Source organism: Marmota flaviventris, chromosome 6 (genome assembly GCF_047511675.1).
Source record: "Marmota flaviventris isolate mMarFla1 chromosome 6, mMarFla1.hap1, whole genome shotgun sequence".
Taxonomy (NCBI): Eukaryota; Metazoa; Chordata; class Mammalia; order Rodentia; family Sciuridae; genus Marmota; species Marmota flaviventris.
Window position 1 is genome coordinate 51,770,033 of NC_092503.1, and position 243,793 is coordinate 52,013,825.

At 41.2% G+C, this 243,793-nt stretch overlaps 1 protein-coding gene across 3 annotated transcripts; it reads left to right on the forward strand.

The window, feature by feature from the left end:
• Positions 1-36,258: 36,258 nt before the first annotated feature.
• Fyn (FYN proto-oncogene, Src family tyrosine kinase) lies at positions 36,259-243,534 on the forward strand. 3 transcript variants are annotated; one of them, XM_027928301.2, is made up of 13 exons: positions 36,259-36,338; positions 121,309-121,378; positions 188,161-188,418; positions 192,560-192,656; positions 199,459-199,557; positions 202,279-202,382; positions 203,351-203,500; positions 206,004-206,168; positions 209,241-209,420; positions 211,057-211,133; positions 211,230-211,383; positions 231,773-231,904; positions 242,871-243,534. In XM_027928301.2, the coding sequence occupies exons 3-13, from the start codon at positions 188,172-188,174 to the stop codon at positions 243,077-243,079; spliced, it is 1,614 nt and encodes a 537-aa protein (XP_027784102.1). In that variant the 5' UTR covers positions 36,259-36,338; positions 121,309-121,378; positions 188,161-188,171; the 3' UTR covers positions 243,080-243,534. The 3 variants fall into 3 exon arrangements, with proteins under 3 accessions (XP_027784102.1, XP_071469217.1, XP_027784103.1); XM_071613116.1 differs by lacking the exon at positions 206,004-206,168 and adding an exon at positions 206,580-206,735 and having other exon boundaries at positions 36,263-36,338; XM_027928302.3 differs by lacking the exons at positions 36,259-36,338; positions 121,309-121,378 and adding an exon at positions 170,367-170,438.
• Positions 243,535-243,793: the final 259 nt, after the last annotated feature.

The window sequence follows — 243,793 nt, forward strand, 5'->3', positions numbered from 1 at the left end:
GGAATACTACTAAATGCCTCACAAGGCCCTCGAAAGGATTAAGTATGCATTAAGGCTCTCAGATTTGCATCTGGCATGTGGTAAGACCTCTATACATGTTGTCTTTTAAGTAACTTTTAAAAGTATTTTCACTAATGTAGAAACTTATCTTCATCTTAAATTTAGCAACAAGTTTCCAGTTCATTGTAAATGCCTTCATTGCTTTCACTAAGGAAGCTGTTCAGCATATTTCTACAAATAGATTCATTGTCACTTGTAATTCATTGCTAATTTTTATTCTCAGCATCTTTTGTTTTCATCAACTTATGTTACAGTTATGCTCTATTTGTGGCCAGTAATATAGGTTTTCATTGTGGAAGTGATATAAACTTTCATTGAAGTAATTTTTTTTAAAGTGAGTTCATATAAAGAAAACTATTGAGCAAATAATTGTACAAGGGATACCCCACTATATCCAAAATCAGGAGGTTGCAACAATGATTGAATGTTGGATATTCTGAACTAATTACTTCCTAAATTTGGTTCTCCTTCTAGAATCTTATGATTTCACAGTCTACTAACTACTATTTTTGAAAGTTCCTTTGTTCCTTCATATTATCTAATTACTCGTGTCTGGGAAGTGGACGAAAATCTTAAAGTGAAAGGAAGAAACTAATTCATTAACTTCTAAAGCAGTACCACTCAAACTTTAGCCGGCATACAAACTACCTAGTGATCTTAAAATGAATATTCTGATTCAGTAGGTGTGGAATAGGGCCCAAACATTTGCAATTCTGACAAACTCCCAGGTGATACTGATGCTGCTAGTTCTGGGACCACACTTTGCTTAGGCAGGTGCTAGAAGCAGATTGAGAGAAAGAGAGGAACTCTGAGATGGGCCAGAGTTAACTTTTGTACAATCAAAACACACATGTTCTTAGCTTCAAGATTAATCACATTCCCATTTTATTGAAAGTAGTAAACTCTATTTTCTTAGTAAGATAAGGGGGAAAAAAAGTTTCCCAAATCCATGAGGTATTTGCAGATAATATTTCTATCTACCTGGAAATTCTAGGACATTCAAGTGAAAAATTCAGAAATAATAACAGACTCAGTTATACAGCTATTAGTAGAAAACAATGCACTTCCTATAAGTCTGTAAGAAGCAGTTAGAAAATGTACTATATGTGTTATTATAGGGGGAGGAAGAAGGGAACTATTCATTCACAGTAGAAAATAAAAAATACCAAGTACCTAAGGCTTTGCTTTGACAAAAAATATGCAGAAACTAGAGAGAGCCTACAGAATGGGAACACATTTTAACCACATACACATCAGATAGAGCACTAATCTCCAGGATATATAAAGAACTCAAAAAACTTAACACCAAAAAAACCCCCAAATAACCCAATCAATAAATGGGCCACAGAAATGAACAGATACTTCTCAGAAGATGATGTACAATCAATCAACAAATATATGAAAAAATGTTCAACATCTCTAGCAATTAGAGAAATGCAAATCAAAACTACTCTAAGATTTCATCTTACTCCAGTCAGAATGGCAGTTATTAAGAATACAAACAACAATAAGTGTTGGTGAGGATGTGGGGGAAAGGCACACTCATACATTGCTGGTGGGACTGCAAATTGGTACAACCTATCTGGAAAGCAGTGTGGAGATACCTTGGAAAACTTGGAATGGAACCACAATTTGACCCAGCTATCCCACTCCTTGGTTTATATTCAAAGGACTTAAGAAAGCATACAACAGTGATGCAGACACATCAATGTTTATAGCAGCACAATTCACAATAGCTAAATTGTGGAACCAACCTAGATGCCCTTTAATAGATGAATGGATAAAGAAACTGTATTATATACACCATGAAATATTACTCAGCATTAAAAGAGAATAAAATCATGGCATTTGCAGGTAAATGAATGGAGTTGTAGAATATCATGCTTAGTAAGCCAATCCCAAAAAACCAAAGGCCAAATGTTTTCTCTGATATGTGGATGCTGATCTATAATGGAAGTGAAAGGTGGGCATGGGAGGAAATTTAGACAGGGCAAAGGGGAGGGAGGGGAAGGGAGGGGGCATGGGGGTAGGAAAGATGGTCGAATGAGATGGACATCATTACCATAAGTACATGTGTGGGACAAATGGTGTGACTCTGTGTATAACCAGAGATATGAAAATTTGTACTCTATATGTGTACTATGAATTGAAATGCATTCTTCTTTCATGTATAACAAATTAGAATAAAAAATAATTTTTTAAAGAATGCAGAAATTATATGAATAAAATAGCCAAATTAGAATTTAACTAAGATATATTTACATGCAAAAGAATGAAGCTGGATCTTTACCTTACACTATAAATAAAAAACTTAAAATTCAAAATAGATCAAAGACCTAAACATAAGAGCTAAAACTAAAACTTCTAGAAGAGTGCATGTAGAAAATCTTTATGATATTGGATTTGCAATGATTTCTTGCATATAATATCAAAAGCACAAGTAATGAAGAAAAAATAAATAGCACTTGATCAAAATTCAGAACTTTTATGCATCAAAGGACTTACCAAAAGTAAAAAGCCAACTATGAAATAATAAGAGTTACAAATAATGTACCTGATGAGGGGCTAACATCCAGAATATACAAATATCTACTCTAATTCAACAATAAAACCCAAATAAAAATAGGCAAAGTATGTGGATAGACATTTTTCCAAAGAAGATACACAGATGGCCAATAGGCACATAAAAACTTTCCCAAATAATTAAACATTAGGGAAATGTAAATTAAAACCGTGATGAAATAGCATCTTACCCCATACCTGTTAGGATAGTTACTATATTTTTAAAAATGGAAAATAAGTGTTGGCCAGGATGTAGAGATATTGGAACTCTTATGTGCTAGTGATGGAAATGTAAAGTGGTGCAAATAAGGAAAACAGTATGGAATCTCCTTAACAATTTAAACATAGACTTACAATATAATGAAGCAAAAGAATTACCATACACCCAAAAGAACTTAAAAGCAATGACTCAAACAGATATTTTTATACATTCATATTCATAGCAAAAAGCCAAAATATGGATGCAATCCAAGTGGTCACTGATGGATCAATGAATAAAAATGTGATATATACATACAATGTATGTATTCAAAATTAAAAAGGAAAAAAAAATTTGACACATGCAGAAAGCTTTACACTAAGTGAAGTCAGTCACAACACAATGAACAAACAGTTTTGAGTTCACTCATATGAGATACTTAGAATAGTCAAATTCATAGAAACAGAAAATATGACAGTGTCGCCACAAGTTGTTGGAGTGAAAAAAGAAGAGTTATTTGTTTAATGGGTGTAGAATTTCTTTCTTTCTTTCTTTTTTTTTTTTTTTTTTTTTTTGATGGTGAAACATTTTGGAGATAAATAATAAGTTGTTGAATCCCAACATTGTGATGGTTCCTAATGCCAATGAATTGTGCACTTAAAAATAGTTAAAGGTACAAATTTTGTTATGTATATCTTGACACAGTTTTAAAAATTTAAGGAACACAAACAAAACTTTGAATAAATGGACAGAGTTTATGTTAGAAAAGGTACAGGGACTGTAGCACTCTTATACATTGGTGAGGAAGGATGGAAGGGAGAAATTGGCACAGAGTTCTGATGACATGCACTCTGACCACCTTTGAACCTAGAAAGTTTATCATTAAGTAAATATAATATGCAAAGATAAGGCTAAAAATGGATACATAACAGTAGTATTTACAATAACAGAAAATATGAGAACTTCTTAAATGACAACAACTATGGGATTGGTTAAATATGACACATCACTCCTGATGTGGAATAAAGTGAATTCTTTAAAAATGATCTCTGGAGAACTGAAGATCATAATGTTAAACAAAATATGCCAGAATCTAGGAAAGAATGAAAAGAGCCATGAAAGTAGCAAGGAGACTATTAGAGAAGAAAGGGCTGGGGCAGGGTGAGCGAAGGTACAGGGGAGTGGATATAGGGTCAGAGTGTTACAATATAATTCATTATTCTGTATGATTAAAATGCACAAGTAAAAAGGGGGAAAAGATCTTTAGAAAAAATGAATAGAAAATGTGTACACAGTGTAGTGAACGGGAAAGAGAGTTACAAAAAGTAGGTGTGACATGTACACATAGAACAATGACTACAATACATGTAAAATATTAACAACGTGCATGTAGGGAGATGAATTATAAATTATTTTAGCCCCTTTGCCTAGTTATATATTCTTTTGAAAGTTTTAGTTAAATCTTGAGGAAAATATTTTAATCATTTATTGGCACATAAAAAATATCCACTTTAGATTTTAAGAAATGTTGAAGTAGTGAGAAAGCTAGGAGATGATTTAGTCTAACCCACTCTTTTTTTTTTTTTCAATTAAGAAACAAGTTTACAGATTTTTAAGTGAACTGAAAGCTACTATTACTTGAGTTACAATTTTTCTGGGAGTAAAATAATCCAAATGAACTGCAGTTTGGCCATACAAGATTTTATTCACTTAAGTAAAATTTCTGGAGTTGTGCAGTTAGAGTTCAAGTGGCATTCCAGGGTATCTCAAGGAGTAGGTTTCTATCTTGTTACTCTGCTCTCCTTAGCATTTAGCATCCATCTCTTGATCCAAGAGAACTCTTGAAGCTCCAGCCACCCTGTCTAGTTTCCAGACAGCTGGAAGTAGAAAGAGAGAAAAAAATAAAATAAAAATAAATAAAAATAAAAAACCCCTGTCCTTACAACACTTCTCGGAAGTTACTCAAAATACATCTGTTCATATCATTAACCAGAACTCTATCATCTAATTGCATGTACATGCAGAGGAAGGGAGAAAATGCTGTCTTTACTCCATGTGACTCTGTGTTCTGCTAAAAATTAGGAGCTAGTTATTAAGACAGGAGAAGAAATACGAGCGGACAGTTTTCTGTCTCCGCTGGTTCCTCAATGCCTATGGGATTGGCTGTGCATGGAGCAGTGTGTTCTCCCTCCAGCACCACACATGCCCCACAGAGGGGCACATGAAAACTTAATCATTCCGACCATGCAGAGGGGGCAAATCAACACACCCCTGGATAGGGAGTTTATTTTAAAATTCTATTTGATAGAGTATCAATTCGAATATATTTAGCTAACATTACAGTAAAAGATCAGCAAAAATCAAGACAATTACATTTTTAAAACTAAGTTACCCCATTTCCATAAATATCCAGTACAAACTTTTATGACCACTTTTTTTTCCTAAAGTAATGGAAAGTCATTTTAATTTGATAAAAAAAGTACAAGATACACCATAGACATTACAGTGAGGAATATTCATGCAATGAATAACTTTGTTGATGTCCTCTTCTCTAGTTCCTTCTTTCCCCCAACCCCAACCAGACCCTGGACTCTCTTCCCTTCCCTAATAGTTCCCCTTCTACTTTCGTGAATAACCATTGCTGATACCCAGTTTATGTGATTATGTTCTTTAAGATCTATGGACAGAACTATAATCACTATATAATACCATGCTTTATTTATTTATTTATTGGTACTGGGGATTGAACCCAGGGGCACTTTGCCACAAAGCTACATCCCTAACCCTTTATAATTTAATTTTGGGTTGTTTTGTTGTTGTTATTGCTGTTTTGTTTTGAGATGGGGTCTCACTAAATTGCTTAGGGCTTCACTAAGTTGCTCAGGCATGCACCCACTATATTTTAATGCTTTTTAAAAAACACCTTCTCATATGTCTACACAGTCCCTATAGCTATCATGATGTCAAGATATTAAATATACCAAATTCTACCTGTTACCTAATATAAGATATTTCCATTTTTGTCCAGACAGTTTTGTTAGTTTTCAACTATAAACAGAATAGCTATAAACATCTTAGTACAAAGAAGCACTTCTTTCTTCCAAATATTTTTTTAGAATATCTTTTCAAACATGGAATTATCAGGGCAAGCACTGAAGCCAATTTGATGGTTCCCATGTGAACTATTCTCTCCAGAAGTTTCTCTAATGTTCAACAATCTATATCATTCAGGGAAACTATTTTGTCCTCAGCCCTGCCAAATCTAAATTTCTACCACATTTAATAGTTTCTAATTTACTGGGTATATAGCCATATTACTAAATCACTTGAATCTGAATTTCTTTAAATGGTTTTGAAGCTGAACATCATTCATGTTTATTTGCTATTTGTTTTTAATCCTTCAAGTCCTGTGTCCATTCATACTGCTACAATCTGACTGCAACTAGACACTGCTGTAAGTTTGCATCACCTTCTGAATCACCTTCTGAATCCCCAAATTTGTATCTTATTAATTTTATTATGAACCATTTCCCTTTCTGTTGCTTTCCTTCTTTTCTTTTTCTTAAGGCAACACAAATGAGAGTGAGAGGGTTAAAGAGCAATAATTGTTAGAAGGCATAATGATGCACATGTTTCCGCTCAACTGGGAACACATGGTCTCTGGGGCCCAAGTCTGGAAGGTGTTTCCTGCTAGAAGAAGCAGGCTCAGAAGTTGTCCCTGCTGCTCACAGAAATGACAGGCCTTGGAATCCCAGGGCAGCAAAAAGAAAGCAAGAAACAATTTTCAGGCCATGTTAAGTGCCTACTAGCAGACATTTTGAAGACCAGAAGGTAGTCTAGTTCTGCACACAATACATTCCTGAAAAGCCCTTGAAATTTCAGGACGTGTCAATCACACATTAGGTCACATGTTATGGATTGGGTGAAGGCTGGGTCATACCCAAAGAGAAGAAAATAGTGAATCTTAATTATTGGTTCTTTAGACATTGCCTGCCTCAGGCCAACTACTCAGGAAACCTAAGAGAGAATATTGAGCTAAGTAGCTCCCCCTCTCCCCACTTCTGCCCTTTCCCTGATCCATTTATAAAGGCCCAGCAGAGGGTGAGGAAGCTCTCAAGTCTTTATACTTGAACTCTGGAGCACACTAGTTATCTGGGGCAGAGGTGATGCTTATTTTCTAACAGAGAGATAGACAAAACACAAACACACACTTAGAAGCTGAGATCTGACAAACAAATAAATAAGCATGATAATTACCGATGGTGATACATGCAATAAAGAACCCAGGGTGATGTAAGAAAGAGTAAGCTGGAGGTGCTGCTATTTCAGAGGAGATGGTCAGGGAAGATCTGTCTGCAGGAGGCGGGGATTTGAGCTGAGACACACAAAGGGCAGACACACAAAGAGCAGAGAAGAGCAGGCCAGGAATAGGGAATGAGCCCAGGGCTCCTGAGACAGGAAAGAACTGGGTGGGCCTTCTGGGAGCCCAAAGGCAGGAAGGGAAGGTGAGCTCAGAGGCAGGCACATCTTGGGTGATTTTATATGAATATAACTCTATAAGAACCAGGAGTAGCTGGGCACAGTGGCACATGCCTATAATCCCAGCAGTTCAGGAAGCTGAGTCAGAAGGGCCATGAGTTCAAAGGCAGCCTCAGCAACTTAGTGAGGCCCTGTCTCTAAATAAAATATTTAAAAGGGTTGGGGATGTGTCTCAGTGGTGAGTGGCCCTGGGTTCAATCCCCTGGTATCAAAAAAAGAAAAAAGGGGGGTGTGTTAAAATGTTACAGAAATATTATTGAACAAGGCAGGGTTTTAAAACACTGTGTAAACAGGGCTGTTCCCTGTTTGAATCTTCTATACTTGTATAGATGTTTTCAATATATATTTTATATCATTAAGTCTACATATAACTCATCCTATCATATTATTATTAGACAAAATGGTATATTTATTTTCTTCCCAGTTGTAGTGAACACATTAACTTGTTTTCTTTCTTTCTTTCTTTCTTTCTTTCTTTCTTTCTTTCTTTCTTTCTTTCTTTCTTTCTTTCTTTCTTTCTTTCTTTCTTTCTTTCTTTTCTTTCTTTCTGATGCTGAAAATCAAACCCAGGGTTTATATGTACTCTACAACTAAGCTACACCCCCAGCACTACCTTGTTGTCTTGTAGGTACTTTATGATTATCTTATATTTAGTTAATATACAACTCAGACATGCTTTTCTTTTGAAGATAAACCCAATATTTAGGTACCAGCTTATCTTCCCTCTGTATGTTTCAAGACAGTAATTTTTTTGATCTGATCTCTATTTAGACAAGATAACTAGGAATATTAAGTGCAATTTTTTAGACCTAAAGAATGCCGAATAAACCAGTGGTTTTCCAGTGCATTGTCCCTCCCATTAATTTATTCACTTGTTGATTCATTGATTCATTTTTCATGGTTATTAACTCCATATATATTTTCCTCTTTTTTTTAGTTTTATTGATTTTATTTATTTTTTAAATACACAACAGAGGAATGCATTACAGTTCTTATTACACATATAGAGTACAATTTTTCATGTCTTTGTATATAGAGTATGTTCCCGCCATTCATGCATTTATACATGTACTTTGGGTTTTTGTTTTTTTTTTTTGCATTACAATTCTTATTACACATATGTACTACAATTTTTCATATCTGTTTATGTATAAAGTATTATGAGCCAGGCACTTTATTATCCTTGGGGACCTAAAGATGAATAAGACAGTCTCTGCCCCCTAGGTGCTCACACCCTAGTAGGAGAGACAGACACTGAACAATTAATAATGATGCAGTGTGATATGTTTATGATTATAATAGCAGCTGATGCAAATACACAGGTAACCCAAAGTGGGGGGCTGGTAACTTTGCTTGGAGGAGCTGGTACAGACTTCCCAGATTCTTAGGCCTTTGACCTGGGTCTTAAAGTTTTGAGAAAGATTTACTGGACAAAGATGAGGAGAAGGTATCCCAGGTGGAAGACACAGAACAAAGAGGAGAAACTATATATAAATACATTTTTTAATATTTTAATTTTGTCAGAATAATATATGTACATGTTTTTAAAATGTAATTTAGAGATTATAATTAAGAAGCCTCTCCTCCATATCTTCACTCTTGCCCCACCCTGAAACCAACCTCATTTTCCTTTTTAAAAATATTCCTTTTTATTTTAGAATAATTTTAGATTTCCAGAAAATGTAAAAAGATTTTACACATATACCACACCATTTCCCCTATTAATTATTAATAAATAATTTAATAATATTAAAAATCTTAATATATGGTTCATTTGTCATAATTAATGAACTTGCATTGATGTACCATTAATATGAACCCATACTTTACCCAGATTTTCTAAATTTTTACCTAATGTTCTGTTCCAGGATTCCATCTAGGGTCCCACAATACATTTAGTTATTCTTAGATGCCTATTGGCTATGGCAAGGTCTCGGATTTCCTTTGTTTTTGTTCCTTCTCTTTTAACGTTGGGGAGTGTGGAAGGCAGAATAATGGCTTCTGGAGATTCCATGCTCCTATCCCAGAATCTACGAGTGTGTTATGTGCTATAGCCAAGGGGAACTAGATAGCAGAAGGAGTTCCTGTTGATATCCAGCTGACTTTCAGGTGAGAGTAGCCCGGGTGGCCCCAGATGGCTTGATGTAATTGCCCAGGCCTTCAGAGGGGGTAGGAAGGCAGAAGGGGTGGGGGAGGCAGTATGAGCAGGACTCCGTCAACATTGTTGGTTTTGACCATGGAAAAAGGAGACCTTGGTCTGAGAAGCTGGAAAAGGGAAGGAAATGACTTTCCCCTCCAGTCTCCAGAAAAGGTCACAGCCCTGTTAAGTCCTGGATGTTAGCCCAGGAGATATGTTCAACTTCTGATCTACAGAGCTGAAAGAGCCTACATTTATGTGGTTTTAAGCCTCTTGGTTTATTGTGATTTGTTATAGCAGCAATAAGAAACTAATTCAGTGCTTCCCTCCTTTAGCCATTCCATGCTAATATACTTTGGGGTGACTGGTTAAGAAGCAGTCCTCTTGGAGAACTCCAAAATGCTAGTATGCAATCATCTTTCCACAGGAACTGCTCCATTTCTCCATGGGCTCCTCCAATGTACTGTCTGAATGGTGCCTACATTGGAGGAGAACAGGAAGGAGAGGGATGGAGTCTCCCCATTCCATGGGCAAATTTGCAATGAGTCCCCTCACAGTCCTAAGCCTGACTGATGACAGCTGTGCATATCATCCCAAATCCTGAGCCTCTTATCTCTTATTTCCCCAAATAATAGATCTGCCTCCTGCCTGGGGGTGATTATACCTATACAGCTGCTGGGGTTCCATGCCTGGGCTATAAGCAAGGTGGGCAGACTATTCCTCATATACTCAACTTCCCTCACTCACTGCTGTACTCAATCATAATTCCTGAGCTTCTGGAATTCTATAGGACTTGTGGTACCCCTCCCTAGCTTGTCCTCTAAGATATGGTATCCTTGATCTACTTATGTAAGACATCTCTCATCCATCTCTTTTCTGTCTTTTGAAATATGATTGAAGTATTTTGATTAGTGTCCTCTCTCCTACTTCCTTTGTACTTGCAAGTTTAAACCTCTTTTATCCTTTCAAATATTTTAGTAGGATCTCTGAAAGGAGAGGCTATAAACCCGAGTTCATTCTTCTGTCTTTAACTTAGACAAGTGGTAAAACACTGTAATGGTTAAGAGCACAGGTAGATCTGCATTTAAATTCTGCCTCCATCACCTGCCATCTCTGAGCAATTTACTTCACCTCTGGGAATCTCAATCTCCTCTCTGAAACACAGGGATAACACTACTACCTACTTCTTGGGTTGCTGTGAGGATCAAATGAAATACTGGGCTTGACATGCAGTGACTCCTTAATAAATGTTGGTGATTGCTATTTGGCAGGTGAGAGGATCTGCATATGATGGGAAGGGATGCTTTGGGACATGAGGACATGAGGCTAAAATTTTTGAAAATGAAACGTGTTATAAAGAGACAGTGACAGAGAACTCAGAGAGGACAGAAGGCAGGTAAATCAGCTCTGAGGCTATTTCACTAGTCCGAGACAGGCATGATGAAGCCATGCACCCACAAAATGATAGCCTTTGTAGCAAAGGTAAGATTGATTTAAATCTAGGCTTAGACAAATGGTTCTCAACCTGGCTGCACATTATAATGCCCTTGGGAGTTAAAACAAAAACAAACAACCCTGACGCCCAGGTCTTACATCCAGGCTACTGAATCAGAATATCTGGAGGCAAGTCCCAGGCATCACCTTTAAAAAGCCTCTCAGGTGATTCTAATATGGTTCTAGGCTTGAAAACACTGGCATTAAGGGTAGAAGTCAACAGTTTGAGTGGTTGTCTGATTGCATAACAGAAAAGAAAAAGTTTGCAATAACAAAGTTTTGGGTTTGAGTACTTTGGTGAGGGGAGATTTATAGTCTTGGGGGATAATTATCATGGGGGATAATTCATATAACTTCAAGCAACATTTCATCCTCGTTCCTGAAAGAAGACAGAAGGTCAGTTGTCTATCAAATTGAATATAAAATACATTTCCAATTATCACACTGCTTGTCCCCACCTGTTCCATCTTTAGGGGAAGTGAAAGCTGGAATACTGTCTCTCCCTAGTGCATTTGTAGCTGTCTAGAGGATGCAGCCAGAGCTTATAGGAGCCTCAAGGAGGTAGTCACTGCAAACCACATCAGGAAGTGTGGGAGAGTGGTTACAGATCATTGTCCATGATAGGAACCCAAAGCCAAGCTTATAGTGGCTGCAGTAATTGTATTTATTTAAGATATACAACCTGCTCACTTTCAAAAGGATTTGAGGTAGTTTATCAGATTAAACTGAAGCACATGATTGGGAAATCAAAACAGAGATGACTGAAGGCACCTGAAAGAAAGAGACACTTCTAGTCATTTGAGAAGAGCTGTTGTTCTCTAATATGGGGGTCCTGAGGTAGACTCTGAGTTCTCCAGACAATGTTGTGGGGTATTTTGTTTTTAAGTTTTACTCTAAGGAAATAGCACACCCTTTTCTGTGAAAAAAAATCCAGGTTTTTTTCAGGAAACAACACTTGATGAGGTTTTTTACTGTGTGTATCTATCCTTCTTTGTATAACAAGTTTCTGGAGCGGGCAAGGAAGGGGGAGCTGGGGAAATGGCCCAGCTACTTAGAGTCTCAGCGTGATTAAAACTCACAATGCTAGTTGGCAATCAGTGGCCAGCAAGTCACTTTAGGCATCGTCATCCATAAAATGACAAAGCTGAACAAGTACATCTTCATCCCTGATGCTTGGATCTATCATTTCTGACTAAATTAGAAAGGAAGAATGGAACCCTACATTCTCTAGAATGTAGAGGGAAGCCAAGTCCAAGTATTCTCTTTCAGATATTAACTTAATCTGATTGAGCCTTTTATATGTGTTGGAAGAGTTTATTCATCATTGAACCTCCAAAAAGAATCTGCACTACAAAATGTATCTTGCTGGTAAAGTGAAAATCACACAGTTTACTATGTCAGGTATGGAAGGGATGCACTGCAGCTTAGTCTCAGTGAGATCCAAGACCAACCCTCTTCAATCTGATAGCAGGCAATAAGGGTTCTGCAAGCAGAGCCAGCATCTTCTTTAAAAGAAGTGTTGACTCATCATAAGAATTTGTGCAGAATAGGTCTATTCTGAAAGATGACATGTACGTACTTCCCCCAAGTTCAAGGGCACTGAGTAACTGCAGTCAACTCCATTGGTGTTTTCTATTCCTTATTCTCTTTCATCCCCATGAGAGTGATATAAAGAAATCAATGCTAAATCATCTGCCCCAGGTTGCCCAGATGGGACTCAAACTCATATTTCTGTTTTTCCAAAGTATAGCCTTTTAAAATGTCAATGTGCTTGTTATCGGAAGCTATGTTTCATTCAGCAGGAAACTATTATATTCAGTAGATCTTTTTGTTAAAACTATGAAGAGTACGGTCAGTCAACATCTATGTGGTAAAATCGATCATTTTGTATAATTCTTTTCAATATTCTAAACATCATTCAAATCTGTTAGTCTTTATTGTCATTCTCCTGAAAATTCTATGAGTTGGTTTGGAGCTGGTGGAGTTAATCGTGCCTGAACTCACTAAAGTACGGAGGCGTCCCAAAGTCAAGCGACTTGCACAAGGTAGGTAATAAATAAACAGGCCCAAGGCAAATCTGCCCCCCCCCAAACCCAGCAGCCCTCTACCTTCACGTACTTCCTCAGGCCTTGTTTCAGCAGGAAAGATACCATCTCTAAAAAGGGGCTATTGCATGTGTCAGTTTCACTTAAATCTATATCATCAGGTAAGGGAATAATGAAAAGGGTTATCTAGCAAGGAGAAACCAAAAAGGACAGGAGTTAACCTCAAACTGTTGAGAAAATGTGCAGAAAAAGCAGCATGGGAGAGAGACTAGATGCAGAATTTAAGTGGCCCAGTTTCCATAGCCAAGTCCTGCTAATTCCAATGGTGAGGACCAAATGCCTTTTCCCGACTGGCAGGTGGACCAGTGTCAAGGATCAGGGATAAGAACTAGGAAAAATAATAGTCCTCTATACCAGGAAAAGTGTTGACCTCTGATTGATAATCTACAGAGTCTTCTTGATGGCAGATTTCTGCAAACAAATGGTAGGAAGATCTCTTTGCACATTTGATTCCCATTCCTAGAAAAGAAACTTCTATTTTAGGTATCCAGTGCTTTTCAACAAGTATTTATATTGACCAGTGACGTCAGCACAGTGCTAGTGTTAGGAAGAATTGCTATTATTATTATCCAAATTAAATATTATGAAAGTGCAGTGTGCTACTCTCAAATTGAATATTAGAGAAAATATATGGGCTGGCATGACAGAGAAGAAAAAAAACAAATGAGAGGTTCACATTGTCATTCATGAGAATAGGTCGAGAGGGCAAACTGGGGGTCCAGGAAAGGACCTGATGATCCATCCAGTATCTTCATAACTTCAAATGAAAATGGACAGGGGCTAGGGCTGGGGCTCAGTGGTAGAGTGCCTGCCTGGCATGTGTGAGGCACTGGGTTCCATCCTCAGCACCACATAAGCATAAATAAATAAATAAAGGTCTGTTGACGACTAAAAAAAAAAAAAATTTAAATGTAAATGCGGGAGCTGGGGCTATAGCTCAGTTGGTAGAGTGCCTGCCTTGCATGCACAAGGCCCTGGGTTCAATTCCCATCACTCTCACCAAAAAAAAAAAAAAAAAAAAAAAGTATAATAAAAAATGTAAATGGACCAAAGGATTTAGAATACTTTACAAAATCTTCTGACATGAAATTCTCCTCTAAAAATATTACTGTACCTAAAATGGTAAAGGGTGGCCCCTGGGATGTGGCTCAGTGGTAGAACACATGCCTAGCATCCTTGAGGCCCTGGATTCTATCCCCAGCACCCCCTCAAAAAGAAAAAAAGTAATAAAAATAAAATGACAAAGGAGTTGAAGAGACTGCATTTCTAATTTGACAGCAGCATCTTCCTATATAAGGTTGAAAATAAATCATTTTTTTAGAATGTTAATAAATAATTTAAGCAAGCATTTACCCTTGGAGTATCTGATTTATTTTGAATGTAGGTTCCCATTATGCACAAATGATATTTTTCTCCATTCCTGTACCCTGGAATTGTGTATAATAATGAAGGCTGAGCAGCTCGGTCAAATCATAAAGGAAAAGCAAGTGGCTCATCTTTTCAAGCCTTCGTAGCTTGAGCTGTATTTAGATCTACTTTTTTATGATAGTGCTGCTGCTCCAAAATCTGGGTGTGTAAATAAGTAGAGCTGAAGATGAGGCGCATGGCGGCACGGCACCGCTCCACGCCATGTTTGCATTTCAGCTTTCATCGCTCTTTCATTGCCTGGGCCCCAGTAGCTTCACATTCCAACTGGGACCACTGCTTACTTTCTTGCCCAGATTCCACCATTCCAGGGAAGAAAACCCCAGACCTTGATTTCTTGGCACAATTCCCTTTAGCACAGCTCAAGCCCAGTTCTCAGAAAATAAAAAGAAAAAAAAATCAACTTTCATTTGAATTTTAGATTTTAAAAAAATAAGTTTCCAGACACAAGTTATTCATGTTAGAAAAAAATGCAATATTATAAGTCAGAGGAGCTGATTCTGGTCAAGGTGCTTCATCCAGTAGCTAGGTAACCATTAGCCAAGTCACTTAGTCCTTCCAGGGCTGCTGGTTTGCTGGTTTGTTTATTTGTTTGTTTTCCCCTATAAAATTCTATAATTTTTTTTCTAAGGTATTCTGGGTCCCCATTTTGAAACTGTAGTACACAAATCTATAATGCACGCCCACTTCTTCATTGACGGTTTGGGTGTCTACTGTGTGTCAACCCCCCTGTTAGGGAAATCACAGAGATGACGAAGACAGCTACATCCAGAGGAAAACACTCGTGGCATTGCCGGTAACTGATTGACATTGAGCTCTGTTGAGACAGGTGGCAATGCTGCCAGGGAGACCTAGTGGTTATTTTTACCAAAAAATAAAGCCATGTTTTAAAGAGAAAATTTTAACCTATTTTCCTCAACTCAAAATAGAAATGGGGCCATAATGTTAGATCTATTATTATAATGTGCATTTCACATGCAAAGATGCTGGATTGGATTAAGGAAAGGGAGCAACTTGGAATGAATTCCAAGCATTCTGCCTCACTCTCTGAAAGACTTTCTTTGCTCAATATTTGGGGCAGCATTTCCCAAAATTGTTTCATAGCACTAGTTCCGCAGAATGTTAATAGAGTTCTGTGAAAGAAGGTTCCGGAATTATAGAAGTTGGAGGAATACTGGGCAAGAAAGTTAAACAGATTCGCTTAGAGCAAGTTTTCTGGGTGCCACCATTCTAACAGAACAGAGAAGCATATTTTGAAATACTAACTAAACTTATGGGAACGAAGAACTTATCATCTATTTGTTTGGCAGAGCATTTTATGAGACCTAATGGAACTGGCCATTAGGACACTTCTGAAAATGATGTTAGAAAAAAATATAAAATTATAAGTCAGAGGAGCTGAGTTTTTTTTAGATTTAAAATAATGCATGTCTTTCCCACAAGATCCTATATGTTGGTCTTATTTCACCCTTCATCTGTCTTAATCACTTTGACCGTATCCAATATAATTTTTCCTTGTCTTTTTAGTAGCTCTTAGTTATTTATGAATCACCATATCCTTGTTTTTCTGCCATTCTTCTAGGCTATGCATGCCAAATTATTTGTGTTGCTTCTTAAATATATGCTGTCTAATCCATATTGTCATTTTTTTGGAGGGTCTCCAGTGTGTCAATAACCTCTTTGCTAATTGGTTCTCTTCTGTAGGTGATAACAACAATGATTAGAAGGAAAACAGTACAAAAAAAAAAAAAAGAGGAACCAATTTCTTACCTGAGAAAAGCTTATTACCTGCTCCTTTTGAAGGAGGCTTAGTTTTAAAATAGCTATCTCACCAAAGAAAGGCAGCTTGCTAAACAGCATCCCTTGCTGCTGTGCATTCCTAGGTAAGCCTTAATGAGCTGAACCCAGAAGAGTCCTGGGAGTGTTGGGATCTCCTGCCACAGTCACTGTGCTAATGCCCTCAAATAACTTTGGTCACTCTCTAGGTAAAACTTCATAACGAAGATATTGCATCTTAAGCAGCTATGAAATATAGAAATAGATTTCAGAAAGCATGAAAAGGAGAAAAAAAAATAGGAGCCACAAGATCTACTTACTAGCTTTGGTTTCTTCCCCTATAGGCTGGGAACTCATTAAGATCCCTCTTAGTATTACCAGCCTATGATTTTAAAATAAATTAGGAGGTCATAGTCAGCTTTCACTAGTTAATTCATTCAATAAACACTTACAGAGTATCTAGAGTACACAAGATCTTAACATATGCGGTAACGGGATACCTCACAGGGGAACTCCCACCTGCACTGGTAGTTTATTGAAAGCTTCCTGGTCAACAAAACATTAAGCTCTGTCTTAGGGAAAAGAGTGGAAATTTGACTGTTATGCAAAGGAAAAGCATTCCCAGAAAAAGGGAAGAGCTCATGAAAAGACCCAAAGGCCTGAGAACAGCCTTCATGTCCAGGTAACTTGCTAGTACTTATTTATAAATGCACAGTACAAATCACATGGCTGGTATGGAAGTTTGTGAGAAGGGCAGAGTAAAATGTTATGTGAGCCTAGTATTTTGCTTACTGTGTATCGCTAATAAGGACTTTGGATATTGTCCAGCAAGCAATAGGAAACAAAGGTTTTTAAATGAACAAGTGACATGTTCATACTTTCATGTCACAAGCATTTGGGAATATGGAAAAGAAATAAGAGAGTAGATGTAGAAGCAGGAAGACCATTTATGCAAGAAATAATTAAGGTCTGAATTAAGGTGGGCATGTTGGGGATGGGGAGCACAGAGGGCAGATTCATGTTCAAAAAGAACAACTGACCTGGGTGACAAATTGGATGCACAAAGGAGAAAAAATAGCCACAAAATTCTCCCACGTTGCTGACTTTGGATGACTGAGTAAAAGAAGTCACCAACTTTCAAAGAAGTCATTAGCATGTGTGTCTCCTTCAAGAAGGAGAGTGTTTGGGGTAGGGATGAAGAAAGGAACAATTGTGGTTTTTATTGTTGTTGTTGTTGTTGCAATAATGGGGATTAAACCCAGAGCCATTCTACCACTGAGCCACATCCCCACTCTTTATATTTTATTTTGAGACAGAGTCTGACTAAGTTGCCAAGGCTGGCCTTGAACTCATCATTCTCCTGTCTCAGCCTCCTGAGTAGCTGAGATTACAAGCATGCACCACCATCCCAGCACCAATTTTATTTTTTAGCATATTACTTTGTGGTAGTGGCTATGAGATACTAGTGGCCAGTAAAAGTATCCAGGAGGTGTTGGTTCTATGAGTCTGGAACTCAAGAGAAAAATCGGGGTTTGACTGCTAATATCAGTGGTCATTAGCATGTATGTCAAAGTCATTTCCACTAGACCATAAGCTCAGAGGGCCACTGTATTCACACTAATCACTTAAGAAATATCAGAATGAATGAATGTGATCCCAAAGGGAATGAAAAAAAATGAAGTCCAGATATTAAGTGCTAATATTTGAAGTTGAAGAGCACACAAAAGAGAACAGGAAGGAACAGGAGAAAATAAAGTCATGAATCCAGTGAGAAAAACATTTCAAGAAGGAGGGTGTTCCAGCCAAGAACCCTGCAGGGTCAGGTAAAAGGAAACCTAAAGCATGCTCATAGGATTTCACATAGAGGGGGCTGACAACCTAGGGGATACCTACTTTTTGAAGGATCTTAGCTGTGAAGGGAAGAGAGGTCTGGAGGAGATGTGGGAGGGCTTCCTTTCTTTGTTTTAAGATGTAAACATCATAAATAAATCTATTTGATGGTAAGGAAGAATGAATAGAATAAAAAAAAAGACTGCAGGGATTTTTTAAAAAGGAAAATCAATGAAATGAGTTATATAAAAATATTCCTAGAGCCCTTAAAATGGGAAACTCCTCATGAGCCCATAAATGATTATGTGATTTGCAGAAGAAATAGGTATTTACCAATTCTACAGAGTTCTTCAATTGTAAAAATAAAGAAATACTTCAGATGTTCTTTCATCATCCATGAGAAATACCCATATATCCATTCAGGTTTTCTATATTTAATTGTAAACTGAGACTATGCCCGTGAATTCCATCCATCTTCCCCTGCTCCCTTCTTCTAAGCCTTGCTTTGTAACTAGGGCTCTAAATTGAAGGGGATGAACTGCTCCTAGCCTTTGTTCATGCTAACTAGCACGCTTTTTAGTCTTCAATTTACATTCAGATATTGAAACAGAAGGAAGAAATCTCATTGAAACCTGAGATGTATGCAATCCTGTGGGAGGGAGACCTCAGGAACTCAAAAAAAAACAATGGCATTGCATTCTGGAAGGCAGGGCTGGGAGCTCCTTCTGATTGTAGCAAAACTGTACTACAAATCAAAAGCAAACAAGAAAGTCCCAGAATAGAAAAAGAAAGAGGAGGATAAATCTAACCAAATGCATCCATGTTTATAACACTGTGTTCAGATCCAAATTCTCCTGCTTCTAAGTGGCCACTGTTGGGGGCTGAGGATATAGCTCAGTTGGTAGAGTGCTTGCCTTGCATGCACAAGGCCCTGGGTTCAATCCCCAGCACCACCAAAAAAAAAAAAAAAAAAAAAAAAATTACACTAAGTGGCCACTGTTTAGTCAGCTGTTTCGCTGTGGTGACTAAACGACCCAAACAAAGTAGGGGAGGGAAAGTTTATTCAGGGGCTCCCAGTTTCAGAGGTCTCAGTCCATAGAAGTCTAGCATCATGCCTCGGGGGTCCAGGTGAGGCTGAATATCACCGCAGAAGAGTATGGCAGAGGGGAGCATCTCACATGATGATCAGAGAGCAGAAAGGTCTCCACTTGCCAGTTACAAATATATACCCATAGCCACGCCCCCAGTGAACCACTCCCTCCAGCCACACCCAGATCTGCCTTCACTTACCATTCATTTAATCCCATCATGGATTGATTTGGTGATTGGATTAAGACTGTGAGTCAATCATGTCTGCTCCAAACCTTCTTGCATTGTCTCACACATGAGCTTTTGGGGGACACCACATGTAAACCATAACAGCCACCACCATACAGTCCCTCTTTCTATCTTAAGAGACACATCTGACAGTTTAATCTTGGGATAGGAGAGGAGGGATTTCAGAACAAGGAATTTTCTTTAGTGCTTCTTTTTACCTCTCTATGTTAAGTAGCAAAATGGGCATGCCAATTGTATACTGTAGTCTTGGTTCTGCAGCAATAAAGTCCTAAGCAGAGTTTGGAAGTGCTGTGTGGGAACTTCCATCCTCTGATCCTCCTCTCTCTCTCCAAAATGCAAGAGCAGCTTTGAAAAGCAAAGCCCCTGACAGGTCTCTCTGGCTCCCTCTGGGCCTCTCTCTAGAAGCAGTCATTCCCAGGGGGGTGCTCCTCCTCCCCATGGGGAAAGCATCCTGCTGCTGGCTTGGCTTTCATGAGAATCCAGTTAAATCGGAGGCCACTATCTTCTTTCCTGAAGGCCAGAGAATAGACCCTTTCTATCTTGGAAGAAGATACCAGGATCTAGGAAGTAAATGAGAAAGAATCAAAGTTTCAGGTAAAAAATAATAATAATGAGTCTTTTTTAAAATGTTCAGAACAATTTGCTGTTTCCATACATACTAATTTTCAGGGATCTGCTGTGTGAGAGAGCTTCCTTTCATCATACTGAATAATATTGCTCAAAATGCGCAAACCGTGTTCACTTGCTTCTCTTGACAAAAGATATCCCTCCTATCTTTTCCAGCCTTAGCCTTCCAGTCCTCAGGGAACCAAGCAAGTAGATGAGTAAAGGGGGAAGCAGGCTCATACTTTCTGGCAGGGACCCAATCTTCCAATCTTCAGAATTCTCAGCCAGTTTCCCTCTCCTCATCACTGCATTGTGCGACTTGAAAGACACAGTGGAAATAGCTATGGGAACACAAAGAATGAAAGAACACACACCATGGGTGAGCGGAGAGGAAACCCTCTTAATAGATTTCAAAAGGATAGATCCTGGAGCAATCCCGACTCTTAAAAGTTTTACCAGAAATGTAGGCAGAACTCCAAGCTTGTGATGCTAGAAAAAAAATTAAGATGTTGGGCACTGTTAAGATAGAAAAAGATAGGGAGAGGAGAAATTCCAAGTCAATTAATAATTAAATTCATGTATGGCTTGTTAACAAGGCCCTACCAAGAATCGTGGGATTCAACCTCATTACTTTGCTAGTGAGAGCGAATATCATGTAGCACTAGCTAAAGTAATTCATATTATTTTATTTCTAAAATAATTTCATATACTTTGGGCCTTTCAGGTAGCCAGATCCTGCACAATATAAGAGTATTATAGAAAATTTTTTAAAACTCCAGTGTTTCCTCTAGTTGTGTTGCCTGATCTGTCTAAAGTTCTAGCTATGCTTTTCCAAGAATATTGATATCTACAGCTTTTCTGGACCATAGCTATATCCTTAGTAATTGTTTTCTGTTTATCAACTCACAAGGTATATAATCATCACAAAGAAAGCACTAGAAGCTTAACTGACTGCAAGAAGAATCTGCCTAAAGACATCACAAGAAAAGCAGTTGTTTTATTTTTTTCTTTATTCCAATGTGGGTAACATATGAAAGCTTTTAATATATAATTGGAACTTACTGGCTTTTTCTTTAAAGGTTGCAAAGACAAATTCATATTCCTGATGTATGTGACCAACATACAAGTTTCACTAAACTCCAAGTGTATTGAAATTGTAATGGCTTGGCTGCAAATTCAAAACACTCATCAAACATTCAGGGTTTACTTGCTTTTTTGGTGTTTAGATTTAGAACTCTGGAGGTAATAAAGAAGATAGAACAGCTTTTTTTTTTTTTTCCTTTAACTTAACTGGTGAATAGATTTGTCTGCAGAATACAGACTCAGTGGTTCTGTCTGCAGGGTCCCTGTCAGAAATGTTGTGGGAAAATTGTCAGGATCGATAGAATGGACATCAGAGCAGAGGCATCTTGAGAGAGGGGAAGGTGCTGTGGTTCAGAAGTCATGAGAAGGAGATACTGGCAGACTCCATAGTGCCTACCTAACACATCTCCTATTTTGTTCAACCCTTTAGCTAAGAGCCTTTGATATCAAGAAAGATAGCTGTGGCCATTGGTCCATGGTGAGATGAGCATGTGATCCATTCTTTCCAAGAAGATGTAAGGGGAAGTCAGCTGGGAAATGCTGTTTCGGGTAAAAAGCTGTAGGAATATAAAGGAGAAAGTTCCTTTTCACCCTGGTCCCTCCCTCCACTCCTCGCCCCACCATTTCTGGCCTATGAATGTTGTAAAGTCTATGGTTGTGGCAGCCATATTGTAACCATCAGGGGGTGAGTCCTCAGGTGAAAAGCCAAGCTGCCATGAAAAATAAAGCAAGAGGACAAAAAGATCCTCATCTTGATGACCCCACCAAGTTGAGCCAGTGCCAGCAACTGTCTCTCACTAGACTTCTTGTTAGATGAGAGCAATAGATTCCCCCTTGTTTTATAACCTAACTGGTCTCTTATTGTTGGGCTGTTTCAGTTGTTTCCAGCATTTCATTATTTTACGTCACCAAGGCAAAAATACAGCCACATTTTTGCACGCATCCATGATTATTTCCTCAGAGGTGTTCATGGGAATGAATTGCTGAGTCGAAATGGTTAGTACAAAGCCAAGTTTCCAGAAAAGTCATGAGAATTTACAATCCCTTTGGTGTAGTGTGTGGAAGAGCACATCCTCTCTCTTTGAACACATCCAATATGTTGTCAATTTGGTGGTTTTAAAAAAGATTTGCCTCTTCTACTTTAACTTGCTTTTCATGAGTTACTATTGAGGTGGCATGCTTTGTCATTTGTTCATAGACATCAGTGTTTTTGCCTTGAGATGTGCCTATTCCAGAATTTCTTCAAGAGGTGCATACTTGGCTTATATGTTCACAAAGTCAACCGTCACAGATCAAAAATACATTTTATAATTGCATCTATTCCAAAAAGTGTAGACTTTTTTTTCCTTGTCATTATTCCTCAAACAATATAGCATAACAACTGTTCACATAGCATCTGTATTATATTAGGTATTATGAATAACTGAGAGATGCCTTAAAGTATACAGCAGAACACAAATAGGTTACATGAAATTACTATGCCATTTTATATAAGGGACTTGAGTAAACAGATTTTTGGTATCCATGAGGGACTAGAACCAGTCCCTGATACTGAGGATGACTCTCGACCTGCACTTCCTCATCATAGAATCCTTTTACTGATCTTCTTTCTCCAGACCTTTGGGCAGCACAGTCTTGATACCATCTATCACTTTCTCCCCTAAATCATCCTTCTCTTGACTTCCAAGATCCTGTATCTTCCTGGTTTTCTCTTTCTCTCCCTACCTGTTCCTTATCAGTATCTTCCTCTACCCCTAACCTTGTGTCCCAGACCTGGGCCCTCTTTGATGTTGATCTCATTCACTCCCCATGACTTTAATTAGCATATACACTAATTACCACATCTGTATCTCCAACCCTCTGGGCTCCAGACTCACTCATTCAACTGACAGTACCATCTCTACTTGGATGTATCTACTTGGAGGAATCTCAAATTTAACAGGTTTTAAAACAGACATGGTTTCTTCCTGTTCTTCTCCCAGATTTCACTGTCTTGGGAAATGTCACCACTATTTTCAGAACTATTGGTCAGAGAACAATCAAGAATGATTGTTGTTGATTGTTTATGATTCTTCTCATAAACAAATTCTGTTGTTTCTCTTCCCAAAACATACTTTGACCCTTCTACTCTTCTCAGTCTCCTCTTTAAACATCCGTCCAAGTTAACATCACCAAACCTAGCCTAGACCACCACTACAACCTCCCTTTTTTTTTTTTTTTAGATATCTGCATCCCTCCAACATCCAGTCTCCCTGTAACAGACTTTTTTTTTTTTAATGTAAAATTGGATCAGGTCATTCTTCTGCTTAAAAACCTTTTATTGTATTACCGTAATTTATAAAATAAATTCCCAAGTAATTGTCATCTATGTGTTTCTGCACAACTTGACCTTTCCTTTCCTCTTCAGTCTCTGTGTTAGTCATTTTTTTGTCACTGTAACCAAAATACCCAACAAGAACAACTTAGAGGAGGAAATTTTTGTTTTGGGCTCATGGTTTCAGAAGTTCAGTCCATGGTCAGCCAACTCCATTGCTGAAGTAAGGCAGATCATCATGGGAGAAAGGAGCAGCAGAGGAAAGCTGTCAGCCAGGAAGTAGAGAGGGAGAAAAGGAAGGAGCAAGGAACAAATTATGCACTCCAAAGTCATGCCCCCAGTGACTTACTTCCTCCAATCATGGCCCACCTGCCTATAGTTACCACTCAGGATTCCATTCAATTAATCCATCAAATAAATTAATCCACTGATTATGTCATAGTTCTTGAAATGGAACCATTTTATCTCTGAAATTTCTGCATTGCCACATGAGTTTTTTGGGGAACACCTCACATCCAAGTCATAAAGGCCTCCCTCCATACCACCCTAACACATTGGTTTATTTTCTATTTTTTGTTTCAAATGTCTTGCCACTCCTCCCACCTGCTTAAGTTAGCAAGCTGCTTCTCACCCTAAAGGACTTTGTTTATGTGCCACTTTTCAGAGACTTCTGTTAAAGTCCTGCCCCTCTGTCTTCTCTGTCATTCTGCTATGACTGGTCTTTTCATTACATGTAGGACAGTTTGTAATTACATATTTGCAATACTGGGCATTAAATTCAGGGGTGTTCTACCATAGAGCAAGATCTTCAGCCCTTTTTATTTTTATTTCTATTCTGAAAAAGTGTCTCAATAGTTACCCAGGTTGGCCTAGAACTTGCCTCAGCCTCAATCTCTTGAGTCACTGGGATTACAGGTGTATGCAACTTCAGCTAGCTATATATTTGTTTCTTGTCAATCAAGTCTCACCTATTGTACTCTAAGATCCAGGAAAGGGCACAATACAGCATTTTATTCATTAGCATATATCCAATGACTAGCACAACATCTCCCATGTAACAGGCTCTTAAAAATATTGGCTAAATAATAGATAAATGAATGTTTTACCTAGTTTAATTTTATTGGTTCTTTAATATTTCCTTGTTGACTTTCAAGAAATGTAAGTAATCTTTAAATATTGCCTATATTAATACTTTCTTTTTTCATGTTTTCTTTGCAGTGTTTTTGGCCTACAGATGTTTTTGCTTTTATGTACTCATTTTTATCCTTTTTTCTTCTAGAATTCAATCTGAGGTAGCAAGCTTAAACTGGACTTACTCATTTTAAGAAGCAAAAAAAAATTCATTATCATTTTCTTCTTTGTGGCACTTCAGTATTTTTATTTATTTACATTTCAATCTTACATTTATATAGGATTTGTTCTGTCATATGACTTGATACAAGACATAACTTATTTAAGTAATATTTACTTGATATTCCCTTCATTCATGGCTTTTTAAAAATGATACATGTAATATATGTTACATGCTTATAAATATTTGGTTGTGTTCCAGCAATTTTCAAAATGTTTCCTTTACTTGTGTTGATTTCTGAACCAACACTTAGTTTTGTTACCTGGTAAGGCCAGTATCCATTATCTACACTCAAGGTTTCAAAAAATTTTACCTCTTCTCATTCATGTTTTTTCCTTCCAGATAAACTTAAAATGAAAAAAAAAAAGTCTCAGTAGAATTTGAATTGAAATTGCCTTTGATTTATAGTTTAATTTGGGGAAATTGAAATTCTAACATTATTAAGTCTTCCCTCCCAGGAACATGGTCCATCTCTTCATTTAATTCTTTTTAATTTATGATTCTCAGTAAAAGTGTGTGGTTTTTTACGAATAGATTCCACTCTTTTTAGGTTAACATGGTAGGCACAGCCAGTCCCCACTTCTCCAAATGCTCTTGACATTTCCATCTAATTGCCAGGGACAACTTACTGTGCATCCCTGCCCCTCTGTAGGGATCTTTTCTGACCCTTGGAGCCTACTCAGCCTCCCAACAGGACAAGCTGTTCTTTATGTTCTCCAGGACAATGGTACCTGGGTGGGTATGATGGTTGATTTTATGTCAAGTCAACTGAGACATGGGGTGTCCAAATTAAATAGTATTTCTAAACATGTCTGCGATGGTCAAGTAGATTTCTGAGTCAAGTAGATTTCTACTGAGTCAAGTAGATTTCTCTCCTGGTTGTGGCCGGGCATCATCCAATCCACTGAAGGCCTGAATAGAACAAAAAGGCAGAGGAAGGGGACATTCACTCTCTGATTGCTTGCTTGAACTGGGACTTCAGTCTTCTGCTCCTGACTGTGACTCACACCTTGAGAACCTCTGGTTCTGAGAAGTTCGTGACCAGCTCTCCTGGGTCTCCTGCTTGCAGAGACCTCAGATCCTCAGCCTTCATACCTGCAATGCAGGTCCCTCATAATAACTCATGTGATTGACATCTTCTTTGATAGAGACAAAAGCAGAGAGATACAAAAAGAGGTACATATATGTTTGTGTGTTTGCATGTATGTTTATATACATACATGTGTAAACATATATATTCATATTTATATAATTGTTATCTTATAGGTTCTGTTTCCATGAATAGCCCTGGCTAAGAGTGAGTATATACCCAGAGTCTTTGGGCTTCTGTTGGAATGACTCTGAGGTCTACTCACTATACATCCCAGACAGCACCCCGCTGGGTGGTTCTATATTCTCCCTCTGTTGACTTCCTTCCCTTCCCCTCATTTTCAGGCTGGATTATCTGGGATCCCTCTTCAATGAACAACTCATTGTCTCAGGATCAGTTTCTAGGGGAACCCAAACTAAGACATAACCCCTACTTATTTTTTATAGTTATTATATAAACTTTTAAAAATTTCTAACTAGATATGTAAGAAAGTTACTGGTTTTTTTCCTATGGAAGAGATATACATATATCAACATATTCACACAAGTTCTTGGCATGCAAAAATTAGAACTGTTAAGGAGTTTTACATATATATCTTACCTGCAGCAAATTACTGAATATTTTACACATCTGTACAGACACAGCATCTAGAGTTGCACACATACCCACCCTTCACATACTATGAACAAATGGATGCAAACTATTTCAGGGGTAATTTAGAGGATTTTCAAGGTGATTTGACTCTACACAATTTTTCACTTCACTCACTGTATTTAGAACCTTACCTAAGTGTCTTTGGAAACTGGCTCTCACAGTGAATTTATTTGTTAGTTTTAATAGTATTTCAATTGATTCTCTTGGTATTTCAGGTAGACAATTGCATTAACAGAAAATAATAAAAAATGAGTCTCTTTTTCATTATTTTTACATATGGTTTCTTCTTATTGTCTTATTGAATTCACTAGTATTTTCAGAACAATGTTAAGTATTAATGGTGAGATGAATGTCTTTATCTAATTTCAGATTTGAATAGAAATAGAATGTTTCTCTATTTATTGGGAAAGAGAGAAAGAGGAAGAGTTTAGTGAACATAGTTTATTCAAAGGAAGCTTTTTTAAAAAAATGATAAATGCATGATGAAATAAATTTTAGTTTTACCCTAGTATGGAATATTTTATGATTTTCTAGTAAACCATTCTTAGTAAACTTGATTTTCTTGCTTTAAAATGAGCTTAATTTCTATAAGCTCATGAGTAAGTTAAAGTATATTTGAGAACTTCTCTGGCTGCTTTATTTCTTTATTTTCATTTCACTTTTGATTTCATGGATCATATGAGGAAGCACTGATTCCTCAGATTGTCTAGGACTTTAGATATTTAGGGCATTTAAGTTTGATTTGTAAGCTAGAAAAATTAAACCTGCAAAATGTAACAGAGATCTGGGATTCTATATCCACCCTTTCCAATTTCATACATCTCAGGTAGTTTTTTCTCCTCTTATTCTTGGTTCTGACAATCAGACCCAAGTGGGGATGGATATATATGTATATATTTTTTTCACATAGATACATTTCACAAAATATATCTATGGGAGTTCATCTTGGACTTAATAAGATATTTCCATATCTATCTAATAACATCTTTTCTTATGTTCAAGGTGGCCAGATATGTTTTTATACATGAACAAAATTATGTATAAAAATAGGCAACAATTTCAGCATTTTTGTAATCATAAAATATTGAAAATGTATTAAATATATGTTAATAAATAGAGGCATTTGGATTGTACTTAAATTAATTGAGGTACTTGGATTGTGCCTTAAAACAGACTTAATTTCTTTGGATCTGATAGGAAGGTTCACCACCACCACCCTTACCCCCATCCTCCACTTTAGTACAGCTCACTTAGAACCTGCCTTAAGAAATTTGGAGAAAATGGGGAGTGAGCAAAAAAATAAGGTATTTTCAAAGTATAAGGATTAAAACTCTAACATTTCTAAGGGATGAAAATTACACCTAGGATTTCTCAAAGAAGTTTTTCCCTTCACATACTATGAACAAATGGATGCAAACTTAAAACTGGTGCCATCTGACATGCATCATGGCAAAAACGTCTTTGCCCTCTTAGAATCTGGCTTGATAAGGACTGCTAGGTTTAAACACAACAAAATGCTGGCCAACTTAGTAAAGCAATACCCAAAATGAAATTTAGAGGAGAATAGCTGATGTTATTTAAATTTATTTTAATACTTATATTGTTTTTATATTTTATATCTATGTGAAGTGTAAACTGTATTTTGCATCTGTGTGAATTGTATATCTAATGTCTCCCTGAGTACTGCTTAGTTTTACTGTCTCCCAATGTGTCACATGAGGAGATACTCACCCAGACCATTTCCTCTTCTTCCTAGGAATTCACAAGATGCATTTCTAGGTTCCATTTCATATAGATGTGGCCATGTGACTAGTTCTGACCAATAAAATGTAAGCACAAATGATGTGTGTCACTTTAAAGTCTGATCCCCAAAATCTGTCATGCAATTCCCTCTCTCCCCTTGTTTCTCAGTTGTATAAACAGAATCCAGTGAAATCCTGGTTGAAGAGGGCCTGGGCCTCTGGATCACTTTGTGAGCAGTTGCCTATCAAAACCCAGTTTGTCTGTAACTTGAGAGAGAAGTAAATCTTGTATATAAAGCCATAGAGATCTGGGGATGGTGTGGTAAAGCAGTTGGTATTGCTTAAAGCACAAAGAATTGTATAGCTTTGATCCAATTTTCAAAGGCTTAATAATCAGTTGGCTATAGCTGGGCTGGTATGTTTCAGGGTCCCTTCATGCAGACATGGCTCAGGAGTCACTACTGAGCATTGGGAACTATTTCTAAAGAAGAAGGAGTCCTTGTGAGCTGGGCAACCCCAAAAGAATGTCTCCTACATGAAGAAGTATAAAAAGCAGGAAGAAACTAAGACTGACAGAACCTCTCATGCTAGCCCTCAGGGTGGGAGAAAGTGTAAAAATTCCATCAATCTTCCCATTCATAGGAAATTTCACATCCCTATAAGAGCTGTTGTAAATCCTGACATTCACTCTCAGAGACATTTAACCCTCCCTGGGGAAACATAGATAAAATAAAAGTTAAAAGGCCAAACATGTTTAAACATGTTTGAACACTATGTCCAGACAGATATTGTATACCTTGCTTAGGGAACATAAGGGTGGGACCTAGCCTGTCTTCCTCTTGGCAGGGAACAGAATCATGCCTGAAAGGAAGAAAATCCTGTGTAAGAAGTAGCAACACTCAGTCTGGAACACTTGGTAGAGTTCAGATGAGCAATTTCAGTGGACATTTGTTGTTTAAAAAATTCTGGCCCAGGATCTCATTTCTCTTCCTTTTGGAGAGTCCTGCTATCTTAGTTGGGTGAGGGCAAGGATTCATCATTTTCTGCAGAAGATGAAGGAACAAAACTCCTCTCTCACTCTTCTACCTCCTGACCCCAACTCTCTCCCACTCCAGCTCATAGCTATGGTATGGTCAGCACAGTGGGTGTTGCCATCAAGGAATCTGGGTCTTCAACAAGTGACACTAGGATGAAGAGATAGCTTAGAAAGAACATGCAGTGGTTTTATCCCTGACAGCAGCAGAAGTCTCTGGCAGTGTACAGGCTTGTTCTAACCAGTTCTCAGATGTTCCCCTGGTACAGTTCCTGGTTGCTGCTTATTCTCTGAGTCTACCTCCAAGTCACCCAATCACCTTCCAATAAATCCCTTTTCTGCTTGAATGAGACATAGTAAGTTTTTAATGCTTGTGACCAAGAACCTTAACTGATAAAAGAATTTTCTTTTCCTTCCATTTGGTTTTACCCTTGACAACCTGAGAGTATATTTGAATTCTTGAGAGTAGCAAGCTGCATGTTATAAGATCCATGTCTCATACAGATGACGACCACTCAGTGAAAATGTGAGATATCATTTTTTTTTTTCTTTAGGACTATCTGAATTATAGCATCTGAATTATCGGAGCTCTATTAGATCAAACAAAACATAACCAACAAAAACCAAAACAAAACAACAACAAAAAAGACCACCCAAAACACCTGCTGTCTTCACAGTGTGGTTCTAGTGTCTTCCCAGGGGTGGGTGGCAAAAGGTCAGGCTCAGTTTGACCAAAAATGATCAAACCTAACCAACTATTTCCTGCAAACAGGGGAGTCTAAAGGCAGAATCTCAAAAACTATCACTGCATAAAGTGGAACCCCAAAATATAGAAGAATGAGGAGGTGAGAAAGCAGAGGTGACAGGTATGGCTGCTTAGGATGTAAATGAAAGGGACAGGTCACTTTATGACAGAAAAGCCTCTCTTCCTACACTCCTACAGAAAGGAGGTCTATTTGAAGCTAACTCTATGACATTAGAAGGGGCTACATATAGTTCATCAAGGTTGATTCAGTCCCATTCCCAGTCACTTGAATCTCCCAGATAACAATCCAGGCCTCCCTTAGTAAGTTGGGTAAAGACTTAAAAGGCCATCTCCAATCAACACACCCTTGTGTTCAGGTTGGGATGTAGGCTTGGCTTGCCTAGCACTGACTCTGATACACCGAGAGCAGCCAGCAGAGGCCCAGTACACCTGGGCTTCAAAACCATGTTCATAATCATTCCTGACTATTCAGCCCACTCTCCACCTTTTTAAGAGGGAAGGGAGCTGCAGAAACACACCCTCCCAGCTATGGACTGTCAGGAGGAACAACAGTCCAGTGTGGGCAGAATTAAACAAGGTCGAAAAGCTAGAATCCCAGCTTTAAGAGCTTGGCTAAGCCTCTCCCAGGGGCACCACATACCACCTTCCCTGAGCTCAGGTTGGATATAGTGTCTGTCCCACCTGAGTTTTCCCAGGACCTATCTCCTGCTGACTCCAGGAGAGCTTTGACCCATTATGCCATAAACATATTGTCCATGCTCTAAAGGTCTTAGATTTTTAAATTAGATAGCTCTTTACATAAGGATTTGAAGATATGAGGTATCAGAAGCAAGAGTTAAACAGTAAATCAGGCGTGCCAGACCATTGTGTCCTGCTCTCAGAGGGAACTTTTTTTTTTTTTTTAAATCAGTCTTGCAAGTCACAAAATATCCACCTGTAGCTGGAAGGGTGACTGGGTTGAGGGAACAGAAGGCTTCACTGACCCTGGCTACTTGGTACCACCTCAAGGTGATGCTCTCTCAAAAGGGAGGGGAAAATGGCAGAGAAGAAAGGGGGAGGGGAATAAAGTAGAAAAAGAAGAAACAAGTTTAAAATCAGTTTTTATTGTTCCTCTAATCATATAATAAATGTACAATTCAAAAAAGCTGAGACAATTAAGAAAAAAGAAAACAAAACAAAGTTGACTTACAGTCGGACAACTTGGGTAAAATTGTTAAGTATAAGAATCTAGGCACAGTGGCACATGTCTATAATTCCAGCAACTCAGGAGGCTGTAGTAGGAGGATCACAAGTTAGAGGCCAGCCCCAGCAACTCAGTGAGGACCTAAGCAACATAGCAAGACTCTGTCTCAAAAAAAAAAAAAAAAAAAAAAGGCTGGGATGTGGTTCAGTGGTTAAGTGCTCCTGGGTTCAATCCCTGGTACCCAAATAAAAGGAGAGGAAAAAATAAATAAATTTTGTGTATGTGCTTCCTGCATATTTTTACTATGAAAAATTTAAAATACAGATAAGTTTTAAAGTAATGGAGCTATAAATGTAAAAACACTCTCACACACAAATAAATATAATACTCATTCATTGTTAATTTTTTTTTCTTAACTTATGGTGAAAATCCATTTAAATAAATAAATATCATCATTTTCACAACTATGTAGTATTCTAACACAATTTATACATCAAAGCCTATAGTAATGAACTTGTTTCAATGTTTCACTAGGATAAATAATATTCTCATTATTCCCATTGTGGTTTCATCTTTGCAAATTTATTGCATTCTTTCCCAGAAGTAGAGCTGCTGGGTAAAGGTATATACTTTGTTACAGTGTTTTCACAAATGTTATTAAATTGCCCTCCAGAAATGTACCAATTCATACTCAATTGCTAGGGTGTAGGCATCCATCTCCCCACATCCTTTTGTCATCAGCCAATTAGTCAGTTGAAGCATACTATATCTTTACATAGTTTTGGAAACAAGTGAATCCTTCAGCTATTATATCCATCAGCTATTCAGAGATGCATTTCCTTTGCACATATTTTTCACTTGAGTGCTAATTTTTGTTTTCTTCACTTGTAAGAACTCTATATCAAAGGTTCTTAGGTTTGCCATGTGTTGCTGTTGAGTTGACACTTGAGATTAAAACTAAAATGATAAGATAAAACTCATACAATTTAAAATAAGAAAAATATTACTTTGAAAGCAAGGGAATAGGAAATTCAGCTGAGACAAAATAAGAAAGCCAGAACAGAAGGAAGAAATTTGGGGTGGTAGTACATGACTATTATTCTAGGTACTCAGGAGGCTGAGACAGGAAGATTACAAGTTTGAGGGCAGCATGAGTTCTTAGTGAGACCATCTCAAAATAAAAATTTTAAAAGGCCAGGAAAATACCTCAGTGGTAGAGGCCTGGGGCTAGATCCCCAGCACTACACACACACACACACACACACAAATTAAAGAAGTAGAAAAAATAACCAATAACAATCAAATGAAAGAGAAATGTCTACATTGTATAACAGAAACTTCCCATAAGAAAACAAAATTGAGGCTTTTAAAGGACAACATGAATTGCCTTGGGTAGGCCAGGGACAGTGTCTTAGATCTTTAACCAAGTTCTCTGTGGAGACCTGCAGAGTAGATCAAAATGGGCAATAGGACCCAAATCTTTTGCAGTGCTTTATACACTTGTTCAGACCATTAACAAATCCTCCCGAGGAGGCCAAATCCACTTAAGGCTACACTTAAGAATAGTGGCAGATAAAAAGGAAGGTAAGAAGAGGATTACAAAACAGAGAAGGAAGTCTCCGTGGGAGCTGATTAATCTGTCATTTTAATCATTTTGTCTTTCTTTTTGTCCACTAATTAGGTCAAGAAGCTATTAGAGTTGCAGATGCTAAAAAAGTGACCCTTCCTGAAGAAATTATAAACAACCAAACAACTTACCATCTACTCCAGATTTCTTGAAGGGATAGATTGAACTGAGCATGAAACTCCAAGGTCTCTATCTAGGAGTGATTTTTCTTAGAGTATATGAAAGCATACCTATAAAATGAAGAAAGGTGTGCATCAAATGCTTCGATGTCCATTTAGTTTTCACAGGAAGATCGCAAGATCAATTTTGTTATTTCCCCCATTTTATGTATGTGGACATGAAAGTTCAGAAAGGAGAAATGAACTGCCTCATCAATGTGCCCTGTGAAGTCGAAATCAGAGAGAACTCTGAACCAGTGTTGTTCAATAGAAATATAATGCAAATCACACGTTATTTTGAATGCTATTCCAGCTACATTTAAAAAGCAAAAGAAGGGCAGGGAGTGCAGCTCTATGTTAGACCAGTAGCTTAGCATGAGCAAAGCCCTGAGTTTGATCCGCAGAACCACAAAACAAGAAAAGAAGAAGAGGAAGACGAGGAGGAGGAGGAGGAGGAGGAGAAACAGGTGAAATTTAATATATTTATTAAATATATTACACATATTAGACATGAAACTTTAATATATTTTATTTAGCATATATATATAACTCTTATAACAAACATGAAGTCAATATAAAAATATTTTACTTTCCATGCTAAATTTTTGAAATTGAATGTTTTATATTTACAGCATATTTCAACTTATATGAGCCAATTTTTGAGTACTGAAGTATATTTTATGTACATAACAACCACTGTACCTAGTGGCTACTGCATTGGAGAGCCTAGTTCTTTATCAGTGGTTCTCAAGGTGTGGTACCCAGAACACCACCAGCAGCAACACCACCTGGCAACTTGTTTGAAGTGCAAATCATTCAGCCACATCTCAAATCTACTAAATCAAAACCTCTGGCGGTGTGGTTCAGCAGTCTGTGTTTTAACAGCCTCTTCAGGCAATTTTAATGCTCAATTTTGACAACCATTATTGTAGGCAACAGTCTCTCCATTCTAATCTAAATAAACCTAGGACAGCCATGGTAGGCTATCCCTTCTCTTGAGATAAGCATTTTTTTTTTTTTTTTTTTTTTTTTTTTGTGGTACCAGGGATTGAACTCAGTGGCACTTGACCACTGAGCTACATCCCCAGCTCTATTTTATATTTTATTTAGACTGGGTCACAGTGGTTGCTTAGTGCCTAGCCATTGCTGAAACTGACTCTGAACTCATGATTCTCCTGTCTCAGCCTCCCTAGCTGCTAGGATTACAGGGGTGTGCCACTGCTTCTGGCCAAGATAGGCAATTCTTGAATAGTTGAAGTTGGCATTCTCTTATATGAAAATATACCAGTCCTAGCTATGATTCCATTTCATGTGACTATGGAATGAATTACCAGATGCTCAATTTAAATGTACTTTGATTTACCATTTTGCTTGAGGAGAAAGGGGAGAAAGTCCCCAGTAATCACATACATTATTATATTGAATTAATTACTAAACTCCTAATTTTCTTAGCTTCATCATCTACAAAATGGAGATAATTTAATAAATATTTGCACTTTTTTTCCAAAGAAAGTACTGTGTACAGAAGGAAAAAAGTTTGCAAAAGTGACTGATGTTTTTAAACTACAGTAAAAAATAGTGGGCAGGAAAAGTAATATTATGGATTTTGAATTTAGAAGCTAAGGCTGATTCACTCATATTTCTTAGAACATTAACATAAGATTTGCTGAGAGTGAAGGATAGGGTTTTTGCCAGAATCATTAAGGAGAATGATTCTGAGCATGCCTTGAAGTAGAGCTTTCAGTAAACAGGAATTACCTATAAAGAAAATCAGGAAGCCAAAGTGTTTCTTTTTATGAAGTTACATCCTGCCATAGAAAAGCTGGATAGGAAATAAAGACTGATGTACTTCTAACCGTAAACTAAACCAGCAATTATTTCATCAAGGAAAATCTGAGCAAAAGCTCAGACTCGTTCATATATATGGGGGGGGGATGAATATGGGGGGATAAGGGGTTTGAAAGTCATAAGAAACCAATGACAACCAATGGCTCCAATTACACGTGATTTTGAGGGAAAATGTACAAAGAAACCACTACTCTGTGATTTGGGGTTCCTTACTGGCTGCCTGGACCTCTCATTTCAGTAATTTTTCCTCCAGATATTTGTTCAAAGAGAAATATATATGCGTGCTCAGGAAAGTAGGAGACTGATGAAATAATATTAATTTCAAATTCTCTTTCTCCTGGTTATTCGTTGGACGGTTCCAGGGTTCTTTTTAGTTTTTCCAAGGTTCTGTGATAGGGTTCTACTTTGCTCCGCACTTTAATTTTTTTTTTTTTTAATTTTAGTTTCACCAGAGGATACACTGCTATTACCACTCTCTAACCCTTTCCATCTTATCCTACCACCCTCAAATAAAAAAGGCAAAATATCCCTTTATGAGGCAGGATCCCATGGTTTGGGGGGAATGGCAAGTACCAATTCTTAGTAGTAGCTGCAACCTACCGCAAAACAGAAACTGCAGCTTATGCTCTCGCTTCTTTCTCCTGCCCTATCCCACCAACTCACAACTCCGCACAATCCTTAACACACACACACACACACACACACACACACACACACACACACACACCCTCCTCCAGCCTCGCATCCTCTCGCACACCCTACACTGCACGCACGCCAGGATGCCGGCTGCCACAGTAACGCTCAACCCACTCGGCGGCACCACCCATGGCCGTTCCGCCCCCGTCCCACACACCAATGGTTGAGGCCCGCAGCTCCCAAGGGGCCCTTTGATAGGGCAGAGCGACTTGCCACTCTCAGGTCATGCCCCGCCCCCTCCTCGCTCCCCTCGGGAGCTGGAGGGGCCCGAGCATCAGCGAGAGTAGCTGCAAGCAGCCGCGGCGGCGGCGGCGCGTCGTTGCAGTTGCGCCATCTGTCAGGAGCGGAGCCGGCGGGGAGGGGGCTGCCGCGGGAGAGGAGGAGGGGTCGCCGCGAGCCCGAGGCCGCCGAGACCCGCCCGCCGGTCGGCCGCGAGAGCAGAGGCGAGGCTGCGCTCCGAGCCCGGCGTCCTCCGCTGTCCGGGCGCACGGCGCTTCTCCCCGTGCACCGAGCACTCTCCGGGCGCACACAAAGCCGCGGCTCACGCCAGGGAGGGATCCGGCGGCCAGGCCGGGGACACCCCGGCGCCGCCCCCTCGGAGATCTCGGAGGGCCCACCGGCTCCCGGGTCCGCAGCGGAGCTACTGGACCCGCCTCGGCCGCGCCGAAGGAGGGCGGGGAGTGGACCATGTGAATGGGCTTCGGAGCCTGAGCGCCGCACAGGTAAGCTGCCGGGATGCGCCTCTGGAGGCCACGGGGATGCTGCGGAGACGCCCGGCCGCCCGCGCCCCCGCACAGGGCGGCCCCCGCGGCTGGGGCCCCGCGCTGCAGTCCCTCGGCCACTGCCGCCTCTGGGGCACCCCGCGGGGCTGCGGGAGAGTTGGCAGCACTAGGGGTCTTCCCGAGGCCCTGTCGCAGGACACCTTTGTGGGGTGCGGTCCCGAGGTAGCGCAGGGATGGGGGCTCATTTCTTCGCCTGTTAGCCGGCGCCGGGTGGGAGTCGGAATTGGCTTGGGGGCGAGGCTGGCCCAGACTCCTCCCCCGCCCTCCTTTTGGGGCCCCCAGTGGGGACTAGGGCTGTGTGTGTTGTTTTAATGTCAAGGATGATGTAATCACTTAATAATTGATGCCCCGTGCTGCTTCCCTCCCCACCCAACCCCTGCCCCACTCCTCCACCTCTGGGCCTCCTCCCTCGGCGGCCGTCGCCTTCCCCAGCGCATCCTACTGCCTATTTCTGGCACCTCCCTTGCACTTCCCCCATCCACCCCTTCACTCTTCCTGTGCCACCACCCACCCACCCTTCCCCTTTCCCCTGTGTCGGAGCCTTCCCTCCTCTTCCTCTGTCCCCCACCCCTGCTGCTCTCTCTAGCTCCTTTCTCCTCCCTTCCCTGCTCACTCGCTGAATTTCCTCTTCACTTCCCTAGATCGATGGTTGTTTTTGTTTGGTCTCCTCCCCTCTCTTATCTCTGCGGCTACAGGCAGAGGGGGACTGGGCCAGAAGAGGCCCCCGAGCTTGGGCCCAGGCGGTATTTGCTGGGACACTTAGGGAAGAGGCATAATCAAATCACCCTTCTAGCTTCTCCTTCCCCCAATAAATCACAGAGACTCGCCCGCGTGTGTGTGTGTGTGTGTGTGTGTGTGTGTGTGTAACACACAAAGAGCCCTTTCAGTGCATAGCAGGAGACACACAAAGTACCCAAGGATCATCGGCTCCATGCTTCTTGTTTCTTTTCCCTAGGGCTTCCCTTTCTTTCCTAGGAAGCAGTTGATCTTCTCTCAGAGTCTTTCCTGCCACATTTACCAAAAAAAGAAAGGCCCCCTAGATGCCGGGTGGCAGGTGGCAGCATTTTGCTGTGTTCATAGACCAGTAGTGTAGACTGTCAGCTGCTATGTGTCTTAGATTTAAGGGGAAAATTATCCCAGCTGTTTTGAGAGTTTACTTTTAAGATAACCTCCCCACTCCCTCATTTTACCCCTTCTCTTTTTGAGGATAGTTATAAGAGTTGGGATAGGGTAAATTGGTGTAGGATCAGAAGAATTTTGTTTCTGAATTAGAATTAAATTGGTGTTTGACAAGAGTGAGGAAACCTGACTTGTTTCTTCTATCTAGTCTAAGGCCTCTTTGCTGGAGTCTTTTGAAATGAAATCTGGTCTGCCCAATGATGCTGTTTCACTCTTTTATTCAACTAAGTAACTGAGGACCTGCATTGAATTGGCACTTGCAAGACCATGGAGACTGTCTTACTTGCTTCATGGTAGCCTTCAGATGCCCACACTCTTCCTCTTACCACCCAAGCAACTATAATAATTTTCATTCTTTGTCCAGTCTTTCTCCCCAGTCCCTACCCCATGGGCACTGTGCTTTCAATTGAAGAAACTCACAGTCTTTTAGAGGAAGTAGTTTAACTATCTGAGGCTTTGGGGCACTTAGCTCTGAACAGAAGATTTAGAATGCTGAACCTTGGACTATCTGATGTACCTCTTAAAGTAGAAGTGTTAATGAAAAATTTGGGCTTAATGTTCTGTTTTGTAAACAGGTGGCATGTGCTTAATCAATAATGTCAAAACTTATGTTGGGCCTGTTGTTTCCTAAGATTAGTACTATAGCAAGTAACAAAACAGTCTCAAGTTTGTTCTTCAAGAATTTTATCAGAAAAGAGTTATTATGATTCATTAAACATTTGCTTCTGTGCTTTCTAAGGACATTTATGGTGGAACTTTTTACATTAAAAAAAGCAATAGCGTTAATGAGGGTACTGTAAAAACAAAGACTTGTTTGTTGGATGCCAGACCCAGAAAGAAAAGTCAGTGCACAATAAACTCTCACTCTGTTGACCAAGTTAAAGAGACTTAATGATAAGGTTGAATGTGAACAAATGCACACTCTACTTTTCTCTCAGGTTGGAGTCTTAGGTTGGAGTCTCCAACCTAATCTGTCTTGCTAAAAATTCTCTTTAACCTTTGGAGTCTGTCATAAATGTCATCTTCCCTCTGAAGACTTCATTAACTCTTTTTTGAGCAATGTTGTTTTCAAATATTAGCAGCAGGCATTATGTTTGTCATGCTGTTTCTACCATTAATTTGGTCAGTACATTGAGAAAAGGAGCCTAATCTTATTTGTCTCATTTCCTACCAAGTATTACATTAGTAGGTAATCAGTGGTTCATTTAACAATCAACAAATATGAGTTAGATCATTGGTATGGACACCTGTTTTAATTAGGATAATGTTAGCAGCTGTAACAAATAGGCCTGCAAACATACAATCGTTCAAAAGCAATGCACATTTATTCTTGCCTATGTAATAGTCCAAAATGGGTGTTTCTGGTCATTGGGTGGCTTTCTTCTGTTTGGCAATTCTGAGTCCCTTGCCCCTATCTTGTAGCTGCACAATTACATGGCTTTTCATTGTAGCCTGTTTTAGCTGACTGGGCAAAAGAGAGAATGAAGAGATGTATCCACTTGTAAAATGTCTTGGCCTACAAATGACCCACATCACTTGTACAAACATGAGGGCTATGTATGTGACTAAATTTAATTGCAAGGGACCCTGAGAAATGTAGGTAAGCCATGTGTCCAGAAAAAAAAGGACAAGAAATGTATTTTTGATGAACAGCTCTGCCAAACACTCCCATTTAACAAGGTATATCCACTACCCTCAAGAAGCTTGTTGGCTGATGGTAATTAAATTAAATGGAAATCTAAGAGCCGACACCCATCCTTGCTTTTGTTCTTTTGATTTTATAAGTTCAGATATTTTCATCTTAATCATATTTCAGAAACCTTGCTTTTTGTCAAGTTTTAAGGGGCCACTTCTCACTCAGTAATCTCTTATCATATAGTCCATCTGTCACTTCCTGTGTTGACTTTGATGTGGTGGTTTTTAGTCCAGAAGCACCTTCCTTGGCCTCGATCTGTGTCTGGTGATTTTATAGACTTCCATAGTGGCTAGTGGGATCCTTGGAAATCACATGTCCTTAAGAAGAAATGAAGCAGAATAGGAAAGGTAAAGCTCATTGCCCCAGGGCCATGCTGATGGTGGAACTCAGGGCTTTGTGCATGCTAGGCAACTGCTCTACCACTGGGACATGAAGTTTCCAAAGAGAAGGCCAGACGCCCAGCCATCTCAGCTCTTCAACTCCACCTGGGCCCCTTCATCAGCAGCTGTCTGTCTTGTGCATTTCTTGGAAGTTTTGAGCTTTCAGACCTCCAGGAACAGGGGAATCTGCTAGTGTTCTGGATAGTCCCTGTTCTCCACAGGTCTCCAAACTATTGCAGCAGTTCTGAATTCTGCCCATGCCTGTAATCATAATTAATAATTCTCTTTCTTTCTGTTTTTGGCTGTGAACATTTTGCTTTATTCATCAGTTCTGCAAACATCAGCCTAATATGTTATTTTGTGTAAGACATTGGGGGACATGGGGCTGTAGAAATGAATATTCCTGCTGTCCTTGCTCTTCAGAAGCTCAATGTGTACTAGAAGAGATAATAATAATAATAATAATAATAATAATATAGCTAACATTGATAATTTACGGTGTGTCATGTACTGTTTAAGCTCAAATCTTAACAATAATGATATGAAGTGGTTTCACTTATAATCACCATTTTACGAATGGGCAAGTTTCAGTAACTTACTAGTAACTAACTCAAAAGATCATGTAGCTACAAAGTGCTAGAGTCAAAATCAGGCTCAATTACTTTGGTTCCAAAGCCCTTCTACTAAGTCACTGGGCAGTTCAAAATACTTCATATGTTTATAGTCATGATAGGAATAAGACATTTTTCACAAGGGAGGTGGGTGGTTAGCATACTTTGGAAATTGAGACTTCTGGTTGATGGAAAACAGAACTTTATATCTAATAAAGTATCCATCCCTACCTTCCTTTCTTCTATTTAGACCCTCGTCTGATATTCATCTGGGAAACAAAAAATAAAATTTGAAAATGGAAAATCAAAGTATGTTGATACTGGAAGTAGTTTCACTTTCTGTGCTTCTTTATTTTAAGCTAGGTCCTTCTGCACAGGTCCTTCTATATAGATAGGTCTTTATGAATTGGTGAATTGTCTGCATTTACAATTTGCCAGACATTGAACTAGTGCTTGGGAGCAAAAGGTGTGTGTGTGTGGGGGGTGATCCTGCCTCAAGGAACTTACCTACTGGCTCAACTGAGAAAGGAGGAAGCCTCTGACAATATTATACATGCTGATTCTAGGGGTACATACACAGGACACAGAGAGTATGCACAGCAAAGAGGTGGGGCGACCAGACAGTAAAGACTGGAGGAAGAGGTATCTTGGAGTAGGAGTTGGTTAGTTAAATGTGGGAAGGCCACTGCTCCAGAAAGAACAACCCAGAAGGTGAAGGCAGAGACCTTTCGGGATGCTGCAGTTACTTCACGACCCAATGGGGTGGTAGAGAGATGGAAAAAGGAAGAATACAGGGCTGGAGAAGAAATTGAGAAGATTCTAATAAGTATTTATAAGTGGAGACGTGACTTTGACCTATTTTGGATTTTAAAAGTATCACCTGGCCATAGTGTGTGGGGCTTTGGTCAGAGCCAGGTCGACTGATTCAGGGAGGATAGTTACTAGAAACTCAGATGAACTATAGGTGAGGGTCAAAATGGAAGGGATGAAGTGGGGATAGGGTGAGAAAGAGTGATATGGAGGTGCATAGAAAAGGGGTCTTTGGGAAATGAGGTGGGGAGATAGTGGAAACAGGTAGTACAGTAAGCTGGGTGTGTGCAAAGGGAAGATGTCATCACAGACACTTTGGACTTCCAGGTGGAGGTGTCTCCATTGCATACATGGGTCTGGAGTAAGGGAAGAGGGCTAGAATTCAAATATAAATTTGTTAGTAGTAAGTGACAGATTCTTGAAGCCATGGATGTGGGTTAGTTCACCCAGGGAGAGTACATGGAGTATATGGAGCAGACAGGGCCAGAGTGAGCCCAGGAATGCAGGAGGAGTACAGGCCCTGAGTGGGAGAGGTACGAAGTGTTGGACAGACCTGGGGGAGTTCATATCCAGGGCTGCAGAGATAACAAGATACAGAATGAAAAGTGCTGTTGGATTTAGCACCAACAATTTCTGAGCCGGAGCAGAGTAGCATTAGGGGAATGAAAGTGTATAAATCTTAAAATCTGCCGCTCCCCAGCCCAGGTAGAAGTACATATCAAAATCCGCAGAACATAGAATTGTGAGGGACTCTCTTGCAGAGGTTTTCAAGAGCATATGTCATGGGACCCAGAATCTTGGATATCATATAGTCCAATATGTAAAATAACTTATTTGTGAGAAAAAAAAATGAAGTACAGAGAGTTCAAATGACTTGTTCAAATTGGCAAAGTCATCAAGTTTGTAGTCTTTTAGCTCAGGTGGGACATGAGGTTAAAAGCATGGAGTTGGAGTAGGGTCCAGGTCTCCAACTATGTGGGCTGGCCCAAATTACCTCATCCCTCTGTGCCTACCTTTCTTCATCTTTAAAATGGTGAGCAGGAACTACTTTGAGGAGTTAATAGTTAATCAATGTAAAGCACTCAGAATAATGTCCCCATAAGGAAAAGTGATATGTTTATGTGGTAATTATGTACATATGTACACACAGACACACACACGTGCGTGCACACACACACACAAACATCTATCCTTTAGGGAAGGTGAAAATGGTCTGTGTGCATATAAGGAAATTTCGAGTAATTTAGAAAAAGATTTGGGTGATTGTCAGTTCTGGAGCAAGAATTTTTCGAGAAGATAGGAACTTCATTTATATGGTATGATTGAAAATAGAATTTTTAGTAAATCTTCTTAAGAAATACTGAGTCTTCTTTATTCTTGAGAATAGAAACAGGAAAGCACTCTGAAGTCAGCCCTTTAAAAGAGTTTCTTTGTTTTAGTCAGACAACCAGATTTTAACCTATTTACAATTAAGTCCCTTGAGATTGACTTCACAATGTATCCTGACTTTCTAAAGGGAGAATGAACTACAGAGTAGGAAAAAAAAAATATGAATTATGACTGTCATGTACTTGATATCTGTGAAAAAAAAGTGATTTGGTTATTTAGAGGAATATAATCTTTTTTTTTTTTTTTAGTGTTTCTGATTGAGCAAATCTAATTTTTAGCTACTAAAACACATAAGTAGTCTGAACATTATTATCCAGATGGACTTGGGTGACATGCAGCATAGACAATTTAGGAATAAGTGACACTCTGGACTTGATTAGAACGCAGTAATCCTAGAAGGATATAAATTGAACTGGATTTATGGCCTAATAAAAACGTGGGAAGCAAAGATAATGCTTACTGACTCATGAAACTTTAACAATGTTTGTGAGACTCCAAGTTGTCGTAATATTTGGACGAGAGCACTTCCCATCCGTCTCCGCCTGCTTCTGAGTGGCCTGCTCTGCACCTTGCTCTAAAGGGAAGGCTGTACTGGGTCTTCTTAGGTATTCTTCCGAAGCAGAGTTTATCACATGCTGTACCCTTGCAAGCAAGCCATGACCTCAAGCCGCGCCTCACAGGATTGGGCAAATATATACTGAGCACCTATTAACTGTAAGCTGTTAGGAGAAAAAAAAGTTCATCAAGGGAAAGCCTTAGCCTATTGATTACTTTTGTTCAGAAAGCTTTTTGAAGGGGCTCCTTGTTTCTGGCCTTGTTTTCCCCTATCTCTAATGGTGTCAAAAAACACACAGGGTAACAGCTACTTGCCCATCCCTGAATACACCATGCAAATATCAACACTTACATTTTATTGAACCCTGAAGGCCTTTGTTCAGTGCTTGACATACACTAATTTACTAAATCATTACAACTCTGTGGCAGGCATAGTATTGTTATTCCCATTAGTCACACAAAGAGACTGAGGCTCACAAAGAGTGAGGCCAGGCCTGTGTCACTCAGTTCTCTCCTGCTTTGCTCTGAAATGGGGTGTCTTGTTCCCTGCCTCCTTGCCTTTTCTTTGCACAGTTAGCTATATGTTGTTCGTTGGGAGATTCAAAGTCACCTCTGTCTCACTGTGACTCCACTCAAGACATGGCTGCTGGGAAGCCCTCCCTTCACTCCTCGCTCTGGGCTCGCAGAGCACTGAGGTACCCCTCATCATAGCCTGACTTGTAAAGCAGAGGGAGTCAGCTGGGGCGGGGTGGGGGGCGGTGCTGGCTTTTTACACTGATTTGTGAGCTCTTTGGAAATCAGTAACTCTATCTTGCATATGGTTGATTTGCCAACACCCAGCATTATTCCATGAGGACTGTCATTATTATTCCCATTGAAAGGGTGAGAAAACTGAAGCATAGACATTGATTTAGTCAGGGCCACATGGCTAGCAAGCTACACAAGCTCTTCACTCTAAATTTGTTCTAGCTCTCAAAGGAGCCTGTGAACTGTGAGGGCAGGTTGGTACCCAGCAGCTCCCAGCCTAAAACCTCATCGTTTGTGCATGGTGAACATCAGCCCTCTTGTTCTTCCATCCACCCTGGAAGATTGGAAAATGGAGAATACATGGAACCAGGTCTTATCTCACGATATGAGCAGGGGGTGCATGAGAGCCTGAGGATCTTCTGCCATGTGATATTCCCTGGCCTCGTTCTGATTTCAGTGGGGAGGAAGCAGGCAGGGTGGAACACTTTGAAAATCTTTTCAGGGAGGACAGAAGCATGAGGAGGCAGCTTCTGGAGATCAGGGAATGAAGCAGGCATAGGGAGTTCGAAGCCATGAGGGTGGGAGCAGGCAGAAGAGAAGTAGAAATCATCAGCTAGCTGGAGTCAGAGGGAGCTGCAGCCTGTCGCAGGAAGGACCTCTTAACTTGTCTTTTAAAGATTTGCAAGTACCTGCACCTTTTGAATGTGCTGGTGGGATTTTATCTGAGGAATTCAAACACTTTCATTTTCTTCAGAGCTTCTATCTTTTAGGTACCCAAAAATAGTAGGCTTTTCAGGAGTTGTATAAGAATTCCATCTGCTTTGTATTGAAAAGTAGGCCTTTAATGGAAAATTAAAATTGAGCCAGATCTCCTTCCCCACAACAAAGCCCAGGGAACTTTTCCCATGCCTTCTTTTAATCTCCAGAATACGTTACTGAATCTGTATTTCTGTGAAATCCTGCCCAGTTTAAGCTCTACTGAAAAGGCAAATAAACACCAAATTCTTTCATTTCCCCACGCGTGTTGGGTCTACTTAGAAGCAGTAACAATTTCAAATATTGTCACTTGTGAAATTTGATTTTTGTTTTAATTTTATTTTAATTCCAGTCCAGATATGGTGTGATGTGTTCCCCATAGTCCAGCATATATGTACTCACTGGGATACTTGAAAAGGCACTGATTTCTGTTAATGGTTTCTCTGGTTGCTCTCTCAGAGTTTGGAGGGTATCACCTTGTATTGTCTGGTTTATTTTCTAACCTGGAAATACAAACACCATGCTTCATTGTTTTTCAGATCTAAAACTCTGGAGCTGAGTTATCAGTGAACTGTAACATTCTAACATTGTCTATTTTTTATCGTTGTCTCCTCCCTAAAAATGTCCCTGTGTGGCTGTCCTTTGTACACCTTTGCTGGATCCTCATTCTCTTGATGTTCTCTTGATATGTTGTGCCCTTCAGCCTCTCCCATGGTTTGCAAATAACAGTTGCTTCACTTTTTCCCATACTTTCTAGATTGAGTGTGGAGGCGTAGATCTGTGTTGAAATGGAGGTACTGGCTGATGTACATACTGATTCTTTTGCCTTTACTAACCACACAATAAATAGAAGCAGAAAGACCAGATTCCAGAGCCTGGCCTGCTGTGCCTTCCCCAGTCTCTGTGTCCTTCCCAGTCACACCTGGCTCACCTCATCTACCACCACACTAAAGCTGGATAACACCTGCTATCTCATGAATATGAAAGAGGTGTTCTGGCCTTTCTTTTCCTTTCCTGGAATCCACAAATCCTCCATTTCCATTAGAATCCCATTCATTTGTCAAGGCCCAGCTGAAATACCAGTTTTCTCCTTCTCTTCCATTAAACATTTGTATCTCTCAATTGCTTTCAGTAACTGATGACTTAAATTAGTAGTTAAATTCTGATGCAAGAAAGCCAAGGTTCAGAAGATTTTTATGACTTGCCCAAGCTCAGTAATTGATTTAGCCGAGACTCGAAATCCATATGTATGGGTCCTGCCCTCTCAGGAAACCGAAGACTCTTGGCCCCATGTGTTCCAAATCTTGTTTGCTGTGCCACCTTTTTGTCTATCCATCTATAGCATGCAGTGCAGTGTCACTCTCAAGGTAGGTACTTAGCAGATGTTACTTAGACATGTCCTGAATGTGCAGCTGGTTTCCTGGGCATCTGGATGCTAGGGTGTCATCTGCTTGGACGTTGAGTTTCTGTATTTTCTGGTGGCTGCACATTTACTTCCTATATGATTTAGGCTGGGTCATTGTCCTAGACCATTTTAGGAACTACCATTGTATCTTGGAATGATTTGTGTTTTAAGATCTTTTGTTTAGAATCTTAATCATTTTGTTAAAAGTCTAGGTGATCAAAAAAGCAGTTACTTCTTTGCCTTCTGCTTTCACCAACACAATTTTAACCAAAAAAGAAAAAGAAAAAAGGAAGTTATTCAGTACAGAATGACATGTGAGACCAGGGAGAAAATACAGAATGATTCAAAATCTGGAGGAGACCAGAAGAGTACAAGACTGAATGATGGGAGAGAGAAGAATAACTGAATGGGCTGCTGGTATTGAGGAAGAGAAAGCAGGTGCTAGCTTTTTATGCATCCACCCATTTCTAGACCTCTCAAAGCATGGTTTACTTGATCCCTCAGCCAGACAGAACACAGCCTGTCGGTGGGATTGCCTTTCTCTCCAGGCATTAATTGTGTTTGCTTTGTGGCATGATCTGAAGAATCTCCTTAGCAGCAGAGGGCTCTATCCCAGACTTAAGGTCCTTCCTACAAAGTAAGGATTTGACACAGCAGCCCAGCTTCAGCCTTTTCTTTGTATATCCTTCAAAAGAATGATAGAAAATAAGCTTTATAACATGTTTTCCATGGTTGGGGGAGGGACTACTCCAGTCATTTCTGTAACAAAAGACATATCAACATGAGGGGTAATGTTTGCCAGGCATTCGTTAAGCCTCAGCTACCTGGACACAGCATGCTGGGATTCTTCATTACTGGCTTCCCCTGCCTGGCCCTCACCTACATGCCAGATTCAGTGTACTGGGATGGAGAGCAGCTGTGGATGCAGGCCAGCTGCTATAGCAAAAGGAAGGGGGCTGCGTACCTTGTGTTCCTCTTTTTTGAAATGCTATTTCGATCTTTGGGAACCGGTGGTAGGTTGTTTTTTCTTGCTTAACCAAGCACTGTCTATGATTTAAATGCTTTGCTGGCCCCCTCCCCACCACCACAACCTCTGCCTTAAATGTAGGAGATCACACTCTGCTCTGACTAAAGTGTGCTTTTCCCCTTTGCTGGCACATAATGTCACTACTTCCTGTATTTACCCAGTTTGTTCACGTGCAGATACTTTTGTGCATGTCATTGTCAATATTGTCCATTTTTAGAAGCAAGTCTGTGTAATACTAAATTAAGTTGTGCACTTATTCAGTGCTTGTTGATTATGATTCTAAGCTTCCCACTGTTTTGTAGTCATTATTCAGCAGATTCTTGATTTCAGGTACCAAGAGGTTTTTCTGGAGGTAATTTTCTTAGGGGCTGAAAAGTACTTATCAAAGACCTTGAGGGGTGCATGGGAAGAATCTGTAAAGACTATGTGGATCAAGCAGAACCAGATCTTCTGTGGGTAAAAGTAGCTCCTGGGAAAAGGATGAGTTCTGGTTATTTTATTCAGAAATATGATCCAAAGAGGCAAAGAGGATTGGCACTTGGAAAACTGCAGCCCCCAAAGTTATCTGGCTGTACCTCAGCCAACATGCCATACAGGAAAGAGCATAGTGCATGAAAGTATTGGAGGGGGCATCTAAGGCAAGCCCCACTGCCTTCCCTGATCCTCATACCTCCAGTTGTGACAGAAGTTCTGTGTTGTTTGGATGAAATTCCCTGGCTAGTCCTCACAACAATGATCTCATGTAGCTGAGATCCAAAGCAGCCACCGTGAGAAAATCCCTGCTTTGTGGTCCCCACCAACGCACCCACCTGAGCTCTCAGTGCTCCCTGCCCCGAGCCACTAGAGAGGGAGGTATTGGTGAAGTAGGAGAGAGAGATGGCATAATGGACAGAAGGGGCTTAGAGAATCTAGAAAAGATTCAAACAAGCACTAAACTATAGGATGGGTGTTAATAGATAGATAAAACACATTCTGGATTTAGATCTGACTGGAATTTGCTGGTTTTTAATGGTTCCCCTTAGCCCAATTTGGTGAGTTTGCCTGGTAATGCTTGTCCCTTGGGAATGGAAAATCTGACCTTGTGGTGACCTAGAGTGAAGAATTGGCTCAAATAGTCAAGTGAGTAGGATGTTCTCAACGACTGAAGAAAACATCAGCTGAATTAGCTGAAAGTAGGGATCAAGGCTGAATAGCCCTGGTGTAAGATAAGGTAAGGAAGGACTGAGTGAACAGATAAGGAAGGAAGGGTCTGAGGTCTCAGGGATGTATTGAGTGAACACAGCAGATTTAGAAGAGGAGAGACAAAACGACAAGGCCCCTGAAGAAAGGAGTTCCACAGGGGAGTATCTGTACGGATCAAGGATATCAGATGTAAAGAATTCAAGAATGGAAAGCCATCCGTCCTTTTGCCGTTAGTTAAACATGTATAAATGATGCCTTCTGGAAGAAGAACATGTCAGCCTGTTGCTGGTGCTTTTTTGGTTTTGTTTTGTTTGCTTGCTTTTAAATCCTGGATGAATGTTCTGGACCTCCGAGACCTTGCATCATGAGCAGCTGGTTTAGTGGGAATAATATTTTGAACTGGTATTCAATTTACTTTCCCTTCCTCCTAATTCTTATCACCCAGGGAGTCTTCCCCATTGAGGTTAAAGATTCTATTACTTCAGGGGGAGACCAGAACATGGCCAAGGACAAAGAAGACATTGTTCAGCTTTTGACGTTCAAAATAGGCCCTTCAAGCATGTTTCAGAGACCAGTTAGCCCTGCCTTCATTTAAGAGGCAGGCTTTGTTAGGAAAAAAAAAAATGACTTGTGGATTCCAGAGAACCAGATCGCAAAAGGGGATGGCATGTCCTGCACAGTAAGCTGTGAAAAGGAGGGAGGCTGCAGGATAGTTTCTCTTTGTCCAGGAAGGAGAGAAGCCCTTCCTGAGTTAGTGGGAGGAACTTGCAGAGATTCTAGACTTAAGAAATGGGTGGGTCACTGAGATCCAATGCCCCAGTTCCTGGACTTCAGCTTGAGAGATAAGTGAGATGTTAGAAACTCCAAGAGGCTGAAGGAAGCCCCCAACGCAGTGGGCACTTGTACCTTGCATCCTGTCAGGAATTCTGGAAGGAACCCACCTTGCAGTGCACCCTGCAGTGGGGCATTGTTAGGCAGAAGCAGGCCCCAGTATAGTGTCCCCTTTCAGTTTCCCAAAACCTGTATGTGGTGGCATAGGGGAAATCTCAGCAGTCCAACTTGTCAGGTTGGGGAACATGGAGATGCTGAAGAGCCAGAGATCAAAATGGAGAGGGCGTGGAAGGCAGCATGCTGACCTCACCACTGGAGACCAGCGGGGGTCATGGCCACAGATATGCTGAGCCCTTATGAGGTGGTGACCGGCTACATCAGCAAGACAGTGGAACAACACATCCCACAGAGGCCACTGAGGGCTTGGAGGGCAGCATTTGAGCCAGACACTATCTCCATTACTGCCTGGTCTGTAATCGTCCCCATGGGTGAGAAGGGAAAGGGAAAGGAACAGCCCTGAGGGGCATTGGAAGTGAGTAATTTGACTACTTGCCTGAAGCAACTGAAGGTTTAACTCTGAAGAGAAGACATTATCTGGAAATAGCAAGATTGTCTTTCTACCATAAGCAGGAACACAGTGATCATAATCAAATTGAATTCAACCATTGAGATTCAGCCATTTCAACCCTTTCACAGGTCTTCACGCAGTAAGTGCACATTTGGGCTGCATTTGGGCTATATTTTTATCTGTTTGGGGGCAGATTTACTTATGCTTTTCCTTTGAGTAATTCATGGTTTAGTATACCTGTATTAAGCTTATTTTGGACGTGAGAAGTTCTGTCCTCTTGGAGGGCAAAGCTGCCTACCTGATGTTTCAAAGAGTATTGTAGGGATATTGGTGGGGATTCTGGCTGCCCATTGTTTGCAGGTGGCAGTTCTTCCCAGTGCACTGCAAGGAAGTACCTTGGTTCCCTGGGGGCCTCAGGAGGGTGGAAAACATTAGAGTTTCAGGGCCTTTATCAGTGAACTCACTGCCTGCCATGATAGAGGCCAAAGAAGAATTTTTATTGTGTCTGAATTCTTCATTTCCTATTTTAAAGGTAACAGGGTGAAGACTAGAAATATGCTCCTAAATACAAGGGGAAATGCTCTTTGTTTTTATTCAATCCCCATGTACTAAATAAAGCACCAGTTTATGAAAGGATTCATTTCCAAGTATAATTCATACATACTTACCAGAACACTCAAATGAGAGAGGGGGAAAACTCTTTTTAATTACATTTCATCTCTCTCTGACATTCATACAAGGATGATGCTACATTTAAGAAGATGTCTTTCAAAACCTGCTGTTCCTGGAAATACCTAGTAATTTTGGAAGGAAAATCTTTAGGCCTGCTTTCAAAGCATGCCTTTGTTGGAGGTGTGGTGGGGAGCTGCCTGTTGAGACACTGTTTATATATTTTCCTACCAGAAGATTATTACCGTGGTACTGAGCAAATCTCAAAACATAAATGCATCTCATGTTTTCCCTTGTCTGTCAGTGGTAATCAAGGGAGGTGGAAATGGGGCCGTAATGTAAATCAGGAGGTGTTCCTGCATAGATAAAATAATAGAATTTTTTTAAATGCTGATTTATGACCTGGCAGATTTTTTTAAAAGAATAGTTTGGACCTATGAAATACTCCTATTCAAAATCTATTTAAAATCAAAATTATCAAAACTTAAACATGTTTATACACATTAGAGATAAAAGTCTTTTGTATCACTTATCTGAGCAGTTGCAAAAACATAAGATAGTAATTATTTTTTGCTACATAATTTACTCGCCCTGGTTTTTGTAGCCTTGTCTCTAGTATGCATTTCACTGATACTTTTCATGAAGAATAAATTGTTTTTAATTTTCTTATGAAGTTGCCTGTGATCCCTTCAGAGTTGTTTATAGTTAGTATTTGAAGTTAATACTTCCAGTTGGCATTTATGTGTACACCACAGTATTTCTAATTGAGAAAATAGCTCTTTCTGCAGATGTAAAGTCCCTGGTAAGCTCAGAGCAATTTTGCTAAGTTGGGGCTCTTCTGAGACAATTTTTTTTTTAGAGTGAAATATGTAAATATTTTGTTCATATTTTCACAGGTCTTTCCCCCTCATTTAGAATTCTTATCTTCAACAAATGTTTTTACAAGACAAAACTTAAGAAATAAATTGATGTGTGATCTTTTTGAATGTTTTGTCAGATGTAGATGATATAAAATCATGGGCCTTCTCAATTTCACCCCATTCTGTTACAGGCCATAAATGTATCCAATTAAATCTAGGAGCACCATCAAAAGATTGCCATGAGTCAAGATATTACAAAACATCATAGTATAATTTCAGAGTTAAATCTTGGGTAGTATTCAAGTCTTATCATTTAATGTGTTCAGTTCCTCCTTCCTTTGCTTTCATTGGGATGAATTTCAACATCTTCTGTTCATGAGCCTTATTTTCAATAACTGCAACGTCTTCAAAAGCTAGACTATTTTTGTGCTTCATTCATTGCTTTGATCAAAGATTTCCAACTGGTTTGGAACAGAATGCACCCAAACTTCAGAAGACTTGCCTATCATAGTGTTAAGGCACACCCAGGTCAATTCAGAGAGTGGGTTCTCAAACACAACCCAGGTGATGATGAATGACATATGGCAAAGGGAGGCATGTACTGCTGTGCTGAAGTATTTTTTGCACTGAACATTGGCTTTGTCACAAAAATTTTGTAGGTTCAGTTTTTCTAACTGGGCATATATACTACAGTTGGTCAATTTCTACATCTACAATTTTCTTTCATGTTTGGGAGGCTAAACCTACCTGGATTGAATGCAGTTATAAATTATGCATGTGCCACCCCAAATTCTAAGTCACTTTCTGCTCCATAGGTTTCTTGAAAAGTAAGAACATTATTTTTTTTTAATTTTTTTCTAGATGTTGATGGACTTTTATTTTATTCATTTATTTATATGCAGTGCTAAGAATTAAACCCAGTGCCTCACACATGCTAGGCAAGCACTCTACCACTGAGCCACAACTCCAGCACCAAAGAACATTATTTTTAGCATCACAAAATTTTTATATGTATCATCACTGCAAAAACAAGTAATTTCATCTTCTGTGTTGAACTTTGTACAATTTACAGCAGTGTTTACAATAACAGGAGCTGTTTCACCTATGACAGAATAAACTTCTCCAAACTTTCTTTTGACTCCATGAAATAGTTTAAAATACCTGATGATTCTACCATAACATTGGAATCATTGAGTTGTTTATAAGGTTTTTTTTTCTGCTAACGAAGCTGATACATTACAGATACTTTACACACACACACACACACACACACACACACACACACATCCTTTCAAAAGTAATCTAAATCAATTTATGTAGTACTGAGTATTGAACCTAGGGGTGCTTATCACTGAGCTAAATCCCCAGCCCTTTTATTTATTTACTTATCTATCTACCTATCTATTTGAAAATTTTGAGACAGGGTCTCTCACTAAGTTGTAGAAGCTAGTCCTCTTCCCTCAGCTCCCGAGTCACTGGGATTACAGAAATGCACCACCACCACACCTGGTAGGAGAGCAGAATCAATTAAGAACAAATTGTCATCAGCACTGTCTTAATACAATAATATTAACATTTGCTGGTGCCTCTTTAGCAGATTTGTGACTTGGGGTTTATGTAGTCAGGAACACCCCTGTGGCTCCCATGGTGGTTAGTCAATATCAACAAGCATTCTGTGCTAAATAACATGTATCATCAACTTTCTTGAAAAACAAAATTGGGGTCTGTGGTGTGACTTGCCTAGCAGCACCAAAAAAAAAAAAAAAAAAAAAGGATATTGCAAAAATAAAATAATATGACCATTCAATAAATGAGAAAAACACTGTAATGAGGGCATTCAGACAATTCCTTAAAAGATCTTTAGCAGATCTATTTCCTGAAAATATTTCATGTATGCTTTTCATGTATAGCATTCTGTGCTTCCCTTTCACCCTTCTGACTTGGTGTTCTGTACCTCTCAGGCTTGCCATGGGTCCCAGCACAGTGACAGCCAATGAGGGGGAGTAGCAATGCAGAATATTTCTCTCACTGCCCAAACTGGTGTAGTTAGCTTTTCTAGATTGCTCACGTCCAAGTGCTCCTTGTTGTATCGGTGAACATTCTGTGTGTTGCAATTGAAAAGGAGGTGTTACACCAAGATAGGAAAAGGACAGGAAAAAAGATGGATGGCCATCGGTCATCTTTCAGATTTAATCACGTGTTAAGGTAAATTCCCTTTGCCATAGAGTTGTCTCACGGATATGCAAGACCATAGCAGAAGCTGCAACTGTGAAGTAAAGGTTACAAAACTCACTCCTGGTGTGTTTTCATGCACCTGATAGTAACACTTGGTTTACAGAGTGAAACGTCTTGGACAAATGCTTACTCTGACAGACTGCTGGGGCAGCAGGAGGGGATGAGCACTGTCACAGACAATGCAGGGTACACACTCACCCTAGTTAGACTACACTGCTCCATCTGCTGTATGTCCTCCTCTTTCACCCAGACTGTATTATTCCTGCAACCATGCTGCCCTGTCCTTCTCTACTCTTGCCCCATCCGATTCTACTTCCCACAATGGCCGAGGGAGCTTTTAAAAATAGATTACATCACTTCCCTCAGCATCTTCCTATCGCAGTTGAAATCAGGTCTGGTGCTCCACTGTGGCCCAAGGGGCCCTCTGGGCCCTTGCCTTTGGCTAGCTGCCCCCTTCTGAATAATAAGCTTTCAGGAAGAGCTACCTGACTGTTTTCTCTCTGTCACTCTGGCTCATGAGAGAGTTGCTCAGGTTGTTTACTTGATGAAATGAATGTGACTTACTTAGAGTTGAAGAGAGGGAGTGTCTTGCTAATTCCTAGGACTAAGGAAATTCAGGTCCAAATCTCTAGATCCCAAATATTATTTCTGTCTCTGATCAAGAAGTTAAGAGAGCAAGATATATTCCAGGACCAGGTCTTCTCCATTAGCAGAGGTCTTGTGATGCACACGACCGTTCTGATTCTGTAGTCTCCTAGCCCCTCCCCACTGCATGGAAGGAAGCATGAATTATAGGGAGTCTATTGTTTTCATCAGCATCGGATCAGGGACTTTGTTTTAAGCACATCTGGCCTACATAACTAGGTAAGGTGTGCCTCTGGATAATTGGGGGAAACTGAAAGGCAAAAGCTCTCAGGGACACAGGGTGGTGGTGGTGAAGGATTACTTTGAAGTCGCGATTTTGAGACCCCGGGTTCTGGCATAACGGCTTTCTGTTGCTTCTCTTTTCAAAACATGCTACTGCTCAGTTTTATCATGAATGCCTTTCCAAGGACAGTAAATGGTTTTACACACTATGACATCGTTTCCATGGCAACTAATGTATTTCAGCAAAGAGAGACTGTGAGAGAAGTAGGCTAAAAAGGACAAATACAGAAACGGCACAGTGTAAAATGTGGGGCAGTGTGTGTTGTAGTAAAGATTTTTCATTTTTTTCTTCTCCCACCCCTTTTCTTTTTCTGACTTCTTGTTTAGAAAAACCTGAATAACTGGATCTCAGCTTCTGAACTCCATCTAATAAAATTTTTACTGCACCGACACTATTTAGAATTTTGCTGACACAATTTTTTTAGGTGGCACTTGGGGGGTTTTTGTCTGTTTGCTTTAATGTGATAATCATGTAATGAATGCACGTGTCATTTTATCTCTCTTAATGATATACTCTCTTCACCCCCACCCACTCTCCTCTGGCTAGTACCCTACTTCTCTGCTGCCTTTTACCACAGTGCTTTTTGAGAGGATTATTACATTACCTGTCTCCACATGGCATTTGATAGCAATTGAAGCCATTCCAAGCAGCCTTTCACTCCACTGTTTGATCTGGGATCACCAGTTGTCACATCCCCATTCTCTAAGTCTACTACAGTTTACCTCTTCTTCTTCTTCTCCTTCTCCTTCTTCTCCTTCTCTTTCTCCTTCTTTTTTAAAGAAGCTAATGTGCTCAAGTATACTTTTCAATATTTCTACAAAGTACCAAACCCTGTAGGCGTCAACCCTGGTTTTAAAAAATAAACAAAAGGAACTTGCCACCCCTCTTTGTAAATTGAAATGTATTTGCGTTATCTTGTTTTTATGACAATAAAAACTTTTGTGTTCCTAAATAACCCCCCAGGAGTTGAGCAGATAGCAATCAGTTTCTTTAACAGAAAAGGCATAGGCATTATGATTTGCATGGCACATTTTAAAAATGTAAACACACAGTTTTAAATAGGGCATTTTTATATAAAAACCAGGGTTTCCAGCTTCTCTTAAAAAAAAAAAAATGGTAGGTTTGGCAAAAGTGAACGTGCCTTCTGTAGTGACAGCAGTCTGCTCCGGCAGGCAGCGTGTGACTGTCCTCTTAGAAGGGGGCTGGGCTCTTCAGTCATCCTGCCTCCGCTCACCTGCTTTGCTTTTGCTAGTGTTACCTCCCTGACCTCTGTGTTTTTTTTTTTGACATGTGACCCTTACTGCATCCCTTGCCACCCAGTCACAGAACCCATAAGAGGCAAAGCTGGGGATTGAACTTGGTTTCCCAGCCGACTGCTTCCTCCCTGACTGTGGACCAGAATTCTTTTTTTAGAGAGTACTTTAGAGGTCAGTGGTGAGGGGCATCCTTAGGTGGTAGAGTCTACATTTTGTCCCTTCCTAATTAAAATAGGTGCTGCAGTGAACAGCACTGGTTGCCTCCATCAGAAGCTGTGTGCGCTTTCTGTCACGGTGTGCTAGACAGAGGTGCTGGCCATAAATCTAACTTTTACATGTGCAGAGAAACACTGGCTAAAAGGAGAAGCTCTGGCATAACCTAGGTTTCATATCTTGTAAGTTTTCAATGAGCATATATTACCTGTTTAGGAGGCAAAGTGAATATTTATGTCATTAAGAACGAAAGCACATACAGCATTGACTGACCCCTGTGCTGCCCTCCCTGTGTGCGACACACAAGGGTATCCCCCGACACCTTTGCTGTCCTTTACCAGAGTAGACTCTCGCCTGGATGGAAGTGTGCTAAAGACGCCTCTGGGGTGGCATCATCTTGTGCCGGCCTTGTCGCTGCCCTGCTTTCCTTGTTGTTTGAAACATGCACTTACTGCTTCACCTGGGGGGCAAGACAGGAGAAGAGGTTGCAGTTGCCACCATCTCTAACATCGTTAGTTTTCTGTGTGCAGGAGGACTCTGGAGAGCGAGGTAGTCTGGGGCCAGGATGAATGGCTAGAGGAAAATGCCTTTTTCCTGGGGAAACAGGGCAATGAGAAATGTCTCACAACAAAGAGCCTTGTCTGAGCTGGGCCCTGTCTCTGGGGCTTGATCCAGCTGTGGGGTGCACAGGCAATTGTGGTGACCTTGAACGTGGATGATCCCACACACTGCGTGCCTGTCTGCAGCTGCACTGGCCTGGGAGAGCCCACTGTGAAAGTGGGCCTGTTCCTGGGCTTCAGGCAGAGAGCCAGGGGCCTCCTCTTTACCAGAGAGCATTGAGGAACTTCTGTGTATGCTCTGTATGTGTCTCAGCTTTCTTTGGGATTATAGCAGCGTCTGGCCCTGCCTGGTCTTTTTTGTGCTTTGGATCCTAAGTTAAGAATAACCGAAGGAACACTTGTCCCTGTTGACAGGCTTGATAAGGAAATTGCTATCAAATGGCTATTTTATCCTCATTCGCCACTGACATCACACCACGTACAGTTCTGAGGTTCCCACTTTAGTTGTGATTGAATAGAGCTGTGATCCCTGGAGCAGAAAGAAACCATTCAGATGTAACTATGTGAAGACGAAGATGTGTCCAGTAACGTGCAGATGTTTTTTGGCAGGTCAATGAATATTTTAAATCTTTTGTAAGTAGTAGAAGAGGTTGAATTTGGAACAGAGAATATACTATGGCAAGAGAAAGGCATATCTCATTTTTTCCATCTCCCATTTTTTTCAATAATCAAGCAAAACCCTGAACAATGATTTAAATCTTGAATTCATTATAAGATGTGATTATGACCATGATGTATTGAATTTCAGTTTCTCAATCACATTTTTTAAATAACAAGAATTGCTGGTTAATATTAAAGTAAAAATTCCAGATTTGATCTCTGTCATTTATTTTGAAGCTAAAGGCCCAAGATGGAATTTGAAGAAGAAGGTCATCTTCTGGTTGAGAGCATGTTGTGTGTGAGATGTGGTCAGGCTCTCTCTGCATTTATACGCTTGGTCTCCACCCATCCAATATGCGCACACCACCTTGTAGTGCAGGAAGGAATGGGCTCTGTTTGATTTAATATAGACTCATTAGCCACTCTGTCACTGCCGCTTGTCACCCCTTCACTCACTTCACTTGTCACCCCTTCCTCACCAGCTCCTGCATGTTATGGGCACAGTGGTTAGGGCCATCCTGGCCCCTGGAGAGGTAGCAGTTCTAACAGGGAGGCAATGAAACAGGCCCCACATAAAGTATAGGAACAACACAGCAGAGGGGAAAGCTAATTCTGTACACAAGTGTGGGCAAGGAAAACAGTGAAAAGATGATTGTGAGCTGGGCACTGAAGGCTGATGAGGAGAAAATTATACTTACCCAGCAGGGTTGGCGAGATTGGAATGACAGCACTTAGCCCGTGCCAGGCATATGCTCGAGGCTGCGTCTCTTTTCCTGCCCCTCATTGCAATAGACACAGATTCAAATTACAGAGGTACCATGCAAAAGTTTGCTCCTACCTCTGGCAACTTCTCAGCTGGCCTACAACGTCTGTCACAATCTGACCTCTGTCTCAGTTTCCTACCTTTCCCCCTGCAGCCTACTGCCATGCACTTAGCCACCACTCTGTCCTGTAGTACTACCAAGTCGGTTGTCATTCACTGTCATTCACGTGACCAGTGCTCCTTTGACCATCTGGTTGCTCTCTCTGCCTGAGCCATCCTTCTGTAAGGTCTGTGGGGCGATCTGCTGTGGGCATATAGGAGAGCAGGGAGGCTGGAAGAATAACTATGTCAGAAGAGAATTCAAAGTGGAGGACTTCCCAGTTTTATTTTTAGAGAACTTATATCTTCCTCCAAAGTGGGAGGTTGATCTGCTCTAAATAGTTGGGATTAATTCACTTTTGGTCAGGGTCTTGTCCTTTGACTTCAATTCCTGCAGTTGATCATACATTTGTAGCATTTATGATCAGCCTTTTCACTATAGTATCTGGGTTATGTTCATTGTTTGCCAAATAAAACATTAGCAGGAAAAATAAAAGCACGAAAAATGCTTAGCAGGAAAAATAAAAGCATGAAAAATGCTCTAATGTCCCAAAGCCCAGAGTTGAATAGGAAGGCAACTGTTTATAATGTCTGTATAACTGTATATCCGTGGCTCTGTCTACACACATGTGCTCACACAGGGAGTTGGAGGAGCCTATCTGTCCTTCAGGCTTGGAAATATAAAACATAAAACTTAGACTCAGAATATAGATAAATCAGAATAATTGGTCAATTTTTTGAAGAAATTATTTTTTAAAAGGAGTCAATTAAATAAAAAGTATCTTTTTCACTTAAACATTTGATAGCTAAAACTTATTCTCAATTTTTCAGAAATACTTTTACTTAATAAATGTATGTTTTTGTTGTTGCTGTTGTTGGTATTGTTGTTTGTTTGGTGCTGGGGATTGAATCCAGTGTTGTGTAACCACTGAGTAACATCCCTAGTCCACTATTCATTCCAAATGGGATTGCCATGTAAATTTTACTTTTAGGAAATTCATTTTATCTGTTCTTGTCCTCCTTGAAACAATGGAACTGGTGCCTGAAAATATCTCAAGCAGTCTTGCTTGAAAGTTGTTCATGTTAAAGCTATGGTGTCCCTCTTTGGGTTTATGGCTACAGGATAATGCGTACATTGTCTTTGTTAGTTAACTCCATCTGTTTAATGCGCCTGAAAAATAAATTGGATGGTGCTATATACATGTGTGGAGAATAAGACTGTGTGTGGTAGTGAGCCAGCAGCTCCGAATGGACTTCCAGTTTCCCTACTGATACCGGTTGCTGAAGTGCTGTGGAGCAAAGGCTCATTCCTTCAGAGCCTAGAGACTCCAGCATCCTGCGTTGCTGCAATTATGTGATATGCATAAGATATGCAATATGCAAGTTTCTTTTCTACCCTGGAAAAGGGTAAGGATTCTTCAAGTGTTTTTTCTGAGGCAGATGAAGGAGTCTTTCACTTTGCAAACAGAAAACTTCTTGTTGTGACCTATAAATCAGAACAGCTCTCCTAACCTATATAAGAATGTTCAAGAAGGGAAGTCAAACTTCCACTGTAAATATGTTCCCTTTGGTGAAAAGTTCTCAGTGCTGAATTGCTTTTCTCTGGTTATAGGGAGGCAAATTAAATTTCTGGACAAAGAGAATTTCTGTTTTGTACAACACAGCAGCGTCTAGCACCCTGGTGAGCTAGCCAGATGAAAGGTCATATATTGTGGTGTCTCCTTGGTTAGTGCAGGATAGCATGTCTCAGAAGCCCGAAGAGGTGGGTTGCTAAGGTACGGCTATCGAGGCATGCTGATTAGCACATTCTCTCCCTCCGACCTCCATAGTGGTTTCTTGCTTGTCTGCAACGAGTTCATGATTTGAATACCCATCTTCAGAGAACAATATATGAGTTTCTAATTCTCTTCCCCATGGTCACTTTTTCTTTCCTTCATTCTGAGTCATCTTTGATTAAACTAAACAAAGATGTTACTGTTAATTATACGTCTTTTCAAACAGTGTAAAAATTCTCGTGTGTGTGTGGGGGGGGTTGCTTTTGATGGAGATAATAATTTATAATGGGGGTGTTTAAAACCATAGACCAGGAAGAAAAATGCTGAGAAGCATACTGAAAGGAACTTAAGCATCTCAACTACAACAGGATAAATTGTTTCTGCCTTTTTAAAATTTCAGGTTCTACTTCACACTTTGCCTTCATATATTGTTGTCAACATAACTCCATTCAACCATTTATATTATTCCCCTTAGATACTGAGGCTTTATTGAAACAGCTAAAATTTCAAATGATAAATGATGTATCATAATATCGGCAGATTGAGGCAAAGTGTATGAACAAACTGGAAATCTGACATCCTACCCCTGGCACTTTAAAGATGACGTTAAGTGGACATGGGTATCCTCAGAATCAGCTCAGCCTTGCCAGGAGACTGTCATAAGGTTCTAAGTAATCTGGGGCTAGAGTTCCATGGATAAATTGGTTCAATCTGGTGGGTTGGCAAACCTCTGGCAGAAAGGAACCCCAGCTGATGGAAAACAGAGGCCGTCTCAAGAAGGCTGGTTTGACAGTGAGGTTCACCCACAGTAAGACAGGAAGTGGGGCATATATGGGCCCCTAGAGAGAGATTTAAGTCAAGAGGTAAGTCGAGTAAGACCTTGGAAGACTTGTTTTTAATGTGCCCAACATAGATAACTCATGGAGACCCTGAAGAAGGCACATGGGCATGTGTGTGTACACACTCAGGAATTTCTTCCTTGTATTCTCTGCTCCAGAAAGTTAAAATCTCATGCTGTCTTCCTTTGGTGGTATAGGGCCAGGTCTTTGCATTTTCAAGCAGGTGTTTGTGGCAACTGTGACTTAGCAACAATTGTGTGAATGAGAAAAAATTTGTGGGTAAATGGAAATTCTCTGGTGGTGCTTTGTGGGTGGTTTACAGGAGCAGAATGCTTGGTTCTCTTTTGATGTCTCACTATTTGTTTTTGGTTTTTTTTTTCTCCTTCTACAGTGTTGAAGCAGGATGCTGCTCTAGACGTGGAAAAAGTAAGTTGACACATTTCACACGAAAGGCATATACTTTGTGAGTTAGAGAGGATCTCCTGTGACAACCCAGGACAAAGTTCACTCTCATCTTGGGGTTGCGGCTGAGGCCCTAAGTTTCTGAGAAGTTGAGTTGAGGATGGAATTGTTATATGAAATAGGAAGAAGATCTTTATTTAATTTTGGAAACATATTTATCTATAACTTAGATCTCTCCATCCCCAAAATAGAATGGGACAACTATCCCATGGCTGATGACCCCTGGGACTAATGAGGGATGGGGTGCTTTCTCTTCAGACTGGTTAAGGGACCTCCCTTTTATCCAATTATGGCCATTTTTTCCTGCACTCTCAGATAGCTACTGCTTACCTCTACCCTATTTATATCTTTAAATTGTGACCACTGTGTAACAGATCATTCATTCGCTTAACAGTTTTTGGTGCCTGCTGAGCGTTAAACACCATAGTGGATTCTGTTGAGGCAAAAATGAATGTGACAGACAATTACTTTGTAATTATGGTACCATCAGATAGAGCTACGCAGAAGGGGCTCTGGAAGCTCAGGCCAAGGGCGGGGCTGTTCAGAAAGCTCTTGAGAACATGAGTAAATGAACTGTGTACTCATCTCTGCCTGCCCTTCTCTCATCTCCTAGGCTCCTCAGATTCCCCAGAAAGACTGACCTGACAGAGGTCTCAGTGGCCACTTGGGGAGTCCTTTTCTGTCCAGATACATGGCTTGGGGTGTCATTTTCTTCTTTCTGAGTTACATTCCTCTCTTCCCTGACCCTCAGGGGCTGCCACTTATCATCAGTGATTTGGGGTTATTTCTCATTTTGAATTTGAATGCAAGAGATATTCTTCTCCCTGAACTACAGCTATTGTGAATGCAGACAATGTAGCTTTAAGTTGAGGAAGTATATTGTTCTAGAATAATCATGAGCAACCCCTGACCTTTGGTTGCCTGCAGGCTCCTAGCATCTGTAGAGTGGCCTATCCTCTACTTTGAGTCATGGACTTTTCGGCTCAAACAATCCAGAGGGAACTTGGGGAAATAGAAAGACTCTTGTCGTGACAAGACAGAGGAAGCCTTTGCAGAATCACTGTGCAATTAGATTTTGCCCATGGAGGTCAAGGGTTGCAAAGGCTCTCCCCCATGGGAGGTCAGCACTGCGACCTTCCTGGGATAACCCAAGCCCACAGCAGGGTGGGGCATCTGGAAGTGACAGTCCAGGAAATAGCTGGTGCTACTAAGGCTGCCCAGCTTGCCCTGCCCTGTCCAGCTCAGCCAGAATGAATTCTACACCCACAGGAAGGTTACGCTGGAAAACAGCAGGGCTCAGTAAATGGGGTGAGGGCCTGATTGGAAGGAGTTGAACCCTTGCTTCACTTCTGCTGTGAACTTGCTGTAAGATCTTAGGCAAATCATTTCTCCTCTCTGAGCCTCATTTTCCCATCAGGAAAGTGGTTCCTTTTTCAGGTCCAAGTAAAAATATTCACTTTTTAACTTGGAAACACAAACCATGCACATATTTTTTTGTTTACTGACTTGAGTCTTCTACCAAAATGGAAAAAGGGCCAATGGCCGCCAGTTTGAAGAGAGCTTGATAGGGCCGGCCATGGAGCCAGCCTGGGAGCGGGAGCTCCAGGAAGGCGCAGTCTCGCCAGCTGTACCTCCTGGTGCCACACTGGCAGCAATGAGTGTCCAGCAAAGGAGGGAACGAGTGTGACTTACCCTGTCCTGTGGATATTTCTAAGTACTGAGGGAACTCAGAATAAGGGAAGCCAGGCAAAGGGTGGGAAATGTTTCTTGGGAAGAAAAGCGAACTTGAGCTGCCTCTAAAGGGCTCTGCCTGCAGGGTCCCTCTCAGTCAAGCAGTTAATGACCTGAAACACACTTAACCAACCATTTTAGGGGCGTTCTCTGTTTCAAAAGCTCTAATTCAGAATCTTTATCTAATGCTGATAAAAGGCTATTGAGCACGATGTACCAACTCTTTTTTACAATGTACCAGTTTTTGGGTTTTTTTTTGGTCTCTGTTTATGTATCTGCCAATTTGAATCTCATATAGGAGTGCTTCCGTTATATAATAAATGATACCTGGTGGCCCGCCCAATTGAGAAAAATCACTAACATCATTGTGTTTGTTTTTAAAATGGATTTTTGTGTTTCCTCTTATTTTGAACATTTTTGTAATGACAGAACTCTATGAAAATGAGCTTTATTTTGACATATTGAAGCTCAAATATAAATCAGCATCAGTTCTAAATTACTCAATGTCTATAGTTTATGGAACTAAGTACTTGGTATATGTTACACTTACCCATTATAACCTTGTGCCTCACTATGAGTTGCTGGAGGCTTTGCAATTGTAGTAGGGTTCTAATCAGATGTAGTGTCCCTGTCTAGAGAGCTCTTCCTTGACATTTCCCCAGCCCCTTAGCCTGAATGTGGTTGTCCTATTACTATGTGCGTCTTCAAAGTTGTCGTCGTTGGAGTTGTGTAGTTATCCGTACAATATCTGCCTCATAGCTCTGTTCCCTGTTGAACTTAAGCTTTGTCAGGTCAGAATCTTTATCTGTGCTAAGCCTAGCAGACCCTCTAAAAATGTTGACCACAGGCATGAATGAATGACATGTGACCAAATTAAGGGGTGATGAGAACCACTGAAATCCACCTTGGTATGTGGCAAAGTAAAAAATCTCATTGTACACCCCAGAAATCATGGCTTCTGTTCTCCATTTAGGGGTTTTATCTGTGAAAAAAAAACATGCTTGTTAATATCATTATATGGAGATAAGATAGTCACTCCTCAGCTTTCTCTCCAAAAGTGCAATGTTTCAAGCAAATGAATAGATAATTCTTAAGAATGAAGAAATCTGGGCCAGCAAAGAGTCCAGAGATAAAGGAGGGAGAAACCTTAAGGGCACAAAGGAAATATTATTGTGTGTGTGTGTGTGTGTGTGTGTGTGTGTTGCATCTTCCAGAATTTTTGAGTCCTGATTATGGTTCCCATAAATCACTGCATAGAAAGTACAAAGTATATCTTCTAAAAGCAAAATCCATATTCTTTTGAATTTTGAAGGATGCATCATCGAATTATGTCAGAAGAACAAAAATGTACTTTTCTGTATAAAAAGCTGATGAAATTGAGTCATCATGATTTAAATGGGTTTGATTAAAAAGACATCTAGTTCATAACATAGCTACTCTCAAAGGGCTGAGGAGAGAGGTTTGATTTCCAGGCATCCAAAATGGCCTTTGTTTAGTATGATTAAAAGTATTTCAGTGGCTGCCATGAGAAAGTCCCCTGTCATTTCTGCAGTTTCAGTGCAACCAAGAATTTCTGTATCGCCATTCCAACTGTTCGCAGGGTTTAGACAGCTGCATCTAGGCCAAAATATGGCCACAAATACTACTGCCTAGTTGATAAACATAGAGGTCTTCCAAAACAAAACCTGTCATTCAGAAAGAAAAGCAAACAGAAAAAATTACCTTCTGTTTTAGAAATGTTTCATTTTCCTCTGAGTGAATCCTTCAAAATGTGTTTATCTGAACACATAAAACATATGTGGAGGTTGCTCCATTTTTCAGCAGTGGTTTGGTTTGAAGTCCTAAGAGAAATGATAAAAATAGCCTAGATTCTTAATAGTTGGGTTAATAGTCTTATGGGGGGGAGGAACTAGTTCTAAACAGTTAAGGGTTTGAAATTTGAGCCTGTAAGTGAATTAAGCTTTAAAGCCACACATATATGATTCCAACACTGTTGGGCAAGAGGTGGAAAATTAATTCTATATATAAGTTTTTCCTTTAGTGGGAGAAATAGGATTCCCTGGGGCCAGGAGGTTAAGTGTTTCTATGGGTTGTCCAAAAGCTTCAAAATACTGCCTGTAGATTAGCATGAGGATTTGTCTCCAGGGTGAATGGGGGAGGAGAGTGGTTTTGGGGTATACTACCTGCAAGTGTGTGCTGGTTGCTTTAGGGAGGTGTGAGAGAGAGAGGGATGATATGGAAGGAAGAACAGCCTAAACACAGCCTACTGCCACCTTTGTTATCTAGTCTTCTCCCGATGGGGAGCAAGGGACACTGGGTACTTGTGGTACCTCCTGATGAGTGGGGACTAGAGAGGGAAGCTCCTGAGAGCAGGTGGGGGTTGTTTTGTAGATTTCCTGATGTATGTGCTCAGAGACTGTAAGAGACCAGGTTCACATACATTTTCCACGCCCCCTATCCCAACCTCACATCCAGACTGACCAATAGGATGGTGATCAGGCAATGGAAGGACCCAGCCTCAATATATCACTGAGTAAGGGTCACTTTTTATACTGCCCACTTTCCCAGCCACTAGGTTCAGGAAAAGGGAATGGCTTTGGATTGGGGAAAGAGGGAGAGTGAGCTTAGGAGGAAGGAGCATGCTTAGAGTTCTGTTTTAGACTCAAAAGACAAACATTTTTAGTCATGGACCAAAAATAGTTGTTATGCATCACCCATAATAACTGACCAACTTTTCTTTTACATAAATCTCTGGATTGTAAAAGTGCTACTGTCTAAGAAGAAAAAACATGCCCTCTGCCAATTCAAATTTTCCCAAATAATAAAAGGTTCCTCTTTCTAGACATTATAAATTCAGGCAGATATTAATGACAGCTGGAAGAGCTACCGATAAAAATGTTACCCTCGTGATTCAAGGAAAGAGCTGAAAATTTTGGTGTGGATTGTTCAGACCTAGATACAGAATAGTTCATTCACTCATTCCTCAAATGTTAACGAACACCAGTGGTCATGTTGTCTTAGGCATTTGCACCATTTTGCACATGAGGAGGATGAAGCCAGAGAGAAGTAAAATGATTTGCCCAAGGACTGACTCTAGGAAGTGGCCAGATCCCAAAGTACTACTCAGACTTGGCACATTCTTCTCTTGCCACTCCATAGTGGATGTTGTCCTGCACTGATGCTCAGCAGAGCAGAAGACCAATAAATCATTATTAGCCTCCTGTAATTTAGCTGGTCTTTTTATACACATTTTTCGGGGGTTTTTTCTTCATTGAATTTAAAAGAACTTTCTCCCTTATTTGTGGCTTTAAAAGTAGTAATCATGTTATTTTTCAAGAAGCAGTTAGAACCCTAGTCCAGAATCATCTCTTTGAACCTGACCTGGCCCTGTGAGATGTTCCCCACTGATGGCCTGAGAGCGTTTTCCAAGGATGATATTCTTTAGGAAACAGGAGTGGTGGAAGCCTATGGGACACTCATTCTCTTTCTGCTGCTGTTCCCAGGCTTGGGGATCATTTTGTTACATTCTTTATCTTAGTAGCATTCACCATCCCAGGAGACAAGAGCTGGGTCTTGCCAGGAGTGAGTGGGGAGAGACACTGGCCTTGGTACAGTAGAGAATCCAGACAAGCCTCACCTACATTGTATCATTTGCTTTACAAGGGAGCTTTCTTCTGTAGCTGGGAGTTAGTGGGTGATTTGTTTCTGCAGCCAGGCCTGCTGGGTAGAGGGTGGCATCATTGGGTCATCTGCTTTGCATAGACTTATTGTCTGCTGAAATCACATGTGAAAGAAAGATTATTAATCAAATATATGAAGAATGGCTTAAAACATGCCCCTAAAAACTTTTAAAAGCAGAGCTGTACTTGTTCTGAGATTGGTGTGGCATAAAAAACACAAAAATTCAAGCTTTTTCCCCTCAAAGAAGGTTACTGTTGCCCACTTTTCGACCACAACAAAATTTTATTTAAGCAGAAAACCTCCTTTTAAGTTTGCTGTGGCTGCTGTAACAAATTACCACAAGCTTTGTGGCTTAAAACAACTAAGATTTCTTCCTTTGCAGTTTTAAGAGCAGAAGTCCAATATCAAGGTGTCAGCAGGGCTGCACCACCTCTGAGGCTTTAGCATGATCCATTCCTCCATTCCTCCACTGTGGCCACATTGCTCCAGTCTCTGCTTCTGTCCTCACCATGTGTGTGTCTGTCACATCTCCTCCTGCATCCCCCTCATAGCGACATCTGTGATGGTTTTGGAGTCTGCTAGATAATCCAGAATAAACTCTTGTCTCAAGATCCTGAATTTTAATACATCTTGCCACATTTATTTATTATCCACAGGTTGCAGAGATTAGGAAGTGAATGTCATTGGAGGGGCCCTCTTCTTTCTACCTTGCCTTCCACTTGAGAATTTCTATCTTTTCCATTTGCTGAAACATAGAGTTTGTGACTCCTTGTTCCACACATTACTTCTGTCAATTTAGTTTTCTTGGAAGTGGGCTCTTGGAAGATCTAAAAATTGACCTTTTCTCCCAGGCCTCAGAATAGGTTAAGGCCATGCTGGTCTTCTTTCTTCTATTGAGATTAATGTAAAGAAAAGGAATCATGGGCCCATATAGCTGGGAGGGACCTTTGAACTCATACCCTCTCAGTCTGAGGGGGAAACTGAGTCTGGAGATGCAGGGTCAGCCCAGTCAGGAGCAGAGATAAGACACACATTCCTATTTAGCTGTCTCTGTGTTCCCACAGACCCTTAAGCTGTCTCTTGCACAAGCCTCTAGGTCATCGTTCTTTAGGGAGCCCTTCAGTACCTGAAAACCCCACCTTGAAAATTCTTCTTTCCTAGGCCAACAGCCCTGCTTCTTACAGCTTCCTTACCTAAGCTAGTGTCGGGCATGCTGTCATTTCTGGGCATTTCCTTCTTGATACATTCCTCTTTGAAATCATGGCACTGGGACATGAACACAACACTTCAGTGATGGTTTGACAAGAGCAGAGCGAGGGGTCATTATTAGGTCTCATGAGATGTGCATGTTCTCTGCATCAGTATGTGCTGTACCAGTGCAGATGGAGGTTAAACCTTAACTTAGTCACCCTGTCACATCTTCAGCCTGCACGGAGCTTGTGTTTGATGGAAATCCTTAGGACTTCTTAAATAGGAATTGCTTTAAATACATTCTCTTTTCTCTTGCCACACAGAATATCTGAACCTCTGTTGGTAGCAGGTTGGGATCAATTTGGGATTCAGAATGGAGCCCCGACAAGGGTACAGAGAAGAACTAGCTTATGAGCTGGATCAGGCTCATGGAGGTGGTCCCAGAAGTAGCAGTGCACAGGAGGCAGTTTGGATGGTCAGGGCAGGTATAATGCCGGGGAATCTCTTCTATAGGTGGCCTTCTAGATGGACAGTTATTTGACAGCAGAATTATCGGGCTGAGCAAGTCCTGGGCCAGCTGTGGTAAGTGTATGTACATAGGGACTCCAGGCAGAAAGCTAATCCAAAGAACTGAGTCCAGCAGAACCAGCTACAGAGTCAACTAATGCAGTGAACTGGAGCCCAAGACAGGAGCTTGAGCCCAGAGAGTAAAAGGAAGCTCTGGCTACTGCTTTGAGGGTTGAAATAACTGGATGTCCTCAATGGTGTCAGTAGGTTTAAATCTTGAGCCCCACTTCCTGTAACAAATCCACAGGCTAGCAAGTGGATGGTTTGTTGTTTTTTTTTTTTTTCAAGGAGCGGCTAGAATTCTATATTCAGTAGTGGAGTACTAATCTTTAAGGGTTCACCTCTACTAAAGAGCCCTTATGTGTGGTCTGTGAAAAGCAGCCCCCACTATTACATGAACACAGCTACTTCCTGGGAGATGTAGGGGTGTTCATTAATTTCTGAAATGTGCCTCTATGAATATAGTTAGAGTATACAGCGAAAGGAAAGAAAGCCAGAGTGTCTATGTGGATCACTTGTGTTAACAGAGGGGATAAAAAGACAATTTGTCTGTTTATGTGGTCCCTTCAAATAAGACTGCAAGAGAAGAGTTTCAGAGTCAAACATAAGGCAGGGTGATGTCATGGAAAGGGGTGTGGACCCAGGGGCTTCAGGAAGTCCTGACTGTGGCTTTGAAGAGCTATGTGAGGTTGGCTGTGGAAGAAGCACATGGTCAGCAGGTATAAAATCAACACTGTGGTGTCTAAAGAGGAGGGTACAGAGAGCCGTGAAACCGACACACGGTGAATCCAAACAGGAGTTGGATGAAGAGATGCCAATGAGGAGAGAAAATCATAATCACTTACTCTTTTTGTAGTCCATGGGCAATCCGGGCAGGGATTCGTAACTTCCATCTGCTGTGGGCTAGACTCAGACAGACCATGGAAGGACAGGCCAGAAGAAAGTTTCCTTTCCATGTCATATTTTTTCTGTTGCTCTGTTAACAGAGATGTAATGCTGTGGTAATTTAAAACAAACAATTCCTTTGTGTGGGGAAGATTTTTTTCCATCTTTAGAATAGTCTGAAAAGGTAGTCTACAAGGTAGTCTTCTGGGCTAGGGAAAACAGTAATTAAAAACATAAATAACTGCCACTTTGCCTATTACACTGTTATCACGTAAAAGGAAAAATATATTTTTATTCTAATGAGAGCACTTGATGTGCATCCCAGTGTTGCTTATTGTAAAAAAAAAATATATTTGATAATCAATGGGGAAAGACTTGAATAACCCTGAGGTATATTGAAAATGACTTAGAAGTTGTTCCGGTGATCCATAGTGTAGTTTTAGGTGGGGGAGGACTCGTGGGTTAAATATCAAGAGCACTTTTTTTTATATATAGCCCATGAACGGGTAGAACAAGACAGTTACCATAACATTTGCTATATTTTCTCTTATTTGATATTAATTAATATTGACTATCAGCCAATCAAATAAATTTTTTTATTACTCAGTTTCTACAGTGGCCAGGAGGAAAATATAATTAGGCTTCTGTTTACTAGATGGTACTATTTTACAATAACAAACCCTGACAAATAAATAAAAAAAGAAAAAGAAAAAGAAACCAAAAAACAAATCCTGCATAATGTTGTTTCAAAGAAAAACACAAAAAGCTTCCAAAACAATCATTTCAGACCCAAGAGTGCAAAATGCATCAGTTGAGGAAAAAGCACTTCTTCTTGGTCGGAAATATACTTGTTCTTTATTTTCTTTGGGGAAGTAAAGCCCAGATCAGTGTCTGAGGCCTATTTGTGTATAAATTTTAGACAGCCATCATTCCACCCCTGATGTTTAGTCATGACTACCCATTGCCTACTGCAGTTCAGATTTAAGACTTAAGAAACAAATTTCTGCTTCCTCTTATATTAGCATGTCCCCTATTACCATCAAGACTGTTCTCTACCCAAAATGGAGGAATTGGCCAACTCAGATGCTTTTTTCCAATGGCCTTCCTTTCTCTTCTTTCCTCATAGCAAGTTCCCCATGTTCAGATGTTGTCACATTTCACTTTGGAGTTTGCATGGTATTTCAGATTTGTCTTTCAGTTTTTCTGTTTTCTGATGAATTCAGAATTTTCCACTGGTGGCATCTTAGCCTGGCCCAGTGTCAGTAGCACAGTATCTCCTCTTGAAGCTGAGTTTCCCATATGCTTTACAGTGTCTCATCAGCTCTGCATCAGCCTTTTCTTATTTCTCTTGTAATGTTCTTTATTTTTCCACATTCATTCATCACTTTAGCATTTTTTGTGTGTGTGATCAATGAAAATAGGCTTATTAGGGTGAAAATGGAGATGAACTGTTGTGTTTTCATCTGTGATGAAGGTGATGTGAAACATTTTTTGAAGAAAATCTAAATCACCTAGACCCAGATCTCCAGGGCAGTAGTTACCGTACGTATGTTCACCAGTAGCCTACTAAATTGGGGAGAAATTTTGAGATAAACTATTTGCTAAATTCATTTACTTTTTTTTTTTTTTGAACTGAGAACTGAACCCAGAGGCACTTTACCATAAACTACATCCTTAGTCCTTTTTTTACATTTTTGAGACAAGGTCTTGCTAAGTAGCTGAGCTGAACTTGAACTTGTGATCCTCCTACCTTAGCTTCCCAAGTCTCTGAGATTATAGGTACCCACCATTGCACCTGGCTTCATTTGCTTTTGAAATAACTGAAGAATTTTAGTGTTTGAGTAGGAGATAGAAGACGCTTTTTTGAATAAACATTTTTTAAATAGAATAAATCCAATGAGAACTCTTATTTTTGTCTACTCCTAACTGAGGGGAGAGCAGGAAAAAACCTCTGAGTTTACTCTTATGAAAAGGACTGGGAAGGGCTGGGATTGGGCTCAGTGGTAGGGCAGTTGCCTAACACAGAGGAGGCACTGGGTTTGATCCTCAGCACTACATATAAAAATAAATAAAATAAAGTTATAGAAAGAAAAGGGCTAGGGAGAAGATGGACAGTTATGCCAAGGCCAACAGTCTGAGTCTGAAAGATGAGTGGGTCTGAGATTTCCTATTGGAAGGAAGAAGGGGTGGTTTGGGAAGTCAGTAGTAATGGGTGGCTACCAGCAGAGACAGTGGTAGCAAGAATGCAGTGGGTAAGCTTGACAGGCTTCTTCTAAACAGAGTCTACCCTGGGGCTGGTTAGGTGTGGGAGACCTGGACCTACACAGCTGTTTGGTACAACTCAGCAAATGGCAGCTGTACTCTGGGTAGATGAATTAAAAGTGTGTTCCCCTTCCTCCAGGTGGGCTTCAGGCCCCCCTGCAGCAAGATTAGTACCATCTTGTGAGCGAGACATCACTACTGAGTTTACTTCCTATCAGTGGTAGCTGGATAAACACTGCAAGTGGGTCCTTGTGGACAGCAGAGGACAGTATGTCAGGTCCTCAGGATCAACACGTTTCATTGGAGCTGGTGTGCAACCTAAAGCAGAGACTCCATATCTGAGGCTCTGCAGAGTTTCAGTGTAGTGGGAACAAACTGCAGAGGCAGGGTATCATGGAAAATCATTTTTATTATGATATATACAAAACCAGGCATATATACAAAGGAATCTATATGTGTACAAAGGAGTATATGTGTGTGTGTACACACATGCGTCTACATTGTGTGCAAGAAAGAGAGAAATAAAATGCCCCACCCTACCCCCATCCTGTGGAAGTCCCTAGCATACCCCATCCCAAGCTGTACCCCTCTCCTTGAAAGGAGCTATTCGGAATTTGGTATTAGTCATTTCCTTATTTTTCAGTGTACTTTGTTTCCCTTAGTAACCTAATATTTTTTATTTACCTTAGACCTATATGTAAATGATACTTGCTTTTTTTATCCACATTTTTTAAAGATTCATCTCTATTGGTGCATGAAGCACTACATATGAAATGAACTTATTTTCACTGCTATGTAGTCATCTATTATATGAATATACCCCAATTTATTTATCTTTTCTCCTTTCAATGAGTAGTTGGGTCATTTCCAGTTTTTTGTTTGTTTGTTTGTTTGTTTTTTGTTTTCTACTTTTTAGCAGACTGCTTTAAACATTCATGAATGTGTATCCTGCTGCAGTTTTTCTGGAATAGGGAAGAATTTCTTGATCTTGTAGTTGACCTACCTTTGACTTTACTGGATAATAACAAATTGTTTTCAAAAGTGGTTATACCACTTGACATTCCCATGAGGGACCATTAAGATGAAATGCAGGATTAGCTAAATGTTGGAGAAGAAAAGTATATCATTAGTTTCTGGTGATTCCCTATCAAAGTATGAGGTAGAACAAGTTGGGGAAATGAAGAGAAAGGTGTAGATTTAAACCATCATCACATAAAGAGTGAAAGATTACCTTGTCACATGGTCATAAGGGAACAGACTACATCTTGGAAGTACTCAGTTTTCTCCATTTTCACTCAGTCCTCCCTGATCAGCAATGATCTTTAGTGCCCTGAGGAGCAAATGCTGCCAGACATTGAAGTGTGCTGTTTTCACATCAAACTGGTGGAGACATGGATTCTAATAAGGCTTTCAGAACAAGTATCCACAAAGAGACACACAAATATTTTGGAGATTAATTTCCCCTAAACACAGAGATTTTTCTGCTATCCTTTGTGTCTAACAAATTCTCTGAACTTAGACCAAATTTGACAGTTGCTGTCTCTTTCACTCTCTTGTGGGTACTTAATGAAAAGTCAGAGCTGCTCTGGGGTTGCCCATTTATTCACCTGACCTAAGGAAAAAAACAGGTCTAGGGCATTCTGAATAGCAAATTAACTGTGAAATAGGACACAGTCCTTGGTGAGCACATTGGCTTCCTTTTTAAGTTCTAACTACTCTGATATGTAAAGCTGCTGGGGATGTGTTTTCTTTTCAAAGAATTTCCATTCCTCCTAATGTAGATTTTAGTAAGGATAACTTCTTTTGTTGGCATTCCTGTGAAACTGAAAGTAGAGCATTAAATCATTAAAAGCACGTGGTCTCTGAAGACTCAGAGGAGCAGCTTTTTTTAACTTGTTATTTTTAGGCCACTCTTCATTAATAACATTCATCAGATTTATTTGGTTCCAGGCCAGAGAGATCACTGATAGTGGCATTTTCAGAGTGTTTCAAATCACAGGTTTTCATTATCTGTTGACTAGGATTGTCTATTTGAAACTTTCAAAGGCGGCAGTCCATGTATGGGGAGGGAGGGTGGTATTCTGGAAATAACATTTGTGCTTTGCCAGAAAAGAAAAATTGAAAAAATCTTGAGTGTCCCACAATTGAGGTTTCATTATGTAAACTGTGATACTTCACAAACTGTCATTTATTAGTAAAACGGTGATTATCAAAATTACTAAATAGGTTGGACAAATGTTTAGGTTGTTAAATAGGAAGAAAACAGAATACCAAACTATCTGTGGAATGTGAACTTCATTTTGAAGGTAAAATGCCTATCTAGAAAAACAAAACTCCATGAAAACTGTACCCAAAGGCTAACAGTTATATCTAGGTTATGAAATGATGGGGATTTTCTTCCCTGTGTTTGTTAATGTGGTTATATAACTTTTACAATAAATTTAATTAAAAGGGTGGACTTAAGAGAGATCAATCTGGATTCAAATTGCTACCCTACTATTAACCAGCTATTTGACCTTGGGCAAGCTACTTAACTGTGGAGTTGGCTGCCTTAGGAGTTGAAAGGTGTCTACCCCTTCATGGTGATTGGCAGTCAAACGGGGCGATATTCCTAAGGCAGTAACCAGTATGTTGTTCCTACCCTTCCCAACCTCCCCCTTTCTCCAGTGAAACTGGCTTTACTACACACCCCATGGCCATGAATGATGTCTGGTTTCTATTTTGTCCAGTTGTGGTCTAACTTTGACCTCAGTAAACACATTTGACCTCTTGGAACTTCTGTTTTAGCAATGACAAATGATAGTAATTTTAGAGAAGATATTGATGACTAAGAATGACAAGAGGGATAATTTGAAGAACCAAACTTCCTAAAAGTTTCAACTGTTCCAATACATATATTTGATTGACAGAAATATGCTTGTTGATTTGAGGACATCCTTGTTAACTTCTTTGGTCTAGTGGGGAGGAAATATGTTAAATGTTTGCTAAAGAAGCTAGTGATTTTCGTGGCTCTGCCAAATTCTTTGAAAGGTACAAATCAGCCAGTCCCCAGAGGCTGTGCATGAGTCCTAAAATATTACACTGAGCTTTCAAGGCTATGATAATATTGAGATGATTATGTTTAGCATTTTGTCCTAAACAGGACAAGAGATACTCAGTGAGATCCTAGTGTCTAACTTATTTCAGAGTGAGTTTACTCGGGGGATGGGGAGAGGAAAATGCATTTCTGAGATTGTCTAGATGCCCTGGTTAATCGTGCACTGGATTTAGGGAACACTCTTTACCAAAGGTTCAGAAAAACAGGCCTGCGTTCACAAGGCTCATATCATCCCATCTGCTTGGACCAGACTCAGTGTATCTGAGGTCTCCCCAGAGTAAGACCTCTATTCTATTAAAGGCAGAAGTGCATTCTTTGTCTTCTTGGGGCTGGAGTCCACATGTCTACACTCTTAGTCCATGTACCATCCAGATTAACAGGTCCCTTCCTCTGCCTCTATCTGGCCTTGGTCAAGTCGCTGGACATGCTGAATGTCGGTTGTGGTATAAATTAAGAGCTTTACTTCTAGCTCTACAGTCCAAAGATTCAGTAATTCCTTTGGGTATTGGACCTTCCTTCCTTCCTTCCTTCCTTCCTTCCTTCCTTCCTTCCTTCCTTCCTTCCTTCCTTTTTTTCCTCCTTTCCTCCTCCTCATCCTCCTTATTCTTCTTTTAAGTGTTAGCATCTTGAGAGGGATAGGGAATTAAAGTCAAGGAAATCAATCAGCCGTCAATCTTTGTCCCTTCAGGTTCGAGGCTCTGAATTAGGCCTCTGTTCTTCTTCGGATGACTTGGAGGGATCAGCTCCTTTCCTGCTGAAGGCCACGGTTCCTCGTGGCTCTGCACCAGCTAAAACTGTCATGAGGCAAACCGGAATGCAGCAATGGGACTTATCGGCTGGTAAAATGGGCAGTTTAAGAAAGGAAAGAAAGCATAGAAAAGAAATAAAAGGCATAAAGGCTGGATAGCAAAAGTAAAGCTATGGTTGTTCACAGGCAATAAGATAGTTTATATAGACAAATTCTAGGAAACATATAAAACATCTACCAAAAACGACTAAATGAATTTAGTAAAGTCACAGGATGCAAAACAAAAATCAGGTGTATTTCTCTATATTAGCAGCTTGGAAAATTAAGTTAAACAATTATGTGCAGATGTACCAGGAAAACATAAAATATGGAGGAATAAATTTTACACAAACCTGTCAATTGGTGCTGCCCATGGAGTCGCTTGGGCGCAGGAGTTCCTGATGGTCCCAGACAATTCCCCAGGACATAGACTTTGCTTTCGTGTCCCTTTTTTCTCTTATATCAGATAGCATAATTGTTGTTTACCTTCATCAGGGATGGATTATGATGTCAACTTATATCCAGCAAGCAGCAATCCTGGGGCCACTTTTTGATCTACCTGATATACCAAGCATGTCTTCATGGCAATCGGGGCATGGGACATAGTCCTGAGTGATTTATGGGGCCAGATTAGGTCTTAGACCTGTGGTGTTCACTCAGAAGGTTGTGATTTTATTCTCTGTTCCTCTTTCTTCCTCGGGTGTGATGAGGCATTTAATCTGACAGTAGGAAGACCTACGTAATGAATTTTCACATGCCCCAGTCATTTTAATGTAATAGTCCCTCTTTTAAAAGGCTTCATTAAGTCTATTGTTAGGACTGTAAAACTACCTAAGACAGACAGGAGGGCTTTTCCCATTTTCAGAATTCAGACAGTTTTGTTAATTGCACAGCTTTAGGTGAAGGGTAATTAAATGGGTTGGAAGAATGTGCAATATTTATTTATAGTAACACGGGCACGTCACATTTATAGGCAATACTGCACAGTCTGCTTGAGAGCATCCTTTTGGGCGGGGGTGGAGGAGAGGTCATGACTGTTAAAAGTAGCTCCAGTGCCTGTTTTTGGCAGGTTCTTTGAATCTAATGTGAATACAGGTATTACAAGATCCAGGTACCCTTGTGTTACAGAAGAACCATACATATTAAACTTTTTGCAAGGAATCTATACTTGCAAGGGTTTAAGTATACTTATAACATTTTAAATTTAAAATACCTTAATTAAATATGTTTGCCAATAGCAATAGCCTTTGAAGTTTTTATACCTTAAGTTTGACAAGATAGACATATTTCCTGGTTCTTAAATTCAGTAATAAATACAATTTTACTCTTATTCTTAATATGCTCTAGCATCGAAGATTTATCAAGCAGATAGGAGAGAAACCTTCCAAACTCTGATACCAAGTGCAACCTTAAAAGACCTCTGGACCCCCTGAATGCCTATTCAAGGGCCCTAAAATATGCCTCCTTTTTCTAAATGCAAATTGTACAAATAGCCCCTTCTGTTTTGCACATAGTCCCTTGCCTGGTCCCTCCCATGCCCATGTGTATATGTCTATAAATAGGTCATTTTAATTTGATATCTTCATTACTAATTCAGTCTAAATGTAACAGAAACAGAGATCCCTTTTACCCTACCAGCAATTTCCAGCACATCCCATTATTTCCTCAGCTGTTACATCAGTCATAAGCTTCTTCTTCTGCCTGACCTCCCCAGAAAAGTATCGTTCACTTAAAATAAGGATGCTTTCAACTCTCTATCACATGTTTTTCAACAGTGATGCCACTTTCATCTCTGCTGTTGTCTGTTAGCACCATTGTGCCAGCCTTACACTTCTGTGCCTTAAACTGTCCCATTCTCCTCGCTCCTGGTGGTCTCCCATCCTCTACAGGTTTCCAGCTGAGCTTTCCCTGTGTGTACTCTGCCTCACACAGTCACATTCTTACCTTGCCCACTGCCTCCTTGGCCATCTTCACTGGTTCTCTGCCAACACACGCAGATTCAGAATTGCCAGTTCTTCCACTGGGGACCAACTCCCCTACTCCCATTTCCACCAGACGCTGTTTTCCCGGTCTCCTTGCATGTCCCTTTTAAGAACTCTTATCCTGTCTTCCTGCACAGCTGACACTCTGTCCATCAAAGGGGATGTTTGGGGCAGATTGTCAGCAGTGGCTGGGCATCTCACTTTTTCTGTGTATAAAGTCCTCAGGACTAGCAGCCTTATTCTTATGGAAGTCTGCCCTTCTGTCCACTTAGCAACTTTCCCATACCATCACCCTGGCTCCATTGAGTCAGTACACCAGTAAAGATATTTTGGATACACTTTTTTTTTTTTTTTTAAGTGGGGGAGAGGAGGATTAGGAGAATCCTAGAGAGGAATTAAGTCCCTGGCAGCCCCATGGGTGCAGTCTCATCTGATGCTGGCCAGTGTGGAGGCCAGTGCCTCCCTCTTTTGTTCAACAGGGAGCACAGAGACAGACATCTGCTCTTCTCAGATTCTCAGAGTCTAGCACAGAGCCAGGTACCAGGTAGGCCTTCAGGTGTCTGATGAAAGAATGGGGCAGGTATCCAGCCTTGTCTGTTTTAATATTCCATAGACACATATAGCTGGAAGTGACCTTTGGGGTTATCTCCTCCCACTATTTCATTTGATGGCTGAGCAAGCTGCAAATCATGGAGGCTAAATGGCTTGTCCAAGGTGGGACAGCAGTCAAACCAGCTTCTCAGCCTATGTTTTCTAACTCCCAGGCTCTCTTTTTTCCATACTGCAGGTGTTCGGTCTGTGGTTCTTATTCTCCTTTCTCACTCTGTTGTCACTGGTGTCTGGGTGTCTAAGAAGCACTCGAAGCTCTTAGCAGAGTGACTCTTAGCAGAGCTCTTAGGGACTCTGCCTGTCTGCTTTCAGTTATCAGTTACACCTTAATAAGATTAGTGCTTACCAATTATCTTATATTTTAAATAGCCTTTGAGTACTTTTCAGGTTCTTTCACAGAAGTGTTCGATTTGCTTTTCCACAAACTGCTGAGATAGATTGAGCAGGCTTTATTCTGTATATCTGGTGAGTGATCAGAGGTCCAGAGAGAGTAAGTAATCCTTGTTCAGGACCATCCTGCGTGTGAGGGACTCTTATTCTGTCAGACGATGATGGGGAGTTAAAATTATCTTGAAAATCTGGCTTTAGGCTTTGGAATCTTACCTTCCTTTATGTAACTGGAAAAAGAAAAAGGATTTCATATTTTTTTACCATTTTCTCAAGTATGTTCCAAAGCACACCAGTCCCACCAGACAATCTGTGAAAAATGGATTTTGTGGCCACGTCAGTTGGGAGAGCTGCTTGTTACATCCCCCGCTTTGAGGATTCCCAGTGTACATTAGCATTTAAAGGCTCTGAGAAGTCCTGCTGCAAAGAAGACTGTTTATTGTTTAGTCGTGGTAAAATATACAACGTAGCATTTACTATCTTAATCATTTTTTAATGTACAGTTCATTAGTGTTAGGTATATTCAAAATGCTGTACAATCAGTTTCCATAACTCTCTTCATTTTGCAAAACTGAAACTCTATTCCCACTAAACAGCAACTCCACATCCCTCCCTGTCACCCTTTGCCCAGCCCCTGGCAACATACTTTAGACTTCCTGTATAAATTTGACTTTTCTAGGTATTTCCTGTAAGTGGATCACATGGTATTTGTCCTTCTGCAACTGGCTTATTTTATACAGTATAATATCCTCCAAGTTAATCCACATTGCAGGATATATCAACATCTCCTTCATTATTAAAGCTGAATAATATTCCACTCTATATGTAGACCACATTTGTTCATCCATTCCTCTATTGATGCTTGAGACAATTCAACTTTTAGCTATTGTGAACAGTATTGCTGTAAACCTGAGTGTATAGATACCTCTTGGAGACTCTGTTTTCTATTCTTTCAATTCTACAGAAGTAGAATTGCTGAATCCTATGGTAATTCTATTTCTAATTTTTTGAGGAACCACCAGTGTTTAACATATTTTTATATCCAAGTTTCACAAACTTATTTGGTCTCAGAATTTTTTTCCCCTACATAATACCTTTAAATATTTCACAGATCATAGATTTCTCAGAAAATATTTTGGGAAATCCTGAGCTCAGTAAGGATTTCCGCTTGATCCAAGGGACCAAAAACCTCAGGATACTGGCTGGGGAGTTTGGCCAGGAAGCTCCCAGCCCAAGGGCAAGATCGGCAGCACAGACCCAGCTATTGCAGAAGAGGAGGAAGCTCACGGAGTATTCTGCCAACTAACTGTAACAAGAGTCCTCAGCTAGAGATAATGCCATAAACTAGGCATGGAGACAGAAGGCCACTGTGGTGCTGAGGACACTGGCTAGCCTGGCACTGTCACTGGCCAGGGGAGTGAAGGAGGGGAACCCCCTGCATCTCTGCAACAGGGTTGAGAAAGCTCTACCAGGAGAATATTCAGGTTGCAGAATCCACTGCCCCCTGGTTCCAAAGAAGAAGGCCACCCAGCCAGATTCTAAGAGGGTCCCCTACAGGGTTTGTTGAGTTGACTGGATCTAATTGGCCCTTAATATAATTCCTAGGTAGTTGAGGGGCAGTTGTAAGCACTGTAATTGGGGTAGCCCAGAACTCCAACCAAGTGGTTTTGTCTTCCACAGATGGAAAGAGTATGCAGGTCAAAGGACAGTAAACTAAGGAAAGAAAAAAAAATTATACCCCACAGTGTATCTCACATGTTGCTGTGGTTGCTAGGAATTAGCTCAGGAATCCCAGGCACTGACAGAAGGCACGATGTGGTTCACTACCCCAAATGCCCAGTGTCACTTCTCTGTACACACGCTCAAAAGTTGGCCCAGGCCTGAGTGGTTATGGGGACGCCTAAAAGAGAACAAACTGGAGTGGTGACGGAAGCAGGTGTGATTTTATTACAGTGTTTTTGATGTTGATAAGGACGAGGAGAACTACGGCCAGGACGCGAAGCCCTGACGTCTTTGAACCAGCCTGCAATCAGGTCACGGAGCACCCAGCTTCTTAGCTCACTTGACCAAGAGCAGATAATGATACCTCCCATTGTGGGGTGAGAATTTCATAAGCTCTCCAAGATCTTTAGATGAAAGCTGCTGCTGCTGCTGCTGCTGCTGCTGCTGCTGCATAAACTATTATTATTCTACGAGGCTCTACTGTTCAGTAAATAAAGGTTACATACAGCCTCTTCTCTCCAACTCTCTTGCTTTAAATGAGTTCAGAGTGGGCCTCTCTCATTGGCCACCTCCCACACAGGCTGTTTCTTTCCCCAGGGTCACCGCTGTATACAGAGACACAGAATGAAGTGGAAGGAGCCCAGTATAGGCTCAGGAACATCTTTGTGTCCTTGCAGGCAAGCCACTCCCCTCAGAAGGCCTTAGTTACCTCATCTTTAAATGTCCCTTCTTGTCCCATAGGTTTATGATTTTTTACTAAAGATTAAACAAAGAGTTCAACCTCTAATTGCAAATGTTTATGGAATATGTGTACCTGGGAGTGAGGTGCTGATAAGAATGTGAACAAGGAAGATCACTTATTCTGGTTGGGAAGAAGAGATGTTGGACAGTAAGCATTACTACACAATTCAATTATGTAGCTGTCAGAATGTGACATGTCCTGTGTGAAAGCAAAACATTGTGTAAGGAGAATGGGGAATGCTGGAGGATAGTTTTAAAACGTAGCAAAGAGAAGCTTTTTCATTCTTAGAGCTGTGAGAAAATCAAGTGCATCGTTAATAGGGAAGTTATAAACCTCTCCTTTGGAATATTTTTGGAAAAGAAATTGATTCATCTTTTTAGATTTGGGAATGTTCTAGTTTGGACATAAAGGGGTTAACCAAACCAGATGATCCTTTTGGAAAGCTTTCTTTTTTAATGATTTAGTGATTTTTGCAGGGGTAGTTCCAGAATTTGTGTATATGTGTGTGTTCATACATATATACACCCATATCTCTCTGTGTGTGTGCGCGCACACACACACACACACACACACACACACACACTCGCCCACACTACTTCTGCTGCTTAAGGAGCAGTAGAAGTCATAGTTAGGAGGACCCAGGGGCTGGCGTACCTCCAAACAACTTTTAAAAGGCCAACTGGTATGTCATAATAATCCAGCCCTCCCCTCCTGCCATTTTACAAGGGAAGAAACTGAAACACAGAAATGCTAATGACTCACCAGAATCAGTCAATCAGGAGTGGGTCCCAGGCCTGGCTCCAGCCTCTGACCATGAGTGCCCCCCACCCAAGGAGAGGGAAGCACAGTTGTTTTCACCCACCTCTCATTCCAAGCTCTTGCCCGCAGAACATTTACACTCCCACATTTGGATAATTAAATAGTAAACAAACCTGATAGAATACTTGCTCTAACTCTTATGTATCTAGTCTTGTAATGATTTTAGTGTCAAGAAAGTACAGTCTAGTTTTAATAATTTCAAAATAGTAAATTCTTTACTTGTATTTCTCATTGCCACTGAAGGCACACAAAATCTTAGCTGCCCAACAGTTTTTAGTTGTTCAAAGTTGGCTGTAAAGATTTTTTAAAAACCACATGCTCACTAAATCGTTAAAAAAGAAAGCTTTCAAAAGGAGGATAGCTAAGATTTCAATACACCTGTTCCCCAGACTTTCCTAACCATGGCCCACTTGTTTTCTCACTTTCATCCTGATTCTGCATCACAAGCAGGCCTGGCTTGAGATCTTCTTTAGAAGAGTAAAGGGAAGAACCAGAAGACAGAGTGGGAACTCACCTCAGCAGCTGGGAGGAGAAAGCCTGGGAACATGTGTCACTAGTTTCTGTTTCTCACACCATTGCTTATTGCTGTACTGTGCTAGACATTTTTCTATGTTACCTATTATAATTTAATTTTCACGGAAATCCTGCATGTAGGTATCGATATCTTCAGTTTACTGATAGAAAAAACAGAAGTAGAGAAGTTTAGTAACCTGCCTCAAATCATGTAAAACAATACTAGGATTTGAGCCCAGGTCTGTCTAGTTATAAAAATTGTGCTCTTTCTCCCAAATGATGCTACTCCTAAATAACATAAACTCTAGAGGCTCCATGTTATTTCAGATGCTAAATAATGAAACTAACTCTTTTTGATGTTTGTACTAAACCAGCTAAATCTGTTTTCAGCAAAGATCTTGCAAACATAGTAGCTAAATGGAAAGGAGGAGGTCCCCTGAAACCTTGGGGAATGGAATTCTTTTCTAGTTTGGAAGCAGGGGGCGTTGTCTTATACTCTGCTTATAGTCCAGAGAAATTCCAGCAAGATCTTGGAGAGCTGTTCCAACATATCAGAGGTGATGACTGTGATTCTTTCAATCTTTTAGCAGTTCTTACAAACAGTGTGGGGCTAATGTTAGACCTGGCCATCTGAGGTCATGCTTGCAATGCCCAGAAAAAAAATAGAGGAAACTTTAAGTAGTTCATTTGTCACAGTATAAGATAAAGATGCTTTCCAACAAACACATTGTTTCCTTGTGTGAATTTGTGAACTTGCTACAAATAAGAACCTTAAGAGCACACAGGGAGGCATTTTGTGGCTGCCTGATAACACCTCCACTGAAACCTAGGGTTAATTTGGACGGGCAGTGGTGGAGGGGAAAGAATTAGAAATGGAAGAAGAGATAAGAGAACAGAAGAGGGAGAAATAGTTAAATCCCAAACTAAATAAATACAAAGGGAAATCCAAAGTAGTGAATGAGGACAACTAAAGCCAAACAGATGTGACAGTGAGCAGGGAAAGATGAGCTAGAGCAGAACCGCACGTGAGCTGAAGACAAGGGGCTCAGGACAGAAAATATACTGTGGAGTCACAGGGAGCCACAGGAGCTCAGTGGTAACAGATGCTTCAAAGTTTCTGTTCTCAGGCACTACCAAGGTTTTCATCTCCATTTCAGTAGAAAGGCAAGCCTGGCTGGGCACCGTGGTACACGGCTGTAAACCCAGGGGTTCAGGAGGCTGAGGCAGGAGGACTGCAAGTTCAAAGCCAGCTTCGGCAACTGAGCAAGGCCCTAAGCAATTCAGCGAGACCCTGTCTCTAAATATAATTTAAAAATGGACTGGGAATGTGGCTCAATGGTTAAGCCCTTCTGGGTTCAATCCCCCGTGCCAAAAAGAAAAGAAAAAGAAAGATAAGCCTAGAATACAAGGGGGTCCTCCAGGAGTTCTCTTTCCCTGCACCTGAGATTGTATTTGCTGCCTCAGGCAGAAAGTCATTTGGAAAAAGAAACACTCATTTACCATCATCCAAATTGCCCTCTAATAAGCTATGAAAACCAGAGCAAAGTGAAATGAGCTTAAGACAGATCCCATGGCTGCAGCCCACCTGGTGATGTTATCATCACACATGAGTCATTATCAAGTACTTTCCTCACGTGTTATAATGGACTTTTTTTTAGGCGTTCAAAGTTTGCAGTAAAGAATTTTTTAAAAACCACACACTCACAGAAAATTAAATACTGGTCAAACTATCTTCCTGTTAAAGATGTTCTTGAACTTCTGAATGTCCTATATCTCCAGCTGATGATTCCATATACTTCTCACTTTCTGTTCCTGAGGCACCGTGATATGCTGAGCTGATTAAAAATAGCATCCTAATGAAATTGCTGGGTGTGTTGTTGTAATATAAGTCAGAGGCAAATGGGAAGGTCTTTCCTGAGGAAATTTGACAAACTGAAAGTCAACTTGAGTTAGAAATGGAAGAAGAGATAAGAGAACAGAAGAGGGAGAAATAGTTAAATCCCAAACTAAATAAATACAGAGGGAAATCCAGAGTAGTGAATGAGAACAACTAAAGCCAAACAGATGTAACAGTGAGCAGGGATATTTTCTCATAGAAATTTATATATTTTCTGTGAGAATTTTTTGTCCTTCCTCCTGGTTTCCTTTTAAAATCACCAGTTAATTTGTGTTTCCCACCCACACATATTTTAACACTTGCAACAGCAGAGGTCTGTTACTTTCCCATGATATAAGAGTTTGGGTTAAATGTTTACCAGCAGAGCTTACAAGTGTGTAAAAAACCTTAAAGGGAAGCGGAGGGAGCACCTCTTTAATTCAGATGTTGGGTATTTTAAAAATAAGGGGGAGCAACATGTGAAAAGCTCTTATTCTTTAAAAGGAAAGAAGGGGTTTATCTTGCGTTTTACTTGACATTTTCTCCTTCATGCCAGTATCATAAAAAGTCTTAATGTTAGAGGTGATCCACAGACATATTTTGTCTAGCCTACTTAAAAAGAAATTTTTTTGAGCCAGCATTTAAAAATCTGGATATTTAATATATTTTTAAAAATCCAGATTTTATGACTTCTCTTTAAAAACAGGATGATCTAGCAACACTGGACCAACCTCCTGGCAGCCATTACTGGGGCTGAAGTTGCTAGTAGCTGCCCCCATAGGTGGTTTCTGAGATCTCTGTCTGGTTCCTTGTAGGTCCCCACAGCTGTAGTCTCTGGCCACAAGTGTTGGTTGCCATTTGCAGTCACATTCACACTTAGATTTTTGTAAAATGGACAAATATTTTTCTGTAACCATTGGCAATGTGAAAGAGACAAAGGGATGACCTGGTTTCACTTGCTCCCAGCTCACTTTCTTCATATTTCTTACCTATCCTGTGGCATTTGATCTGACCCTGCAGCTCATTTCCCACGCCCCATTTCACCCTGCTGCATTCTGTGTGCGTGCGTGCGCACTTAACCACTGAGCCACATCCCCAGCCCTTTTTATTTTTCATTTAGAGACAGGGTCTCGCTAAGTTGCTGAGGCTGGCCTCTAACTTATGATCCTCCTGCCTCAGCTTCCCGAGCCACTGGGATGAACAGGCCTGTGCCACCACACCAGGATTGCTGCTGCAGTCTTATCCACTGCTACTGTCCCACTGAAACAGCCACATTCCAAGTCACAGGATTCTCTTTCTATGCAACAAGCCCTCTTTCAGGTCCTCCTCCTCCATCTCTGACGCTGCATTGGTGCCTCTCAGCACTGTCCTCCATGGCTCCCAGGACTCTACCCTCTTCTGAATTTCCTCCTGCTTCTGCTCACTCTCACTCTGCTTTGCTTTCTTCCTCTGCTGTCTACTTCAGTTATTATTTTTCATCACTATGACTCTCATATTTTCCTATCAAAGTGCCTATCAATACATATTCACTGAATAAAGTTGGGTTTTAATTTGCCCATTAAGTTAGATCATTCTAATTTATATTATATGTATAATATTAAATTAATTCATAATTTAAATTCAAGCATAAGTGTCCTAAGCTTCACAGTAAACATATAGATATCATTGTACTTGTGTGTAGCAGGGGCACTCTACCATTGAGCTGTATTCCCAGCCCTTTTTACCCTTTATTTTTGAGACAGGGCCTTGCTTAGTTTGTAAGGCTGACCTTGAACTTGTGATTCTCCTGCCTTGGCCTTGTGAATAGCTTGGGTTATAGGCATTTGCCACTGCATCCCGCTTATTATAATTATTATAAGGTAAAATTAATCTGTTTTTTAGATCATTTCCTAGCAATAATATTTTAATTTTGCTTTCCTCATTAAGATCCCCTGCTATTCAAAAGAAAAACCTGTACGTCACTTGTTTCAATTGAGAGAAGTGTTGGTGGCTGGTTGTTTTGTTTTGTATATCTTAAATGAGTATGTGTTTTGGAATCTTGCCAAGGAAGATAGTATTTTGTATGCAATTCATTCTTCATAAAAGTATCATTTATCTTTAAAGGGAATATAAATGCACACTGGTTGTATAAACAGAATCGCCTTAATATAACATCTCTTCAGTAGGAAAACAGTTGAGGTTTATGAAATGAGCCTTGTCAGATACAATTTGAGTCTATTGCTGAGGGTCATTCAGTATCATGCCACTTAATAGCCCTGATTTAAGAGGAAACCAAAGAAAACATCTATCATCTGATAGCTGTGGGATGCCATCCAAGCTTGTGTCATGGTCGTGTAATGTTCTGGGGTTTGTGGAGTGAAGAAAATAACACTTGGGTGTTTGGAATTCATCCTTAGTCTGTTTTTGTCGGGGTGGATGAGTTTCTCACTCCCAAGTTGAAATGAGACATTTAAATACTCTTTAATAACTCTCTCATCGCCAGATCCTCTGGAGGAGACACCAAGGGTGAGTGTGTGGGAATAATATTTCAAATTTTTATTTGGGTATAAGGTAAAGGTGGGGGAGGTGGAACTGCTCTGTTATCAGTAATGAGCTGAAATCTAGTTGGATGCTTAAAGTGATTCAGATTTCAGAAGAATTTACATGTTAGAATAAAAGTTTGAATGACTTTAGCAGAGAACAGAAGTGAAATGATAATGCCTGTACCGATTCCTTGTATTTGTAGAGTGCTCTGTAGTTTACTGAGTCCTTTTGGGAATGTTATTTTATTTTCATCTGCAGTAAACATTGGTGAAAACTGCAAGTCTTTTGAAGGCTGAATCTCCAGCATTGCTGGAGGCGGCCTGCCTGGGGGATTAAGGAGGGAGGAGAGAGGGAAACTTGACTCAGAATTGAGTTCCTGGGGTTTCCAACTGAAATGATGAAGAGAGTGGTGTGTTTTTGATAATCTAACCAGGAGGAGCGACAGAGAGTCTTCGAGGCTGACAGCAGGGAAGTTAAGAGGCTGCTGGTAAATTTGCAAAAACATTTTTTTGTAGCCTGGTGCAGTTTGAGAGCTAGAGTCCAGGTGTGGTGGTCCTACAGGGACAGAGTCAAACAATGAAGGAAGCGGAGGGACCAAGGGAGAGAAGTAACAGAAAGGGAAAAGTGAGGGTCAAGTGCTACTTGTAAATCTGGGAGCTGTCATGATGCCACAGCTTAGAGAGACAGCACAACAGCATGAGATCGTGCTCTGTGTTGTTACTTTGCAGTTTGTTGAGTTTTATGTCCCTTGGGAAATACCCGTAGCTCAGATGCAGACAGCTCTGGGTAGATGAGGCACATGACAACATTGCAGAAGGAAACTGGTCAGCAACAGCAACAGCAAGGCAAAAGCTCAGGTCCCTGTTGCTAAGGATGGAGACAGGTCCACAAGGTGGCCTATGGTCTGGGTTCCTATGTCAGGTGGTCCATGGGCATTGAGTAGCACAGTGTGCTAGACTGGCCAGACATCTTGCAAATAAATGGTGCTTGCATCAAACAAGTGTGATTATAAGCGATCACTACCACTGGAAACATAACTCTGAGCTCATGCCAGTAAAGTTATCTTCATATAAAAGGTGCCTTTAAAAAAAAAAAAAAAAAGGCAGCACTAAGTCCATACTCAGCTTAATCAGATCAGGCTAACCACCTTCACTCCTAAAGTACTGAGGTTGCTTTGTGTGTTGGACATATATGGCTAAAATCCTCAGCACACCCCAGATTGATGTTGCACCCAAAAATGGCCAAGAAGAGAGTGGTAGATAGGTGTGTTTGCTTCTAGCAGTTCTCTTTTTCTCTCAGACCTCCACCTTTCTCTCAATGCAGGACTATTTGGGAAGAGGAGAAACCTTATTCTTTGTGTGAACCCAGGCATCAGCATAGCATGAAATAAATTCCAACAGATTTCTGTAATTCAGATAAATGGCATCCAGAGAAGGAAGCTTGCTGGTCATCAGGTCATCTGTGTTCTCTTTTCCATTCTCACAGTTGGCCAATTCTTCAGGGCACATGTGCGTAGATGTGGCATTTGTTGGCCCTGACTTCTGCTTTCAGAAGCCAGCCAGAATCGCAACCTAGCACTGTTGTAACCAGACAGCGCCCCAATGGAGGAATCACATTGCTCTTGTTGGAATCCAAAGAGGGACACTTTGTCATTTGTTTATATTTTCTCCTGGATTGAAAGCAAAAATTACCAGAAACCATTAGTTATTAATACAGGCTGTCTACTTTTAAACTCAATCCAACATTCAAGAAAAGCAGTGTTTCTTTGCTAGATAACTTAAAGTCTTTGTATGTGGAGCTGACAGATAGATAGAGACAGTCAATAATGAATGCCCTGGATGGATAGAGTCCGGGAGAGCATCCTAGGGTGATGAGGGTCAGCCAGAAAGTTAACATAGTGGGTTCAGAGGGTTAGGAACAGATGAAGTTAAAATAGTGAAGTAGCATGTACCAAATCTCTTTTTGGTGAGATGTATACCAGATCATCTGCTGCATCTGTTTGAAATGGATGTGCCTTGTGTTTATTCTGCTGGGCATGTTATAGGAGTAATTTGCAGACAGATACACTCCTAGTATAGCAGTATTTAACAAATCAAGGATAAGAAATTATCTTCAATTTTATCCTCTGATTGTCATCTGTTACTTAATAGTGTTATCATCTGAATGAGTGGGACAGAACTTCCCCCAACCAAGTAGAAAATATATAGTTAGTGTTGTTGTTATTTTTAATTCAAAATATAAAAGTTATCCAAATCCCACCTATATTGTCCCTCTGGAAATCTACACACACACACACACACACACACATAGGTAGACATATGTGGTTTATATAATTGGGATTGTATATACAGCTTAGTCTTTATTCTGTTGTGAGCACTTAATAAACACTATGGATTCCTTTCTGTGTTGTTGAATATATTTTTACATCAAAAACTTTAATGCTCATGTATAAAATTAAATTAGTTTAACTGTATCCTATTAATTTATTCATGTTGCCAGTCATTCATCAAATGTTTATTTTTAGTCCTGCCACATAGTAGACACTTCACTGAGGATACAGCAGCAGGAAATTTCTCTATCCATGAATATTTTGTATATTATTGGTTTTCTGTTAGAAGCAACATGCATTGAACATCAACATATGTCTGCAACATATGTCTTTGCATACTTACGTTTTCTCCTTAGGATGAGTTCCTAGGAGAATTGGCTGGTCAGCAGGTTTGCGCATTTTGATGTTGGATCCATATTTATTGCCTAATCACATTCTACTAAAAGTATAAAATGGTGCCAGTTTTTCAATACTCTTATGATAATATTTTTTACTGGTTAACATCTCTGCAAATATGACAGGTGTAGAATGATGTTCCCATGTTTAACTTACAGTTCTTGGATTTCTAGTGTGCTTAGAATGGAAGTTTTAACTACTAAAAAATAGTGACCTCCAGATGGTCTATTTTTCTTTATGATCTATTATCTTAATTTTATCCCTCTTAAGGGGGAAGATCTTTTCCACTTTCTTCTGCAAGTTAAGATTGAAATTAATGGGAGGTCGCCTATCACGGGTAACTGAAACCTTACCGTGAGGATGTTGGATAAATGTTCTTACTACCTTAAACCAAGTTGGGTTTAGCATTGGGTAACTATTACAAGAGATTTAAATCTAGTAGTGTGTCTTGGGTAAGATTTATCCTTTGAGTGTAATACCTGTTTAAATTTTTACGTCTTTATTAGTTTTCTTTTGTACATGCCAGTTTTAAAAATAGAGCAAAATCATAGAGGTGTTTAGGGAGAACCTAATAAAAATCTCAAGTGGTAAATGCCTAGAAGCATTTTGTCTCCATTTAGCTTATCACCTGGTTATGTAGCATTTAGCTCTTTTTTAAAATGTGGTTTCCCCTCCAGCCATATGTGAAATACAGCAGTAGCACAATGGTTAGGGGGCATATTTGCTTGAGTTCTGGTTCCCCAACCCTCAAGTGCTAATCCCCTTGGTCTCTGCTTCCACATCTGCAGGAATAACAACACCCACCTTGCAAAGCTAAGAGGATCAGTGAGATGAAGAAAGCATGTTGCATGTTCCTGGCATTTAATATAATAAATGCCATATTTATTATTACAGAAAATTTAAACCAGATTAGTGGAGCTTAAAGAAGAATATAACTCCATTACTGAAATTTCATCATTCACGAATGACCAATGTGTCTGGTCTTGGGGATATTTTATTTTAGTACCTTTTTCTCTATATGTTTATTTTATAGAAGCGGAACTATACTAAAACTGTACAGCAATTTGCATCTCAGCAAATATATACCCATCATTCTTAAACATTGAGAGGGAGAGTTAATCTAGTTTTGTTTTATTTTGTTTTGTTTTTTACACTGGTTTAATAAAGAATTTTGCTTGTGTACACATTTGTAATAATTTTTTTTGTAAGAATGAAGATTAAGTGTAATTGAAAGATATTTTGGACAGTTAAAACATTTCAGTTCTCCTAATTCATTCTTCAATCTATTGCTTATTATGCAATCAGAAATAATATGACTGCTTTCTCTGTTACTTGGGAAATAAATGTTTAAAGAGTTTTCAGACCACAGGAGGCTGTGTTGGGAGCCAGTCCACACTCTGCCTTCCCAGCGGGCCCTGGAAATGGTCTTGCACTGAGTGTGGACTTCCTGAATAGGCAGCTGCTCTGGACCGTTCTCTGTTTTCTAGGTCTCTTTCAGTGTGGCTGAGCAGGATTTCATGAGACAGTTGTATTAACTGAAGAGTCGAAATTAAAGTTTTGTTCATCAAATTTATTTTAAGGGAAACCCAATCTTCAAAAAGGCCTAACTGTGAAACCTTTTTTTTAAAGCATACATACATATAAGGCTGTGACTTCACCAGGTGGCCCGCCTTGCATGATGAGATTGTCCAGGAATTAAATTTCATGAAATTTTCTGAACTCAAATATTCTCACACTCAAGCTTCTGTATGTCCAACACAGAATCTTTGTGTCCAACAACAAAATCCTCAGTTATGTTTCTGCCCCCACTACAATAGGACTTTCGTGTGAATTCATTTTAGTTTAGAAAGCATTGTCTTAATAATATTTTCCAATTTTTATTATAGAACAAGTATTAGGTTGTTTTGAAGTCTTGAATTAACCAGATATTTTTAAATATTTATTGCATTTGGCATTCTTCCTTGAAAATAGTCTCATCCCTGGGTGAAATTCATAATTTAGGTATGTATTTTCTAGCTCTCATTCAATACAGTATATATTTTTATATACTACATTTATAAATTTTTTTGTATAAACTTTTTTTTCTATTTCAGATTCTTTATTGTTTTCAACCCTTCATTGAAAGGGAAGATGGAAATTTACCTACTGAAAGAAGTCAAAAACTAAATTTACTTCAACGCTTTTCTTAGTTTAAAAAAACGCAAAACAAAAAACCTCCTCTAACGCAAACAGTATGCTTTCTCCTTAAGATGGCAGGGAAACACTCCAGGCCAAGATGAGAAAATTTGCTAGTGCTGCTTCAGTTTGTGTCTCAGTGGGACAGATTGGAAGGAAGAGCCACTTCCCTCTAGTTTCTTGGCACTTCTATCCCTGGGAACTTAGAAATAGCAGGGGCTCCCTACCCATCTTTGACCCACTTTCAAGTTTCAAGGCCCACCTCTTTGATGACACTCTGACATCTGTGCAGATTCTGAGATCTGTTAGCACTCAATGAAGGTATCTGTGACATGCATTCAAAACTTACCATGTGCTAAGACCTTTACTGATGCTTCTTGAAAATCCTGTGAGATAGGGGTTACGGTTATCTCCCTTCTGTAGAAGATAAAAATGAAGGCCTAGAGAGGTGAAAGAGTTAATGTAAGTTCTTAGTTTGATTACTCTTAGTAGTGCAGAGATCTGTCTGCAGCCTGCATACTAACCCTTAACCACTATACTCACTACCTCTCCTTTCTTCTAAGCAATTCTGGAGAAGTCAAAGTTCAAGGCCATAAAACCTAATTGAGCAATACTGAAAATTCATTTTATCAAAATTTAACCCATGTTATTTCTGGGGAATCCCATTAGGATGAAACATGTTTTGTGAAGGAGATTAACACAGAAGAATTCTTCTTGCAAGGTTGCATTTCATTTCCCAGGTCATGCTGGGTTTTATAGAGTTTTCCTGGAGTTGTTGGGTTCTCTGTTGAACTTTTTCGAATCACTAAGTTGTAGAAAATCTCAGATCTAGAAGAGGAAAAATACCAGATATTTAACTTTTGAGAACACAAATCCAACTATATCATTTGGAAATTTACTTGCAACACACAAGAGCATCTGTGTGAATGTAGGACACTCTAAGTCTGTGATTTTACAACACAACTATATTTGTAGGCATATTCTGATAAAATTAGAAAAAAAAGCAAATACTTACTCAATAGTTGTTTAATGAATGAATTTGTTGTTTATATAAAATTATAATGAACTAAAAAAATGCATGAGCAACCTCACTGAGCACATGAGAGCAACCATTACAAGTAAGCTTGGCACATGACTCTATAAAAGTACTTTATACGTTCATAATGTCTTTTATATAAAGAACTTCATGTTTTAGACATTATTTAATTTTCAAATACTACTCTGAGGAGAGTGAGTGACAGACCCCTCATTTATAGATGAAGAAATTGTAGCTGAGAATGGTTAAGTGTGACTAAGTCAAGATTGATTAAATCCAGTGGTAGGAGACTTGTCTCTGGCCTCATTCTTTGTCCAGGAATTGCTCTTTAATTACTCTCTTAAAGGAAGTGTAATAATTTAGCTGTGTAAGCATATTTGGTTTCTAAGCATTTCTAGCCATTTGTCCCCCCCCCCCTTTTTTTTTCTTCACACAGTTCCACAAAGTGCACACCAAGCAGATGGCACAGAGAAGCACATGGGTTATTTACAGCCAGTACAGTAGACAAGGCATATGTGCTAAGCCCTCTTATACCGGCTCCATGGGAGCCATTAACACATCCATTTAGATGAAAGAGTCCCGGGGTTTTGCTGTGGGCATTTCTGCTACACTCCCCTGAAGCATCACCATCTGCCCTGCCTCTTCCCAGAGGCCTGACACCCTCCTCTCCTGCCCAGCCAGTCACAGCTCTATTTTCCCAGATGCCCCTTGCTCACTTAGACACAGTGCTGATAGCAGCTGCTCTGCTTTTCACTTCAACCAGTTTAGCTCTACGCCTGTCCGACTTCCACCCAAGGATGTAGGACACTCTTTAAAAGGCTGCCTCTGGGCCAGGTTCAGTCCAACACAATTCCATATACATCTTGAGCACTGCCCACATGCCAAGAGGATCCTTGGACATGATCCCTGGGAGCTGGAACATAGTTTTTTTCCTTTGTGCTGCAGTTTCCAGACTGCAGCAGCTTTCCTGGTTAGCCGTGCTGCCTGGAGAGCCAGCAGCTGTCTTCGTGCATCAGGTGGACCAAACACTACTCTCCTCTTTCTCCAACACTCACCAGGAAACTAATGTGCATACTCTTCTTCCTTCTCAAATAGTCTCCCTCCATGGATAATTATTAGTTTTATTATTCAGAGCAGCAATTCAGAAATATTTTCTATCAGAAATGTTTTTGGGGGACAGAATACTTTGTGGATAATGAATTCATTCATTTCTGTTTACTCTCTTCCTCTCTAAAATTAAAAATGTGTGTGTGTACACACAGGGATATTTCAATCAGAGAGGCAATTTTGGTAGAGCATTGGGTCCTGGAATTGAAGGAAACTAAAATATTCCATTCAGCTAACTAGTATGGGAGTTTTCTTAATCATATACTAGTAATAAGTGGAATATTATATGAGAGCATTGCTGTTTTCACAGTTACTACATGCATTTCCTCATTTGTGCCTCTCCATAGCATTGCTAGGTGAACAGAGCAAGCATAGCCCCATCTTTCTGATGAAGAAAGAGATAAGTTCTACAAATATGGTTCAACCAGGACATAGTGACATACTGACCCACTTGCCTGGCTTACCCCTATCCTGTCCTGTGCAAATGATTTTTAAAATCCTACATAAAAGACTTTACATGTAACTCTAACAAATAATATCTAGATTCTTTCAAACTGCCATGGCCTTTGAGTGTTAATGTCGTCATCCAAAGACTTGCAAGTCTTCTTCCCTTTAGTGTTATTTCATAGCACTGCGGATATTCTCTCTATAATCATGAGTGTCTCAGGTCGGCCCATAGAACCTCTGTGGGTCATTGACATCTTTAGAACTTGTTCTCAGTTGCAAGAACGGAGACCTGTTAGAGATGCCTCCGGTGAAGAGAGTTTACTCTTAAATGGAGAAATCTCAGAGAATTTAAGAATAGGAAATAGCAGCCCTCTTGGGAGCCAAAAAGCCATTCAGAACAGAGCCTACTCTCCTGGTCTAGGTCTCTGTCTCTCCCAGTCTAAATCTATGGTCTCTGTGTCCTCTGTCTACTCCATTCTTCAGACCAGCTTCCTCTGCTTGCCCCCAAATGAACCCTGTGGCACCCAAGTCGATTATTAATTTAGCAACCCACAGCTAACTAGTATCAGCCTCTCCATTTTCTAATTCCAAATTCCCGGCAGAGCAATCTGATTGGTTTGATTTTTCTTTTTAAGCCAAGCTACACAACTTGTGGGTTCCTATCTAGCAGAGGGGTGAGTCTTTCTTTGGTCAGGTTTTCACCCCTGTCCAATCTTGTAGTGGGCAAGCTGTATTCACATGACCTGCTGTTAAGCTATAAGCAGAACAGATTCCCTTTGAAGGGGACAAGGGTGAAACAGTGACCCACAGAATATATAGTATAGATGTGCTTTGAGAGACTGTGTTTCCTGGCGCCCTGATCTTCCTTTTGTCCTCAAACAAGTCTCTTTGTGAAGCTATATTCTTGTAAAAAGCACAGAAGCAGTTTGACCCATGTTGTCCAGTAATGGTAATACATGTGTTATGAACACTGTGTTTTATGAACACCTCCCCAGATCAGCTACTATCTATTAGGACAGGTTTAAAACCTTTTGAATCTATATGACTTAAGTAAAATCAAAGTTTATTTCCTATCATTTTAGCAACTTAATAAGTCTCAAGAAATTATACATCATTAAAAAGAGCATCCCTCTATCTTGTGTGGCTAAAACTGAGGGCCTAGGATTATCAACTACTGACTACTTGTGTGTTCAACAAGGCCAGAAGGCCACGGACAGCCATGTTTGTAACATACATCAGCTGGTGCTGGGCAAGGCCTGCTCCCAGTGCCAAGCAACTCCAGTTATTCTTTGGTAAACACACTTTTATTCATGGAAGAATTGTTGCTTGCCAATGTATCGTGCAATTATATAGTGAATGGAAAACAATGGATGCATTGTAGAAATATTTTTTAAACAAGTAAACAACAGACAGAACAGACAGTGTATAGGAAAAGGGCCCCCAGCTCCATAGTGAGGTCTGCTGAGATGTGGGATTTAACAAAGCAGGAGCATAAATGAGGGTCGTGGAGGACAGGGCACTGTTTCAAACACCTCTTCCTGGAGTGGGCCCGGCGGCATTTTTTTCTGACTCTGCCCACAGGGTGGGTTTGGACTTGGGAGCAGGGAGAGCAAGCAAGGGTGTGCAAGTGTGCATGGAAGTGGGTGTGAGTGCACCCAGTCCCTGGGCTTCTTCACACTCGCCTTGAGAAGAAAAGACACCATGCATTGGTTAAGCTAGTGTTTCCTGAGATCTTAACGTGACAGGAATATGAGCATGAATGTAAATTTTTTAAGAGGTTAAAATTTGGAGTTTAGGGTGACTTAGAATGGAACAACTGAACAAAAATTTCAGAGATTCACATTTCACGTGGTAGGTGACGATTCAAAGTGTTTTCCCAGCTCAGCACCACAGAATATGCAGTATTTTTACCAGAATATGCAGTATTTTTACCATCAAAAGGATTCACATACCATGACAGATTGCTTTTGTAATTCAATTCTGCCAATGGCCTTGTAACACTCTCAATGAAGGCCTTATGTGAATCAGGGTTCTCTTTCTCTTTCTCTTCACATTCCAGTGACAGCCAAAGGCCCACTTGTTATTCCTGATGCTAGTGAACAAGGAGAGGGGCATTTAGCTTCTTCTCCTCTCCCTTCATAACTTTGGTCCCCTGGTTTTCATCCTACTATTAATATAAATCTTGAGACATTAATTTTAGTCACTTATCACAGGCAACTCTGTTATGTTATGAACAAGAGAGGATTCAGATTACAAATTATTTTACTTTCTTTTAGCTGCAGCTCTGTGACCATAAGAGCGACTACTTTCAATGAAAGAATTGTTTCTTTATAAGGCAATAAAATTAGTAATTATTGCCTATTCAGTGGCAATTAGAACTAAAACCTAGATGTCTCTGACTCATGGGGTATGCTTAGCATTACGTCAGATTTCCCAAACTGTTGTCATTTGTACACCACATGGGCCACCTATGTTATTTATGTTTTTCCCTTGAATTTTTTCTACTAAATTTGGTATTTTAGAAGACTATACATGACCACCTCAAGTGGAAAAATATCATTTGAGAGATATTAAAACCAGTCAGTGAAAATAAGAGATGCTCTTGCCTGTAGAAGATCCTAAGTCTAAATCCATACCTCTCTGATGAGGGAGGGAGCCAGTATTACAGAGGGGTGTCCCAGGCATGCCACCATCCACCTGAGACTTTGATGTTCAAGAAAGTGAAAAGTATTGAAAAAGCCACAGGCTCTCATATTATGTTTTAGGTTATTTAGTTCCCCCTCTGAATGCCTCTGACATCACCTAAGGTATCTGTGGAAGCACACACCATTCTCTGTGCCACCAGGTGCCACACAGCCAATTTAGGGAACTCCGGAGACTGCTTCCTTCACTTACACCAGTGAGAAGAAACACACATACAGAGAAACTTAAAGGTCTCATGGGCTGCCCACTGAAGGTGACTATAGAGTAAAGAATGCCCATCAAACATGATGTGTAGAACTAATGTTAGTGTGATGAAAATTGAAAGATAAGTCTATCCCTTAGCCCATTTATTTCAGGCCACCTGGACGCACATTATGCATTTGTCTGCTAAGACGGAGGGAAAACCTAACGGGAAAAACATACATATTAAAAAGAAAACAGTGGTCACTTGTGCTGTGGTCTCTGCATGTAGTTGAAGCTTATTACTTTTCCACTTCAAAATCAGATATTCTCCTTTTCCATAATATATTTATTTTTGCTTCTTTTAGAAAAAAAAATAGCAGCAGGGGCTTCATAAAACACTTTCCTCAGTGGTAGCCCTATTGAGTTTAAACATAAAATACATCAAGACCTTTTCTACATGGCTAAAGTAAAATATTATTTCTTTCACAGAATATTTGCCCCATAAGTATTTGATGAGTAACTTGTGAATTTACTTTTGAAATGCACCTTTGCCTGGGCAAAATTGTGCCCTTTTGAAATCATAGTTAACTGTAGCATCAGTTGCTTTGAGCGGGAGTGGTACATCTCAGTTGTGCAGGGGGAATGACTTTCTCTGTGGTGATGGTGGGTTCCACACTCCCTGGTGTATTTTCTTTCTAGGTTTTCTCTCAGGTGTCTTCTCCATACTCCTCTGCATGCAAATACTCTCCACCCTTCTCTACTAGTCTCTGGGCCCCAACGAAGCAACTTCCATGTTCTACCTCAGTGGGCTCCTTCACCTCTGGTTTCTAGTTGGATTTAGCAAGGGGCTCACCCAGAAATTGGAGGGAGGGAAGAGAATGAGATCAGGGTATTCATTCCCTGTGGGGTCTTTCCTGACGAGCAGCAACCCATAGTGACTCCTATGGGGCAGTCCTGTCCACCAGTGTTTTTGTCCCAGACTAAAGGAGTCTGCCCCCTCACCTCTCCCTTCAGGTCTCAGTAAGTAATAAAAGCCTTCCCCTACCTGCTTCCCCCCATTACTGGACCACTCAAGGCCTTGTAGTTTTCCTTTCCCCTGCTCATTTCATTGTAAATACCCCTTTGTTAAGTTCTCCTCAAGTTATCACAATTTGAAGGTACCACCTCTCTCCTGTTGGTACCCTGACGGCTAGAGGGTACAGCAAAGCTAACTGGTTCCAGAGGGACTGACCTCTGGCATCAAATTCAACAGCAATGTGTTCTGTATCAGTATTGTTCTTAAACATGGGGGTGTTCTAAAATCCCCTGCAGAGGTGGTGAATATGCAGGCTTCTGGACTTGGGGACACTTAGATGGCTCTAAGGTCCTTGCAACCATTGATCTTGTAAGTCACTAGACATCACTAGCGTTCTGACTAGCATTCTGAACAAAAACTAATTAAGGGCATTAGATCCTGCTGTTTTGTGCCATGTGGTTAATGTTACCTGAGGATGAGTGAGTGAGTGATCAAGAGACATATCTTCTGGTTATAAATAAGAATTATTCTACAAATGTAATGCAAAAAGTAAATAAAGTTACTTTAAGAAAAATGGGAATAATTGCTCTTTCAACTCCTTGTAAACAATATTGAACTGATACATAGCAGGAGGGATGGGACTCCTCTGGCTCACTGGCAAGATTTTGAAGAGAAGATACTGCTTCCTGTTGTCCAGGAGCAAAGCCCAGTCAGCATCTGCCTTGCTGCGAAGTTCCTCACCATCATCTGCTAAGAAGACATTCTTGTAGATTACCAAAGTATATCTCAAGATATGAAATGTAATTATCTCAATAATGGACACTGTTTTGTTGCAAAAAAAAAAAAAAGTTATAAATAAGTCCTCTGTTAAAATAAATCTCTTCAGTAGAGCCCTTGTTATAGGCCCATGAAATGCATAGTCTGTATCTGTGAGTGAGCACGCCTGGGGAAGCATCAGCCTTGCACTGTCCCAGGGGAAATCAGAGCTCAGTAGTCTGGATGGAACAAATGGGGCATGGTAGACAATGGGCATGGTGACCTAGAGACACAGGCTCAAATTCTGCTTGGACCAAGGGGTCCCTTTCTCCTTGGACTATTGGGAGGATTAAATGAGAATGTAAAACTCTTAGGGCATGTGACATTCTCAGAGAGTGTCACTCCCTGTCTCCCAGACCCTCCCCATCCCCAATAGCACTTTATTATTATCTTTAAAAAAAAATACATCCTAATCTCAGAGCAAAGATATAAAGATAATTGGCAGATGTATCCAGCTGAGTCAGTGGGACAAACCCCCTGGTGTCTCCAGCTACCCTGCAGAGTGTGTACACAATTGTAAAACTGAATTTCACAGTCCCAACTTAGTAATAACTCACTTTCAGTAGTGGGCCAGGACATGTGGCAATTCTGTCTTCCCAAAAGTTCAAGGGAAGGACACTCTGCTGAGGACTAATTGCTTAAGAAAGATAGTAACTATTTTATTCTGTTTTGCCATTTCGTTCATTTTAAGTCTCTTCCTTTTGGTGGTTTGGTGGAGTGCTTTTAGCTAATGGGTTATAGATATTAAGGGAAAGGATCACCCTGGATAGAAGGTCTGAGGGACAAGTCCTTCCAGGAGAGCAGTGCTGGACCTGCAGAGAATCCACCTGACCGGCGGCCAGAGGATACTGATGAGGCAGGAGGATCGCGGGTTCAAAGCCAGTCAAAAAGGAGAAAGTCAATCAGGCTTTGTGTTTTCCACAATGTAAATGAGATGCAGATGCTAAGGTTCCTTAGGAGCAGGAATGCTTCAGGGAACCATGGTGAGAGCCAACTCCCACAGTGGTACCAGCTGCCCCACCCCCGAGGCCTTTTGTTCACACAGCCTACATCTTTTTTCACTTCAATTTTTAGAAGGCCTGTAATTTGATCATTTTAATTTGAGGCTGCAAATGACCTTTTAAAAAAAGGCAGTTGCTTCAGAGCGGGTTGATGACTCATCAAGTGATGAGTGACATGTGTCATGCATTGATTCCATCGGCCAAGGTATGGAGCCTGTGGTTGGAAAGGTGGTCAATAGATAATCAGGGGAGGAGGGGACCCCTAATAGGAGGAGCAAAAAGGGGCCCAGGTAGGATGAGGAGGATTAAGAAGAAAGAACTTGAACCCCATAGACCTTTGCTCCTAAGACCCAGGAGTCAGAGCAGTGGTGGTTTGATTCTGTATAAAGACTGGCTAGGTGAGACAGGGTTAGGGTTAGGGTACCAACACCCAAAACAGCAGCATCTATCATGTGCAGGGTCTCCAGATTTAACAACAACAAAAAAAAAGGTTGCCCAGTTAAATTTGAGTTTCAGTCAGCCTTGAATCATTTTTAAATATAAGTGTATCCCAAATTATTTATCTGAAATTTAAATTTAACCCAACATCCTGAATTTTATCTGGTGGTTGAGACAACTGGGTTCACAGTGGTGGAGTCCCTGACATTTGGCAGTTCTGCAGAAACTTCAGTGATGGGAAACCAAGGCTAGTAGGGAGGGTGGTGGACAGTCTCTTAGTTAGTGAGAAAGAAGCATTCAAAGCTAGTCTTCTTACCCCTTGACCACTCATTGAGGTTGCATTGGAGGATCAAACTGCCAGGTGGTGTGTCGGGTGGCAGAGGGGGCACAGGACTGAGGTGAGGTCACTCTGAGAGGCCCCTCAGGTGGACTAATGAAGGTTGCAAGACACTCCTGGAGGTTAACCCTGGGGTTAGAGTGAAAGCTGGCCATGGGAATCACTTGGCCCAGCCTTTGTTTTATAAGGAAGCTGAGGACTGATGGAGCTGTGTGACAATTCAAGCCACAGGAAGAATGACCAGAGAAGCCTGGAGCAGAATCAGGGTTTCTCAAGTCTTCACAGAGTTCTCCAGGGTGGTGCTGACACAGCGGGTTCTTATCGAATCCTCCCAAGTTTCCACACAGCACTTCAGCACCATGTGGGCAGGGCCATGTTCTGCTTATGAGTCATGGCCCTCATTTCCGTTTCTGGTGGTGTAAGTGCTGCCTGGGTAGCCCCTTATTACCCAGAGGCTGGGTGTTTTACATCCGGTTAGCAAAGACTGGAACAAAACATGAAGGTTAGGTCCCTCGTTGCATTGGATGTAATACAAGGCACATCATCTCTGTTTCCCAAACCTGGCTGCTTGGTAGAATGAAAGAGAAACCTCAAGTTTTGCTACCTTTTGGCTTTAATTTATTTATATATATATATATATATATATATATATATATATATATATATATATATATATATATATTTTTTTTTTTTTTTTTTTTTTGGCCATGTAGTAGCCCATTCCTGTCTGGAACAGAAATGTAATAGAGCAATCATTCTTTTTGAACTCCCAGAGACCCCAGCAGATCCCTGTGGAGAAGACAAGAAAGTAAACGAAGATGCTCTTCTCAGGGAGAGGTTTTTGTCCAGTTTCTCCAGGGTTGAGAGTTTCTTGGTGGCCGGAGATGTGGCTGTTCTCTAAGGCATGACTTTGCTCTGTTGTCCCTGAATCCTTAAGTATGGCCCTTCTATACTTTCAGGACCATGATGTCTCTTCTTGGCTTTTAAATTCACAGGAATGAAATGTTCTCTTATAGTTTGTTTGGTTTACTTTAGCAGTTTTCAACATAAACTGTGGATCTGAGAACGAGAAGACACGTCAGTGAAACCAGAGGCTGTATTCACACTGTCTTATCCCCCCAGTAAATTAGCACGTGGGAAACTATTTGGAGGGGAAAAGGTTATTTCTCGGAAGGAGGATGCTTTTCTTGTTCTCCTTTCATGTGGTTTGCTCTGTTCCCGACTTGATGGATATTTCCTGGTATTTCCTTGGAAAGCAAAATATTCTTATAATCGGATCATGGTTTCTTTGGGAAGCTGAAATTCTGTGTGCATCTGTCTCCCACAGATTATTTCTTCATATGCACTGTTGGCTACAGAAATGAAGGTATCCTCGACAAGTTGCTTCTTTTATATCTCAGGAGTGATAGTCTTAAGCATTAGATAGTCAAAGCCATAGGTAAGGACACCATATTGTTCAGGGTCCTTATATTGCTCAACTTGGTGGTTTTCCCTACCTATCCCCAAGAGTCACTGGCTCAAAACATTATGAAGTGGGCCACTTCCTTCAGTGACCTTAATAATATTCATACTTGACTCCTCTTTATAGGTTAGAGAATATGAAACTAAAAAGCTGAGGACATATGATGAATCAAACTGACCAGGATCTGATTGGCCTCATGACTTACCTTGAGGTAAATCTCATTTACCACTCAACTCAGTGGCTTGAGAATAAGAAACCCTTTTGGACATTTATTAATGTTATCTCTTGATTAAAAAAAAATTATAAGGAAAAGTCTCACTTCCAGAGTCAAGTCATAAAATTAGCACAGTTAAAAAAAAAAACTCTTTTAAATGAAGCCCAAATGTTTAAAGTGTTTGAATTAATACTTTTTGAGGAGACAAATAAATGTGTATATCTGACAGGCATCTGATTTAGGAAATTTAAAAATATATTATCAATTAGCCAGAAACTGTGTTCAGATTGAAGAAGCAGCATGCCCTGGTAACAGCCTAGTGAGGAGCAGCTGTTCTGAGGCAGATGGAGGAGCCTGTGAACAGTCCCCAAGCCGGTGGGTCCTTTTTACTAGAGAAAAGTGGATAAACAGCAAGCCTGCTGATTTCCATCATTCTCAGAACTGCAGCTGGATCCTGGTCATGTTCTGGCACCAGATTTTATGATTTCCTAGCCAAGAAAAACATATATGATTGAGAAATCCAGATGTTTTACCCCAGTTTCTTCAAGACCCACTCTATATCCATCTTGGTAAGTAGTCAGTGGTTAAATATTAAATTCTTAGTTGACTTGGGATGTGTCACCTAACTTAGCTTATCTGCCGCATACCCCCAAACATTTTTAATGTTGGGATGGCGCCTTATCTTAGTGTCTTCTCTGGTGTCTTCATTGTCACCTGCCCAGTATCTGAGACTCTGTTCAGTCACCTGTTACACAGAGATCTTCTACTGGGCCCAACAAATTCATGACAGGCAAGAAACAAAGCTCTTTTCTCAAAGTCTACTCATAGATATATTGTCTCCAGAACATTTATATGTTTCTCTAGTACCAACGAAAGTGAGAGGAAGGATCCAAAAACAGGCACCATTTATCTCATAGTCTTAGATGTACTTGCTATTTTCTATAATTGGCTCATGTTTTTCTAATGTGATCTGGACCATTGGAGAGACTTCCCAGCTACTGATAATTCAAAGTGAGTAATGTATTCCCAGATATGTCTGTGACTAGTATGGAAGTTCTTGTTGAATTTTGAAATTCCAGCATTACCCAATCAATTATTTCCTCAACCAACAATTTTTTTCCCATGTATATGTTTGTTTATTTACTGCTATACATGTCCTAAGAGTTAACCATTTGTTCTGCTTCATGGTGACAAAGCAAGGGTAGAGGAAAAATGGAAATCTCCCTTGAAAAAAATGTACAGTGCACGAAGCCCTGCCTTGATTGTAATGGAAATGGCTTACATTACAATGTTTAAATGCAAAACCCCTTTAGACCCAAAGTGCTCTGAAATCTGCCAAGTAGAAGATGACCACTGAGCCAAAGGACGTCCCCCCTGCCACCAGAGATTGGAGGACTACTTGAATACTTGCAGCATTGTCAGTGGTGCAGGCCGTGTTTCCAGATCTCTTGGGAGTGAAACTAAGCTCTCAGCAGCTCTGTGCAGACATCTCCTCACATCTGTCACTGAATGTCTAGTCCTTAATGTTGGGGATCTTGTTATTTGTTGAAAGAGTTCTTTCTACTATCTGTTAAGCATGAGGACCAAATGTAAGGAAGCTTAAGGAGATTAAGTATGGAACAACACATACGGTTTTGAGATTTTTGACCTATTCTCTTTCAAATCATGGAATTTAGGCATTTGCCACTTAATGCTGTCTCTTGCAGCAGCCCCCACGGATCCCACTCATTGTCCTCAGAGGATACCAGTGATCTGGCATTTCATTTCCCATGAGAAGCCTTGAGGAGAGAATCGCAGGCCTAGGCAGGAGAGGGTTAAATTGAAAGCTGGGTTTCCAGAAGTTGGAGACAAGCTCTGTGCCACTGCAAAATAACCTGTTCATCAGGAATTCTGCTGCATCATCCTTGCAACTTAAATCCTCATTTCATCTTGGTATTTTTGGAAGTCAGTGAGGCATTAACTTATGCTCGGAAGCAATGGAACAGTGCTGTGACAGACTTGGGAAGCCCGGTTGCAGTTGTCCCTATTTTAGATGATAGTAAATTCCTTCTGCATCAGTCTCACTCTGTGTATTTCCTTCTCCCTTCATCACATTTGTCTTCCCTTCGGCAAGTTGTATACCCCCCCACCTCCACCCCCCTACACTCCCACCAGTGATAACTGGGACCTCCTTGCACAGCCCCAAAGAGCCGGAGAGCCTTGTTCTCCCATCCCCCCAGGCCTTTCCTACCCTGGGCTGAGACCTGTGCCTAATTTTCAGCTCTTCCAGGGTAGTATATAATTACTTGAAAGAAAATTAAAAAGCATTTTACGTTGCTTATTACAGATCATTAATTGAAGCTCCCCTAAACCCAAGGAATTTATTTTCTCATTGATGTGTGCATAACTCCTATTAACATTAATAAAGTTGTTTAGAATCAAAGAGCTGGCAGAAACCCATAATAAGAGGATCCATTTTGATCCTGCTTCACAAAGTGACTCATACCCACAGGGCATCAACAAGCATTTTAAAGATAATATTTACAACTCCTTTTTAAAGAGCAGAGCACTGACTGAGTCTTTCATAACACACTCATCATGTCCTTCAGAACATTAGCCTGCACTGTGGCCATTCGTGCAGTACTGCCCCAACCGGGTCAGAAGTTGTGAGGTTTGTTCATATTTAATCAGGAATCAGTGTTGGAGTGCTGCCTTGACTGCTGCTCCTGCAAATTCTCGTTCCTGCACATTTGTGCTGGGGGATGGGGGGGCTGGAGCATTTGGGAGGTTCAGAAGTAACAAGGGTGTAGTAGGTGGAGAAGGCACAGGAGCCCCAGCATGAGAATCAAACCAATTGCCACCCACAAGGCGGAGCCAAGTAAACAGGCTTGGGCCTGGGTGGTTATTCCCATAGCATCACAAAATAAGAACTGAGGGGTGGAGATTCTGGACCAGGTATCTGTGAAGATGTCTGAACAATTCCATTTACCAATCCTAGCTGTGGCAGGACTACAAAGAACCTGAAGATATTATAGAAACAGATTTTTGTATCTAGAAAATATCCTTAATCTTCTCCATCAGATGGGACTCCTGGGAGTTGGAGCTGTGTCAAGTGTGTGTTTGTTCAGTCATTTGCCCTCTTAAAAGCCAACAAGGGGAAGATCTCCCTAGCACACCTCATCTTCAGGTCTCTGTGCTCCCCCAGCCCTCTCCACCCTCTCTTCTGTCTGTAACAAGGCATTAATTTGTACTGATGTTCCCGATGTTTGGAAAACGATCTCAGTCTGGGAGGGAAGAGGAGGTATTTGCACATTAATGTCTGATTTGAACATAATGGTTGGTATCCTTCCAGTGCCCCTTAGAACTCTTCTTAGAAATGTAAGTTTTATAAAACTTGTTTTCAAATGTTGCTTTTTAAAAAATTACCTTTCCTAAATGAAAGAAAGGGAAACTGTGAGTTAATTTTATAGATTTTTGCAGTGCTGATCATAATGGAATTAGTTCCCTAATGACTCTCTGCCTCTTGCCTATCTTTGCTCTTGAAATGTTACTGAACTTCTCTGGAACCTTGAACTCTCATTATACCTTTTTTGGGGGTGTGGGGGGCTTGTGATGGTGTATATTCATTTCTGTAACTGTGAATCTGGATGTTCTGTGGAAGAAAAAGATAAAACCTCCCTTTAATCACAGAACCTCATTTCCAACCCTTTATTTGTTCTTAAAGAATAAATACACATTTTCCAAAGGAAGGAAGCAGCACTGCCTATTAACATGGAGAATCCATCTGGCACTGGAAAGATTAAAAACAAGCCTGGAATACTTTACACTTATTCTTCCCCACAGTGCTTCAAACTGGGTCAGGATTATCCTGGTTTTACAAATGAGGTAGCTGGAGCCAGAGAGGTGAAGCCAGCCTTTCTCAGGGCCACATATCCAGAGAGGGTCAGAGCCCAGAGCCCAGAGCCCAGACTGGGGGGAGGGGGGTGGACTGAGGGTGGAACCACCCCATTGCCCAGCCCTGCCTTCTGCTGCATTTTGCTGAGATCAAGAAGCATAGAACCAATGTCAGCCCCATGGGTCATCTGTTCCCAGAACCTAATTTGGCCCTCTGGTACCTAACAAGGTGCCTGGAACATGACAAATAGCCAAAAGAACTCATTATAATTTATTATTTTGTCCTGATGACTGCCCTTGGCCACTGTTGAATCTATTTTGAAAGATCTTTGCAAGTGAGTTTAGAAACACATATTTTAAAATAGCATTGCCTGAATTTGCCACTCATGGTAAGGTCATCAGAGGCCTCTGTGGCCAAGTCCTCAGCAAATCACAGATGCACAGTAGAGGTACTATAGGTATACCTTCTCTTTGAAACTTTTTCAAAGATAGATATATATATATATATATATATATATATATATATATATATATATATATATATATATATTCTTTTTCTGACTTTAAAGTTTTCATTGTAGAAAATGTGGTGCTCTATAAAGAAGGAAAAAGAATATCTCTTGGTTACACTTTGAGAGTATAATGTCATATATTTTCCCTATTTTGTGGGTTTACATATATATTATATGTGTCATGTGATTGTGATTTTTGTGTCTTTCATTTAATATTAAGTTGTGCTAATTTTCTGATGTGATTAGATAGCAGCTATGAAGTTTTCCATTGTGTGAACAGAGAAATCTAGCCATTTATCATTTTATTACTATGCAAATAAATATTCTCATAGTTAACATTATAAATAACCCTGTGGTAAATATTCTGGTATCAAAATATTTGCTTCTCTGATTGTACTTTTATTATTATTATTATTGGTGATAGTAATTGAACCCAGAGCCTTGTACATGCTAGGCAAGTACTCTACCACTGAGCCACATCCCAAGCCCCCTCTGATTGTATCTCGATGGAAGGATTAATAGACTTGACTAAGTAAAATATAAGCCTTCTACATATAAAAAAGAATCCTAAATAAAATTAAAAGCAAAGAATCTTTAGGAAAAAATATCTTTTTCACAGGCATGTTGAAATTCATGTTTTTGTTCTGGTTTTCTTTTAAAACAGTCTAACTTTCTCTCATGGTTTTGTAACTGGGCACTCATTTTGATTTCTTAAGCACTATAGTTGTATCTTATTTGACTTAACTAAAATAATTCTAGTTAAATGATTATTTCATTGTTCGTATCTTTGATACCATGGAGCAAGATCTATCCTCCTCTACTGGGACTTCCCAAGAATTATCCAACTTTTGCCATTAATCTGATAGGCTCCAAATAACTTCTACATTCCTCTTGGAAACAACTTTTTAAAAAATGTAATGTTTTGAACAACTAATAATAAAAAATTAAAAAATAAATGTAAAGTAAAACTACTGTATACTATATCAAGCACCTAGTTTAAACACATAAACTAGGCTCTGCCATTGAGAAATTTCTGGTTTACTTGGAGACAAGACATGACCACATGATCAGTAAACCCAAATACAAGGGGTATTACATAAAATTACCAGAAATTTCTTACCACCATCCTCTGTTTTCTATAATTTCTGCAATTTCTTTGGCCTGTCCCTTCAACACACCTGGATCTTATTTGTCACTACCCTTACCCAGGAGCTGATTTTCATCTACATAATATAGTTCCATCACTAACCATTTTTTTTATCCATGTGATCACCATGATTGGGAGATTTCTGTTTTGTTCACCATTGTATCCGCCAGCTCTCGGAAGAAGGTCTGGCACATAGTTAGTACTTGTTGGATGTATGAATAAAAAATATACATTTTTTTTCTTCAAGTAGAGACTACCAGTTGAACAGTTGTATATTCAGACAGGCAATAAATACAGTCAATTCAAAGAGTTTGTGGTGGGCAGGAGGTATAGTGCAAATATCAGACTAGTGGGGATTCAAATCATAGGTCTGCAACTCACTAGCTTTCAAATCTTGGGCAAGTTAATGAATTTCTTCTAGATTCACTTCTTCCCATGAAAAACGGGTTGAACCTATTTCCTTGTGTTGTGAATAAGGATAGAGCAAGGTCATTTATGTGAAATCCAGCACAGAACCTGGCTCACGTTAAGTAGCCGGTAAACATTAACTACTATTACTTATAAATGTTTTCTTTCATTGTCTAATACAACCTATTCTCAGGTTCATAGAAATAGAAATTGATTCATGATATGAAATAAAGTGTAAGCTTTTGGAGTCAGATATACATGGCTCTATCACTTGAGTAACTTATTTAACCTCTCTGTAGTTTAGTTTCTTTATCATGAAACATGGCTCATCACATAGGATTACTGTCAGGAATAAATGAAATGCTGTATGCAAAGTTCTAACATGGGGCTGGGGTGTGGCTCAGTGGTAGAACACTTGCCTAACACATGTGAGGCCCTGGGTCCTACCCTCCATTACCAGTGGGAAAAAGACCTAATATATTCAAGAAGTGTTCTTTTCCTCTCCTCTCTTTTAGGGTTCAGTGAGAATATCCTTCTTAGTAATTTTGCTAACAAATATTTATGCTGTTCCCTTCAGTACAGTATTCTTCAATTTATTTTGGTATGACACACAGAATTTAATACATTTTTATATTACAAGTCTGTCATAACACATGCATGATTAGAAAAAGTTTTTATTTCCCATAAAATAATGCTATGTGAATGCGTATGTTAGTTTTCTAGGACAGCCATAGCAAAATATCAAGACTGGGTGACTTAAACAACAGAAATTTATTTCCTCACAGTTGTGGACACTGGACATCTGAGATCAATGTGTTGGCTTGGATGGTTTCTTCTGAGGATTCTCTCCTTAGTCTGCAAGTGGCTTTCTCCTCCCTGTGTCTTCATGTGATCTTCCCTTTGTGTTGTCTATGTCCAGATTTCCTCCTCACTCAAGGATATCACTTGTATTTGGATCGGGGCCCACTCTCATGACCTCATTTTAATTTCATTTCCTCTTCAAAACTATTTTTAAGGGAAAAGTATAGTCAGATTCTAAGGTGTACTGGGGTTTGAGCTTCAGCATACAAATACGGCAGGGTGGGGGGGATATAATTCAACCCACAGTAGCACCTTTGATATTTTTGTCTTGTTTCATTACAGAAAATTCTGGCCACAACCAACTATGTTGAACCTTGCAACCCTCTGAACTGATTACAGACCATAGGTTGAGTGATACTCAACCTGTATTACCCTGCCCCAGCATTAGGGTCTGGCCTGTGACTGACTGAGGAGACAGCTACAGAGGCACAAATCACACGAGAGAGACTAAGAAGACAAAAGTAGACAGCCTTCTGCAAACACAGGAATCCACCTTAGCTTGGGGTGGACCAGATAGTAAATATTTTCATCTTTGCCAGCCTCACAGTCTAGTGAGACAATTCTGCTATTATCGTATGAAATCAGCCATCGATAATACTTAAAAAAATGGATATGGCTGTGTGTCAATAAAACCTCATTTATGGATACTCAATTTGAATTTCATATAACTTCCATGTGTCACAAAATATTTCTTAATTTGTTTTTAACCATTTAAAAATGTAAAAAAATCATTCTTAATGCATGGGCTATTTAAAAGCAGGCAGCAGGCCAGATCTGACCTACAGGCTTTCTTTCGTGACCTCTGCTCTTGATGGCAGAGCTCAGCCATCTAGCTAAAAGGCTCTCAGGAAACCCATCTGGGTGACTTTCCTCTGTCTGTATGTAGACTTCACTGAATATCATATTTGACTCTTGTGATTTATCTGTACTTTTAGAGGAAAATCTCTGTGGCACTCATGATAAAAATCATTTAAAAAGCAAATGTTATTTTATTACTAGAGAGATCTCTAACTGGGGAAAGGGAAAAATCCTCTTAAAGGACCCACATAATCTTTGTCAGATGGTACAATTAGGAGTAGAGTTAGCATTGGAAATTCTGTACAGGAGCAGACAGAGCTTGGGTCCAAGATAGGGTCTTCTTTGGGAAACTAATGTTTAGAGAAATTGAATGACCAAAGAATGGCCCAGAATCCCTCACAGTCGGTGTGGGAAAGCAGCTGAATTCCAAGGCCGAGTGAGCTGAGTAAGGTTTCCTCCGTTGGAACTTCATATCCTCCACAGTCCTTTACAGTTCCTCTCCCAGCCCAGAATGTAGGCCCTAGTGTGCGTGGCTCTCTCGCTCCCTGTGGGAGCTGCCTACCGTCTTAGGTTGCTGGTCTAACTGCCCAGGTGAATCTCCCTTACCAGAGGGTCCTGAAATAAAGCTACCTGAGAAAGCCAGTCTGACCCTGCTGTACCTACTAACCAAGGGATTCATTTCAGTGGCCACTAGAGCAGCTGTGTCATATATGTGTGTAATGATAATGTGTGACCAGAATCAGAAGAATGACTGGCAGAAAACGGAGGTCAAGTTGTCCCCAATATCAAAGGACAGAATCCCCCTGCCTCTGTGAGAGGTTGGCCAGGACTCTGGCCTGATCTCCTGAGCATGCGTATTCCAGAGTGGGCATTTGAAGAACCTGGACATTCACAAAGGCAGGAATGGTGTTCTGGGAGTCATTTTCTGAATTTCAGACTGTCTAATTGAAACCCTCCATTTATCCACAGCAAGTCTACAAAGGCAAGAATGAGCTGATCTCTGGAAGGGAACTGTTAAGTGTCTGCTCTGTGCCAGAGACAAGACACCTTTTCCCAGGGCTTTCCCTTCTAGGGATGTTGCAAACTGTAAATCAAAGTCCCAGGAAACTGTCTTTGATGTTCAAGAAAAGATTGGGCTTAAATATCCAGATCTTCACTTTAAGAAACCAGAAAGATAAAATTAAAATGATGTGGTTATTTTATTTTGAAACTGTTTGCTTCATTCCATCCTAACATATAATAATAAAATAGCTTTGGCATGACAGTCATCTTAAATGAATAAAAAACACAATTTAATGAAATGGCACTTTTAAGCTTTTAGTGCAGCAAATTTTTGAATTATCTTGCTTAAATTAAATTGCTGTGCTCTTTTGCTTTCAGTACTTCTAAGAGCTCTGTTTTGTTTCTGATGTCACTGGATTAACCCCAAGCTTTCTTTTCTGAGATTTTTTTAAAAACTGAAGTATAGCATTCATACAACAACAAAAAAAGTACACAAATTGTTAAGCTCTGATAATGAATTTTTCATAAAGTGAACAGTTCTTTGTAAGCAGCATCCCAGGTGGAGAAAGATCACTCAAACACCAGAAGTCCCCTCATACTCTTTTCCTTTCTCTACCCACCCAGCTTCCATCAAGGGTACCTAGCAGCATGCTTTTTAACAACCAAGGTTAATTTAATTTATTATAAATTTTATGTAAATAAAACTCATGTTCTTATAAGCTACAGTTTATTCATTTTCGCTGCTGTATAGTATGATATGTTATAATAAATCAAATTCATTTAGTCCTAGTATTGTTGGGGGGCTTTTGAGTCTTTCCATTTGGGGGTTACTCCCAGTAGTACTGTTGGGAGCATTCTTGGACACGTTGGTGGATGAGCGTATGTAATATTTCTATGGGATAGACTTCAGGGTGGCAAGGTCCTGGGCCACAGGATCTGTGTATGCTCAACTTTTGTGCCCGATGCCAGTTTCCAGTTGATACCCCCTACCAGCAGTGGATGTGGCTTCCATGTGCTCCACATCCTCACCAACCCTTTAATGTTTGGTCCCTGTCATTGTAGCCAGTCTGTGTATATTGGTAGTGCAGTATAGTTTTAATTTTTGTTTTGTTTTTTGGGTGTTTTTTTTTTTATGACTGAGCTAGAATACTTTTTAATGCTTATTGGCCATTTCTTGTTTGGTCTTCTCGACTGTTTGTCATTTATTTATTGGATTGTCTGCTTTCCTTGTTGAGTCATAGGAGCTGTCAGATATATGTATTGCCGTTACATATCCACTCTTGTCTTACCTTTTGTTCTGTTGGTGTCAGTGGATGAAGACATTCTTAATTTTAGTGTAGTCCAGATCAACATATTTTTATTTCATGATCAACACTTGTTTGTATTCTTTCAAGAATTTTGGCCTATTATAAGTTATGAAGGTATTCTGTGTGTTGTTTTCTTTTTTTAATATTTATTTTTTGGTGTAGATGAACACAACACAATGCATTTTATTTTTTTTATGTGGTGCTGAGGATCGAACCCGGGTCAATTTCTTAAAGTTTTATTATTTTAGTTTTTACATTTAGTTCCATTGCCCATCTGGAACTGATTTTTGCATGGTGTAAGGTAGAAATTAAGATTCTTTTTTTTATTTGGATGCGAAATATATTCATTTCCTAGAGCTGCTGTAACAGAACCACAGACTGTGTGGCCTAGAACATTCTCTCCTAGTTCTGAAGGCTGGATATCCAAAATCAAGGTGTCGGCATGGCTGTGCTCCCTCCAAAAGTTCTAGGAAGAATCCTCTCTGGTCTCTTCCTCACTTCTGGGAGTGGCTGGTTATTTTGCACACTGTCTAGTCTCCATCATCATGTGGCTTTCTTCCCCAGGGATCTTTCTGTATCTAAATTTCCTTGTTTAGGGACAGTAGTCTTACTGGATTCAGGCCCATCCTAATCCAGCATAACCTCATTTTACATCTGCAACAACCTTATTTTCAAATAAGATCAAATTCTAAAGGCCATGGAGGTTAGGACTTCAATGTCTTTAGGGGGAGCACAATTCAACCCACAACATCCAGTGAACCCAGCACCATTTATCAAACCTCAGTACCATCTTTACGTGAATTATATGACTGTCTTTGTAGTTTTGATTTTGGATCTTCTATTTTGTCCTATGGTCTATTTGTCAATCCTTGCATAAATACTACTTTTACTTACTATTATCCTATAATAAATTAGAATATCTGACTTATTTTAATCATTCAAGATTTTCTTGTCATTTTCATAAAAATCTTAGAATTTGCTTGTTAATTTCCATCAGGAAAAAAAAAATAAAAATAAAAAAGCCTAGCTTTTTATCTTTGCAATTGAATTGAAGATTCAAAAAAAAAAAAAAACTGACATCTTAAAAATATTGAGACTTCCATTCCATATACATGGCAAACCCTTTATTTAGTCTTTTTAAAATTTCATGTTTTATAGATTTTTGTGTAAAGGTCTTACATATCATTTATGGACTTATTCCTAGGAACTTGGTATTATTTTGAAGGAGATTTGATTTGATAAAATTAAAAATAGCTAGCATGGTGGCACACACCTGTATCCCAGCGACTTGGGAAAGTTAGGAAGGAGGATTGTAAGTTCAAAGCCAGTCTCCGCAACTTAGTGAGACCTAAGCAACTCAGCTAGACCCTGTCTCTAAATAAAATGCAAAAAAGGCTGGGAGTGTGGCTCAGTGGTTAAGCCCCTCTGGGTTCAATCCCTGGTACCAAAAATAAAATAAAATAAAAGCAAAAATGGAGAGAAGAAAAGCTCCTCTACTGGGTTTATTCATGTTATTAAGGAATTTTTCCAAGTATACCACACTTAAGAGGGCTGGGATTTAAACCGAAGTCTCACTGACTACAAATCAAAGCTGGACAAATAAATAAGTAATTACTTCATAAATACATTTTGGTTCAATACAGGGTCTTCAGGGATTTTAAAATATGTTCTTGGTAGAGAAGGCATTGGGTTACCAACACTGCAGCCTTGAGAACCTACACACTGCTTGTCCTACATAAGCTTGGCTAGTATTAATATTATCTCATCTCTCTTTGGCAGTCTGTGAGGTCCTACATATGTAGATGAATATTATATTTAGATCATAAATAACTGAAGTTAGAAAACAAAATGTTCTTTTCTTTTACTTCTTTTCAGAAAGTGAATGCTTAGTCTGTGCACAGGTATCTGCATGAGGTGGTGGGACAAGATTTGGGTACTGAATTGAGTGGGGGACTAGGTCTGGGATTTTCTGTGTTCAGAGAGAGAGAGAGAGAGAAAGTAAGTTCTGATGCTAAAAAAACAAAAAAGCTTCTTAAAAACTGTTGGACTAGGTATTCATCACATCCCATCCAGCCCCAAGATTCTGGAATTCCGTTATTGTAGCCAGCCTGTACTCTAGGGGCTTCATCAATACCATTGTTAACCTGTCTCAGGGCAGCATTGTGACACTAAGTGTGTTTCCTGGGTGTCCTGGGAGTAGTGTATAGTTGGAAGAGACATATCCAGCAGCTGCACATGCATAATAGCAAAGCAGCATTTCTATCCAGACTGGAATTCAGATCCCTAGAGAAAGCTTAATTTAAAAGGACAAGTAAAATATATTTCAAGTGCACTACAAAAACAGAGCTTTTGTTTTATTTTCCCTTTTACCAGATACATAAGTGATATGACCACCTGACAGAGACTCATTACCAAAAAGAAAGATGCCATTATTATAAATATATATATCATTCTAGAGAATCTTACAGAAGCAAAATTCCCACACACACCCCCCCCCCCCGACAGTTAACTGACAATTCAATGGCATTTACTTCATTTCTTTCTATCCCACGTAAACTGTGTACCCTTGGCCTGCAGGATTCAATGTAGTAATAATAATATGAAATGATATCAACACTATTACTATTGTCTGGAGGTTGATGGAGATTATGGTGTTGTGAGTGCTACTCCCACCCTCCATCCATCCATATGCACGACTCAGCTCACACATTTGTGCCCATGTGCCCACAACAGACCCATGGATGCCATGTCGGGAGCCCTCACTTGCCCCCCCAGCTGATGGAGGAGGAGCTCCTTGTTGATTTTGTGGTGCCTGGCTCTACTGTGAGCCTCCGACCCCCTCTTGTCCTGGAAATAGCTGATGAAAGGGAGCAGCCAGCTTTTGTAGTTTGACCTTGCCACCCTCTTTGTCTGTGATCAATAATTCCTTTCTGCTGGGAAAGTGACTCCTTGCTCTTTTCTCTCTCCCCCTCCTCCTCCTCTCTTCTCCTGTCTTCTCTCTGCTGTTTACTTCCACTCCAGCAAACAGCCACAGCCTTGCTTGAAGCCTTCCAGCTTATTGGAGTGAAGCCAGCAGAAGTGACAGAAGGGGAAGATGGGTCAGTCATGACTTCTCAGAGCATCTCGCTAACCCCCCAGTGAGGAAGCAAGGCCACAGCCAGTCAGAAAGTAGGCTTGGTTTCCTAGGGAACCCTGTGGTTGCTAGTTCCCACCCTTGTCCCTGGCAATTGGGCTTTGTTTGTGTGCTTGCTTGTTTAATGTATTATCCTACCATTTGGAGCTCTTTAATTTTTCAGACAATTGACTTTAGGCTTGCAGAGAATATTGTAGCATGGAAGGAGTCAGGACTGTATTTTAAGTCTCCTGTTATTTGTGTGCAGAGGCCACCCAGAGTGCACCTCCTGCTGCACAGAGCAGCCATGGCCATAGGAGAGCTGTGAAGGGAGGGAAACTCTTCTTTCTCACCTCCCCATTGTTTGCTTTTGAAAATATGACTCAAAAGACTTATGCTGCTCCTTAGCAAATGGGATCTGCAGGTGTGTGCTGGCTGTATCATCAAGCCTATGGAGACTAGAGGAAGATTTGGAATGCCACTTACACAATGTGCGTAATTTGGTGACAAAGGTAAACTAAGAAGAATCAAGCCATTTCAATGCAACAAGAGTCTTTCCTCTGTGCAAGGCATGGGGCCAGGTTTGGTCCCCATGGTTCAAAGATGAATTTAGACTACGTTCTTGCCCTCAAAGAGTAGGCTGTTTTCCTTGGAGCAGGTAGTGTGATAAAGTCTGGGGTAGAAGGATAAATAGAGTGAGATTGATTTTATTGGAGGAAAAGAGCAAGAACTTCAGGGAGGGATTTATGGTAGGGTTGACTTGAGGGACAGGTTGATTGTCCATTCTTGCAGATGGAGGTAAGGTCATGTAAGAGGGAAGTAACAGAGTAGGGAAAGGCCTAGAGAGGAACCGGTGCTAGGGAAGCAAGTGCTCTGGTAAAGCTGCTTGTGAGAGAGCAAGAAGAAATGAAAGATAAGGCTGATGAAATGACTTTAGAATGATAGTGGGTGGCTTTGTGGGCAAAACTGAAGAATGTCAGTTTGACTGCATCTTTGGTCTTCTGGCATGTCCACATACATGCCCCAAGGTTCCTGGAGGTGGCTCAGAGGCACTGTAGGAAAAGAGGTCCAGTGTTCCTGCTGCTCCTCTTATTCTAGAGGAGAGAGAAGTTCCTTTCATCTCCATTCTGGATCCCAGGGTATTATTGTGTTTATCTTGGAGAAGGTTCCACTTTAAGAAAACCTGAAGTTCATTCATACATGTATGAGACCCATTCATTTATTCAGTCACTCAACAAGTAATTATTGAGTGCCTGCTCCATACCAGGCCTTACCAGGTCCTACTGAAAGACCATTGAAGTTTTCGCACTAGTTACTAGAGCACTGAATCTAAACTAAAAATCCTACCTCTGCCATCCACTAATAGTACAAACTTGAGTAGGCCTCTTGCCTCCGTGGACTCAGTTTCTCACTTGGGGAATATAGTGGGGGAGCTGCTAAGTCCTTCCCATCCGAGACATTCTAGCAGGGACCTGAGCAATATTGTGATCCAGAGAGGAGAGTCCAGATGCAGAGAGGCTAGGTAGGAAATGATAGCAGGGTCTCTCTTGAGTCTGAGTGAGGCCTTGAATGTATTCACTCAACAGACACTTTTTACCCCGTGCCTGCCATTGTACTAGACATTGGGAACAGAACAGTGATCAAATCAAATTACTGAACTCAAAGTGCTTCCAGTTTAGGGGTAGCAGATGAACTGGGAGCATGAGTGGTGGGTCTAGCTCTGTAGTAGAAGCTTATCTCATGGGATGGTACTTGGGATTATTGGAGTATGCGGTACCAGGAAAGAAAAAGCAGAAAGTATTTGAGAGAAAAAGAGCTCTAAGGAGATAGAACCTGAGGAAACATTCTGTGGAAACCATCAGTGAGCCACCCCTTGATAGAAAATACATTCTTCACTGAGCCAACACAACAAACCCAACCTCAGCCCAAACCCAGAATATCCTCCTGTGGCTAGGAAGCTAGGACACGCCAGAGAGATAATGTCCATTTAGACATTCAGTTCTCCTTGACATCACTCCTATATATGAAGTTAAATTATACCAAAGCCATGTATGGTTTTGTATAATAGCTGGTCTATTTGGTTTCCTCAGAAAGGTCTTTAATAACTACCAGTGATGTGTAAAAAAAAAAAAAAAAAAATGGCTCAGGCGGCTATCCTAGCCCCTTGCATTTTTTTTTTCCCAGACCAGCTGGCTCTTCCCCACCCCTCCCCACCCCCGCCCCCTTTCCCCAAGTAATTGGAGCAGATCCAAAAATGGCTTCTGAGAGCCTTGAGCTCTTCCTTATTTACCCTGCAGTAATCACATTTCACAGGTTGTCTTCCCTATTGGAGGCTGAGGCCCAGCAATTAGTCTCCCATTGTCCTTGCAGGAAATGACATCCATGTGACTTCTTGGGAAGACAACTGTTGGCTCCCCTGGTTAAAATACTTTGGAACATGATCAGCATTTCCTCTGGTTGATCATTGAGAACAGCAGATTTAGAGGGCTTTGGGAAATGTGCAAAAGATCTATGGCTGACAGAACTGACCAGAAATAAGACTGGGTCAGTTTCCTGAACAAATTGAGTCTCTGAACTGTTGCCCTGGTCTCTGCATGCATTGCCTTATCTGACTCTTCAGCGTGTGGCTGAGCCCAGGGCCTTGGCATTCTATTCCTTTCATCATGCTTTATTGGGAACTGAAAGTTTTCCATCTGCAAATAATTGAAAACCCAACTCAAGGAGGCCAGAACAATAAGAAATTTCTTGTAAACTCAGAGATACCACAGGCCTCAGGGTTGACCAATGCAATAACCTGCACTCTGTTTCCCTGTGTTTTTCTTGTCTCTAACCAGCTCTATCCATAAGCTGAAGCAGTTAGTTATAGATATTCTAGACATCATATCAACACAATTCAGGAGCAAGGACTTTCTCCCAAAAAGTGAGAAGCTCCGGGTAAAATATTTGTCATGTCTCAATGGCTTATCCTTGAACCAATCAAGGGCAAGAGAATGGGTTTCCCTTGGATCAGGACTATTCAAACTTAGTACACACAGATCACCTGAGGAATCTTGTAAGATAGATGGTGACTGGGTTGGTTTGGGTGGGTCCTTGGAACTGCCATTTTTAAGGACCTCATGAGTATGCTATTGATTGGCATACTCCAAAACTGTGGACTATTGAGTCCCCATCTCCCAGCTAAGAGTGCTGTCACCTGCCCATGAGACACTGAGGCTGGAGAAATGCTGTTAGGAAAAAGGGAGAGGCAGTGACCCCATGGAGATGAGACTATAGTAGAGATACTTATTCCCAGTGTGTAACAAAAATTGCACCTTTAAATCAGGAGCCACACGTCATGCATCAGTCTGTGATATGTATCAGAAACAAAAGGGCACACCAGGATACATGTTGTATGGGAGCACCCATAAAACTGTTATTACTCATCAATGATGATGCATACATTGTAATTCTAGAAACAGAGGACAAATCAGTCATGCCACCCTGCCACCCTCTTTGTTATCAGTTATTTTTATTGATAATTAATACCACATATCTCAAAAAAAAAAAAAAAAAAGAAATTTGGATGAACTGTATCTACACGTCCTTCAGTATAAAAAGGCTGTGCCAAGTCCAGCCTTTGTTCTCTGAGCTCATCAGTCTTTGTCATTATTGGGGAGGGAGTATGTACTCCCACTCACCCTAAGAGTCACTTGACATGATGTCTGGAGTGAAAGATGCTGCCAATTGTGAATTTCTGCCAAAGCAAGTGGTCACAATGCCCTGATGAGTGGTTTTCAGTGGAGAAAATCATTATGCTCTCTTCATTTGAAAAGGAAGAATTATTCTGTTGTTTGTTTGATTGATTGGTTGATTGACAAAATACACAGGAATCCCAAGCTGCAGCTATTCAGGAAAAAGACTTAGAAGACTGAGGCTAGTCCTGTGAACATCCTGAGGCTGGTCCATCACAGACTCAGTGGGGACCAAGGATGGAGCAGAACTTCCTGAGACAATCACTTTGGTGGCTGCTGTCTCTGATCTCATAGGCAAAGACAGCATCATTCACAAGGATACTTGGAGGAGAGATAGAATTTCATCCTTTCTACTATTCACTCCACCAGCTCCACAACTACAGGCTCACATCTGTGAAACTAATAGAAAAACTGGGTCTTGGTCTGGTCTCTGGTGGGTGCCAGGCAACTCTACCTGGCCTCACCAACTTGGGTCCTCTTGTGGGAATCACTGACAGTTCCTTATCTGTGTAGAGGTTATGGAAGAGTAAGAGATCCTCAGCTACTCTGGGCTAGCTGGGGACAGCTGCTGGACTCCAGTCTCCAAAAAGGCATGTATATCATCTATGTCACATAGGTACCCATGTATCAGGTAGCACAGCACAGACTAAGCATTTCCCTCTCTGAACAGAAAGAACATTTCATTTCCTAATTTCAGTCATTTATGATTTAAGTATAGTATTCACCTATATATGTAGGACCTCATAGATTGCCAAAGAGAGATAATATTAATATTAGCCAAGCACATGTAGGACACACAGGATTACACTCTTATAAACTGATTCATTCAGACATTCCTGGTGAACACCTCACTATTGTGCCTGCTACAGGGCAGGCATTATTAGCCACAGGAGGACTGAAAATATGGAATAAAAAGGGCCTTTTCTTACAAATTACAGAGCTTACAACTTAAAATATGAAGTACAGGAAGTACATTTATATATCAAATAACACAGTAGTGTTAAGAAGAAAAACAAAAGAGAATTAAGATAATACTGAATTAGAAAAATCAAGGTAGAAAAGGTAAAGAGAAAGACCTTTTAGATGATGACCAGAATGAAGTCCATGAATCATTTTAAGGGGTCTGTGAACTTATATGGGAAGAAAAATCATAATTTGCATTAACCCTTAACTGAAATCTAACATTTCCTATTATTATGGAAGCAGCCATAGCTTCCAGCCTTAGCTAAGTTCTATTCCAAATAGAACTTAGGAATATTTTTATATTATATTACAGTTGCAGTATCCTGAAACATCATTTATTGTTTAAGGATATTTCAAAATCACAGTAGTTATTAGAGTTTCTCTGAAAATTATTCAAACATTGAAAAAAAACTCATTTCAATTTTGATAACTATAAATCAATGCACAGCTTATTTTTGAATACTGTGCATTTCATGTATTAATTTCAATCATTTAAAAAACATTATTTTGAAAAACATGTCTGTAGAATGTCATGGTACAAAAAAAGTAAAAAGCGTCCCTGCCTTAGAAAATAGCTGGGCATCCTCCCATCAGCCCTTGGAGAAGGGACTGGCCAGCTAGAAGCCCAGGGCAGGACAGGTACCTGGAGCTGCAATGTCTGGTGGGAACATGTGGGAGTCAAACTGGGATGAGCTTGAGAGTGCTGGGGACAGCTGCTGGACTCCAGTCTCCAAAAAGGCATGGATATCATGCTTGTGTCATGCAGGTAAAAAGAGGAAACTAGTAGGGGAGCCAGAAGGTGTGTCTGCCAAGAATGCCTTGCAGAGCTGCAGAGGTAGATGGGAAGGGAGGGACCAGCGGCCCAGGGACTGGTTTCTGCAAGGCGTGATGCACACCAGATGGGGTATCTTGATGAGAAGGAGAGCAGCAGCCAGTCCCAGCACTGCAGTGGAATTCCAGCAGCATATTTGGGCCTTGGTTCGCACCAGACATGAGGAAGGCCACGCTATGTTCTGAGCCTGTTTACTGAGTGCTCACAGTGTGCCAGATGCTGTGTTAAGCCTTTCTGAAGTGTCATTTCTGTCTGTAAATCTATGTCATTGAATCCTCATGGCAACCCTTAGAGGTTAGTACAATGATCCCTCTTTTGCAGATAGTAAAATGAAGTCTAAAAAAAAAAATTGGTTAGGAAAATTGCTCAGGATCTCTCAGGTAGCTGGGAAGAAGGGACAGTTGACGGGGATAAGATTGCTTTGGTTGAAATTTGCTATGAGTTCCACTTTAGATATATTTTTTTCCATTGTTCTCTTATCTTTGATTATTTTAAGGGGTTAAAAATTCAAAAATTTCGGTTTTTTATAGCTTTATTTTATTTATCCATTTTTACGTGGTACTGAGGATTGAACTCAGAGCCTCACACATGCTATGCAAACACGCTCTACCACTGAGCCACAACCCCAGCCCCCAATTTCAACTACTTGTGAATACAGTTTCTGATTTATTTCATTATCCAGGTTTATAATAGCATGTACTGAGGTAATTGGTTTCATCTTCCTGTGAAAAACAAAGAGGAAACCAGTAGGAGAAGTTTGGTAAATTGATGGGTGCCCAAAACAAAGGAAAGAGATCAACTTTTCCAGAAAGACAATGTACGTTAAATTATGCCTATTGAGTGGTTATTTATTTATTTATTTGTATTGTTTTTCAGAATCAGTCCTGCCGCTGTTTTAGAAGACATGTGGTGTATATAAAGTTTGTGATAGTTGGCGGAAATTTTGGTAAGTGATGCTGCATTTATTTCTAGTACCTTCTGTTGTAAAATGGTGCTCATGAAGGAAAGTCGTTGCCCTGTTCTCTGCATCTTCTAAATCTGCACTAAACTGAAAGGAATTTTATAATTAAATGCAATGCTGAATTGATGTTTTCTGACAGTATGGTGTTTTCCCCGTAGTTATTACTAATGTTATTAAGCAATATGGGGTTTTCTGAAATGCAGCAAGTCTCGATTTAGGAAAGCTTCTGGGCACAGGATAAAGAACACCATGACAGCTTAGTTTATGTTCTAAGCCAGCTGTATAACATGATAATCAACTTGTACACCAAAAGAATTAGATAGTTTCTGAAGCAGAAAAATCCTTATTACCTATATGTTGAAATGAAAGAGAAGCAGACCGCTAGCTGCATGAGGAATGGTAAATTAAAGAATTTAAGGACCCAACATGCCTGTGAGCTTGCCACAGACTGGCGTTCAGTGGCCCAAGAGACCAAGAACGTTAAACCTAGCAACCACCCAGACCATGCTAGTAGTAATAAAAAGGACAGTCTTTAAGGTCAGGAGACCTAAGTTAAAATTCAAGTTCTGCACCTACTGGTTGTTATATAACTTTTCTGAGTTTTATTTTCCTCTTCTTAAAAAAGAGGCCTCCAATGCTACCTACCCCATTGGGTGGCTGTGAGAATAAAATGAGATTGGTAGTACTGGGGCATGGTAGATGCTCAATAAAGCTGTCATTTTCATGTCCAGCCTTGTTGGAGACTGGACATTTGTCACTGACGATAAGCCACCAAAAGGCATCTTCCAGCAGGAGGGCTGCTGGGATGGGTTGGTCATACCCATTTGATGTCACAGGGCACCGCACAGCTGTTCACCACAGCCCCTTCCATCATTCATTCCATAACCTCTGTGGCATTTACCATCTTTTGTAACCTTGGCAATCCATTCTTAGACAGGCTGGACTAATTGAACTTCCCTTCCTGCCACCTTTGCAAGTAAATGAAGTCACATTGTTTGAGCTTTATTCAAGTTTGGAGTTGATGTTATTTTGAAACACATTAACAGTAAGAGAAAGAGGGCTTAAGGGTAGATAGTACCCTTAATAAGTATGGTAATACCATATTTTTAGGCTTTAATTTCCAAACCTTCCTTTGGATTTTTTTTTTTTTTTTTTTTTTTTTTTTTTTTTTTTTTTGCCTATGCTTATTGGGTAGCTTCTCAGAGATCCAATATTGAACTAAAATTTTTGAGTTTTGACTAGAAGTATTTGGTTTGGAGATGAAGATCTTTACCCCATAACTGCAGATGGACTGATGATATTGAAGATCATATGTCTATCGGTGACTCTGCTGCAGTTTCATGGAATCAAAAAGATGGATATGGCCTCAGACAGTGTCTGCTCCAACCTCCCAATTACCAAAAGTCTCTTCTACAAAATCCCTGACAGGGGAATTCAAATTTTCTTAGAGATAAGGAACTTGCTATTGCTTAAGGCAGCTTGCTAGGGCACCAACACAGAGAGGAGAAATTAACTCTGGCTTTCTGAACCCTGGTAGGGGAACTGTTGGTTACAACACTCTATCACATATTTCAAAATATCTTGAAAAGTACAAGAGTCACCAAGAGGTGACTAATATTTGAGGAGATAGAAGTGCTTATTACCCTGATTTAGTCATTACACATTGCATACGTGGATCAAGTCACTATACTGAACCCCATGTAGATATACAAAGGTTCTGTCTCAATAAGAAAATAAAATAATAAATAAACAATTAGGGGATTCAGAGAAATTGTGGGGGAGGGGATAAACGTGTTCCATAGCTTAATTATAGTAGTACGTGTATAGTTACATGCTTTTGTGAAAACCCACAGGACTGAACTCACTAGAAAGGGTGAATTTTGCTGTAAGTTAAACCTTAATTGTTAAAATGGAAAAAATGAGCAGTTAGACAAACAACTGGACAATTATCTCAACTTTTTAAAAAGAAAGAGAGGGATGGAAAGGAGGCGAGGTAAAAATGGGCGGAAAGAAAAACAATCTAGTTTTTAGGACTCTAATATGTGCTCATGGGACAGGGATTTGGACTTACTCCTTTCTGTCGTCCCAGTGCCTAGCACATGGAAGGGATGTGATAAATTTGTAAATATTTATTGAGTCATCTTCTGCTCTTAGTCACCTTCTAAGGAAGTCCACTCACTCTCCCACATGTCAGCTCTCCAGATATTTAGATACTCTCCTTCCTCATTCACCTTCTCTTCTCTGGGATGAACTTCCCATCCCCCACTCTAGGACTTTTTCATATCCTTCCCTGCCCTGCAAAACTCCTTGAGGAGAGCCTTGTCCCTCCTGTACATATGCCCAGCACTTGAAGTGCTGCCCCTGATGGGATCTGGCCCAGAAGCATGGCCTCTGTAGATGATGTTAACAGATACCCAACCCTAACCCTTGTTGTCAGTCACTACCTAGAAGTGGGTCAGTGAGGGTTTCTGTTGAACTCTCTTCTAAGAATGGATATCCAGAAAGCAGAGAGGGTCACTTCCAGGAGCTAGGTGATAGCAAATCCGTCCTCATCCTAGTTCTGACTAAAATGAAGCCAGGTCCTGGCTCCCTTATTTGGAGACATCAGCAGTGCTGTTTATAAATCTCGTGAGGAGATAGAGTGTCACAGATCCCAATTCTTCATTGTGAGTCAGGGGAGGTTTGAGATTCTTAAAACTAACTTGTGGTCACCTCCAAAAATCCAGACCTTTGTTCTCTCAGCCATGCCAGGGGGTGAGATATAAACACATAAATAGAGAGTGAGCAGTGATTCTGGAGCGGGGTCAGTTTCACCCTCCCAGAAGACATTTGGTAGTATCAAGCCCCAACTGAGGGGAAGGAGGGTGTGCTAATGGAGTCCAGAGGGCAGGATATGCTAAATGCCCTACAATGTTCAGGACAGCAACACACACACACAGGATGACCCAACCTCAAATGTCAACAGTGCTGAACTTGAGAAACTCATACTAGAAGCAGTAACAAAATGTAAATGTCTGAAGTACTCATTTCTTTAAATCTTTACAAATTTAAATATTTGAACACGCATGTAATTATATGTAATATGTAAAAAACAAATTGGTTCAGGATTCAGAAGGCTGAAAGGGCTCCAGAGAAGTTACCTCATCTGTTACCCTTGACTCCAAGCAAAAACTGACCTAAATAAATCCAGACGATGGGCCTCCAGTGGCTCATACTGAATGCTGGTCCCTACACATAAAAGTGAGACTCACATAGCATGAGCCCAGCGTTTCCACAAAAGAAGTCTCGTGCTTTCAATTTCAGCCCCAGCCTGCTCAGATGTGTTTGTCTTCAGGTGACCTCAGAGATGAAACCGTACTTCAGTCTGGGCTGTTCGTTCTTTTGAATCAAGGGTAGCAATTCTGTTGTGATCAAAATGTGCTTAGGGAGCAGAGAGATCTCATTACAGATGATTGAGATCGAGTATTTTGGTACCCAGGACTGTTTATTTGCATCAGTTTGCTAGTGACACCACAATCTGGCTTAAATGTGAGTTGCTGAGAGCTTTTGTAGCCCAATATGGCTACATTTGCTGAAGCAGAGAGATTAAAGCAACATATGTCAAGTTGTGATATAGAACAATCCACTTGAAAAGACTTCACTTAATTATAGGGCCTATTTTGGGAGGGTAACTGTGCTTTTTGTGAGGTGTATTTTGGGATACACTAACCCAGCTTCTAGGCCAGTAATATCTTCCCAGAAAGGGTGTGGCAAGTACTGTGGACATAAATATTTTCTTACCAAAAGCTTTGGTATGATATTCTTTCAACTTTATGCCCCTTAATTTTTCTTTTATGGGTAGTCTTTCTTCTTGCAAGAATGCAATGAACATGTATTCTGGAAAGCCAGAGAAGGATAAAAGATCTCATTTCAGATGGCCAAGCCCATAGATTTAGGGACTTGACATTATCAGCCGACTGTTTTGAAGATGAATGAAATTTACCAAAGTTGAATTGGTAAACAGAGTTGAGTGAGGTTATAAAAAACACTGTGTTGGCACTAAATACTGTTGGATCTGTGGAGAAGCTATCCATCCATCACTCTGTGCCCAGCGCCCCTCTGACCCCACATACCACCCCCCCCCATAATCCTCGTGGGCCATTTCACTCCTCCTTCCCGCTGGCTTCTGACCTGGAGTAGGCATCTGCTTTCACTTCTTTCTCTTCCAGATGTGTGCCCATTCTGCCTCCTTGGTCCCAGCCTTCTGTGGCCTCCTTCATTTCTCTGTTAATACCTGAGGCTTTGAGCCTTAAAGGAGAGGTCAGAGCTTCCTGTCTGGTCAGCATTTCCTAGACCTCATTTAAAAGTGAATGATACAGGAGAAATCAGATCAGCACAATGAAAGTACCTTCTCATTTACACAGTGCTGGGGAGGAGCAAAGAGAAAGAGTAAAAACAAGCAATTCTGTAATGCCCAGGCCTAAAAGCAAAGAAGCACTTTTACCTAAATTCTGAGTTATTTAAGGCCATGAAATGAGAGCAAGAGTGAACCCTGAAGAGAGCTGAAGGCTGCCTTCCACCAGAGAAGTCTCTAGAGAGGAGCAGTCTGTGGCTTCCTGTGTCCAAATCACCCAAACAGCTGGTTTTAAAGTGCAGCCAGGGGAGAGGGCACTGCTGAGTGGTAGAGCATGCACTTAGCATACGTAAAGCCCTGGGTTCCATAGCCCCAGGCCACCCCAGGTTCACAGACACCCAAAGTGGGTAGTCTTCATGCTGATAGACTCTCTAGGGGATTCTCAGGCACTAAATTGTGAAGACCCCAGCTCCATTATCCCATCTCAGTTTCAGAGCTTACAGCCCACCAGAGGCAGAGTGCTAGTCTGCCCCGCCTCCAAGATTCCCTTTCCAAAGCATTGTTCAAAAGTTTAAAACAGACATCTCTAAAGTACATTATTTTGAAAATCAGACCTGATCGTAGGAGGGTGGGGTGTCATCTTCTGTGGCACTTTGTAGTCCCCATCCCTGACGTCATCCCACAATCCTCTCATCACTTGCTCGCCAAGAGAGGTGTCATTTCCATTCCCGGCCAGTTTGGGTGACATCCTAAACCAGATTCTGTGAAGCCACTTTGAGGAAGCCATGCTGCTCATCTGCTACAGTAGCCTGTGTCTTTGCCATCTGCTTTCACTGTAAAACTCACACTGTGGTGTGGTTTTAATCTGTAGCAACACTCATAAGCCAAAATTTCCCACTTATCACGGGAAAACATTTTCAGAGTAAATAGCTGTCATGCATTCTAGTGTCTGGTTAGATTGACAAGACTGTAATAGATCCCACCTGGAATCCAGGTGGTTGGCCCACCCCACAGCCCTGCCTTTAAGTGCAGACTGCCTTGTGGATGCATAAAAGCATATCATTTGTATAGCTAATTTAAGTTTATAAAGAGCTGCAGCAATCTGATCCTCCCCAAACACTTCTTAGATGGTAGAGCTGAAATTATCACCAGATAAATCTGAGGATGAGAATTTAGCCTGTGTCAAAGGCAGGGGGCTTTCTGGAGTGTGTGCATGTGCTACTCTCAAGGACTGGGAGGCACTCTTAGCCTTTGGTCCTAGAGAGAGTAGGGCAGGGATGGTCCTGCAGTGCCTGGGACAGTTCTGTCCTGTGAAGAGTTGTCCCTGGCAGCATCCACAGCACACCCACTGAGAAACACAGCTCTGAGCTTGTTCAGTTAATATGCAGCAGAGCCAGACTCACACCCACGCTATCTGAATCCAGATCCTTTGTAGCTAGCCCTCTCTGTGTTGAAGTCATCACAGTCCTGGCTCTTTGGGAACTCTAAAAATTGAATCCAGTAGCTGTTCGGCAGGTTATGCCATCGTTGCTGTGTGCAACAGAACACAGGCGCAGCATGCTGCACACAGGAACAGATTCTAGAAACCTCAGTGGCCTGGCTGACTAGCCCCCTCTACCTGTTCTTCCTCCATTAATGCCCAGGGCAGGTGAGAGGGAGCTTCTGTCTTTGGAAAATATCAGAATCCAATAGGATGGTCCACCCACCACCTTTGATCCAGTCTTGCCAGCTTAAAACCACTCTGATAGGCATGTAGGTATCAATTTCAGGAGCTTTTTATTTGTTATTTTAGCCTTCATGCCTACCTGGTAGTCTCTACAGAAGCTTAAAATTTGGTTTCAATGTCAACCAACAAAAAAACCAAGACAGTGGATATGTCAGTTTGAATGAGTGCACATGAAATTTATTAAAGTTGGTAAAAAAATAAAACCATATTGAATGAGAAGGCATTCAAGGAAGCCGACCTGAATATCAATGTCAAGGGTCTTCTCAAAGAGGGAGGTGGTGATATTATCTGATCTTATTTTCCTTTTTCTCTGCCTGTGTGTGTGTGTGTATACATGTGCACACATGGTGATGTTTTGTTTTCTTTCTCTTCCACTTTTCCCCTGGCTTTTCATTGTGAAAAATTTCAAACCTACTTGTTGGAAGAAGTGTAAATCAAATACCTAAAGTCGTTTACCTCAATTTACCATTCATTCATAAAATTTGTCATTCTTAAAATTCTAAATAAAAATCATACATATTTTATAAATTTTTGCCGAACCAATTGGAAGCAGCAAATATCTTGACATTTCACCTCTACATAGTTACCATGTACTATTATCACATCTAGGAATTTTAATAATCATTATATAATATAATAATAATAATTATATATTTAATTATATAATTTAATAATCATGATATTATATAATATCATATTCACATCTCCCCACCTATCCCAAACTATCTTTTATAGCTCAGTCCCTCACCCCAAAATCTAGTATCTAATTGAATTCATTTGATTCATATGGTTGACAGCTTTTCTTTTATCCTGTAAAACAATGTATGGCTTTTTTCTTTTTTAATGTTGTTTTGTTCTTGTTGTTTTGTTTTGTTTTTGCTTTTCACAGTTGCTGCTGCTATTGTTGTTGTTGTATGGATTTTTTGGAGGGCAAGTGCTTTACTTCTGAGCTATGTCCCCAACCCTTAAATGACTTTTCAAAGAGTCCAGGCTGGTTATGGGGTAGAATGTCCTACACTCTGGGTTTGTTTCTTCATAGTGTCATCTAACTTGTTCCTCTCTTCCTGAAAAGCATTTTGTGTAGAGTCTTATTATTAGATGGAGGGTACACATCTTTTGACATGAATATTTTATAAGTGATGTCCTATGCTAGATAATGCATTACATCATGAGACAGGTGATATCACCTTGACCCACCACCCTCCATGATAAGTTTGAAGCCTTCAGTAAAACAGTAACCAGATCTAACCAAGTCAAGGTCCACTTTGAGTTATTAGTAAGCCACATGTAGGCTGATACAGGGTCCTTTGTGAACATCCTGTTTTGACCTCCCCTTTATCCAGTGGTTTGAGTAGCCATGGATAATCTTGGCCTGGATCTCTTATTATTTTAGGACAATGTCTGATATTGTTTCTCTTTGTTTTCCTTTCCTGAATTTTTTGTAGTGTATGATCTAGGCCTTCATGTATTTGCAATAATTTTTTTTTACCACTTCCTTGGTAGTCAGCTGAGGTTTTCTATAATAATAGATTATGCCAAACATTTTTACTTCTTGCCTTTGGCATAAGAAGAAATAACTTTAGCAGAGCACTTACTACTCACCAGGTACCACACAGTTTCCTGATGCAAGTAGAACTTCTTTAGCTTTTCCCATATAACTGCTCAGACTAGTGAAGCAACTTGCCCAGGGTCACTCAGCCCCTGTGGTGGAACTAAAATTAAGCCAGATGGGTCAGTCCCAAAGCCAGGGTTTTTCATTTTTTTCCGTGTTCCCTACAGTTCTATCTGGCTATGCCTCCCACCCTGTGTTTCTTGCTTCAGACTGCCTGACTGGGTAGGTTGCTATACAAGAGAGTCATCCAGGAAGGGGCTGTGTGGCTGAAGAAACACAAGCCACCCACATCAAAAAGGAACAGGTGCTGCTAACCTCAGATGAGTGGGCTGGATCTGTACATTACCCACCCTGGCTTTTTATTGTAGGCGACTAATTTGCACATTCTAAAGCTCATCAGCTGAGTCGCCAGTTTTCCCCACCAGCCCTGCTACTGGCTGAGGCAGCCTAGAGTCAAGCTTTGTATAAAAAAGAAATTCATCGTGCATTGTTGGCATATTTATTTGGTTTTTACAGTCTTCTTTTACGCTTAGCAAACTAATGTGCTTGAGAAGTGATACTGTTTCAATTTGCAGGTTGTTTGATTTTTGAAGAACGGAAGAGTTGGGTTTCCCGGAATTCTTATTGAACTGGATCATTTACTAATCTAAAATATTAGATTTATTTAAATCAAAGTCTTAGATGTCCATGATTGACAGATTAACAGCAAAATCATAGATATTTCTTATGTAGAGTTGAAAGAAAACAAATACATTTCCTCTGAATATCATCCACAGGAGGTTTTTTTTTTTTTTTTTTTTCCGAATTGTCTTGAGTCCCTAAGAGGGACACGAAGCTTCTTTTATTCATCTTGCACTTGTTCCTTGTGTGTGTATCTGTACCTATGTTGACACACCACCAGGGAATCCATAAGTTTGTTCTCACAAAAGGAGCTGAAGGACAACTAACAGATAAATAGTGAGGCTCTTCAGGATGGGTCCTGGCTGAAGACAAAGAGCTATGAGGTTCATTCTACTGGTTTTTGTAAGAATCACACAAATTTGGAGTGATGGCAACAACGCAGACATAGAGCTTCTCAGATTTTATTTCATTCAGCAAGACTTTTTATTATTTACTTATTTATTTATTTAGTATCAGGGACTGAACCCAGGGGCACTTAACCACTGAGCCACATCCCCAAGCCCTTTTTTATATTTTATTTAGAGACAGAGTCTTGATTAGTTGCTTAGGGCCTCTGTAAATTGCTGAGGCTGGCTTTGAACTCACAATCCTCTTGCCTCAGCCTCCTGTGCCGATGGGATTACAAGGCATGCTACTGTGCCCGGCATTCAACAAGAATTTGATCCTTCCCTCCCATTTGCAGATTGGTCACCTGAGGTACAGAGAGGTGGAGTGGTACTCAGGACAGACCTGACTAACCTGAGTCTCTTGGAATTTCTCCTCACACTCCCTAAAGCTGAAGGTCTCAGGCAACAAGTAGTAACCATCACATTTTGCCCTGGCATGTCACCCCAGTGTTCCTTCCCATCTGAACCCCCTATCACCCAGATCTTCACCACCACTCACATTTTAACAAGCATAGAAACAAAGGTCTACATCAGCACGTGTCCAGTGCAAATCGAAGACAAGGAGCATGGGTCAGGTTTCCTAGAGCCATGTAGAAAGGAAGTAAAGAAACCAGTGAAATTGATTTGTATAAAATATTCTAACTAACCCATTATGTATTCAAAATATTATTACTTTGCCCATGCAATTAGTAATAAAAAGTATTGAAGTATTTTTGTGTCGTGTCTTTGAAATCCAGTGTACTTTGCACTTACAGCATATCTCCGTTTGGATAGGCCACGTTTCAGGTGCTCGGTGCTGGCTTCTTCCCTGGGCAGCATAGCAGATGGGAAGACAGAGTCCAAGGTCAAATCTAGCTAGGTTCTTCAATTTAAGTCTCTCAGAAACCTAGTCAGCATTCTCGCCCGCCCCCAAATCCAAGGCCACATATTTCTATCCTCTTCTGCCATTTTCCCCCAGCCAACTCTAATTACAGGGAGATGTTTGGTTTGGCCATATCTGCCCCCTCAGCAGTTTCCCTCCAGTCCTGGCAGCTGGTGAGACCAACACACACTGCCTGCAAATGATAGTGCAAAGCATCCTTCCAAATTTCCCCACAGCCAGTTTCCATGATTTTCTTTCTCATAGGAGTAACCTAGTGACATTTTTCAAAACAAAGATGATTTTTCTAGTTCATTCCTTTTTTAAAAGACTCATGTTAATCTATAGATTCTTAACTTACTTTGTAGACATTATACATTTTAATCTTTTTGAACGCCAAACATACCTCTGTTTTGATTAATTGGGGCGGGGGGTGGGGGGCGTTGCTGGTCAGTACTCCCCCAGCAATCCATCTCATTTTGAATAAGACACTAGTAAAGGTTGGATTCCATTCCACTACATGTCAAGTCTCTGGCTACTGATCCCATTACTTGAATTATTAAACTAGAATCACAATGGGGGAGTGGGGAATGACAAAAGAATGGTGATAGATTCCCAGAGTTTGTGTGGTGGGCTTCACCCAAATACAAATCATGATCTGTAGGAATTGAGGTTTCAATAGGGAAAAGATTGTCTCATATTCTTAATTACATCTTCCAGCATTCTCAGTTAAGTGACAGAGAAAATGATAGTTTTGTGTTGTCTTTCAGTAATTGAAAGAAGGATGGCACCACAAAACCATCCCTCTCCCTGGAAGATAAGTAAATTTTCCCTAATTCTCTTGAGAGCTATGTTCTTTAGGCTGTGGCTTGATATCAACCTTACAATTCACAGATCCCCTGAAATCTACCATTTGAAAGCTCTGGGTGTGAGGTCGAGTTTGGCACCAGAACAGTGCAATTGGAGGTATGATTTTCTCCTCTCACCCCATCACCTCCCTAAAGCAACGTTCACTTAGATGCCCCCAAATCACAATCCTTTTATCTGTTCTGATTCTAAGCCATTTTTATTTTCTTGAGTGGATATCTTGTGTTCATTTCACAGTGTCATTTTAGTAGCTGTATTTCTGCTTAAGATCCAGAAATTATACTTGACTTTGGCCAAGTGTCTGAGTTTCAAGGTTTTGTTTCCAAGGAGAGTGCTGAGTAGACTTGATGTGGATTCACTTTGATCCTAATCATTGACTGAGAGAGGTGGCTGGGCCCAAGATGAAGAGAGGAAAGGAAATGTGACATGCAGTAGCAAAAATGTCACCTACTCCTGGATCTGTCACCTGGGGCTTTTATCAGACTCACCTGAGGAGGTATAAAAACCATAGTGCCCAGATCCTGCTGCACCTCACTCAGCCAGAGTACCAAGGGACAGGATCTGGCAAGGACCACCTACTCGAATGGGACCCACTTATCATAACTTCAAATTTTACTCTGTGTAAATTAAACCTCACTCAACTTGTCCTGAAGTTTACTTATATGCATATATTGAAATTTTCCCAAAATTTGACACCCATTGCCATGAAGAAAATTTTGACTGTCAAATACTCTGTAGTCTGAATATAAAGCTCAGAGTTGAAATATCCATCTATTCACTCAGTAAGCAGTTAAGGAGAAGCATTCGACATTATTCCAGCGTGGAAAATCCAGGTAGTGAGACACAAGACTTGGTACCGAGGGTTTTACTTGATGGATAAGAATAATATCCAACAATCAGGGTGCAGTGTGAAAAGTCCAATACACTTCTTTGCTACAAAGCAAAGAAGAAGGAGACCTGGAAAACACACACACACCAGTGTACATGCACACCTTCCCACCTCTACCCCGAATGCCTTTGTGAAAGTGGAAGGTGGTTGACAGTATTGAGAAAACTTGGTAGAGAAGCCGTGAAACATGATTCTTGAGGCATGAATAGGGAAAGAAGTAAAGCATATGCTGCCAGTTTTTCAAAGGAGTAGGCTTCAGAATTTGATTTTAAAGTTAAAATAATAATAATAATGTCTCTATGACACCATTTATTTCTTTTAAGAGAATGTCAACAACCCCTGATGTGATTCAGTCTGTTTATCCTAACATCTAGCCCCAGCACAAGCCCTGGTGCTGGCACATAGTAGGTGTGTGTGGCACAGTAGGGATGCTGAATTGAAATGATGCTTTCTACAGTTTTGTCTCACCTCTGACAAACTGTTAGACACACCCGTGTCTTAGAGTGCATGTCATTACATATAATTTTCCAAATAATATCCATGTTACCTCTGTAATACTACTGGCAAAATTATAAAAGTCGCTGCCCTTGAGGGAGAGCACATTTAAGAATATGTAAGTTGTTCTGCTGGTACATGCTATGGAATGATTTGATTATTTTTTTTCTCCTCTTTTCCTATGATTCAGTCTTTATATTTTAGCAGCACTGGTCCTTCTAACCTAATTTTCACTCTTCCTCATCTTCAATGCATCTGAGGTTTTAGAAGAGCAACTAGACAAGAAGATTTGATAATCTGGCATCCCTTATTGCATCTGTCATTTGTAGACACAGAAAACAGTGTTGTGCTTTCCTGGATATTGGAAGTTCATTTTGATATGAATATGGTTTATTCCTAATAAAACTGATGTTGAGACTTGGTCCCCGGAGTAGCCATGTTGAGAGCTGGGGCCCTCAAGAGGTAATTAGGTCGTGGAGAGAGGTTCAGTCCCTTCGCCCAGGAATGGGTTCATCATCATGTTGGGCTTTGTCAGCTTGCTGTTGCTTCCTCTCTCACCATGTGACTTCTTTTTGTGTCCCCACTTGCCTCTATTATGAGGCCCTTACCAGAAACCATGAGGCTAAGCAGATGCCAGTGTCCTGCTCTTGGACTTCTAGAACACTAAGGCAAAATAAATCTCTTTGCTTTATTAATTACCCAGTCTACAGAGAAGGAAGTAAGATAGGTGATCTTGCAGAATTTGAGGAGTACAAAGTTTATTTGAAAGTGGCTGTTAATATTGCCTTGTAAACAGAGTTAATGTGGGGTGGCCCTCACCTAGGGCCACAATTCTCCCTACACACTTCTGCAACTTTCTATTCAAGTTACCATTGTTGGCTACTCTGATCCTATAGCACATAACAGGAAATTCTTCACCTTGAGACTTTTTATTATGTTGTAATAGAAAAGAAAAGCAAGGACCTGTCTTCACATATTGCTTTGTTTGACTGAATGATATTTCTGGAGGTTCCCATGCATTGCAAACTTTTGAAGTTAATTTTCCTGCTTCCCAACCCTAGAAGCAATCTGAATTACAGGCTTTGCTCCTTAAAATAGCCATTCTGATTGGAAAGAAAGGAGATGATGACGTGTGAGCTGGCTTGGGGCTTTAAATGGTAGGATGGACTGGGCATTTGATCTGATACTACTTGGCTTGAAGCTGAGCAGCATACTGACCAGTGGTGGGATCAAGGGCAAGTTGCTTCTGCTCTGTGCATCTCAGTTTTCTCGTGGCCAAAATGGCACTCGATTTGAGGACTGAAAGAGATTTAAAACAAAAATGGGCTAATATGATTCCTGGCACTAATAAATGCTTAGTATCAGGTCTCTTCACTTTTCCCTTTTTAGCATGCATATTGATTTGTTATTCCCTTGTTTTAAACCTTTTCAAGGCTCTACTTACCCCTGAGAATGTCATAGACACCATAACCTTTCAAGGACTTTAAGAACCCTCCCCACCCTCTCTCTCTCCCTCCTTCTTTCACCTTCTCCCTCCCTCTCTCCCTCTCTTCAACATATAACTCTTGCTTGGTATTCAATCCTGTAGCAAAACTAAACCATCTCTGTGCCCTGGGCAGGCTTCAGACACTCACTTCTTCTAGGGTTCCTTCCTCTCATCTCTTAAGAGTCTGAATCCAACTGTTACAAGGCTTGTCGTAAATGCTACTTCATCTTCATCTCTCAGGCTAGAGAATTCACTTCTGTGTCCAACTCTTGCCTTTCTCATTATAAATGCTTAAAACACACACACACACACACACACACACACACGAAAAGAGCTGGTTGTGTTCTGGAACAGAGAGCACAAACCAGAGCAACAAGTAAAGGTTAATTTCAGGCAAGTATTTCTATCAAGAAAAGGCCCTTGGTGTGTTAGTCAGCCCAGGGCACCACAACAAAATACCAGAGAATTGGACATTTAAACAACAGAAATATATTTTCTCAGTCTGAGGTCAAGGTGCTGCCAGGTTTGGTTTCTGGTGAGACCTGTTTCCTTGGCTCACAGGTGACTTGCCTTTTCCCCAGAGTCCTCACATATCCTTTTCCATATGCACACTCCTGTATCTCTTCCTATCTCTTCCTTCTAAGGACAACAGTCCTATTGGATCAGGGCCCTGCACCTATGAGCTTATTTAACCATTATTATCTCTTTAAAGGCCTTGTCTCCAAATACAGTCACATTGTGGGTTTGGACTTCAAGACATGAATTCACAGGGTGGGGGGGGGCACACTTCAGTCCATAAACACATGTATATAAACATTCTGCCAGATCTGAGAGTGTGTATGTTTATACTCAGGTATGCATATGTCTCCTATGTGCAGGGGTCCCCTCCTTCAGGAACTTTCTTCTTCCTCCCTGGCCTCATTCAAAACACCTGCAGAATTGCAAATGACTTTGCTCCCCTGCAGTGGCCTGGCTTAGACTGCCCAATCAAGCTGCCTCTGCGGGATCCCACCCCACAAAGACAGTGTTCCACCCCCAAGGAGAGGGCTCCTGACATGCTGTCTCACCCAATGGTTCTATCACAGCCCCCGCCTTACCTCCAGCTGCCGGTGAAGGGAAATGAGAGAATGCACCTCAGCAGGGAAGGGAAGGAATTAGGGGACTAGAACTGGAGGGTGACACTTTTGTTATGAAAGAATGAAATGAAGCCTTTCCTTTTACTTCTCTGTTTAACATTGTCCACAAGGTTTTTTCCTGCAAATTTCTCCCTAATTCTGAAAACCACTGCAGGAACCCCTTTGCTCTACAAGTTGATAAGTGATGTTAGAGAATGCAGTCTAATTGGGTCCTTAGTTAACCCACCCCTGACTTAACAGAGGGAGGCTGTTCAGTTACAAATAGTTTTTATTCTGCTAAATCAGAGTCTCCTCATGCTGTGTCATCTGCCTGCAAATTAGCTGGAGGCACAAGCTTTGCATTATGCAAAGTATTTATTCTCACAATTAATATGCTAGAAAGTGTGGTTTCTCACTTTTCTGCCAATATAAGGGTTCTCACCCAGGAGCAAGCCAAATCACCTGGGGAGCTTTTACAAAATACCCAGGCCTTGTCCTTCCTCTTCCCCAACCCACCCCACACCCACACCCATGAGAGTGAGAGGATGTGGGGCTCCCCAACCCTGCTCCTTTAACCCCAGCATCACCATATCTTATTACTTCCCCAGGGGCTTCTTTTAATTTTTTTAAGTATAAAAAATATAGGATTCCTTTTTTTTTTTTCACTTGATGAAATCTAGTGACCAATTAGCTTTTTAAGCACTTAATCATTTTAGGATGGAAAATTTCAAATTTATAGATGTAAACATGTAGCGTAAGGAACCCCCAGACACACCCTTCACCCAGCTCCAATAGTGATCAGAACTCTACCATTCTTGCTTCATCTCGGTCTAGATGATGCTGTTGCTTTTTTACTAGTTCATTGTTTTATAGGTAACAGAGAGCATAGTCTGAGAGCCAAAACTTGTTACATGGCTCTATCACATACCAAGTCGATTCTGTGCCAGGTGCTTCCCTTGCCATACTGTACCCTCACAGCACCCCTAGGCCCTAGTACCCACATTTTATCACCATGAAAACCAAAGCTCTCCAAAATCACACACCTGCCCAGTCTCCCGCCTAGTGAGTGCTCATGCCAGGTATTCACACCCAGAGGGGCAGAAAGTATACTTGCCCCTTAAGCTGTACTTTAGAAGAATAAAGATCCTGAGAAGAAATGTGTAGTTGGGAGTTTTGTAATATAGATGACAGCCATGTGCTAAGGCAAACACATTAGAATATTAATGTTAAAAGCCAAGTGGTGAATATAGGTGTTACAGAGCTGAGGCCTTCCAAGAAACTGAAGACCCCACCTTCAAACCCTGAATCTTGTGATCCAGTCAGAAAGATCTCTGACATGTCACTCAGTAACAGGAACAAGTTTATTGAAGGGATAGGAAAAGGGGAAGGGGACACTCTCAAGGGACAGAGTGGCTCACATCAGAGAGGAGAGGGACAATGTGCCTCTCCTGCACTCCAGTTTTATTGGGGATCCCAGGGAAGTTTCCAGAGAGTCCTACCCAGGTGTACTTCTTAACTTTGACTGACAGCAGGATGACATCAGACTTTTAAGTCCCCACTACCATGACAACTCTAGGTCACCTTGGCCCATGCTGACTGGTTCTAATAGGATTCTTAACTACAAATTCTTACAGATTTTATCTCCCTGAGATTTGGAATCTGGTCTATGAAAAAATCAAAAAAGTCTCACCCTTCAGGGTAACTTGAGTTCCTCTTATCGACATTATTTCAGCCTGCATTTCTCCTGCAGATTACAGGTAGTTTGTTGAGGAATGTGACATATCCTGTCCACTTAGGCCAGGCAGGCTGCAGTAAATTGCTTCTTAAAAAAGAGAGCATATTGGGATCTGTACAGTGGGCCCATTTTATAGAATTCTTATCTTAACCTCATGTTCTTACCACTCACGTCTGTCTGCTCCCTAACATGGGATGCTTAATGTCAAACTGTTAAAACTTCAAGCGAAATCTTTCACAATAAAATGTTGGGGGTGCATGGAGTTCCAATAGAAGCAAACTTTGTCTTCACCATCAGTGGATAAGAAAGATTCACAAGCTATTTTCAGATATCTATCCTGTTGATACCTGCTCCAAACAGACAGATTTGAGACTTCATTGAATTTTAACCTTAAAAATCACAAGCCAGGGATAGAGATTACTTGGAAATGAAAGTAATCAACAGGGACTGAAGAGGTCTTAGAGATCTGATGTGGAAATAGAGCCTCTCGGCAGGGCGGTGGGGGGAGGGCCCTTAGCTGTGGGCCCACAGCTCAGTAAGCATCCTCATTGCCACTGCCACTGCTGGCAGCAGGTACAAAACCAGAGCCAGGCAAAATGAGAGGCAATTCCTCATTCCAGTTTAGGTCCTTTAGGTAGGATTCCTTAGTGACTTCTTTTCAAAATCTACTCAAGAGGTAAACACACACCGCCTACATTTTGAAGCTGTTTCTTTCCATGAAAGGGCATAAGCAAAAACTTTTTTACACGACAGAGAAAAACACACCGTGGTGTAGTGCAGGTCCTGCTTTGGTGTGAGCTGGCCTGACCTGTAACTACTGAGCAGTCTCAGCTTGATGAGGGGTTCATTGGATTCTTGGGGGCATTTTCTTGCTGAAAGCACAAGGACACCCAAGTAGGTAGCCTGTAAACCCACCCCCATCTCTGCAGAGACCTCCATGTGTCCAGCAGCCCGTGTTCTCCTTCCCAAGCTTGGCCGCCTTTGGTACTACCCAGCCCACCTTGCAGTGTTTGAAGCCAAGTGCCTCTGGCCAGGGGAGGCTCTGCCCTTCTGGCTTTAGCCTGCTCTGGAGGAAGGAGCCACTTGAAGATACAAAAGCCACCTCTCCAGAATCCTCCAGGGTCCCCACAAATTACAAAATGATGTTCCCACCAGGAAACCAAGAACTTTTCAATATCAACCTTCTCCACTGATTTCTAGCTTTACCTTCCAAAATCCCAAGTGAATCCTGGGGTCATGTGACCCCACACACACCGGATATTCAGACCATTATACTGTTCTGTCACTATACCATGAGCAGAACATAAATCCCCAAAGAGCATCGTAGCTCTCCACCGACTTCCTTCATTCTGATCTCTAGACAGTATGGGCTAGAATGCTTTGTAATCAGATCTGGATAGTGAATCCCAGTTTCACTATTATAGGCTTTGGGATTTAGGAAAGTTGCTTAACTTCTTTCTAGCTCATAGGATAATTAAATTTTGAATTCACAAAAAGTATATAAAGACACCTGGCCTTGTCTGTGCTTCATATCAAGTGCCACTAAATGCTGGTTTCCTTTTTCCCCCAATATGTGACATGTAGATGAGATATGGTCCCATCCCTGTCACCAGCTGGTGGTGTGAACACATCTCATTGCTGCATCTCTGCATTACATTTTCATTATCTGAAAATGGATTGTCTGTTCTCCAAGATGCTGTGTTATTAAGAATTTTTTTTAAAAAAATGTACACTACCTAGTTACTCTTTAAGGGTCTCTGTCAGATCATGGAGGTACAGGGAGGTCCTGAGCATGGGCTGTAGGTCCCTAGAAAAGGGGTGAAAGCTGGGGGTAGATGGGAGGGTGTGGGATTGGTGATATTCATGTAGGACGTGCAGGTGAGAAATCATCAAAGTAAAACAAACCATAAGTAAAACTAAGATTGCCATTTGACTGTTTTGCCAAGGGAGACTTATTGCACCACACTAAAGAGTGGCAGATGTCTATATTTCCAGTCATTTTCCACCAGACCTGATTGTAGCCTGGGCTCCCTGCAAACCACTGCAGCCTTCCTGCCCACATGGGCTACTGCCACTGTCCTCCCAGGATGATTTCCATTATTATTTCACATGGCCTCACTACCAGGGGAGCTTGTTTGCTTGGTTTTGCACAACACACATTAAATTTGTTGTTGTCTCTGCAGTTGAGCCTGCTTGTGATCTTCAGTCCTCCTCATTGGCTTCTGCCTGTCGCAGCCATCCAGACACTTGGGATGCATGTCCTTTCTTTTCTGCAGCTGCCAGGAGCCCAGTAGTTGGGTTTCCTTAAATGCAAACAGATGGAAGTAAGCAGGAGGGATGTGGAGGCGATTAGAGGGTTTCTCTCTGCAACAGTGCGGGTTTGCGCTCTTTGAATGCGTGGCTGTTCTTTTTATTTTCCATTTAGGTTTTGTCAGGGTGTTGACTTTTTTTTTTTTTTTTCTGGCTGTATTTTGCTGCTGGTTGCAGGAACTTGCAAAATGGAGTGACATGGTTGCCTGTTGTTTGACTCCAACTTTTCATAGTGAGGTATGCATGATGTTCAGCATGAGAATGGTGACATGGTGACACTGAATGTTTGTAAAATATTCTGCAGCTTAGAAGAATATTTTCCCATCCATTGCTGTCTCGTTTGATCTGAACAAAGGCTCAGAAAAAAAGAAAATGAAGGCTCCATTCATTCTTCCAGAAGCAGATTTTTTCCTTGTATTTTGCTGCGTCTCTAATCAAACCACACAGGAGAGAGTAATCAAATGAAAACTGGAACCTTCTCTTTATTTCTTTCCTTTCTGTCATGTTTAGTCAGTTAAATATTTCCCAAACACATTTTGGGGACACTGTTAGATTCTCTGGTGATAATTAAATAATAATAGCAGACAATCTTTGCCATAGGAATCTTCCAGTGTAGTTGCAGATACAAGACATACAACTTTAAGTGGCATTTGGTGCCTGGGATGTAGAAGATGCTAAATAACTAGGTATTGAAGTGAATGAGTGGATAAATAAATGAATATTTACTCTAGCCCACCAAAGTCCTAGAAAGCAAGAGCTCAAGAGAAAAAATAAAATAAAAAAGGTCCCCAGTCCTCAGGGGGATGCAACACCCTGAGTGCCTGGGACCCTGGGAATGAGAGGCAAGAGGACCAGGCACCCTTGTGGGTTGTCTGCATTCAGGATTTGCCATCCATTCATGCGGGTATATAAAGGTTGAAGACATCAGAGGAAGCCTTATGGAAACAGAGAAAGAGGAGAGTGAGCAAGAAAAATATCATTCTCTGCTCTTAAGGATGGGATGAACAGAAGGAGAGATACAGACAGATAGACAAACTAGAAGGGAAAGAGCGTTCATAAAATTATGCTGCAGTACCACCAAAATTACTCCACGTTGAAAGATCTGTCTCCTGGACCTTTGAGAACCTACTTCATTGCAGACCCATATAAGAAGTGGGAGAAGGTGAGAGGAAAATCCAAGAGATTCACAGCTCTGACCCTTCTGAGACCAGCTATACAGAAGAAATAGTGAACTATGTAAATGCCCTACCCACAGATGATGAAGTGCTGGGGATAAGCCCAGGAATTGAGAGAGGGGCAGACCAGTGTGGGCCCGAGGTGCTGAAAGGGAGGCTTCTAGGAGGGGTAAAACTCAAGAGGGGCCTGGCAGGTGGACACCCAGTAGAGCTATGCATTCAATGGTGTGGACAACCAGCCATCATGGCTAGAGGTTGTATGGGGGCAGAGGGAGATTTGTGGAGGAGATGCAGGGGCCGTGGGGTAGAAGGCATGGAAACTCCACTTCAGAGACAGAGAAAACTGTTGAACAGGGAAACAACATAATAAAGGATGTATATGAAATTTTTTTTCATGCCCAGAATTCTCCTTTCTGTCCTACTGCCCCAGATCCTGGGCCGGGCTCTGCACCATCCCCCACTGATGTATTGAGAGTGAACTAGGGAGGTAAGTGCCCTCTCAGGATGGCACTGAACCATTTCACTGTCCTCTGAAGGCACTGGTGGACCCCAGGCCAAATACCACTGGAAAATAGGAGTTAAAAATAATAATAATAATAACGTCCTGGGTGGGGTTGTTGCTCAGTGATAGAGCACTTGCCTAGCACCCATAAGGCACTGGGTTGGATCCTTAGCACCACATAAAAATAAATAAACAAAATAAAAGTATTGTGTCCATCTACAACAACAACAATAAAAAAAAATTAAAGAAAAACTCCAGTATAACTGTCAGTAAGATCCTGGTTTTATTGATTGTTTCACCATGAAACTGAGCTTCATTTGCCAATGGTTTAGACTTCTAAAAGTTCTTGCTGTATAAACTCGAGGTATTTTTATTATGATTGATTTTTTAAAAATAATTTCCACATTAATACACAACCCCAGTGTAGAATGCTTAGAAATACAGAAAACACAAAGACAAAACAAAAGTCAACTGTTATCCCATCATACAAAGATAATCACACATATTACTTATTTTGTTCAATGTTTTTTCTCAATGCAAACTTAAAGATTTTGCACTTAATGTTTTATATCCTTTTATAAATTGCACTTAATGTTTTATATCCTTTTATAAACTTAAATATTTTTATCTGTATAAGTTTATTTCACAGTATGATTTTAGTGCTATATATCGTTCCATTATAATAATGTACCAATTAATCAGTTAAGAAGTCAATCAAAAAGTAAGTCAGCCTCCTAGTTTTGCTTATTTTGGTTTGTTTCCAATGAATTAGTTTTATTTATTTTTTAACATGTTTTTAAAAGCAACATTATAATATAGTATTTTCATTGAGTAAATTACCAAGTCAGATCCAAGTAAAGACAGAAAGTTCAGTTTTATCTCAGTGTATTATCATTTCATCAGAAATGATAATGAATCAGCCCCTCAGAGGAAGACTATTGTAGGTGCTGTAGCATACTCCTCTAATGAGAGTACTAGAACTGTGACCAGGCCTGGCCCTATATTGATGGGTCTACCAGAATTCAGAAAAAAAGAGTATAGAGGTCGCCACCAGATCAAGTAGTTCTTAGAATTCAAATGTCATCCTGTGCTTCATTTAGTGAAATTGCAACAGATGCTAAGGAAACCTCAACATTATCTGCATGTAGAGGAGGGAACCAAGTGTTGGAGAACTTTCTTAACCCCCTCTCTCTGCCTCTCTGCCCTCTTCTTGAGCAGTGTCTCCTCCTTGATGTGGGTGCCAATTTGGAGGGCCACTGCCGACTTTATTATAAGCTGAGTAGAAGAAAAAGTGCCAACCTTATTTTTCATTTGAGCCAGAGTTTGCTTTGCAGAGGCATAGAACTTCCTGCCTGTGTTTCCAGTAATAGTGTGATTCACCACAATTCAAGGTAGCACCATTGATAATGCCTCCTTTTTTCAAAGCAGAATTTTTCCATGGGAACCACAGAATAGAAAGAACTCTTTTAAGGCTCCCACAAAAGCATGGTCCCTGTCTTTCAGAGTTTTGCGATATAATTAGGTTACTTGTTTTCTGTAATTATTTTTTATCATCCTGTCCTTATCTGGGTGCGGTGCCTGTTAAGCAGGAGATGAAGGTCAAGAAAAATAAGCACAGTGTTCTATTTTTTAAAATTACTTTGTCTAACTTTTACCAGTGCATAGGAATACAATTTTCCATATTGAAATAATACTTGGCAGTTAACTGAAGCCTCTTATCAATTCCAAAATATTATCTATATTTCTTTTGGGTTATATGATTCTATATACCCAATCATTTAATCTATAAATAATTGTAAGTTTTAGCTCTTCCTTTTTAGTCTTTTATTTCTCTTTTTTCATAACCCTGTGAGCTATGGTACAGTATTAAAAGAAATAAAGATAACACACATCCTTGGCTTGTTACTGATTTTTAAAAGGAAGGCTACGGGCATTTCACCATTGTGTATGATGCCTACTATAGGATTTTTCTTAAATTTTGAAAGTTCCCTTTTGATCCTAGTTTGTTAAGAGTTTCTGGGATTTTTTGTTGTTGTTTGTTTTGTTTTTAAGTAGCATGATATATATATATCTTTATTTTTATTTTTATGTAGTGCTGAGAATTGAACCCAGTGCCTCACACTTGCCAGGCGAGCGCGCTACCACTTGAGCCACATCCCCAGCCCGAGTTTCTGGTTTTGAAAAATTATAACCTTAAAGTAGTTTTCTTTGATTTCTTTAGCAAGACACTAAGCAACTTAGTGACATACTACCTTGAAATAAAAAATAAAAAGGGATAGGCATATGGCTCAATGATAAAGTGCCCCTGGATTCAATCCTGGGTTAAAAAAAAAAAATCCCAGGATTTTTTGTTGTTGTTGTTTTTTAATCAGATAATGGTAGAATTATTATCATCAGTTTTCTAAGGTTAAATCATTTTTGTGGCTGGGGAAGGTAACTTAGTGACAGAGTGCTTGCCTAACATGCAAAAACCCCTGGATACTGACAAAAAAATATGACACATTTTTTTTGCATTATTGGTAAAACCCAGATTAGTTATGATATATATATATATATATATATATATATATATATATATTTTTTTTTTTTTTTTTTTTTTTTTTTTTGTGGACTATTGGATTCAGTTTACTAACATTTTAACATTTATAAAAAAAAATCAAGAGGTTTTTTTGGGGGGCGGGGATTGGTTTGGTTTTTGTTAGTTTTGTCTGAAAATAGTTTTCCTCTGGCTTCTTCATCATCTGAATCTGATGATTATTGATTTGATTTCTTTTGGTGGAAGTATCGATAGATTTTTAATGAATTTCCTTAGTGGTTACAAGATTATTCAGGTTTTTCTCTTTGCTAAAAGTTCAACTTTTCTGTGAATTTCTTCATGTCATTGAAGTTTTCAAGCTTAATAGCATACCGCTTTTCATAGTGCACTCTTATTTAAATCTCTGCTGAATTCATATATTCTCCCTCTCATTCCTGATACTATGTGTATCCTCTGTTTTTCTTATTCGGTTTTTGTAATTTATCATATTAATCTTTTCAAGTAAATAGCTTTTCCTTTGTTAATCCTCTCTAATATATCTTTGTTTTCTGATTTTGTTAATTTCTGTCTTTTATTATTTCTCTACTTTCTTTGAATTTACTCTTGTTTACTTACTGAATTCTTGAGTTAGATATCTACTCATTAATATTTAATCTTTTTTCCTTTCTAGGATAAGATTTAAGTGTACAACTTTAGTGGAAATCTGACATGTTCTAATATGGAAAATTTTTATCATCACTCAGTTGTTAAACTGTTGTAATTACCATAATTGTTTCTTCTTTGATTCATAAATCATTAGCAGTGTCATTGTAAATTCCCAAATGAATGATAGTTTTTAATAATCATTTTGTTATGGATTTCTAACTCAAAGTCTCCTGTGGCCCAAGAATGTTGTTTTATACCAGTTCCACAAAATTTATTGAAACTCAGTTCATGGCCTATCTTTTAAAAAATGTTCCATGGATTTTTTTTAATGTTATATTCCATGGTGGAGGCTAAGGAGACAGTTCTAAATATGATCATTAAACTCAATCTCAATTGTGTTGTTCACATCTTCTTTATTCTTAATCCATCAATCTCTAAGAAAGATGTTGTTAATCTCTTTCATTATTTTACAGTTTAACCTTGTAATTCTGATGATTTGCTTCATACCTGGTTATAGCCTTTGTCCAGGAAGTGTATGGAACACATTTTCTTTGGCATTATCCTCTTCTCAGAACTTGGATTCTTCCTTTGGCTTCTAAGCAACTAAGACTCCAGTTTCTTAGAAGCCCTGGTCTCAATGCATTCATTTTCAGATTACTTTGTTAGTTTCTACACCATGGGCTATTTTAGAAAAAAAAAAAAATGCTATCAAAATCATACAGTTTATGCTTAAAGGAGTCCTAAAGCCCATCTGGTCCAATCAGTATCTACTCATTCAAACTCTGCCAGAACATCTGTAGTGTCGAGATATTCTCGATCACCTTTAGAATGTTCTCATTATTAGAAATGAGTTGTGACAAAATATTCTTCTACATTATAACCCATCAGTTTTTGTTTATGTTTTTCTTTGAAGACATCTTAAATGTCTTCTTCTCTAAGCAAAACAATTTTCAGTTTTCATATCTGTTTTCTCAACATAATTTCAGGTCCTTTCAACACTATAATTATTCTTTTCTGAGTAAGTTCTATTTTGTATGTAGTCAAGACTTGAAACAAGACTGTCAAATTATACATACATACACACACATAAATATATTTTAAGAAATGTTTTATTGCATAATTATTAAGGAGTCTCTCAAGAATATATTCTGCTTGGAGGCTAACACCAATCAATCTCATCATACTATTTCTCTCTCAAAAAAGTGAAAACAACACTCTGACTTTTGCCTGTTGTTTTTAAACATATGCACCAGGATCCGTGCTTATTTATCCTGAAGATAAACAACATTCTGCATGAGGAAGGAGAACAACATATAGCAACAAATTTTCTGTTTTAAGAAAATCCAACTTAATTTAGAAATTTTGTTGGTTTGTTTTCTATGCTTCTCATAGAGAATAAGGAGAAACTTGGCCTTTATTTGCCAATATGAGGTAAGTGTTGTGTTGGCAGTAATGGTTTATTCACTTAAAGAAAATAGTAAGAGGTGTCAGAAGACCCCCTCCCCGTGGAAATGGTACCCTACTGTGCTTGCAAGAAGTTGGCTGTAGGTCATGGGCATACCACCCCTCACCCTCCTCATCCTCTCCAACCAATAAGAATGCAAACCTCAGCCTGGCGCCCAGAAGTACTCAGATGACTGAAGTACACAGAATGTGTACTTCATAGACTTCTGTACACAGAAAGTCTTCAGACACAGAATATGAATTCTGTCTTCATATTGCTTAGCATTATATGTGATGAGGGATAGAGAGAAATACTGTCCTTTGACTGATCTCTTGTCTCTTAGTGCCTAGAGTGTTGTTATCATTGCAATTTAAGGAGTCAAAGTTTGGTCTCCAGAATGTGCACATATAGCCTCTAGTTTGTGGATCATTCATCGTTCTTCCTGTAAATGTGGTCAGCTTGGCTTGGTAAGAGGAGGGCCTCCATGATGACCAGCAAAACCTCTCTTTGGTTAAGCCTAGCTGGGTATATTAAGCACTTTGCCCAACATGTTTATATCAAAAGACCCACATTTCTCAATTTTTCTGGAATTAAGGCTGCATTTTAGTAAATACCACATTAGAGAGCACTGTTTAGCAGCTATGTTAAACCATTGACTCAAACTGAAATCACTTTCAGCTAATTCCCCTCAGAACTTTTTCACACATGCTGCTGTTAAACCATGCGCGTTCCCCTCACCTCCGTCCTGTACTTACATAACTTCTTTTGTTCACATTTTCCTTTACTGATTTTGTCTTCTCAGTTGGAGCCTATTACATCAGTCTCTCAGGATGCTTTTGTATCTTGAGACTGTCACATACAGCGTTGCCTATCTCTCCAAAGTTTGTTCCATCTGAACTTTTCACCAAGCTAGTTTTCTATATCTTCCAACTAAGATGTTGGAAAAGTGGATGAAGAGCCCAGAGCCCCACTGTATGCCCCTAGATACCACTTTCCAGTTGGACAGGGACTCACCATCAGCCTTATTTAAATATTATCATTCGCTTCTGATCTAGTATCTGGCCCATATTTTCCTGTCTTATTTCCCAAGGTATTATTAAAGGCCTTTTGGGCTGATACATGGCTTGAAATCTGTCAAGAACCACATTTCTCTGATTCCTGTCAAAATAGTAGGATCAACAACCCTCCTGTGAAAGCATCCTACTTGAGGGATCAGACCAGATGCTGAAACACTTTAGAAGGATTACACAAATATCGCTTATTTTTTCATGTATCACACCTTGATAATTTTTCCATAGATTACCTTTTTTTTCTTCTGTAAGACCAAATTATTCCTGAGATTTCAAATATAGAAATGGGACTGAATTTCAGCCGAAACTGTTTTACAAAACCCTATATTCAAGTTAACATTCTCCTTCAGTTATGCTAAATTATCGAATATTAGAATGTGTCAAACATACAATGTTAGAGATAAACTAAGTCCCCCAGTCCCATTACACCAGTCAATATCCCTATCTTTCTGTCCATCCTACCCTCACCATCACCTGACTTGTTGCCTGTTGTCTAAATCAAGGTTAATTTGCACTGCCTTGGGCTGCTAAAACTTCTCACTGCATGACCCCTCTTCCAAGTGTGCTCCCTTGACTGGGCCACCGTGGGTGGAGCTGCCAGACCACTTCAGTCTTGCTCAGAACTCTTCAGGGTCTCCCCTCCAAGCTCCAAATGAAGTTCTCTCCTCTTTTCTTGGCTATATGCTTAGAGCAAGAGTTGCCTCATTCTTCAGACCCTATGCTACCTCATAGATGCATATCTCTTCCCTAAATGTCCCCCATGCCTCCTTGATACCCATCTTTGCTCTGACTGATCCTGTGGCCAGGAATGTCCCCATCCACCTTGCTCCTCCCTCAAGCCATAAAATAAAATGATTCACCTCAAAACCTTAAATCATCTCTCCATTGGAAGAGATTTCTTCCTTCATTAAGCTTCTGTTAGCACCCTGAAACTCCCAAGTGACACTTGTCTTATTAGAATTATTGGTATGGTTCTGTTATCAAAAGCCACCCTAGTGCTGGAATGATAGCTTATTTATATTTTGATTTTACCAATGACCTGTCATTTAGTGGTAATAAGGACATACTAGATGGGTAGGTAATTGGGTGGATAGATGAGTTGACTCAAGAGAGGATAAATAACTTGCTAACATCACAAAGTTAGTCTAATAGAGTTAGTGATAGAATCAGTTTCCAAATTCAATATTAAAATATTTGTCTAACACCTCTCTACAGTCTCTTCCATGGATTTATTTGCCTTGGTCTTTTCTTGTAAGTATTAGTAATGAACATATGATTTTACAAATTAGACCAAAAGTCTCATGTTTGTTTGGGACATTATTTTAAAAAAATAAAGAGTACCAGGGCTCCAACCCAGGGTCTTTTTCTTGCTAGGCAAGCTTTATGCCACTGAGCTACATCCCCAGCCTCTAAAATTTTGAGTCAGTGTCTCACTCATTTGCCCAGGCTAGATTCAAACTTATGACCCTGCTACCTCAGCCCCAAGAATAGCAGGGATTAGAGACATGCACCACCTTGTCCAACTTGTTTGTTAGATTATAAAGGTATCACTCTTCAGTTTTGCACATTTAGAAATATATATTTGGGGAAAAAGTATGGTGGGCTTTTCTTACCACATTCTTCAAGCTTCAGAAATAATTTGAAAAGAGATCCTATCACTTTGAAAAGTTCATCCTACACAATTTAAAACATCTGTGAATGTTGGTTGTTTCAACAATAAAAATCAGAATTCTCTTAATAAAGTAGTTCGCTCTAGTTATACTGTGTCCATAGGGGTTTTTTGTGTGTTTGTTCTTTGTTGTTGTTTTACGGAGACGTGGGCTTAAGGATCTGATGTTTGAAAAAAAAGATTAGGCCCCAAGATGAAGCAGTCACTCTACCTGGAGAGGATGGCTCTGGTGTTCCCAGGCTATAGGGTAACATTAAGCAAGAGGCCATCAACCCCAACCTGAACTAGGGCCAGGACCCATTTGCCTCATTTGAATCTGAAAGGGACCCACATCCTTCCTGTTGCTACACAAAGATGCTGAAAACAATTCACAGAGAAAACTGACAGATGACTAAGTGTTAAATATTGCAGACATCCTGCCCCTTGTACATCCAAAAAAGTAGTATAGTGAGAAACATTGTTAAGCAAGAAAATTGTAAAAGAATAAAACTCCAGAAAAGCCAGTAGAAACCCTTTTTGACCTGCTTCTTTTAGTATTTGTTTTGTTTTGTGTGTGTGTGTGTGTGTGTTTTCAAATGTGGTTCTGTAGATAATGGCAAAGAGAAAGAAATGCAGGGACATTTTTTTTCCATTTTTAAGCAAAACAGTTACCTTGCACAGTAGACCCCTGAGACCTGCTCTCATTCATGGATTAACTAACTCTCACCCCAGAAGTGGCCAGTTTATCCCTTCATTGTGCTGTGACTTTGAAACTCCTTTCCTTGCTTTCTGAAATAAGTTCCCCAAAAGTATGGAATGGCAGAATGGAAACACAGGCCATTTATTCCAGTAATTGAGTCAAAATTTCCAGCTTGCCTTCAATGTTAATAAAAACATGTGAATGATATTGACCTGCTATCAGTAGATTAAGCAAAACAGAAAAGAAAGGAGGGGAGGAAGAGAGAGTAGGAAACCTGCATCCCTAAAATTTCTTTTGTCACCAAATATTTCTTGGGTTATCTCTGGTACAGGCAGGGCTTCTCAGGATTCGTGATATTCTGGCCATCCTGCAGAGGGTCACAACAAAAGCCAGCTGAGTAGATGAAGGCAAGGGCTACCTCACTCTGAACACATTTATTGGCAGCACTCGTATACACTTCGCTGTATGGTCAGAAGGTAAAGACACCAGATTTAATCTAGATATAACAGAGACAGACTACAGACATGGAGAAGTCATGCAGTTTTTCTGGAGGTCTTTATAATAAGCAAGCTTTCCATCCTGTGGGTCACCTATCCTTACAGCCTCTTCATTCCATATCTGTTTTCACACTCAGATTTTTTTTTTTTTTTTTTTGATACTAGGCATTGAACTCAGGGGCACTAGACCACTGAGCCACATCCCCAGCCCTATTTTGTATTTTATTTAGAGATAGGGTCTCACTGAATTACTTAGCACCTCGCTATTTCTGAAGCTGGCTTTGAACCCATGATCCTCCTATCTCAACCTCCCAAGCTGCTGGAATTGCAGGCGTGTGCCACTATGCCCAGCTTCACACTTAGATTTTGAGCCTACATTTATGTAAAATATGTAAGGGAACATGAACGTTATTTTTCTAGTATTGTGCTAAAACTTTACCCTATTAGTTATAATTGAGTTATCTAAATTTAAGTTTTGTACCTTTTAAGAAGAAAAAAAAAAGGAGAAACTCAGGAACAATTTAATTTTTTTTAAAAAGCGTTTAATTTGCCTGGAACATGCAGAATAGCTTCCAGCAGATAATTAAATGCTTCAAAAAGGAAAAGAAACAGGCTGGCTCCTGAACTAAAACAATAACTGATTCTGTTTTCCTTCCACAGGGCAGATATGGTAGAATATTTTGAGTTCATATGCAAGGCCCTGGGTTCAATCCCCAGCCCCAGCACCACCAAAAACAAAAACAAAAACACTCATGAGATTTTCCACGTTATAAGCATAAGTTTGTCGCATAAAACCCACTTATTCAGGTACATAGACTTATAGATCTGAGAGTATCTCCTTTCATTAGGGTAGCCCAATCTGTGTATCATAAGCATGATTATTATTGCCATTAAATTTTTGTGTTGTGCCAGAAAGACTTAATCAAAGGGCCATCACACGGGAGAGATGAGCAGGGAGCATTTGTAGCTGCAAATATTAGTTTGTTTACTATATTTATTTATTTATTAATGTTTTTATTTGTGCATTATAGTTATACATAATAGTAGGGTTCATTTTGACATGTTCATAAATGCCATATAAAACCGTTTGCTCCATTTCAATCCCTGGTACAGTTTATTTTTTAAATTCACCTTTACCCACAAGTTACCAGCCTTTAGGAATTTTCCATAGACTTAAAACATCAGCACTAGGAGAAACATTAAAAATTATTTGGGCCAACCACTGTGGAGGCTGAGGCTCAGGAATGGTGAGTGGTTTACCTGAGGTCACCAACAGGTCAGGACAGAATTGCAGTGTGCATGCTTGACTCCTGTGAAATCAATTTTTTTTTTTTTTTTCATCTCCTAAGGAACACATTTCACTGCAGAAGCCTCACCACTTTTGATTAAATGCACCAAATCTTCAACTTGGGCCAAATTTTTCAGTTACTGAGTATCTATACTAGTGCTATCCCATAGATATAATGCAAACTACAAATGCAGACAACATGGGTAGTTTTAAATATCCTAGTAACCACATTGAAAAAGCAAAGACAGACAGGTAAAAGTGTGTTAATAATGTAATTGAAGACAACAGATCCAAAACATTATCATTTCAGCATGAAATCATATTTTGAAATTTATTAGTGACATGTTTTGCATTCTTTGTTCACACTGTCTTTGGAATCTGGCCATGTGCTCTACACTTACATCATATCTCAGTTTGGGCCAGCCACAAGTGGTCAGTGCTCACTCACCATTTACACAGTGCGGGTTTGCAAGGTGGATTGGGCCCAAGATGTGCACCAAACCACAGGTCCCTACCCCTTGAAAGCATAAATGTCTCTGAGAACTAGTTTATACTTCTTTGAACTTTTGTTCTAATATGCCATGTTTGTCTCCTGAAAATCCATTGACGTAAGCCAAGCATGAATTGCCGTCAAATGAGCATATCTACTGAAAACATGGTCCAGCTCTTGCTAAGATAGTGTTCCTATGTGATATGTTACTCCTGCCTTCCTCTAATTTTATGAAGTTCTGCCTTTCCTTAATGTCAAAAGTTCCCTTTCCAGCTACAGCTGTTTCCTGTGGATAATGTTCAAAATAGCTTTTATTTATGAGCTAGCTGTCTTGTACTGTAACTACTATCAAAATGGACACGTATCCCAAAGCCTGTGTCCTCAGTCAATCTAATTAGCAATCTTCTAAGAAATAATTGTTAAGCTTTAGCTGTAGCTCTCAACAGTGATATCTCTCATTTTGACCTAATTACAGAATGTAACGTTAAAATATGTAAGGGGCAGATAGATCCAAGAGGAAAGTCATTTTGCTTTCTATTTGTTCATGCACCATCTTTCACGTCTCCCAACCTCCCACCTCAGTCCATCTAGGGAAAAGCAACACAGAATAGTAATGAATGACTGACTGTAGTAGCCGAGACTGTCTTATTTTGCTTGTCTTGGAAATTGGAATGATAATAGTGCCTGACTCAGAGTCTTGTGAGAATGAAGCATAAAAGCACAATATTTGACCCATAATTGATACTTAACAAATATTAAATTGTTTCAGAAAAATACAGAACTAATATGTACATCTAGTCTGAAAAATGAAAAGGAAGCCTACCAGATTTTTGTCAGGACATTATTCACACGATTCTTGGAATCAAATCAGACTCAACCTGGAGCTGAGAGCTGTGTGTTTCCAGGTGTCTTTAGCATGCCATCATGACCCAACATCTCTTCCAACAGTAATGGGAATGTTGGAATCAACATGACTAGTTCATTTCGAAGCACAGGCAATGTCAGAATGTCAGTGTACAATGTCAGAAGGAAGAACCAACCCAAAGAAGTGCTTCAAGTTGTCAGAACACATCCATGTCTAGTTTTCATCATAAATTGGGACAGCTGGACAGAATATGCTTTGGGAATGTCATTTGGGATCTTTTTTGATACTGCTTTAAACAATTCTACAGAGTAAGGAAATTGAGTTTTTAGAATGTAAGACTTTCAAGAATAACTTCCTTCTTTCCCTAACTTGCCTCTTGGCTCTACCCAGAAAACCCTGCTAGCTGGAGTCAGCTTCCCTCGAAGCTTCCAGGTATTATCTCTTGGTTGCAACACAAGTCAACTCACACAAAGTAGTTACTTGGCACTTATGGGTGCCACTCTTATAGAATACTTGAGAATTCTTTCATGTTTTTTAATGACTTCCTTTCTCTGCTGGACCCCTTTAAAGTGCTACTTGACAAGACAATAGTGAGAGAATATAAAATATTGAGCCCTGTAAAAGCCTGTGTAGGCACATTTTAATTTTTTTTTTTTTTTTTTTTTATATTTATTTTTTAGTTCTCGGCGGACACAACATCTTTGTTTGTATGTGGTGCTGAGGATCGAACCCGCGCCGCAAGCACGCCAGGCGAGCACGCTACCGCTTGAGCCACATCCCCAGCCCACATTTTAATTTTTTAAAGAGTATTTAACTATCTAAATTATTTGTCTAACCATTCATCCAGATTGTCTGAATTCTCAATAAGTTGGCATCTTTTTTTAAGTATTTTTTAATTGTAGTTGGACACAATATCTTTGATTTTTTATTTATTTTTATGTAGTGCTGAGGATCAAACCCAGGCCCTCCCATGTGCGAGGCAAGTGCTCTACCGCTGAGCCACAACCCCAGCCCCATTTGGCATCTTTTTTTTCAGGACCATTTTTCATCTGCTGCTGAGATCCAGATATACAGCACTAAGACAATATGAAGGGTGGTCTCTCTCTTGTTCTGATTTATCTGGACTTTTAGCCCCTGTTGCTGATTAAAGATTCTGAAAGTGAAGTTAATGCCTGACAATGAAGAGAACAGTTGCAGCTTCACCTGAGCTTGCATGTCTGCGCCTTTTCTTTTTTGCACCGATAGTTGCATACTTTGTTTAGCAAAAGAGAGAACTATTAAAAACCCACCAAATATATTATTATATTGTGTGCATGTACAAATATATAACAACAAATCCCATCATTATATAATTATATAATGCACCAAATATGTGCAAATATTATGTATCAATTAAATATATGTACAAACAAATCATTCATATGAAAAAAAAAACTGTCAAATAGTGATGTATCCATACAAGAAAATACTGCTAAGCAGTAAAACTTCTATAATGAATAAAGCAATAAAAGCTACTGTTCTGCTCAGTAATAACAAGCTACTAAATGTGCAATATCATGCATAAGTGTCAAAAATGTTATGCTGAGTGAAATAAGGAGCTCCCTGGGGTATTCCTTGCTCTTTCCTAATGACTCAAAAAAAGGAGTGCATGTTGTTTGATGACATTTATAAAGTTCTGTACCGAGAAAACTTATCCATGATGGAAATCTCAGGCTTGTAATGGAAGTCATAACTTGTCTGCCTGGGGTAGACTGATTACAAGGCAGGTACCGATGGATTTTTTAGGGTGATGAAAATATTCTGTATCTTGATGGGGGTTCCGGTCACACAGGTATAAACATTTGTCAGAGCTCATTGGATAGTGCACTTAAGGCTAGACATTGCACTGTATGAAAATTATACCTAAATTTGGAAGAGAAGGAGGAGGAACGGGATGCAAAAGGAGAAGGAGAAGGGGCAGAGTTAGAAGAAGAAGAGGGAGGGAGGGAGGAAGGAGAGAACTGAAAAATCCACATGTCTTGCTGAACCTCCCCAAATTATTAGAAATTGCCTTTCATTTTTGCAATATTTTCTTCAATGATAGCTACCAGGTCACTCACACTTGAGGAACACAGAGTGTCTTCCTTCTCACAGGAGATTGTCCTAGAGTTATATGGGAAGCCAGTGTTTCATAAATCGTGCAAGGGAAACTTACTATTTCAAAATTTATTAGTAGTATGTTAATTCAGAATATGGAAGAAAATGCTTGTAAACCAGGACTTTCTTTACCATGTTCTGTACTGAGAAATGCAGATGTTTATCTTGAATTTTAAATCTTCTACTCTCTCACATTCTCCCTCTAGACCATCCTATTAAGTATTTTTTTTTAAGTACCTAGGCTGCTTATGAAGGTACAGATTCAGGAAATCTTGAATTTTAAATCTTCTACTCTCTCTCTCTCTCACACACCTTCTCCCTCTAGACCATCCTATTAAGTACTTTTTTTTTTTTTAATCCACCAGGATTACATCCACGGGACTTAACCACTGAGCCACATCCTCAGCCCTTTTTGATATTTTATTTAGAGACAGAGTCTCACTAAGTTACTTAGGGCCTCACTAAATTGCTGAGGCTGGCTTTGAACTCACAATTCTTCTGCCTCTGCCTCCCCAGACACTGGGATTATAGTCATGTGCCACCACCCCTGGCTAAGCAATCCTTTTTAAAATACAAATCTCCAATGTAACTCTTGCTTAGAAACCTCAATGGCCCGCTCTCTCTTTCACATTTAGGTCCTGCCTAAATCCAATTGCCTTAATTCAGTCATTGGGGTTTTGTCGCAGCAAACAAAGCTGCTTCTTGGGATCCTCCTTGCTCTTTCCTGTATCTGTACCTTCATAAGCAGCCTAGGAAGCACTTCACCCACCCCAACCATCCCCAGCTCCACCTTCGCCAGTCTGTGAGACAGGCCCTGGTGCAGATTCTATACTAGTTGGCTTTTCATCAGTATAACAAGATACCTGAGACAGGCTGCTTTTGTGAAGTAAAGAGATTTATTTATCTTCCATTTCAGAGCCTGAAAGCCCGAGTAGCAGGGTATCCCCTTCATTTTATTTATTTTCATGTGGTGCTGAGGATCGGACCCAGTGCTTCACACATACTAGGCAAGCGCTCTACCACTGAGCCACAACCCCAGCTCAGGGGGGTCTCCCCTTGGCTGCATCATCTCACAGCACAGATAGCTATGGCAGGAGCAAGCAAGTGATTACATCCCAAACCTGCAACAGAGAGGACAGGGTGGTGCCAAACTTAGGCTTTTATAATAACCTTCACAAAAGAACTACCAAACAGTACAATACCCCCAGTTACCCAAGGACCTTCCACTAAACCCACATCCCAAACATTCCACCACTTCCCAGTAGACCAAATCTTCAATCACAGTGGACTTTAGAGAGTCACTCAAACCATACCCAACTCATAGCAGATGCCTGTTCTCTGAGAAACTGACCCAGCTTCCTCAGACCAGGGAGTGGCCTCACACCTGAGCTCATGGAACTCTGTGTGTGAGTGTCTCTATAGATGGACATGAGTAAAACACTGGAGCAGGGCAAATCCTTTCCACTGTCTCTCACTGGCCACTCTTCAGCAATAGGGATGATATTTTGCATCTTTGTATTCTGTACACACTGCTGAGATACATAATGCTGGTCCATAAATGGTGCGCAGGTGAGTAGGTGGATGGATTCACTCATTCTGCACTGCAATAATGGCCTTCTTTGTGGGGCATCTGAAGATGAGAAGAATAAGAACCAGAATGTTCTGTGACCCTAGCAAAAGCAGACTTTCTAGGATGGTGTTACAAGATTCCGGTCCTACTCTCTATTTTTCCAAGTGGTAATGAGAGCATGACGATACTCTTTGCCTGGGTTGCACACTCTATCTCTCCTCTGCATGAGGAAATTCCTACCCCATCCTAAGAAGAAAATGAAAACATACCACTAATAATGTCAACCAGACATGGGGAAAAAAAACAATACACATGTCACCTAACAATAAATTAGCCTTTTACATTTTCTAAACACCTTCACATATACCACTTAGTTTTATCTTCACAAAAATCCCATGAACAAAGCAGGGGAGAGATAATTGTCATCCCACACCCCTCCCATTCCTGAACCCACCCCTACCCCCAGCAAACGAGAAAAGTCTGGTAAAGTAAAGCTGGATGATTTTTCCGAAGTCATACATCTGGTTAGTGACAAGGCTTAAGACCAGACTAGGAGTTCCTGAGTTCCCAGCAGATTGTTCAAAAAAACAGACTCCCAGGAAAAATCAAATAATTGCAGGAAAAGCATTTCCCATCTCCAGCGAATACAGATCTTTCCAGCTGTGTGCCCTCTGAGAGTATTATCTGCCAAGTAGCTCTTCTTTGGTCTTCTGCATAAACCACCCTGGGCTGAAGGCCACTGTGAAATCTGTGGGAATCAAGAGCAGCCATCCTCTGCAGAAATATATCTGCAACTTATGGAGTAAACAACTGTCCATTCAGATAGAAATTAGAGAATGCCTTATTCTTAAATCCCTGCCAGGACACAGGTGTGGGCATGAGTGCAGATAAGGAGCTTTGTCCCTGGTGCTGGGTGTGTGAGACGAGACAGCTATTTTTGCTAGGCTGGTGTAATATTTAAAAGCAAACATTTAACAGTAGGACAACGGCTGCTGAAGCTGCATTTGCAGCTGCAGCTGTATAATTCCTCTGGGGAAGGCAAGATGGCTCTTCTCCAAGTATTCATAAAGGACAGGAATCTGGAGTAAAAAGGGAACTTGCTCATAGTGTGCAGTCCAGCCCTGCATTCCACATTAGATGCCTTGCTCAAAAGCTCACTGAAAGATGACTCTTCTGCTTTGACATTGAGGCTCATTCTACAAGATCTCGCAGACCTTCTCTTTTCTATAATAAATAAAATCCTGCACATTTTGCTGGGGGTGAGATAGCTGTATCTTTTTAGCATTAGCAAATGAGAGCTGTGAATTTGGTCCACCGTTACTGATTGACTGCATCAAGGAGACCTCAGTCACTCCAAAACTTAAACACATTCATAATTGTTTTGAGAGAAGTCAGGAGGGGAATCCAACTTTTTTTTTTTTTTTTTTTTTTTTTTAGTATAGGGGATTGAACCAGGGGCACTTAACCACTGAGCCACATCCCCAGCCCTTTTTGATATTTTACTGAGTCAGGGCCTCACTGAGTTGCGTAGGGCCTCGCCATTGCTGAGGCTGGCTTTGAACTCACAATCCTCCTGCCTCAGCCACCCAAGCCACTGGGATTACAGGCGTACACCACTGTACCTGACAGAATCCAATTTTAACAACTCTCAGATACCCATTTCTGGGGTCCTCTTGTCCTTTTTTCCATCTACTCTGTCCAATTTCTTCTTCCCACTTATCTTCCTTTCAACATCTCTTCTGTCTTTTTGTAGCTAAAACATCATGGTTAGAAAGCGAGCTTCCTAGAGAAGAGGCAGCAAGGCCCTCAGCAAAGAGAGTGGGAAGGTACTGACCATGTGAGCTACTTGTGATGCTACAGCCACAGTTACTCAGAATGGACTTCTTTTATTTTCATGTAACACCTATTTATTTATTTAGCTTCTTTTGTATCTAGACTAAATCATGTGATGATTAAACATGAAGTGAAGGAAGAAATACAGACAGACAGAGAAAACATTTTTGTTTTTGTTCCTGAAATAACCCACTGATAATTAACTTTGTTCTTAATTTGGAATTCTGGTCAAAACTGCAATGTTAGAGAATGTCACCCAGCCCCTTTGCCATATCAGTATTTACAGAGCTTTCTCAAACTCAAGGTCATGTGTGACCAAAGTGTAGGACAAATTGTAGCTCATTGATTCTGTGGATGTTTGTAGGTGCAAGGACCTTGTCACCTAGTTATCCCTTCTGTCCTTTGTTCATGTCTCCTTTAATAAATAGAAAGGAAGCATCAAATAGTTCCCAGTTTATTTTAACTTTCACATGGTAAAAGTTATGTTTCTATCTTTATTTTGATTTTTAGCTTTTAAATTCAAACTTTGTTCCTTAGAAAAGTGGGGTTGTTCTGTTCAGCTACAAAGAGCCCATTAAGGCTTTTCCCCCATTAAATGTATGTGAATTCCATTGTCGCAGGCTGAGATCCATGATAAAATCTTACTGTCCTACTAACCTCAAAGAAGACTGGCAGTAATAAGCCAGGCACTAACTCACATCATCTTTACTTGTGGGGTCCCAAGTTGCTGAATATCAGCTGAATGATCCAGGCCTTCACCCCCAGAGAAAGGCTGGATGTTAATATGGGTGTATCCTTGAGGGCATGACATCATATTAAAATTTCTTGGGAGTGTTTGTTTCTTCACTGGGGACATTGATTTACTACTCCCAATGTCACGGGTAACAGCTTTCCATTCTGAAGGGTTGAGAATAAGCCTGGACGTTATTGGCAAGTAGATGTGAATTTGAACTCTTGACTCTGCTGCTTCCTGTTGCTCTTAGTTCCTTTTTAATCTCTCTGACTTAGATTTTCTATAGTAAAAAGGATTAAATAAATAAACTCATCCAGCACAATGCTCAGGGTAGGGTAGGCTCTCAAAATTTTTTTTTTTAAATTCCTTACCTCCTTTTCCATAGGAACATCTGGGAGGGAGCCTAATAGTTCAGGTTTATTTAGGGTTTTCTATGAATTCTTCAGCTTGAATTTAATATGAATTGAATCACTGCCATTCCTACACAAAGAACAAGATACTTTCAGGGGAGCCATGAGGAGCAACATGCCTCTTGTATCTCTAGGGGTGATCTTGACCATCTATCTGCACCTGCAGCATCCAGGACCTTGTCAGAAGGCAGGTTCTCTGCCTCTGCCTCAGACCTACCCAATCAGACATTCTGGAAATGCAGCCCTGAAGCTGTGTCTTCCCAGGAGAATCACATGAAGTGGTTCTCACATGGGTAAAGTTTGCAAACCACTAGCTTAGTGAAAGTCACCCTGAGCCACTTTCTTGACTGGTCTGCTAAAGAGCCAGAAGCCATATTCTAGCACCACCACCCTGACCCCTGCCAGTCTGTTCCTCAACCTCTTCACCTCTGAAAGAAGAGGTGGGATTGAATCAGCATCCTCTGGGATTTTTTTTCTCTGGCATCTTACAGTTCTAGTCTTGGGTCAGCTGATGGTAGTATTTTCTTAGTGTGACGACACTCTATAAGAAAAAAAAACAAAAGAAAAAAATTATTTAAAAGTTAATATACTATTGTTGTAGAAAATGAATATAAGAAGAAAGAAGAAACTTAGAATCATCCAGAATTTAAGTATCCAAAGAGACTTTGTGCTGCCCACTTCCAGCCTTTATTTGTATGTGAAGACACAAGTGCACAATCCTCTGTGTGTCTCTGAACATCTCACCATAGCCATTCAGCCTTCACCCTCTGAGGGTCTGCTCCATGCCAGGCATGGTTTGGGGCCTGTTGGGTGGACTGTGAGTAGACAGTCAGGCAAAGCCTCTTCTTTCATTCTTCATTTCAAAGAATGAAATAGAGCTTTCATTCTCATGGAAGGTGGTAGATAATAAACAAGAAAATAACCAAGCAAATAAGATCATTTCTGAGGGCACCAAGTGCGATGGAGTAATTAAAACAATGACATAATAGAGTGCCAGGGCAGTAGCCACTTGAGATTGGATGCCAGGAAAGCTCCTTTTCTGAGGAGGTGATATTTGAGCTATGAGACATGAGAAGGAGCCAGCTGTGTGAGTATTTTGAGGAAGGATATTTCAGGCAAAGGGAGAAGTTGGTGCAGGCGCCCTAGAGTACACTCAAGTGGTATCTAAAGGGCAGAAAGGAATCTGATATGGCTGGGAAGAAGGTAAAAAGGGGAAAACTATTAAAAAGGGGGGGAGGGGCTGGAGACATAGGCAGGGGCCAGAACAGGATGGCCAAATGATTTAGATTTATTCCAAATACATTAGGAAACCATTTGAAGCCTGAGAGTAATTTTAAAAAGGATCACTCTGTCATGTAGAGGATGGATTATACAGAGCAAGAAGGGAAACCAGAAAAGTAGTCGTATTTCCACGTAGTGTTTTGTAACTTGCATATTTCCCATTAGCATATCATGAATATATGCCACAACATCATTTTATTAGCTGCATAGGAATCAGTTCAATATCATATTTTGTTAATCCTCTGTGGGTGAGTACCTAGATTATTTCCAGTTTATCTCTTTTCATGAATAGCAGTGAAGCGAGTTTTAAATATTTGTACACATTTTTATTCTTTTCTTTGAATAGTTTCTATCAGGGGAAGTCCTTGCCCAAGAATAGCATATATTTGGAATCCATTAGTTGATTTTTATCTAATTATTTAACTGGCCATTTCCAATCACTTAACACCTTTAGCTGATGGACTTTTTTTTTCTTTTTTAAACCAAGCAGAGCCCAGAATGAGGCTAGGGAGGCACTCTCCTGGGGGCCATAATTTAAGGACACACTACAAAATTTAGTAATCAAGATAATCAATATCTTAATGCAATATTCCTTTAAATTTTACTCCCAAACAAGTTCCTCAGTCACCTCTTTGTAGTCCTGGCTCTGGTACTTTTAAATAGAAAACATAAGTCAATAAGACAGTAAGTAGTGATTTGTTCTGGATTTGATTGTTTTTTCTGATTCTGAGTACAGAATGATATCATTATTCTGTTAGTTACACATTAACACTGTGTATGTTTCCTTTATCATCTTCATTCCCAAGTCCCTAGAAAACACAGATTTGCAACAGGTTGATGGGCCTTACTTAGATCTGTGTTCTTTGGGTGCAGGATTGTTCAGGTCTGCTCTCTCCAACGTCTTCCTGTTCCCTGACCTCATCACTGATCAGGCTTAGTGGCCTGTGGGTTGTCAGTAGGAAGTCTTTGTGGCTCCTACACAAGATTCACCGCAAGTCCACTGTAGGTAGTAGTCACTACCTACTCCCACGTTCCCAACAGTGACCAGTTATTTCCTCCATTCTACTCAGGCTTTAATTCTGTGCCTTCCCAGAAAAACTGGAGAACTAAAAGTCACACAACACTTTTACTTAACTGAAAAGAGAAGTTGGTCAGAATCAAAAAGAGAAAGCTCTTCAAGTGACCAAATTGGTTTTCAGTTCTCTCTCTTGATTTCCTTCTCCATGTGTCACTCACTCCCAGCTCTTAGCCTCCACCCAGAAACTGGAAGTATTTTAGGCTTTCTTCAGCAGATAATTGAAGACAAAGACAGAACATTCTATGTCGTAGGAGCCACCGCCTCCCACTCATGACATCATGGTACCATTTTCCTTGGATAGGCAGACCTCCATCCCATGGCCGTGTAATAGCTCACATTGTTCAAGGACAGGGCAGCCTGTCCCATGACAGAGTCACAGTCCCCATTGACATGCTGGAGATTCTCCAGAGACTTCTAAGTGAATTATTTTCCCTCTGTCGCTTCTTCCTTTCCATTACTGAATCCAGTGAGCCTGTTTACAGCAAAGATATAATGTAGGTGTCCCTCAAAAAGCTCATGTTCAGAAATACATAGTGGCAAAATGATTTGATTATGAGAGCTGCAGCATCATCAGTGGATTGCTCCAGTTGACGGATTAGTAACTTGAATGGACTACTGAAGGATAACTGTAGGCAGGTGGGCGTGACTGGAGGAAGTAGGTCACTGGCGTCATGCCCTGGAGGATTATGTCTTGCCCCTGGCTTCTTGCTCATTCTTTCTGCCATGAGCTAAGCAGCTTTCTTCCACCAGGCCCTTCCACCTCAGAGTAATGCAGTTGGCCAACTATGGACTGAACCCCTGAAACTGTGAGCTCAAAATAAACTTTTACTCCTCTATGGTATTCCTATCAGGTATTTTGATCACAGCAATGAAAAATGGACTGACACAACTGTTAATCCCAAAAGCAGTATTGTCCAATTCTGGCCAGAGAGTCAGTGTTTGATCTAACTAGAAGAATCCCTTCTTCTTATCTCAGCATAGGTCAAGAGAGCCAAGTGACCTTGCTTAAAGGAGTCTAAGATGTCCCAGCATCTAGTAACTGATTAGATTTAGCAGTTCCACTGGGGAGATCCTGCAGTGAGAAGATCCTGCAATAAGGTGACCCTAGTCCTGGGGGAACAATGTTGTGGGAGAGGCCGAGGACCCTTCATGGGGCCACAGAAGTGATCACTGAGGACTCTGAATATGGCTGCCCCAAACCCACATTTTCTTTATTCCTTTTGAGTTTCCAGTTTGGTACCATACCAGGCCATGAGGACTCTGCCTAAAGTGCTAAATGATAAGGTTTTCAAAACTGTCTTTTCATGGTTTTTAAGGAAGTAATGGAGCTAAATACAGTCTTTCTGTCCTGAGATCTATTTGTTGTTCTCTGTGCTGCCCATCATTAGAGTAGGATTCTGAAAAGTCTATGTTAGCACATCAGTATTTAGGTGAAAATTAGCTTATTACATGCAGAAATGCTGTCTAATTCTAGTGCCTTAGTTACAGTGACCCTTTGATTATATAATTCAGACTGAGTTTTTAAACCAAGAGTTACACTGAAAGCTTTGTTCTTCAAAAATGATAAACAACCCTCCCTCCCCACCTTCCAACTAACACATTACAAAATGTGAGTCTCACAGAACTGTTAGGGTTCCTTTTGCAAGAAAGTTGACTCTTTCCTGAATATAAGTCAAATAAGTTAGGCAGAGCTGTTTAATTTCTCCCTTCTTCATTTTCTTTGCACTTTTTATCACAGTAATTCATTTTGCTGTCTACTCAGTTAACATAGTCCATGTTATCTCTGGTCCACACTGATTATTGGGTGGGGTGGCTGGATGCCTGTGATGGCAGACTGGCTGTCTCCTGGGTAACCAGGAAGTCACTGGGTCTCATTTGTGCTTGGAATAGAAAGCCAGCCATGGAAAAGAGAAAACTCCCAGGCTTCAGCCTGAGTCCGTCCTCACGTACACAAAATGGTAATATGTGCAGTTTGCTGAACACCTATTGTGTGGCTTGACGATGGTCTAGATGTTTTCAGTTACTGTAAACTGCATATAAAGTTGTTCTTTCCACTTTGTTTTCCATCGGAAATGGTCACGTACCAGTCACTTCCTATCAGTAATTGATAGCAGACTCCTGCAGTTGGCATAATTCACATCATACAGGGAAGAAGTCAGAACAGCATTAACCACCTACCCACAATAGAAACCCTTCCCCCTCAATCATGACTTTCTCTCCTCTGTCACCCTGGGGGAATGAGAAAGGAGGAGGAAAAAAAAAAAATGGAAGGAAACCTGTCTCCAAACTGAAGGAATAGAGCTGAAACTATTAGAAGAAAAATCACGACTACTCTTCTCCCACATCCACCCTCAAATAATGAGCCACCTGGCCAGAGCCACTCTATTTTTTTTAAAAAAAAACCAAGAGATTTTATTGGGGGGCTGCCCAAAGGGGAAGAAAAGGAGAGGCGGAGAGCAGAGAGGAAGAGAGCAGAGAGAGGAGAGAAAGAAGAGGAACAGGGCAGAGCCAGAGCCTCTCTTAAGACACTGAGCTGGGCAGGCATCAGCCAGTTCCAGCAGGACGCCAGCAACCATGGAGGCAGAGCCCTGGCAGGCTGTGGGAATGGAGCCAGCTTGTTGGAAGACAGGCTCTGCATGTCCTCCTTGAAACCCATTCCAAACTCCATTTGTATTTATATCATATCATCTCCATTTCCTCTCAACATAACTCCAGCGTCTCCCACACACGCATCTTGCCAGAACTCTGCACTTAGTTAATAATTTAAACAAAACAAATTGTCTCCACCCTCAGTACATTACTGGTGTTGAATGACAGGGCGGGTTTCAGGTGCCCAGTGGAATCTATAGAGCTTTTGACACCTTGAAGATATTTTTAAACTCAAAGAACAATCGTATCATAGTCATCGGCACTTTGCCTTAAGGATATTTCAGTTTCAAAACAGGAGGATTATGGGAACAGATAAACAGAGGGAACCTGTCTGGCCAATCCAGGCACTTCCCCGCTTGTTCTCTTAGAGATGGGGAGGGAGGGAGGGTGGAGCCATGGGTGGCAGTGAGGTTGACAGGGAGCCACCTGTACACAATTTCCCTGAACAAGAACAGAAAGAGCAGGGGCAGAGGAATCTGGGGGAACATCACATAGGAAGACAGAAAGTTCCTTTACAGGACTTAGGAAGAGGTTCACTATGTCGCTTAATCATGGTCATTTGGAAGTGTTTATTAAAGGCAGCAGGAACAGCCTATTCAGAGCAGTACCCAGTCTGAGCAGGCAATTTAGGGCTTTGTGTTGAAAAGGGAATGATATCAGTGCGACTCCAAGTGCCTCACCAGATGAGGTGGGGTTGAATGAAGGAACACACAGGCCAAACCTTGCCCAGGCAGAAAAGGAAGAGCAGGGAACGGAGAGATATTGGGCTGAGTTTTTCCAGATCCTCGGGTGTCTCTACTGAGGGATCAGCAGTCCCCAGGGATGTACCTGTCCCCATTGCACATCCCCAGTGAGCTTTCCTGTGATTGCAGCCATGGACTTTGGGGGCATCTGGCTTCGAAGACAGAGTTGAAATTATATGCTTTAAATTCCAGACCCCTACAGTGAGGTGATACCATAGCATCACCTGTGAATCTGTGAAAAATGAAGATTCTTCAGACAGCTGAGCCTCACTCTAGATCTTCAGGGTACACAGTATTCCCTGGTGAACTAGGCATGTGTGTTAATCAGCTTCTAGTCACTGGGACCAAAATACCTGACAAGGACAACTTAGAGGAATTTATTTTAGCTCATGGTTTCAGAGGTTCTGTCCATGGGTGGCTGACTCCATTGCTCTGGGCCCAAGGTAAGGCAGAACATCATGATAGAAGGGCATGGTGAAGAAGCACTGCTTCTTTCATGGCAGTCAAGAAGCAGAGAGAGCAAGGGGAAGAGGTTGCAGGGAAGATGAACTCTTCAAGGGCACACCCCAGTGACCTACCTGCTCCAGCCATGCCTATGGTTAACACCCAGTTAATCTATTCAAACTAGGACAGACTGATTAGGTTACAACTCCCCTAATCCAATCATTTCACCTTCAGACACTCTTGCATTAACACAGGAAATTTGAGGGGGACACCTCATAGCCAAGCCATAACAGCATGTTGATTCTATTCCCCCCCTTCCTTCATGGATAAATAGTCAAAATAAAGAGGAAAAATTCAAGGTCTTTATTTTAACTTAAAGAGCCAAATGTTTGAAGCACCAAAGAAATAGCGAAAAGAGTGGAAGATAAGTTTAACTAGCAAGGGTGTCAGAACAGAAAAAAATTTTAAAAGTTGAGGTATAGTAAGGAAAAGAAGTCAGAAAACAGTTTAGTGGGTTCAAAAAAAGCAGAAGTTGATATAAATAGTCTGTCGATTCCATAAGAGTTATGCGGATCCACTATTTTTAGCAATATTTTTATTTTAGCAATGGAGCCTATGTAGAAAATGCAAATCTTAAGAGAAGGAAGATGACTAGGAAATAGAAGGTTCTCAAAGGGAGTGCATCTGGGGAACGCACGTCCAGATGAATGATGAAACTGGTGGAATAGTGAACACTCAGAATATGTAGGCTGGCTATGCCCAGGACCATTTTTTCCACCCCAGGCTGATAATCATCTTGTCAAGTCAGCCTTTGTCAAAAAGAGTTATGGCAGAGCTGTTGCCTGGATTTATTCCAAGTGTGTACCATTGTTACTTGCTGAGTCAATTTGGGTTGTATTGAACCAGGACTGGCACAGAGCACAAAGCCATACTCGGGTCATCATCACCTGGAGTCTTATAAGGTAGCTCCACGGGACCACAGCATGAGTGCTCAGGGACAGACCAGTTCTGCTCAGTCAGTGCTGGGACAAAGTGCCTTTTTCTACGCAGAGCTGCTGATTGATGGCTCTTCCTAGTAGATGAGCAAGAGTTTCCATCCTCTGTACTGAACCTATATATGTAAATAGAGCTGCCATGGCTGAAAAATAGGCTGCATATTTGATGCAGAACTGAAGTATAATTGCCATGTGTTCATCACAGTAAAAATGTTCCTGTTTGACTTGACAGAGCAAACTCAGCAGTTGGGGGAGAAACACTCATCTATACCTCTAATCCCAGCCACTCCTTTAGGCTCCTCTGTGACTTCAGTCTTTTGTTGGATATTAGCCATTATGTGCTTTTTTCAGTGGGCACTGATGTCCCCCTGATGTTCTGCCTTGCAGATGTCTTATCTCTGTTGTTATCTGTCCTCGTCATGTTTAGGCAGCTGCCTACACAGCTGCACCACAAGCCTCCATCTCCCACTCCTATCAGGCCCAAAAGACCCTGAGGTTCTTTTTGTGCAAGGCCTCTCAGGTAATGTAACTCATATAGTCTGCAGACATAAAAGGTTTCAGGTCTTAATGCTCACATTCAACAAAAGCTACTTGTTTTCTAGCATCGAGGATGATTTATGAGTATGAATTATGCATGGACAGGTAGCCAGAATGGATAGAGTTGTTTGTCCAGCTTATGAAGTCCGGTCTTACCCAGATGCCTCTCCCTCCAACCACCTGGTGCAATCTCCTCCCACTCTTGGCTGCTCTGGCTCCTCATGCTCCTCCTCCCTCCTCAGTTTCAGTATGTGTCTTTCAAGACCCAGTTTCACTCCCACTTAAGACTGGATAAGTATCAGATGGGTAATGTACAAATGCTTTAGCATATCAGCACACGATTAAGAGTATAAGTCTTAGATTCTAGCCAGGTCTGAGTTAAAATCCAATTCAGCCTACCTCTGAGGCCTGAGGCAAATAACTTGACCTCCCTACACTTAATTCCTCCATCTGTAAAGTAGCACCATTGATAGAGAATATTAATAATATATAATAACCAGCTCATGAGGCTAGTGATGGAGCATAGGAAATGATTTGCATATTTCATATAGCAAAGCTACAGACTCCACAGTAAGTACTCAGTGGAAAGGACATATATCTAGTTGTTTATGATCTGGCTTCTAGGTACTTCTCAGGTTCATTTCCAGCCACTTTCACAGCAGTGCAGATAGGCTCCTATAGATCAGAGACCTACCTGTCTTCTTAACCCTTAGCACCCAGAGCCTTGTGATATACTTGGCACATTGAGTACTCCATAAGTTTGGACAGAAATCAAATGAGCCACAGGACCACTTACTGTTCTTGGAGACCACATGCTGCTCCATGTGCCCTCAGAGGTAGTATTCCTCTGCCTGCAGCATGCCCCTTCTCCGTCTGGGCCAGTGTCCAGTCATCTTTTTGATTCCTGATCTGAATGAATTAGAACCCCCTCTGTGCTCCCTCCCTGTCCTGAAACCACTGATTTACTTGCCTGTCCTCTTTTAAGTATATATAAGCAAGGCAGGGGCCACAGTTACTTGATATTATGTCGAAAGCCCTTTGACACAGGCCTGTCACTTAGAGGGGATAGAAATACATTGGCTGAATAAGGGCTAGAGGCAGGGCTGAATATAAATTAAAGATATGTGAAGAGAGACAAAACACAAAGGAAGTGAAGTAGTTGAAAACGGGTGATTTGTCACTATGGTGATTTCTTTTGTGTGTGTGTGTGTGTGTGTACTGCTGGGGATTGAACCCAGGGCCTTGTGCATGTGAGGCCAGCACTCTACAAACTGAGCTATATCCCCAGCCCCACCATGGTGATTTCTGAGTAACTTTTATGTGAGGGGTGGGGGCAAGACTCTTTATTCTTGTTATTGTTTTCTTTCTTCCTCCTCTCCAGCATCTGAGAAGGAGATCCCTGTAGCTAGCAACCCCTAGGTGAGAGCCAGAGAGAGTTGGGGCCTCTATGTGATGAGGGAGGAGGTGGGTCAAGACCAAAACTTGTCACAAGTGCCTCAGCTGGTTGAGCAGGATCACAAGTTGTTCTCCATTCTAGCAACAGGGAGGACATAGTCAGGTCTTCTGAAAACTGCAGTAAGAAAAAACACTTTAAATCACAGTGCAAAATAAAATAAAATAAAAACAGTAGGACATAGCAATGTTCAGCTCTTCTTACATCATTAAAAATCTCATATCTCGAGGCTGAGGTTGTGGCTCAGTGGTAGCATTCTTGCCTTGCATACATGGGGCACTGGGTTCAATTCTCAGCACCACAGAAATAAATAAAATAATAAGATAAAGGTATTGTATCCATCTATAACTAAAAAATAAAAATAAAAAAAGTTTCATATCTCATGGACAAGGTTCGGGCCATGACCGGGGCATTTGAACAGGGGGCATTTGAACAAATGTGACCATATGCTTAGATCTCTGCATGGCTCCTCATGTTTCCTAAGGTTCAGCTTCAGGACACTAAGAGGTGTGCTGGGCCAGCCTGCAGGCTTGGTGGTTCTGCTTGAATATGCACAGAGGGCTCTAGCTCCTTCTGGAGTGCTGGCCTTGGTATGAATGTTGGAGAGCTCCTGTTGAAGTCCATGGCTCAGCTAATGAGGAAACTGGCTCCAGAGGGTCAGGGATACACTCAGGCCACAGAGATACTCAGCAGTCATGCTCCAAAATACTACTACTTCCAGGACTTCTCTGAAATACGAGCTTGATATTCTGTATCTAATATGCCCTGGATACTTGCAGACCAACCTGTTTGGACATAGAAAATAGCTAGGAGCAGAGCATGCCTCTCAAAGATATCATGGTCTAACAGGGAGAATATATGATTGAAGTGGGTGGATTTAGATCCAGTCCCTCAGACTGGGTAAAGGCAAGTTATTTAAATTCTGTGATCCCAAGCTTCCTTAACTATGAAATACACTTGCAAGATTGCTCTGAGGATTAAATGAAAGACCCAATAGAAAATTCCAAGCAGAAAATAAGTTCCCAATGAGCGAGTTCATACTAAACTAATGTGCCTTAATCCAGGTTTAACTGTTGGTGTTAAAGTAGGTCTGTGGGAATTAGGGGTGGATGTAGAGACCCGTACCCAACAGAGTCAGCCTTTGATCTCTGGGACTTTCACGCCCTTCTTGTGTCAAGGTGCAGGCTACCTCTTACAACAAAAAAGACTCCATCACAGACACACATACACAACCCCCCAAAAACACATAGGGTATGCATCCCTGCAGCTTTCATGTGAGGGTCAAAGATTGACACTTTAGGGCGAGTGAGCAGTCGTGTTCTACAAGACCCTCCAGGGCCTTTCTGTCCTGTGACTGCACCATTCCTTAACAGAGTTGTCATCCTCAGCCTGTTTAAGCCAATTTGCCAGCACCACATCCACTTTCCAGCCCACAGGAAATGGGAAGGATAATGGAAGACACCCACTCCCACTTGAAGGATGCAGAAGTTGGATTTGTCACATCCATTCACAACCACTTGGCCAGATTTAGTGACATTGCCACACCTGGTTGCAAGAGAGTCTGAAGGTGCAGTCTTCAGCTGCACAGCTTCAGGTCTAGCTGAAACTCCATTGCTGTGGAGGGAGCAAGGATGGGTTTTGTGGGAAAACAAGCAATCTGCCACACTCCTCACTACTGCATCCTCCACAGTTTATTTTCAGTGATACGGATTCGGGTCTCAAGGTTGTCAAGGCTGTGTCCTCTCATGTTTCGGGCCCAGGGCAACCCTATCTGATGCCAGAGTCCTACAAACTTCTAGAAGAAAAGAGAAGATTGTGCTGTCTTTAAGGTGATAACTTCAAGTCTAAATATTATGCAAGACATCACTAAAAAAAAAAAAGCATTCATGTGCTTTTCTGTAAGTTTTATAAGCAATAGTGTTTACAAAATGTATGCTATTCATAAACCATCTGCTCCCTCTTTTGAATTCATTAAATTTAAAAAAATTTTTTTTTTAAACCTGACTGGATTTTAGTCAGGTTTTAAGTAGGTCATCAACAAGTGGTGTAGCCCATGTAACAGTGTTCATCCCACACAAGTAACGAGTTTGTCATCCCAAATGCTGTTTCACATGGGAAAGTGTCACTGAGGCCTTCAGGTGGCTCCACATTCTCTTCCTCTTATTTATCTCCCTCCTTTCACTTCCTCTGTGTCTTTGTGGCACAACTTGTCTTCCACAGGTGTGGATCCCTTGGGAAACCTTCACTGAGGCAGACACCCTCTCGTCCACTGACCTGGCCGGTAGTTCCTCTTTGCTCTTAGGTCCCATTAAGAGGCCACAGCATTAGAGAGGACCATGTATGTTTTCTACTGCCTGATTTATCAGCATTCCCACCCAACCACCCTTCTGAAAGCTTTGAAATTCTGAACCACTATAGGGTTGCAAATGCCAGGACTGTTGGTGTTGCATAAAGTACCAAGGTGAAGACACAGAGGCGGGGGGTGGGGGAAGAGGGTGTCATTCTTCAAAGAAAAGATGGGTCCCCTAAAAAATGGCTTCAAGTTCCAAAACAAATGACTTCATGACAAGTTCTCAGATTTTTACTGGGCTCTGACTTTATAACCAGGTAACCCATCAGTGAAAAGGGAAACCGCAGAGACCATGACACCATTCTGTGAGCTTGATGGCAAAAAAGAGAGAGAGAAAAGAAAAGGAAAGTCACTTATTCAGAGTTCATCTTTTGCTTTTAAGGAGTTGATCTTCTTGGCTAGAAATGACTTAAAGAAAAGGAATTTATCTTTCCTTGAAAGAATACGGGGTCCTCTAGCAAGGAACGTCTATGGAGACTGGAGAGATCAGAGCAGGGCTGGATAGGGAACCTCCTGGGCTTCCCCTCTCTGCATTCCCAGGGAGGGGGCCTCCGCGAAGCCTGTTCAGATGGCTGCTTTCTGCTAATGTGTTTGCTTGTGGTTGTGCCAGGTGACACTCTGATCCCTGGCCCTCGGCCAGTTCTGCCACAACTGTTCCTGAAACAAGCACAGCCCAGAAAGCCAGACTCTGCCTCTGTGACCCAGATGTGATGCTGACTTTCCTCTCTTTGCTGGTTCACGAATAGAAGCCCACGTTTTTGTTTTGTTTTCCTGTGGCTGACTTCAGAGAACAGGGACAATGAGGGTGGAAAAGGTCTTGACTGAACACCAACATTAGGAAGAAATGTTTCTATCAAACCTTTCAGGTTCCTGAAGAATTGCAGGTCATGGAAACCCATTCTCTTGTCCTCTGGCCTGCTGGCATTGCCCCAAGTTTTAGGGCAAAAGTCAAAGCATCAAAATGCCAAGCTGAATGTTCCAGCAGGAAAGGGCAAAGGCAGCAAGCATGAGAACAAGTCCCCTGCCTCTACCATGAACTGGAGTCCAAAGAGCAAGAGGGCTTTGCTCCCTCCTTACACCTTCCTAGAGCTGGGCCATGGCCTAGAGCTCAGACCTCGCTCACAGAGGCCTTGCTTAGCTTCCAGGTTGACTTGCATGAACACTGCCATTCTGAGTTTGGTGTGTTCCCTCCCCCAGGTCCCTAGGACTTGAGACCCAAAGCTTCTCAAAAACCCACTAATCCAGCCACCCCCGCTGCTAGTTCTGTTATCCGAAATTCTGATTCTGCACTCAGCACCTGCAGGGGCCTCCGTATGTGGCTTTGCTTTACCTCTGTCCTTAATTAGATTTTTCAACTGTTCATCTGTGTGTGCTCACAACCTGCTACCTGCTCTGCCCCTACTGCCCACTTGAGAAGAGGTCCAGAAAACACACTTAGAAGTCTCACACCTTCCAGAAGGAGAAGGTCCCTCTTAACAGGTTATGGAATCAATCACTCTTCCTTAACTTTTTAGCCCACAAAGTATACATCACCAATGTATGGTTGTTTCAGCTTACACATAAATTCAATCAGGAACCAAAACTAAAGGGGGAGAGCCGCCCCCTCCCCCTGCGCCGGCAAGGTAGAGGGAACTGTGACCACCCACAGAGCAGGCCCAGTGGCCTGCTGAGGGGCAGATCCGCCCCCCCAACCCCCGCGCCTGCCAGGTAGGCGGAACTGTGACCACCAACAGAAAAGGCCCAGTGGCCCGCGGCGGGACAGAGCTTCCAATCACTCCTGCAAGGTAGGCGGGCCTGCGACCCACCGGCAGAAGAGGAGCAGCGGCCTGCTGAGAGGCAGAGCCACCCCCTGCCCCTGCGCCGGCAAGGTAGACAGAACTGTGACCACCCACAGAGCAGGCCCAGCGGCCTGCTGAGGGGCAGAGCCGCCCCCCACCCCCCGCGCCTGCCAGGTAGGCGGAACTGTGACCACCGACAGAAAAGGCCCAGTGGCCCGCGGAGGGGCAGAGCTTCCAATCACTCCTGCAAGGTAGGCGGGCCTGCGACCCACCGGCAGAAGAGGAGCAGCGGCCTGCTGAGAGGCAGAGCCGCCCCCTCCCCCCGCGCCTGCAAGGTAGACGGAACTGTGACCACCATCAGAACAGGCCAGACCTGCAACCGACAGACAGAACAGGCCCAGTGGCCTGAGGAAGGGTAGAGCCGCCGCCCCCCCCCGCGCCTGCAAGGTAGGCGGACCTGTGACCCACTGGCAGAACAGCCCCAGAAGCCTGCAGAGGGGCAGTGCCGCTGCCTGCGCCTGCAAAGTAGGCAGAACTGCGACCACCGACAGAACAAGCCTAGCGGCCCGCAGAGGGACAGAGCCGCCGCCCGCGCCTGCAAGGTAGGCGGACCTGCTACCGACCGGCAGAGCAGGCCCAGCGGCCTGCCGGCGTGGTAGGCACATTGCCCCAATTGGAGGAGGGACAGAGCCGCCGCCCGCGCCTGTGAGAGAGACTTTGCAACTATGCAAGACCAATATAAATATATAGGGGGAAAATTCAATAGCACAACAGTTTCACCAAGTAAAAAGGAACGCGAACAGTATGAAGAGACAAGGAAAGAAAGGACCACAAGCAATGCAGGCCAACTCAACGTTAGAAGAGGTAATAGCTGCAGCAGATGGAATGTCAGATAAAGAATTCAGGATATACATGCTTCAGATGATCTGGAGTCTCAAGGAAGACATCAGACAGCAAAATCAGACAATGAAAGATCACTTCAACAATGAATTACATAAACAAATCCAAGAAGCAAAAGATCAACTATACAGGGAGATAGAGGTTATAAAAAACAAACAAACAGAAATCCTAGAAATGCAGGAAGCAATAAACCAACTTAAAAACTCAATTGAGAATACTACCAGCAGAGTAGAACACTTAGAAGATAGAACATCAGACAATGAAGATAAAGTATTTCAACTTGAAAAGAACATAGACAGCTCAGCAAGACTGTTAAGAAACCATGAGCAGAACATCCAAGAAATATGGGATAACATCAAGAGACCAAATTTAAGAGTCATTGGGATACAGGAAGGGACAGAGTTTCAAACCAAAGGAATGAGCAATCTATTCAATGAAATAATACGAGAAAACTTCCCAGACTTGAAGAATGAGACAGAATCCCAAATCCTAGAAGCCTACAGGACGCCGAATGTGCAAAATCAAAAGAGACCAACACCTAGACACATTATAATGAAGATGCCCAACATACAGAATAAGGAGAGAATTTTAAAAGCTACAAGAGAAAGGAAGCAGATCACATTTAGGGGTAAGCCAATCAGGATGACAGCTGATCTTTCAACACAGACTCTGAAAGCTAGAAGATCCTGGAATAACATATTTCAAACACTGAAAGAAAATGGGTTCCAACCAAGAATTGTGTTTCCAGCGAAATTAAGCTTCAGGATGGAAGATGAAATTAAAACCTTCCACGATAAACAAAAGTTAAAAGAATTTGCAGCTAGAAAACCATCTCTTCAAAACATCCTTGGCAAAACATTACAGGAAGAGGAAATGGAAAATAACAATGAAAACCAACAGTTGGAGGTAGGACAGTAAAGGGGGGAAAAATAATCAAAGAGGAAAACAAACCATGTTTAGTAACATAAATAAACAAATATGGCTGGAAGAACAACCCATATCTCAATAATAACCCTAAATGTCAATGGCTTAAACTCACCAATCAAGAGACACAGGCTAGTAGAATGGATCACAAAACAAGACCCAACAATATACTGCCTACAGGAGACGCATTTGATAGGAAAAGACATACATAGGCTGAAGGTGAAAGGTTGGGAAAAATCATATCACTCATATGGACTTCGGAAACAAGCAGGAGTGTCCATACTCATATCAAATAAAATAGATTTCAAGCCAAAGTTAATCAAAAGGGATAAAGAGGGACACTACATACTGCTTAAGGGAACCATACACCAACAAGACATAACAATCATAAATATATATGCCCCAAACAATGGTGCAGCTATGTTCATCAAACAAACTCTTCTCAAGTTCAAGAGTCTAATAGACCACCATACAATAATCATGGGAGACTTCAACACACCTCTCTCGCCACTGGACAGATCTTCCAAACAAAAGTTGAATAAGGAAACTATAGAACTCAATAACACAATTAATAACCTAGACTTAATTGACATATATAGAATATACCACCCAATATCAAGCAGTTACACTTTTTTCTCAGCAGCACATGGATCCTTCTCAAAAATAGATCATATATTATGTCACAGGGAAACTCTTAGACAATATAAAGGAGTAGAGATAATACCATGCATCCTATCTGATCATAATGGAATGGAACTGAAAATCAACAATAAAAGAAGGAAGGAAAAAGAATACATCACTTGGAGAATGAACAATAGGTTACTGAATGATCAATGGGTTATAGAAGACATCAAGGAGGAAATTAAAAAATTCTTAGAGATTAATGAAAACACAGACACAACATATCGGAATCTATGGGACACATTGAAAGCAGTTCTAAGAGGAAAATTCATTGCTTGGAGTTCATTCCTAAAAAAAAGAAAAAACCAACAAATAAATGATCTCATACTTCATCTCAAAACCCTAGAAAAAGAAGAGCAAAACAACAGCAAAAGAAGTAGAAGGCAAGAAATAATTAAAATCAGAGCTGAAATTAATGAAATCGAAACAAAAGAAACAATTGAAAAAATTGACAAAACTAAAAGTTGGTTATTTGAAAAAATAAACAAAATCGACAGACCCTTAGCCATGCTAGCGAAGAGAAGAAGAGAGAGAACTCAAATTACTAGCATACGGGATGAAAAAGGCAATATCACAACAGACACTTCAGATATACAGAAGATAATCAAAAATTATTTTGAATCCTTATACTCCAATAAATTAGAAGATAGTGAAGGCATAGATAAATTTCTTAAGTCATATGATCTGCCCAGATTGAGTCAGGAGGATATAGACAACCTAAACAGACCAATATCAATTGAGGAAATAGAAGAAACCATCAAAAGACTACCAACTAAGAAAAGCCCAGGACCGGATGGGTATACAGCAGAGTTTTACAAAACCTTTAAAGAGGAACTAATACCAATACTTTTCAAGCTACTTCAGGAAATAGAAAAAGAGGGAGAACTTCCAAATTCATTCTACGAGGCCAACATCACCCTGATACCTAAACCAGACAAAGACACTTCAAAGAAAGAAAACTACAGACCAATATCTCTAATGAACCTAGATGCAAAAATCCTCAATAAAATTCTGGCGAATCGGATACAAAAACATATCAAAAAAATTATGCACCATGATCAAGTAGGATTCATCCCTGGGATGCAAGGCTGGTTCAATATACGGAAATCAATAAATGTTATTCACCACATCAATAGACTTAAAAATAAGAACCATATGATCATCTCGATAGATGCGGAAAAAGCATTCGACAAAGTACAGCATCCCTTTATGTTCAAAACTCTAGAAAAACTAGGGATAACAGGAACATACCTCAATATTGTAAAAGCAATCTATGCTAAGCCTCAGGCTAGCATCATTCTGAATGGAGAAAAACTGAAGGCATTCCCTCTAAAATCTGGAACAAGACAGGGATGCCCTCTCTCACCACTTCTGTTCAACATAGTTCTCGAAACACTGGCCAGAGCAATTAGACAGACGAAAGAAATTAAAGGCATAAAAATAGGAAAAGAAGAACTTAAATTATCACTATTTGCAGATGACATGATTCTATACCTAGCAGACCCAAAAGGGTCTACAAAGAAACTATTAGAGCTAATAAATGAATTCAGCAAAGTGGCAGGATATAAAATCAACACGCATAAATCAAAGGCATTCCTGTATATCAGCGACAAATCCTCTGAAATGGAAATGAGGACAACCACTCCATTCACAATATCTTCAAAAAAAATAAAATACTTGGGAATCAACCTAACAAAAGAGGTGAAAGACTTATACAATGAAAACTACAGAACCCTAAAGAGAGAAATAGAAGATCTTAGAAGATGGAAAAATATACCCTGTTCATGGATAGGCAGAACTAACATCATCAAAATGGCGATATTACCAAAAGTTCTCTATAGGTTTAATGCAATGCCAATCAAAATCCCAACAGCATTTCTTGTAGAAATAGAGAAAGCAATCATGAAATTCATATGGAAAAATAAACGACCCAGAATAGCAAAAACAATGCTAAGCAGGAAGTGTGAATCAGGCGGTATAGCGATACCAGACTTCAAACTATACTACAGAGCAATAGTAACAAAAACAGCATGGTACTGGTACCAAAACAGGCGGGTGGACCAATGGTACAGAATAGAGGACACAGAAACCAATCCACAAAACTACAACTACCTTATATTTGATAAAGGGGCTAAAAGCATGCAATGGAGGAAGGATAGCATCTTCAACAAATGGTGCTGGGAAAACTGGAAATCCATATGCAACAAAATGAAACTGAATCCCTTTCTCTCGCCATGCACAAAAGTTAATTCAAAATGGATCAAGGAGCTTGATATCAAATCAGAGACACGCCGTCTGATAGAAGAAAAAGTTGGCTACGATCTACATACTGTGGGGTCGGGCTCCAAATTCCTCAATAGGACACCCATAGCACAAAAGTTAATAACTAGAATCAACAAATGGGACTTACTCAAACTAAAAAGTTTTTTCTCAGCAAAAGATACAATAAGAGAGGTAAATAGAGAGCCTACATCCTGGGAACAAATCTTTACTCCTCACACTTCAGATAGAGCCCTAATATCCAGAGTATACAAAGAACTCAAAAAATTAGACAATAAGAGAACAAACAACCCAATCAACAAATGGGCCAAGGACCTGAACAGACACTTCTCAGAGGAGGACATACAATCAATCAACAAGTACATGAAAAAATGCTCACCATCTCTAGCAATCAGAGAAATGCAAATCAAAACCACCCTAAGATACCATCTCACTCCAGTAAGATTGGCAGCCATTATGAAGTCAAACAACAACAAGTGCTGGCGAGGATGTGGGGAAAAGGGTACACTTGTACATTGCTGGTGGGACTGCAAATTGGTGCAGCCAATTTGGAAAGCAGTATGGAGATTTCTTGGAAAGCTGGGAATGGAGCCACCATTTGACCCAGCTATTCCCCTTCTCGGTCTATTCCCTAAAGACCTAAAAAGAGCATGCTACAGGGACACTGCTACATCGATGTTCATAGCAGCACAATTCACAATAGCAAGACTGTGGAACCAACCTAGATGCCCTTCAATAGACGAATGGATAAAAAAAATGTGGCATTTATACACAATGGAGTATTACTCTGCATTAAAAAATGACAAAATCATAGAATTTACAGGGAAATGGATGGCATTAGAGCAGATTATGCTAAGTGAAGCTAGCCAATCCCTAAAAAACAAATGCCAAATGTCTTCTTTGATATAAGGAGAGTAACTAAGAACAGAGTAGGGTCGAAGAGCATGAGAAGAAGATTAACATTAAACAGGGATGAGAGGTGGGAGGGAAAGGGAGAGAGAAGGGAAATTGCATGGAAATGGAAGGAGACCCTCAGAGTTATACAAAAGTACATACAAGAGGAAGTGAGGGGAAAGGGAAAAATAATACAAGGGGGACAAATTAATGTCAGTAGAGGGGGCAGAGAGAGAAGAGGGGAGGGGAGGGGAGGGGGGATAGTAGAGGATAGGAAAGGCAGCAGAACACAACAGACACTAGTATGGCAATATGTAGATCAATGGATGTGTAACTGATGTGATTCTGCAATCTGTATATGGGGTAAAAATGGGAGCTCATAACCCACTTGAATCAAAGTGTGAAATATGATATATCAAGAACTATGTAATGTTTTGAACAGCCAACAATAAAAAATTTAAAAAAAAATCAAGAATTAATAACAGGATGGACTCAACTAAAAAGCTTCTTCTCAGCAAAAAAAAACAATCAATGAGGTGAACCGAGAGCCTACATTTTGGGAGCAAATTTTTGCCAAAGACACGTCAGATAAAGCACTAATCTCCAGGATATATAAAGAACTTAAAAAAACTTTAACACCAAAAAATAAATAGTCTAAAGAGTGAAACACACACTTGTTAGAAGAAGATATACACTCAATCAAGAAATATATGAAAAAATGTTCAACATCTCTAGTAATTAGAGAAATGCGAATCAAAACTACTCTAAGATTTCATCTCACGCCAGTCAGAATGGCAGTTATCAAGAATACAGACAACAATAAATGTTAGTGAGGATGTGAGGAGAAAGGCACACTAATACATTGCTGATGGGACTACAAATTGGTGCAGCCAATATGAAAACCAGTATGGAGATTCCTTGGAAAACTTGGAATGGAACCACCATTCAACCCAGCTGTCCCACTCCTCGGTCTATACCCAAAGGACTTAAAATCTGCATACTATAGTAACACAGCCACATCAGTGTTCACAGCAGCTCAATTCACAATAGCTTAACTGTGAAAGCAACCTAGATGCCCTTCAATAGATGAATGGATAAAGAAACTGTGGTATATATACACAATGGAATATTATTCAGCATTAAGAGAGAATAAAGTTATGGCATTTGCAGGTAACTGGATGGAGTTGGAGACTATCATGCTAAGCAAAGTAAGCCAATCCCAAAGAACCAAAGGCTGTATGTTCTCTCTGATAAGTGGTTGCTGATTCATAAGGGGCGGAGGAGACTTTGATTGGGCAAAGGGGTGGGAGATATGGGGAAGGTGCATGAGGGCAGGAAAGATGATGGAATGAGATGGACATCATTACCCTAGGTACATGTATGACTGCACATATGGTGTGATGCTACATGTGTACAACCATAGAAATGTAAACTCGTGCTGCAACTGTGTACAGTGAATCAAAATGCATTCCGCTGTCATATACACCCAATTAAAATTAATTAATTAATTTTAAAAAGAAAATATTAAAAAAAAAACTAAAGGGGGATTTTTTGTGAAAAAAATAAAAATGACTTATTCTTATTATGAAAATGATGCATCTTCAGTGTAAACATTCTGAGAAATAAAGAAAATGGCCAAGAAAGAACAGTCTCACATTATGTATTAGCTATACATCACCAGTAGTTTGGTATATTTCCCTCTGAACTGTTTTCTAGGCATTTGTTTTATATTTGCAATCATGCGAGCCTTCTTAATAGAACGTGGACTTTTTTTTATTATTATTACTGATCATTTCTATAAACCTAAATTGTGATTTCTGCTTAACTTTCCATCAGGGGAATGCCTTACAGTTTGCTTAGCCACCCTCTGGTTAAACAATTAGCAAGTTTTCTAATCTCTCAAATGGTAAATAACATTTCATAGAACTTCATTTGTCATTTTTTGAGGTATCTCTTCAGCACAATTGACAATTCCAGGAGCATGCCCAGTTTTAAGGTTTTTGATAATTACCAAGTTGTTTTACCAAAATCTCCAGGCTCTATCTACCTCCATCATTACTGGGTAGACTTTTTAAAAAATTATTTGTGGATTTAAAGGTGAAAGACAGTGTCTCACTGGTCTTCATTGCTTCTCTGATTATTCCTGAAGGGAGTATTTGTCCCGTAAGTTTCACAATAGGTATAGGTTTCTTTGGGGGGGTGATAAAAATGTTGTAGAACTAATGATGACAAGCTTCCTTTGTAAATGTAAATTTAGTACATTTGTAAATGTACTAAAAACCACAGGACTATATACTTTAAGAGGGTAACTGTTATAGTTTGTGAAATGGATCTCAAAATGAAAAAAATAAAAATTAAAAATACTAACTACAGGGTGTTTTTCTGTGGACCAAAAAGGTTGCAGGGGCAGAAAGATGGAAACCTGGGGCTGGGGTTATGGCTCAGTGGTAGAATGCTTGTTTAGCATGCCTAAGGTACTGGGTTCGATCCTCAGCACCACATAAAAAATAAAATAAAGATATTATGTCCACCTAAAACTAAAAAATTAATATTAAAAAGAAAGATGGAAACCGAAAAAATTCACAGCCTGTGCCCTCATTCCTTCTGAACTCTTTGGCACCCACAGGGTTAAAACATATCACACTTATTTCCATCACCATTTCACTCCATTCTTCACCCTGAAATTCAAAGCAAAATGAATGTAAGAAGAAAATATTCTCACTCTCCTTTTGGAGCCTTTCCACAGTTTAGTGTTAAAACGTCTTTGGCCATTTAGGGTTGGAATCGGTTCCAGCATTCACTTGATGGCAGTGTTAAGTCTCCCATCGGGGTCTGATGCTTCCCTCTCTCTTTCATTAAGTGTTTGTGAATTTCCAGGCATTGGGGAAAGGAAAGCTGTACAGGAGGGAGAGGAGAACACGTTATAGGGACAGGAGCTGCTGCTTCTCAGCCTGGGGGCCATTTGAATCAAGAAAAGCCAGAGGTGGGGAGCCACAAAATCATTCTATGTTCCAGGAATGTGGCTTTTTCTTAAAGTAATATGTTTTATGAGTGATTTCTATTAGCTCGGTGCCCTTGCTGTGCTGCACAGGACAAGATTCACCCTCCAGAGGGCCTTTGCAAAATCATGCATAACTGATCAGATGGGTCCAACTTCACCTCTTATTATTTCTGAAGCAAAGCTTTGACTTAATTGTTAAATGGGCTCTGTTTTCCCATTACTGAATGTAGCCAGTGTCTGCATTGTACATATTATCACTCTGGCCTCAGTCTTCTCACCTCAGGGACTGCTTATCTTATGACTTGTGTTTGCGGGGAGGGGTTCTGCCTCACAGGACTTGAATCAAGAGTAGAAATCTGTTATTTTTGCTTGATGGGGACATTTATATGAATATCTCCATTTATGCAGTAAAGCAGTAAATATGTTCCAGAAAATTTTGTCTGCAAAGCAAATCATATTTTAAGTGTTCCAAGAAAGACAGCTTTTTAATACCAAGAAAACCAAGGCTGACTCCTTTGGGGTATATAAACACCCTTGCCATGACCAGGAAAGGTCAGGAAATTGAAGGCTGCTTCAGCATTGGCCCAAACATTCATTAAGATGCCAAACCACACCAAGGAGGAGGTGACTCACTACACCTGGCACAATTGAGCACCTCCACAGGACCTTGTCTAGTGGGTGTGGTGTGAGTAGGAGGCTGAGGCCCAGTCCCTGAAATCAGGGCCCCTGTTAGTCTGCACATGAAGGTGAGTCCTGTGGAGCCAGGATCCTTCCCTATGGGTTTTTCTCTCAACACCTCCCACCTATGTACCCACACCTTGTGCAGAATGACCAGGATGCAAGAGGCAACTCTGGTACAGAGGTTCTCTGTGCCAACCTTGGGCTTAGACTATCTGGCTTCACATCCTATCCCCACCTGACTTAGCTTTAGACACATTACCCAAAATGCTCCTCCCCTGTATAATGCAGAAAAATAAGAATGCCTGTATTTTAGGGTTGTGAGAATGTAATGAGATAAGATGCTCCAGTGCATAGCTCAGAGCCTGGCCTTCAGGGACCAATGCGTGGATGTTGGTCTTCACTGTGGAGATAGGAGCCTTCATCTCCATGGTGCCCCATCCTACCTAAATATGTATTCACTTTCTACTGACGAAGCACCACAGACTTAATGGCTTAAAACAATATCCACTGACTTTCACAGTTCTGCGTGACATGACTGTGTTCTCTGCTCAGCAAGGCTGAAATCAAGGCACCAGCTCACTGTTTTGTCATCTGGAGGCTTCACTGGGGAAGAGTCCATTTCCTGGCACTGTGCAGATGTAACAACATGACAGTTGAACCACATAAAGCATTGACCAATTCAGGCTCTTGACCAAACTCAGATCTTCATGATTACAGGACTAAGAACCCCTTCCTTGCTTTCTGCCAGCTGTAAGCTGTTAGCTTCTAGGGCCATCACATGTATAGTAACCCATGATCCCTCCATCTCTAAGATCCCTCACATTGAATATCTCTCACACTTTGATTTTACCTCTCCAGGGAGAGCCGTCCCTTTCAATGGCTCCCCTGATTAGGTCAGTCCACCTGGAATAATCTCCCTCATTTAAAGTCAACTGTGTCAAATTACATAACCTAATCATGGGAGTGACTTTCCCATCATTCACAAATCTCAGGGATCATAAAGGACATGCTCACCAGGGGCAGGAATCTTGGCAGACAGCTCAGATTCTGCCTCCCACCACACTCCCTTCCCTCCAGCTCATAACAAAAAGAGGATTCCCCACACAGACAGAGCCCTGCATTGCTCATCTTTCCATAGCTGGGTTGAAGCCATTGGCTGGACCCAGCATCAATGCTACATGGAGCTCAGCCCTCACTTTTTTTTTTTTCCTTAAGAACTTCAGGGAGTGCTTATGCTGTCAAGAGTGATCAAGTGGACCTTCTTTCTTTCTAGCTTCCCCAGGCACCACTGGCCCTTCTGTCTGGCTGTCCCCACAAAGCAGCATTGCCTGAACTCATTTATAGGCTGTCAGGATCAGGGGCTCCATGTCCTACAAAGGAGGAAAGTCCCATTGCAAAGGATTGAAAGATGCTAGGAAATCTGGAAATTTGGGTGGCTGGTCCTGTGGCCCAACTCCTTGCTATCAGCATGGTGTCCAGCCATCTCTGAATATCCTGCTCCCAACAAGTTACATGATAAGAACTCGGGAAAGGCTTCCCTAAACTCTCAGGGATTAACTTTCTCCACTAAGAATATAGCAATATACTCCAGGTCAGTTCTTGTGGGTGTCACCAATTTTATAAGGATCAAGAGCGCCCTGCCATGAACCTTTTGTCCTGAGTCAGCTGATTTCTGATGTGCCTCTGCCACATCTTAGCCTTTACCCTTGCCACTGTTCCTGACTGAAAAGGGTATTTGCTCAGGAAGCTGCCAGCTTTTGCCTTTCTCCCAGAGAAGTGTATGAAACTGCAGTTGATCAACAACAGCTTTAAATTCTTCTTTCAGTAGTGCTCATCTCACTTCCTTGAGTTTGTTTCTAGGTTCTTAATTTACTCCCTTTCCTTATTCTTTTATTTTCATTTTTAATACTTGCCCAGTAAAGGGGCAGAACAGAACCAAAGGGTTAGAGGATGGGAACGTGGAGCATGCCACCTTAGAGTATTGGCAATGCATTGCTTTGCCCGTCATTCTCCAAAGCCTGCTCTATCCCCTGGGCTGTCAGGAGCGGGATGGAGAGTTATCCTAAGGACTGTCGCTCTTCCACACCCATCTGGTTGGTTTCTGAGTATAAGCACTTAACGCTGCCAAAATCACAGTTACCTGTCAGTTTCACGTTTCCTCCTGCTACTCCTCTGCCTACATGTGTATGTGTCTTGAGAGAAGGTGTTCTGCTTGTGCAAAAGACTGCCAGTGGCCTTTTTCCCTTTTTAGTACCCAACTCAAGTATACACCTAAGACCTCACAAGTCCTGTGACATGAGAACTGGAGCATACAGGCATTACTCTTGATCCATGTATTAGGGAATATGAGCGCTATCCATGTTTAATGTACATCTGGCAGACTAGACTGCAGTCTAAGGCCTTCAATAGGAATGAGTATGTGTACAACTGACCTCGGGTCAGAAGACCCTGTTCCTATAGTAGCAAATAGATCCAGCCCTCCAGATTAGTTTCACCTGACCCCTAGAGAGCTTTTGGAAGAGTATAGAGGCCAACCAAGACATAGCTACAGCAAGGGCTGTGATTGCCATGCTCATGGGAGCAGGATATGGCCATCCTTAAATTCTGAGTCAGACAACTCTTCCCTAGTTGCCTAAGGCTGTTGGAAAAGATCCACAGAACTAAGGAAGATTTTAGATTTTATTTTCTTAGTAGAAGCAGGGCCCCTCAGTTGGAAAAAGGGTTGAAGAATAGAGGCCTCATAGCCATAATCGAGATACCTTGACCACAGGCACATTGAAATGCTCTTCCACTGACTTTTCTAAGGATGACAACATGTAGACGACTCCAGCCATGAGATTAGGTGATGTTTTACTACTCAGAGAAACTCTAGGGCCCCATTTCCAGATTGGTATTATTCAGTGTTTCCCAGTAACTGACAGGTCTAGAGCCAGCATATTAGTACATTCTGTGTTGACAATGGACTTAACAGCATTGGACATAAAAGCCACAGCACATAATTTACATAATAACAGTAGCCTTACTGTAACCCCAAAGCCCAGAGTTTGCCTCATGGCAAGGAGCCTTATCACATGGAGTACAACTCAGCACTTCCCTCTGAATCTTCCATAGGAAATGGTTAGTCTGACCGCCCCACGTGGGAGGAAGAAGACCACAAATTCTTATACAAATATTTTCATTGTGATTAACTTTTAATGACTTGAGCTTGTCTTTACTGGCTTATTTATGTTTCTTCATGTGTGTCAATAAAGATGAGATTAAGCAAGATCTGTGTAGAAACATTACTTAACTCAAAATTTTGGATGCATGAAATGCTATTCCTAGTATAAAAGAGGATTGTTTTCTCTAAAATTATTTTGGTTGAGGTTTTTGTTTTTTTAAATTCACTAAACAAACATTTATTACTTCTGTGTGCCCAGCAATATTCTGGGCACTAAGGATACATCTGTGAAACAAAAACCACAAAATAATCTCTGCCTTCAAGGGGTTGGTGATTTTTCCCCTTCATTATTTCATAAAATTATATGCAAGCTGTTGGTCATTTATTACAATATATTACTTTTTTTTCCCAGTGGATTTTGGAAGATTATCTTCTTAGTTTGATCAGATGTGAGGTCCTATTTTCTGCAGGGTTTCCGATGTAGTGTTTGTTTTATTTGGCTGGAGTTTTAAGACTAGTTTGTAATAAGAGGTCTTATTAGTTTTAGGTTCTGTTTCTCTATCATGGTGAACAAACTTTTAGAGAAAAATCAGAGCCTTTCATGTCAATTTTTTAGACCGCCTCCATTTTCCTAAGGAAAGCCTTCTGGGTTACGTGTTAATCACATGCATGTAAGGGAGATGGTTATTATACTATTTCAACTATGTAGGTATAAATTCTTTCCTCTCTGTAAATCAGGATTTCTCAACCTTCATGCTGTTCACATTTAGGGCCAGGTAATGATTTGTTGTGAGAAACTGTTCTGTGTATTGTAGGATGTTTAGCAACATGCCTGGCCTCTGCCCACTGGGTGCCAGTGCTACCCTTCCACCCTGTATCATGACAGCCAAAAATATCTCCAGACAGTGCCTAAATGTCCCTTGATGGGAAACCATGATGTAAATGATGTGATTGTGGAATTCAGGTTTACACCCTCTAATTACAGGTCAATGAAATCCCTGGGGGGGGGGGAAGCACTTGAGATAAGAATGTTTTCTGTCTGGCCTTTTTAGAAGCTTAAAGCAACTTTCCACCTTGAAAGAGTTAATATAGAGTAAGCCAGATATTTATCAGTCCGATGAAGCAATATCAACAACAAATGATGGAAGGCCTTCAGTAAATCATGCCTTGGAGATATTTTGCATTTCCTGTTGAAAACTTGTTAAAATCATTCATTTACCGTAAGTTAAAAAGCATGTTGGACACAGTAGACTATAAGTTAATCTCAAATGATTTATTAGGAAATATGTTCCAGATTTGGTGACCTCAGCTCCAGCAGTAGGCGGCTCATTTGCAAACATTCCCATTCTCAAGAACTGACTCTCGATTTAATAAGTATTTATTGAAACTTGTACTTTGCGAGGGCTTCAGAATGATCTAACATTTGCTTCTGTGACCTGCTCCAGCAGAACAGTAGTGCTCAGAATGGTGGCCTTGGGAATCTCCCCGTCCTATGTGGCAGCCCCCACATTGGTTGCAAGATAAAATAGAAAAACTTCATAGCCCCAATTTTTTCCTGTCCTGTGCCAGCTCTGCCTTCCCCAGTGGCTGCATGTTATTACACATGATGTCATGCATTTCTCATTTGACTCTGTGGTCCCAAATGGACTGCTTCTCAGAGTTTTCGCAAGGACATTCACTGCAATTTCTACCTACCCATCTGTCTACAGTTCGAAGTGGACCATTTAACCACCTTACTTTATTTTTTGGAATTTTTGTCACTTCTCACATACATGCCAGTAAGTTAGAAAATGTAGGGCACACTGCTGATAAGTCACTGTAAGAAGGATTGGCCTTGAGGCAAAAAGTGAAAGAGAAATATAATGAGCTACAGAATCTTTACGTATTTGGTTATGATTCATTGAGCATGTACTGTGTGCCAGGCACTGGCAATATAGCAATGAAGGGAATGGACAGGGCCCTGCTTTCCTGGAACTTGCAGTCCACTGGGCAATGGAACAAGTGAACAGGCCATATTTTAATATCACACCATAGGTACCATGATGAGGGAAATCAAGACGCCATGGGAGCACTTAGGAAAACACTATCCCAGTCTGGGGGAAGGTGTGTGTGGGGGGCGGGGGGGGGGGGGGGGGGAATCAGAGAAGGTTATGCAGAGGAAGTGATGCATTTACTGGGAATAAAAGATTCCCTGCATATCCAAGAAGAGGGAGAAAGAGTGTTGAAGGCCGAGTTCTGAGGCCTGAAGGTAAGTGGGGGGAAAGAATGGAATCTTTGAGGAACTGAAATATTAGTCATGTTTGAGTAGAAGCATGTGAGACAGGAAGAGTGAAAATAAACAAGGAGGAAGGAACAAGGATGCTTCTCCAGATTCTGACTTGAGCAAGCTGGTCTTTGGAAGTACCATTTCCTAGGATGGGATGCTTGGAGAAATGGGTTTGAGGCGGGTGGGGTGACAGTGATTCAAGTTTTTAATCCATCACTATCTCTAGAACATAGGAGTGGGTTGTTTGGTGTTTTTTTTTTTTTTTTTTTTTAATATTTTTGAAGAATGTCAAAAGCTAATGGAAATTTGAAAAGTTAATTAGCAGCTTTAAATGATTGTATTACTGAGGGCTATCTTGGGCCTCTTAGGTTCTGGCAGTTTTATTTTCCATTCAGTAACTAGTTCTTCATTTTGATTCTTTTTATCCTTTTGTGCTTGAAGAAAAGGGTACCCATGAGTGAAGAGGTCTGGTGAGTTTTAGGGACCCTATTCTGGCTTTTCCAGTACTTCCAGGCCCTCTTTACAATTTCCTTTGCCAAGGACGGGGTTGATAAATTATTCCTCTGTAGCATTAAAGCAACCGAGCAACTAGGGAGCATCCAAGTTCATGCATCTCCTTCCTGTTTTTTTTTCCAGGAATTTAGATAATGGGCTGTGTGCAATGTAAGGATAAAGAAGCAACAAAACTGACAGAGGAGAGGGATGGCAGCCTGAACCAGAGCTCCGGGTACCGCTATGGCACAGACCCCACTCCTCAGCACTACCCCAGCTTCGGCGTGACCTCCATCCCCAACTACAACAACTTCCACGCAGCCGGGGGCCAAGGACTCACTGTCTTTGGGGGTGTGAACTCTTCGTCTCACACTGGGACCTTGCGTACGAGAGGAGGAACAGGTAAGCACCTACTGGGAGGGAGGGGGACAGCTGTCCTTAATTCTTTTGGCAACTGAACGTACGTGTCCCAGTCAGCTCCCTTGGACTAACACTGAAGACTCAGGTCAGTTTCCACCTACCCTCTACCAGATGAAGAGCCGTTATTAAAAAACCAAAGCTTGGTGTACACATCAAAATGCCTGACTACAGAGGGCGGGGGATCCCATGTTGCTGCTCTGTAGGATTCTGCATGAGTGAGTTAGTGAGCTATGGCATTCTAGGCCCTGTAGCCAAGGGCTGTCAACCCTGGCTAGCCCAGAAGCGCCAGGGAAGCTTTTTCATAGTACAGTTGCCTAAGCGCCACCCCAGATCTTGGGAATCAGAAGCTCCAGGAGTGTGTCTGTGTGTATCTTGAATTTTCCAGAAATGAATGCACTTCCTCCCACCTCCCTCCACCGCTTCTGGTGGGATGCACCTTCTTCCTCATCTTCCTGATCTCCAGCTTGCCTGTCATTTCCTGGGCAGATGGGGTCATTTGGCAGCATGATATTTGATCATTCATCAGCAGTTCTATGATATTTCCATTATCTTCTGCATGACTGAGATTGTCAACCCTCAAGTTTTTCCATGTATTTTTTATTCTGTTGTTTGTGTGTGTGTGTTTTAAAGACAAGTCTTATGTATCCTTAAGAGACCATTCTCTCTTTCTCCCCCACCCTCTGTCTCTCTTAAGTTTCTTTGTCTTTCACATCACACAGCTATATGATACTGCCATGTGTACTTGCTGACTTAGCTAATACTTTATAAAATATCTGGCTCACATTCTCAAACATATGTTTTCCAAAATATTTGTAAGTTATCTCATGCATCCTTAGCCTTCCAGATCTTTTCCCAGTATATGAACCATGGTAACTAGATACATGACATTATTTGTTCCAAAATTGTTTTATTACAGAAGTTTAAAAGAATGCAGCATCTCCCAGCTCATCTGGGAGCAGATGTCTTTGCCTTATATAATGACTCATTGTGCCTTTTTATCAGGGGAGTTTCCACTAACAAGGCATTAGCAGGGCTTCTCTCCCACCCCACCCGACTGCACCCAATACATGGTAATGTAGTTATTTCAGGGCATCTGACCCAAAGCCTTTGGACAGTGTTTGCTTCTCTGGTACTAGCATGTGAAACTCTGCCCAACAGAAAAACATCTATGTTCACCCCTGTACTGCAGTGACTCTAGCTTTCCCTTTTCTCCAAGCCTTGTGTGGTATACTCACCCATCCCTCCTGTCTTCCCAGAAAGTCTCTAGAAAGGAGGCAAGAGTCGTGGACTGGCAGTCTAGGGCCCTATGTCTTTTGAGGATGCAGAAGAAAAGAAGAGTCAAAACTGTACCCAGCATGTACAGACCGACAGACAGACACATAGACAGAAAGACACATACACACACCTCTACTGTAAGAAGCATGAGTGCTTGACCAGTACAGACTTAATTCTGCCGACACAGGCACCATCCCTGATCACTCATTTATGAATGCTGGACATAAACCCCTTAGTCTGCAGGTACCATTAAGTGCACAAGAAAGGGTTACTTGCTTCTAATACGTACGTGTACACTGCAGTCAGGGACAACCTTAGTCTAAGAGGCCATCTGATCTCTTATCCCCAGACATGGCAGATTTTCCTGCCTTGTATTAATTGGTTGTGCAGTCCTTTCTCCCAGTGCTACTTTTAGTCCCTTAAGGCCAAGAACAGTGTCTTCATTTCTCAGTAACCTCCTTCAATTCCCTCCTCAGTCCCTAGGATATTAAAAACCCTCAGTAAGAACTTGTCAACTGATGCAAGGAGAGAGTGGGCGGGTCCATCTCCATGGGCCTTCTTTGGTTTCCACACAGCAGAATGGCTTGGGTCTGTTGTTGTTGTTCTTGTTTTTCCCTCTGTGTTTTAATTTCTGCATTATAGTTGTACATATGGATGGGATCTGTTGTTACACAGTCATATATGCACACAATATAACAATATAATTTGTCCAATATCTACCCCCAGCAATTCCCCCCTTCCTCCTGCCCTCCCATCCCTTGGTTCTTTCCTCCATTGATCTCCCTTTGATTTCCATGAGATCCACCCCCATCTTTCTTTTTCTCTTTCCTAACTTTTGCATATGAGAAAACATATGTCTCCTGACCTTCTAAATTTGATTTATTTTGCTTAACATAATTGTCTCAGTTTCATCTATTTTCCTGCAAATGACATAATTTCATTTTGCTCCAGTGGGTATATACACTACATTTTCTTTACCCATTCATCCATTGATAGACACCTAGGCTGGTTCCATAGTTTGGCTGTTGTGTACTGGGCTACTATAAATATGGGTCTTCATGTATCACTGTAATATGATCTTGGCTCTGTTTTTAAATATATACTAAAGAGAATCTGTTAGTAGAGTATTAAATAAGAATAAGCATGAACTTAGAGGCACCCACATATTTGTTTGAAGCCACTCTCTTTTTTCGGCAAGCACTTTACCACTGAACTATATCCAAAGCCCCCAAGCCATTCTCTTTTCTAACCTTTTAAAGTAATCCGAACAAAGAAACCAGTTGCCCAGTAAGCCCTTCTCTGTATGGTCAGGCCATCTGAGTGCCGACTCTCCAGCAGTTAGTCCCACTTGGGATGGGGCGGGAAGATAAGTCCTTCCACTCTCTCTGATTCATGTAAGTCTCATGGACACATCTGTTCCCTTGGAACTACCTACACAGCAACATGGCAGCTTGGTAAAAGAGCAGGGTATATGCCATCAGGCCATAGCAGGCACTTTGAAGCGTGTGGAGATCCAAATGAGAAAACAGGTCTCAGAGAAATGAAATGTTTTAGTTATCAATTCTTGAGTAAAATTATCACAAAATTTAGCAGCTTATAATAATACGCATTCATTATCTCACGGTTCTTGTGGATCAGGATCCAGGAATGATTTACCAGAGCCCCCTGCCTCAGGATCTCCCCCAGCTGCAGTCATAGTGTGCTGGCTAGCCAACTACTACAGTCGGCTCACAGTTCACCTGAAAATGATCTGCTTCTGAATTCATGTGGTGTGGTTATTGGCAGGTTCTGTTCTCCGACTGCTAGCCAGTTCTTTGTCACATGGGGCTTGCCATCATGGCATCTGGCTTCATCAAAGTGTCCAAGCTGATATAGAAAGAGAGTCTTCTAGGAAGAGGGGGTCACCATCTTCTCAACCCTCATCACTTAAAGGGCATCCCATCACCTTTGTGCATTCTCTTGGTTAGAAGCAAGTCAGTAGGTTCAGTCCACACTCAAGGGAAGGGGATAGCACGAGGACATGAGTACCAGTGGCAGGAGCCATTGAGAGCCAGTGAATACCAGTGGCAGGAGCCATTAAGAGCCACCTTAGAATTCTGCCTATGGTATAAAGTAAGTCATGGGCCAGTGGGAGTCTGGACATTTTTTGCTGTTGTTAATAAACTTCTGCAAGGCAGAATGGGCCTCTTTAGGGAGCCTCTAGATGAGAAGACATAGAATGGGTGAGTACTATAAGACCGTGGGAGGAGAGGAGAGTGCAAGGAAGGAGGAGGCCAGGGAGAGAGCAGTGAGTATCAGCAGGGGGTGCCAAGCAGCTCAAATCTACAAAAGCAATTGCAGATGCCAAGGGCAGTGTACCCCTCGTTGGAGTGAGCATTATAGAACCTAAGCCACAGAAAGAGTTTTCTGTTACACTCTACATGACTATTACGCCATGGTAAAGAGTGACCCAGTTTACCCAGACTTAACTTGGGCTCCAAAATAGAGGAGAATGTACATGAGAGAAACAGTGCCAGCCCTTGCTGCAGAGTCCTGCTCATCTGAACCATAATGCTGCTGCTTCCCTTGGACATCATGTTAGTATCTGTCTCTTCCCCAGGGCTCATTCAAAGGTATGCAGAGAGAAGTCCTCCAGCTCCAGGTTTTTGTCACATCAGATAATGATCCCCTACAACAACCAAGGCATAAATTTGATCCCGTGCCTCTGGTTTTCCCACATTAATTATAACACTTCATCACGTTATTGGGACTGACTAAAGGTAGATTTTGAGAATGAGATTTGAGCAAAGACTTAATTTCTTAGCATTAATGTCCCCTTGTGTAATGATCTCTCTCCTTCTTTTATCAGGAGTGACACTATTTGTGGCTCTTTATGACTATGAAGCACGGACAGAAGATGACCTGAGTTTTCACAAAGGAGAAAAATTTCAAATATTGAACAGCTCGTAAGTTGGGGATGAAAGGGGAAAGCATGCATGCCTTTCAGATTTGGAAAGGGCTCTTGTGTGCAGCCTGTGCCTTGTCAAGTGCCAGAAAAGGTAAAAGAATGATTGAGAAATTCACTAGTTCAAAGCTATGTAATTTGAGAGAAGAGCTGAAGGCACAGTTTAGTGCTATATAATGCACTATGTTTATGTTTCCTGTACTTTTTCTTATATTTCACCACCATTTTTAAAAAACATCTAGTTTGTTGAATTTTCACAAATGGAGCATGCCTGTGTAACCAGCTCCCATGTATGTTCAAGAGGCTTTTCAGAAGATGCAAGAGTAGCAGAGTCCACGGTTTTGGGTGTGGGTTTTAGTTTAAAGGTTGTAGGCCAGGTACCATGGTGCACATCTATAATCCCAGCAGCTGAGACAGGAGGATCGCAAGTTCAAAGCCAGCCTCAGCAATTTAGCAAGGCCCTAAGCAAATCAGCAATACTCTGTCTCTAAATAAAATACAAAAAAAGGGCTGGGGATGTGGCTTAGTGGCTGAGTGCCCCTAGATTCAATCCCTGGTAGGAGAAAAAAAGAAAAAGGTTGTAGAAGCAGCAGCATTACCTTCCACTGTCCCTGGCACTTCTCTCTCAAATGGTTGGCACATGACTTGGCCACCCACATAACATACTCTCTATCATGAGATTTTCTACACATTTCGGATGTCATACTAGCTAAGCCCTCACTTAGGGCCAGCAACAAGTTCCTTCTGTTTTCACAACTGCAAAACAGTCCAATGGGTAGGGCCCATGGAGGCGTTCCCCCATAATGAAAATCTTTGTGTGGCAAAAGAAGCAACAATTCCACCCTCTCAGTGAATGACTACAAGGCAGGCTTTTAAAATGTGGCTCCTAGGAACGATAGTTAAGCAGGGAGTGAGAAAGTTAAGAGTGATACTTACTTCTCAAATTTGACCCTTAATACTTCTATAAGCAAGAGTAAATATGGGTCACATTTTCCTAGGGTTTTAAAATATTATCTCTATTAGCTTAAGGCAGTGTGCACAGATGAGAGCCCTCCAGAAAATTCCAGTCTCCTTAGAATATAGTGGTGTCCCTCATCAGCAAGCCAGGTACCCCAAGTATTCCCATGAGCTCTCTCCAGTGGTTAGGAAAGATTGCCACCTGGGGGCCAAAGGGTGGGTACACCAGGAGCTTATCCCATGCCACCATGTCTGGTTGCTTTTGCATCTTCTCTGCTCTCTGAGCAAGCTGGATTTTGTGGTGGTAGAAGGACTTAAAGCCTGGATCCTCAGCTTTTCCAAAAGATGAGCATGGGGAGGTGAGAGGGAGCCCTGCTCACACCACACCTCCCCTTAGACCTGGACACTCCCTTTAGACCTCCTGGGGAAAACCCACCCCTCCCTTAGATGTACCCCAGCTCTCAGGACTATACACTAAGAACATGCCACCTTTCAACAGCAAGAACTGAGTCCCTCCATGAGCGGCCAGTAGCTCTTGTCTAGACATCAGAAGACACTGTCTACATAGCCAGTAGCCACAGGGTTTTTAAAAATTACTATTATTGTCATCATTTACAAAGGTGTGGATGCATTTGTTTGTTTTTTACTTAATGATATACATGCAGAAAAGTACACAGATGGACAATGTACTTGGCAATAGTTGTACAACAGGGTGAATGTGCTCACTGGCACATAATTTTACACTTAAAATGGTTCAAGGAATATATTTTATGTTTCCTACATTTTTTCTTATATTTCACTGCCGTTTCTTAAAAGCATGCAGTTTGCTGAATTTTCACAAGTGGAACATGCTGTGTAACCAGCTCCCAGGTCAGGAATATTACCTGCCCCTCCTCCCCCCCAGAAGACCTCCTCCTGTAGCCACAGGAATTTGTTTAAAATAGTAAACAGCTGCCATTTATTGAAGGCACCTTATGTGCAGGCCATGTGCTGAGCTACAAATGCTCTCATTTATTCTTCAGAACAACTGTCTGAGGTATGTGTCATCGTCATCCTGAGATATCTGAGGAGTAGGAGGCCCAGGTTAGGGAACTGCCCAAATGCAGAAAGCTACCAGGTGGCAAAGCCCAAGCTGGGAGGTGGAGGCCACATCCTGAGTACAAGGTCAGGTGTGATCTTGGAAGGACCCAGATACCCCCACCAAAGGCAACTCAACCACCCAAGTTACATGAAGGTTTAGAAAGTTGGCTGAGAGGTGAAGAGGAGGGAATTTGGACTTAATTTCTTCTGGTTTCTGATTTCTTATTGCTAGTTTGATTCTCAGATGAATGCTTCTTGTCAAAATCTATTAACTTTAAATTCTGAAATACGCACCACTTCCCCTCCCCGGTTTATTCAATATTCCCTAAATGGCAAGACTGATTACAAATTTAAAGCTATTTGTAAATTTAAAAGGTAAGAACCAGGAGTAGCAGGAAGCACCAAGTACACCCAGCTCTGCTGGCCGGGGGTTCTCCACAGTGCTCATGGGTCTGCATCAAGTTATAAGGGCACTTGCAAAGTCAGTCCCTATCAAAGTCAAATTCTTGACTTCTTTTTTTTAATTGTAGATGGACACAATACCTTTATTTTGTTTATATTTATGTGGTGCTGGGGATTGAACCCAGTGCCTCACGCATGCTAGGCAAGCACTCTACCTCTGAGCCACAGCCCCAGCCCATGATTTCTTCTTTGTTAATCCAGAAAGGATCTACTATATCATCAAACTGAATTTTGGAGAAACATTTAAGGGGTGGCGGGGAGTCCAGTCTGTATTTTGTGATTTTCATGCATGGCCTTTGATGTTTACAGAGGCCTGTTGGTCTTCTCTGACCCTGTTCTCCTAGAAGAAACCATTACAAAGGTTTTCTCCCCTTAATGTTTTTCCCTTTTACTAGTGAAACTCCTCATCCTACATGCCATTTAAATGCCCTTTTGCAAGGTTATGGAAAAGAAAAATAAGGTTTGAGTCAAGGGTAATAACAGGGAAGAGAAAATCTTGAAGGAAAAACAAAGCCCTGACTGAGGCAGCCGGAGCACTCCTCCCCTGCGGGCTCCTGCCTCTGGCCCCTCCCTTACAGAAGAGGGACGGGAGGCTCCCTGGACAGCTGCCATACCTCCCACTCCCTAGCCCTGTCAAGAGGCAGAGACTGGAGGCCACATAGTTTGGAATGTTGTTTTCGTTTTTTCGTTTAGGGATTCTGCAATACTGGGGATCGAACCCAGGGTCTCACTCACTCTAGGCAGGTATTCCACCACTGAGCCACACTCCCAGCCCAGGTTTGTTTGACAATGCAGCGCCCACCATAGGATGGGTGTATGCAGATGTGCCCAGAAGCAGAGGCACTGCTGCCCAGCATGGGCAGGAACACTTTACTGACCTGTTGTTAAAGCTCCGTGTGGTGTGTCAGGACATTATTGAACTTGAACCTATTTAGCAAAATACTTAAATGCATCCATTTTATTCCCTTTTTTCACATTTCATGACCAGTGATATGCCCAGCGATATCTCAAAACAATGACTCTTTAAAATATGTATAATATTTTACCCAGAGTGAAGTAGTGGTCATTGCTAGGGCCTCTTTACCAGTGTTTTATGTAGTGATCAGAAGAAATCCTGGTTTAGAGCCACCCCGCCCAAACATTTGATAAAATTATTATGTCCTCTGAAAGCAAGATGGGGAATAATCAAATTTAGAAAGAATCCAGCATTTGTAATAAAAATACTCAATGGCTGGGCAGATCACGCTGACTGCTGTTGGCAAATACCAGTTCCTGACTCCATCAGGGCTCCAAGGTACCTGGGCTCCCAGATCCTAGGACAAGTCCTGTTAGCATCTTTGGGGATTGGGGAATAGACTCTTTTAATAAATCCTTAAACCAGAGGAACTGGTGGGTTGTTATAAAAAGTTAGAAGCCAGCACCAGGTTTAAGTAATACATTTGAATCAAAACAATATAACTATTAAAGAATAGCTCACCAAGTGTGAATAAATTGAAAAAAAAAACTGAACTGTAAAAATAGTTTAAAGAGATGCAGCTTTAATAATGCCAGTTGCCCAAAATAACCCAATTAAAGAAATAAAAATACTGTGTGAGAGATCCTGTTCTGCTAAATCAAATGCAATTTGTGGAGTGTATTATTTATTTGTAGGTGAATTGTATTTATTCACATAACTCCTGATGGACATTACTGAATCTGTACCAGACCCCTTGGGCCCAATGTGAATAATCATGAAGCAAATGTAATAAAAATGTGAGGCTCGTTTCATATACATTGAGTCTTGTCACCTCATGGTGGTGAAAGTGACCCTAATGGTCTAGAAACAGAGAAATCAAAGATGGTATCTTTCTCCTGAGTAACTGAAAGCCCTTGTGAGATTAATGGGGTCACATAAGGAAGTCATAAACTCTTCGTATATGGCTTTCAAATGAGCCAATAGTTGGGATTCTAATCTATTCTAAACTATTTAGGTGCCTAGATCAAAATGAGATAGTTAATGCTGAATCTGAATTGGAAATTACTTCATTATTTCCAAATCACCTGAATAAGACTGGGCTTCTCCCAATTTGCAGTGAAATATATTGGCTTCCTGCACCCATTGACATTCCCACATAACCCTGATATTGATGCTAGCTTTTTTACCCCCTTAATTTAATACTATTAGAACTAACCTGATGAAAGTTATGGTGTATTGAAAAATAAGCCTGTGCTACAAGCACTTAATTTTTTCCTCGCCATTTTGGAGGTTGAAGAATGTGGGGGGGACGGGGGCGGGGATGATGGGTGTTGTTAGTTTTTTATGTGATGAAATGTCTCCATCTAGTGGAATTTCAGAGCAGTATACGTTGTCACTATATTAGAAGGAAGACTGTCTCCAGAAGCCATTTCTTTATCTGTCTAATATTGAAAGAAGAAAATAAATTTCTGCATGTTCTTAGATGATAGGCTTATAACTGTATGCATTCAAAGACAGGGATGCATCACACAGAGAAGTTGCATGGTGTAGAGTCCACATACTTGGTAAAAATCTCCAATTCTTCAGTTGGGCAGTGAGTTCACATATTCTTTGATATGTATAAAAATTTCATAATAAAAATCTGGACATGAGCTGGTTATAACTTTAAAGAATTTTCTGGATGTGAGAACCACAATCTCCCTCTTTTGATTCATCTATGTGTTTAATAGGGTTTAAAAGGAGAGATTGAGAAACTAATTAAAAGATACGTTTTAGAAATCCTTGGAAGCACCCTGGTTTTCCATGAGCTGTTCTGTAATTTATGCAAACACTTTCCCACATCTGTACCTGGGTTGGCTTGTGCTTAGGGGTTCATCTTTAGAGAACACTGAAGGAAGACTCGGGTCTAATATGGAGGCTGGTTAGTTTCTACCTAAGTCAATCTGGGGAAGATCTTTACCCCAGCTCAAAGCCAAAACACGTTCTTTCCTGAGAGCTTTGACACAAAGCCCAGCCAAAAGATTAAAAAAAAAAAAAAAGACCGAAGATTTCTCTTGCTGTCTTCAAGGGCCAAAAAAGGATGAAGAGAAGGTGTTGTACCTCTGATGGTCAGTCTGAGAGGTCTGATGTACTCACAGGCAGTCATGTCCCCTTCTACCCTCACTTGCTTGACTGCAGGCTAGTGGGGGGACACTCTTCCAGTCCAAGATGCAGCCCCCACACTTGGCCTGTCACCATTGTTTACTCATTTTGCGGTACTAGGGATTGAATCCAGGGCCACTCTACCACTGGGCTACATGCCCATCCCTTTTTACTTTTTATTTTGAGACAGGGTGTCACTAAGACGCACAGGCTGACCTCTACCTTGGGATCGTCCTACCTCAGCCTCCTGAGGCATGGCCACACCCAGCTCACCTACTGTTAATGGGAAGAGGCACACACTCCATCCCTGTTCTGAGTCTCCTATAAACCTGTGTGAATTTAAGCATATGAACTTAAACTGCTTCATTTACTCAGTGACTCTAAGCTAATAGTAATGTCCTCTGAGAGCTCCTAGAATATCAGTTTGTTCCCCGCAACGGTGAGAAACAAACTGATATGACTAAAAATCTCACTCCCTAGAAGTATTGCACTTCGCCTGCATGTGCCCACGGCTGCGTCCAGCTGCCCTCACCCACCCAGTACCATGAATATTTGATGGAATAACCTAAAACTGAAAATGCCTGGGAAGACCTGTCCTATTGCAGCCTTGATCATTCTACCTGCAGAAAGATGCATCTCCTCATTTCCTAGAGGGTGGGCAAGACAGGTATCCAGAGCACGCATGGAGCAGAGATGAGGCCTCCTCACAGTCTTCCCTCTAGACCATCCGCAGCTGAAATGCTTTTCTGGAGTGGGCTGAGGCTGGGTTCCCTTCCCTCTCTCCAGCTGTGTCTCTTCACAGGCAAAATGCCCCCCCCCCAAAAAAAAGACCCGGCTCATGACTAGATCCTACATTCTTTTTTATTATATTTATTTTTCATTTTACTTATTTGTGTGTATGCCTGTGTGCTGGGGATTAACCCAAGGCCTCGTGCACTCTAGACAAGCTGAGCTTCACCCCTACCCCTGAGCCCTGCTTTCTTAATTCACAAATAAGGCAGGAGAACACAGGTCAACCCATAGGTGATTGAGATGGTAAACTATCACACCTTCATGGGGAGGAGCTGTGTTGGAGTTTAGAGAAAAGGAGGGAGGCTGGAGAAAGCGGGTGACAGAAGGACTAGGTAATAGACTTCTTACATCATCAAGTCTACCTGCAAAACATTGAAATGGGCAACATATTCACTTCCCTCTTTTTTCTTTACAGGGAAGGAGATTGGTGGGAAGCCCGTTCCTTGACAACTGGAGAGACGGGGTACATTCCCAGCAACTATGTGGCTCCAGTTGACTCTATCCAGGCAGAAGAGTATGTTTTCGTTTTTGTTTTATTTTACTTAACTACTTGCTTTAAAGAGTTGCCAGAATAAAATGCCATTGACTTTGTGCAGGATGGAGAAGAACTTCACCACAGGGATTAAGCCTTGAGAGAATATGGTAACGCTGTGTTTCCCAGGCTTTATACCCTGGTTTTTGTCATAGCTATATAATACTTGTATTATTATTAACTTAATGTTTTCCTTTAAGCCTGCTCACTTTTTAGGTTACATCTATTTTGAAAGGAAACCTTATGTCTGTCCCCTAAATGAAAACCCACTATAACTCATTATAGATTTTTAAACAACCATAAAAATAGGACAGAATTCTAGCCACGGCATATATTATTGCCAGCACAAGGTTGGCCTGTAGTCTGCTTCCTGGGACAGTGAGAGACAAAGAATTATTAAAGATTAAACCAAGATTTTTTTTCTCCTCAATGTAATCAGAACTATTAAAAGAGTGCTGAAAAGATATACCTTTCATGCATCTCACATACAGTATGTCCCATAGCTTGGGAAACACTATGGTGATGAATTTAAAATATTCCTTTAACTGGGATCTCAATTATTTTCACTGATAGTAAGTAATGACCAGTTATGATAGTAAATGATGACAATTTTTGGCTTAAATAGTCCAACGGTAGCAGTTTAGGAAGATGGTCAGTAGGCTGAAGGTCAGTGGAAGGAGGGATGACTACTATTCTTTCCTGACCTGTGGAGGTGAACAGGCAGCTGTGAAGGGGAGACCTGTCAGAGTGGCAGTGTGCCAACCATAGCTTCTGATCTGAAGGAAGGGAGGTGGGGCCATGATCGTTCACACAGGGAACTCGGCCTCCTCCCCAACACCTTGGGGACTTGCCTCACCAGAAAGGGAGTGGAGAAAAGTCAGTCACTGAGCCAACCTTTGGCTCTGATATTTAATTTTGCCGTGGATTTGTTTAAGCACTGCAAGGAGGATTAAACTCTATACCCTAGCCAAATCCCCAACTGGATGGTTCTCTTGGCTTTAACTCCCTTGTATCTCTTCTACTAAGAAGATCTGTTTTGTTTTCCACTCTCAAATAGTCAGTGGTTCTGAGCGGTTTGTTTTTTTTTTTTTTTTTTTCTCCTAATAAGTGTGTTTCATCACTGGTGAACAAAGGTATTTGTATTGAATTTTGATTTTAGGGCAGATTTGCAAACATCTTTGTGTTCTTTCAGAATAAAAAGGACTACTGAAAGGTAGCGTTACTTTGATTTAACTGGGAACCTACTGGCTAAAGATTTAAGGTATATTTCTAATGGTCAGGTTTTTTAACATTTTGTTTTTAAAGAACAAATTTAGACAAAAAAAAAAGCTGTGGTTTTACATGTGCAATTAATTAGCATTATTTCAAAATACTGCTGTTCAGGTGCAATCCATTGTTCTAACAAGTCCCTTTTGACCACTATTTTACACACCATTTTAATTGGGTTATTGATAAAAACTCAGAAAGACATTTCTCAAAAATAATTGGTGTGATATTCTTCACACCAACTAGTGCTAGGTTAGGGATTGTCACCCACTTTGGTACCTCTGAAGTCACTGAGGAACTCACATGTGCTGTGTCTTATCTTCAATGAAGCACTCTCATTCAAAAAAGAATTTGACAATGAATATATAATAGCTGTGTTCATGTATAATGAGCTAAAACTTCATTTTAAAAACTGGGTCCTCTCATAGTCAAATATTCGAAAAGTTATTCCTACGCACGGATTCCCGTGGAATGCTTCAGAATTCTCCCTTGGGTTCTTGAAGCACCCTCTGCTATTTCAGCACCTAGTGCTGACATGTGAACTAATTGCCAGGCAGCGCGAGGGCTTGCAAGTCCTGGGGGAAGAGAGAAGACAAGAAACTGAGGTCTTGACGTGCCTTGAGGTGGTGCCTCCTAAAGTGGCACAGAAGTGTCATTAATTGGTTCCCAGGGAGTGTTAAAATGTCTACGCCACCAAGTCATCTTTAAGGACAGGCTCCCTGTGCAGTCACTGTCCCTGCAGCTGTGCCAAAGGGGAGCTGTGCAGATCACAGACCAGATGTTCCGTGGACTCCTTCTTTCTACTTATCCAAGTCCTCACACCTGCTTTATAGGAAGAGAAAATCAAAATGAGTGTCCAAGGGCAGCAGTCATCTTAAATCAGGGGCAGACTTAACAATTTTTTTCGGAGTTCCTGTAGGTGGGAAGTTACTGGAAGTATCATACATCTTTATTCTTTATTCTTTCAAAGTGACTTTCTTAAAAAAAATAAATTAAATAAAGCTTGATTAACAATCTTTCTATACACCAAGACTGTGTTTTGTTATTTCCCAGGAGTTGTAATTATGCTCCAAAATCAAGGGTCTCGTAACTGAGTGTGGGAAGCCTCTCCTGCAGTTGCCACTTCAAAGCAAGGTCTTAGATTTCTCTTTCCATGCACGCAGGTGGCAGTTTTAACACAAGCCAGTTCCTGTCATCCTGGCGGGAAGGAAAACAAGTCACAATTCACAGCTGACTTTTTGAGAGTGAAAGAGATGGAGTAGAGATAGAATCAGGAATAGATTGAAAGAGAACTTCATAAAGCTAGAAAAATATATTATGGGGAAAGGCTAAGGGTATAATTGCAGGTGAGGGGCTTCATGGGGAAATAAACACCACACTGTCCAACTTGTAGATGACCATCATTAAGTATGTTCTCTCCTTTGATTTCACTTAAAGGTGGTATTTTGGAAAACTTGGCCGAAAAGATGCTGAGCGACAGCTTTTGTCCTTTGGAAACCCAAGAGGTACCTTTCTTATCCGCGAGAGCGAAACCACCAAAGGTAAGATAACAAGTTGAAGAAGTTGGCCTGTCATTCAAATCTGCAGATTAGTCAGAGGGGATGAAAGGCTTATCTCTAATGTACAAGGATTTTAAAATGGCACAGATCCTCCCTGCCTTGTGAATGGAGTCCTGCTTTCAGTTTTTCCTCTAGGCCCTAGAACTGCAGACAGCTCCAAAAGAACTACAGAGGATCAGAATCAAGACTTCCTCCTGAAAGCAGGTGCTGGGCAGCTTTCTTGCTCCAGGCCCACAGATCACAGGGTTTCAGAAGTTTTTTAGAATTATGATTTTTTTTCCTCAGGTGCCAGTCATACAAGTTGTTTTTGACCTCTTCGTGGGGTTTTTTTGCTTTTTTATTTTTGTTATTTTTGTTTTTGTTTTTTAATAACTGAGGACTTCTCTTCCTTTTTATTATTTAACAACTCATTAGAACCCATAAGAGGAGATAGGTCAAGGGGGAGAAGAGTAGGGACCTTCAGGTTTGGTCTTTCAGATACTGCTTATCTGTTCCTGTCAACTGCTGTGAAGCAGAACTTTGAAGCTCACTTCTAGAGAAACAGCCCTTCAATTTGTTTTGTGCAAACTTTCCCTATCTTCTACCATACCTCATAGGAGAGGATCCCTGGGATGCAGGCTCAGCTGGGAGTCCTTGTTCTTCTCTTGATCTTGCCTAAGGGGTCTGCTCGGTATGAAATTACATACCAAATAGAGTATGTTAGAAAAGTATCCAGGAAGCTTCCAGGCTCCAGGGCAAAATCATTTTATTTGCTAGTATCTTTTGACATTTGCAGGACACCAAAATTTGTCTTTCTCCTGTTACTTAGTGGAGATGTCATGTGTATGGATATATGTGTATGTTCCCTTAATAACTATTAATTGCAATAGTCAAGTAAATGAGACCTAAAAAAAACAAAACAAACTAGTACTCAAATGATTGGCACTGCTAACTCTTTGCACATTTGCCAGGTGCCTATTCACTTTCTATCCGTGATTGGGATGATATGAAAGGAGACCATGTCAAACATTATAAAATTCGCAAACTTGACAATGGCGGGTATTATATCACCACCCGGGCCCAGTTTGAAACACTTCAGCAGCTTGTACAACATTACTCAGGTAACTTTGATTCTAACTACCTACTAACCATTCAGGAGCTAAGGGAGTGGGCGGTGCAGAGCTCAAAGGGAGAGTGGGAGAGGGGAAAGGAATGACAACCATATACAAAGTCACTGGTAGAGGGTTTCTGAGTGGCTCTGGGGTTGTCGTCCTAGAGCTGTTATTATGATTGCGTGTACCTGTCAGAAGATTCTGTAACGTTCTAATTCCCCAAGTAGAAGTAGTAGGTTAAATCTTAAAAGTTGTCTGTGTGTTCAACTTCATTTTCAAATCCTTGCAAGTTATCTTTTCCCATTCCCTCCATTATGGAACTTAGAACTATGAAAAGAAGAGGGTGTGGTGGCTGGGAGGGTACTTTTATGGGGACTACAGCAGGGAGCATTGGGTTCCTGCTGTAACTTTACACTCAGAACTGCTGTGGGACACCTGCACATGCATTCGGTGCTCCTGACGGGGTGACTCTCCAGTCCATTTCTCGTGCTTTGCTTCCCCATCAGTCCTAACTAGGTTTGTACTTATGTGACCCACAGTTCTTAGACCTACTACATCCACTGCAGTGAACTTTTCAAAATTACATTAGTCTCTGTCCTAATACCCAAGTGTCATCATTATTTTGTTCTTCCTTATTTATTGTTCTTCCTTAGTTATTAGGTGTATTTAGGTGTGCAGCTTGTGCATTTTATTCAAGAATGTGGCTTTTATGTGCAATTGTTAAAATGCTTTCTTCCCTTGGTTAGTAAGTGATCCCACCATTTTGTACATTCACCTGATATAGGTATACAAGTACAGGTCTCTATCTACACATCTCTATGTACACCTCTCTACATTTCATTGAGCCCTGGAGTTTTTTATGTGACCCATGTATGCATTTTGTATCGTTCTTCACAACAATGACATGATTCCAGAACAGTATGATTTGACCTCTGCTGTTGCTCTATGCACATTCATTGAAAAGTACATTTCTTAGCACGAAATAACAATCTTTTGAAAAATGACTGTAAGAAATATCTATATATTGATCCTGGTCACTAATGAGCAATTTAAAAAATTCACAACACCTGGAGTACTAGTTGATTCAGGCCTCGGCTAACTTGGTTTATGCGGATTCTAACGAAATATTTGAGAGAAATGGAGCAGAATATCTCCCTGAGCTTAAGTGATATACTCAAAATGCCTGCATGTTGTAAGGATTTCAAATGCTGAAATATATTTCATTACAGCGAAACATCAGCAGGATCCCTAGGGTTTGGATCATTTGAAAATACTGTATTGGAAAGGGCACCTTAATAACATCATAAAGCTGGAAGGAGAGAAGGGATATGAAGAACAATAGACATTTTTTAATCTCAGGGAAAAAAAATCCATCTCAAGTTAGATTTGTTTTTATATTGGCTTTTCTTCTCCTTCCTCTTCACACATAAAATGTCTTTGAAATATTGACACATAAATAATTTCCTGCCTAAATATCTCAGAACCTGATTCCATCAAAGAGAAAGGAGTAGAAAGTTAGAGTTAGATTTCAGAGAAAAATCAACACCATGTTTGCTTTTCCTGGATCTGAGAGGCTTCCAGGGGATGGGAGGGGCTCTGGGCAGTTCTTGTCCTTTCCCCAAGTTCTTCTTCTGTGCTGCCTGTCTCACCTGACTGATTTTTAACATGGTGTTTCATCAGTTTCCCCTTAACATTGCTAGATCCTAAAAGGTATATTCGTTTTAAAAAGAAAGAAGGGAGGAAAGAGCTCCCGGTAACATCTGAGTGATATAGCTACTGTTTTTCCTCCTCTTTCACATCATTCAGTTTCTGTGAATGTTAGTTTTTCCATTCTTTCTCCTTTCAATCCATACTCCTAACTTATACAGAGAAGACTGTTATAAAATTTTTTAAAAAAATAAAAAAAAACAGCATAGAAGCAATGCAAGCATATTTGACTGGTAGAATGGAGTCTGAAATCTCTGGACATGTGGCATCTTTTCCTCTGCCAGGGGCAGCCTTCAGCCTTGCTAGATCCTCTATGGGAGGATCTCATACTGAAGTTAAGATTTTAAATGTACTCATACCAGAGAACCCTCCAGTCCCCTAGGTAATCTAGATACTAGTGAGGGAAAGAGATAGTCATGCCAACATTCGTTAGTCTAAATGTCCTCTTTGAAATCAGGGAGAGGATTTTCAGGATCCCAGAAGACGCGTTATGAGCACTTTAGGCTGATAGTGATTTTCTTACTTGTGAGTACAGAGACCAAAACAGTTTGTCTCTATCTCTATATAGACTATATTACACCTGGGGGCATGGAATAGTTCAAATTTAATATGTCCCCTGTTCTATCTGCAATGAGAAGGCTTCACAGTGTGGCTTTGGATCCTCCAAGGTGTGTGCCGTTCTGTGCTGAGCAGCCCTGTCCAAGCTCCCCTGGGCAACAGCAAGTGTGGGTTTGCATCTGTGCGTGTTGTTACATGTGTTCTGCTCTTCTCTCCCTCTCTGCCGCTGCCCCTGCTCCTGCATCAGAGAGAGCCGCAGGTCTCTGCTGCCGCCTAGTAGTTCCTTGTCACAAAGGGATGCCAAGGCTTACCGATCTGTCTGTCAAAACCAAAGATGTCTGGGAAATCCCTCGAGAATCCCTGCAGTTGATCAAGAGACTGGGAAATGGGCAGTTTGGGGAAGTATGGATGGGTATGCTGAGATTCAATTACTCTCTTATTAGCTTCCTCGTTTGGGAAATCCCAAACCGCAAAGATGGAAGGTGAGAATAAAAACTTTATGACAAGAAAGAATTACTCTTCATAAGGAATCCTTTTTTTATTTATTTTAACTTCAAGATTCTGGAATTTATAGAAAACAGACAATAAATGGGCGAGGCTGACAGATGGCTCAGTTGATGCTCTTATATGAACCTCAGTTCATAAACCAATAAACAGTAGAGGAAATGTTCCAGCCTGCATAAAATGTCTTGCCCTTCATTTCCAGCTGCAAATATTTGTTGAATGTCGCCCTAAAGGGCAAGTCACCTTCCATCTTTCCTAGTGCATGCATGATTATGGATTATAAGGACTGTGTTTTCTTTATTAATTCCCTTTCCTGTAGAGAAAGCTGATGGTTTGTGTTTTAACTTAACTGTGATTTCATCGAGTTGTGCCCCACAAACTTCTGGATTGGCTAAAGATGCTTGGGAAGTTGCACGTGACACCTTGTTTCTGGATACGAAGCTGGGTCAGGGGTGTTTCGCAGAAGTATGGCTTGGTAAGGCAGAGGGTGCATTTTGTTTTGGCTGTATCTCAAAGCCATTGAAAGGACAGTGTTGAACAAAAACATATATGGTCATTGGGACAGTGGCAACGTGAATAACTAGATGGACACAGGCCATCCTGATTTTCAGGACATGATGATGATACCTTGCAGTTCTCACCTGTTCTACTTCTTGTGGTTAAATACCTGCAGAACAGGAAACCAACACACTGTAAATGTGGTGGTTTTCTAAAAAATGGAAAGGTAAGATTATATATATGGCTATAAAGGAAGAATTTTTTTTTTTTTTTTTTTTTTTACTTACAAGGCCTGAGTTTGATTCCTGATAAGCTGACTAAAACAAACAAGGGGCTTATTTAACATCTTTGAGCCTCAATTTTCTCATCTGTAAAACCAGAGTGATATCCACTACATGTGTATGATTGTTGGGAGTATTACCTGGAACAATATGTTTAAAATCCCTTGCAGGTAGTATGTATTCAGTAGACATGCCTACTTCTATTTGGTTGCCACTGATTAAGCCAAATGCACTGGACCCTAGAAATTGCTTTTATAATTCCTTTGGGTCAGTTGCAGTTTTGCTTATCCATGCACTTACACCTCATCCAAAAATGACTATAGGTAAAACACGATTAAAGATTAGAGAATCCTTCTTCCTCCTTCCTTAGAGTCTGTTTAAAATGATATAAGTAGATATCTGTGGCTATGTGCAATTCAGGTCTTTTTAATCTGCATTTTAAAAGTCAATGCATCCGGGCTTGGTGGTACACACCTGTCATCCCAGTGACTTGGGAAGCTAAGACAGAAAGATAAAAAAGGGCTGAGGATGTGGCTTAGTAGTTGAGTGCCCCTGGCTTCAATCCCTACTACCACCTCGCCAAAAAAAAAAAAAAAAAAAAAGTTAATGTAGATAAAACAAGACTTGGCAAATAGTAAGTACTATACAGATATACATACTTGGATAGACAGATGGATAGTAGAAATACGCTCGGACATACACAGATGTGTGTTTCTATTATCCATCCATATTTCCCTCTCCCAAGTCACTGAGAACCCTTATTATTGTATCCATCTCTCTCTGGACTCTATCTCAACTACTCTAAGACAAATTTATATGATCTTCTCCCTTATCTACCCAATTCACAATTGGAGTTATGGGTCCTAATTGGATCTTATAAGAAAATTTATTTTTAAATTTTATAATTATCAACAATAAATCAGTACTCAGACCACTAAGATTTTCTTGCCCACGAAACATAAAACAGCATGTCATCATAATTGGAATGGATGCATCTGTAGTTTCCCAGGTGTTATTAGAGAGGAAGATCTCACTTTACTTAAATTTAGGGGTGTAAATCTCAAAGATCACTTACAAATTGTCAAGTTTTCCATTAATACTTACTGGTAAATATTTTATGAGATTTTTTAAGTCTCATGTTACAATTATATGAACCATATTTTAACAGGATAAGGAGAATTGTCCCAATTTACAGAATTCTTAGATCCTAAAGTCATAGATTAAATACAAAAATAAATCTTAATATAAACCTGTCTTTCCAATAGAGAATAGCAATCTACATTAGCAGATTTTTCTTTTCCCTTTATAAAATTACCCTTCAAAGCCTTAGGACTAACAATGGAATACACATAAAACCCAGCATTTTGTTTTATTTTTGAATTTGGGAGCTGAAAAACACTCAAAAGATAATCCAGTTCCGTACTTATGTTTTACAGATGAGGTAACGGATCTCAATCATAAACCAGGCCTTGGATCAGCTAGTTTTTAACATGGGAAGCTTAAGTATTTCTGTTCCTTGTTAGCTGCTGTTTAAGTTCCCTAGTCTTCTGGATAGAAACCATCATTCCTGTTGTGGCTGACCATCAGTATATCTGAGGAATTTGTCTTACCTGAGAAAGTATTGGCAAGGAGACCTTCAGCTCCTTGCCAATGCTTTTGTGCATGCTTGGCTCAGTAGTTCCAGGACTCAGTCAAGTAGCTCATCCATTGCAGACAGTCAAAAGTCTGTCTCAAGTCAGTTTCCAAGCACCCTCAGTGTGTTACCACATTTTTTTAATGGCGCACCCATAAAATGGAACTTAACCAGATTTTTTCCATGTTTCTCTGTGAACTCAAGGATGGCTATTGGATGGCTAGACCTGTTTTAAACCCTTGACTTTTATCACTGTAAACAAGGGTCCAGAGCTTTGGTATATATTTGTAATCATGTGCCCAAGTGAAAAAAAGAAAATAATATGGATCAAAATAGAAATAAATAAATAAATAATATATCCATCGCCATTAAAAAAAAAAACTCATTTCTTTGTTAAAATACTTGACTGAATCCTTGCGATTGACTTTATCAAAAAAAATATGAGGTTTTTTTAAAAAACTTAAAAATCTAACTTTATGCATGTAGCTATTAGTCAAAAACTTTTTTTTTTTTTTTTGCCATCAGAAGAGGATTTTGGATTTGACTTAATATTGTGGGATGTTTGTAGGTACCTGGAATGGAAACACAAAAGTAGCCATAAAGACTCTTAAACCAGGCACAATGTCCCCTGAATCATTCCTTGAGGAAGCGCAGATCATGAAGAAGTTGAAGCATGACAAGTTGGTCCAGCTGTACGCCGTGGTGTCTGAGGAACCCATCTACATCGTCACCGAGTATATGAATAAAGGTCAGCAATGCTTCTCCAGCTCACAGTTACTTCCAGGGGCTGTCTTAGAGAGGAAAATGTATCTGCCTTTTGGGTTTTTCCCAGGTTTTTGCATGATCCAGTATTCCGGCCAGGAAACACGAATTGTGTGCTTATAATATTTTTAAAACCGACTAACCTTGAGTTTGCCCCCAAATCTCTGTGAAATGCAGTGCCTTTTGTGTGTTGCACATGTCAGTAATTGAAGTTCTTCTCCATAATTAAAGCATTCACTTTAATATCAGGAGTGATATAGAGGCTATGATAATTTGCAGTGATTTTGCATGCAGCAGCTTCTGTTAAATTTCCTTTTTGTAGGTCTAAATGATAAATATCTTATCTGGGAATGGGGATATAGCTCAATTGGTAGAGTGCTTGCCTCACAAGCATAAGGACCTGGATTTGATCCCCAGCATCACACACACACCCCAAAAATAAAAATCTTATCTGGGCTGTTTAATTTCCATCATTTCAACATCTTTTTTTTTCCAGTTCTCCACTTAAATAACAGATGAAGAAATGGCATGCATTTTATTCCCCCTCTTTCTCCATACTCCCCCCCATTGTGTGTGTGTGTGTGTGTGTGTGTGTGTGTGTGTGTGTGTGTGTGTGTCTTTATAATCAAACCAGCATTGTTGGAGATAAGGCCAGAAATCAGTTTGTTTTGGAAAAACAGATGAATCAAACAAGAAACAGCCATAAAAGGCTATGCATTGTACAACAGAGGACACCAGTGTAATTTTTCTCTTCCATGTAGTTTCTTTTAAAATATAATTGGAATTTTTTCCTGGCAGATTGTTTGTCCTTTGTATCCAGGGTTATTTTGTAAATAACTTTGTGATTAAAGCATTAAAAAAAAATCACTCATGGCCATCATGAGCTCTAGCTTCTGCAAATGATTATTTCCGCCTTAGTGTTAATTCTGGGCCTCCCCAGGCTGTGTTACAATAGCAGCTCTGAAGTGCCAGCTATTTTGTTTCAGATGTCTGATTTAAGGCTTGGCCAGCTGTGATCTCACTAGGCGGAGCTACCTGCTCCACCCATGTTCCTCATATATTCTTTTCCTGATTTAAAATCTATACATAAGATAGGCCAGTGATTCTCAACATAGGTTTTTTAGGCCCAGAGTTCAGAATTTCTGATTTGCTAGATCTGGGACAGGTCCTGAGAATTTGCATTTCTAGCAAGTTTCCTGCTGATGCCATTGCTGCTGGTCCCAGGACCACAGTTTTAGACGTCTCAGCTGGACTGCATTTTCCCCCACATCACTCTTTTGTGCAGAGCTGATTGGAGTATGAGCATGCAGGGGTACAGTTCCTCATGTATCCCTCTTTGTGGCATAAAGGGAGATTGAGTTCCCTTTCTTCTGGTTTTATCACATTTTTATTGCCTTAGAAATCAAATCATTGCTGTTTGTTTTTTAAAAGGTAAAACCTGCTTCTCAATGCATAGAATTTTTTCCACCCTAGTTTTTTATATATATGTATATAAACATTTTTTCCCTTGAGGGCATCATTCCAATCAACTGCCATTTACTTACAGTAAAACCAAATACAGCCCTCCATCAAGAACTCTGTCTTTCAGTGTAAACTGAAATGGTTTTATGTTTTGTTCGTAGGAAGTTTACTTGATTTCTTAAAAGATGGTGAAGGAAGAGCTCTGAAATTACCAAATCTTGTGGACATGGCAGCACAGGTAGGCCCAGGGGACTTGATTCTTGTGGTGGATGTAGCGACGTGTAAGTACATTGCATTGTGGTGTAACTCGCGTGCCTTTTCCTGGGTTCCACAGGTTGCTGCAGGAATGGCTTACATTGAGCGCATGAATTATATCCACAGAGATCTGCGGTCAGCAAACATTCTAGTAGGGAATGGACTAATTTGCAAGATTGCTGACTTTGGATTGGCCCGGTTGATTGAAGACAACGAGTACACAGCGAGACAAGGTGGGCACTCAGATGACAGTGGCTCCTGATTGCAACTTTACAAACACTCACTTCCTACACAACCCTTCCTTTTTACCATCCTTTCCTGCAGAACATATTTGAAAGGTCATCCTTAAACTGGATTTTTTCCTCTTTGATCTGGCAGGAATTTGATAGCTCTGCTGGTGGGAGATTGCAGTGGGTTCAGTAGATGGTTGAGATATTGCTTTTCAGTCAGTAGATGTCCACTCCTTTGGTCTTCCTGGTTCATGCCACCATCCTCACAGCATCCAAGCCCAGGAGACTCTGCTTTTTGACAAAGAGGGCTATGGAAAGCCAAGGGGTCAGTCAAGTTATAGCTCATTCCTCAACCGGTCTAAATCTGAGCAGAAAACAGGAAGCATACTCAAAGTGGAGAACTTAATAAAATTGTGTCTTTTAAAAAGGAAAAGGAAGGATTTAGGAAAACCAACAGGGCCTGGTGAGGTGCCTTGGAGCTAGTAACAGCAGCAGAGCCAGGGCCTGAGAGGCAAGAGGCAGGGAGTGGGCAGCAGTGGTCAGAGCGAGAGAGCCTCCTGGTAAGGAGGTAGCAGGGACACATAGGGCATTAATACCAGCTTCCAGGTCCCCTGCAGGCCCAGCCAGAAGCCAGAGGTCAAAGGAGCTTAGTCCTGAATCTTTATGGAGCAAGGGTGGAAAGGAGGGCTGGAGGGACTATGGAAGGTAACATCATAGTCCCTCAAAAAGCCCCATCTTCTTTCATCATTTGCCTCCCCCGCCCCCTGCAAAAATTCATGGAAATCAACCTTTAAGCAAAATACATCCCAAACCAGCAGCCACATCAGTGGGGCAGCATTTCAGGTGCTATTAGAGCACCAGATGCCAGGAAGGAGATCCCAGGGATATTTTCTGTTGTCCCAATCTTCACCTAAGCACACACCAGGAAAATGTGTGGAATTAAGTGGACAATTTGCAATCAGATGAAGGCTCCTGTGTAGATGATCATGCTTGTAACTGGGGAAGGGGCAGCTTGCATTGCCATCGTTAGCCAAAGCCTGGTCATTCTGTGCAGTGCCTGGAATATGTTATACCAAGGTGATGCTTTCTGCTGAATTTCATAGTTCTTCCTTTCCTTCTTCTCCTCTGTTTTGTTTTGTTTTCGTTTTGTTTTGGTCCTGGGGATTGAACTCAGGGGCACTTAGCCACTGAGCCACATCCCCAGCAACTTTTTTTTATTATTATTAAAATTATTTAGAGACAAGGTCTCACTGAGCTGCTTAGGCCTTGCTACATTGCTCAAGCTGGCTTCGAACTCACAATCCTCCTGCCTCAGCCTCCCGAGCTGTTGGGGTTACAGGTGTGCACCACCGCACCCTGCTTCCTTTTGATTCTTCATGCCAGTTTCCTCCTCTCTTTATTTGACTCTGAGGATGGAAATGTTTTCAGCAGTCTCAAGTGATGAGGGAAAATGTTAAACTAAGACCCTGGCTGGTACAGACACTGTCCAAATGCTAAGTTACATGTGGGTCAGATAGCTCAGCTATTTGAATTTCCCCAGCACACAGCAGTTCTTGTCCTGGAGCCAAATGCCCGCACATCGAGCACACAGATGGTGCACCGTATCTATAATCAAAGGCACCCGTAGCCTTGATTGGCACTGGCAGAGCAGAGAGGAATGTGGGCATGTTTTTTAGGTAAGGTGAGCTGAGGGATGTTCGGAGCGACCATCATCTGAGAGCTGGTCCTGAATGAGCCCCTCAGCTGGAAGGACAGGGGGACCTGAATACTTGGTTTAGTAAAGGGTAAGCTCCTGGGACTGAATGGAGTCCCAGGGCCAGAGCTGTTTCTTCCCTTTAACCAGACTTTAGACTCCACAGTTTGTGTTTAACACTTTCGAACCATCAAAAAATGAGAAGGTTCAGGACCAGGAAAGCATATATGCTGGCAGAGTGCTGTGGATAGGGCCTGAGTAGTTAGTTCAAGAGTCGTTCAACCAGGTAAAGTTCCTCAGGATGTGGCCCCGGGTGATTGGCGCCCCTCACCACTTCCTTTCCGTCAGGCTGCTGCTCTGCAGGGGGCCCAGAGCTCCTGCGCTCAGCCTTGACCCCACAGCCTTCCTCCCCGTGTCTCTGCCCCAATGCCTTCCTGCCCTTCCTCAGCCCCACTGTCTCACAGCCATCTGAAGTCCTTCACAAAGCCCAGCCTCAACCCCTTTGTTCCACATTTCCTTTACATAATTTCCAAATGGAAGGTTCCATCCTTCCCTGAATACTTAGAACACTTTTTTCTTCTTTCTTTCTTGTCCTAAACAACTTCAAATTCTAGAAAGAGATAAGTAAAAAGAATCCAAAAGAACTGGAGAACTGAACTGGGGGCAAAAGGTAAAGCCAGAGGAGCTCCAGGATTTCCATAGAACAAAAGAAATGCTCTCCTGCAACTGAGGGAAAGGAAGAACAGGGGCATGTATGGAATACCTCCACGCCCAGAATGCAAGGGAAAGGCTGAGGAACCTGGAGCAAAGCAACAGAAATAGATTCAGAGGGGCTAAGTCATTTGTGCAAAGTCACACAGTAATTAAAATGGCAGAGCCAGGTAGGGCTCACCTTACTGCATTCATCCTCTTAAGCTATGCGTAAGACAGTGATTAAAAGAATAGAAAGTAGAAATGGAAAGGATTAGTCGTAAGTCCCTTTTCCCCTTTATTTTATGGGAAAGTTTTTAAGGGGCTCCTTCTAATGTGTATGTGTGTAGGGATTGGAGAGACTTTCGTTTTTCAGTACTGGGACAACCCAGTTATTTATCAATTTCCTCCTGAGGGTCTGCTCTACCCTTGCCTCTTCAGTAGGCAGAAAGGGCCTGGTGTGTATCTGCTGGTGTGCTCTGCAGATGGCATGTGTGCTGCATGCTGAAGCTTTTACCCGGGATTAATCAGCTTCTCCAGGCAGCTGGTCCATGTGCCTAATAATATTTGCAAGTCGGGTTTTATGTTACCCGCAGGCCACAGCCCCGCCACATCTTGATTATGGGAGTGCAGGCAGTGTTCAGAAACGTGCCAAACTCAGATATTTTAAGACCGCGAATGACAATTGTTTGCAAAACAGTTGTGAGTTTTCCATCTCAGGGTGCACTGAAATGTCTGTCACCCCCACCCCCACCCCCAGGCGAAGGAATGACAGCACAGTGTATGTTGTGGTTAGAATTTGAAGCTGTTATGCAGTCTTTCATGTGCTCCTTACCTCCTGTCACCCCTTCCTGCCTCTGACTGTGAGCAGAAGCCCCATGTCAGAGAGGAGGTCAAGGCCAGGCCTGTCCTGTGAGGGTGGTCCTTCACTGACAGCATTATAGAAACAACACGAAATATATTTGAGATTGCTTATTCTCAGTTACCTGGATGTCTCACCCAATTGGAGCAGATAGTTCTTCTTTAGCCATAAACTCTGCTAAATTCTGTCCATTTAGAGTCTTGTTATTGGGTGCTGTCTATAAAAAGAATGTGCTAGTAGCTGCTGATATAAAGAAGCCTAAGCCAGGCATGGTTTATATAGACCTATAGTTCCAGCTACTAGGGAGGCTGATGCAAGAGGATCACTTAAGCCCAGCCTGGGAAAGAGAGCAAGACCCTATCTCAAAAAAATAAAATAAAGATGCCTAAGACCACCTAGGGTCACAGCTAGCCAATGTGTGGAGGAGCACATCAAAGCCTTAAAGTCAGACAGAACAGGTTTAACTTTCCCACAGTGGATTTGCTTATGTGTAAAATGGAAATATATCTTACCTGCTTTATGGATTTTTGCAAAGATTAAATGAAATAATGCATGCAAAGTGTTTCATCCAGTGCCCAGCACAGAGACAGAGGTAAATAATATTACTTGTTACTATGCTGTTTTGTTTTACACAAGGCTAGATTACTGCAGAATAAATAAACAGATGGACTGTAGATACATTGGAAAGGCTCAAACACTATTTAGAAAAGAAAAGAGGAGCCAGATAATTCCCAGGGAGTCAAATGAAGGTAATTGTGAGAATGGAATGACCAACAACAGAAATGAGCAAGTTGGAAGAAGATCTTACTTTTCAGAGAAAGAGGATGAGTTTGGTTTGGGGTGTGTTGGGTTTGAGGTGACTGTGGTAGTACATACAAGCCCAGAGAGGTCAGCAGGGTGTCCTCACAGCCGCCTCCCTGCCACAGCTCCCAGAACCCTTGCAGAGCTAACCAAAGCCCCCAACTGGGCCAGGGCACAGGGGAGCCTGCTGTGGCCCTCACTCTCCGCCCATCCCCTGGGGTCACCAGCATGCTTCTCCCCAGGACTTCAGGCCACCATCAGTTCCTTCCCATGGCAGCTGAGAAGCAGTGGCAAGCCCTCCACAGAATTGCTCTTTCCTCCTGGGCTTTCCTGCAGCTCTGTGCTGACTAGTCTCTATTTAAACCTAACAAGTACAGGTAGACATGGCTTGTGTGTAAGAATCACTTGCTTTTGTGGATACTTTCATGTTCTTTTTGAACCTCAACATTCATACAGTACAAGGAACAAATCTGAATTTTGCAGCTGGGTGCATCTTCACCTGCGTGTGCCCCTGAAACCAGCCGTAAAGAAAGACGTGCCCCAGCAGGCGCCTCAGTCCCACAGGCAGCCAGTAGCCACCCCCAGAGGGAGCCTGTTTTCCTTCGACCGCTGTAGATTTCCTTTTTCTGTAAACGAACTCCATCTGCACGAATCGTGTGCCGTTCCTCTTTGGCTTGGCTTCTTTCCCACCCTTATGTTGGGAGATGCAGCCGTGTTGCCTTGTGGCCCAGCATCTCTTCCCCCTTCCCGACACAGACATGGCGTAGCTCACCCATCCTGCTGTGGATGACCGTGGGGAACCTTTCCCTCTGGGGCCACACTCAACAGGGCTGCAGGGTGTGGACATTTTCCCTTGTGTCTGGGTGTCTCCTCCTGAGGTGGAAGCACTAGTCTCAGGATAGGCCAAGGGGAGCCTCACAGACTCAGGACACACAGTACCTGTGCCACTTCACAGTGTTGTGCTTCCCTCCCCAACGCTGAGGAGCCAGGGGTTGAAAGTTCGGAGTCCTGGGTTCGCACCAGTTCTGTCGCCTCCAAGCCTGGTTTCCCTGGGCAAATCACTTAAGGTTTTTGAGCCATATTTTTTTCTCATTTGTAAAATGGAGATAACAAAAATAATTGCCTCGTATAATTATTGTGACAATTAACGTTCTATGGAAAGTTCTGTGAGTGCTATGAGACATAAAAATCGTTGTTATAACCTTAATTTTGTGATCGACATGTTTTCCTTCAAAAAGGTCTTCATTTCCTAAAAAAAAAAAAAAAAAAAAATTTAAAGAAGGACTATTAGTAATCAATAGAAAAGAATCAATCTTTTAAGAGAAAAAGTGGGGGTGGGGGGGTGGGGGGTGTAATTTCATCACATGGGCCTCTATCTGATCAGTCACCACTTTGATATTATTTACTCATCCTGAGGGACCCCCCCACCCTGAACCACAGCTTTGAGTCACTTCTCAGCTGTTGTCATTGGGCAGACCTTCTCTTTCCCCATTTTCCTTTTCTATTGAGCCCTATCCCTACCCCCATGATGCTTGTGTTGTTTTAATCTTGTCGATTCTGAGTGCCAGGCAGGCATTCTCAGCATTTCCCATATCAACACACACACGCACGCGTGCGTGCACACACACACACACACACACATATGCATGCATGAGTACAGTGGCAGCAATCATCCTGATTATCCACAAAGCAAATCTTACTGCTTCTTTATAGGGGTGATTTGGCCTAAAGTCCAGCAAAGCACCCGTGTGGGCACAGAGCACATAGTAAGTGCTTAATGTATACAGCAGTGGAAATAGCCACAGTCACTGTCCCCTCTCTACAGTCTTCTCTGACCTGCTTTCTGGCTCTCTGAGCAATGTATGCAGCACTTCCCATAAATCAAATGCTGTTGTGGCTGCAAGAACCTTCAGAAGGGAGTGTTTGTTAGGTCACTCACTGTCCCCTGCACACTGCAAGATTGTCTTTGGGGCAAGCACAGAAGCTTTAAAACTAGACAGCCTGTGCTCAAATGCTGACTCTGCCATATCCCTAGAGTGTAAGGTCTGGATTCTCTAAGCCTCATCCTTCTCATCTGTAAAATAGGGTTGATGTCAGTTACCTTCAAGTTAGTTGTAAGAATTAGAGCAAAAGCTGTTGGTATTCACTCCTCTTTGCTCCTCCCAAACCTCTTTCCTTCTTCCCACACCCACTCCACTCCCAACCCCAAGAGGCAGGGCTGGATTAGGTTGGGGTGTGACCCATGAAATCAAATTATCTTGGTATGAATGTTATTGCTGCTAATTTGCTATATAAAACCTTGGACAAATTACTTAACCTCTCTGAGCCTTCATTTTCTTCTCTGAAAAAATGTATGATAATTATTATCTGCATCATAGAATTGTTGGATGGCTTTCCTGGGAATAGATGTAAAAACCTATAGCACAAAGCAAATGCTGAGTTAGTTGTAAGGAGTAGTAAGTAGTTGCAGTTGGTGGTAATAGTAATAGTGATATTATCGATATTGATCTTATGTATGCTAATAACCATATTTATGTCACGGGCAACCCTGAACACACACACACACACACACATACACACACACACAGAGGCATGTGCCCACAAACATGTACTGCATTGGATTTCCTGACCTTCCCATCATGGTCCCTCCCATGCATAGGAACCGCCCTGCAAGCCTCTCTCCTCCTTTGAATCATCATGAAGAACAGAACATGGAGTTGCCCTGTGGTTTTGGTTGGTTGGTTGTTTTGGAGTTCCAAATTAGTGACAGAATCGTTGCTGAGAAAGCAAATGTCAAGACAATGTAGTCTTTGATCTTTAGAATATCTGAAGAAATAGGGGCGTTTGGAACTTTGTATAAGACTGCTGGTTTGTGTATTAAACGGGAGAAGAAAAATGTGTCTGTTCAAATGCTCCCTGTATTGAGGGTTTAAATTGAATAGATTATTGTCTGGAGGAAAATTCACGTGTAAATTAGACTACGAAGAATTCATAATTGTTACAGTTTTCATGTTAATTATTTCATGTTAAAAAATTGTTACTGCATAAATTAACACATTCTTTCATGGAGAACATATTTTAGAAAGATTTGTTACTTTAATAACTCTTTGTGTATTAGAAATCCCAGATGCCGGTACTAATTAAATAAAATCAGATTTTGGATTCAAAAAGCACAGTAGCCATTTAACACAAACAAGCAGGCAGCTAGGTTGACAAACACAGTCAGGAAGAAGTGGATCCCTATTCCTTTCAAATTCTGGATTTCACAATTCAGAACTGTGAATTCAATTCCTGTCCTTCCTTTGTATTACAACGGCTGGGGATTATTAGACTCAGAGCACCAGCTTTCCAGCTCAAGGGCTCCTGCAGAATTATTAATCAGCCACCTCTGAGGCCCCTGTAATCCGGTGGCAGATCAAGGCTGATCTTGCCGTGAGATGCCCTCCCTCTGCCCTCCTCAGCACATGAATTTCTTGTTCTCTGTCAACAACAGCATCGCCATTCCTGCACTGTGTGCGGTGACCTGAACTGCAAAAGTCAGGGGAGGGAAGGGCGGGGGGAACCCTCTTAATTATTGAGCATAATCTAATTCTTTCCAAGCTGGAGAAGCAAACCATCCTTTGATGAAAAGCAAACCCTTTCCAATGCAAACCATTGTTTTAAGAACAGAGCAGGAAACTTGCTTGTTCCCAGCTCCAGCCATGAAAAGCCGCCATGAAATGACCATGCCACGCCCTGTGCCCAGTTAGGAGTTTATCATCCCAGGGCCATCTGGGAGAGGTAGGGGCCCCAGCAGCCCTCACCCCTGCTCCCACAGCCTGGGGGCACTCCTTCGTAGTTGAGCTGCATGCCTGAACCTCACTGCTTGTCTTCAAGCCTCCCAGAGCCTGAGTTCGTACACTTCCATCACCAGGCAGAAATCGCCTTCATTTGTATTCCACCGCTTCAAGCTGCGGGGCTTCTGTGGGCATTTCTGGGAGGGACTGCTTTGTTTATCTGCCGAGCCACCGCAGAGCTTCAGGCCCAGATTGATAGTCAGGGGTGCAGGTCAGACTGGCAGGAAAATGGAGATGAATCGTAGAAAGCATTCCTATTTCCCTCCTAGGAAGGACATGTTGAAAACCAGATTACAATGAAAAGAAAAGAGACTTCAAATCACCCTTTCCTACTCCAGTCTCTCTTTTAAGATTAAAAATGTTTAAGGGAAGGAAGGAGACTGATTTCTTCTACTTTCACCCTGGGGTAGCTTTTAGGATCTGCACAGGGAATACAGATGGGCCTGACACCAGCCAGGTCACCTAGAGCCCCGCTTCCCTATCACCTCTCCTCTTTATCTGCAGCCACCTGGCAGTCCTGCTTTGTGTTCCGAGTGAACGTCTCTTTCTGCCAGAGCTGTTTGGTGGTGGTTGTTTATGAATGGTCAGGAGCAAGCCCTGGGTCTGTGCATCCCACGATTCTTGGTAATCGTCAAGAAGGAAGCAGATGGTCACCCTCTGTGATTTTAAAGTGTGTAAATAGGAACTGCAGACTGCCATCAAACATCAAAAATGTCATTTGGCTTCCTTGTCTTGCTTTGCTGGCAGAAGGAACCCTGCATTTGCATCATCTGGATAATCAGGGGCAGGCAGTACACACTAAAACTGCCCACACTTGAAGCCTCTGTTTCTTCCAACCAAAGGAAGGTGCTCAGCACATACATTATGACAGGCTCCCTGGTGGAGGTTCCAAAGGCATAGATATGGTGCCAGATTGTAAGGTTGGGGGACAATTTGAAAAATAAAACCCAAACTCCCAACAAACCCCCCAGCATGACCAGTATGTTCCCAACAGTGTCCCCAAACTAACTGTTGTCCATGCTGTATGTCCACACAGCATGGCTTGAAATCAGACTAACTCAGGCCCACTGCCCCTTCTGGGTTGGCTGGATTCTTGGAATCAATTCTATGTTGAGATCCATTTGTTACTTAAAGAGAATTATTTTCACCTCCCAGAACAGGAGCGTAGAGATAGTTACAGCAATCTGCATGCAGCTTTCTTGGCCTTTGTTCTCAGTTGAAAATCACAGAAGTAGTTCCCATCCTTTAGGGCCATGAATCAGAACTGTGTTCTGATATTGTTTCCTCTTGTTTCTTGGAAAGCTGTAATAGGAAGGATAACTGTAATCATTCAGAGTCTTGGAGTTCTAGAAGAGCATGCAGGGTTCCTCTTTCCTCAAGACCACCCAGGGCAACCTCTGAATCAAGCTCCCAAGCACAGTTGGCACTTCAAGGAAAGTCTCCTTGGAAGTCCTCAGAGTTCTTTTTTAAGAGTAAAAGGACCAAATACCCATGATTTAGGTGTCCATTCATTTCACTCTTTACTTTTGTGGAGCCAGTGAGAATTGTCCTGGTCATAATGGTGAGGAGCATGGTGGGGAAACACAGGAGGTCCAGAGCATCCTCCTGCCCCCTTCTGGCTCCCCCTAGATACCCTGCTTGCTGTGGTCTTCCATGTAAGGGTGTACAGATCACCTTCCTGCTGTCCTTGCCTCATTGCAAAAGCCCAGGATCAGTGCTTAGAGTCCAGCCTCATCCTCATCTCCCACTGGCTGAGTTGACTCCCCTCTGTCCTTTAGTTGTCCTGGGTTATTCTTAATACCCACTGATGGACCTTCCTCCCCTTTTCTATTCAGTCCTCAACTCTGGGTTCCCCTGGGAACTTGCTGGCCTCCCCAACCCTGAGTAGCCCTTCCATGAACTCCTCCCAACCTGACTTTGGCTCTTTGCCTCATTAATCAATCCTTGTCTTTGCAGTATGTTCAGGTCCAACTTCTGGCCCTTGGATCTTGCCTTCCTTGGCACTTTTTTGGCCCTTGGAACTTGTCCTTCCTCCAGCCACTTCCCTGTGGAACAGCCCTCCTTCTTACTACCTATCTCCTTCCTTCCCAAACTCCGGCCCACCCATATGTGAAATTTCAGATGGAATACAATCTCAATCCCATTGGCTTTCCATTTGTTTTTATTTTAAAAACATGGTATGAAACTCTTATGGACTGAAAGTAGAAATTTCAACAGAATGTGTCACCCGAGATAACTGGAAACACACAGTTGTATTACTTCAGAAGCATTTGGGAAATTTGAAAGTCGTTCCCTCGGCCGAGTGTGAAAATTCTGAGTTGTGCCTTGCCAAGTTTCCCTGGGTTTGAAATCATTGTTGTGTTTGAGTAAACCACAAAGTTCCAGATCAGGTCAGCTTTGATTTTGTTTCTTTCACAGGATATCCTGGCCTAGTCCCGCCTCGCCCTCCTCCCCCGCCCCACACCATGTAATCAGCTTCCTGTTACTGGCATGGTTCATGATTTCTTTTATCCCCCAGGGTAACTTTAAAGTCAGAGTACTGCACATTATTTAATATTGAATATAATAATTTGCAGAGTTTGTGGCTTCATAATTAAAGAGGGCTCTGGGTGGCTCTTTGGCTCAGAAAGACAGTGTCTATTGTTGACGCTAATGCCTTTCCTCCTTGAAAATGCTGTTGGGGACAACTTGTATTCTCTGCAGGGAGGTTCTGGCTTCTGTCATGCTGCATTGGCTTTACCTTCTCCACTGCAGCCCAGTGTTTTTGCCAGAGGGGATATTCTCTGAGACAGAGTTGTGAATTGGCTTGGTCACCAGAAAACAAAAGACCACAGTCCAGCTCTCCGCTGAGCTGGTACTGGGAGCTGGGTCCTACCAGGCCTGTCATGGCTCCTGCACTGAGCCTCCCTGTCTCAGGCAAAGCCATGAGTCCTGCTGCTTCATTTCTGTGTGTCCTGGAGTCCTCGTTCTGTGTTCCTTTTCTTTTTTCCTCTCTTTTCTGAGTTGCTTTCTTCCTAAAGCTAGTGCTACACAGTTAAGCTTTCTGTCAGGTTTGCAGTGAGCTCTGTTTCCCAGCTGCCTGGGGGTTCCTAGGGCTGAAAGAACCCTGTACTTGACTTTCCCAAGAATTGCCCATGCTGTGCTGGGAACTTAATGGACACTATAAATCCTCCATGGTTGGTTGATGAGTGAGTCGGGTTTCCTTCATCCTTTTTCTGCCTCTAGAGTGTGGAGAGCTTTGGCCTTGCCGGTGGCATTTACCAGTGCAACTCGGTGCCTTTGCATGATTATCCAGATGTAATAAGAGCTGGCATTTACTTAGATATTAATAGGCCCCAGACACTGTGCCGAGCCTCTTACATCTATGGTAATTCTCACCACAGCCTTATGAGATTGAGGTCATCTCAAACTTACTGAGACTTAGGGAGATTGTAAAAGGTCACTCAGCAAATCCAGCATGCAAGCCCAGTTCTGCCTGACTCTGAAGCTCCTTTCCTAAATGACCATGCTGGCCCTTCTGCGAGGACCACTCAATCCCAGCTCAGCCCACAGTTGGGCCTCGTTGCATTGTCACTGACAGCTTTCACTCCCTGGCTCCCGCTGACCCATGTACATAGTGCAGAGAGGGAACTTGGGAGCAGAAGTACCTGCGGTCTTCTTTTGAGCATTTGAAACACCACTTTCATCATCTTAGTTCAAGAAGATGCATGAAGTATGAAAAGTAATCAGAACTGTTTCTACCTGAGGCAGAAGTGAAAAGCGGATTGCCTGGCCACTCGACATAGAGGGCCTCCATTAACCAGAATGTGACCTGGGGTCAGGATGTGCCATTCAAACATCATGCATTTGGCTGCCTATCCTGTTTTGATTTAAAAACTAAGATCATTAGTTGAGTAAGCCTAAAGCATGGTGAGGATGATTGTGTTCCTAATAACTCCAAGAGTGAAAAAATGATTAGTTTGTTATTACCACTGTGCTGTAACTCTTTGTGTTTAGTTTGAAAAAGTCTGTATAAAGGAAGATAATTCCTTTGGTCATCAGCAATGTGTTGGATACATTGCTACCTGAATTGACCCTTTATTCAGTTAAAGCATTTATTAGGCTATTGTTGTTTAACCACCCTTTGGCAAGGTACTATGGAGCAATATAAGCATAGTACATGGTCTCCAATCTTTAAGGAGATAAAATATAACACATGCAAGAACTACTAGAGAGCCCTGGAGGAGGCACAGACAAGACAGAAATACCGTATGTGTCAAGCACCCTGGCTCTGGCCTTTCAAATTTCAGTTCTACCATTTCCACATGTGCCTCGGCACCTCATTGTATTCAGGATTCTCATTTGTAGAACAGAGCTGTTACTGGAATCTACCTCTGTGTGAGGCTCTTGGCACCATACCTGACATTTAGCGAGCACCCAGTATCTGTTTAACTATTCCAGTAGCTGATATTATCAAGCATTAAACTGTTGTGTACAGCATTGTTATGGTTTGGATCTGGACTGTCCCCCAATGGCTTGGTCCCCAATGCAGCAGTATTTGGAGGTAGGGCCTTCAAGGAGGTGACTGGATCATGGGCTCTAACCTTACCCATGGATTAATTCATTGAGAGATTCATATCCAACAGCATTGCTGGAGATGATGGAAACTGTAGGCTGTGGGGCCCAATTGGAGGAAGTAGGTCAGAGGGGGCAGGGACATATCCTAGAAGGGTATATCTCGTCCTGGCCCCTTGCGCAGGTGTGTGTACTCAACTTACATGCGTGTTTTCTCTCCCCACCCCCTCACACTGCCCCCTTCACCCCGCCTCTCCTCTTCTCTCTCCTTCCTAGATACATGAGCTGAGCCACTTTCCATCGCCACACCCTTCTATCACCATGTTCTACCTCACCTCAGGCCCAAAGCAATAGATCTAGCCAGGCATGGACTGAAACCATGAGCCAAAATAAATCTTTCCTCTTCTAAGTTGTTTATGTCAGGCATTTAGGTCATCGCAACAAAAGCTAACTAACACAAGCGTTGGCCCTAGCACACCCTAACACAAGATAGACCAGCAAAGGCTGGACTGATCACGGAGGACTTCGTGAAGGAGGGAGGACTTTGTGAAGGAGGGAGGACTTCAGCTGAGTAGATTTAGCCAAGCAGATGGAAGGAGGGATGGCATTTCAAACAAGGTAATGTGAAAGAAGCAAGTGTGATCATGCCAGGTGCAGGGAACAGGTTATAGGAAAGCAAACTAAGCTAGATTAACTGTGTTTGGAATGCAAAAAAACAAAAACAAAGTTGAAAAGCTATGTGGGTTCTTGGAAACCAAGTGGTAGATTTCAACCTCTATAGGATTGGGGAAGGAGGGATAATAAACTGCAATTTAAAGTGATTAATCGGAAAGACAGTGAGCTGAAGTCAGGGTACCATGATGGTAGGACTTAGCAGAGGGGTTGATCCAAATCAGGTTTTGTCAGTGAGCTTAAACAGGAAAGGACAAATGTGAGAGACTTGTCAAAAAAAAAAGAAGCAAGATATCTAGGTGATGGATGAGACTTGGAGATTTCAGGCCAGGAAGAAGTTCCAGCTGGCTTTTACGTCTTTCACCCTAGAGCTTGGAAGAATGGTGATCTGACCCCAGAAAGGGAATTGTGGGGAAAAACAGGGGGAGTCCATTTGCATCTTAGGATATCCAAGTAAGAATTAACTTTTATAAGTCAGTCTTTTTTTTTTAATTTATTTTTTTTATTGGTTGTTCAAAACATTATAAAGCTCTTGACATATCATATTTCATACATTAGATTCAAGTTGGTTATGAACTCCCAATTTTACCCCAAATACAGATTGCAGAATCACATCGGTTACACATCCACATTTTTACATAATGCCCTATTAGTAACTGTTGTATTCTGCTACCTTTCCTGTCCTCTACTATCCCCCCTCTATAAGTCAGTCTTTTGATGAAATTTTCCACCCAGTACAGGAATCGCCTGTGTAATCTTACATAGGTGTAAGATTATTTGTCAAAAAAAAAAAAAAAATGAAATGCAGATTTTCAGTCACCATATTTGATGTAAAGGTACGACATCCTAAAGGCTTCGTTCCTTAGATATTTGGAAATAAGGAACCAAGACTTCGGATGAAAGTTGTGAGTAGTGTACCCCCATCCCCTTTACACAGCGATTGTGGGCAGGGTCAGTCATGAGAGACAGCATATCTCCAAGGGAGAGAAGAGCATCTAGAACATCCATTCCTCAAAGACATTTGTACTTAGAGAGCAGGAGAAATAAGAAGAGTTTAAAGTGAAAGCAACAGAAATACTTTGAAAGAAAGGAAGACATCAGGAAAGACAAACTCAGAAGAAAGAATGAGTTTGTTTCTCATAGATATATGTTGGCGCCTTCCTGCTGTTGGAGTGTGCTATACAAAGTTTTACTCCTTTGTTCCTGAGATGATTGGTATTATTCAAGTGTGAGAAGTGTGCTAAAATAGCAAAAATGTGATAAGAGCCAGAGTTACACAAACATGGTGACAGTGGAGACATAATCTACCCACTGGCTCTTTTGCTCACAAACACCCATGGTCTTGAAATGTTGCTGGCTTTTCAGGAGTTTTGAAAAGTTGAAATACTTTTCACATTGTGTCTCTTCACAAATAATTTCAAGATAATGATGTACTGTTTTTCACATTTTGAAGACAAAGAGAAAGAATGAGGTGGGGTGTTATCACATTCAGCTCACAAGCTCGGTGGTCCCCATCACACTTAGGGTGGATGAGTGTTGTTCATTATAGTTTACAGCATGTAATAGCCATTCCTGTTCTTTCTTTGTTTTTTTTTATTTTTCTCTTTGTGGTTCTGGAGGTGGAACCCAGGGTCTCATAGATGCCAGGCAAGCACTGAGCTATACCCCCAGCCTCATCTTTATTTTATTTTGTTCCCAAACTGAGCTATGAGTTCCAAGAGACAGGTTGCGTTTGCCATTGTGAACCAAGCACAGTACCAAGCACATGGGGAAAATTCTAGAGGTACTTAGGGAAGGAAGAAAGAGAGCCAACCAGCTTATCATAGTGGGGTTTTATTGCTGTTATTCTTGTTGGCCAACTGATAATTGGATAAACGTACAATTCCCCCTTATATGGAGATTATTAACCCTATTTCAAATGGGACCCCAGAGGTAGAAATGATTGGTGTCCAATCACTTTCACTCCAGTGTTTAGAAAAGGTTTGTCCTAGCCAGATGTGGTGGTGCACACCTGTAATCCCATGGCTCAGGAGGCTAAGGCAGGAGGATCTTCAGTTCAAAGTCAGCCTCAGCAAAAGCGAGTCAATAAGCAACTCAGTGAGACCCTGTTTTTTTATACAAAAAATAAAATACAAAATAGGGCTGGGGATGTGGCTCAGTGGTCGAGTGTCCCTGAGTTCAATTCCCAGTACTCCCTGCCTCCCAAAAAAAAGAAAGAAAAAGAAAAAACTTTTTCTATTGCTGTGAGCACCCCAAGGCCTCTTGCCACCTTGTCTTTCTGCTACAGGCCCATGAGCTTCTCTCAAAGCAAGGTCTGGGCCTCCCTCTACATCCTTCAGACCAACTCAGATGCAAAGGGGATCTAGCACATTGCATTTGGCAGTAAAAATATAGGGTTTTCAGGTGTTTTAAATTTCTTCAGTGTTTAGCAGATGCTTTTCATTGTAGTCGGCAGCCATTAGACCCAGAGGGTGACAGACAGTGACACTTATACTGTCACCAAAGACAAGGGGAGGACTCACCAGAGAGCAAGGAACTGATAATAAGCCCCATAAGGAAGCATGGAAGGGTGGCGGGGACGGGGGCGGGCTGTTCAGCTTCCTGCTCCTTGTTCATTCAGTGTGTGATCATCAAGTATCTTCTGTGTGGTGGCACCAGACTCAGTACTGAAGACACAGTGGTCATTCAGAAAAACAATTCCATTCTTCAAGAACAGGATCTCAAGAGAAACAGGCTTTACACGATTCACGTTCTCATTGCACTTTAATAGTCATGGTTATAGCCAGGCACCGTGGTGCCCACCTGTAATCCCAACTACTCAGGAGGATTGAAAATTTGAGGCTAGCCTGGGCAATTGAGGAAGACTCTGCCTCCAAATAAAATTGAAGGGCTAGGAATGAAGGTTAGTGGCTGAGCACCATGTATTCAATTCCTAGTACCAGAAATAAATAATAGCTACAAAGAACAAGTTGCAAAAAAAAAAAAAAAAAGAAAAAAGAAAAGAAATAACAAGTTGCTTTGGCATCATAGAGCTAGGAAACCTGCTCCAGTCTTCATGATCAAGTAAAGGTCCCCTGTGCACGTAACACTTAGATCAGGAGAAAAGGAGGGCAGGAGTTAGCGACAGGGTGGCAGTGGGGTGGGGACTACGGACCATCCTGTGGCATTTGAAAAGTAGTCAAGGAAGTCCAGTGGGGGTGAGGAGATAAAAAGAGGGTCAGGAGGAAGAAACTCTAGGATAAGAAGAGGCTGGAGAAGTAGGTAGGTCCAGTTGGACAGCTGTGACAGAGGCCAGGCAGGTGGTGAGGACCTCAGCCACGGCAATGATGATGAAAAGGACACATTCAAGAGTAGCAACCGGACAGGGTTTAACAATGTAGTCAGCATGGAGAGTGACAGTATAGGAGGGGCCCGAGAACTTGCAGTAAAGATTTACTGAGCTCCTTCTACACACGCACGTGCAGTGATGGAAACATGAACAGATTCCAGGATGATCCTCAGGATTCTGGTCTCATCACCTGGGCAGTTTTCAAAGGCAACAAAGACTGAAGAAACAAAAAGAAAAAAGCCAAATGTGGGGAAGATAAGTGTTGGATATTATATTCGAGGGGCTTTGGGAGACATCCCAGTGGAGATGTTGGGGAGGAGAGTGCTTATCTGAGTCAGGAGCTCAGGAGAGAGGTTCCATCCCATGATACAAACACCAGCATCATGGAGTCCAGTGGTCACTGAAGCCACAGGAGTGAATAAGATCCACGTTGTTACGCGCGGCTTCGCGCAGCTTCTGACTGCTCATTTCACATCTCAATAGAATTTAGAGACACAGAATTGAGATGTGTATAAGAAACTGTTTGAAACACTAACAAATTTACTCACCACAGGAAATGATTCAACCAAAGGCTAACTAGTCCTGTATACTGTTCAAGGAGTTCAAGGGCTAAAGTACCAAGACATTCTTTTTGGTTCTTGGACTTGGCCACCAGTGACAAGTGTAGGGTTTGAGCAATGAGTTTACCCTGGGAGATTGGTAGAATTTACAAGTGCTACCTGGAAAATAATTGGGTGGAAAAGATACTTCCAAGTCCATACATAGATATTATATCCTTTATGTATTGATTTAAATGGATCTTAAACCATTAAATTAATTCAGTAAGAATTCATGTCAGCATTCAACAAATACACTGAATGTTACAGTGTCCCCCAAGCTCCAGATACCAGTGACATGGATGATCATTTCCTGAATAGTTTGCTGGTTTTCATCCAATAAAATATAAAGGGGAGAAATTTTGTGTTAGCATCTGAATCCTGCTCCCAAACAGAAAGAAGAGTAAATCAGCTTGTTACATAACACCTGGTTAATAGTAGTGTAACTTTTCATTTTTCAAAATGTGTCCTGACATTTTCTCCATACTTCTTAGAAGACAACTTTGATCCTGACTTTGTGCCTTCCACAGAATTTGTGGAAAACTCTCAGGGCAGAACTTTATTTTCAAGTAAAGACAATGTTTACATCCAAGAGTTCCTTCCCTCCAAGGGTCTGAGCTCTTCTAACTTCACCCAAGGAAAGAGCACATTGCAGCCCCCAGCAGGGCCTCCTGGGGCATTGTATTGGCCCAGTACTGGACAAACTGAGCAGCACAGTTCTCACAGACTAGGGTTTTACATTGTGCTACTTGAATGGCCTTTTGCAAAAACCACTGGTTAACATGACCCCATTTAGGGCCAGTAGTTTTGTACCCTCACAAGGTAGGAAGTCAAGACAAGGGGAATCAGAGATCAGAAGATGAGTGGAAGAGTGGGTATCCATGATTTCTTTTCAGGCAAAACCTCAGTTAATCATTAATAGCTTTTCACTTTGCTTGAATTTAACCTTTAGTTTTCCTTGAAAAAGAAAATATGCGTTATCTTTAGAGAAAAGTTTTGGTCAAAAGAGGCTACTGTTTTAAGAGGGGAAATGTCGGGGCAAAGACATTCTTTGTTTTCTTGTCCCTCCAGATACACTGCAAGTACTTTGCCTGGCCTAAAAGTATCATTTGCATTGGAAAGAAAACTAATGCAAACAAATTTATTTCAGCTCATACTCATAATTCAAAGAAGATATCTACAAATGATGTCCTATTAAAGATCCATTATATTATACCACCTTTGTTTTCACTTTTTTTTCTAAAGTTTACATATTATTATCCTTATTGTAGATTATACAATGAAAAACAATAAAGCAGACCAGTGCAACTGGCTGATATATTGGCTTTTTTCAAAACCTGAAATTATGAAATCTTCTCTCAGAAAATACAAAATTACATTATCCAATTGAAAATAGTTTGCTTTCTTTCCACACCCCACACATCCTTACCAATGTCACAGGAGTCAAGGAAGAGAAAGGCTCTTTTTTGCTTGTCATTTTATTTGCAAGATTTGTCTGAACATTGGAGAAGAATGTTCCATGTATTTCAGAGACAGCAGTTTCCAAGCCATTTGGCTTGAGAGATGGTTTAAATAGGAGTGAATTTAATATACCCTTAATTCTCTGAAGTAAGGGACTCCAGCTGAGGTTTGGTCCAGGGAAAAGTCTGCTGTCGACACTGAAGAAAATCTATCACATTAATTCTAGTGGTTCAGAGTCCAAAGCTGCAAGAACAGAATACTCAAAAATAGATAGTGTGAGAAGAATGTTTTGGAAAGAAACTTTAAAATGGCTGTTCAGAGAATACCAGGTCTTATGTGGAACCGTCACCAGTTAAGGAAAGATATAAATAATTATGCCTGAGAAATATAGCTAATTAAAAATAACTCAATGCACAAAAGCAGAAGAAAACTATAGAATAAATTTTCTGTTGCACTGTTAATGTGAGATGCCACATAATGAAATAGTAGAATTTTTTTTTTAAATTTCATTTCACACTGGCATAGAAAAGATGGAGAGGAAAATTATATTGCCACAAAATGCCAGGGTAGATTTGCTAAAGTTGTTATCATGTACTGTATTTAAAGCAAAAATCTAATTGCTGTAATTTATCATAGGTCTGGGTATTAAAACCTTGCTAATTTTAAAATTTTAATCATTTGCCACTTTGTGCTTAGTGACTTTTCCTGGAAGATACTATGAAAATTTCTGATTCCATCAGTCTTTTATAATTTTAGGGGCTCCTACACATGATTAACATGCATTAAACATATAATTGTGTTTACATCATTGATTAAAAAAAATTCCTTTTGTTTTCTCGCTTAGTCTGTTCAGTGAAATATCTGGAGCTGCTTTCTCATTGCTGAGCCCAGTGTGTAAGAACACAGGCTGCCGAGCCCATTTGAATTCCCAGAGCACACATCTAGTACTATAAAGAGCAGGGTGGAGCCCACCTTCCTTTTTGGTTTGGAGAGAGGATTCTTTTAATGATCAGAGAAATTTGAAAGACATGAGTCTATGATTTCTGCATGAATTTGCTCCTTAGTCTGAAGAAGTCAGTGTTTCCTAAGTCAAGCTGGCAAGACCTCTCTTACAAAAAAACAAGCATTCAGTTGTACTTTCTCCGACTGACAGGAGAAAGGTAGGGAGGAAAGAAAGGGATTGTACAATGCAGAAGAAAATGCTATCCAGGTGTAAAGATGACTGCTAGGGGGAGAAAAGATGGAGGGAAAAAAAGAACTTATAAAGAAGGAGGTCACCAGAAGCCAAATCATTTCTCAACTGTGGGTGTGGGAAGCCTTGAGGAAATATAGCCTATTTCAACACAACATATGGGCTGTGTCCAATGGTCTCCACCCTGGGAAAAGCATAGTGGTTTGATGAGGTTTGTGCATTTTGTAAAACCAGACTGTGATCTTATATACCAGAGGATTCATGAGTGTAGCATGTAAGTGTGTGTTTATTAAAATCCTGCATTAGTTCAAAACAAAAGAAACAATATATAAATCAGTTTCCTAAATCACAATCAGGAAACCTACTCAAGACCAAACCTACATTCAGTGTAGTCATAGGTTCAAGTTCAAGAAGCCAGTACCCACACATCTGCTTTATTGAGGTACTAAGGGACTTTGAAGTCCAACACTTTGATGGGAAAAATTAAAATTAGACTCACTTAAGGTCACAGATCCAGACACAGACCACACATGGAGATCTTGCCTGGTTGACAGGAATCTCTTCTCAGTCCCAAATCATTCCTGCTTCACCTCCTTCCTATCCTCACAACCTGCTCCCCTGAATAGAGGTTCTACACCCTTTTTCTTCCTTCCCTACACTAAATGTGTGCTCTCCACCTTATCAATAACCAGATCTTTTCTCTGCAGGTGCAAAGTTCCCCATTAAGTGGACAGCCCCCGAAGCAGCCTTGTACGGGAGGTTCACGATCAAGTCTGATGTATGGTCTTTTGGAATCTTACTCACAGAGCTGGTTACCAAAGGAAGAGTGCCATACCCAGGTAAGCCCAGAACCCTCAGAAATGAGCTTTTGATATCATTGGGAAGACAGCACCCAGTAGCCTTTCTAAGCTCCATGCTCAGCTTTCTGGCAAGCAGGAGTTTAAAGAATATGAACAGGTAGTTAGCCAGAGGAAAGCAGAGCTGGAAGCCACCGTGGCATACAGACAGGCAGCCACCATGACCTTGTGCCAGAATTAATGTAATTAGCAGCTGGAATGAAGGCTTCAGTCTCCGTGGTTTGTGGGCCCTCTCCTCTGTCTGGAGGAGCATGTGTCTGTGTCTCTCTGAGCAGAAATGTCACTGGCAAAACCTCCACCCAAATGGAGTTTGCAGACATGTCTGGGAAAGAGAAGGAGAAAAGCCCCTATAGCTTTTGGATCACTCTATAGCACTGGCCCATGGAGCAAACCTGGCTGGAAGGTGCCAGGCCTGAGCTCTCTCCCCTCAGCAAGCCTGAGCTGCAGATGTCCAGAGAGCAGAGGCACACAGAAGACAATTTAGAGGCCATTCACTGCCTGCTGCTGCACAATCAAAATATCCTTTACAAAAGCAACAGTAATGTAAAGGAACTAGAGATTCTTAGACCCTGGAAATTTTTTTGGATTATCAGATTTGTGCTCTCCAAAGAAACCATGGGCTGAGGTTATCCATGCTTAAATTCATTAATTTAGACAGATGGAGACATAAAGGACATTTGTGCCATTTCACCTCCACGCTTTAGTGGCTATATCGCAGGGACGATCTGCTTTTTGAAATGTTAAGGACATATTTTTCAGTTACTGCTGAGCGAAGAAAGAACATAACTCTCCCTCATTCCCTGCCTAAAAATGGAGCTTAAGAAAAAAGGAAAACACAATGCACAAACACACCACACACACACACACATACTCTCTCTCTCTGATAGAAACGATAGTGGAGATTAATGAGGAATGTAGGTCTCTTGCAAATCCTGGGTTTGTAATCGTATCTTTGCAGTCAGAGGAGCTGGAGAGAGGCGATTAATTTGTAATCCCTTTGTTCATTTCGTATGATTGTTTCTGGTCATCTTCAGAGAACACAGAGAAATGCACATAAAGAGGATCTCTTTCTGGGTTGGTATCGCCTCGAGACCCCTTAGGAAGAGCCAGGTTGGCACTGATGTGAAATTGACAAAATCCCGTCTCTGAAGTGCCAGCACCAGGCATTGGGAAATGCGGGAGTAAGTCAGTTTTATTGATGCTGCAGTGGCTGCTGCTCCCGGCATGCACAAGTGGGCAGACACTCCGGGAATAGCCAACCAGCTCAGAAGAAAGGGCTGCCCTGGAGGGGGCTGGAGCACAGCATGGGAGCTTTTGAATTGCTTCTCAAGGGGGAAAATGTGCTGGTCTCAGGATTTTGAAGATGTGAAGGCACCTCTTTTTTTATTATTGTCTGCATTTTGAACTAATTTCTTCCTGATCCCCCCAGGTTTATAGTCACCCTGTGTGTTAAATGCAATCAGGGGAAAAGGTTAATGTTGTTTTGCGTTTCTGTGAAGCCTTTCCTTTTCAGTGATACAAAGCTGCTTTTTGTTTCTGGGGGTAGCACACAGAAGCCAAGACAAAGGGGTGGAGGTGGGGCCCTCAGAGAAGGAAGGCAGGTGTGTTTCTAAGGGAGCCTTTTGTCAGGTTGGCTTTTTAGCATAAAGAAAATAGCCTCATTTTTACAACTTAGACTAGATCCATTCAGTCAGTATCACTTCAGTCAGCGTGAACTGTGCCAGGCATTTGTTCTACCGGGGAAATAATGCAAAGAAGACATTCCTTCTCAGCTGACATTGATCAGTACCTGCCTCAGACAATGATCTAGGTGCTAGAGGGAGAAGAGTGAGCAAATACGGGGAACCCCTGCACTCAGGGGGCTTACGCTCAGCATCCAGAGAGAGATCCCAGAAGAAATCAGCCTTACTTGTGGTGACTTATTTATTATTAGAGGAAATCCTCCTCAAGGCGTGGACTCCTTGAGCTCACCCACTGTGTGCTCTAAGCCTTAATTCTCATATGGAGCCAGGGGTAGCTGCTTCAAGAACTTCCATACAAGAGATGCTGAGAAGGGCCTTTCACTGAGAACCCCCAAAGCTGGCGAGGAAGTCTGAAGTGAGAACTGTACCCAGCATGTTGTGCACAGCTACATCTGTGAGCAGCTGCTGGTCCACTCTGGACTGTGATAACTGACCCTCATCTCTGTGTGTATGTAGGGGTGGGGAAGAGGTGGGGAGGGCTTTGTGTAAAAGGCAAGTGAACAGTGAACCAGATCTTGGAAGGCATGCCGGGCTTCTTCACATCCAGGGAGCCGAAAGTCCCCAAGTCTGGCACATTGGGAGCAGCAGGACCTGGGAGAGAGGGCCAGGTCAGGAGCCACAGGAAGAGTCTGAGAAGAGGGCTAGTATAGTACCACAGGGAGACATAAGGTCCTGGCTCTTGGCAGCAGTGGTCAGGGAGCTGTGTCGAGGGTGGGGAACAGTGTGTGAACTGCTCTTCCTCACAAAGTGCCTCTGAAAAGTGTCCCCAGGAAAGATACTCCTAGCTGGCTGTGGGTCTTCCTAGTTTTTTTGTTAAACTTAACTGTAATCATATTTAATTGGACTTCTGAGTGTGACAGGAAACTCTTCATGAGGGAGAATCTTCTACAGAGGGATTGCAATTATGAGATTATTCCCTTAACGAAGGATAACAGTTCCAAGAAACAGTTTCATTAAGCATCATCTAGCTGTCACCATGAAAGGAAAGACCTTTCTCCACGTTCTTGCTGGTTGTTGGTGTGGCCAATTCAGTGGTGTGTGCTGAGGGGTCCCCTCTCCTCAACTCTCCTGAGTTGAGTCTTGGTGCCTGTTGGTGGTGCCCCAGGACAGACTTCCAGTCCCTGTCCATTGGGGACTTCCATTCTGTATTTGGATGTAGTAATTTCTCAGTGGGATAGAATATATTAAAGAATGATAAGTAGTGGTACATTTTTCTGAGTTCTTCCATACCCGTGGATGGTCTCTGCCACCCCACCACACAGGAAAGGTACTTTGGTGTTTAAAATGAAGGTGGTGGGGGAGGAGGTGGACATATGAGTGAGATTTGTAAAAGCTTCTCAGACTTTTTGGCCAACACACAAGTGATTCGTGAAATGAGCATCAGACAAGGAACTTAGAATGGAGTGTGTGAGGTGTGGCCAAATGAAGGGCAAACGGACCAGCAGCCAGGAAAGCATTGGATTGGTTGGTTAGGCAGCCTATTTTTAAGAAGGAATGGATAAGAAGGAAGGAAAGAAGGACAGTTTCAAAATGAACTGAGAACCTTGAAACCAAAGAAGGAATGTGGAAATGTGATGCTGGGATTGACGAGGAGGAGGTGAGCCTAGGGGGCAGTGTGACAGAGATGGACCCTGTTCTGAAGGACAGCTCCATTGGACCCAGTCTCTGCCAGCAGCCTGACCTAGGTGCATTCTCAGTTGTAGTCCAGCTTGATCCTCTGCAATCCAGGGATTTGAACCATTCTTTGCATCGAGATTAGACCTGATTTTGTGCAGATGGACTGTTGTACCTGAGAAATGAAAACATTTAATTAAAAGCAGTTTTCTGGGGTTGATACATACCATCAGAGTTATGCATTTTGGCCTGGAATCCACCTTCAAAACCTCACTCCAATCTTTTCCTCTCTGCCTTCACTACCACTGCCCATGTCGGGTTATGACCTCCTAATGGGACTTATTGCCTCCAGTCTCTCCTCCCTGCCTCCCCTCCACCACCACCATTCTGTCATTGTCACCAGCAGAATTGTTATCCTGGAAAATACAGACCCATTTACCTCATACTCCTGGTTAAAACCCCCAGGGCTTCCCTTTGCCCTCCAGATAAACTTCAAAGTCTTCATTTTTCATGGTATCTCAGAAGTCTTCTCCTTCATTGATTCCACAAATATTTATTGAACAGCTACTATATGCCAGGTGCAGTTCTAGGCACCAGGAATATTGCAACAACCAACATGAAAACCCATGCCCTCATGAGCTTGCTTCTTGAAGAAGAGCAACAATAAATAAAGAAAAACAAGCAAAATATATGGAATGTTGGCCAGTAGTGATGGGTAGAGATAAAATAAAATGGGAAAGGGTAGAGACAATGTCCAGCTCATAGAGACTGCATGTGAAGAGGGCAGCCAGGGAGGGACTTTTGCTCTGAGCCCCGGATTCCACTGCTCTTCATTCTCAGCTGTGCTGGTTCCCTCAAGCCAGGTACTATCAAAGGGAAGGGAGACTGGCTCCTGAAGAATGTAAAGATGGCAGAACCAACTTCAGAAGGCCAAGGTGGCTAAGCACAGACAGAGGGAGTCCCCTGGGGTCATTGTTAGGATTTCTGTTTTTACGGATGGGCAGGGGGCAGTGAGGGCTCCTGAGCAGCAGAGTGACAAGATCTAACTGATGACCTCACCCTTGTCATTCGCCTGCCCTCACAGGCTCCCCAGGACACTCCAAGAGATCTATTTTGAACATGCAGGTCTCCCTTCTGCCCAGAATCTTTCAAAGCCTCTCCAAATACCACTGCCTTTGTGAAGCCGTCCCCCTGTCCAGACCAAGCTGGTCGCCCTCTGCTTGCTCCGTGACACCCGGCGTGTTTCTGCTGAACACCTGTTACGTGTCTGCATTTCCCAGTAGCTCTGCCTTCCTGGAGGGGAAAGGAACTCCTTTTATGCATTGCCAACGCACAGCACAGTCTCTGCCCCAGAGCCCACTCTAGAAGCAAATGAACGAATGAGAGAGACAGTGGGGAAAGCTATGAAGTTTCTGAAGCAAGCTTTTCAAACCTGGCCCATAACCCACAAGGCCTTTTTAATTGCTCCATCGTCTTCACACATGATATTTTCCCAACCACGAAGTAGCCTCTGTCCTCAGAGTTGTTCTGGGAAATTGACCCTGCACCCTTCTAGGCAGAATGTCCTGGCCATTCTGTGCCCTGGCCCTTCACTGAACACCTGCTTTGCATATTTGGCAGGATCTCCCAGAGCAGGAATGTTCTCTTAAGCAAATCGCATTTATTCATGTGTTTGGAGCACTTTCAAATCTTTCAGCGAGTGACAGCTGCTTGACTTTCTTGAATGCATCTAGTCACTTGATAGTGATTTGAAGAGGTAAGGGAAATTAGTGAAACTAGTAGCACCTTCCTTGAAGAAGTACAAATCCCACTCTGTTCATCCCTCTGCCTGAGAGCCCTGAACCCTGGACTGGATCCTGTGTTCAACTTGTTGTCAGGGGCTGATTTCTGACAAAGTGGGTTGAGGTTCTGACTCCCTGGGTGGGAGGCAAATGGGGTAGCAGACTGAACCTCTAATGCTAGCCAATGGTACAGTGCCCAGCCCTCCCTGCCTGTCCACAATCCCCAGGGCTTTTCCCTCCAGCTCATAGCGCCCCTCAGAGAGGGACTTGAGTCTGGGTGCCCAGAGGTCATGCTGTCACTTTCCCAGGGTTTCTCTGTCTAGTGAGAGGAGAGAGGACAGGAGACTGCATGTGAAGAGGGCAGCCAGGGAGGGACTTTTGCTCTGAGCCCCGGATTCCACTGCTCTTCATTCTCAGATGTGCTGGTTCCCAGCCTTGCTCAGGGGCACCCTCACCCTCTGTCCACTTCTCTTTTTCCATGACAGAGGACTTCTCTATGACACTGTATTATCAACTTTCAATGACTTTTGTGTATTATGGTATCTGCAGCAGTCCCTTCTGTGTAGATGAGCACAGTAGACTTAAAAGGCTGCCCTGAGGTTTTCTGGTTAGATGGGCAAAGAGAAACAAAATTAGTAATTATGTGCCTTCTAAAGACCAGCCCTTTATTTTCATCTGCAATCTTTGATCAGCATCTCTCTGCCCAAAATGTTTACTTTGATCCTATACCAAAACCGAACCCAAAGCCTCCTGGCTGTTGCCCTGAGATAACCAGGGCATGTGATCATCTGGTAATAGGAGCACATGCAAAGCAGGCTCATGCTAAGCAAGCACCACCCACTGAGCCCTCCCTCCTCTCTGCACCAGCGCAGCAGCATCGCTCAACAGCCCAGTAAACAGAAGGAGCTTTTTACCGGATTTATGCAGAGAATCAAGATGCCCCTCAAATTCAATATAGTGTCATTTCCTTGGAACAGCAAGCTCAGTTTGCAAAAGAAATTCGATGTCTAATAACCTGAATATCATTCCCATTGTTAAAGGATTAATTACTCACTTGACACAAAAGCCCAGGTTCATGCAGCTTATAGTCCAATCCAGATGTAAACATGAATAGAAAACAGTTGAAACCCTTGATTATGCAGATGTAGCCCCTCCAAGGTCCATATTAGGAAGCTATACAATATGGAAAGCTATAAAACACAAAAGCTCTTCTTTCTTTTTTTTTTAATATTTATTTTTTAGTTGTAAGTGGACACAATAGCTTTATTTTATTTATTTATATGGGGTGCTGAGGATAGAACCCAGGGCCTCGCATGTGCTAGGGGAGCACTTTACCGCTGAGCCACAACCCCAGCCCCAAAAGCTCTTCTTTCATAGAAGACATTTTTCTCCGACAGCTGAAACACTGTGAATGTTGAGCTGTTTGGTTGACAAATGAAGAAACGGAGACCAGGGGAAGTCAGGTAACCTACAGAGATGCAGTCTGAAGTCAACAAGTGACAGCTCGTTCAGCGCTCTGTCAATAAAAGCAATTTTTATTCCTTTTCTAAAGAAACTGGGGGGAAAAAGGCAAGGTTCTACAGCTCAAAGAAGAGGAATCGGGATGTTTATAAGAAAAAGAATGACAGAAAAGGAGATAAGGGGAAAGAACACATGCACACATGTGAGAGACCATGGTTTTGGCAGTCGTGCAGAATAAGGATTTGAAAATGTGAGTTGGAAACTTGTCCTCTCGAGTTTGCTGGAGGAAGCCAGTAAAATGTTCAGAAAGGATGACATCATCATAAGGGCAGCAGGTGCATGCCGACCACTTGGCCGCAGGGCTGTGGGGTGGACCAACTGAGAGCACAACCGTGTTTGAAGGTCTAAAATCCAAGGAGGCTCCTGTGGAGGAGGATTTGGAGACCCCTGAACAGCAGACTGTGGAGGTTCTCTGTGAACTGAGTACCTGTTGAGTTACATCCTATGAGTGTCCCTCAGAAATGGCCCACTCTCCAGTGAGGTGGGGCAGGCTGCTCCCTTGGGGCTGGAGGACAGAGGAGGGAATTAGGACAGAGGCCAGCAGTGGTCTCTGTGCTTGCTGGCTGCCCAGCCCTGAGCCTCTTCTCTGACCAGGAGGCTGGAAAGCAGAATGGCACCGGCCACTCTGTAAATATGGTGTTTCCCACAGTCAGGCATCCCTGGCTGGTGGGGACTGCCCCTCCTGTTGAAAAATAGTCTCTATTTCAGCCCCCCATAGGACACCTAGAGGCCCAAGCTATTGATGACAGTGTCCCTAAAGTGACTGGGTTTCAGGGTTTGTCTCTTCTGTTTCTCCCCTGGCCTTCTTTCCACTAAAAATTGAAAAAGAGGAAAGACATTCCCCAGCACCCTCTTCCCTACCTCTCTCCTGACTATCCCACAGCCCAGGCTCACTTTTTGTCCCCTTCCCATCCATTGCCCTTCGCTTCCTAGGTATTAGATAAAAGACAGGAAATAACAGTTTCTAACAAAAATATGAAACCATCTTTTGAAAAATGAAATAGACCCATCTTTATAGTAGTACGAAGACAAAACCTATTTTGCTAAAATTATCAAGATAAACAAGACTTTCAAAATTCTTATAGCAGAGAATACTATTTAAAAAACAAAAATATTAACGATCCATTTAATTGAGATACCATTGATAAAATAAAAAGTAGCCCAGGCTTTGCTGAGTAGGCATATCTTGATTGTTGCAGGTCAGCCCATGTGGCTTTTGGCCTCTAAGTGGTTAGAAAGAGTGAGTCCCACTCCAGTTGTCATTGTCAGCCAAGTGCAGTGTCAGATATCTCACTTTTCTGGCAATGCTGTCACTGCTATGCTTTGACTTGGCCCGGTACATGGAATTGCTTACATATGCTTTGAGGGGCCTGGGGAGAAGAAGGCTTAAGAAGAGAAAGGAGGAGTGGGAGGAGGAGAGGGATGCAGCCAGGAGAGGAGGAGAGCGAGGAGTGTGCACGTGAGCTGATGGTGTGACCCCACCAGCCTCCTGCACAGACCAGGTACCTACAGCCCCAGTCCTGGCTGAAGCTGCCCAGGAAGCAAGCTCCCTCAGGAGATGCTACACGCCGAGATTCAAGTTGCCACATCTGCTATGTCCTAGTCTTGGATGGAGCACTGGAAAAATAGGCTTGACCCAAGTGGCCAATTAAACTTTCCATTGGCAGAGATTGAATTAAGAGTTTAAAAAAAAATGGGGGGAGGGAATATTTCCATTTGAGTAGTTTGTTTTTTAGTGAAATGAAACATTTACTGACATCACCTCCACAGAGCAATGGAGGGTGATTAATTAAACTCTGTGGTGCATTTTGGATGGAGAATCTCAGTGCCAGATTAAAGCCTCAGGAGGCATTTGGGGGGGTTGTAGCCACCTCTAGGATCACCTGTCAACCCATCTGAGCTTCGGGCCTTCTGCCTGTCTTTCCTCCCATTCCTGCAGACTCCTGGCAGGGGTGCAGACAGAGGGAATTCCTGCAGGCCGAGGCTCTGTGGCTTCTGAAACATTATGACACTAAGGATTCTGCTAAAATATGCAGCAAAGCAAATGCTTTGGAGAACACCTATCCTCCTAGCTGCCCAGGATGTGGAAGCTGCCGTCACTCTTGCCAAGGCTTCCCAACTAAACCCTTGGGAGCAGACTTGCTTTGGAATCAGACATTTTTTAGAAAATCAGTGCAGTGCAGAGACTGTGCATTATATAACACCCTCACAGAGTCTGGGGCAGCAGTACATATGAGGAAATGAAAACAGTCAAGTGCCTCACATCAGGGCAGGTTTTGTGGCCAGTTCAGATGAGTTTTGCTGCCAAGTAAGTTACAAAAACTTTCTGGTTTTCAGAGCTAGTTGGATTTGGAGTCATGGATCAGGAAATGCTGGCCTGTGTCCCTGACCCCATCTGGCTGGAAAGAGCCCAGCAGCTCCAGGCACCTCCCCTTTCCTCCAGCTCCTTGCCCCAGATCCTGGGTTTTCAGCAGTTGGAGGAGGACTTAAGCTAATTAGCTGCAGGGCTGCCCTCTCTCCCTCAACAGCCCTGTGAAGTATGAAGGGAGTTGTGGTACCAGGCAGGTCCCACAATCCTGCACTATAGCTCTCTCCCTAAAGCAAAGGGCTGCCCTGACAGGAGGGCGGGGCCATTTTACAACACTTATATTAAAGGCCCACTTCAACACAGCAGAAATAGTATCTGGATTTTAACACCCCAAGAAATGTTTAACAACTGAGTATAAGAGACATCCTAAAAGGGTTTGGGCAAACAGGTGACTGACAGAGCCATGATTGACAGCCAGGAGGAACCACAATACACCCAGCTCCAAAAGTAGCAATACAACAAAGGGAACTGACTACAAATCCAAAAATCTGAGTGTCCTCTACCCAGCGGGACAGGGTTGTGCTCTGGACCCAGCACCTCTGGCCAAGCCGATGTTTCTGGCTCATGGGTTCCCTTCTCCCCCAGAACTAAAGGGAGCTGTATGCCTCTGTTGTGTTCTCCTGCTGGTGATAGCCCTAAGAGATATGGGGAGAAGTCTACTGTGCGGCTTGAAATCAGATTCTTGCTTTTGAAAATGAACTGGGTCAGAAGTTAGAGAAGATTCCAGATCACAGGCTCATGGCCAAAATATACAAAGTCTTGGCAGAGAGAGGGGAGAACGTGATATAGCAAAAAAAACATCAGGGGGGGAGAACTGAAGAATGATATCTGGCAGTAGTTGGGAAAGGGGTCATGGCGTTTATCTCACTCTAAGAGTGGCATTTCCTGTATTGTCAAGAAGGCCAACATGGGGGAGGCTGCATTATCTACAGGATGAGCGATCTCCCTCAGTGTCTTATTTTAATGCTGTGTATCCTGATTTTTCAACATTAGGCAGCTCCCTTAGAGGGTCAAAAAAGGTCTCAAATGATAGAGGGCACTGTGGGGCCACCAGACCAGATGGTGCCCAGCAATACTGGCATGATGGCAGATCTCAGACAGTGGAGCACTCAAAAGTTTGCCCAGACATAGATAAACTAACTTATGAAATTCATAAATGAGGCTTACAGATGCTATAAAAACAAGGGCAGTATGCTTTCATTCCATGGGTTTTTTTTTTTTTTTTTTTTTTTTGGTCTATTCAACTGAAGTACCAAAAAAAATTCAATTTTAAAAATGTACTTCAATGAGTTTCGACAAACAGCCCCATCATCAAATAAATACACATTGTAGAATAGGAGTTAGTAGACTACATCCTGTGGGCCAAATCTGGCTCCCAGACTGGTTTGGCTTTGTGCTTTTTTCAAGGGTTGCAAAATCGAAGATGACAGAGATCATATGCGGCTTGCAGAGCTAAAATCATTTGCCATTGGCCCTTTACAGGAAAAGTATAAGGGCCGCTGATACAGAGCATCTCGCTCACCCCAGAGTTCCCTCTGACCCTTTGCAGGCATGCCCCCTCCCCCAACTCCCACAACCACTGATCTGCTTTCTATCCATGTAGGGTTCTGCCTTTTCTAGAATTTGATATAAATGAAAGCATACAGTATGCTGCCCTTTGTGTCTGGCTTCTTTCACTTAGGATGCTTTTGAGATTCATCGTCTGGGTTTTTGCCTATGTGAGTTCTGTGTTCCTTTGTTGTTTCTGCGTGGTATGATATCTCATTGAAGGCAGGATTTGACTCCTGGTTGGGGTGGGGGGTGGGTGCCCTCCCCATGTTTTAACCACGTGCAGGCTCAAAGCAGAAAAAAGGGGAGCTCCGGCCGCTGGGTCAGGGCCTGAGCGCAGGAGGCGCGCGCTCTCACTGCCCTTGTCTTTGCAGGCATGAACAACCGGGAGGTGCTGGAGCAGGTGGAGCGCGGCTACAGGATGCCCTGTCCGCAGGACTGCCCCATCTCTCTGCATGAGCTCATGATCCACTGCTGGAAAAAGGACCCCGAAGAACGTCCCACTTTTGAATACTTGCAGGGCTTCCTGGAAGACTACTTTACGGCCACAGAGCCCCAGTATCAACCTGGTGAAAACCTGTGAGAGCCGGCTCTACAGAGAGAGGCCTTGTCCCAGAGGCTTCCCCACCCCTCCCCATTAGCTTTCAATTCCGTAGCCAGCTGCCCAAGCAGCGAGAACCGTCCAGGATCAGATTGCATGTGACTTTGAAGCTGATGAACTTCCATGGCCCTCATTAATGACACTTGTCCCCAAATCCGAACCTCCTCTGTGAAGCATACGAGACAGAACCTTGTTATTTCTCAGACTTTGGAAAATGCATTGTATCGATGTTATGTAAAAGGCCAAACCTCTGTTCAGTGTAAATAGTTACTCCAGTGCCAACAATCCTAGTGCTTTCCTTTTTTAAAATGCAAATCCTATGTGATTTTAACTCTGTCTTCACCTGATTCAACTAAAAAAAAAAAAGTATTATTTTCCAAAAGTGGCCTCTTTGTCTAAAACAATAAAATTTTTTTTCGTGTTTTAACAAAAACCAATCAGGACAGGTGTTTGTTTTTTTTCTTTTTTATAAATATGAATATATAATATATGTCCCTGTACATATACCATGTGGGTGCTAATGTGGAGACCGTGGCCAGCCTGGGCCACAAAGCTGTGGGACCCAGAGTGAGGATTTTACTACAAAATCTGCATCAAATCACTGGTGTTATTCTGAAAACCAGTGGCCTCATTTTTGGCTTTTGCAAAGCATGATTCTTTTTTCTTTCTTTCTTCATTTGGATTGCATTTTTTTGG

Bases quoted from the DNA above. Each gene is read 5' to 3' on its own strand.
- Fyn (XM_027928301.2), top strand. From the start codon at position 188,172: ATGGGCTGTGTGCAATGTAAGGATAAAGAAGCAACAAAACTGACAGAG. The intron at 192,657-199,458 runs GTAAGTTGGGGA...TTTTCTTTACAG, and splicing joins TTTCAAATATTGAACAGCTC to GGAAGGAGATTGGTGGGAAG. The intron at 209,421-211,056 runs GTCAGCAATGCT...TTTTGTTCGTAG, and splicing joins CACCGAGTATATGAATAAAG to GAAGTTTACTTGATTTCTTA.